General features: G+C 34.0%; 1 protein-coding gene, 1 long non-coding RNA gene and 1 other non-coding gene across 6 annotated transcripts; 1 reads left to right on the top strand and 2 right to left on the bottom strand.

Annotated features, from left to right (window-relative positions):
- Positions 1-45,515: 45,515 nt before the first annotated feature.
- On the top strand, positions 45,516-265,027 carry LOC118181046 (uncharacterized). Of its 4 annotated transcripts, XM_085820722.1 has the most exons (5): positions 45,516-45,871; positions 138,920-139,177; positions 147,227-147,321; positions 225,025-225,214; positions 262,179-265,027. In XM_085820722.1, the coding sequence occupies exon 5, from the start codon at positions 262,192-262,194 to the stop codon at positions 262,939-262,941; it is 750 nt and encodes a 249-aa protein (XP_085676848.1). In that variant the 5' UTR covers positions 45,516-45,871; positions 138,920-139,177; positions 147,227-147,321; positions 225,025-225,214; positions 262,179-262,191; the 3' UTR covers positions 262,942-265,027. The 4 variants fall into 4 exon arrangements, with proteins under 4 accessions (XP_085676848.1, XP_085676833.1, XP_085676841.1 ...); XM_085820707.1 differs by lacking the exon at positions 138,920-139,177; XM_085820715.1 differs by lacking the exon at positions 225,025-225,214 and having other exon boundaries at positions 45,517-45,871.
- On the bottom strand, positions 95,146-274,722 carry LOC118181048 (uncharacterized). The gene is made up of 3 exons (XR_004756806.2): positions 274,538-274,722; positions 273,331-273,368; positions 95,146-95,447 (listed from the first exon to the last, which is right to left on the bottom strand). It is a non-coding gene; the product is annotated as an uncharacterized LOC118181048 (long non-coding RNA).
- On the bottom strand, positions 273,080-273,161 carry TRNAL-AAG (transfer RNA leucine (anticodon AAG)). The gene has a single exon. It is a non-coding gene; the product is annotated as a tRNA-Leu (tRNA).
- Positions 274,723-288,358: the final 13,636 nt, after the last annotated feature.

The following is a 288,358-nucleotide window of genomic DNA, read 5'->3' as shown; positions in this document are numbered from 1 at the left end:
TGATGTCTTTAGGCACCGCTGCTTTTTCACAGTGCGGGAAACATACATATTTTCATGCAAATTCATGCAAATTCTTTCTTATTTAATTTCTTTAAATATGATGCAGGACTCTCATATTTGATGGCAACAGTTTGAAAAGTAAAACGCTGTTTTATAGTGGACGTCGTAAAATGCCAAAACAAAAATAGTATCCCTTCTGGGCAAATTGCCTCTTTGGGCTAAAAGCGAAAGATCCTCTCACTGAGCTCGCAGTCTCTCACTCTGCTGTTGCAGACTCCTGCTAATCCCCCCCCTTTTTTTTTTTTTTTTTTTTTTTTTTTTTTTCACACTTACGATGCATACAGTTGAACTGCAAAATCATAAAAATTTTAAGAGCAGCATATGTTTAAAATTTCCGATGTGTTTTTCCAATATTTAAAATCCGATTGTTAAGTGTTGGCATATATTTTTTTATTTTTTTCCCAGTATTTCTCAGTTTATCACATGAGTGTTAAGTTTTCATAGTAAGATGGCTGACAAAACTTTTTGTCTTTATTGTTAATGTTTTGTGCGTTAACTTAATTTACTAAATATCACGTTATTCGCACTTAAGCCACATAAAATCAATTCACAGCATTATAAAAAAATCTTAAAAAACAGCATAGCTTTAGTAGTATTTCAATAGACAGTTTCACGCGCCGGAGATAAAAATGCTTTATTCCGTACGATGTTGCCAATGCTCGATTTCGAATCGATGAGTTTATTAATCAAACTATTTATTATTTAAATCAATCCAATCAATCGAATCAAAGGACGAATATCCTTAAGAACTGCATCTGTTGCTTTCAAATAGTTTAGTTTGTTAATCCACAACCGAAAGATTCAGTTTTAAAGATAAATATTTTTCCTTTCGTCGAATGGGAACAGACTCAAATGAAAAGTGAAACAACGTATTTTTAGGGATTCGAAGCAAAATTCCATTTCGAGACTAATCGGCGCATAATTATTTCATTTACAGTGTTTGATCAGCCTTTATTTTAGAAGCATGATTCATTTTTGGCTGCAATCCAGTTAGTGAGTAGAGTTTCTCATTTTGTAAGTGCTAAGTTACTGTTGAACGTGAAGAACCTTAAGAACCGATAAGCGAATAATCGCTTGAGTTCATGTGACAAGAAACAACAAGATGGAAGGGTAATTAACCCTTTATTATTCAAATAAGATTTAACAGAACTCTCTTGGAGTGCACAATAAAAGCCGACATTTGGACTTGAACTTAAGAGGCTAAAAAGTAAAATAAAACTAATCCAAACTAAAGAGATATAGCCGAAGCTATCAGGATTCTAACCGAGTTGGCCCCTTAACGCTAATTGACTGCGAAGCTATCAAGGGCCTAAGTACGGCCGAGCGTAATAATAGCTTACGAGAGAGAGAGAGAGAGAGAAGCCTTAAAGGTGGACGCGTGCAGACAGAATACCTGGTAACTCTCTCGCTTAGTCCGAAGAGCATCGCGGTTTAAATACCGCTCCTTCTCATTATGTATTCAGAAGTTAATCTAAAACTACGTTCTGGCCGGAAGTAGTAAGTTGAAGTTAAGAATTAGGCAGGAAAGAAGTTTAACTCAAAATTTAACTGTTAATAAAATTAGCATGATCCTTACAAGTGTTTCTTCAAAATCCTTCCTCAAGGAGAAACATACGTTCATTCGACATAATCAAGTAAGCCTTTGGAGGGGATCGAAACTCATTTAGAGGATGGGTAAATCGTCTGCCAAACAAACATGTGTTATGTATATTGAGAGAAGTAATCATCCACCTGCTAAATGTTAACATTTACATTTAATTTGCCTGTGGGCAGGTTCATTATATTCCTAGAATTAGGAATAATTGAACTGAAAAAACATCAGGGTAATTTTAATTACATATTAGTTAAACAGGGCGAAATGATGGAAAGCTGTTTTACTAGGTGTAATAAACATTTGCCATGCATAATAAAGAAATAAGAAAGAGAGGCTAATATATACACATATAAGCAAACTAATATAAAAAATTACAGTGCAAAGAAATATACTTTTACGTTATTGTTTTAATGACATGGTAAAAAGGTAAATTTATTCGGAAATAATGCGCAAATAAGTGCATAAAAATTCCAGTCTTAATGTTACAAATGTTTTCAACATGAATACATGAATTTCTAGTTTAGTTCTAGTTTTTCACAGCAGCTCTCTTGCCATTCATAAACGAATAAGTCTTGTTTTTCGAAATGTTAAATGATTTATATTTATTAGCCCAAAGGGACAATTTGCCCAAAAGAGCTATTAATTTCGTTTTGGCATTTTGCGCTGGTTCACTTTTCAAATTTTTGCGTACATTATATTTAAAGAAATTAAATAATCAAGGATCTACGCGAATGTATATATATATATCTCGCACTGTGAAAAAACAACAGTACTATAATGCAGGATTCTAATATCGTATACTAAATATTAGAATTCTGCATTATATTTAAAGAAATTAAATAATCAAGAATCTGCACGAATGTATATATATTTTTCTCGAACTGTGAAAAAACAACAGTACCTAAAGCCATCAAATTTTGAATAACATAGTCCACTACCTCACTATGGACACATGGCAGCCCGAATTTTAAATTTCGAATTCGCTTTAATGTGTATTTCATAATTTATAAAACTATAGTAAATTTTTTATTTACAAACTCAACGATTTCAAAGCGAGCAAAGGCAACACTATTCGGGAAAGAAACATTTTTATCTCTAACTCACGACACTGTCTATCGTAAATTCTAAAGATAGACTGTTTTTAAATATTTTAGATCCCCCCCCCCAAAAAAAAAATGTTAGCCCAAATACTCTCGAAACGTACATGTGTATGTAAACGAAAAAGTTGTCCCTTTGGGCTTAATATAAAATCTGAAAGCTTTCAGATTTTTTTTTTAAATTTGTAGCTTCTTATTTCATTCAGGTACTTGAGCTTGTATCTGTGATCATAATTTTTTTTGACAGTGATCATAGAAAAGAAACTTTGTTCACACGTGTAATGTAGCAAATGATAAACGAACGTTCATACATTTTTTACCATTAGACGAATTTTGGACGTTAGACCCAGAACTGAGGTAAAGGAACATTCTTTAATTCATCATCATGGGCACAATCACTTTTTAAATCTAACAACTCTTACCTTTCTTTCGCTGAGAACTCGAATACCATATAATCTAGCAATGGATTTTGAAACAAAATCTATTTTTTTTTTCCTTTGTTAATTCAAAGAAAAGAAGAAGTTTTCTTTCATGCATAGATTGATGTAACAGTATTGATTAGAGAGAGCAACAAGATCAGTAGGAAATAAGTCTATCAAATAATGCAGTCATGTCTTGACGGAAATCTTTTCTTGATCAAGGAAATTGTTGGTTAAGAGCTCTTTGCTCAAAGTATGACCGAAAGACGCTTTAACGCTATTTCTATTACAAAATGAACTATACTGTCATGTATACATTTTTTACTTACTTGTACGAAGTAAAAAAGGTATTACAATCACGAAACATTTCACCAGCTGAAATGTTACAACAGATTCTCGAAATTTGCACCATCAGACACCAAACATGCCTGACACCGACGTACCATTTGAATGCCGCGAATTATTTGATGTTTCTGGAGTAGGTTCTTCCCGATTCGCTTGGCGATGTTCCATCAAATGTGAGGCGGAACAATGTAATTCCAACATGATAGGGCCTCTGCTGATTTTGGACTGGTTGTTCGTAGCCATTTGAACAGATCATTCCCGCATCGATGAATTGGGCGTGGTGGGCCTGCTCCCTGGCCCCCACGTTCACCAGATTTATCGAGCCTTAATTTCTTTTTGTGGGAAGCCTGTTGTGTCTGAAATGGATCTCATGACAAGATTCGGTTGCGCAGCTGCTACAATCAGAGAAATTTCCGGTGGGTTTGAACGTGTCCGGCAATAAATCGTCCGTCCGTGTCAGGCATGTTTGGCGTCTGATGGTGCAAACTTCGAGCATCTGTTGTAACATTCAAGCTGTCGTACACCATTCGTATTCATGTCCAATAAATGTTTCAAATTAATTAATCTTGTTTCTTTTCCCATCTTCTACCTCTGCTACCACTTACCCCTGACATTTCGGGCATGGGTTCCTATGCAATTCTTAATCCTTATGATGTGCCCTACCTTCCCTAGAAGTTTGTCGCAACTTTTAACGGTACACTCTGTATATATATAATATATAATAAAATACGATAGCTACGCTAAGAAATAATTGGCAACCTCAAAGTTGACTATTTAAATTTTATGTTTTCATCTTCTCTCCCAAATTCGAGATTTTTCCGAAATCATATGACGCTTACATAACGCTGCTTGGAAAGAGAACTAAAACCTAAATTAACCAATCCCAGCTTAGCTGTACCTGTTTCACGAGCAATTGCGTCACCTTTTCTTAACTTCTCTGTCCTGCAAAACATCTCTGCGCTGCTATGCTTAATTGTCCTAATTTGTTCTTTACATAAGATAACGTAGTATTGTTTTTAACCCGTGTACATAAAAATTATTGCATTTAACTATGATCGAAAAATATCTTGTCTACAAAAAAAGATAATTTGATCTGCATTATCAAGGAATAAAATTATGAAGAAAGACGTGTCGAAGACAGACGTGGCGCTAAGAGGCCACGTCTGTCTTCGAGTATCATCTTTCTACCTACGCAGTTAAGCCTCTCCAACACAATCCGTTGCAATTTTCTTCCTTCAAGTCATCTTATTACAATATTTTCTCTTTCTCTCTCTCTCTCTCTATATATATATAGAGAGAGATAAATAGATGCTATAAAACAAATTTAGAAGTACTGAAGTAGGAACACCGAGAAGGAGAATCGCACAAATACTGATAGCGAAGTACGTAGATGGCATATTGAAGAAGAAGAGCGTATTGAAGAGGATTGCGTAGTATGGTAATATGTTGAATCCTTAGTATTTACAAAATTAGCAGGCGAGTAGCATTAAATATCAATATTATTTTAATTGACATTTGTGGCCACAATTCACTCGACACTCTAATCGTGCCTATTTCCAGAACATTTGCATTTTTGATACTGTTGCGATAGGAAGAGAGCACAGTGAAATTCCATCCAGTCAGCACAAAGGGTGAAGCTAAAAGTGCGCAGTTATTCAATATGGAATCTCACCAAGAGAAAAGTTTCGGTTTAGATCAGAAAAGTTTCAGTTCTCAAAATTTTGAGTCCAATTCCTCCGAATTAACTACGCTATCGGCTCTACGCAAGCCATGCGACAAAGATTGATCTAGAAAGGGCGCGGTACGGAAAAATTACTATTATTTTTAGAATGGAAAGAAGAAATATCCAAATTAAAAATGAGGAATTAAGAGGATATTGTTAAAATAAATTATAAAGCTGATTTAGATATTTTTGTCATACATATATAGGTTTGGTACCTGTTCAAATGTACCCGATTACCCGGCCTTTAATTTTTTAGATGGCAATCATTGGTCGTAGTCATATATTTCCAGTTATAGATGTGTTTTAAATGACGAAAATATTCATATTTTGGCAATGCCAAATTAAAAAAAATGTAATAATAATTTTCAACAGATACCGAAATCTATCTTTCAATACATCTTCCGGTTCTTATACTTACGTTTGAGAAATACTCGTTATGGGGGGGGGGGATTCATTTTGACTTTTGCGTGACAAAAATTGACTGGGATATTTAATTTCAAAATTTGCGATTTTTGATGTATCTTCGACTTGCCTTTAGAGATAGGTTAATTAAGGTAGAATAATTCAAGGCACATGTTAGATTATCTTTGGAAACATGAATAAGTCCTCGATCTCTAATTTCTCGCAAATGTTAATGCTGATCTAGGCTACCAAAGTTTCGCAATTTACACCAGGAACTCTCTTTGCCCCGTCTTTATGGTTAAATGCCTGCTCTAATTTTAAGTGATATTTTCCTTGACCTGTTTAACTTTTAATTTCTTGTACAAGTGATTCATAGCTCTTTCCCTCAATATTGACTTATCTTTGACCTGAATAAAAATGCGTTAATGACTTGAATTTAGTGAAAATAAGTATCTACGGTGTGGTGTTAAAATTTTAGCTATTTTAACCGTAAACAGTCGAAACCGCAGCGGTTCTCAACCTTTTGATTCACGCGTACCATCTAAAAAATATGAACAATTTTAGTTCCAGAACTCTAGTATACAATGATTATTTCTCAATAGTAATATTAGTGCTATTTGGGCAATCTATTGGTTATTTGTATTAAATATGCACACATAAAAATATTAGATTAAAATTGGTTACCGTTTTAATTATCAAAATTTTTAAGTTATAACTCTTTAATTCTAAAATTTAGTGCGAAATTTCTAGTTTTATTTCACTTATTTTTAACCGTAAATTAGGATCCACTTTTAATTTTGCTCTGTATTTATTTTTTAAATATAACATGAAAAAAAAATCCTTATTCAAACAGGTTGGGCAAAAAGGCAATAAAAATTTAATAGCTTTATTTGAAATGTCTTTAATTTCTTTTTTTTTTTTTTTTTTTTTCCGGTTCAGCCAAAAGTTAATAAGTGAGTTATTTTTGAAATCTTCAGTTAGAGTTCGATCACAGGAAATTTCTATCAATTGTTATTTTTCTTCACGAGATAAAATTTCAGTTATAACATTTGAACACAATGGATTTCTCATCCATTTTCTTTCTCATAATCCTCGGGAAAATGCATGCTGAAATTTTTTATCGATGAAAAATAATGAGTTTTGATGTCAGGTGATAAATCTTCATTTATTTCAAATTATTTTCGGTTAGAAAAACCTTTTAATTGTTGAAAAAAGCTTAAAATATTATTATCCAATTATTTGTTTATTTTCTCGAGTTTTTTTTTTTTTTTTTTTTTTTTTTTCTCTTTTCATATTATTTATTTTATAAACAAATTAGCACTTTGTTCTTGTAATCCTAAATTTAATTTATTTAATTTTCCAAAAAGATCAGCTAAATATGTTAAACGCGCTCACTATAATTCACTAAATACACATTTTTGTAATTCAAATTTTGAATCACGGAGGAAAACTTGAATTTCTTATCGAAGCTCAAAAAGACGATTTAAAACTTTGCCTCTGGATAACCACCTTACTTTGGAATGCAACAAAAGAGTTCCATGTTCACTGCCCATCGTTTGACATAAAATCATAAATATTCTTGAATTTAAAACTCAGCTTTTAATAAAATTAACAATTTTCACAGCTTGATTCAATACGATTTTCCGGTTTTCGGGGATTGCTTTGTCTACTAAAGCTTCACAAGGAGTGGAGCAGTGAATAAATTTAGTTTCAGGTGTGACTTTCTTTATTTAAGAAATAACACCGGAATATTTTCCTGTTAAAGTCTGAGCTCCGACACTGCATACGGCAATGCACTCATTCCAAGAAATATCATTCTCAGACATAAAATTGTCAATCACTTTAAAAATTTAATTTGTAGTTGCTCTATCATGAAGAGATTCACAAAATAAATACTCTTTGGTAATTCGTTTATCTTCTTTGAAACGCTAGTATATAAGGTATTTCTCCCACCTTCTTGGCATGCCTTCGACGTGTGGTGGTCTGCAAACTGGGCGCCTATTCCAGAGGTCCGCGGTTTGATTTCCGGCGAAGGCGTTGCATATTTTTCATCTCTTTTGCTTCCGTCTAATGTCTGTACAAGTTTCGCCCGAACTAAAAGGGTGGTGGATGATGACTCTTCCACACCCAGAATTTGGCGATTAAGTTCTCTAGAAACACCAGTCGCCCTTTAAAAGGGGGAGTATATAAGGAACTTCTCCGCCTTCTTGGCATGCCTTCGTGGTGTGGTGGTCTGCACGCTGGGCGCGTAATTGATAGGTCCATGGTTTGATTCCTGGCGAAGGTGTTGCATATTTTTCATTTCTTCTGCTTCCAAAATAAATCTAATAACTCTATAAGTACACTAATAATTGAGTTGAATTCGTCGACTTGCTGTATCACTTGATAATGGAATATTATTAAGTTCATCAGCCGTGGTAATATTAAGTTTTCTCCAATCGTGTGAGCCTGCCCAGTCCTGACAATTCTTAGGCTTACTAGGTAACTGGCTTCCAAAGTTTTTGACTTGAAGTAACAAAACACTTCATTACTTGTTTGCTATTTCTGAACTCTGACAATTTCCTCTTAAACTATTCTTCAGATTTATCCTTTAAACTGGCATGCTTAGATTTAAGATGTTTTTTTTACTTTGATTGGGTAATAGTTCACAACAAACAACACATTGAGGTTGAGGGTCCATTTCATCTCCATTCCGAGTAAACTTTCATTATATATTCTGTAAACAATTTTTCTTTTCTTTTCAATATTTTCAGTGCTAGCAGATGGTCTTGGATCCATCACCTGTGAATCATCACTTTTCCGCTTAGTCAATCCTAGCCATTTTAATATTTCGAAAATATAGGTTTGTTTTATTACTTTTTCACAAATAATTAAATGCACAGAATGTTAGGACTTCTTCAAAAACAAACGATGACATTCTCAAATCGCGTACAAAAGCAAGAAATAAGACAAAATACCTGCTGTTAGAGACAGCAAATTGTTGTACGAAATTTATTCTAATTGAAAACATAGCAATATGAGCCTGCAAATGATAGCGACGTAAAGTGTAGACATGCTAATAAATCGATCAACTTTAAAACAATTAATGAGATACTAGTAGCTTTTTATAGGAACTTATTTCCTATTAAATACAACATCCAATTCTATTAATCCTTTTAAAAACATTAGCTAAGACAAAGTTTGCTATGTCTACGGCTAAAAGATTATTTTTGAAAAAAAGACGGATTATTTCGTTAAAGTGTATGAGCAGCTTGGACAAAGCTCAGATTGCGTAAATTTACGAGTATTAGAAAAAACACTTTAACATGATATTGGGGTATTTAATTTTTGAATTTAATAGTTAAAAAGACTGCGTATCACCTATTTTTAGTGTATCGCCTATTTTCACTATCATCTATTTTAATTTAATAGTTAAAAAGACTGCGTATCACCTATTATTTAGTTTTCTTTGCGTATCACCTATTTTTCTCTTGCGTACCTCTAGTGGTTGAGAAACGCTGCACTAGAGAATTCAAAATTCAGCTGGTGCTGCCACCTATCAACACATAACAAAACCATTGTTTATTTTGTAAACTAGAATTACGTTATATCCAATATCACCAATAGATTTCAAAATTAAATGATTTTGCCATTCAGATTTAATACTTCTTTTACGACATAAAAGAGAGCATAAGTAGAATAATAATTTAAAATGAACCAAAACTGTCAAAAAAGAGCAGTCACGTGTGTCAAATCGTTTGTATTGATGCTGCTTTGCCAGTTGCTTCAAATCTTCAAAGTGAGATATTTCAGGTAGTTTTTTAGTAGTTTCCTTTGTACAAAAAATAAAGATATTTTGCTATTACTTGTATACGAATTAGATGATACGTATGTGAATGATGTAAATTCAAAATTAGGTATAGCGTTCTAAATTAAAACTTTCAACTTTTTCCAAACTATTCATGCTAATTAACCTCTTCGACACTAGATGACGTGTTGTGTACGAAGACTTCATTGACAAGGCATTGGTATAGATATATATCACAAAAGTAAATAAATAAATAAATACAAAGTAAAAAACAATTCAAAACTTAATCCAGTTGCGCGCTAATAGCAGCAATAAGTAGCGATAATAATGCAAAATAAAATAAAATAAAAAAATATGCTTAAATTCATTTCATATTCTACTACGCGTAGAAACAAAAAAAAAAAAAAAAAAAAAAGGGGGGGGGTGGTAAGCTGTAAGAAATAGGGAGCAACATATGCCGAAACCAAAAGTTAAAATAAAATTTACATCTTTCGCTGCATCGTCATCGAAAGGTTTGTGCAAAGAAAGAAGTAAATAACAAAGAAGTAAACAGCTTGCTTCTGAACCAACAAAGACATCAACTCACGTTTAAAATTTTGAATTAAAAGTAATCTTAGAAAACAATCACGTCTTTATCACTCACAGCCCGAAGTAAGTAGGGCCAAAAGTGCGAAATTATAACGAAAACGTAGACATTATAGTGAAAACGTAACAAATTATAGTGAAAACGTAACAAATTATAGTAAAAACGTAGACAAGTTCCAAAAAAATTGCAAAATAATAGACACATTTTTTAAAAACATTTTTAACAGATCGAGGCTAAAACCACAACTTCCAAAAATAATAATCTAATACTTGAAAAAACAAAACCATATGCAAATTTTTAATCCAAAATTGGAAATAACAATACTATATGCAAATTTTGAAAACAAACAAGCCGGGTTAAAAAATAATAGTATAAATCATGCACAAACAAAAAAGTAAATAAGTAAATAATCTAATATTTTTTTTTAATAATGAATAGACCTTGTCCAAAAACATTTAAAATAGAAGTAATCCAACATAAGCAAAAATAAAAGAAATAAACGAAAATCTGATCTAAAAAACATATTATAAAAAATAAAAAGCAAGGACAAACTTTTTAAAATCCTAATGAATGTCAAAATAGTCTGAAAAAAATGGCAACTTGGATTCGGTTTCAGTAGTATACAGGATAATAAACTTTCATTATGTGTCGATGTTCAAAGTTTAGCAGCAATAAAGTATCAGTTCCATCAAATAAAAATCAATAAACACAGTTCATAAATTAATCAAAATATTAATCTTAATTTCAACCAACAACAAAATATTTCTGAAGACCTTCAAGAAACGTCCTCTGTGACTTAGATTCAACTACATTTTTTGTTATTTTTGCTTTAAATTTGCTACAGACTTATCCTATTGAACTAATTTCAATATTGTTTTAAAGAAATATTTTGTTTTCCAATTTTATGTTCCATTTCTTGCCAAATATGTTTAACTTCTTTTGATTCTTCGGACAATCAAACAGCTGCCAGTGTCGTACATTCATAAAAAGTATGCTTATATTTACCGACGTATTTGGAATTATTTTGCAATGAATGTTTTGGGCTGGTGATTTCAAAATTCATTTCAAAATATCAGGCAGTTTGTACCGATTGCTTACACCTGCTACTTAACTGCAGAGTGAAGTAGATATTTCAAAGTACAACTATCAAAAATTCAATTATATGGAGAGAATCCAATTCGCCTTGAAAAGTCGAAATTTTTCTATGGAATTAGCAATGATTCTTCTGTTTTATTCTAATTTTTCACTTTTATGTTTCCACAATAGTGCAAATTATCTTTCAAAAATGCTTTCTTAATTACCAGCTTTTACCATAATAGCACACATTTTTGCCTTCTAAATTTCACTTCGAATTTCTAGGAGATAATTTAATTTATTTTCTATATTATTATATTGAATTAAATAATATCTTTGCAGCAACTGCGCAGGATTTTCACTTCATAGTTCTTTTGAATAAATTTTGAAGCTATAAATATATATACAGAGAGAGAGAGAGAGAGAAAAGAAGTAAGAAATTTAGAACCGAATTAACAAAGACGCGAAAGACATGAAATTCAAAATTCCCTATAAATATGTAAAAAATCAACTAGTTGTCATTAAACTAGAAGAATTCCCCAAAAATACAAAAATGTGAAACACAAAAATTACAAAATGTATAGCAAGAGGAATGCTAGCAAAATCTTTTTCAACGTTATCAAGATAACGTAGATAAGATTCAAATGAATTCCTCCACCCAGGCAACCAACTGCGTTTCTTTTCATCCAAAATAGATTGATGAACTATTCTGAATTATTTAATTACACCAGTTCACCCGAAAATTTTGAACTCGTCCTCGACGGAAAGGAATTCCGAAAACGAAGTAAAAAATAAAGTACATAAACAAATCCATATATAATAAATTCAGTGTTAAAAAATAAATAATAAAATAAAATGAAATCTGAAAGTTATCAGATTTTAAATTACGTCTAAGGAGGCACTTTTTTAACATTTTATGTGTCATCTTTATTTATTAAATATCCTATTCTTCGCATTATTCGAACTAAAATTCAGTTCAAGAGCAATATCGCAAAAGAATTTTAAAGTGAGCCTTTAGAATTTCCGATACACACACAGTCTCCCGCGTTGGAGATAATGAAAAATATTTTTCTGTACAACAATGCCATTGCTTGCTTTGAAATCCTGGAGTTTGTTAATCAAAAGGTTGTTAAAATTTTGAAAAATATGAAATCGATAATAAAAAAATTTCTAAATTTCAAATTTGGGCTTCCAGATGCCCATACGATTAGTTATTCAATATTTAATAGCTCTAAGGTACCGTTGTTTTATTACAATGCGAGAAACATGCATACATTTATGCAGATTCTTCATTGTTTCGTTTCTTCAAATATAAGGCTGGGCGATAACATTTGATGGCAACAGTTTGAAAAGTGAAACGGACATTCAGAGTGATTAAACGAAAACAATAGTCCCTCAGGGACAAAGCCGTTTTGGACTAATAAAGTAAAAGGAAATTAATTAAACACAATTTACTGAAATTAAAACTCAAATTAAAATGTAGCATTACAAAGTATATATAAAAATTAACAGAGAACACTGATTTCAACTTACCATTGAGCGAAGAAAGAACAATATACAGAAATTCAAAAGTAGGTTTATAGTTGTCAGTTTGGCTTTATTGGCGAAAGAAATTGGCGATATATATGCATTGTTTGCGTGCGGACGGTTTCGTAATAGATTGAATGCACAAGTCCGATAATGAGTTAATAAAAATTAATTTTTATCAAAAGAAATATTTCAGAACTCTGTAATTTCCCACAGAAATATTCGTAAAAGTTATCACAGTATCACACAGTATAATCAGTAGTTATACTTCAAACTACTAAGAACGTTAAACACAAACAATGCAAAGCGCATCTAAAGAGAAAGCTAATTCGGATATCTTTCACGCGGAACTAAACAAATCGCATTAACAATAACTAAGCACGTGAGAGGAAACTCTCTTTACGGCCTTAAATAGTTTTCAACCGTCCGCGAGATATTTCTAGTACTTTCTGCTTCTCGAAATTACTGGAAAGCAACAAGAGTGTGGAATTACGGTTACAGATAACATAGTGGTCAATTATATTTATTCAATTTCAATACATATTACGTTTGTAGAGGGACCGGACCAAAATGTCGCCCAATGTGGCGACAAAATAAGTCGTTGTCAGCTTGGCGACATCTCGTCAAATTACCGAGATACACATTTACTTAATCTAAAGTGTACTTGCCCCTTTATTCTTAACTTTTCGGCATAGCTTTCTCTTAAAATTTGTCTCGCACTACATTACACAGAAAAATACAATAATTTGACTTATAATTATACTAAAATTAATTATCTAAGTACTAAATTCGTAACAATGTACGTATATATATATATAGAGAGAGAGAGAGAGAGAGAGAAATGTAAAGAATTCAAGGACTGAAGGCATTTCGTGTGAGAGATTTAGATGGACGACTGTCTTCACGATGGCGTAAGTTAACATTTAAATTATTCAGGTTCCATACAGAAAATGATATAGTTAGAGGTAGAAAGACAATGAAGTCAGCCCACCTCGTACGGCATTTTTTACATGAAATATTGTTTTGTAGTTATTAGTCATATGGATTGTCTAGAAAGACAAAAAATAATGAGATTCTGAATTGCCATATGGAATTAAACTGAGAAGAAAAACAGTTTTTATCTAAACTAAAAGCTATATTTGAATTCTTTATCTAAAGCATTAAGCAGTAGTTATTTTAATTGCTAAATAGTCTTGTTGTACATGTTGTATTCCGACGAGACGTCTGAATAAAAATTACAAATATCAATAAATTTGGATCAGGATGACATTAAAAAAGAAGAAATCTTGTGTAGATAAAAATATTTCAGTGTTTTATTTCCGTCATTGCTAGAGAAAACAAAACATGGACATGGAAGAGCGGTTCTTGTCAGTTTTTGCAGTTTATTCTAAAACACAGTTTCCAGAATAAAATTCTATAATACTCCGAACGTTCCTCAAAATTGCTGTAAATGTTGCTAGGTGTAAGAAATATTTTCTAAATTAAAATCTTTTAAGAAGCATGTTGCCAAGAAATGATTATTTTGCAATTAAGAAATTTTTCTGTACTGTCTTGGAGCAAATGGAGCAATCAAGTAGACATCTTCAATGTCATCCATGGTTTTTCAAACAAATAAACAAAAAACTAATAATATAATTTTAAATGGTTGGAACTGAATTTTTTTTTTAATTAAAAGTGCCGTTTTAATTTATTTCCTTAGATGTTATTTCAGCCTTTTTTGTTATTTGCCTGTATATCAAGACGGGTGGCAAATTCAAGGAGGCAAATTCAGGCAACCTCCCTAAACAAATTCAGAGGATCGCGAGGAGCGGTACACTGCCACATAAATACAAAAGGTTTGCTTAATAAACTGTTTACTTGTATTATTTTAGACGTATTAATGTTTGTAATAAAATCAGTAAGAAATCTCTAAATTCTTCTATCTGTTTCTCCCATTTTCTTCCACTAAAAAATCAAGAACGTGGATTAAAACATATAAGCTCGGTATTTTACATAATACATTTTAAACCTAAATCTTGAAAGCAGCACATATAGAAAGGTAATATGTGGTTTTAAAAACGAATCTTAAATGAAACAATAGTTGTCTGGACTAAGTGTCCTATGCATACCCTTGGCAAACATATTGGTGAGAGTATCAAGGTCCTGATCTCGAACAGTGAACTGAATGCAGCTATGTTCTTGTGAGTGCTAGAAGAACTACAACGTAAGAAGGGTGTAAAAGACCCTTTTATTTAAATCACTATTTACAGCAATTCCCAGCTCGGGAGTGATAACAAAAAAATAATGACCGCGCTTGGGTCTAAACTGAACAATCAAACAATTAAAAGTAAAGCTTAAGTAGAAATTTAAATAGTCGCTATTCTCAGAGCTTAAACGCGAGATTTGGCCTATCATCTATGGTGCGTAGCAAGCCTTAGCTAAGTACTAGCGCGTTTAAATCACTTCAATAAGTATTAGAGTAATAGCGCTAAGGCGTAAGAATTTAAATACTAACTAGTTTGGCGAATGTCCACCGAGCCGAAGTGGTCTGAGACTAAAAGCTCTCTCACACTTGAGAAGTTTCCCACTAACCTTTAAATACAAAAACAACACAAATTAGCATAAAGCTGAACCGCGCCCTCATTCTCAAGGGAAATTGAAATAAGAGTTTACAGGAAAGAGTAACTTAAAATAAAAAGAAATTTGGTTAGTTTAAATTAAAACCTTACGTAGTAAATTATTATGTTATCGCACTCAATATTTTGTATAATCTGCATCACTGAGCCTTTTGGGGGCAGCATTAAAAAATAAATGAAAATACACCAAAAAATCTACTTTCCATAATGTTTTGGCATAATTAAAAGGCTCTTCATCGGAAAAAAAAAAGTATTAAAACTTTTTTTCGGTGGAACATTGTGCTTTCAAGACGAGAACTCCGCGCGTCTTGAACCCACAAAGCACGTAATGGAAATGATCTCTTGCTGGCACGTGTGCTATTTTGAAATTTATGTACTTGATAACTTATTCACTTATAATGTTACTGTAAACAAATATTTCGATATAATGCGATAGAAATATTTGATATACACATAAATAAAATGTAAGATACACAATGCAATGTAATACAAGATGATAAATACATAAATACAAGTATAGAAATAAAAATCTTTTAGTGTGTGTGTATTTAATTATGGCAAAGCACACGAGGGCTATCTGCCTAAAAGGAGGGATGCCTTTCGTGGAGGACTTTCTAAGGGAAACTGGCTCGTATACACGTTACACATGGGGAAAACCACGAAAACGCCCATGCAGCCAGCCCGTTCGCCGGATTCGAACCTCAGACCGAACTACCAGTGTTCAGCGTCTTTACCGCTCGGCCGCTGGTGGGCCAAAAAAAAAAATCTTTTAGAATTACAAAAAATTAAAAAGTTTATAACATTCAATAAAAGCTAATTCTCTAGTTCTAAAAATATTTATACACTTAAATTTTCTTCGAATTTCTAATATTTTATGTTATATAAGTAATACATAATATAAAAAAATACGTATATGTATATGTATTACCACAACTTTCTTCGAGGCTGAATATTGTTAAGACCTTCATACGATAAGAATTGTAAGCTAGCATTAAAGCTACTACTTTTATCTTCTTTTTTTAAAAAATTGCATTTTTTTCAAAACTGCAGCAAGTGCGCAGATCGGCTTTTAGTTTTTAAACTTTGATTTTGAAATTTTTTTAGTAAGCTTTGACTAATGACTTTTGAGTTTTCATATATATGCATGTGAGTGTGTCTGTTTGTCATTGTGCTTTTGCTTTTTGGTATGTGCATGTAGTTTATCCCGAACTGAATATAAGATACATTTTAAACGTTGAGAGTACTTTAATTGTGAAAAACTTCGGATATCATATTTCAAAAAAAATATCCATTTTGACCGTTTTGGAATTCTTTTGGTTGATTGTTTTCTTTGACGTCTGTATGTACGGACAGGACTCTTTTTACTTCCTTGTAAGAAGTAAAAAGGAAGTATTGTAATCGCAAAAAATTTCGGGGATCATATTTCAACGAAAATACCTATTTTGACCGCTATCGAATGCAAGTTAATGATGTTTTTGCGTGACATCTGTTCGTAAATACAGAATAAAGAACTCTTTTCCCCTAAAAAAATGATAAAACTGATTTAAAATGAATTCTGAAGAGATTTATCCGTGGCGTGGCGTCTGTGCGTACGTACGTATCTCGCATAACTCAAAAACGAGTAGCCTCAGAACGCTGTGCAGTATATAGGACTGCTATAGCATGTAGATGTGCACCTCCTATTTTGGTTGAAATCGGCTGCACCAAACGTATATAAATATATGTATACATATATCCACTCTGTTACTCGGCTCAGTGAGCTCTCTTTCTTTATTCTTATATATTGGTAAATTGTGCCTTTTTTGCTTTAAAAATGATTGCATTATATTTTTCTTATCATCCGCTTAAGATTTTTATGCCTTTAGTTAACCTGCATGAAATAATTATGGAATTATCAACAATTTAAAAGTTTTTTTAAGTTCGGCTAAGCCTAATTTTTGCTTAGCGTAGCAGCCATATTTGTTTATAATTGAAACTTAGCAGAATAGCGGATTTATTGCCAATCTAGAGAAACTAAGCTTCGCAACAAAAAAGTAATGTCTTCTTTTATGATTGCGAATTAAATTACTCTTAATTCATTCTGGAATTATCGTTTAAGTTATTAACTTGTTTTGCGTAGAAACTGCAATTTTAATTGCAAAAATTGTTTTCTTTAATTGAGTTAACTATACTTGGTATTTTATGTTTTTCTATATCCTACAATTTTTAATGAAAATATGTTGACTTTTTATGTATTTTTGTCAAGCTGCGAAGTGAGAACTGAATTAATTAGCAGCGCATGCGCATTAAGTAAGCGGTGCTGAATCGTTTGTGAAAAACTGTTTCTTTTTTATTTGTTTAATTTTTTTTATACATCTCTTTAGATTTATTATAGTATTTGAATAGAACATGCGATAATACTTCAGAGGATATAATTGTTTGCATTCTGAGTTATAAAATGAATGAGATGTAACGCTTTTAAGTGAACCTAGCGCCGAGGTGTCACTATGGTAAATAAATATAGTGAACTTTAAAGAATGCATTTGTTCTATTGTGGTGTATGCGCTATCGACGAAGTAGATTTAATTCAAAATTCGTTAACTGTTAATTCAATATGTAGTAAAATTGCGTATAATTTAATGTTCCGTACAAGGAAGTCATGTGGTGTACACATCAGATTTTTTACAAAATGGCTTTTAAGATGGATTCAAGTGACACGTTTACGTATGTACGTACGTATTTCGCATAACTCAAAAATGATTAGCCGCAGAACTCTGAAATTTTGTATATGGGTCTGCAATAACATCTAGTTGTGCACCTCCCTTTTTTATTGCAATCGACGGTATCTAACGCATATATATATCTGTGTGTATGTGTGTGTGTTTCTACCTCATATATATATATATATATATATATATATATATACCCCTTAACTGGTCTGAGAGTCCTTATTTGGCCTTTATTTTCGCAAGCACTGGTTGCAGTCCTATACTTCCTCTTAAAGAAGTGTTTTAAATGACGAAAATAGTCATGTTTTGACAAATCAAATTGAAAAAAAAATTATTTTCGGCAAAAACGAAATTTAACTTTTGTTAGGATCTTCCGGTTCCTACTGTATTTGGGAATGGTTATATTCGTTAAGATAAAACTATAAGAAGTTTGACTCACGCACGAAAAAAATTGACTAGGATATTCAATTTTAAAATTTGTAATTTTTATGTCATTTACAACTTACTCGTAGGAATAGGGTAGTTAAATTAGAAGAATTCGAGAAAATAGGTTCAAATGAAGTACAACAAAAGATGTGTATAATTTAATAGACCGTATAGAGAAGACATGTAGTGACTACATAAGTTTTTTTTTTAATCTCATAGCCCCAAATTTCGAATTTTAAATTTAGACTTTCAGCAGTACGAGTACTATTTACAAAATTTTGCTGTACTTCTGCGTCAAATGTGCTGACAATTTTTTGTTCAAAGTGATGGATTTTAAATTAGTTACAGTTTTTAAACTAAACATCATTTTGTGCTTTAACTTTTTAATTTAGCCGAACAAATTTAATTCTAAAGAATTTGTTTTTATGCCCCCCCACACACAAAAAAAAAAAGGAATTTTTTTTCCACTAATCTATCAGAGCGTGGCTTGGTAACAAAACAGAGGTTTAAAATAAAGTATTTATTTTTCTTTATGACTCAGATGAATAGACGGAGTTGAGTTGTGAGCGACAGACCACACACTGAGAGCAACATCAAATTAGAACTCAATGATCCACAAATACGAATTCAAGATTTGTTTTATTACCCATCATCTTTTACTCATTCATTTTTTGAAAGCATGCTTCAGAAAACTCGTTAACATGACGCAAAGGAAAGAATACTTTTGATGCAAATGTCGTTAAAGTCCCGCTGCAGATATTTTTCATCAGTTATAAAATTTAAAACTCTACTAACTTTTAGATAAAATATGCAACGGAGATCAGATTAGAGGAAAGCTTTTATAATTCGAAGTCTTCTATGAGTTTAACTCTTTATTCTCAGAGAACATTTATTAACGATCAATATCAACGTTCTGATATAAAATATGATAGAACAATTAAGATATAACTTCTTTATTGAGCAAAATGTAAATCAACCGAAAAGCCATCATATGGCACAGTGCGTCTGCTGTGTTAGGAATAAGTTTGTATGGAATAGAAAGTTGAAGAAAACAGCATTCTTACTTATTAGCGTTCAGTGCACGGCCTATCCCGGGGGGGGGGAGAATGGAACACAATCAACATATTATATTTCCGTAAAAATGGCCGTACAATTTAAATTTGTACGTGGGCAGCAGACGGTCTGGGATTGGTTACAGGCGAAAACATTGCAGACGAAACCGTCGTGGAGAAAACAACGCAAGGCGAAAACGTCGTGATACAAAACATCGTAGGAAAAAAGAAAGCAATGAGAAAACATCGCAGTTCTAAAACATTACAACAACAACATTGTGGTACAAAATATCGTCGTCGAAAATAAAGCGGTTCAAAAACTTCGCAATTTAAAAACATCGTCGTCGAAAATATCATGGTAGAAAATGAAGCATCCAACAAATCATAGCATGACGATAACATCGCACCCATGCACTTTTCAGGTTTTAAAAGCTCTAAATGCATAATCGCATAAAGATTTGAAAGCGCAAGAAACTACACTTTAAGAATAAACGGAAGCAAAACAAGCTATAATTTTCACCAAAACAATATCATATTAACAAACGTGAAAGAAAGTAATTTGATAATTAACTAAGCAATTTTTATAGAGGTAACCTCATACAGTTATTTATCTTCCTTTTTCTGTATATTTTTGAGTTGTATTTTTCATGAAAAATTATGAGCAAAACTTTAAAAAAAGATTAATTTATTAATGACCTACAAGTTATATTCATTTTCAGTTTTTAAACGCTGAAGTTTCATTCATACTTATTCGGAAAAAAATGATTAGTTCATTCAAATATATGAAATATAAAAGTAAAACTATCTCTTTTCCCTTCTTGCGCTCCCATTAATATTAGGAGCTATTAAACTCCTAAAATTACGCTTTTCATTCTCTTTGGCATCGATTCAACTAATTTTTTTGTGTTAGAAATGTTCAATTTTGTTCGATTCCTTCGTATAATTGCTTCTAATAGAACTTCCAAAGACATGTCATGCTTTCTTAATCTTTCCTCTGACTTATTCCATGTATGTTTGATAGGAATTAAGTCCGAAGAATATGGAGGAATTTGGGTAAATTGATGGCTAATATTGAGCGAATATTTGCGATTGCATGTTTAAGATCGTTATCCTGATAGAACTTGAATGTACTTTCATTCCAAGTTTTCTTGCAGATGCTTTTAAGTTTTCATTAAGGATATTTATACATTTATACATCCACATTAGTTTCTATAAAACTAAATTTTCCATCACACGAAACAACGAAATACCTCCAAATCTCTTCACTCCGTTTTCTCCACATAGCCATTCGTCTATCGGACCTAAACATATAAATTTTGAGTCACACGCAAATATAGCATTATTTCAGTAGGATAATGTTCTTTGCTCATTGTGGATTTCTGTGAATACCAAGCGTATTTTTCTTGTTGACATAGAATCAGTCCAGACTTCAGTGCATTTTGAAAAGTTTTACGCAGTTTCAGTTGTTTTAATAGGTCAAAGATAATGGAAACCTTGCATCAAGGATTTTTTGTCTATTTTGAATACTTCAACCATATTTAAGATGGTGAAAAATTAGAATTCTAACAGGACTTATCGTTGATTTGTAGCGTCTTGCCATATTCACTTAGATATGGAGCTGTAAATATACTTTGCCAACAAGTCATGATTTTCAAACGCAGGCGATAATTCGTGTCATGCATTTTCATTTGAAATGAAAAATTATGGCAAGAAACATCGCCTACTAAAATATCTGAACTAAACTTTCGAGTGTCCGAATTATTATCTGAGTTAATAATTAACTCTTTTTGAATAAATTATTTTATTATAAGGAGTATTTGGAAGATAATCATTTTAAAATAAACAAGGTTTAAAATAGAGAAGAAATAAAATATAAGAAAAGAATTTCGAGTCTGTGTTTCAGTATTTAGTACAAGATCTGTGAAAATTGTATTTCAGACATACAAATGTCCGGAAGCAAATGTGAGCCACTGTATGTTAATACGAGTAGTTACAAATTTTAATTAATAATTTTTGCTCTCAAGGCATTTGATTACCATCCCAGAGTTGTTAAATAACTTTTAAGCTCTCAATACAAAATTTTACAATTTATTTAGCGAGTTCTTCTTCAAATATGCATCCTAAAAGGTATAAAAAAATTTCGGAAACATTGTTTATGCAATTTTTCTTATAATAAACTTCTTTTTAGAATAAACGGAAACGAAATACACACTGAAACTCATAATCATCCCAGAAATTTGATAAAATCGATATGCCCTATTGGATTCCTGTTTCTGTGCTTTTAGGCTCCAAAGAACAATAATCACACGTATTTTATCACGATAAAGAACTGCAAACGAACAGCAGATTTTTATCACACAGTTTCGTTACTTCACACAGTTTGGTATCTTTTAGAAAAATCTGTTCTAGTCTATACGCTGTTATTCTTAAGCAATGAATATATTTAGCACTTGGAATGGAAATAATGCTGTTTCATTCTCTAGCATCGCAATTTTTTTATGTCCATATTCTATTTAAAGAAATACCGTCTCATGAATTGTTTTATTATTTATTTTTATTTTTATTATTATTTTTTTTTTTTTTTTTTTTTTTTTTTTTTTGCTACGAGCTGAAAAGGGGTTACCAACTAGCGACCTCTTCTTTCTAGCGAAACTGATGGCTTTGTTTGTATTTTAAAGTACCGTCTGCATTGACTTGAATTGTTCTTCTCGAATCCTCTTTCCATTCGACACAAGTAAGCGACTTCCTACACACGGATATCCGCAAATATTTTTTTAAACAAACTTATGAGAATAGAACTCTTGACATTTGAATACAGGAGGGATTACATGAGTCGTAATTCGTTATTTCGATGAATGTATTTATTTCGGATAATTGAACGTACTACGAAGAGAATATTTATTTGCACATTGCGTGACTTTTGTTTACGTATTTAAAACCAATGTTCAGGAAACTATTTGTATAATTAATTACCATAAATGTTTACAATTTTTTAGAATTGTTTTCACCTGTGTGTTTCAAAATCTTTTATTTCAGTCTTATCCAAACTTCACTGTGTGAGCGTAATCATAACTCTAAAACTGTAATTATAAAACAAAAATTTGTACATTTTTGTCAAATGAAAGATAGAATTTTTCAAAGGAGAGCATTTTTATCATAGCTTATTTATTGTACACATTGATCTGCTTTTCACTTCCTTGTACGAAATAAAGGAAGTGTAGTGTAATCGGGAAAAATTTCGAGTATCCTATTTCAATGAAAACATCAATTTTGACTGTTCCCGAACACATTTAAACGATGTTTTTAGGTGTCGTCTATACGTATGGACAGAATAGAACACTTCTTTCTCCAAAACGGATTGAAAAATGAATTTAAAATGGATTCAGAATAGATTATTTTTACGACTGCATGTACTACCTTGTATATGTGACTGCTATAGTATAGTTGTGCACCTCATTTTCTGCTTGCAATCGGCCGCACCAAAAGGCCACACCTATCTATCTATATATATATGTATTATATATATATATATGTACATAGTATATGAACATATATATATATAAGTATATAAACATAGTATATCCTTATGTTCCATTTAAGGTTTTTATGCCTTTAATTAATATGCGGAATCACATTAACAAGAAAATAGGTGTTTTTTGTGATAATTTTATTTAAAATAAACTACACAGGAAAAAATATTTACCATATAAGGTCTCATTTAGTTCATTATTATTTTATCTTAAACTGCATCGTGTGCTCTTCATTACCCATTTGCTTGCCAGAATATGAATTTCTGACTCGCCGTGATATTCAAATAAGGCAGAAAAGAGTTACTACTTAAAGGGTAGAATCAGAGTGTGTTCTCTCTCTGAAGGCCAATTTGATTTTCTTGAAAGTAGTATTCTGCGGCGTTATATTATTGTTGCCATTAGGCTTGTCACACCGACTTTAGATCAGAGTCAGCTTGTGCGTTACTCTAGCTGTGCAGCCGTTAAGCTAACTTTTACTTAGTTAAGTCAAATTCATTATATTTGATTTAAGCCATAAATACTGGTTTCTGTAAGCACGAATAGGGCCCTCTGTTGACTTGAGTCAAATAAAAGGGTCCTTTAACCATTTTCCTGTGGTATTTGACAAGGCACAGTTATAATTCATTTCTAAGTTTTAAGGGGTTTCGCATAGTTTATACTACCCAAGAACGCGAGGTATTATAACCAATTATACTCTACTTGGAAAATAGTTTTAAGATCTGAATATCAGCGAATATTATGCTTAAATTAAATGTAACAAGAGCCGCATTTAAATTACCACACAGCTCAAAGCTTCAAAATCTACTTCCAAAGGAAAATAAGATCAGTTTATGTTAAAAATTTATTTCAAGCTACACAAGATAATAACCACTACTTCAAAATATCTATGTCTATATTGGGAGAAGATACACTCTTCTAAATTAATATTTTCCAAAAAATTAATGTTAGTCTGTGACACATATATTGTAACATATTGTTAATACACGAAACAAAGCAACATGCAAATATCATTAACACACCTTCTAGGATTTTCGAAATAAGCCACAGAAATTTCAATTAAATTTTTTCAGCTGACTATGATAGATTACAGAAAGAAACAGTGCTAAAGAAATCTAATTCAATATTTAAAAAATTTATTTTTTTTAAATATTGAGCGAGGCTTCTTTTAAATTTCAGAAGAAAAGGTACTTGTCCGTTACAGTAGCCCTTAATGAGTTTGAATTCACCCCGAAATGTTGATAAGATGTCAAATGTGGCTAGTTTAAATGTTGTTGTTGTCCTGTCCGTGAATTTCACTGAAGAATGATTGCCAGAGCCTCAAAGAGGGCTACTTTAAATTTACCTTTGATGTTGTATCAATGTAGCAGTCCTTCAGCCAGCTTTTTCTTTACCGCTGAATTCAAATTTTTTTCAGGCCCAATAGCCCTCAGAAAGCCCTCCACGAAGACATCCCTTCCCTTACGGAAATAGCCTTCGAATGCTTTGACATAATCAAATAAATCAAACTGGATCGACCGTACCCATTTCAAAGGCGAATGGGAAAAGGAAAGATTTAGTAGCTTGATAACGATTATTATCCGCTCTATTTTACTAGGGGGCCACTTTACAGGTTATAAAAATTTTAGTAACCAAAATGTTTCAAAAATCAGCTACGTCCATGTCGGGATTTTAACTTTGTTTGGATCTTCCGATGCTATCAGATGTGCTTTCTCTTACTATTTCCCTGCTATTTCGGGGGGGGGGGAGGCCCGAGAGAGCGCAAAAAGGAAGACTAAAATTCCTTATAACATTAAGTAATTTTCTTGCACTTTTATGGACTGTGGCTACAAGCGAATTTAGCTTATCAGTAATTGTACTTTAGATTCTCATAGTTTTTAGAGAACATCATATAGAGAGAGTGATGGGAATGCTTGCAGAAAGAATGGTAGATTAGGAATTTTCAGTGAGATCAACCTATATTAATACTGCCGAAATGAAAATTTAAAATAACAGATTACGTTCGTACAGAAGCAAATTAGGCATCAGTTCTACTGTGTGTTCTTGCTATAGAAATGGAGATTCAAATAAAATATAATATGAAAAATGCATAACTATTTAATGGAAATTTTTCATGGAATGCTAAGTATCGGATACAAAGTTCTGAATTTTGAATCAAATTATGTGTCTAAATGTTGCTCTTACGCGAATTAACAGCAGTCTCCAAAAATCGAAAATAAAATAAAAATTTTATACCTATTTCTGCTTATTTAAGGTGCTGTTAAAAACAAACGCTTGGAATGCATATTTGCATGGGATGTTATTCTCAAAACAGCATGTTACGCTGAATCACCATAAATGGCGTATCACTTTTCAAATTGTTGCCACCAAATTTTATATTGTCTTGTATTATATTTAAAGAAAATAAATAATGAAGGATCTGCATGAAGCATGCATGTTTCTCGCATTGTGAAAAAACAACGGCACTAAAGCTATCAAATTTTAATAATGTAGACCTCCACCCGAACGCGCGCACTTGGAAGCCCGAAATTTGAATTTCGAATTTATTTCATTATCGATTTCATATTTTGAAAACTATAACGAATTTTTGATTAGCAAACTCAACGTTTTCAAAGCGAGCGTCATTTTGCTGTCGAATCGAATTTTATTTGGCGTACGCGTCAAGATGCGATTTTTAATAGATAAAGGGAAAACGCGAAGCGTTCATAATAAAAAGACAACAAAAAAGTTTTGTAAAGTAAGAAAACTGAACATTGATATGATGAACTGAGAAAAGACTGAAAAAAAAATAGAAAAATGTATGCCAACACTTAACGCTGCATCGGGAATTTTAAATGTATACTGCTGTGCTGTTAAGCATTTTGTAATTTTGATGTTCAGTTGCATGTGGCGTAAGTGCGAAGAAAAGGATGCTTAATAATGAAGCTAAAAAGACAAAAAAAAAAAAAAAAAAAAAAAAAGGGAGGTAGCAGGAGTGTATGCAACAACAGTCTGGTAGACTGCGAACTCAGCGAGAGCGTAAAAATATTTAACAAACCCTTTTGGTCACCCTGAAAATCTGAAACATTTCAGTTTCTTTTCTGGGGGGGGGAGGAGAGTTAATATAATTTTTTTTTAGTTATTTATTTATTTTTAATTTACATTATCTTACTTTTATCCCACTATTTTTGTATTTGCGTTTCTGCAATTATGGTATGAGGCTTGAAGACTTTTTAAGCTTAGATAAATTTTTTAACTTAGATCACTTTTAATAACAATTATTTTTTTAGCTTAGATACATTTTTAGGTTTTCTGTGGTCTAACTTGAGAAATTTTGTAACTAGAAATATATGATTATAATTAATATCTAAAATACAGTCCATATCCACTTTTTTCGTAATCCTGTATATATATAGAGAGAGAGGGAGAGAGAGAAAGATGAAAACATAAAGTAAGAAATTCAGAACTAATGTTTCACAAAGAAGAAAATTTTGAAACTCATAATTGATAAACTTCAAATAATCTAATAAACACAACAAAGAATTTAATAAATGTTAAAACCAAAACTTTTTAACAATCAACACCCCAGTTCAAAAAATTTCCTTAAAGAAATTAAAAGAAAAAAGAACATAACAAAAGAGCATTTCAATTAACTTCAATGCCACATTATCAGAGAAAAGGAACAATGAAATCAATTGAATTCTCTCTTCTACAAAAATCCTTACTTCTCTGTATCCAGAATCAGCCGATGAACCGTTTCAATGTATTTTAGTTATAATAGTTCACTCGAAAATTCCCCAAAGCAAGGAAAAAAAATTCAATTAGAACTTGTACTTTAAATAAAGAGAATTCTCTTTTGTTTAAAGAACTGAAACCGAAAGTCATTTCCCCTGATGAAGTGGCACTGAAGTTGATTGAATTACTCTTCTGTTATGTCTATTTTTTTTTTTTTTTTTTTTTTTTAATTTAAGGAATTTTTTTGAATTGGGGTATTGATTGTTTAAAAGTTTTGGGTTTTTTCATTTATTAAATTCTTTGTTGTGTTTATTAGATTATTTGAAATTTATTTATTATGAATCTCAATATTTTCGTCTTTGTAAAACATTAGTTCTAAGTTTCTTACCTTATGCCTTTAATGATAATTTTCTGTAGCTTAAAGTTCGAAAATACTAGGCATATTTATATTTTGCTTAAAAAAATTGTTATGTAATTATATATATATCTGTATCTATATTTATATGTGTAATATGTTTCTTATTTTTCCCGTAGTGTATAACCTATGCCTGAGAAAGTGACAGTAGAATATTAACTTCAGCAAAAGTTATAAACATATTTTATTATACAAAAATCTCTTCTTTTTCTAACCTTAATCCTGCATATTTCCCATTGTTATTCCCTATATGAGTGCTTCTTCCAGCATTAGAATCAATTTCCTTTAAGAAACGGTACTGTAAACCGAACACAAAGCGACTTCTAGATACGGATTATCGAACTATGATCAAACGCTTCCTACCAACAAAACAATAGAAACAAGACACAGTGGGGGAGGGAGGTTGCTGCAAAAACCGCTATTGCAAAAAGATGAGAACAATGAAATATTTTTTCCTTTCGAATGAAACACAGAATCATGTCGTTCTGGTTTACCTCCTGGAGAAACTTTTGATAATAATGCGTATGACACGTCACGGTTTACTGGAGCAGGTGGAATTGGATGATTTCTTTCTGTTCTTGACCCGAGTTTTGCGGGTCTTTGCCTTCTTGTCGTCAGGGTCATTTAGGAGTGAGTGTGGACCATAAAAGATAAATATGTATATATGTTTGTGACAGAAACATAAAAAGTTGGTTTCGGAAGCAGTTGAAATATTCTGTGTAAAAGAAGTGTGCTTTTTCTAGTTTTTTTATTTTATGGAAATACGTTTTTTGATACGCAACATGAATAAGATTTGGAACAATGAATATATTTACAAGGAACAGTTATTTCCGTTTACTATTACGGTATTTAATTTTTTACGCTACAAAACAGACATAGGAGATACGGATAAGCAAGCACAAATTATTCTTTTGTATGTAAAAAATCTGACTTAATTGATTGGTATAATAATGCAGAAATCTTTTACTGGCAGTACTCGCTTAATTAGAATTTCTCAAGTCGAACTAAAGTTAATTATTTCTATATTTCAATACTTCGAAGAAAATATTTTCAAGGTGCATATTGTTTTCAGTTTGCGGTAAAGTGGCATTGTAGCTAAATGACATGGTCAAGGTATTTCATTTATTTACAATATCCTCGTTGCTTCGCGACAAGTTCCTATTTGTATAGAACAGTATGGAACTTCTGAGCGACCGTGACGCAAACGTGCATAAATGCTGCGCTTTGTTCAATTCTTCTTAGTCTCAATCGAGTCGATCATTCTATCGCTATCGAATAAATCGTATCATGTTTCTTGTAATTTGAGTGCTAATTGCAATTCTCGTTAATAAAGATTCACGGCAGTAGATTTATACAGATTCATGGATAAATTTTTAAGTGGGCGTAAGCCAGCATTAGACAATAGTGAAGCGTCAACAAGTGCACAGACGAGCGTGGCAACTAAAGTAAAATCAAGAAAATATTCTTAACAGCATATAAATTTTGGATTTACAAGTATTGAAGTAAATAAAGAAGATAGGTCTCTGTGTGATTTGCTCAAAACTTTCGTCAACTGACACCAAGAAACTTAATAAATTTAAAAGACATTTAGAAACGCTTCATAGTAAGTACGCTAACAAACTCCGAGAAATCTTCGAATAAAATTAAAATCGTATGAAAAGCAAAAATAATTAAAAAAAGAACTTTGAATAAAAAACTTTCCTTACCTGTTACAAAGTTAATATAAAATGGCGAGATGTGAAAACTTACACCACTGGTGAAGATCTTATATTGCCAGCTGCAATAGAGATTGCAGAAAACTATGTTTGGAGATAATTTGTCAAGCAATTGCAGTCCATACCTCTACCAACTGAAACTACTGCTTGTCGAATTGGCGACATAACTGAAGATGTACAGCGTCAAATTTTCGGGAACCTGGTCAAGCAATTGCAGTCCATACCTCTACTAAATGAAACTACTGCTTGTCGAATTGGTGGCATAGTTAAAGATGTATTGCGTCAAATTTTCGGGAAGCTGGTCGAGCAATTGCAGTCTAAATGAAACTACTGCTTGTCGAATTGGTGATATAGCTGAAGATGTACAGCGGCAACCTTTTGGGAAGTTGCGTCACAAATTATTTCGAGTTCAGTTCTATAAGGCAGCAGATAACAACAAAGATGCTCATTTCATTGCCTATGTTCGATTTTGTGATGGTATATCAGCAGTAGAAGAATTACTTTTCTGCAAACGAGTAGAACTCAAAGCAACAGCGCTCGTATTTTTTGCTATCTGAAACGTTGTCTTAAATGAGGCAAAGATTCAGTAGAAAAATTTCGTCAGAATATGCACCGATGGTGTTCGTTCAGTGTCTGGCAGATTCCAAAGTATAAAAATACTTGTAAAGCAAAAACCTCTACAGTGGTCTGGATAGATTGCGTGATCGGCAGAAAAGGTTTGACTTCCAAAGAAATGAGTTTTAGTCTCAGTAGCTAACAATTGGTTGTAACCGTAGTAAACTACGAGACCCCTAAAATCAAGAATCTTTTAGATATGGGAGCAGTACATTCAGCGTTACTGCTTTATTGTGAGGCAAGCTAGTTATCAAGTTTTCAACGTATTTGTGAATTAGGAGATGAAATCGTCATTTTTCTGGAAGAGTAAAACCCACCAGAAGCCGAGAAATTCGAGACGGTTTATTTATAAAAGCCTAAAATCCTTAACCGGAACATATGAATAACATATTTCAACTACTTTTAAAGCAAAAAATGCGTAATTTGCAAATATATAAGAATAAATAAACAAAGCTCACTCAGCCGGGTAACAGATTGGTTTTATATATATATATATATATATATACAGTGGTGGCCAAAACTGTGGACACTTTTGGAAATTTTTATGTTTTTGAACTTTGTATGCTTATAGAAAACGTTACGTTTCACAAAATGCAAACTTGTATATATCGTTTTAAAGAGAATTTATTACTCAATTCAATACAAAACACAAAATTCAATTATTTGCAATACAAAAAAAAGTTAAACGATAATAGTTATCGATATACATTAGATAGTGATGATTGCAGTGAGTTATCAGTACTTAGTAGGGTACACTTTATTTTTTATTACAGCTTCACATCGACGTTTCATTGAGCTGATAAGAGTTTTAAGCTCTTCTTTCGTTATTACATGATGCCAGAAAACAATTATAGTCTCAATTAGTTCCCTTTTATTTGATGGGCGCCTCATTCGAACAAGAGTTTTCAAACGGTGCCACGAATTTTCGATAGGATTGAGGTCAGGACTGTTTCCTGGCCATTACAACAATTTAATGCTCTTTGTATGAAACCACTCTTTCGATATTTTGGCCGTGTGGCAAGAAGCAGAATCCTGCTGAGAAATAAACGAAGCATTGTTGGGAAAGAAATCTCTGATGGAAGGTAGAAGTTTTGGTTGTAGAATAGTGTCAATGTATTTTCTGGCATTCAGTGTACCATCGATGACATGAAGGCGACCAATACCATCTGCTGACATGCATGACCAAATCATAACACTAACTGGGTTCTTCACAGTTGCTTGAATGCAGTCAGGATGTAGCTGTTCTCCTATTCTACGTCTTACATATTTTCGCCCATCACTACCGAATAACGATATCTTAGTTTCATCGCTCTATATAACTTGTGACCACTGATCATCTGTCCAATTAATGTGTTCCTTTGCCCACTGTAGTCTTTTTTTTTTTTTTTTTCGTTGCTGAAAATTAAGATAAAGCTTTTTTTGTGGAATTCTACCTCTCAGTCCAACATCTGTTAATCTTCTCCCGATTGTTCTTGAACTGACAGAAACACCAGCATCATTCAGATCACTTCTGATGGCCGCTGATGACATTTTTCTATCTTGGAGACATAGTTTTTTTATTCTTCTGTCATCAATAGATGTGGTGCACCTTTTTCGGCCTTTTCCTTCTTTGTTTTTTATTGAATTTGTCTCCTGATATCGTAAACAAAACTTTCGGACTCCAGATGTAGTCACTGAACCACCCACCTGTCTTGCAATTTCAGCATAGGAAAGACCACTTTCTCGTAACACAATAATATTACATCTCTTTCTAGGTGTCCAATCTACTCTTTTATTTGATGTCATTGCTTCTTGACTAAATATTAAAAATTTTTACAAAAATTCCTACTTGTAATTGCAGTGTATAAGAAACAGGTCTTCCTTCTACAGAACAAAGCAAAATAATGAATTGTTTCTAGTGTAAACATGATGTCAGCTTCTACTGGCAGTTACTAACATTTGATTGGTTCTCAGAACAAGAACAGTGATTGTCCAGGAAAGCTAGACATTACAAACCACTTCATAACTGTGTTTTTTATTTATATTAAAGTACATATAACTTTTTTTGTACTGCAAATAATTGGATTTTGTGATTTGTATGGAATTCAATAATAAATTCTCTTTAAAATGATATATACAAGTTTGCATTTTGCGAAACGTAACGTTTTCTATAGGCATACAAAGTTCAAAAACATAAAAATTTCCAAAAGTGTCCACAATTTTGGCCACCACTGTATATATATATATATATATATATAGTGATAGCACACCATTTTTGAATGAATACTCGATGATAACGAACTTTCAGAATGACGAATTTGCAGATGCTAATATTATTTCACAGAAATCCAACTGAGGAATTAATGTTCCATTGAGGTTAGTAGCACGTAATTCAATTCTCTCGGGCTAAAAATGCAATAATAACACAGTTTGGGAAACACTTAATATAAGAACACTGAGATGTAAATAAGTAGAAATGCTGATTGCGAAGATACTTGATGCTTAGAGCGTTCATCCATTTTTAAAAAGAAACAGTCGAGACTGTTTAGATTCCATATTTATTTAAATTCTCATTTGTGGACTCAATTCACTTAGCTCTCCAATCGTGGCTATTTCCAGAACAATTATGATGCTATTGCCATAGAAGCGAGCATAGAAGATTGCTGCTGCGTCTTAACAGGATGAAAATGTAAGCGAGAAGAGGAAGAGCGTCGCAGTTGTAATGTAGAGGAAGAAGGGAGGGAGTCAAAATGTTTTGGTTTACAATTACAGTGATTGGGCGAGAGGTTCCTGCATTAAAGGTTGCGTAATATCGCATGCTTAATTTGAATGAAGCAGCTTATACTTATGGTGCTATTTTTAGACATAGCGAGGAAGTTCCCAAATTGAATGAAAAATAAAAGAGGTTATAGATGCATTTTACAACCCGTTTTGGAAAAAATCGTCCTTTCTTCTGTCCGCACATACTGATTTCAAATACACTGGTTATCATTCAAATACACTGGTTATCATAAATTAAGGAAAAATCACAAAAATAGCGATAACTCCCTCAAAAATAAGCCAAACCGTGTAAAATTTGAATTTGTTGCTAAGTAAGAGTAGCTGAATAAAACTGCAATATGCAAATTAGTGGCGCTGCACTAGGAATACGTCATCTGCGAGGAGAATAAAAGTCCATGTTTGAGAGCAAGCTCACATATTTCACTGTGATAGTGACATCAGAAATCTGAGATAGCCAATTCGTAACAATGACCTCCAGGCATCATTTGCCTGCAGAACTACGATGAAGAGCCATTGGGAGACTAGAGGCAGGATAAAGTCAAACAGAAGTGGCCAGATGGCTAAATGGGAGTCCTTCTGTGGTTCATTGACTTTGGAGGCGATTTCAAACCACAGGTTCGGCATCTAGGAGGTTCAGCCAAGGACGGCCAACTGCTACAACGAGCGCCGATGACCGATATTTGACATTATGTGCACGCAGGAATAGAACAGCTACTACGACTCTTCTTAGATCCTCCCTTGCTGCAGCCACCGAAAGGTTGGTGTCAACGTCAACTGTGCGTAGAAAGCTTCAGGAAGGTGGTAGGTATGCGAAGTGACCAGCCATTTGCGTGCCGCTCACGTCACGCCATAGAAGGGACCGTTTGCAGTAGGCACGACATGTCTACTGGACGCCTGATCAGTGGAGGGAGTTCTCTTTACGGATGAGTCTAGGTTTAGTCTAGAAAACGATAGTAGGCGTTATTTGATATGGAGAGAACCTGGAACCCGTTATCATCCATCAAACATCCGTTAAAGAGATGCATACGGAAGAGGCAGTGTCTGTGTTTGGGGTGGCATCTCTTTGGGTGGACGCACAGACCTCCATGTCCTTCCAACGGAAATCGTGAATGCTCCGGTTTATAGAGATGACATCCTTGACGCTTATGTGCGCCCATGTGCCGGGGCAATAGGTGATGCTTTCCTGTTACAGGACGATAACGCAAGACCACACAGGGCTCGCATCGTAAATGATTATGTTCAACAGGAAACAATTATGCGCACGGAGTGGCCAGCTCGATCCCCGGACTTGAATCCTATCGAGCACGTTTGGGATGCTTTAGAGAGACGTCTAAGCGCTCTCAATCGGCCCCCTCAGACCCTTGCCGCGCTTGCAACTGCTTTGCAAGAGCAATGGCTCTCGCTTCCTATGGAACCGATAGACCGCATAATTGAAAGCATCACGCATCGCTGTATGTGCTGTATTGCTTCTAGAGGCGACCGCATTCCATAGCGAAGGTACTTTTCAATCAAAATCAATTTGGTAGCAAATTACGAGTGTGTTAAGGATCTTCAGCATACTCCCGAAGGTCTCGTATTTTATTTTGCTTTCCTTTCAGTAGATTAATCATTTTTTTAATAATATTTTCTTTCCCATATACTCGCGCCTTCCTTCTAGTGTTATCTCGCCCCTCCCAGAAGGACGGGCCCTACGGGTTGAGAATCGCTCATTTGCAACAGTTTAACCAACTGGTAGCATAAATTAGGTTCAGACTCCTAACAAATTTGGAGCATATTATTGTTTAGTACCACCCTTGTACTTACAAGCCGCCAGCACTTATGGAAAGAAACAATTTTTTTTTAATCCAACGGTGAGGACATGCTATTCAGCATTCGCCATTCTTAAGTGCCTTTTTCTCCTAAGACCAGAAATAGTGGCCACTTTATTATGAAAGCACCTAACTGGCAGCCACCATTGCCTTCTGTGAAGGGACGGGTAGTTATAGCCATGTCTTCATCGGGATTCGAACATAGGCCTTTCGATACCGCAGTAGGTTCCCTTAACCACTATACCGTATGGCGGCCTTTTCCGGCGATAACACTGGGAATTCGCTATGATTAGCTAGGGAATCGTATGCTTTATGACGACAAAATTAAATAAATAAAAATAAATTGCAGTCTGGTCCTCTAGATTCAAAGCCCACAGTTTAAATGATTGCGATTAATTCCTAGTCATTGGTAACATACTGGTGCAGTTTTTAGCCCGAAAGGGACATCGGTCTCAAATGGGATGTTAGTCTCGAAACGGCATTTTGCATCGCAAAATTTAAACGTGTTGTAGCACGTTTTAAATTGATGCCACCAAATATTATCGCCCTGTATTTAAAAAGATTAAATAATGAAGAATCTGCATGAATGTATGAATGTTTCTCGAATTGTCAAAAACAACGTTACCTAGTTACCTAGACCCATTACATTTTGAATAATGTAGTCCTCCACCCGAACATAGGCATTTGGAAGTCCGAATTTTGAATTTATTTTATTATCTATTTCGTATTTTATAAAGCTTTAACGAATTTTCTTTAACAAACTCAACTACTTCAAAGCGAGCGATGGCAACACTGTACGGAAATAAAACATGTTTTATCTCCAGCGCGCGAGACTGTCTATTGGAAATTCTAAAAATACGCTGTTTTAAAACATTTTGTGATTTTGCTATTGAATCGGAATATATGTGGCGCAAGAACCCCGAATGTGATACTTAGTAAATAAAGTAAACACAAAAAAACGTTCATAATAAAAAGACAAAAAAAAAAAAAAAAAAAAAAAAAAAAAAAAAAAATGTTTTGTAAAGTTACCTTCGTAAGAAAACAATGATATGATGAACTGAGAAAAGGCGAAAAAAGAAACAGAAAAATATATTCCAACACTTAAAGCTGCATTGGGAATTCTAAATGTATAATGCTATGCTTCTTTTAAAATATTTGTAAATTTGCTGTTGAATTGTAGGCGTAAGGGCGAATGTTTACTAATAAAGCTAAAAAGACCAGAAAAATGGGGGTGTTAGTAGGAGGGAGAGTGATAGCAAACTGTAAGACTACGACCTCAGCGAGAGCATAAGAAACCTTAATAAATCCTTTTGGTAATATAAAATCTAAACGTTTTCAGATTTTACAAGCTTTAATTTAATCTAAATTATTGTCAGAACAGTTCAACTCAAAAGTATTGTTATTTTTTGTTTCTTCTTATGTAGAAAAAAATTGGTCAATTTAAAATGTAAACTAAAGACTGTTGCCATTCGTAAAGTGAGAAAATATTTTTTTCTATAAAATTCCCCATTTGCGCATCAATAAGAACTTTGCGTTCAAAACAAATTAGAATATTGCTATATTTTTGATAAATTTAATGGCAACAGTAATATACAAAATGTGGGTTAGTTCTTAGACAATTAAACCTCCAACTTCTTTCTAAGAACATTTTAAAGTTCTTTTTAACACAAAGAATTTATTTTCAGTAAAATTCCACGTCTTAAAATTAATCCCAAAAGTTGTACCTTGAAGCAAACTGCCACAGTAAGAGATTGTGAACTTTTGAAGATTATATGCGAAAATTCCACTCAAATTTACTTTGGAAATAGTTCAGTCATTGACTTTAAACTTTTTGTTAGGTCCTAGAAAATGCATTTGCATATATTGCGGAAATGTCTTTCTACGTTGTTAATATCGTATTTGAAAGTGTTTTAGAGTACTTATCTTTAGTCTAAATAGCACACAAAGCAACTCAAAAGGAATATTTTGGAAAGAGAATGAATTGTTTTTCCTCAAGATAATAGAACAGCTACTGTTCCAGTTCAAAATGCAGCATTTTTCTTCATTTCTTTTGATTATACGTGGTAGCATTAAACAAACATATTTTCCTTTTTTTCACTATCTAAACAGAAAAAAGAATCAATCCATGTTTTATTTATTTTTTTTTTCATCAAGCATTGTTTCAGAAATGATTTTCTATTATTCGTAACATTTTCTGCATTTATTCACATTTGATTATTACTCTTACTACAGGAGATAATTAATAAAAAATTCAAACTTCAACTTTGATGGTTACCAACTGAATTTTTTTTAGACTCAAATAATTTTAGCAGGTTTTAATATTTTTACGTAAAAGAAAAGCTCTAAAACACTGTCTGCTGAGTTTAAAATTTCAGTGTACGTAGGTACGTTGAAATTTAACAGCCGCACGTTGAATATACATACTTATGTACTTATGTATGTTGCAAGTTTGAACTCTGGAAGATGAAATTTTGTATATTGGACTGCCATAGTTGTGCACGTCCCTTTTTTATTGCAATCAGCAGTACCATATATATATATATATAAGATTAAAAATATGCAAATCTACTTTATAATTTAATTTAATAATAGTCTCTTAATTCCTCACTTTTAATCTGGGTACATCGGCTCTCTATTCTAAAAATAATAAGAGCATTCCTGAACTGCGCCATTTCTAGATTAATCTATGCCGAAAAGCTTGCGTAATGCTTATGATACAGGTAATTCGGAACCTAAACTCTGAGAACTGAAACCTTTCTAACCTAAACAAAAACCTTTCCTCTAACAGACCGGCATATTGGATAAATGCGCACTTCGCTTCAACTCCCGTGTCACTTGGACGCTATTTCGCTATGCTCTCTTCCTATCGCAATAGTATAAAAAATGTTCTGGAAATAAGCACGATTAATGTTCTACAAATAGGCACGTTAAGTAAATTGTAGCCACCAATGTCAGTTGAAATAAAAATGGAATTTAATCCGCCTCGACTGCCAACTTTCTTAGTTATTACGACGTTATCAGAATTATTCCTCTTCAATATGGATATACGTTCCAAGCTATCAACTACTTGTCATTTTCAAGTTTTTTTCAGGGAATCGGTTAGTAAAATTAGAATAATTCGAGGAAATAAGTTTAGATGAAGTTTAGCAAAAAGTGTGTATAATTCAATAGGAAATCATGCGGTGACATCAAATTATTATATTATTAACAAAGCTTCTTTCATCATTTCTGAAACCACTGCACGTTTTACATTTTCTTACGCACTTTTTACTTAGCCCAAAGGGCGTTAGCCCAGAAGGGCTATTAATTTCGTTTTGGCATTTTGCGTTGGTTCACTATAAATGTCGGTTCAATTTTCAAATTGTTGCCACCAAATATTAGAGCTCTGCATTATATATTTAAAGAAATTCAATAATGAAGAATCTGCTCAAATGTATGTATGTTTCTCGCATTGTGATAAAACGACGGTACCTACAGAAATCCACTTTTGAATAACGTACGTTTCCACCCGAATATGGGCATATGGAAGCCCAAATTCGGCCTTTGGAGTTTGTTTTATTACCTATTTCATATTTAGTAAAATCTTTAACGAATTTTTTATTAACAAATTCAACGATTTCAAAGCCAGCAATGGCAACACTGTACGAAAAAAAAATTATCTCCAGCGCGCGAGATTCTAAAGAATCTCGCGCGCTGGAGATATCGGATATTCTAAAGATAGGCTCATTTTAAAATTATTTTGCGATATTGCTGTTGAACTGCATTTTATGGTTTAAGTGTGTAAAACATGATACTTAATAAATAAAGGTAACGCCTGAAACGTTAAAAAACGCCCTTTTGGGCGTAATGTAAAATCTGAAAACTTTTTTTTTACTTTATTTTTGTTTTCAGTTATCTCAAAATTACAGTTTCATTTTCTTAATTCCTAGAAAGCAAAAATTTATTACTTTTCACTCATAGCAACTAAGCTGCTAATATATAAATCATCTTCTTTTATTGACGCTAAATGGGGTGGATGTTATGTAACAGATTTCACTAGAGAATTTGAATCCAAGTTTCACGAAAGATTGGCAAACATATGAAATTTTTATTGCAAAGATGCATATATAGTACCTCAATGTCCTTAATCTTTCTTTAAAGCATTAAATTATTTCTTATCTTACAAAAGTTCATTACTAGACTTTTTAGAGAAAAAAAAAAAAAAAAAGAAAGAAAGAAAAAGACAAACTAGATTTATGAAACGCCCTCTCTTTTAATAGTAATTTAACCTATTTATTCTAATCCTCTAACTATATGTCTTTTTTAAATGTTTTGTTTGTTCTCAGTAGATTTACAGCTTTCGTAGAGGTATCACAAAAACTTTAATATTGTGTATAATAGCAGGATCACGGACACAGATGAACTCTTAAATCCACGGGAAATAGCAACCAAGAAAATAATAACGAGGAAGTAGTTAAGTTCGGAGAGACATTTATTTCATTTCATTGTGGGAGAATGGCAACGAGTTAATGAAGATGCAACTTCTGTGGTATTCTTTCACTGTTCAACTCGAAACAATGAAAATAAGAGTGAACTTTTCTTACTTCTATTTTTAGAGGTCTGAGTTTTCTTTTCCGCTGAGGCTGAAGATTTTAAGTCATAACTTCGGTGCTTTGTGGTCATATATATGACGTTTGTTTGTCATGTGTATGCTCCATACATCATTGATGAAGTAATTGGTAATAGAGCTTCTCTCCCACACAATATAAAGAATGATTAGTAAAATAATAAAAACAGGTTTTATCCCTGGATGATAATAACAGTGCATGGAAAATAGGAATAATCCGCAAACCAGCGGTGTTGCTATAAATTCTAGAAGATTTGTAGAATAAATGAATAAATTTTACTGATTTTGGTATTTCATTAGTAAATTGATCTGTCAGAAGTCTGTGTAATATTTTACGCAGTATAGTAAAAGCTCTAACCGGCAAGTTCAGGACTTCGATAATGATGTATTATTAAATATGCCGGATACTGAACTTATAAAGATAATGCATGTTGCTTAATAAATAACTTATTGGTTCGAAAATCTGAGCCGAGACTTTTTAAAAAACCAACATTTGTTTTTCACGCCATTTCTTATTCTACAAAATCTTAAATGCAACTATTTATCAAATAGAAAAGAATGCGTAGACGTAATGCATTTGCGCACGTGATCCTCGTGACAGACTAATTCATTAGGGTTGCCACAGTGCAGTTATAAACGTAAATTGTTGTAAGTAAACATACTTTTAAATGAGGCTTTGCATAAACTAACTCTCCAAATATATTTAATGACCAAAAAAATTAATGGTAGGTTCTCTCCTTTAGTTTAAAAAGCCGCTGGTGTTCAATGCGCACGATAATTAACAGAAGTGTGAGGATGTTATAGAACAAATAAAAAAAGAACACACACACACACATACACACAAAAATATCTGAAACTTTCATATTTTTTACATTACTCCAAAGAGGCGTGTTTTAATGTTTTCTATGTTACCTTATTTTATTAAATATCATGTTCTTCGAACATAAACCATAAAATTCAATTCAACATCAATATCGCAAAATAATTTTAAAATAAGCATATCTTTAGAACTTCCGATACAGTCTCGCCGCTGGAGATTAAAAATGTTTTTTTTTTTTTTTTTTTTTTTCCATACAGTGTTTACATTGGACGCTTTGAAATCGTTGAGTTTGTTAAATTCGTTAAACTGTTACAAAATCTGAAATCGATAATAAAGCAAATTTCAAATTCTCAATTTGTGCTTCCAGATGACTATATTCGGTAGAATATTACGTTATTTAAATTTGATGGCTCTAGGTACTGTTGTTTTATCACAATGCGAGAAACATACATACAGTTATGTAGATTCTTCATTAATTAATTTCTTAAAACATAACACAGGGCCATGATAGTTGGTGGCAACAGTTTGAAAAATGATACGGACATTCACAGTGAATCGACGCAAAATGCCAAAACGAAATTAATAGCCCTTCCGAGTAAATTGCCCTTTTGTTATAATAAGAAAGAATGAAAAAAAGAAAGGAAGGAAAAAAAAAGTTGTACTTTTTTTTAACTTACAGTTTCCAGCTATCGCGCCAAGATATTACTTCATCTAATGCAGATTTCTGTTTGGTTGCTCAACAGTTCTTCGTATTTTTGCATAGCCATAAATTATATTCTGCTTCTAAAACCTGAGAATGTGATATAGTGTGACATATCTGCAAATGTCATATCTCGAACTTCAGGTATGACATTGTTTCTAATGTCAGGAGCCTTTTTTGCATCATCATTCTTATTCCTTTTTTTATGCTTCTAGTTATATTAAACCTATCCGTAAAGTTTTCGTGTTGTTAAAGTTGTAAAAAATGAATTTGTATTGTAAGCAAATGAGAAAACCAGTAAGGGCGATAAAAATTTAGAGTCGAAGCAGCTTCATAAACCAAAGACATAATTGCGCTCACTGTGTTTATGCTGTAACTCACCTCTATTCGAATTGAAATGCCGAATTTTCATACCATAATAATATTAAAGTCCATTCTTTGACGCTGTTATAAACCTTGTCGTCACTTGTTGCCAGAAACTGCACCACAGTTGCCTCCTTTAACGCAAAAGTAAGATTTTCAAACCTTTTTCATAATTCGTAATTAAAATAGATAGCAAAAAGTATTTAAACATTTATTTATCCTTATTACTTTTGAAGCGGTTCAAAATCTTCGCAGTTTAAAAACATCGTCGTTGAAACTATCATGGTAAAAAATAAAGCACCTACAAATCATCGCATGACGATAACATCGCACACATGCGTTTTCAGGTTTTAAAAGTAGTAAATGCATGTTCGTATAATGATTTGGGAGCGCAAGAAGGAAAAAGGGATATTTTTACTTTTATATTTCATATTTTTGAATGAACTAATAAATTTTTGCTAAAAACATGAGAAGTAAATTTAAGCACTTAAAAATTGAAAATGGGTAGAAAATTAATGCAACTTATAGTGCTTAGTAGAATTTTAAATTTGCATACTTAGTTAACAAAGGTCATTAATAAATTAATCTTTTTTTATATAAAGTTTTACTCATAATTTTTCATGAAACATACAGCCTAAAATGTTTAGAAAAAGGAGCATAAATATGTGCATGAGGCTACCTCTATAAAAATTGCTTGGTTAATTATCAAATTACTTTCTTTCAAGTTTATTAATCTGATGTTGTTTTGATGAAAAACATATCTTGTTTTGTTTCCATTTGTTCGCAAAGTGTGGTTAACATTTTTTGAGCTTACAAATCTTAATGCGAAAATGCATTTACAGCTTTTAAAACCTGAAAAACGCATGTGTGCGATGTTATCGTCATGCGATGATTTATAGGTGCTTTATTTTTTACCATGATATTTTCGACGACGATGTTTTTAAATTGCTAAGTTTTTGAACCGCTTTATTTTCGACGAAGAAATTTTGTACCACGATGTTTTACAGCTGGATATTTTTTCCTTGCTTTCTTTTCTTCTACGATGTTTTGTTACCACGACGTTTTCGTCTTGCGGTTTTTTCTCCGCGGCTTTTCGTCCGCGATGTTTTCGGCTGTAACCTAATTTGAGTAATTATGAAGAAAACTAACAAGGATATATAATTTCAAAATTTTCTGTTTTTGATATCATTCTGAACATTGTTCTAGGAATCTTTAATTAAGTAGGATATTTCTAGGAAATAAGTTTAAATGAAATACAGCAAAGAATGTGCATAATTTACTAGGCAATACAAGGAAATCATGTGGTGTTCACATCAGACATTTTTCTAAAAAGAAGGTACGGATCAAGAGCAAATTGCTGAAACATGCATGACACTGGTCAGAGAATAACATTTAGTTACTTTTATTTTCAAGTTTTTTTAACAATTAAATATGACTTAACCAGTATCCTATCTTTCCTACCTCACATAGCGAATATTCGCTCAAACCACAGAAGCTATGCAACCTAAGAACTATAAATATAGCAAAAGCTGACTTAGATGTTTTATAAGGTAGTATTCCCGCCTTCTTAGCATGTCTTCGTGGTGTAATGGTCGGCACACTCGGCGCATATTCGACAGGTCCTTAGTTCCAGTCCCGGTGAGGGCATTTCGCTCATTTCTTCAACTTCCTGCTATCGGAAAACTTAATGTCTCTACAGCTTTGCATGAAGAACTTCCCTCTTTTTGATAACTGCTCGCTTGAAGATTCAGCTAATTGATTTTTGAAAATATGTCAAAGAAACATTGAAAGGTCTGGCAGTACCGTGTCGAATCCTGAGCCATCGTAAATAATCAGTTAAGCCTTTCTGTAATAGTTAGGATCGAAACCAGATGTTTCGTCCTAAGATTATTATACATAAGATAATATAATAATAATTTTGATAATTATTTAATTATGTAAAATTTTATAATTATACATTGCAAAATTTGATAATTATACGTCGGGAAATTTTTTAACTTTACTTACAATATCCTAGCTAAATTTAGTTTAAGAGCTAGAATACTGAAGAACTGTGCAACGACTATTCCCTGAGTTCTGGTAAGTAACAAGTCCAAACAAGGGTTAAATTTACCCTCCATTCCAACTGAAAACAACTGAACATATGGCAAATATAACGCAGATTTTTTTGTTGCTTGGCTTCTAATTTAATATTTGTTCGGCGCGTTATTGTATCTCAATCTAATGCTAATTAAAATAAACCAGTCGAAACTGCTCAAAATTAACTGACAGACTTGGCACTTATTTAAGAACACCGGCGAATATTAGTAGGCAAGTAACAATACGGCCGAATAATAGAAAGCTTAAACTAGCAGCAACAACGTGGCCGAAAGGCAGAACACGCTCTCCTAATGAAGTGACCCAGACTTCAGCTTAAATACTCGTTTCTACTTCATTTACATAAATAAAAATCATGAAAACTCATTCTGGCGGGATAACGTAGGAGTAAAACGAGAGGATAGAGGAAAGGCTTTTTCCAAAATAAAAATAACTATTACTGAAATGAAATAAGCTCTACATACTTATTTACTTACTTACGTGAAATTTACTTACTTTGTCAAATTTACTTTTGATAACTTTACATAGTGAAAAGCAGGTCTCCAGTTCGTAAAAATTTAGTACGGACGAATATCAACCTTTTTTCAAATTTACATTCTCTTTACTTGTAAACTACAAGTGGGGGTCCAATGCGTCAGGGCCACCAGCGGCCGAGCGGTAAAGTCGCTAAACACTGGTAGTTCGGTCCGAGGTTCGAATCCCGCGAACGGGCTGGCTGCGTGGGAGTTTTCGTGGTTTTCCCCATCTGCAACGTGTATACGATCCAGTTCCCTTATAAAGTCCTCCACGAAGGCATCCCTCCCCTTAGGAAGATAGCCCTAGTGTGCTTTGCATAATTAAAATAAACCAAACCAAACCAATGCGTTAGATTTGATCTGTGATTTTAACAAGCGTTACTTCACTGAGGGTGATAGCTCGCTGACTTTCTAAAGTAATTTACAGGTCGTCACAAAATCCTAATATCGCCTAATTGCTTTGAGCAGTGTAATGAGAACAAACGGGAAAAAACATATTGTTTTATTGTAAATTGTAATATTACGTGGCGGCCCATTATTAATTTTATTATTCAAGGCATAGCTTTGAATTTATTTTATTGGATGGTTTGAGAACAAGGTGTGCAACAAATATTTACTTCAAATGGCAATACTTTCTGCTTTGCCAAGGTGCGAAATCTGCAAGTTGGAAACAATAAACAACTGCAAAGGGTTTCTTTCGAGGGATTTAAAAAAAAAATAACATTTTGGAAAACATAAATTTCAGGTACGTAAATTAGAACCAAATTTTGCTGATTTTTGGAGCAAAACCCACTGCAGCAGCCAATGTCTTTCATGTGTCAACGGAAGAACTTATTGGTCAGCTATGATGAGTTAAAACTGGAGTCCACTTTTGTTTCAAATGTTCACCTATCTGTATTAAACTATCTACCTTTAAGCTCCAGCTCCACAATACGCATCAAAGATTATCAACTAATGCCGTTATTTACAGCATATAATTCTACTAGGTAAGTTGAAAGAATCCCGCATTTTAATATATAACGTTTTATAGAACGTTCTTTTTAGAAAGAAAATTAACTGAAATTAAATATTGTTGCCACTCACAGCATGCATTAAGAGCATATCGTTTGAATTTACGTACAGCTAACGTGTTTATATTAAAATAAATAAATACTTAACGAGCAGACGATAACACATTCCATAAATTACACTAGAATATGAACATGAATGTGTTTTATTAGTCCCTGAAGGACTATCGTTTTCGTTTTGCGATTTTGCGTCGAATCACTATAAACGGCGTATCACTTTTTAAATTGTAGCCACCAAATGGTAGAGTCCTGCATTGTATTTGAAGAAGTTAAATAATGAAGAATCTGCATCAATGTATGTATTTATCTCCCATTGTGATAAAACAATGGTACCTAGAGCTATCCAATTTTGAATGACGTAATCATACAGCGAATATGGGCATGTGAAAGCCTAAATTTGAAATTTGGAATTTGTTTTATTACCGATTTCATATTTTGTAAAACTTTAACGAATTTTTGATTAACAAACTCAACGATTTAAAAGCGACCAATGGCAACACTCTACGGGGGGGGACCTTTTATCTCCAGCGTGCTGAACTGTATATCGAAAATTATAAGGATATGCTCATTTTAAAATTATTTTGCGACATTGCTCTTGAACTGAATTTTATGGTTTAAGTGCGAAGAACATGATATTTAATAAATAAAAGTAACACACAAAAGGTTAAAAAAACACCCCTTTGGACGTAATTTAAAATCTGAAACCTTTCAGATTATTATTATTATTATTATTATTATTATTTTAAAATTTCGATTAAATAAAAGTAGCAGAAGTTGGGGGAAGCATAAGATAGGCTTTCGCAGTAATGTCAACAAGCAACATTATGGCGTCACTTACTAATTTTACATAAGCTATGCCAACAGTGGCGTAGCTAGGGTGGGGCAAGGAGGGACATCTGTCCCCGGGCGCAGTATCCGAGGGGCGCCAAATTGATGCTATAAAATTTTTTAATGAAATGTTTTCCATTCTTGGTACACAGAAAGGGGGGCAAATTCTTCAGTTGTCCCCGGGCGTTGGAAACTCTAGCTACGCCCCTGTATGCCAAACTCATTCATACTTTACTGAATAAATCAAATACAGATTAATTGATTCTAGAGATTCACCCGGTAATTAATGAAAAGCAATAAGATGTTACTGAATCCACAGAAATCCATCATGGAAAGCAAAAAGATGCTTCATCAATAGTGCATAACCTGAACATAATAATAATGAAGTCTCCATCATTTTCATCTTGAGAAAGTAATGTATGTGTAACAACAGTCTGAAGCGCGAAAAACGGAAAACAACTAAATGTAGTTTCCGAATTGCTCGATAGATGGCGTGCCCAGAAATAACTTTTGTTTCCTTCTCTGAAAGGCAACTATTAAACTATAAATAAGTGTCAGACTAGCCGAGTTCACTTGACCGTTAAGAACTGTGTTATCGCTCTTCCTTCTCTTCTCTTTACTCTTGAAAGAGCAAGAGATGTTTAATTGCTATTCGGTAACTCGTCTTTTGATGATGATATTTAACATGCTGTTTATTTGAGAAGTTATTTTTTAGTGCTGCCATTTCTATATTTATAGCAGACGATAAGGTATTTTTGGTGAATAAAATACAACATTCTTATTCGAAACTGAGTGAACTGTTTATTTGAATATTTGAAACTGAGTGAACTGTTTTCTTTCTTATGATACTGGATATTCTGCATACTAAATTCTGAATTTAAGAAAAGCAAAAAGTATCTGTAGCGGGTGAGTAATAATTTACTTTCAATTTCTTAAAAATATTATAAAATTTATATTTATAATTTGTTTTATTTGACGCCTTTTGATAATCAATCTAACTATACATTCTAGTCCTAACAAAAAAGTTCAGGTGTACAGTTTTATTATCGTTTCTATCATATTTGAATGGATTACTTAGTTTGTTTATAAAGCAGTATAATGTCTATAATTTTTAATGTTGTATAATTTTTCCGCAAAGAAAAAAGCGTATGTATCCAAGATCACTATTCTAACTAAACGCTGCTTTCAATAGCCAAGAAACTCTGCTTCTAGAAAACAATGAAATTTGGCACTTTTATTCGTGTATTGCTCTCGAAGTAATCATTTTCAAGAAATTATTCTTGTATTCGTCCATTTGTAATAAAAGGACATCTTACTGTGTTAAGGAAAGATTAAATTTGAAAACTGGGAAAATTTTAAATATTTTACGGCCAGTTTTAAACAAAATTAAAGTTGAATTCACCCATTTCTAAAGATCAGTTTGATGTATTTTTCTTTCATGTATTAAGCGGAAAATACATTCTTCATAAAGAGTATTTTAGTTTCATCAAGAGTTTACATTGTTCATAATAAAAGAAAAACCTATAGAAATGGAAAAAAAATGTGATCGATTTACTGATAACTATTTGATTATTATTTTTACTTAAAAAAATAAACAAAATATAAATAAGTGAAAGCTATATAAATTGGATTAAATTAATATTTTTTGGGAGGAGAGGTAATTTTAGTATCATCTTTTGGGGGTAATTTTGGCATCATGTAGTTTAATTCTAGTTTTAAATTGCACTATTTCAGGTTTATTTTTATATACATATTTTTTATTTTTCTACTTTGAATTTAATACAATCCTTAAAATACGTAATGCCCTTGCAGTTAGAAAATCTCTTAATACTTATATTTTTGTTATTTTTATTTAATATTTATCGTTCATCTATTTTTTTAATATTATTTAATATGTTTGTTAGAATTATCAAAAATGAGTTTGTAATATGTATGCAGACATTGTTTATAAGTTATTGCTATTAATATTTGTATTGAAAATCTCTTATTTAATCGTTCAATACATGGATTCATTGCTAAGTTATAAAAATTCTGTATACAGTGGTCTCACATCTTATGGAGTTTTAACCGACCGTAATTCGAAAATTTTATTCATGCAGCAGTAGAGTTTTGTTCTGTACGTTTTCATGAAATGTACTTTCAATTTTTCATAAAATGTACACTACTTAAAAAAAAAAAAAAGGGACAGTTCTATATTTCATTTTCTACTGGATCGATTCATGAAATTTAAATTGCGTTCTTCATGTCTCGAAAGCGCGACTTAGGATATATATTAGACTTATATATAGCACTATTTTAACATAGGAATTTTGACACAAAATCGGACGTTTTCTGAAATAACATGCCAATGTTTTTACATATTTCGATTCTACGACTCAAATTATGCCTAAATATTAAAGTTTGGTGCGAAATTTACGGAGAAATTCAACAATTTATGTTGGCTCTTTTTATTCAGTTTGCGCCAAAATTAGTTCACCTGGCGAACTTCTTAATATGTGGCAACCTATATTCATTTCCATTTTTACATAGTGCGGGAGAGGAAAAAAAGACGCAATCGTTCCTTCTTTCAAATAATGTTCTTTATCTTATATTTTTAATGATAATTGTTATAAACTTTAAGCAATTTTTTTTTCTTTTTCGAATTTTTATTTTAATTGTTTACGCTGCATAGTTTCTTTCGAATAACTGTTTTAAAAATTTCTATTTACTCATTCGGACTGCGTAGTTTTAATCAAAGGTGTATCGTTTATTTATTTATTTTCAAATAGTTTTTCTTTATACTACATTTTTAGTCATAGTTACTATTTTAGGTAATTTTTAAATTTTTAGACTTTTGTTTTAATTGTTAGTGTTGCATTGTCTCTTCAGATAATTATTTTTAAATTTTCTATTTATTCATTCGAACTGAGCATTTTAAATATATTTATAAATATAAATTTTCCAGAATTTGATTTTATTTATTTGAATTGCGTTTCTTTCGGAAGAATACTTTTAACCCAGACTACGATGCATTTGAAAACTGCATATATTAAAAGAGAAAATACAGTAAAGCAGACTTAACACGTCTTTCAATGTTCCGTTCAGAAAAGATATATATAAATAAGAGAGATGTATAACCGACATTTTAATTTAGGATGACTTGCATACACTGCTTTAAACAGTTTTATCATTGTGCCCATTGCTTTACACAATTTTATCCTACATTTGGTTTCTTAAAATGTTATTCATATTTTAGTCAAATATTTTATTTTTGAAATTGCAAGACTCAAATATCATAAGATTAAAAAGTTTTAAATTAAAATAAAGTACAAATACTAAATTTTATGCAAAAATTTATTTTTTCTTCAGGCATTCTGCTTCATTCTTGCTCTTTTTCTTTAGGCATTCTGCAAGTATATTCAAAAGCATCCAACTTTTTGAAACATCTTGGTATTTCTGACAATCATTTTTAATAAAGTTATCGCCTTCCATTTCATAAAGGCCCACAAACGGCCGAGCGGTAAAGTCGCTGAACACTGGTAGTTGACTCCGTGGTTTGAATCCCGGTAAACGGGCTGGTTGCGTGAGCGTTTTCGTGGATTTTCTCATGTGTAACGTGTATGCCAGCTGGTTTCCCTTAGAAATTTCTTCACGAAGGCATCCTTCCTTTTAGGCAGATAGCCCTGCTTTGCCGTAACTTAATAATCCAATTCAATCCATTTCGTCAGAGACTTTATCAGTCTTTAGAAGCTACGCATTTGAAGGCATGAGATAAAAGGAAAGACTGGTTTCATCAGGAGATTTTGATTTATTTAATTATGACAAAGCACACTAGGGCTATCTGCCTAGGAGGAGGGATGCCTTCGTGGAGGACTTTCTAAGGAAAACTGAGCCGTATACACGTTATACATGGGGAAAACTACGAAAACGCCAATGCAGCCAGCCCGTTTGCAGGATTCGAGCCTGGGACCGAACATACCAGTGTTCAGCGACTTTACCGCTCGGCCGCTGTTTCATCAGGAGGGAAGAAAACGTCTTTAGGTGACATCCACATACATCGCTGGATAAACTCCTGAATCTTCAAATAATTCGATTGAGAAATCATGGGATTCTCCGTTTATGATACGACTTAATGTTCTATAACGTAATTTAAATTTATACAACCATATAGTCAGTCGCTCTTCACTTTAATCTGCAATGATATCGTTTTTGTCTTTTCTGTTAACACAAGCTCAATTGATGGTGTTTGCTGGTGTACACGTCCAAGTGTTTTCTCTTTGAACACCTAAATTCTTTGAAGTATCCTAAAAGTATCTTCAAAAGCGTCCAACTTTCTGAAACATCTTGGTATGTCTGACAGCCAAATTTCCCTGCAAATATTTGTTTACTTTTCTCCCTAATTTTCTTCTTTCCTTCTATAGTTATTTTCAGTGCTCACACAAGAAAATTAAGATTTTTCGATTGCTAGACTTCCATGAATTTTGTATTCTTGTCAATTTTTTTAAAATATCAGTTACATGAATTGCGTTTCAAAGTTTAATTTACATAGTGGTTATAATTAAAGTTCCACTTTGAAATGGTCATAAAAGGAAAACTACCGGACCAAAAGTTATCACACTTGGGACTCGTGTAAAGGAGATTATGAAAATTTATTTTCCGCGGGAAAAAAAAAAGAGTTCAGAAACTCACCACCAGGGGGAAAATGGCGCTGTATGCAATATTGTTAAATGAAATAAGACATGAAAACATCGGTTTAAAATGTGTTTAATCGTTTCCAAAACGTGTTAAAAAGCATGTTCAATGTAACGTCCAGTATTTTCCGAAAGCAAATTAAATCCTGTTACTGCATTCTCAACAGCAGCTCTCAGCACATCAGGAGGAATGTTACGGACATGTCTGTGTATCACATTTTTCATTTCTGCCAAATTGTTTAGATTATCACCATAAACAGTGCTTTTGAGATAACCTCATAGCTAACAGTCACAGAGGTTTGAGGTCTGGTGGGAAGAGGGGAAGTGTTGGCCTATAAGACGTTCATTCGTGAAATGTTTCCTAAGTAACTGTACGTTGGGACCCAGCCCTGCATAAAAATCGTAGTATCTAAAATGCCACGTTAATGCAGTTCATGTATCACGAAACATTTTAACATTGACTCTAAGCGAGCTGCAATCACAGTGGTCCAGCTGTCGACTACTATTCAGAGAAAAATGGTTCAGTTATGAAACTAGTTATCATTCCACACCAAACGGTGTGGAACGACTGCTATGCAACTGAATGCAGTAGGATAATATGCAATGGAACTAGGTAGATAACATGAGGGATTTCTTTGGCCCAAATCGATTAAAAGCGTTTTGAATCAGTATCTTCATATTTTAGGGCTGAATTCAGGCTTCAAAAATTACAAATTAGCGATCTGTAAGAATACGATTTCTAGATTGTACGCACTTGTGCGAGTGATTTGTGATCTCAAATTTTCTAATCGCTAATTCGTGGTTTTCACGGACGAATTTCTCCCTTACACGGACGGCGCACTCGACTTTTATCGAATTTAACGCCTTTAAATGGTAATTTCCTTACTTCAAAGTTTCTTAAGGGTATACAGCATATTAAACCGTGTAACAAAAGGTTAAGTTAGATTCCGACCCATATTTCGTTTAACAATATTGCATACAGCGCCATTCCCCTTCCCCCTGGTGAGGTTTCGAACTTTCGTTTTTTCGCGGAAAATAAATTTCCATGACTTCTTTTGCACGGTTACCAAGTTTGATAACATTTGATCCAGTAGTTTTCCTTTTATCACTGTTTCAAAGTGGAACTTTAATTATAACCACCCTGTATATTATTAAATTTTAATTTGAAGCTATGCGTTATATGTATACCATGCGTAAGATTTTCGCTTTTATGGAAAAAATAAAGAATCAAAGCAAATATACTTAGAATAATGGACCAAAACTGAAAATATTTCCCCTCCCTTCGAAAATAAAATATTGAAACTTCGACCTTGAACTTATTGGATTATCCAAAATATTCAATTTGGCTTATCTTCTAAGTCCTAGTTCCGACAACACTTCCGTCAAAAATTCCGAATTACTGAAGCTGAAGTAAAAGGTTTAGTATATATTCACTGTATGTTAATAAAGTAATCAGAGTGTAATAAAAATAGGTTATAGAATTTACGCTGATACAACTTTTTATCTGAATGCACAACATGTAATGGAAGAGAAGGCTTGTAGAGATCTGTTTTTGACATGCCTCTAAAAGTAGATATCATACTCCTTTTGTCTCTTCAATGTCGAAAAACTTTCGTTTGAGAGGCAACTTTAGATTTGGGAAAGAAAAAAAAATCACAAGAAGACAAATTTGAAGAACATGCACGACGATTGAGTACACATACTTATTTTCGGAATACAAGCGGTTCTCCGATTGGTTATTGAACAATGAAAAGATGCACTGTCATGCAAATCAAAACATTTGGAATGCGTTTTCTGACTGAATAACTTAAGATTAAAAGTCATTTGCTTAATTCACAGCCATTTACAAGTCAACTACTCGGGCAATTGCAGAATCGTTTTGATTCTGAGCTTGTAAGGCAAAATTAATATCACTGGATTTAAACACTTCTTTAATCTTCCGAGATCATTCCTCCTTTAGCTCATATTCCAAGAATATTAAGTGAATACAATTATTTCAAAACAAATTGAATATTCATTTGCACTACGGCTTGGTAGTTTACTAACGAGTTAACAAAACTTAATTCTGCTTTTTGTGTCTAAGAATACAGCAATATTTTAAATATTTACAAATAAAATATTTAATTGAAGTCTCACCAGTTGCCTAGCATTTGAAGATTGTTAAATACTAATTGTTTGTTGCCAAATTGTTATGAAGTCTAACCCAGGCTGCGTGGTAGGTTTTCGTAGTTTTCTAGGTTCTCTTTACAAAGGTTCTCTATGAAAGCATCTTAACCAAATAGCTCCCATGTTCCTTCTATGTTCAAATAACCAACTAACCTAGTTTAAGCGCGATGTAGCTTGCCAATCGGGTGTGATGTGGTGGTGTATTTAATTATGGCAAAGCACACTAAGGTTATCTGCCTAAGGGGAGGGATGCCTTCGTGGAGGACTTTCTAAGGGAAACTGGCTCGTATACACATGGGGAAAACCACAAAAACACCCATGCAGCCAGCCTGTTCGCGGGATTCGAACCTCGGACCGAACTACCAGTGTTCAGCGACTTTAAAGCTCGGCCGCTGGTGGGCTTGACAATCGGGAGTAATATGAAAGATACGGCACTAATAATTGAATTGCTGTTACGGTACGCTGTTTTCTAAACTTAGATGGTCATTCCTTAATTAAATATAATTGATTTGTAACTTCTACTAGAGCTGACTGTAAGAATTGAAGTGCAAATAAATAATATCGTGTGCAATCTTGATTAATATAAAATTAGAAATATTTGCTTTCAGACAGAAAGTTTTTTGAAATATTTGCAATTACTTTATAAGAAGTATTTATTAATAACCGGAATAATTACTTATTATATTACTAATGATTTGAATTCAGTTCTTGGCAATTACATTCTAAAATGGAATTTTAAGGATATAATGAAAATACGCTACGCATAAAAATACATTTTAGGATAAAAAATGAGTTGATTTTTTAATGTTTAAAAACTTCTTAAATTCATTTAATAAATATCGTACCCTCTTGTTATTTCAATCCAGAATTTGGGTGTCTTTTATGTAATTATTCTTACTTGTCCACAGAACCTGCTGACTTATCCAGCCATTAAGTAGCTGTAGATCATTTCTACATAATCATTGAACTTCCATTTATTCGGTCTCTAGAGAGTTGTATGTTTGGTACTTTTCCGTTTCGCCGGCGCAAATCTCGCCAAGCAGACTTTATTGGAGACAACATACAGTATACACATAAAAAATATTTAAAAAATTTTAGTTCTAAGAATTTTTTTTTTTTTTTGAAGGCATAAACATTTTAATATCGCTTAAAACTTTATAAAAAGCCAATAAATAAAGACAATAAATTTGTAAAAGGACATTAATTTAAGAATTTACTATGCTTTCATGGTTCAACATCCTAATTCGCCGGTTCGTATCACGTGACCCAAGTGATCTCATCTCACGTAAACTACTTTACAAAAATCTAATGCTCTCGGTAATTATCTACATTAATTTCAAGTTAAATCTTAATTTGGAACACAAGTTTAAATGCAAGAAATATTTCAATGTGTATGAATAGCTCACTCAGAAATAATTTAAAACTGCAGTGCTTTACTTCACTAATGCATTCTCATTAGAATTGATGAATTTAACCCTTGACTTTCCTTTTCTATATATTCGGCTTCGGGTAAGAGTGTGATTGCATCCTAATTGACTTAATTACCGAAAATGGCCTTAGACATAAAACTGAACTATCTGATAAAAATTCTATGTAATTATATGCCAGTATTGAAAGAAACAATCAATCTGATAAGAAAAAGCTGCAACTTGTTTTGAAAATGAGGCGTAAAAGGTTACCAGCGAGAATATTCCGTTTGGCATCGGTTGTACCATTATTGGCGACTTTATCGCTTGCGCCGGCAAAACGGAAAAGTACCGTATGTTTATATCATAGCTTAATTTTTATAAAAATGATTATTCTAAATCTTATGTTTCTATAAAAATATACTGTGCTTTAAAAATATGGGTGATAGTATTATTCGCTCTTTCAGTCACTTCATAAGCAACAGCTTATTTAGAAATAAATTATGCAGTTAATGTCATAAAATATTTTCGTAAAATTCAAATAAACAGCAAACGAAAGTTCTCAGTTTTAGACAATTCAATTTAAACGAAGTTAAATTAAAGTAGCAAACGACAAAACGCCGAAGATAAAAATTTACTCTTACAAATATTTTTTAAAACAAGGAAGAAAGAGAGAAATTTAAAAAAATAGTTAAAAATTTGAATAATATCATCTATAATTTAAAAAAATAGCTTTTCATATAGTATTAATAAATATTTATTACGCATCATTGAGGGAAAAAATTTCATATAATTAATTCTCCGTAAAATTTTACTTGAAATTTAAGGTTAAAAATAGCTGTGGCAATTCACTGTAACAAAAATCCATAAACCACATTTGGCGTTATTACCGCTAAAAAAAAAAGATGCCAAATTTCAAAACGCAAAAATATTAAATTCGTGTATATCATAGTAAATTTTGAATAAAAAAGTCTAATGTTTTGCAGGTATGCCTAGAAATACAATTACTTTAAGATGATGGTAAAAAGTTTAAAGGTTATGATTCAAAATTTTTTTCGAAAAATTTATAAAAATTATTTAAAAATAGAAATGTAAAAAATAGTACATAAAAAATAGGTAAATTTTATTTGGAATAAATCTAAATTCGGAAATGTGAAAGAAAAAATAAAAAAAGTTTAATATAAAAAGAGATATTAATAAATATTTGTAAAATTTAATTAACATTGAGGAGCTAAAATTTTGAGAGCTAATATTTTAAAAACTGCTCGTACGATTTTTACAAAACTTGGTATTCTGGCATAATTTGAATCGTAGAATCGAAATATGGAAAAAACTTGGTATGTTATTTCAGAAAAAGTCCGATTTTGTGTCAAAATACCTATGTTAGAATAGTGCTATATAAATCCAATATATATCCTAAATCGCGCTTTCGAGACATGAAGAGCGCAATTTGAATTTCGTGAATCGCCCCAGTAGAACGGAAGCTATAGCACTGTCCCCCTCTTTTTTTTTGAGCAGTGTACTTTCACTCGGCACGACTAGGGTGCCGAGTGATCTGTGGCCACATAATGTCAATTGGAAATAAAAATGGAATTAAAATCTCCTCGACTGCCAAGTTTTCTTTACGAAGACTTTCTTAAAAAAAAAAAATTAAACTGACTCTTCAGATTGAAATATATCGATAAATATACTTAGTCCAAGTTTTTAAATAAAAATGTCCACTGCTGTCACAGACCATAGTCATTCTTTGCTATTTGCGTTATATATACTATATTACATTGTAATTTCATTATATAACTGTTACTGAAATATTACATTAAGGCTAACAAAACTTAAAAAACTCATACAGGTTTATCAAGGGTATTTATTGTTTAATAAACTTTAGACCTCTAATGTTTAATAAACATTAGATCTATAATTTGGTCTTTTCTTTTAGTCCAGTTGATTTTTAATTTATTTTTCGAATTTTAACTCTGTCGCTTAAAATATATAGTCACTTAAAATCAATAAACGCACTTTTTATCCAAATTAAAATATTAATTTATTATTCATTTAATAGTTAAACATTTGCTGAATTCTCTATCCCTCACGCTTGCTGTCTTGACTTAAATATGTAGAGACAGTAGGTTATTTCGAAGCAGGTGAGATGAAAAATGAGCAGTTCTTTCTCCGGGACTCGAATTACGGACACCTCGAGTACACGTCGTTCGTGCTGGCCACTACACCACGAAGGCATGTTAGGAAGGCGGGAGAAATACCTTATAAGTATACAACTGATAGCACAAACAGTTAGCAAGTGGAAGATCCGTCGTTCGAATCCCGGTGATGTCACGTTACCGATACATATATACACTCGTGCGCAAAGTTAAAAGAATATGCAAATTATATCTATTTTTACGAAAAGTATTGAACCAACTAGGTACAAAGTATACCACCAAAGAATTATTCAAGTATTGGAATACATAATATACGACTCGAATGAGTAAGCGTACACGTGCATTGTCTGCGGAGTTGCGGTTGTATAGGTGATACAAGTGCGTGACGGGTTTTCGGCGATTTGTGTGCTAATACTTCTTTACGACATTCGCCGGGTTTCTCGCAAGAATTGATACATTTTATAAGGTATCAGTTCAAATAAGTAGCCACAAACGTATGGATGACAGAATCAGATGGAAAATTGTCGCTATATTGGTGGCAGATTAAAAGTGAAGGTAGCTACAGAGCTCACTATAGTGCCCAGCGTCATCTACACTTTGTGGAAACAGTTTCAGGGCACTGCATCCATATTGAGATGACCTGGACAAGGTCGATCAAGATCCACAACGATAAATGAGAATAATTGTTTGGCACTTTCAGCACAGAGTCAAAGGAATGCTACAGTTTCACAGCCCTCACGTGACTGATTTCTGCCACTAGACCCGAGTTTTATGGTTTACAGTTCCCCTAAGGTTTTATGAGATAGGGCTGTATGCCAGAAGGCCCACTGTTTGCGTCCTGCTCATTAGTACACAATAGAGTGCGCGTTTAGCATGATGGAGACAGCATGCGTCTTGGACCAGACTTCACTGGAGCATCGTGATTTGAATCCAGATTCAGCCTTCACACTGATTCTCGACGTCCCTGTATTTAGAGAGAGCCCGGAATATAATACCATGACTCCCTCATTAGGAAAAATGGTCATTACGGCGGTGAAAGTGTAAAAATTTGAGCAGGCGTTAAGTGACGTCCGCATACCCCTTCATGTGTTCGACAAAGGCTCCTGACTGCTACAAGGTATAGAGAGGCGATTTTAGAATTCTATGTTAGACTTTTCAGAGGCGTAATTTGTCTTGAGGACAGCACTCACCCATATAAGGCTGATCCGGGTTAATTGGAAATAAAAATGGAATTAAAATCGCCTCGACTGCCAAGTTTTCTTTACGAAGTCAACACATTAGCTTGCAAGGCAACCAGAATACTTCCTCTTCAATATAGGATGGCTACGCATCAATAGTTTTCCTTGCTTTTATTATGTCAGGTATGTATCATATAAGGTAAAAAGAAAATTCTTCGTGCTTCCGCTTAAAAGTCGTTGTGATACTGTGGTTCCGGTTAAATTTTTTTTAACGTAAGTTAAAATAAAGTGCAATGAAAAGTGTAAATACAAAATAAACGAAATTATCACTAGAATACTTTCAAATAATAAGCGTATTTAAAACTCATATCAAATTGGAAGCAATATGTTTCTTAAACTTTCTTAAATTATATATATATATAAATGTTGTATGATCTTAAATTCACTTAGTGCGAAATCGAGTTGTTCTACTACTTGCGCAATTGCTGCAATGTAAGTTAATAATAATTTATTTACTAAATAATATTGATTATATTATTTCCTAAGATTAATTATAGTAGAATTATCTGAAAAGAGGGAATCCATACTTAGTAAGTTCTATTTCGAAAGATGTTTTGAAGTAACTTGAATGTAAATTGTTAAAAATGCTTGACGGGGACTTGAATTAAATCATGAATAACAAAATTTCAATTGCAAAAAGGAATAAATTAAAAGCAAGTAATTAAATTAAATGCAAGTAATCATTGCCATTGATCGGAAATTAGTTGACTTTTCAAGGGGAACAAACCAACTCCCGCTCAATGAACAATAATTAAGAAATAAATATGAAGGTGTTTTGTCCTTTACTCGAGCAATAAGGCGATGCCAAACCGGAAATTTAAGCTAGGCCAAACATTTCCGTGAATAGAAGGGATTAAGAACCAATGCAGAGAATCAAAGAACTCATTCCGATAAGCATTTTAGCTAATTCAATTTTGAGTGAAAAGCAATTTCTGCAGTAAAATTGATATCGCTCGAGTAACTGCAGTAAAATTGATATTGCTCGTTTGTTATTCATGATTTAATTCAAGTCCCCGTTAAACATTTTTAACAATTTACATTCAAGTTACTTCAAAACATCTTTCGAAATAGAACTTACTAAATATGGATTCACTCTTTTCAGATAATTCTACTATAATTCATCTTAGGAGATAATATAATCAATATTATTTAGTAAATAAATTATATATAATATATACGTAACAGGATGTCTTGGAGAAAGCTGAAACGGACTGGCGATGATTGTTTGCGTTGTAATAATTTGAAGAAGCTTTACTGCGTAGTTAGAGAGATGACACTTGAAGACATGCCAAGCCCTAAATTCCACACATAATTTTGTTTCTTGATAATTAATTGTTAGAACATATATTCTTTTTCATTGCACATCATCATTGTGGGCGCGCTATGCACCCCGAAATTTTACGCAAGTTATACAAGTTATACACTGGTGTGCAAAAATTAAGGACGAAGTCGAAAAATTAGCATATCAACTGAACGAAGAGGCAGAGCGGACATAAAGACCAATCAAGAGATTAAGTAAGGTGATGTACGGTAGCACATGCGCAGATATGCAGGTAGAAGTAATGGGAGAGTGTCTGAGTAGTATAAAGCATGTTGTCGGTGCAAGATCAGTATTCAAACTACAGGAACAGCTATCCGGGGGTTTAGTAGTGGTCGTCCACGAGGAACCACACCCGCAGATGACCGGTATATTGCCTTACAGGCCAGAAGAAACAGGCGGCTGACAGCGGGAGAAATCGCTAGACACACGACACAGGCGACTGGACGACCGATATCGCGTTTTACCGTGGCCAGAAGACTGCACGGTGGTGGTCTGTTTGCACGAAGCTCTGTACGGTGTGTAACTCTAACGCCTGCCCGTCGGAGAAGGCGTTCTCTGTGGTGCCGGGAACACCGGAATTGGAGAGACAATGAATGGGGACGAGTACTCTTTACAGATGAGAGCAGATTCAGTCTGAGTAGCGATTCTCATCGCATACTCATCTGGAGAGAGCGGGAAAGCCGCAATCATCCCTCGAACATCATTGAAAGGGACAGGTATGGAGGTGGCGGTGTTCTCGTTTGGGGAGCCATCATGCTTGGTAGTCGTACAGACTTTCACATCTTCGACGCAGGTTCAGTTAACGGGACCCGTTATTGTAACGAGATTCTTCTTCCATATGTGCGTCTTTTTAGAGGCGCTATGGGTCCGCAGTTCCTTTTCATGGACGACAATGCACCATGTCATCGCACAGTAGCTGCCAAACAGCTCTTAGAGAGTGAGGATATTGAACGTATGGATTGGCCGGCACGATCTCCGGATCTCAATCCCATAGAGCATGTATGGGAGTTTCTAGGCAGACGCTTGGCAGCTCGTACCTTACCACCAGTAACGATTCCGCAGCTTCGATTGGCGCTGCAAGACGAATGGGCAGCAATGTCTCAACAACTCATTGACATTCTCATTCTCAGCGTGGGCAGACGCTGTGAAACCTGCCTAGCAGTCAGGGGAGATCATATCCCCTATTAAAGACTGGATGTTTCTTGCTGGACACCCATCACAGGGATGTTTTGGCCTTCAGTCGCATTGCGCTCCATGCTACTTTTTCAATAAAGCTTCTTTTTATCCCTCTGATTTCTCTTTTAGAAAGTGTTGCTTACATTACTCATGTCCTTACGTATTGGGGATCTTACGGTATTAAATGTGTTGATTTGGAAAGCTTTTGTACAAAGTTATATTGAAAAAACCGTCTCGTCCTTAATTTTTGCACACCAGTGTATTTTTAGAACACTGGATAAATGAACTCCAGAGTGTGTACACATTTGAACAGCTGTTCAAAATCTTTCAAAAAAAAAAAAAAAAAAAAAAAAAAAAACTGTTCGAAAGCTTTTATGTGATAACCAATTTCATTTTCGAATCAAGCATGTAAAAGAAATCTGCAACAAAAAACCAATCGATTCTACGCTAGTGGCTAGCACCAGGAGGGCTAGCACAGGCTAAGAAACAAGTCAGCGAGCGAAGGAGCGTCTTAACGGCAAGAGAGCTAGAATCAAATGTGCGCTGTTATCCAGTACGGCAACCTATTAAGAGAAGGTTTCGGTTGAAGTTGCTTCTTAAGACAACGTTTCAGTTCTCGAAATTTTAAGTTCCGAATTAGGTACTTTATGCAGTGCAGAAAAAGTAATTACTATTTTTAGAATAGAGGAGGGATTAAGAGGTTATTGCTAGTTTAAATTATAATTTATCTTTTACATATTTTTTATATATAGATATGTACAAACAATGGTGTACATATCTATATATGCATGCGTGCTCTCATGGTGTAAGCGGTTATCAGCTAGCAATTGGAGAATTCACGATTCGTATTCCGACAAGAGTATAGCTGATGTTTCACGATTCTCGCTCCGAAATAACTTGATAACTCTTTGCAACTTTTCGTGAAATGGGGAATTACGAGTGCTGTTTTCCACATAGTTACATTACATTACATGCAGTACACAAGCTACATTACATTAGATGCAGTTACATTACATTAGTTACATTACATTAGATGCAGTTACATTACATTAGATGCAGTTACATAGTTACATTACATTAGATGCAGTTACATTACATTAGATGCAGTAACAAGTACAGTAACGAAGGCATTATTTAAATTATACGGAAATACGGCCATCATTTTAATGCTATACTCCGAGAAAATTCAAAAGTATATATTCTTTACGATATAGGTTTATATTGTTTGATTTAATTCGATATGTGTTCAGATTTAGTTGCAAACATCATTCGATTACTTTTCGTAGCAGATGTTTTAGGAAGATGTTCTCGAGTATAAAGTTAAATGAACTCCAGAGTGTGTACACATTTGAACAGCTGTTCAAAATCTTTAAAAAAAAAAAAAAAAAAAAAACTGTTCGAAAGCTTTTATGTGATAACCAATTTCATTTTCGAATCAAGCATGTAAAAGAAATCTGCAACAAAAAACCAATCGATTCTACGCTAGGAACGTAATATATGGCATTATGAACATCTTTTACGATTAATGATGTTGCAAAAACAATTAAATGCATTTTTTAATATTAAATAGATGCATTACTAAAAAGAGTGAAAATTCAAATTATTACGATTGCTTTTAAATTTCTCAATTTATTAAGAAATTCTTACTCATTAGTTGATTAAATTTGAAAAATAAATAAAATTTCTTTAGTTTTGCAGAAGGAATAATCTAATAACTGGTTATATGCGAGAACGCTTGGAAGATAAACTAAAAATCTGTTTCGCTCAGTGACAACATTTGCCAAGACAATGGAATTATAAAAGCGTATCGTAACAGAATGTTTGAAAACGACTCCCCTGAAAAGATTTCTTATTTGAAATTAGACAAAAAAGAATTTTTATTTTAAGTTTGGCGTAGATTTTAAACATATCTCTATCGATTCGAGGGCTATCAGACATTATATCCTCTTTCGTTAGGATTAAAGCAAAATTAATTGCGACTTTTTTTTTTCAAATATTTAATGCTCATTTTCAGACTCTGGTGCATTCTGAAACATGTACAGGTTAGTCTTTCCATGTTTCCTGGAGCATTGTTGCAAGGTTTATCTTTAATTAACATATTATTTTTCACGTTAAATCTTTACTGTACTTCTACTATTTTATTTACTGTATCAAAATATCTAAATACGCGTGAAATAGTTGGGAATTCACGTGTTCTAGTGAAAAAGTATCAGATTGCTATTTATAAAAAGAAATTATTATTTATGAATAAAAGTTTTTTAAAAGCTGTAAAATATATTTCTAATGTAGTTTCAAAAATTTCCAAATAAAAGATGCTTCGAGACTAATTTTAAGAAAAATTTTTTATTTTAAATTTATTCAAAAAGACACAAAAGATTCAGAAAAAACTTGCTTGAATGCAGAACACATTTTTTTGAAAAAAGATTTGATTGTACTAATTCAGAATATTTTATTTTAGATTTAATCTCTTTAAAAACACGTGGTACTTACGGTGGAGTACGTGAAATCTTCAAATATTAAAAGTAATTTTATTTTACTTATTGTGTCTTCCATTTAAAAATAGTAAATTGTTTTGTTTAATGGTAATGGTAATGTCAAGGGTTAGTAGAAGTTGCAAGGTTTTAATTCTGAGAATTCTTTTTCTTTTGATTTTAATATTTTGAGCTTCATAAAAATCTGCTGATTGACTGCATTTTAATTTCTTTTAAATACATAATGAAATCTTTCAAATGTTTCGTTTTAATTAGCGTATTTTCATAGCCCTTTCAAAAAATAGATAGCTATTTTCAGTTAAGAATTTCTTTAATGTCTTTAATGAGTACTTTCAAAATTTTCGGAATATTATGCTACGTTATGCTAACATGCATTTATTAACTAACCCTTGACCAACGGGCTTGGAGTTAATATTCGGTTCATTTTTATTTGAATTTTATTTGAATAGAATCTTTTTATTTGAATAGAATTTTTAATAGAATAACATAACTGATATAATTTGAAATAAATTTAATTTAAAATAGTGTGGGTTGGCATCGTTCTTTTATAATCGGATGACGCGACAAGCTGTGAGAGAAAATCTTTTACTTTTTCGATAACGAAGGCAGACGATTCCGCCATTAAGACGATGACGCGATTCAAAGATGTTTGCTTATAAAATACGATTCCTTCTCTTCGTTTGTAAATAATCTCATCTATTTCCTTCTACGTATGTAGTTACTTTGTAATTTGTAGCAACTATTCATGTTTCATTAAATATTCAAGTTTTACATAAATCGGACTAGTTTATTAGCCCCTAGACAGCCACATCGGATGTAAGTTTACGAACATCATATTCCTAGACAGTAAGTACCGATTCTACAGATTTGGGCGCTCAGGCCGCGATGAGCCTCGGAAGAAGCATGATGAATATTACAAAAGAAGAGAAGTAAGCTTTGTTTCGATTATTTCCACATTGTTACTTCTAAGAATAGTGTTCTATGATATTGTGAATTAAGATGACTATCTTAAATTCTATTCCTAGAATTTCAAATTCTTTAAAGACTGGGCCTACTAAGTCAATTAAACTTTTACATCAAATTGTGTTTGGAACTTTGGGTGATCGAAAAAATAGAGCTAGATTGCGTAACTTTTGTGGTTTTCCATCTGATTTTAATATTGAAGAAACAAAAAAAAAAAAAAAAAAAAAAAAAAAAAAAAAAAAAATTACTTAAAACTCTTACTGCAAATGATTTCATTTCTGTGTGCAATCTGTTACATCTTAATTATGATTCAAATCCTGATAAAAACTGAAATATTTAATATTGAATAGTCTTTGTGATTTTAAGCTTTTAAAATCCGAAAGTGATGACGATGATGAGTTATCTGAAAGCGAAAGTGTTTATGATTCTGATAGAAATGATGATATTAATTCTGTTCGGTCAGAATCACCTCCCATAAATAACTCAGTGGATGAAAATATTATAATGCCTAGCAATATTTCCCTACATTTTCGTGATATCTTAGAAACTGTTTCTGAATTTAATGGCACTGATACATATCCAGTTGAATCCTTCATTGGTGATTTAGAAGAATCTTTTAAATTATTCAAGTTATCGGAATTACAGAAAATTGTGTTTGCTAAAAAATTGCTTACTGCTTCTGCTAAGGTATTTATTAGGTATTTGAAGGGTATAATATCATGGGACAAATTAAAGGAAAATCTTTTATCTGAATTTGGTTCTAAAATAAACAGTGCACAACTTCATAATTTGTTACAGAAACGACACTTAAAACCTGGTGAATCACTTTCCGAATATTTAATTGCCATGCGTGAAATAGCCAGTCGCGGTTCTGTTGATGATTCATCAATTCTTGATTATGTAATCAATGGGATACCAAATCAGAGTAGTAACAAAATTGTTTTGTACGGGTGTAAAACTATTTCTGAATTCAAAGAGAAATTAAAAATTTATGAGAAAATTCGCGCTCCAGATACGAAAGATAAGGGTTATTCAAGTACTAACACACAAAATAAAACACGCGCTGTACCTAGTAAGATTAAAGAGCCAAGGTATTATAATTGTGGAAGTTTAGGCCATAAGTCGAAATTTTGTAACAATAAAAGTAAAGGATTTAAGTGTTTTAAATGCGATTTGTTTGGACACAAAGCCGTAGATTGTTCGAAACCATCATCTAAAAATATCCAAGATGCCAAAGCTGTTACTCCAATAACTCAGACTTGTCGGAAAAAAATGCATAAAACTGTTAATTTGGGTAATTTGCAAATTGATCCTTTAATAGATACTGGTAGTCAAGTAACGCTAATCCGAGAAGATATACATAAGAAGATAGGTTCTCCTCAACTTAAGTCGGCAGATCTACAGTTAACGGAATTTGGCAACAAACCTATAGAGAGATTTGAAGGTAAATTCCAAATTGATGGTTCTTTATTTAAATCAAATATTTGCGTTATCGCAGAAAATAAGAAATCTGATAGTGATCCCGAAGGGCATAAAAATGCTCATTGCAATGGAAACGGATCTGAAGAAGGATATGGAAAAGTTGTTAATTATGTTTTTTTACTTCCAAAACCAGAAACTGATCCTGTTAGTATAGTTCCTGTTACAGTACAGAATGTGATCAAACTGGACATTTCATCTACAATCAAAGCTAGTGGCAATGATTTCCTGATTGTGAATTCTGATGATGTCCCGAGTGATGCAGATTCTGCTGTAAATGAAAATGATGCTATTAAAGATGAATTAGTGCAAAAAGGAAACTCAAGCACAATACAATTACCTCTGAAGCCAACGAGGAGAAACGCCACTGCAGAAGCAGATTCTGAAGAGAATCATTTTTCCGAAGAAGAGTCAGTTGCTAAAAATGATGAATCAAATGTGAATTCTACTAGAACAATTTCAGTAAATACCTTATCTTATTGATACTTACTTAGATACTGAATAAGATATTCAGTAAATATCTTATTCAGTATCTACCTTGCAATAGAGAAGCAAAAGAAGCCAATGGAGACGAAGAAACTACAGAGACCACCGAAGAAGAAGAGAAGATTGAAAAGCAGGAGTCAGTCAGAAAACCTGATCACAACGACGCTGATACGGAAAGCAAAGACGAAACAAAAGAAATTAAAGAAGGTGAGAAAAAGGAAGCGAAAAAGCAGATTCAGAAGATCCAGGAAGAAAATTGAAAATATTTGATAATGAAATGCCGATTTTGATGATCCCTGATTTAGACGTTTTTCCCGACTAGACAAATTTCTCCCGATTTGACTAATGGACTATTATTTTAAAGACGTGAACTAATTTAAGAAGACTGAAGATGATGTCTAAGGATGAAATGTATGAAGAAATACGGCTTAAAGAAGATGATTTTGAGAAGACGCCTTCGAATGACGGATCTTCAAGATATCTAAGACGCATTCAGAAGACGTATTCAGACGGTATCTAAGAAAACGCATTCAGAAGACGTATTCAGATGATGTTTAAGAAGACGTAAATACGAAGATGAATTGTTCCAGACAACATCAAAGGAAGACGTGTTTGTAAAATACATGTATTCAGATAGACTGTTCAAGATGAACGAAACTGAAAGAGCATTTAAGAAGAGCTAACGCCGTTATTTCTGATGATGTTAAGATGATAAGGGAAGATGGCTGAAATAAACCATTTAAGACGACTTTTCCCTCAATAGTAACTAAAAATCTTTTTTTTTTTTTTTTTTTTTTTAATTTTATTTTTCAGATCTCTAGATGTAGACAGGTGACAGGTGACGGAGGACGGGGACGCCTGGCGTATAACATAGGTAAACAGGCATATGTCCCACGTCCTCCACTATCTCGAAGAAGCAACTCGCTGGAGCCCAGTGAGGCTGCACAGGGAGTTTACATGGCCATACATGTGCTAGATGTCGGGTAGTTTTTACATAGAACGTTGTTAATAACACAAAGTAACTTAAAAAAGAATATAAAGGATAGCATTAAAACACTAAAACACTCATATAAGCTGAAACACATAGATATACAAAATTAAACGTAAAAGCATAAAAACACACTCGTAATTACGTAACATAAAGACATAAAAACACACACGAGAATACATATCATGACACATAGAATACATATGGAAACACGTAGAGCACATAAATGCAAATATTACACACAGCAGTACGCTACTGCTTTACGCGTAAAGCAGTAGCGCTGTGCGGAAATATGCTCAGTTCACATAATACATAATGTACATACTTTCATTAGGGGCTTCTGTTGCATGAATTACATATTTCGTTGCATACACTACATTCGTGCATTGTACGGATATTATATATTTCGATTTACGATAACACATCATTCCATTGGGTGCCCAGTGCTTTACATTGATAAACATGTCAGTAACATTATTTCTGCAAGTTGGTGGCTATTGAAAGCAGATGTTAACACGAGGCTAGAAATTGAATGTGGAATGTGTATTACAGAATGTGTACATACTGCGAATATCTAATCGTTGAGTACATTGTCTGCAGTACCATGCTACTGTGGCTCGCAAATGTCTTGCCCTAGGGCGTTGATTTGCTGTACAGCTGCGCAGATACTCCTTATAGCTGGCGGGTGTTGGATTATGAAACGATAGTAAAGTGTTCTATCATTCATTGGATGTGGTAAGTGGTGGTTTGTTGTTAGACCGCAGTCAAATAGGTAGTGCTCGGGAGAACCTAGCATGCCACAGACACAATTGTCAGATGCTGAGATGCCATGACGCATAAAATAAGATGGAAATGGGCCATGACCCATTATGTACTGTGTTAGTGGGGCTATTGTTATAAGACGTTCCGTGTCTACCTTTGGTAGGAAGTTATACGTCCTTCTCCCTGTGTCGCAACTATTCCATTCTTCTTGCCACTTTTCTTTACAGATATTACGCAGAGTTTTCTTGAGGTGTGAGACGGGGGTAGGGGCTCTTATAGTTTGAGCGTGGATGTTGTTGGCAGCCTCATTAGCCAGTCGGTCTGCGACGTCATTCCCTTCGTTGTCGGAGTGTCCTTTCACCCATACCATGTTAAAGCGGGCTTGATGATTATTGCGTAAAAGTTGCTGTATATCTATGATGATGGGTGAAGTGTGGTGATGATCCCTGAGTGCGTGTAGCACTGACATGCTGTCCGTGTAAAAAGTCGCATTGGTAAGGGAAAGGTTGAGGGCATGTCGTAGCGCATTCAATATTGCTAGTGCCTCTGCTTGGAAGATACTATTGCTGTTAGTGAGATGTCCTTTCCATTCCTTTACTAGTGTGCCTAGATGTAGACAGTGGTGCTACGAGAATGCGAGGCCGCATTCCATCAGGATGGACAAGCAGTTGTGGGTTGGCATCGTTCTTTTATAATCGGATGACGCGACAAGCTGTGAGAGAAAATCTTTTACTTTTTCGATCGAAGGCAGACGATTCCGCCATTAAGACGATGACGCGATTCAAAGATGTTTGCTTATAAAATACGATTCCTTCTCTTCGTTTGTAAATAATCTCATCTATTTCCTTCTACGTATGTAGTTACTTTGTAATTTGTAGCAACTATTCATGTTTCATTAAATATTCAAGTTTTACATAAATCGGACTAGTTTATTAGCCCCTAGACAGCCACATCGGATGTAAGTTTACGAACATCATATTCCTAGACAGTAAGTACCGATTCTACAATAGTATGTCTAAATGCTAATTCTAATGAACATTTTCAACATTACTGTAATTAGTAAAGATATCTTCTAGCATTACACATTACATATAGAGTAAAAATCGTTCCGTTTTTATTTAAAACTTATTTTGTTCTCCTTAAGAACAAGTAACAGAAAATTGCGATAAGCTATACACTTCTGAATGGCCGAAAAAATAGCATTTTAATACTTGGGGCAAAATTGAAAAAGAAATTTCTAAACTTCCTAATCTATTTAAATTAGAATTGAGAAGTTTCTACCCAATTTTTCAGATGGAGGTAATTAATTAATTAGCTATGGAAAGTCATGAAAATAGTGAACATATAAGGGAAGAATGAATGTTACATAATTTTATAAATGCTTTCCATATTTTTAATTAAAATTATATTTTCGTGAACTTTCACTAATATTGAGTGATACTTCTTGCTATAGGAAGATATTTTCAAACCTGAAACCATAAATAAAGAAAGGTGTAATGGTTAAAAAAAAAATCTGCAAATCTAAAACTTCAGATTCTAATACCTCGACGAATTTAAAGCTCAAAAGAATTTTTTTTTAATTAAATGAACTAAAAAGTATGTTAAATAGTGGAGAAAAGAATTTGATGTGGGCATCACATGACTTTCTATACGGTCTTTTAAATTATCCAAATTTTTCCTTGCACTTCATTTAAACTCATTTCCTCGAATTATTCTAACTTAATTTATCGACCCTCAAAACACGTTGAAAACGGCATCAAAAACTGTAAATTTTGAGATTAAATATCCTGGTTAAATTTTGTCGTACGGTAATCAAACTTATTATGATTTTATTTTTTCATAACGAATATAAAACTTTCCCAAATACAAGTATAGGAACCTGGAAACCGCATTAGAAGTTAGATTTCGTTATTTGGTCGAAAGTTAATTTTTTTTTCCAAATTTGACATTGCCGAAACAGGAACACTTTCATCATGTAGAACACTTCTGTAACTGGTTGGTTTTGTTTGATTTATTTGATTATGGTAAAACACACGAGAGCTATCCTCCTAAGGTGACAGATGCCTTCCTGGAGGACTTCTAAGGGAAACCGGCTCGTACACACGTTACACATGGGAAGAAAAGAACGATAACTTCCATGCAGTTAGCTTGTTCACGAAATTCGAACCGCGGACCTGACTACCAGTGCTTAGCGATTTCAGCGGTGACTACCACCAATTATTACGAAATTAAGCGCCCAGAAAGATTTCGAAGTCGGATAAGAGGTTGGAGGTACATAAACATATACGTTTGGGTTTGCCGATTGCAATAAAAAAGGGAACAACTATAATCTATAGCAGCTGTAGAGACATTGTAGAGTCATTAGGATTTTTTTAGAGGCCGGAGAGATGAAAAATTAACAACGCCTTCGCCGGGAATCGAACCACGGACCTCTGGAATACCGGCGTAGCGTGCAGAACCACTACACCATGAAGGCAGGCTAGGGAAGTGGGAGAAATACCTTATATACTTCCCTTTTTAAAGGGCGACTAGAGTTTTAGGGGACCTAGTCGCCAAATCCTGGGTGCGGAGAATCATCATCCACAGCCCTTTTAGTTCGGGTGCCACTTGTAGAGTCATTAGGATTTTTTTAGAGGCCGGAGAGATGAAAAATTAACAATGCCTTCGCCGGGAATCGAACCCCGGTTTAAAAGGGCGACTGGGGATTAAGGGATCCAATCGCCATATCCTGGTAGTGGAGAATCATCTTTCACTACCTTTTTTTAGTTCGGGCGCCACTGTAGAGACATTAGGTTTTTTTTTTTTTTTTTTTTTTTTTTTTTTTTTTTTTTTTTTTTTTTTTAAAAATAAAGAAGGAGACGTGAAAAATGAACAGTACCTTCGCCGGGACTCGAACCACGGACCTCTCGAATACGCGCCGAGCGTGCTGACCACTACACCACGAAGGCATGCTAAGAAGGCGGGAGAAATACCTTATATCCCATATAGATAATTCCAACGTTTGACGGCTTATCGTTTTTGAGTTATGCGAGCTACATACATATGTACATGCGTACGTACAGACATCACGAAAAAAATCTCTTTCGAATCTATTTTACAATCTGTTTTGGGAAAAATTTTCCTGTACTGTGTCCATACCTAAAGACGTCACGCAAAAAAAAAAAAAAAAAAAAAAAAAAAAATCGTCCAAATGGATTCGGGAAATGTCAAAATGGGTATTTCCGTTAAAATACGATACGCGCATTTCTTTGGGACTACATTACTTCTTTTTTTCGTACTTCGTTCAAGGAGGTAAAAAAGAAGAAATGAAAAGCCAAAGCCAAAGAAGGGAAAAGAAAAGGAAGAACGTTATTCAGTCTCACACAGGAAACAAATATCGCAATAATTTACTCCTTGTACATATATTTTAAATGAATCATTTAAACATATTTGAAAATATTTTTTGTCTTATAATTAAGTCTACCGAGGAAATAATTTGTTTCACCGTTTACCTTCAAAATTTAAAAATATCGAATATCTCGCCTATTAGAAGGGAAAAAATTAACAGTTCGTAATTTCAGAGTATGAATTTTTTTTAGAAATATTTCATTTCGTAGAGCATAAAAAATAACGTTTCTTAATGTCAAGGAGATATTCAGAGACATTTAAGATGGCAAACTAAGTTCAACGATAGGAGGGGAAAAAAAAAAAATTCTTGTCCCCAACTGAGCCTCTAACACCATACTTCTTCACACTCTATTCTCTGCAGGGAATGTTGGACTATTTTGAGATGTGAAATAGGATGCTTAACACTGCAACAGCAGATTCATCTCGGTGAATTCAAATCATTCAACTCCGTTTACACTCACACACACAAAAAAAAGTAAGTATACACTCGCTATTTTATATATATGAATGTATGTATCTATGCACATGTACACAGATAAAACTAATAACTTCAGAAATCTGATATATTTCTTAACAATGCTGTCGGTGCAAATCGTTAGAAGAATCTTTCCAAATTTTGAAGATAATTCTGTTAGGTTAGCGCGTCATATCCACGCGATTTTGCTAATTTTTCCATCCTACGAGACCTGAAAACCTTAGATATAAATGGGAGGATCAATAAAAGTAAAATCTAACTAAGGTAAAGGGACCACATTTTCACTGAGACAAAGCGGGACAAATGGAATGAAATGAGAATTACAATTTAGTTATGAAAGCAGACCAATAATTCAAAAAATATATTTTATTATATACATTCATATAGTTGTCTATAAATATACAAAAATATATTTGTTATTAACAATTGGTAACTACAAAAATATTTGTAAAAAACAATAATTTGAATATTATGTTTTTTAATTAATTTAATATTTTATTTTTTAAAAAATTATGATTTTTCCCCCACAGTTATATTTTTATCCGAGTGAATACTTTGCAATAGATTCGGATCATATATTAAAATGTTGTGAAATTTCTCACATGAAATGATCAAATTATATTTTAGGCTAAATACAGATTTTAAAGTTTTAATGTTCAACTGTGTTTTTTTTAATTGTCCATATTTTATTGATACTATAAAAAACACGTTCTGTTGCTCCATTTGTTCCTGGAAGGGAGAGCGCGTGTTCTACAATTTTCAAAATATATTCATAAGGAATATTATTCTGTTTAAAATAAAGGAATAACTCCGTCCATTTTTTTTTTTTTTTTTTTTTTTTTTTTTTTGTCTGTTTCCACATTTGCAGACAACCAACATTTAATTTTTTCATCAGTAACGCATCTTTTTACCAATGGCACCTCATCAAAAAGATCATTTTCGCAAATATTATTTTTCGGAAAATAGTTCCTAATATATTAAAAAGATTTTCCACATATTCCCCTAAAATCGCCTTTTTTAATGTCACCCAATGGAAGTTTTTAATATCCTCGAATTGAACTGTCCGTTCTTCAAGATATTCCAAGCAGTTGTTATAAAAATTTCTGACTTCTTTCAGAAAATCAGGTCGTTCAATATGGCACCTTGTTCTTCTAACCTAGTGATGTCCTTTCGAATAACTTTCGAACTGGTCCTTTCTAATAAGGAATGTAATCGTTATCAATTCTTTCTCGCAGTTTTGTTTGTAAATTATTGATTTCTTTTGACACTTCCGTAACTAAAATTTTGTTCCCTTCAATAATTTTCACAGCATTGTGAAATAATGTAGCTTAGTTGTGGATGAACTGAAGACAAATTTGTGATGTGTCATTTTCAAAAAACAGGTGCAATATTTTTGGACGTTTATCTTGTAGGGTTTATATTTATTTTAACTAACATTTATTTTAAGTTTAAACTATCTTTCCTGTCAAGCCTTACTTTCCCCTGGAACTGCCAATGCCAGAATATGTAAATTTTAGTAGAACGCGCAAGGATTCAAATTAGCAGCGGAAGTATTATGATTTAAATAGGAAGGAAACAAGTTCGGTGTGTGATATTCTTACTTCACGAGCGCGGAGGTAGTGAGCGAGAAATTGAAGAACCCCGCGTTTCGGCCTATGTGCTTGGCGGGAAGTAGTGTTAATCGTTCAAGCGAGCTTCAAGTCTGCTGAATTAGCAGCGGTATTATAAAACGCGGTGAGTTAGTTATTTTAGAGAGCCTCGTAGTTAGAGTCTTGTCTTTAAGTTCTTTTCAGGTTATTATTTTTATTTGACCGCCGAGTTGGCGCCGTCTGTAAGCGTCAAGAGCACGCAATTGTAATTTATTACGTTGAATAAAAAGGGACTTAAACCCTTTACAAGACTCTGTGTTTTATCCTGCTTTCACAGTCACCCCTTGGTTGCGTGCAAGTTGGAGGCGCGCAACGTTACATTGGCGCCCGAACACTTATCGAACTGAAATGGCCGAAAATTGGATGGAAGCCGCTGGACAACACCAAGAAATGACAAGCCAGTTAGAAGGATTTGGATACCTGGTCCAGACTTTGAGAGCGTCAATCAAGCCAAACGTCCATTTCGACGGAAAAAATTCGGTGGCGGTATTTCTAGAAGGTCTAGAAAACCACTTTCAGCTCTAGCCTGTTCCCGAAAGACAAAAAGTTGCCATCGCCACATCAGCACTAAGAGGACAGGCCACGCTATGGTGGAAAAACATAGGCAAATTTTTATTAGGGGAATTTGGAAGCCAGACATATACATTTGAAAATTTCAAAAAATCGTTAGTAAAGGCCTTCCTCATAGTGAAAGATCGCGCACGGCTGGAAGCCGAACTATATAGTTTCTATCAACGGGACACAGCAGAATTGACGGACTTTATTCTACGAAAAATCAAGCTAACGGATATGCTGTATGGAAAGAAACCCGATGCGGAGATTATTGAAATAATATTACCAAGATTGTTACCCGCTGTTCAAGACTACTTTGAAATTAGAAACCCAAGCACATTGCAGGAACTCTTCGAATTGGCGGTGAAGTTTCAAAATCGCAGAATAGCGGAAAAAGCGAGAGGGGAAACATATTCTCAAAGTACCCGAAGGAAATCTTCAAATGAGGAAACCAGAAATGGAAATCGCTCTTATGGGGGAAAGAACTATCAAGCTAACGCATCGAAACTCGAAGGTCAAGGCCCAAAAAGAAAATTTGAAAATAAACATCCGCGTACTCAGAAGACACAGATTGAAAGGAAAGCTTTAAACGAGTAGAGGGGCCTGTGAAAGGGAGGGTCCAGACCCCGGAAGTTTTAAAAAAACCCTCAAATAGACATTTAAATACGGTCATCGTAAAAAACTCACAGCTACCAATTATACAAGTCCTGGTTGGCGATGTACCAGTAGAAGCCCTCATCGATACAGGAGCAGAAGGAACTTTTATGAGTGAAAATTTCTTCAAAAAGAATTTTTATAGGGTACGATTATTTAAAACCAAAAATACGGAAATTATAGCGGCGCAAGGAAAAACATGTCACTGCATCGGGAAATTATCATTAAACTTACAGGTAAAAGAGGAAAGTCTCAAAGTATTAATTTTTGTGGTGAAAGATCTGCAACATTCTCTTATTTTAGGTATGGATTTTTTAAGGGCCGTGAGGGCCAAATTAAATTTTCAAGATAGTTCCGTGGCGTTGGAGATGGACCAGAGGGTGGTGGAACCTGTGGAGACACCTCAAGTGGACATTAGCCATCTGAATGACCATGAAAGGAAAGCAATACAGCAAGTGGTGAGTAATTTTTCTCATTTGTTTTCAGAAAAACCAGGAAACTGCCAAATAGTGGCGCACAAGATTCAATTAAATGCCGAAAAACCTTGTAGGACTAAACCATACCGTTATGACAAACAAAAAGACTTAATCATCGAACAACATATTCAGGAGATGTTAAAGAATAAAATAATAACGCCCATAAATAGTGAGTACGCGAGTCCAGTCGTACTATGTAGGAAAAAGAACGAGTTTCCTCCTTCGGATAAAAGGGCTTGGAGGTTTGCTATTGATTACAGAAAACTAAATAGTATCACCAAATTTCCAGGTTACCCTTTGCCGGTTATAGACGAGATCATTAGACAGATCAAATCGACAAGATATATGTCTATTTTGGACTTAACGTCTGGCTACTATCAAATAGCTATGAGACCCGAAGATATACATAAAACTGCGTTTATAACAAAATCGGGCACTTATGCATTTTTACGCATGCCTTTTGGGTTGTATGGGGCACCATCAACATTCCAGAGAGCTATGGACATTGTTCTAAAGCCTGTCCTAGGAAAATCGACTTTAATCAATCTAGATGATATAATTATAACGAGTAGTACGTTGGAACAACATATTAAAGATCTAGAAGAAGTTTTTAAATTATTAAAAGAGGCCGGTCTTACAATTAACGCCTCAAAATGCAAGTTCGCAACTAAAGAACTTAAATATCTGGGTTATAAAATTTCGCAAAAGGGTATATAAACTCAAGATTCAAAAATAAAAGCAATCAAGAATTTCCCACCGCCCAACACCGCCAAGAAACTTTCTTCCTTCCTTGGGTTATGTTCTTACTATCGATCTTTCATAAAAGATTTCGCTAATATTGTTGAACCACTCTTAGTAATCAAAAGAAAAAGGGCTAAATTTACGTGGACAGCGGAAGCTAACACAGCTTTTGAAAGATTAAAAGAAGCGCTTATTAATGCCCCTGTTTTAAAATTCCCGGAGGGGGACGAAAACCTGGAAATTGCAGCAGATGCGTCAGACTATGCGGTGGGTGCGTTTCTTATGCAAAATAACCATCCGCTGGCATTTTTTAGTAAAACGTTGAATCAGATACAAAGGAATTATACAGCTACAGAAAGAGAAACATTAGCCGTATTAATGGCTGTACACAAATTTCGAGTTTATTTCGGCAAATCGCCAGTAACAGTCTTTTCGGATCATGCGGCTGTTGGTAGACTTTACTCGGGGAAAAACCTAACGCCCAGGTTAATAAGATGGGCTTTAAAACTCCAAGAATATAATCTAATAATAAAATATAAACCGGGTAAGGAAAACAAGGTAGCTGACGCACTTTCTCGTATAAAACTGGACGATGAAGGAAATGAACTTAAATGCGCTGTGTTGACTTCAAAAATTTTAGATTCTAGAGATACGGTTATTATTGAACTGAAAGCTGATCCTGAATTTGGAAATATCTATGCTTATTTGAAAGACCCCGAAAGCTTTGAGCATACAGATATCGATGCGATAAGAAATAGAGCAAAAAACTATGAAATAATAGATAATTTATTATTTTATACGAAAACAACAAACGAAAATCTTGAGTATAAGCCAGTCATCCCAGCCTCGCTTCGATTAAGCATTTTGAGGGAGTTGCACGAAGCAAAAACAGCGGGCCACCTAGGGGTCAGAAAGACTTTAAAAAGGGTACGCGAGGCGGTATATTTCCCGCAATTATACAAAATAGTAACTGCGTATGTCCGGTCCTGCAATCAATGTCAGTTAATAAATGATATTAATTACAGCCCGGCCGGGTACTTAAATAGCATTCGCGCTACATTTCCGAATGAAATTTTAGGCATAGATCTCCTTGGTCCCTTCCCCCAGAGCGAGTTAAATAAAAATCGTTTTCTTTTAGTAGTAGTAGATCATTTTTCAAAATGGTCAGAAATTGTTCCACTTAAACGCGCGTCAGCCAAAACAGTCGCAGATGCATTCTTACACAGATACATTTTAAAATACGGTGCACCGATAAAAGTCATTAGCTATAACGGAAAACAATTCATTAGTCAAATATTTGAAAACATATGCAATGGACTTGGCATACGCCATATCAAAATGGTTCCGTATAGACCACAGGCTAACATAGCAGAAAGAGTTAATAAAAACATAGTAAAAATAATTCGCAGTTCGTGAGCACACATCACAAGCGCTGGGATGGCTACATAAATGAATTAGCTTATGCTTTAAGAACGGCACATCATGATACTACGGGAAAACCTCCAGCAGAATTATTCTTAGGCCGAAAATTAATTACGCCTTTAGATAAATTATTCTTTGTGCAACAAAGAGAGCAGGAGTTTAAACAAAAAGATGTGCAAAAGTTGATTGATCAGGCGCTTAAAACCTCGGATACGGAACGAAATAGGCAGAAAATATATTATGATAGAAAACGCCGTGAAGCAGATTTTAAAGTTGGGGATAAAGTATTGAAGCGGAAATTTTCTTTATCAAGTGCCCCAGACAATTTTACGGCAAAGTTAGCTCCAAAGTTTGAAGGCCCCTATGTAATTCAGGAAATCAAAGGAGTAGTATTATATCTTAAAAACGAGAGAGGGGAAATCTGTAAAGCAAGTCCCGACCAGGTGAAAAAATACTATAATCCAAATGATTTTGAAATCCTTAAAAGTTTCTTGCAGGACTCAAGTCTAAACGAAATAGAAGGTCCAGAGACAACAACTATTCCACCACCCAAGAAACAGAGAACTGAAGAGAGACCTAGCACTTCTACAACCCGGACGTCGGTATCAAAAAGAAAAAATAATTTTCAAACTCCAGCGTTTAAGAAAAACAAAAATACAGATGCACCGGGTAAAGAAACCGTGGTAAAGAGAAAAACACCACCTACAAAGGATTGCAGGAAAAATTATACATCAAGGAGAACGCGCACACGGCCACAGAGTCAGGTGCCAGCAAGGCCGCCGTTCCGGAAACTGAAACGGCAACAGGAGGCACAAAAATACGAGGAACAGAAGAAATTCAAGAAGGACTCCAGACCGGAGGACGTCAAGACCAGCCGTCCCAAGGAAAAACGGAAATGCCAACAACCAGACGATTACTCCGCCAAGAGGCCAGCATGTAGAGGACGCAAAAGAAAAAGTCAGGTGGACGACACTCGGAGGGCAGTAAGGAGAAGATTAACATCCATGAAACCTCTAACTTGGGACCAATTCTGCCAAAAACGAATGACGGAGTTTCAAGCATCGAAAACTCAAAGATAAGTTAAAACCTTCTATATTTTTTTTTCTCTTTTGTTCCGAAATGTTATGCATAAGTACGAAGTTCTATGTTTTGACGAAAGTCAATATGTCTCGGTTGAGACTTAGTTTTGTTTTACTTTATTTAGCTAAGGCAAAAGTATTATTTTCTTTAAGTCTAAAAGCTAAAAACAAGCATTTTCTGTTGGTCGAAAGACTAATTCTGTTATGTAAAGCCAAAATTTGGCCGAAGATAAAAATAACTTAGTATTCTTGTATTAATAAGAATTTTAGTTTCAGTGCCGCCAGCTTGGCGAAGAATGAGTAAAGTAAAAATTTATTTTCTCTTATTCATTTTATGGTAAATTGTAAAAAGCATATGTATTAAAATTTTGTAAATGTACGTAAATACTTGAATGTTATGTAAAAGTAGAATTTAGTCTAGAAGCATAAAATTGTAGATGCTAAAAGTGAATGCTTAAAAGCAATGAAGTCAAAATTTAAGTATTAAATTGTAGATAAAGTCATGCTTTAGAGCGAAAGCCTGCATGTTTAAAGATGAATGAGGGGGAAGTTAGAATGAATGTGTTTTGTAGGGTTCTCCTACTACATTTGAATTTTTAAGACTATTAAAGTAGCTCATGGAGTTGTAGAATGTCGAGTAAGGTGTGTCTAGTTGGTTGTTGAATTCTAACAAATCTTGGTGGTTAGGGGAAGTGTTGTAAGACTAAAACACGAATATTCCCGTTTGACACCTCACACGGTGGAGAGCCAGGGTAAAGTTAAATTAATGCTTGAAAAATTGAATGAATGTGAATTAAGCAATAAGTAAGAAAAACGAATCGTTAAAAACAAAAATTTATTGTGTCAAGAAAGTGTAAATTATAATGTATGTAGAAAGATACTGATACTTCCAGATGCTGGAAGGAAAGACCAAGATTGATTGATGAAGTCCAGGGAAAGTTGCCGTAAGAAGAGAGCTTTATAACGAGCAACAGAATTTTAGTATACAAATTGTTACATAAGATTTTTTTTGTGTAAACGAGGTTCTCGCCAGTTACGAGTAGTTCAGAATTAGAGAAACTTACAACAGGTCGTTTGTAGGACCTGCTTCCAAGTTTTCCATATTCTGGCAGCGGCAAATGTAGGGTTTATATTTATTTTAACTAAAATTTATTTTAAGTTTAAACTATCTTTCCTGTCAAGCCTTACTTTCCCCTGGAACTGCCAATGCCAGAATATGTAAATTTTAGTAGAACGCGCAAGGATTCAAATTATCAGCGGAAGTATTATGATTTAAATAGGAAGGAAACAAGTTCGGTGTGTGATATTCTTACTTCACGAGCGCGGAGGTAGTGAGCGAGAAATTGAATAACCCCGCGTTTCGGCCTATGTGCTTGGCGGGAAGTAGTGTTAATCGTTCAAGCGAGCTTCAAGTCTGCTGAATTAGCAGCGGTATTATAAAACGCGGTGAGTTAGTTATTTTAGAGAGCCTCGTAGTTAGAGTCTTGTCTTTAAGTTCTTTTCAGGTTATTATTTTTATTTGACCGCCGAGTTGGCGCCGTCTGTAAGCGTCAAGAGCACGCAATTGTAATTTATTACGTTGAATAAAAAGGGACTTAAACCCTTTACAAGACTTTGTGTTTTATCCTGTTTTCACAGTCACCCCTTGGTTGCGTGAAAGTTGGAGGCGCGCAACGTTACAATCTTGTGATAAAAAGTATGATATAAATGGTCCGTATATTTTTAAAATATATTCTACAGCTGGTAAAAAAGCTAGCCATTGTGTTTTGCTGTAATCAATAATTCTTTTATATTTAATTTCTACGCTTTCACAGAAATCATCCAAACTTTCGACACGCACAGTATATATATAAATATAAATATATATATATATATATATATATAATTAAAAAAAGGATAACAAACTAAAAAAGACCTTTGTGGTCAAGAACTTTTGTGCATTGAGCTGCAAAAATTAGAAAACAAGGTAAAAAGAATATTCTTATATATACGAACAAATTTTTGAAATAATATTTTCAACATCCACTGGAAGTAAGTCAGATGCTGTTTGAATAGTATTGTGTAGAATGTGCGCTGCACAACCTACTCGAATAATTTTTTGGTTCAAACATTCGTTAAGTTTCGTAAAAACGTTATTGATGCCTCTTCTAGCTTTTCTACCAATTTGCGTTAGTGTCAAAAATAAATTCATTGCCTCACAATAGGCAATAAATTTATTGTTCAAATTATTCTTTTTTAAAATAGTACTTATTGAACCAAAAATTATTTATGAAGTTGCACCCGGCAGCCGCCCAGACGGTATAGTGGTTAGGGCAGCCTGACTGCAATACCGAAGGTCCTGAATTCGATTCCCGGAGAAGGCTTGGATGTAAAATTGTCTGTCCCTTCATAGGAGGCAACAGTGGCCCACCTATTAGGTGCCTTCATAATAAAGAGACAACCACGTTTGGCCTTAGTTATAGATTAATGGACTCTCTTACAAAACCTGTAACTGTTCACAATTTGCCACTGAGAAAAAAAATGTTGCACCCGGCAATGAAACAAAGTCTAATATTAACATTTTAATTCTTGTTTCTGGATCAAAATGTCTAACAATTGTGGGAAACAATTTTAAATCTTTATGGTTGGAAACATCATAATATATGGATATAAAATGTGCATTTATCTAATTCTTTCTGCAGTTGTGAAAACGAATATGGTGAAAAAACATTACAAATAATTGCTTCAGTTTTTGTCTTTGCACGTGCAAAATTTTTGTCGTACAATGTTTTGATCATTTGCGACGTACATTCAATTTATCTGAAACTTTGAATGTGTTTTATGGTGGGGAAAGCAAATAGCCTTTCAGCTATTGCCAGCTGTTCCTCCGTTAGCAATACATATTCCTTGACGAGACGTAACGACAATGATCGAACACCACCGAGTAAATCTAACTCGTTACATCGCCTAATTTAGTTTACTCTGCATGCATTTTATATGTTTTTATTACTTCTTTATATTCACTATAATAATTAATAAATAACAGGTAATATACTTTTGCAGTACATTTAAAATAAGAAATGCGGATGTTTTCTAAATTCTAAAAAGCGGCACATTTTTAAAAATCGGCGGGATGCGACACAGTCCTCTAAAAAGCGGGACTGTCCCGCCAAAATCGGGACGTGTGGTCACTTTAGTTTAAACTAAAGAGCTTTGAACCAGAGAGGAATTCTCCTAGGGAGAGAATTTCATAGTTTCATGGGGGAGGAGAATGGGGTCGGCCTTTTATTTACCTGTTAAATATTTCGTTTTCGTTTGTGAATATTTAAGGAAAAAATCTGAGGGCTTTCAAATTTTATATTACGCCCAAAAGGGCGTTTTTTTAACGTTTTGTGTGTTACCTTTATTAAATATTATGTTCTACGTACTCAAACTATAAAATTCAGTACAACAGCAATATCGCAAATTAATTTTAAAATAAACATATCTTTAGAATTTTCGATACACAGTCTCGTTCGCTGGAGATAAAAATGTTTTTTATTTTTCCGTATAGTGTTGCCATTGCTCGCTTTGAAATCGTTTAGTTTGTTAATCAAAAGTTCGCCGAAGTGTTATAAAATATGAAATCAATAATAAAACAAATTTCAAATTCAAAATATAGCTTCCACAAGTCCATATTGTATGGAACATTACGCTATTCAAATTTTGATGGCTCTAAGTACCGTTGTTTTATCACAATGCGAGAAACATATTGTTACGAATTTGGTATTTAAAAAGCTAATGTTAGTTTAATTATAAATTAAATGGTTTTATTTCTCGCGCAGTGCAGCGCGTGACGAATATTAAAAGAAAGCTAAGCTGGAAAATTGAAAATACAAGAGCGCGTGCATTAAATAAATAAATATCTCTTTTTGATTTCGAGAAAGTACTGGAAAATTCTAGCGCGTCATTTTAAAATCTTTAAAAGAAGGAAAACATCTCAGTTTGTAGTAGTTGCTTAGTTTGTTGTTGTTTAGAAAACTGCTCTTGTTGATTGTAGCGAATTCGCGGATTAGCTTTCTTTAGCTGTTTTGAATTACGTTCTATTGGACATTTGAGTAGTTAAAAGATAACTACTGTGAGATATTGTAATACTGCATGATAATTTGAGAAGATTTAAGCATTTTTGTTGTGATAATAATAAATTTTTGTTCATTTTTCATCGGATTTGTGCATTCATTTCGTAACGAACCCGTACGCACGCAACAATTTTTGGTGTCAGAAGTGGGATTTGAATGCCAATCACAAGAGCGATGGAAAAGCAGTTAAGACAGTTGATATCAGCCTTTGCTGCATTTAAAGAGGAAATGAAAACGGGTCAGCAGGAAATGAAAGCGGGACAAGAAGAAATGAAAGATGATATGAAATCTGGTCAGGAAAAGATGGAAGAATCCGTCAAAAAGGAAATGGAAGCCGTTCACGAAAAGTTGGAAGCTGGTCAAGTAACTTTTAAGGAAGATATAAAAGCTGTACAAGAAAAGTTTGAAGCAGGTCAAGACGAAATGAAAAGAGAAATAACCTGCGTAATAGAAAGTAAATTTGAGGCTATGGAAGACAGAATAGGAGCTGTCGAAAATAAAGTCGGGCAAATTGAAGAAAAGGTTTCTTCTGCCAAAGATGAAATAGAGGATAGAGTGTCGGCTGTGGAGCAACGAGTCGAAGGAAGAGATTCGGTCGTCCAACAACAAATTGAAGAGAGAGTTTCTGCAGTTGCCAAAGAAATGGAAACTTTAAAAAAATTCGTAGCGACGGCAGGGAGCAAGAGTGATGATTTTAAATTTTTACCGATGCCTGCTCGTCCATCTCTGAAGCTATCACATATGATGGGAAGACATCCTGGCAAGTGTATAAGACCCAGTTTTCTATCGTTGCGGATGCGAATGGATGGGACTCCCAAGCTAAGGCCTGTCATCTCGCCGCTTCTCTGAGAACAGACGCAGCGGATATCCTGCAGACGCTTCCCGAAATTCAAAGGCTAGATTTCGAAGCTCTGTCCGGCGCCTTGGACCTGCGCTTCGGCGAGAAATGTTTAAAAGACTACAGCAGGCTCCAATTAAAATCCCGTCAACAGAAGCTCACCGAAACACTTCAGGAGCTCGCCACGGATGTTGAAAGGCTGTCACATCACGCCTTTTCGGAGTGCCCGATAGAAACAAGGGAAATCCTGTCCCTGCAATATTTCATCGATGGCATCCGGGACCCTGAAATACAGAAAGCACTGCGAATGGCGGATGTTAAAGATCTGAAAAGCGCTTTAGTGTACGCCATGAAATTTGAGGCAGACCAGCAAGCCACTCGTAGAGACCGCCACCCAATCAGAGCTGCTCATGTCCAGGAACCAAGGGATCAAGTTACTGTTCGTCTAGACGATATAACCAGACAACTCAATGACTCAGTGAAACTAGACAACTCATTGAAAAGAAACCGACCTTAAAATGTTGGAACTGCGGTGCTGAAGGACACATACGACGAAACTGCAGAACACCCCAGGGTACGGATGTAAGGACCGCTCCTAACAAACAGCAGGGAAACTAATTAGTCGCCATCTCGCGGGGCGGAGGTTGCCAGATAATGAAAAGCCCCAGTTCAAAGCGTTTCAGATTTCTGCAGTGAGAGGCGGCAGAGTAATGGACTTTTCATAATAGGACATATTAATGGAGTTCCCTGCAATATGACGATAGATACAGGAGCCAACGTTACCATCATCCGAAAAGATTTGGCTCAACAACTGGGAAACAAACTTATCTGGACGCCGCCCTGCGTTACCCTCCAGACTGTGTCCGGTGAGAAGATCGACATCGACGGAAAAGTAAATGTTAACATCACGTTTGGAAGTGCCGCTTACTATCACACGGCATATGTAGCAGAGATCACTGATTCTTGCATACTCGGATTGGACTTTCTAAGGAAATACAATTTTTCCTTGGACTTTAAAAATAACGAATTGCATTCTACATCTGAGGACATAGCGTTATTTGAAGTTAATGATGAAGAAGTTAAATCTGTCCATAAAATCATAGCACAAGACAATATCACAATACCGGCAAGAACAGAAATTTTACTTCCTGGATCCATAGCCGAAAACAGAAATTTCCGCTACGGCATCATAGAATATCCCAATAACTGTAATAGTCCAAAAGGAGTACTAGTAGCCTCAACACTCGTCGATCTATCCAGAACGGTTATCCCAGTGAGAGTCGCTAATGTAACTGAGAAGGTGAGAATTAATAAGAAAGGTGAAGTGGTTGCAGCGTGTACTCCAGTAACCAACGTTGAAAGAAAGAGTAACATCCAAGAATCCGTGTCTTCAGAAAACATTACATCAGAGTTACTTCAGAATGCGCAATTAAACGATGAAGAGAAGAATGCTGCCGATCGCGTCATTAAAGATCTTCAAGTTGTTTTCTCCCGCTCGTCTTTTGACGTGGATCGAACCAGTTTGACACAACATAGAATCGATACCGGCGATCATCCTCCGATCAAGCAACATCCAAGACGTCTACCGTTTGCTAAACAGGAAGAGGTGGGAACACTGTTAAAAGATATGGAAGAAGGCGATGTCATCGAGCCTTCAGTAAGTCCATGGGCATCTCCCATCATCCTAGTCAGAAAGAAAGACGGCTCAACAACATTTTGCGTTGACTATCGCCAGTTGAATGAGGTTACGAAGAAAGACAGTTACCCTCTTCCTAGAATTGACGACATTCTAGACACTCTTTCTGGAAGCAAGTGGTTCTCAACACTTGATTTAAAGAGTGGGTATTGGCAGGTAGAAATACAGCCTGAAGACCGAGAAAAGACGGCATTTACTACGGGACAAGGGCTTTGGCAATTCAAGGTGATGCCGTTTGGACTGTGTAATGCGCCGGCAACATTCGAACGTCTTATGGAGACTGTTTTGAAAGGCCATACATACTCGTTGTCATTGATTACTTCACCAAGTGGCCTGAAGTTTATCCTATTCCTGATCAAGAGGCTGTCACAGTAACTGAGGTAATGATACAGCACTGGATTTCCAGGTTCGGAGTGCCTCTTCAGTTACATTCCGATCAGGGAAGGAATTTTGCCTCGGCAGTAATCAAAGAACTATTCAAACTACTCGGCATTGACAAAACTCAAACGACGTCATTGCATCCCGAGTCGGACGGCATGGTAGAGAGGTTCAATCGAACCATCCTTAATAACCTCTCATTAGTGGTTTCCAGAAACCAACAGGACTGGGACAAGAAATTACCACTCTTTTTACTGGCTTACCGCAGTGCTGTCCACGAGACTACCGGCTCTTCTCCATCACAGATGCTCTTCGGTCGTGACCTTCGTCTGCCTTGTGATCTATTGTTTGGCCGCCCTCCGGATGCTCCTTCATCGTCTGAGGAATATATTCAAGATCTCCAGGCCCAGTTTGAAGTGATGCACAACTTTGCACGACGAGAACGAGTCAACTTGGCGACAGAGAAGATGAAGACCTGATACGACACAAGAGCTACTGAACATCAATTCCACGAAGGAGACAAGGTGTGGTTGTGGAATCCGACTCGACGGAAAGGACTTTGTCCGAAATTACAGTCACCTTGGGATGGCCCGTACACAGTCCTAAACAGGCTGAATGACGTCGTGGTTCGGATTCGTAAGTCTTCGAACTCTAAACCTAAGTCGTTCATTACGACAGGTTAGCTCATTACTATGGCCATAGTACGTAATGTAAATAATTGTAAATAGTATAAGACCATGGTCGATTTTGTTTTTAAATGTGTATTTGATTTGATTTGTATTTAGTATTTGATTTGCATTTAGTATTTGATTTGTATTTAGTATTTGTTTTGTATTTAGTATTTGATAGCATTTGATTTGTTTAAGTTAGTTATTGCATTTATTGTTTATGTTGTTTGATATTGTAATGTAATGTTTATGCCTCAGTTGCAGTTATGCCACAGTTGTAAGTTTAGCTTCCTGTCCAGGGATTGTACTGCCCGGGACGTGCAGTCCTTGGGAAGGGGGCAGTGTTACGAATTTGGTATTTAAAAAGCTAATGTTAGTTCAGTTATAAATTAAATGGTTTTATTTCTCGCGCAGTGCAACGCGTGACGAATCTTAAAAGAAAGCTAAGCCGGAAAATTGAAAATACAAGAGCGCGTGCATTAAATAAATAAATATCTCTTTTTGATTTCGAGAAAGTACTGGAAAATTCTAACGCATGATTTTAAAATCTTATAAAAGGAGGAAAACATCTCAGTTTGCAGTAGTTGCTTAGTTTGTTGTTGTTTAGAAAACTGCTCTTGGTGATTGTAGCGAATTCGCGGATTAGCTTTCTTTAGCTGTTTTGAATTACGTTCTATTGGACATTTGAGTAGTTAAAAGATAACTACTGTGAGATATTGTAATACTGCATGATAATTTGAGAAGATTTAAGCATTTTTGTTGTGATAATAATAAATTTTTGTTCATTTTTCATCGGACTTGTGCATCATTTCGTAACGAACCCGTACGCACGCAACAATATATACATTTATGCAGATTCTTCACCATTCAATTTCTTTGTATAAGATAGGGCGATGATATATGGTGGCAACGATTTAAAAAGTGATACAGCCTTTTAAAAATTTCGACGCAAAATGCTAAAACGAAATTAATAGTCCTTCAGGGCAAATTGCCCCTTTGGACTAGAAAACTTTCAAGTTTTGGTATTTATCAATATTTTCTATACTTTTTCTTGTTTGATTTTATAAAACATATTAAAAGATAATCTAAAATAAATGTATATGTATTTTTAGAGTTTTGGAAAGGAAGGGGAGAATGATGATGGTCTAGCAAATAGTGAAAGGGGTGCCGGGGACGAAAAAGGTTGAGAACTCCTGATCTAACCTTTAACGTGATCCCTATAGAATGCAATTTAAACACGGAATTTCTTTCTAACTATTCTAGTTATACTTGCCATCCATCTCATATGTAAAAACTAACAGTTGTAATAAAATTATGAAGCAATATATACTCAAGTAATTTATCAAATTTACTACATAAATTGCTTTTCACTCAAAATTGAATTAGCGAAAACGCTTCATTAGAATGAGTTCTTTGGTGCTGTGCAGTGGTTCTTGATCCCTTCAATTCACGGAAATATTTGGCCTCACTTAAATTGCCACTTTATCATCACCTTATTACTTGAGTAAAAGACGAAACACCTTCGTATTTATTTCTTAATTACTGTTCATTGAACGGAAGTTTTGTTCCCCTTGAAAAGTCAACTAATTTCCGATCAATAGCAATGATTACTTTAATTTAATTACTTGCTTTTAATTTATTTATTTTTACAATTGAAATTTTGTTATTCATGATTTAATTCAAGTCGCCATAAACATTTTTAACAATTTACATTCAAGTTACTTTAAAACAATTTTCGGCACTAAACTTACTAATGGATTTACTCTTTTTAGATAATTCTACTAAAATTAATCTTAGGAGATAATATAATCTATATTTATTTAGTAAATAAATTATTATTAACTTACTTTGCAGCTATTGCGCAAGTAGTAGAATAACTTGTTTTCGCACTAAGTGTATTTAAGATCATACAACTCGTATATATACAGGGTGATCAAAAAGTCAGTATAAATTTGAAAACTTAATAAATCACGGAATAATGTAGATAGAGAGGTAAAAATTGACACACATACTTAGAATGACATGGGGTTTTATTAGAAAAGCAATAATCTGATCAGAAAAGTATTAATTAGCTTAACAAATTAAGACAAAGCAAAGATGATGTTCTTCACAGGAAATGCTCAATATGTTCACCATTATTCCTCAACAATAGCTGTAGTCGAGGAATAATGTTGTGAACAGCACTGTAAAGCATGTCCGGAGTTATGGTGAGGCATTGGCGTCGGATGTTGTCTTTCAGCATCCCTAGAGATGTCGGTCGATCACGATACACTTGCGACTTCAGGTAACCCCAAAGCCAATAATCGCACGGACTGAGGTCTGGGGACCTAGGAGGCCAAGCATGACGAAAGTGGCTGCTGAGCACACCATCATCACCAAACGACGCGCGCAAGAGATCTTTCACGCGTCTAGCAATATGGGGTGCAGCGCCATCCTGCATAAAAATCGTACGTTCCAGCAGGTGTTTATCAGCCAGGCTGGGGACGATGCGATTCTGTAACATATCGGCGTACCTCTCACCCGTCACGGTAGCAGTTACAAAACCAGAATCACGCATTTTCTCGAAGAAAAAAGGCCCGATAACAGTATTTTTTTTTCTAATAAAACCCCATGTCATTCTAAGTATGTGTGTCAATTTTTACCTCTCTATCTACATTATTCCGTGATTTATTAAGTTTTCAAATTTATACTGACTTTTTGATCACCCGGTATATATATATATATAGAGAGAGAGAGAGAGAGAGATTTTAATAATGAGTATCTAAGTATCACAATCATTAGTTTAGATTTTTATACTGAAATGTCACTTTCATCATTTTTGTGATGCTGAAAAGAGTATATATACACAGTCGAATCTCATGAACCTTCCACTTTAGGGAACACTCCCCATTAACGGAGAATTCTTGAATTTTGACGCTCCAAATGAGGGATCAGTGCACTCCCATTTAGCGAATGTTGCCTAATACTGTACAAAATTGTTTGATCCGTGAGTATTCGCAAAGCGAAGGTTCGTCTGTATACAGGGTCGTCATGAAAAACTTTCTCAATATGTAAACGACTTATCCATTCAACCAGACGAAATGAGATTTCACTGTTATCTGAAGGTATGCGCTGGATTTAAGACAATAGAGATCTCATGGTTACGGTTACAGTGAAAACATTTAGAAATTTTCAAGGTTCCTTTCCAAATTGATCTTTGCATTGGAAAAGGTTCTTCCTCTCTCCTCTCTTGTGTTGTCATTAGTCCTTTACAATGCTCTTCTTTGCAAATGTTTTACACCTGGAATTTCCTTCCTATGTGTATCGTTCCAAAGCTATTTAGGCTTTTTCAAGGCGCTGGTCAATTTGCGCAGAAAAGCAAATAGTGTCCCAATTTGAAAATTTCGAAATTTTTTCACTGTAACCGTAACCGTAGGAGCTCTATTGTTTTAAATCATCGTAATCTTGAACGCATACCTTCAAATAGTACTAATATCTTAAATTTCATTTAGATTGGTTGAGCGAATGGGTTTCTAGAGGTTCATATATCGATGAATTTATTTTTATGACTACCCTGTATTCTACTTGACGGAAAAGAGAAAAAAAATTTTGGAACAGTGATGCAGAACGGTCGACATACAACATTTGATATATATATAATTGTAATTATAAAATTCCATAGTCAAGAATACACTTAAAATTCTAACTGTATGTTCTTTTCATTTTTAATGGCGACGATCTCTTATTTGAAAGTACGTGGAATTAAATCCACAGCCCCGTAATCAAGTTGTTTTTCCCGCCATTTCTACACGTACAGTTTTAGAATGTTCTGGAGATGTTTTAAAGCGAACTGGAATGGCTGACGAGGCTGACGTCATTTCTTGAAAGCTCCGCCTTTCCAGAGGCTATAAAAGGACTCGCAAAAGGAATATCGTGGCGGCTTGATTAAAACGTTTCATGGCTTAGGAAGTAATCCAAAGTATTTTAGAGGCGTTTTGAAAAAAAAAAACCAGTTCGTTGAGTTAGATTGGGATTTTTAGCCAAGTTTTGAATTGTTTTGTTTGACAAGGACTATAAATTTATAAAAACACTATTGTGTATTACTTCATTAGAAGTTCAGCGTCAAAACTCTGATTTCACCTGACTGTTTTGCTCATCGTTTCATCATGGAACGTATGATTGATTCCATTAGCGCTGAAATTACGAATCTGCAGTGCATAGAGGAAGCAGATGGTCCTCTTAGTGAACAAGATGCCAGGGATCTCCTATTTTTTCAAAGACTAAAACTTTTCATAGAAAATGAGATCACCCAGAAAAGAACCGCCGCTGCACCGAAGCCTAATATCCCTGCTGCTAAAATATTTGATGATGAATTTCCGACTCTTGGTCAGATCAAACCTAACGCTCGAAGAGCCAACAGCCCAGCCCGTTCTGATGAGGAAGGCTCCAAAAAATATAAAGCCCTAGACGAGGATAGCAGCGATTCTGATACAGGACCCAGAGGAGACACCACCATACGTCTAAGAAAGCCCGTCCGGAAAACCAACTCCTCGGATAATTCCTGATTCGTCGAGAATACCGCCTCCGGAGACGACTGCAAATGAAACTTCCGAAAATATGGAAACGGTCCCTAACGAAACTCCAGCTCAAGATGCGGCCAATCTGGATGTAGCACCTTTTAAAAGAACACCGCCGATAATAATTAAAGACCATAGGAAAAATTTCATGCAACTCAAAGCCTTATTAATCGGATATAACCTCTCCACTAACAGAGATTACTACGGACAACTTATTAGCGGAGGAATTAAAATACATGCTCACAATCCTACCATCTACCGCCAAATCATTAAAGTACTCAAAGATACAGGTGTGTTTTATCATTGTTACGAGCTGCCGGAGACCAGATATGTAAAAGCAGTTATCAGAAGCCTCCCATCTTATATGAAATCGGAAGATATAGAGGAAGAACTCAGAGAAAAAGGATATAGTGTTATCAGAGTCAACCAAATGAAGCGTCGCCGTGACGGAGAAATAATAAATTTACCACTGTTCCTTGTGACTTTAAAAAGAGAGGAAAAGAGCAATGCCATCTTCCATGAACATTTTGTGCTTGGAATGAAAATCAAAGTCGAAGGTTATAAAGGAAGAGCTGGGCCCTTACAGTGTTTTCGCTGTCAAGGATTCCACCATTCTCAAAGTAATTGTCATCACGCCCCGCGCTGTGTTCGCTGCGGTGAGGAGCATGAATCTTTCACATGCAAAAAAGATAAAACTACTCCAAAGTGTGCGAATTGCCTTATGGAAGGACACACAGCAAACTACAGAGGATGTGAAAGATTTCCTAAGACGAAAACTTTTTCTCAACCGAAACCCTTCACAGATCGAGTCATCACAAACAAATCATACGCTGAAGCCTTAAGCTCTGGATTAGCCCCTGAATCTCTCATGGAAGCTAAAAAAGTGCTTTGTGACTTACGGGCCATCGTTTCCATCATTCAGGAATCTGGAATAACTCAAATCTTTAAGCAATTAACTACTGATAAAGCTTCACTTCCTGACAAAACCCAGCAACATGGATAAAACTACCAGACCTGTGAATCCCATCCGTTTCGTCATCTGGAATGCCAATGGCCTCCAGAACCGTTTATATGAACTTCATAATTTTCTACAGTATCATGATATTGATATTGCTGTGATTACCGAAACGCATGCGCAACAGTGTCACCGTCTCAGGATTGCAAATTATTTACTTTACAGGTGTGATAGAATTAGTCACCGTGGTGGAGGTGTTTGTATATACGTTAAACGCACGTTACAATCATGTTTAATTAAGGAAAGCAGAAACTTTAACTGTGAACTAGTTACAGTTTGTGTGACGCTACCAGTTTTTAAAAATATTTATTTCACTGCTCTATACAACCCGCCTAATAACAGGCTTAGTGATAACTTATTAAATGCTTTTTTGCCAAGTGATATCACGACCGTCCTTGCAGGGGACTTAAATGCAAAGAATACTGCCTGGAACTGTCGACGATCCAATACAAATGGCAAAATATTATATAATTACATACTTAATAATCCTATTGTAATTCATGCACCGAATGATTATACTTATCGTCCAGATAGACTCGAGTACTCTGATATATTAGACATCGCTTTGTCTACCACTACTATTCTTATTACTACTGAAGTACTTCAAGAATTCTCATCTGACCACCTGCCCGTTATCGCTTATCTGGGAATTAATAGAACTGAAGCTCGTACTCTTAACACAACTACTGACTGGTCTCTTTTTGAAAATCTTATGAGTGATCGTATTATTCCTCTCTATAACCTTAATACAGTGCAAGGAATTGAAAATGCGGTTTCTGCACTTACTGAAAATATTAAAAGTGCTATTGCTGAAGCAAGTGACACTAAACCACTTAAAGATAATAGCCTTCGACTTCCTAATTACATTCGCATCAAGATTAGACAACGCAACAGAATGAGAAAATCCTATCACGTGACCTGGGACCCACGAATGAAACGCGAAATCAATAAACTTAATAAAGAAATTCAGAAAGACATAAAAATTATAGAGAAGAATTATGGTGCGAGAAATTAATTAGTATTAACACTAGAAATGGGTCATTATGGACATTAATTAAGAATCTTAAATCTCACTATACTACAAATCGCCCTCTTACCCATAATGGAGCTCTCGCAGTCACTCATCAGGATAAAGCAAATGTGTTTGCAACCTACCTAGAGGAACAATTTACACCCAATGAATGGCCAAATAATAAGGACTTTGAACATAGCACATTGACACATGTCAAAGACTGGTTATATTCCCCCACTGCTAGAAACTTAATTAAATTCACCAACCCAGCTGAGATTAAAGAAATTATCAAGAAACTTCATCCCAGGAAAGCACCGGGAATAGATGGCATCACAAATAAAGCTATGAAATGCCTTCCCAGAAAAACTATCGGAATAATAGCAAGTATTTTTAATGCTTGCCTTACATCCTCATACTTCCCCAAATTATGGAAAACTGCTAAGGTCATCTTAATACCAAAACCTGGAAAAAACCACTCACAAGCTGACGGATACAGGCCCATTAGTTTACTGCCTGTATTAAGTAAAATATTTGAAAGAATTATTCTCAGCCGAATGAAAAATTATCTTCAACTTCTTCCGCCGGAGCAGTTTGGCTTTAAAGAGAAGCTCTCGAGCGCAAAACAACTTCTTCGTATTACGGAGTATTCTGGAGCTGCTTTACATAACAAATTGAATGTTGTTATCCTCATGCTGGACGTAGCGAAAGCTTTCGACCGCGTCTGGCATGAGGGACTCATTGCAAAACTAATCAACCTTAATTTTGAAAGAGAAATTCTTCTGATCATCCTCTCATTCATCTCGGACAGGACTTTTAAAGTGTACGTGAAAGGAGCTTACTCCTCAGAACGTAATATGCAAAGTGGACTACCTCAAGGGTCTTGTTTAGGCCCTGTACTCTATTTATTTTATGCTGCAGACTTCCCTAAACCCAACAGTAACGACTCTATCTTTGCATGTTACGCAGATGATACTGCCCTGGCAGTTAAGTCTGCGAACATTAACTTCGCTATTAAGAAACTACAAGCCTTCATTCCAAGTATAGAGTCATGGTGCGCGAATTGGAAAGTGAAGATTAATGCTCAAAAATCTCAATTATTGATCATTCGCAGAAGGAAAAGAAATAAGCAACTGAAGAATCACCTTCTCCTCTTTAATGAAAGAGTTCCTATAGTGAAAAGTGCCAAATATCTCGGAGTCACTCTTAAGGATCGTCTTACTTGGACTGACCATATCAACAATGTTCGAACCACTGCACTACAAATTATCAATTGTTTGCTTCCTATACTCGGTAAATACTCTAGAATGGATTTGGGGAAGAAAAGACTTGTTTATCTCTCCACAATTAGACCTATTTTGACTTATGCATCTCCTGCCTGGGCGGCAGCCAAAGACTCAGATGTGAACAAACTCCAAATCGTTCAAAATAAACTCCTGCGTATTATCACGAACGCACACTATTATGTCCGCAACAAGACCCTCCATGAGGACCTCAAAATTGATACCATCGCGGTACATCTGCGGTAACTTAACGATAAATTCTTCAAAAATGCGCAGGAATGTAACTTTATGAATCATTTCAACATGTTTCATTACGAAGTTCTCACCGATGATCGATTTCTTCGACCTTTCGCAGCTTACATACTCAGTGGAAACGAAAATTTCCCCACCTAATACCAAGTTAGTGAAAATTTTGATCTGTACATAGTGATTTTACTCTTATTTTCCTTTACTTTACTCCAGAATACTGCTTTTCTTCAATATTCAAGAAGCACTTTTAAAAGTCAGCGCCTGGGAGAGTGACCTCCCACGTGACCTAAGAACTTGAGTTCTATGTTCAGCCTTGTTGTAGGACTTTCTGCATTTTTTAGGACTGAAATTTCTGGTATTCCTTATATTTATCATATTGAAGAACATGAGAAAAATAGTGATTTTTCGCTATTGCAACCCATTATTTAATTATTTTACTCTTTTCATCAGTTTTGGACAAGTTTACGCTAAGCGAATCAGAATGCCTGATTCCGCTCACGTGATATGTGACTTATTCTAAGTATACTCTGGGATAGACATTTTGAATTTGTAATATATGTATTTTGTGTTAACATTTGTTCTACATTTATTTTGTTATTTTGTAACTCTTACTAAAATTATTGCTTTCCTGAAACATCTTCGACTGTTATAATGAAACCATGATTCTGTTTACACCACCCCCATCACGTTATCATGGACTCAGAATTTCAACTTACAGGACTGCTAGACTGTATTATGTGATGAAATTTGGTTTATTCCATATGTTGTTACTCTGATGATTACTAGAAAAATTTCCCTTTTATGTAATTATTTCTGCAAATTTGTACATTTAAGGTTTTCTTCAGCATTTCTAACCTGAAATCTCGCAACGTATTAACGACTTCTTCACACCTCACGTGACAAGGTAGTCACGCCCTCTCAACATGTGCAATCCTGACTTAGGTCTCACTCATGTATTCTCCTACTTTCAGCGCTCTATAGCAACTAACTCAGACAGCCGGAACAAAACTTGCAAATCCTGCAAGTTAATCAGCGGCGCATCCAGCGGTACTTGGAACTTGGAACTTGGAATATCGTGGCTTTTTCTTAAATGTCACGATGCAGTAAACTTCATACAAAAAGTTATTAGTAATTCTTTTTATTTACTCTGGATATCTGATTTTGTAACTGCTATTTCTCCTGAATAATAATAAATGGATCCTATTTTTTAAACTTAACGTCTGATTATTTAAGCTACGACTAAAGCTGATACATCACATATATATTGTATTTGCTTATTGGTTGTTATCAGTTTATTTCCAAATCTAAATTTTAAAATTAAAAATCTAAATAATAATTAATTTTTGGAAATGTACTTTACCTTTCATTATTTAACTTTTGCTTTTAGCCTTGGTTTTTCACTACTATGCCATTTTGTTAGATCTTAACACCGTTTCCAAAAAATTCTTCTATGACTTTTGTTCAGTATAGTTTCTTGCATCTTTACGTATTTGCAGTGCTTATGTAATGCCGATTTTCCCATTGTCTGTCTCTTGTACACTTCTGTTTGATATTCTAAGCTGCTATCTTTTAATTTAAAAAAAAATATTTTCTTCATAAATTGTTTCATAATCTATTCCTTCTCCAAGTATTTAAAATTCCCTAGTTCCTTCAGGACAGGTTATAGCTTGATGAATGCTTTTGTAAAATTTTTAAAATTTTTATTTACATTTGTATAAATAAATATATTTTTAACTGGTTACTTTTATTTCAAATGTAAAAGAGAATTTTTTAATTTGATTATTTTTTTCTTCTGCAATTCATCCAAATATAATTCTAAAACGTAGCTGTGTTCATAATTCATTCGGTTGTTTCATGGCGACTAACTAAAGAATGTCGATTTTTATATAGTAGTTTGCTACTTTTGGTTTACATTGTATATTTTGTTTCATTTTTACTTGGATAAATTTTGGGTTGAATGATGAAATGTTTATCAAAATTTTACATTTATGTAAAAAAATTACGTTATTATTTTATATCGCTTTACAAACACCGTGCCATTGTTTCATGCTACTTTTCGTCACTTCTCAAGCCATTTGATAAATGTTTGTGTTTGTATAGGGAATTTTTGAAATGCAGTACATTAATTGTAACCGTGATACATATTCTGACTCTTTTTATTTATTGCGAGAATCTTTGGCCTTGACTTACTGTACAAAAGTTTGCATGCTTCCAACATTCCAGACGTCTGTCTTAGTTGATCGAATTATTTTATTACCATCCTCAATTTGTACTAAAAAAGGCACTTAATCAATGGCAACAGTCTTTTGTTTACATATTAATTTCATGTGAAGCGTAAACGTCTGAAGTTAAGTTATTGTTAACCATTAATGATTAATCGAAATCATTTTAGGTATTAACGTGGAATCTGAAAGATCGGTTTGCAATTTTTATTTATTTTTGTCTTTCTGGTATGGGTGCAGAAGAAGAAATTTTTTATGCGTAATAGGTGAAAGTTTCTAAATTAATACTTTTAAATTTTCTTTGAACATTTAATCGAACCAGAATTATTACTTTTATAAGAAATGTTAAGCATTAATTAAAATTTAACTAAAACTAAGCTTTTCCTGCATTCCACAGCAATCTGAAAATTTTTAAGATTTAATCTAATTCAAATTAATCAAATACAACTGCATAGCGTAAGTGTATTGTATCCAACTCGCTTTCCAATCACAATTCTTAAAGAAAAATACTAGAAGTCTAAAAAATAAATACATAAATAAAACTAGTACTGTAAAACGAAGGAAAAATATCATTCCTCGCATGGAATAAATAATTCATTGAGACGGCTAGCAAGCTAATACAATGCAAAAATTTAACCCCTGCTGGTCTTATCTCTTTCAACCTCAAGGTTATCGTTGCGGCATCTCTTCGGTTGTGGCGTCACACTCGACTGGCGACCAACAATGTTGCCACCTGCGGAAAAACAAAAGAAGGAGAAAATTATAACACCCGTCCTGTAATTCCTTCAGCTAACAAAAAGAAAAGCTGTTGAATGAAATTACCTAAGTTGTTCTCATGCAGTATGTTTGCATTGATATTTTTATATTCATTTTTTATTTTATTTATTTATTTTTCCGCTGTTGTGTGTGATTTACCAACGAAAATTTACTCGCTATAATATTCATCGTTCGGTTCTTAAACTAATGATCTTGTTCTCAGAGTTAAAATATTCTGTAGCGTATTAAGCTTCGAAGATTATGCCTGAAGTGATTATTGTCGATTAGTTTAACAATAGTATCTAATCAGCGATTAGTACATGATTGCAATCGAATGCACTGCATTCGAAGTCTTCCTTTAAATTAACAATTAAGTGAACAAAGGCTTATAAATGTCTTTATGAAGGCCAAAATTAAAAGAAAGAATGCTGTATGCATACATTGTTAAGAGTTTAATAACTATATTTTTATAATCTTATAACTTATCGCACAGAAGATTGACCAGATGGTCTCATACTTACATTTGCTTGTCAATAGATTCTTCGTGTATTACGAAAGATATTACAGCAGACCTTTCGTAAATACCCGACAATTGTTTAAAACCTTGCTACTTTTGCACGCATTAAAGGAACCAAACATTTAGGTCACGTAATTAATTTGGATATTATCTTGTGTCACAGAACTACAGTTTGCCTGATAGTTTTTGACATTAGAGTAAATACGATATTAGGTGAAGTCATTTCCAAACAGAATTTTGTTAGCGTATAAACGTGGTGTAACAGTACTCAGTTTGCGAAGAAAAACACGCCGTCAATCGGTGATTGCCGCTGGTTTATTAGAAACTTGGCAATCCATCGAGAATTAAAAATCTTGGAAATCCGTTGCTATATGGTTCCCCTTTCGTTGCAGATTTCTTTGCTCCTGATAAAGAGGTTCCTGTACCTCTTGCCTCGAAATCCAGAAAGTCTTGACTAAAATCTAGGCCAAACAGAATGTAGGCTTTCCCTAATTGCTAGGCCAGAATCTAGGTTTTGCCTAGTTTTATATGTTACTCTGGCGTGTTTCTCTATCTTGTCTTGATAATAAAGAAAACCATTTAAAAATATATGTGTGTATCTTAATAATATTTTCTATATATTTCGGTGAGAGCAATATTAATTGGATATTACTTCTAATTCATTGAGCCTCTGAGTGGTTCAGATGTTTTATTGCTATTCTTAAACCCTGCGTTAAAAGTTTAATGAATATTACTTTTCTTAGTAACATTTAAAACGATAACAAAAATTCTGATGTGTACACCACAATACTTCCTAGTACGGCCTATCAAATTACTATATACACTTTTTGCTGCACTTCATCTTAACTTATTTCATCAAATTATTCTAACCTAATTAAACGATCCCTTGAGGCAAGTCGAAAGTGACATAAAAAATTGCAAGTTTTGAAATTAAATATGCCGGCCAATTTTTTTCGTACGGTAGTGAAACTTTTTGTATTTTTATAGTTTTGTAACGAGTATAAAACTTTCCCAAACGTAAGTATAGTATAGTAGTCCCATGAATAAAATTTCAACGTTCTACGGCTAATCGATTTTGACTTATGCAAAACACGTATGTACATACGTCTGTATCTACGTACAGATGTCACAAGAATTCTTTCTGCATCTATTTTAAATCCATTTTACAATCCTTTTTGGAAAAAGGAGTCCTTTATTCTCTCCCTACGCACATACGCCATGGGGAAAAAAAGTCCAAATGGATTTGTGAATGGTCGAAATGTATATTTCCGTTGAACTATGTTTTTCATCAATTTTTTTTTCACGATAACAATATTTCTTTTATTTCGTAAATGAAGCAAAAAAAAAAAAAAAAAAAAAAGTATTCCTAGCACCATATAGAACCCAAATCATTTTTCTATCTTTTCTAGCCAGATTTCAACCTCCAAGGAAAATGTTGCTGCAATAATTTCAAAAGGTTTTTATGACATTATTTTCTCGCATAAGACTCACGATATTAATTTTAAAGCTTCTTATTTTATTTCCAAAAGTATAATTCACACAGATAGACGATTACGTAAACATATATTTCAAAGAAATCCATGTTTTGAAATTCCAGTTTAACGCATTTAAAAAATTCAGTATCATATTCAAAACTTTAAAGTGTCATATAGATGACTTTTATGAGACACTTATTGTATGCACTTACTGTTACATTCCATTACTAGGCACTTACTGTTACATTCATGTCTGCGCGAATTTAAAGGATAGATTAAGTATGTTTCTCTTTCTTTCTATTCTGTTCATGTTGCGTTCTGTATATGTAACATGGATACTAGCCACTAACTTTTAAAAGTCCCGCACGAAGACATTGCTCTCTTTAGATAGACAGCTTTCGCAAATCATCCAATATAGCCTGTCTCATTTCAGTAGCCATATATATTTAATACATGTAATCGTACTAAGCATAATACGGAGAAAGACCAGGAGGTTAATTAAAAAATTTTAAATACTGACAACTGTGTAACTATTAACATGCAACAAAAGGTTAAAAATCAATTTGGACCATCGAAAAGTTAAAGGTCAGAGGTTATATACCATTAGGAAGAGCTTGCTGACTTCTACAGCTGAGCTGAAACCATCACATATTCTCAACACTTTTTGTTCCATGTACGCCTTTCACCACAGCTAGATGATCTTTCCTTCCATTCCAAAACTCGTAAAATAAAAACAATAATTTAAATGTATATCATTTTTTAATGTGTTTTATAAATTAAACGAAAAAACATACCTAAAATGTTAATAAATACCAAAACTTGAATAAAAGTAATTTTTATATTCATGAAATAAAACAGATAAATAAAAGGCTGACTTAACAGATAAATAAAAGGCTGACCGCATTCCCCGAAAGTATAAAATTCCTCCTGGTTGATAACCTCTGGTTTACATCCTTTTAGCGAGTCACTATTATTGTTAAAACTATCACCTGAAGCTTCTTTCATATTACAGTCTCGAAAATATCAATTAATAATGATAATAATAACTTCTGGTCTTAGCTCAGAACATCAAAATTCAAGACAGGAACAATTCAAGCCAGCGTGATCGAAAGAAATATATTAAAAGGGTTTTAAACAAATAGAATAAAATTACCCATAACTATTTTCCAAAAATGCATAAGATGAAATTGCGTTTAAACTATAATAACTGAGACATGTATTCGGAAGAATTTAATAGTTTATGTTTAGACAAATTAATGAAAGAAATTTATTTAAGAAAGTGTCCATAACGAAAGCTATCGTCCGAAATTATTTCACAGAGTGAAATCCAAATCAAATTGTGAGGGCAGGTGTGGCCTTTTTTTAAGTGGGCGGGATTCCTTTTGTATTGTAATTACTCATCATAGATATATAAAAGCAGGTGTAATTTTCTTTTGCGAAAAGTATTGATAAATGTCAACGGATTCGACCTTGGTTCTTTGATGTATTCTCACGTTTCAGACCTCAAGGATATGTGAAAACAAATTTTTCACCCTATTGCCATTTTTCTGCGCTTTTCTTGCAAACATGATTACATTTTTTGGCGCTTACATTTTTAGCAGCACATCATTATCATACATGTAACGTTTTTTCTGTGTTTCTTCTGGAAATGCAATAACTACTGCTCGTATCAGCCTACAAGCTTTAGATTGATCACAAAATGATTCGAATTCAATCGGCGATATTCCGCCTCTACTATCTGCGATCGAAATTAAATGAAAAATTGCATACAATATTATTATTTTTTTAAAACCTTATATCCAATATGAAAGATGAAATATTAGTCATAATAATGAAGTCAAATTAATGCATGTCAATTGAATGAGAAATGATGACGTTCTTGACTCAGTTCCTAATTGCAGTTACTGAATATAAAATGAATCACGCGGAATTCTCCAATTAAAATTTACATTCAATGCTTTGCAAACATATTTTATGTATTTTCTTGTTGGAATCCTTGCGATGTATTAGCGCTCTTATTTTATAGAAACAACTTTTTTTAATCTTGTTCTACCATAAAATTTCTTCAAGTTAAAATCTCTAACTACTTGTCAAGAAAATGCGTATATGTAATTCAATGTAACAACTGAAAAAGTTAATTGGTATCGTTAATACCGATACCGTTAAATATCGAGGCCTACCAGCGGCCGACTAGTAAGAGTCTATCTAGGTCCGATTCCAAGCGAACGGGCTGGCTGCATGGACGTTTTCATTGTATTCCTCATGTTTAAAGTATATGCGAGCCAATTTCCCTTAGAAAGTCCTCGACGAATGAATTGCTTTCCTTAGGGAAATAGCCCTTCAGTGCTTTGCCATAGTCAAATTAATGCAATCAAGGGAACCTAGTAAGGATGCCCTGCAGCACTCGGAAGCATATATTTGGGAAATTACGGCATATTTCTGGGATGCCCTGCTGATGTACTCTAAGCTAGTGAGCAACATTTTTATATCTCGAAGGGTTTTTTCCTGCTGTGTAAGTAAGTTAAGGCAGTTATAGCAAGTTCACCTCCTTGCTTTAGGAGTTTACATTTCTTTCTGCTATACACAGAGAAAAGTAGTAACAATTATCAAACTTTCTAGCTTTGTAAAATTACTGTTAACCTTGTAAAGTATCATTTAAGTTTCTAACCCGTTATTTTATGTTAATGTCCTTTTCTATCAGTCTCGTTTCTAATTTTCTAGAGAGAATGTAAATTTCTAGAGCGTAGCTGTATTCAAATGAGGTAGAAAGTAATAAGGAAAATATTTAAAGGAAGATTTTAGAAGATAAAATCAGAGCGTCTTCTGCCTGCTTGAAGGCCACATTGCTAAATTTGATTCTCTTGATTAGTATTCTGCGACGTTGAGTTATTCTTGCCATTAGGCTTGTTTACGCAGACTTCAGTCAGAACCATCTTGCGCGCTAGTTATTCTGTGAAACTGTTAGACTATACGTAAATTTCATTAGTTTTATTTATAACATAGTGATAATTCTCTGCTTGTTTTTAGTGTTCTGATCTAATGTTATGCTACCTAATGTTACGCTACCAAATTTTTGCAATGCTATATAATTTTGTAATTAAATATTTTCCTGTCTCTGGAACCGAAACAGACTTTTTGCATCCTGTACTGAATTTTAATTGTAACTGAATTTTAAAGGAGGGGGTAATTTAACTGTACAGTTTATTCAGCATTTATGTTTGCATGAAAGAGCACTAGAGATACCTTCTGTCTTTCACGCTGCTCTGTTTACGCCCTAGAAAACTGTAACATTTTTAAAGTTGTTTCATCGCATAGAAACATGGAGGATCCTATAAGAACATGCAAGATCTTATAACAACCTATAAGAGCTTAGGAGATCTGTACAAATGAAAATTAATACCCATTGAGGTTATTGCCTTGAGGCAAGAATTTTCTTGAGAGCCTGTATATTTTGCTCAGATAAAGAATTTAATAACACCTTACAGAGGATTGTGCTGTTAAGATAAATGAAACCTATAAAACAAAAGTAGAAAAAGTGTTTAGGATAGTTTACTGATAGCTAGCTGATTCTTCTAGTTTTAAATTAATTTTCTGTAAAGCTATGGGAGGAAACTTGGCAAAGTTCCGTATGTCTGATATGAATCTGTGATTATTTGCAAATGAAATGGTTTCAAACTCAAATAATAAATAAATAAATAAATAAAACAGGGAATTATTGATTATTCTATACCTACTAGATGTATAATACACGACATTAAAACATCTCTTACTAAAGTCAATAATATAAATGTTTATAAAATTATTATTTGAGTAAATTATAAATTATATCAATAGGATACATTTTTAAAAGTAAACTGAGAATATAAAATATTAATAAGTATATTTATTGCTTTAAAACTGCTCTGTTTATTAAGATTACAAGTGAGGTTTTAATTAAGATGTTTTCGCTACATCGAATGGCCATACATTGAGGTCAGGTTATTTGCCAGGCTGTGTGAAAGTTGATTAAAGTTTTTACGTCTGTTAGAATGGCAACATTAGCCGACAAGTTATCTCCACTTCCTTTCACTGCCAAATCGAGCCTGACGAGCAACAAGAATTGAAAAAGGTATGATTAAAAAGAATGAATTGCATAGTCATAGCAAAGAATACGACGACAAATGCACATTTCTGGAAATATACCATTGTTCTTTTCATGACAATAGCAGCAGAGTAGTTAACTATTCTGGTTCCGAAAATTTCCGGTAATATCTATGATCTAAATTTTTTGCTTCAGTGAATATAGTTTAAAGGTAACTTTATTTCTGAAACATTCTATCATCTGCATTTTAGCTGATTTTTAACATTTACATTTTGAGGATCACTTGTTTCAGAGGTTTTTTTTCCCATATGCTTGCTTATCTCCATTTCAGTATTATCTGATAAAAATCTACATGTCTCTAGCATCATCCGTTTGATCTGAATATTTCTCCACCTTTTTGCCTCCATGCATTCTAATTTATGACTGTTTATCCTCTTTGAGCTTCATTCAGTTTAATTCCAGGATCTAATCTCGACGCTGTCTGTGTTGTTTGTACACTGGAATAATCACGTGTGCTGCTCATGTTCTTTCAGTTTAGCTTCTGTGGTTCTTTTTATCCATATTTATGTCATATCTTGCTGAGAAAACTATACTTTGTTCTTTTCCATTATAAATTTTCCTTTCGCAAGCGATTTGATTTTACTGTGTAAAATAAAGGTAGTGTACCCTATACAATAATTTCCCAGTGGTGGGTAAAACCTAATAACTGTCTAGGCCCCTTATGCTAGGAGCTAGATTTCCAAAATTATTATGCAACTTTTCATAGCATTGCTTTTACTTTCATTAAAAAAATTAAGAAGAAGGATCTGTGGCTGATCACTCTAAAAATCGATATAGAGTTTTATTCAAAAACAATGGTTCCTTCTTTTTTTTTTTTTTTTTTTTTTTCTTTTTGGCCTAATTTTAAATTTCCTATTAAAGTGCTTTCATTTCACTTGATGATTTCTGTGTATAGAGTAAATGCTTATAAATAATAAATATGCACATTATCATAAGTTAATTTACCAATTATTACAGTTTTCGTCTTTACTGTAACTTCTCCTTTCTGTATTCTCTTCAGAATGCAAATTAGCTTTGAGTGTATTTAAGCCGAAGGTTTTGAACTCAGTCGAGAGAGATTTTTGAAATCCCGTTTACTGTTAGTTATTTTTCAACTGCTGTGCTTAAAACTTTAGTAGCATTTACGCTAACCGACACTTTAAATTGCGCGCCGTAAGATACTTTGAGTCAGCTTATTTTTTATTCTATCTTATGTGTAGCCTTCGTCTACGTCCCAACGTTTGAATTCAATTGTCAGTTATTGTTATGTAAAATAGTCACAAATGATGGTTTCGTCTGTAAGCACTAGTTGTGCCTTGATTTTCAATTTACAATAAAATAAAAAGTTTATTTAAAATCTTTTCAGTAATATGTGAATATTTTAGAGATAACTCGCTATCTGTTTAGTAGGATCTGTAAGCTTTATTTTTAGCTTCAAATGGCAATACTAACTTTGCAGATACAAAAACGTTTATTATCTTCTTGTACGAAGTAAAAAACGTATTGTAATCTCGAAAGATTTCGGGTGCCCTATTTCAACAGAAATGTCCATTTTGGCCTCCTCCCGAATACATTTGGATGATTTTTTTGTCTGACGTCTGTACGCATGGCCGGAATAAAGGCCTCTTTTTTTCAAAAGGATTTAAAGGGGATACAAAAGGAATTTTTGGGTCACTACGTACGTAAGTCATACACGTACCCGTATGTGTATATATATATATATATATATATACATACACGTACCCGTATGTGTATATATATATGTGTGTGTGTGTGTCGCACAATCAAAATCAATTACCCGTAGAACGTTGCAATTTTGCATATGGAGATGCTGTAAATAGTTGTGCACATTTCTCTAAAACGTATATATATATATATATATATATATATGTATACTTCCAATTACAGAAGAGCTTTAAATGACGAAATTTTTCATATTTTGGCAATATCAAATTTTTAAAAAATTTCAGTTGTCGTCAAAGAACGAAATCTAATTGTTAATGCAACGTCCCGGTTCCTATACTTATACTTGGGAAAATTTTATACTCGTTATGAAAGAATAAAATTAGAAGAAGTTTGACTCCCGTACGACAAAAACTGACCAGGATATTTAATTTCGAAATTTAAAGTTTCTAATGTAATTTTTAACTTGCCTCAAGAGTTTGGTTAATTAAGTTAAAATAATTCGAGGAAACCAGTTTAAATGAAGTGCAGCAAAAAATGTGTATTATTTAATAGGCCGTACAAAGTAGTCATGTTATGTCTTCATCAGATTTTATTTTCAGTACACGCTGATTTGCAGAGTATAACGCGTTGTTTATTTCACGTATCGAAGTCAAACAAATTCAGACAATTTTCAAAGTTATCTTTAAATGCAGACACCTTTTGTAATAATAGTTTTATAGGCAACTGCTAGAATTGATAACTGTTTTCATTTAATATTTGAAGACGAATTGTATGCTGTTTCGGTTGTAGAGACATTAGATATTTTTGGAAGCACAGGCAAGATGAAAAATATGCAACGCCTTCGCCGGGAATCGAACCGCGGACCTCTCAATTACGCGCTGAGCGTGCAGACAACTACACAACAAAGGCTCCCTAAGAAGGTGGGAGAAATACCTTATACGGTAATATTCGTTTAGTTTTTCAATTTCGAAAATTCGTATTTGTGTGACGCTAAGAATGAGGTGAATAATGTTTTACATGTTGAGTGTTATTTACTGTGTCTTATAAGAATCTGCTTTCTTAAATGCGCAATAGTTTCAAAATGAATAACTACAATTTTTTTTTTCTGAAACTGTTATTCTTAGATTGATCCCGATGCACAGATATGCAAACATCCTTTATTGTATAGGAAGGCTATTTCATCTTTGAAATCGCTATTTATGCGTCTTTTAAAACGGCGAATTTATGCTAAAGCATGATAACGGAAACTTGTGCAATTTGTTAGCCACTTTTTGATATAAATCATCAATATAACTCTTCCTGATACTTATTCCACGTCATTTAAATCAAATAGTTGCTACTTAACCACAAAAAAATTGCAACAAAGAACAATCGAACTCAACATTATGGGGGGAAAAATCGATTCCGATTCAAATAAACTTTTCATCGACGCGAATTTAAATCTTGAGAACCAGTACTGTTATTTTCTTTTGTCTACCAACTTAGCCTCTAACTGTCTCACAATTATGCAGTCGATTTTGGCAGCGGAACGTGACCGCGCATTTGAAATTAGAAATCGTGAACGTAGGATCGAAACTGGATAACAAGCAAAATAAAAAAAGTAGCAAGTAGCATGAAAGAGAGATAAAAAAGGCAAAGAGTCATCTGGAATATCCGATTGCTCCATCCCCCCTGCAGGTCTTTACATAATAGGCGTAGAGGATTTATTAAGGGATGATTGTTTGGCGGGAAGTGGTCGTGAGGATGGACTTCCGGGGTTGATATAGGGCCGAAAAGTTCTTTAAATTCTGAATTATCTTAATTCGTAGGATTATTAGATTCTGTCCCCCCCCCCCATGTAAAGACATACGGAGTCACAATTGGTATTTTCTCTTGCCCCAGTCTCGCTTTCTGCGTCTTATCTCTCTCCAGAATGTGGAAAGGGATTTTTATTCAGTTGATCCATTTCGAATCTGAATTATCAATTATTTCCGAAGGTGTCCCAAATAATCATTAGAAACAGGAACAAAAGGAGATAAGCAATTAGTAAGCACACAAAACCACAAACTTCAAAGTTAGCAAGAATTGAAAATTCATGGTAAAATAACAATTTGAAATTTAAATTCAACTTTAAGCTGATGTTAGTTTATGCAAATAAGCCTAAGCATTTTCAGCAAATTTCTTGCCTTAGAATGATTTTTTGTCTGAAGAAATAAGAACATCTTGTTTGACTCTCTCTTGAATTTGAATTTTGGCAAAACTTAAATTTTAAATTAAAATACTTGCTTTCCACATACTGCTATTAGGATTAACCGGCATTTGGAAAATTTATGCTAATGTGCGATTTTGAGTTCATTAAATTTCTTCAGTCAGTTCCGTTCATATATGACTTCTTGGGATTTCTTTAAAGTTCCCATTTGCGCTTTTCTTTATTTCAATTATGTATATATACACATCTATTTTAAAAAATCTGAAAATTTTATATTACGCCCAAAGGAGCGTTTTTTTTAACGTTTTGTGTTTTACCTTTATTTATCAAATATCATGTTCTTCGCACTTAAACCCTAAAATTCAATTCAACAACAATATCCCAAATTTTTAAAAGAGCATATCTTTAGAATTTCCGATACATAGTCTCGTGCACTAGAGATATTTTTTTTTTTTTTTTTTCCGTACAGTATCGCCATGGCTTGCTTTCATATCGTTGACTTTCTTAATCGAAAACTCATAAATGCTTTAAAAAATATGAAATAGGTAATAAAACAAATTCCAAATTTCAAATTTGGACTTCCAAATGTCCATACTCGCAGTAGGATTACGTCATTCAAAATTTGATGGCTTTAGGTACCGTTGTTTTATCACAATGCGAGAACATACATTTATGTAGATTCTTAAAAGTGAAACGGAAATTTAAAGTTTTCGACGCAAAATGCCAAAGCGAAATTAACAGCCCTTCTGGGCCTAAAGAAAACGCTATGAAATACCTGCACAAACCAAATTACGGCTTCCAGATGCCCGTATGTATTCGACGGAGGAATACGTTATTCAGAATTAGATGATTCTAGGTACCGTTGTTTTATCAAAATGCAAGAAACATACATATATTTATGCAGATTATTCATTATTTAATTTCTTTAAATATAATACAGGGTTCTAATATTTGGTGGAAACAATTTGAAAAATGAACCGACATTTAACGTTTTCAATGCAAAATGCCAAGACGAAATTAATAGCCCTTCTGAGACCTTTGGGCTAAAAACATCTCTCAACCATATTTTGCTATATCCTATACATCTTGAATAACAGTAGATCCAAAAAGGATAATATAAAAGGATATTATAAAAAAGGATAAGGATATTGAAAAAGGATATTATAATTGCCTGTTAAGCATCAAACATCAATTTCAAACCTAATTTGAAATCCACGATTTTGTAAGTAATGATTTAAACTAGAGCTTAGGTTTATTAGAATACGAAATCTGTGCCAAGCGTGCACTCAAGAAGATATTAAATGGCATGCCTAGTTATCAGAATATATATATATATATATATATATATAATGTTGCATGATCTTAAAATTCACTTAGTTCGAAAACAAGTTATTCTAATACTTGCGCAATAGCTGCAAAGTAAGATAATAATAATATATTTACTAAAGAAATATTGATTATATTATCTCCTAATATTAATTTTAGTAGAAGTACCTAAAAAGAGTGAACCCAGAGGTAGGAAGTTTAATCCCGAAAATTGTTTTAAAGTAACATGGATGTAAATTGTTAAAAATGTTGTACGGGGACTTGAATTAAATCATGAATAACAAAATTTCAAACTTTGAAAAAGAAATTAAAATAAAAGCAAGCAATTATTGCTATTGATCGGAAATTAGTTGACTTTTCAAGGCGAACAAAACAACTCCCGTTCAATGAACAATAATTAATAAATACGAAGGTGTTTTGTCTTTTACTCAAGTAAGAATGGTGATGCCAAACTGGCAAATTAAGTTAGGCCAAATAGTTCCGTGAAGTGAAGGTATTTAGAACCAAAGTAGTGTACCAAAGAACTCATTCTGAATTAAGCATTTTCGCTAATACCAATTTTGAGTGAAAAGCAATTTATGTAGTAAAATTGATAAAATACTTGAGTAATTGTCCCCCGACACCCTCGTTTTTATGCATGTTAATTCAAAACTACTTGTATAAAAATTAAACATTGGTAATCCTAAGTGGAATAATGAAATAGAACTCAAAGTAATTGAAATAAACATTAGAAAATTAAGAAACATATTGCTATCTTTGCAAAAACAAAGCAAACAATAAAAACTGAAATATTAATATATATATAAGAAGAAAAAAAAGTGAATGTACATTAAGATATAAAAGGCCAGAAAAATTATTAATTAACTTATGTTCTTTCTAGTGGGAAGTGGGCAAAGTGTTGTCTTCGGTGTCTTACTCAGAAGGGTTGTGTGTCCAAAATTTCTTATCGGCAGCGGGGGCTTTGAATTATTTCAGGCGGTGAAACTTGTGAGAAGTAATTTATGTGACATGGGAGAGACTTGAGGGACGTTTGTTGCGGAGTTCTTATGTGAGTGAAAACGTCTGTTAAAATTTTGAATATACTAACTTAAAATTAATTAATGGAAATTAATTAATTTCTGGCTAATTGTAAGTAGGAACGAGGAAGAAAAGTAATTTTCACTGTCAAAGAGCTATTTGACAGACTAAAGATTATGACATGGGCCCATATTTTTAGTAACAGCATAAGAAAAGTCTGAAAACAATTAGCTTTTTACATTATATACAACTTTGTAATTACACTATGTACAAATCCTCCAACTGACAGTCATCTAACTTATACCGCCTTCTCAGGTTTAGGAATAAATTATCATATCCCTATCAGTTAAATGATTTAGAGTGAGTATTTAACGCCTGCTCTTTTAAGACAGTGGTTAATAAATTGATTAGGTATTAGATTACTTTTGAGAATTTTAATAAGGAGCAAAATTTCGCGTTGTAGATCTATCGTATCTGTGCAAATATTTTTAATACATTGTATTTGATTTTTTATTGTATTACTAATTACTTTTTTGGAGATGTTGGAAGTCTAAGTTATTAATTTGTTAGTATTGAAACTGAAGTTTCTTGTTTTGTCAAACAGTAAAATTTTTTTGTAGTTAATGATTTGAAGATCGAGATAGTCAATGTTATTTGCGAATTATTAGTTTATTAAGTTCAAGGCATTTTGGATAAATCACGGACTATTCAATCTTCTTAAAATTATTAAATGTAATAAGATCATCTATATATCTGTAAGTGTGCTTGTAATAATTTAATTCTTGCTGTTGTATATTTTTTTGGAAGTTAAATTCTTTGATAAATAAAAAGAGATTACAGATCGAGATATCAGGTTCAATGTTCCGTCTTACTTTCTTCGGGAACATGCAAGGACCTGACTCGGAACAGAGAGCTTACTAAAGCTATCTTCAATAACTGTGGGAAGTAGACAGGATACACAAGAAGGGTATACAAAACCCTTTATTTTTCTCTATTTACAATAACTTCCGTACTTCGAAATACAAAGACCCACTACTTGTGGTCTAAACGTAAAAATATAAAAATAAAACTAAACTCTTAACTTTGAAATAATAAACGTGGAAGATTGGCCTTATATTAACAGGAAGCCGTATGTAGTACAGAGAACTGTGAACACTACAATACGTTTAAAATTATCAAGAGGATTAAACCTCTGGCCTGGAAGGCAACCAGCAACTGAGTAAAACTTCTAAGGTAAGCGGCCTGCTTCGACTAACTGCTTCCTCTCTCTCGCTTGGCAGAAAGCCCCAACTTAAGTACTTGGCGTTCGCCAGACAAACTTTGCATAAATACATTAACGCTTATAATTCTGGCCGGAAGTAGAAAATAAGAAGTGATAGTAAAGATTTAAAATAAAATAAACGTTAGTAAAACTTAAGATCCTTACATACTTCCCGCCAGAGTTAATTAGTTTGAAACTGAGGTCTAAAACGACCTTGTTGAAAACTTTTAGCTCTAGAATCTAACACGAGGCCAATCTTTTACAAACATTTTTCGCTAGAGACTAGAAATTTAAAAGAAAGAAATTTGTTTTTACAATAGCAGCTCCCAGGTTACGCAATTTTTTCATCTGTACTGCATCTAAACAGGAGCTTTTATTCAAATCTGGTTCCTTCCAAAGATCTGGAAGGAAAACTAGTTTATTGAAATGTTACACAATGAAATGGCAAGTAACATGTATAATTATATTTCTCTTAACATTCTTATTTCATTCATGACTATTTTAATTATCTCTCCCCGTGCTCTCTGACATGTGTTGTAAAAGAACACCAAACACGAATGTGTTTATGTCTACGTGTTCAACACTTCCTCCTACAATCAAAGCACTAACGTGTTAAAAATTCAACATACCAAGACCTCGTAACACACCCTAACTTCAACTCTAAACCCTGAGGTACTATTCTGAAAGTGGCTAACTCTGAAGTGTAGCGTCAGAGAGCCTAACTACATCATTCAACCTTTAACACATATTCACCATGATTTAGTCTTTTTACAGTCACACGAATAAAAAAAATTTTAAACATTACTTTCACTTTTACCATATCACGGTATTTCTTAACATTTAAAATAACAGTTCACATTGTATATAAGAACATATTAACATGCCGTTAATTTTACACATTTGAAAACATACATTAGTAGTACATTGTTAACTTCTATTCTTTTCAAAGCAAGTGCCAATTCTTTCTACATTGAAATAATACATTTCAAAAAGTCTTTCAGACTAAAACTTCTTTCTTGCCAGAATGTTTTAAATAATATTTATACAATAACTTTTTACAATATTTAAGACTTTACACAACGCTATTATACATCAACTTTAGTTTCACACGCGAGTAATTGAAAAACATAATACCAAAATCGGTAACAACTCATTTCTCGCCCTTTTGGCGATAAAGGTAGACCTCGCATGAGGTAAAACTTCTTGAAATCTGCCACTTGCAGTAAGAATGAAAGATTAACTTAAGTTTGCAAAGTAACATAAAATTTTATTTATCTTTGTGATATTCGGACATTCTTTTCTGGGCACAGTCCTGGAAGGTAGCGTAGATTGTTGTTTGATTTATCCTCCTTCTTGTACGGGCTCGCCCTTCAGTGCCTTCCTCTAGATGCTTTCTTTTTTCTCCAGTTCGATCACCCTTGAATACCTTCTTTTTCGCCTCTGCCTGTGGTCTTGGCCGTTTGATGGCAGCTGGTCTTGGCGGAACCGGGAAACTTCTTTCGTGTTCCTGCTTGGACCTCGTTGCTGGCCGTTCAAATTTTCCTTGTAACTTTTCCTCCGTCGCTGGTGGCCCTTCCGCAGTTCGGCGACATTTGCTGCGGAGAGTCCTGTCGGATGAGTAGATCTTCCGTTTTAGAGCTGGGTTATAGTTGCCATCATTTCTCCTGGCTCTCTTTGCATACGTCGTCCTTCTCCCTTCTTCATTCTGGGGGTGTTCGTGAGCTCTCTTTTCTGGACGGTGGATCGGCTTCTTTTTCTTGTTACCTTCAATTTTTCCGCAGGGAAACTTTCTTTTCACTTGCTCCTGCCTCTTAATGGCTTGCCCTTGTACTTGTTGTTGTTCCACCTCTGGAGCTTGTGCCTGCGGTGTCTGCCGTGCCGGATCCTGCAAAAGATCTGAAAATATTTGCATTTTATTACGATTATAGTAGGGTTTGATTTGATCAATGTTTGCGGAGCAGGTTTCACCATTTCTGGCTTTTAACACTACTACAGCGTGAGTTATTTTTTCTATGACATATGGTCCTTCAAATCGTGGAAAAAATTTGGCAGTTTTATCTTCTGGTGCTGAAGAAAGTGAATGCTTAATTTTTAAAACTTCATCCCCTACTTTATAAGTTACTCCCCGTCGTTTCAAGTCATAATACAGTTTTCGTTTTCTCTGTGCTACTTCAGTATTCTTCTTTGCTTCCTTAATTAGTTTTTCTATATCACCCATTTTAAATTCTGGGGCTCTTTGTTGCACATAAAATAATTTATCTAACGGCGTTATAATCTTTCTGCCTAAAAATAACTCAGCAGGAGTTTTGCCCGTTGTATCATGTTTTGCGGTCCTAAGGGCGAAAGCAAATTCATTGACATAGTTATCTCAGCTTTTATGAAAATTTTTAACATAACTACGGATAATTTTTACTATATTTCTATTGACCCGTTCCGCTATATTTGATTGCGGCCGATACGGGACCATTTTTAAATGACGTATGCCCAGTTTTTGGCACATGTCTTCAAATACATTACTTACAAATTGAGGACCATTATCCGATATAACTTTTAGGGGCGCCCCGTATTTTAAAATATATTTATTTAAAATAGAATCAGTAACTAATTTCGCGGAGGCTCGTTTTAAGGGAACAATTTCGGTCCACTTACTAAAATGATGAACCATAACAAGGAGATAGCGACTTTTATTTAACTGACTTTTTGGGAAAGGGCCCAATAAATCGATGCCAATTATTTCATTTGGAAATTCGGATTTAATACTATTTAGAAACCTGGCCGGGCGGAAATTAATATAATTAACTGCTTGACATGTTGGGCAGGACCGGACATACGCCCTTGTTAACTTTTGCAGTTCAGGAAAATGGACTGCCTCGCGTACGCGTTGGATAGTTTTTCGAATACCAGCATGAGAAGCTAAAGGGCTGTCATGGAGCTCCTGCAGGATATTTAATCTAAGACTAGCTGGGATAACAGGTCGAAATTCGTTGTTGGAATTCGTAGTTTTTGTATAAAATAATAGACCATCTATTAGTTCGTAATGGGCCGCCCTATTTCTTATCGCCACAATATCTTGGTGGCTAAAATTTTCAGGATCCTTTAAATACTCACAAATGCTTCCAAACTCAGGATCCTTACCCAGTTCCGTTATTACAGTTTCTCGGGAATTTATTGTACATGCTGTGAGCATTGCCACCTTTACGGTATTACCTTCTTCATCTATTTTAATTCTGGATAGGGCATCTGCTACGATATTTTCCTTTCCGGGGGTATGCTTGATTACCAGATTATATTCTTGTAGCTTGAGTGCCCATCTTATTAACCTTGGGGATAAGTTTTCCCTGAGTACAATCTAGTTACCGCCGCATGATCAGAGTACACTGTTATTGGCGCCTTTCCAAAGTAGACTCGGAACTTTTGCACTGCTAACAGAACTGCAAGTGCCTCTCTCTCGGTCGCGGAATAGTTTCTTTGTGTTTGATTTAATGTTCGGCTAAAAAACGCCACGGGCTGCTGATTTTGCTAAAGTACCGCTCCTACCGCATAATCCGAAGCATCCGCTGAAATTTCTAAATTCTCATCCTTTTCAGGAAATTTCAACACAGGGGCTTGCGTTAATGCTTGTTTTAATTTTTTGAAAGCACTATTGGCTTCGGCCGTCCACGAGAATCTTGCCTTTTTCCTTTTTAATTTTAACAATGGCTCGGCAATAGCTGCAAAATCTTTTATAAAGGACCTATAATATGAACAAAGTCCTAGAAAAGAAGAGAGCTTCTTTGCCGTGTTTGGAGTCGGATACTTTTGTACAGCGATTATTTTTGATTCGTCTGTCTCAATTCCTTTCTGAGATATTTTGTAACCTAAATATTTTAATTCAGGGGCTGCAAATTTGCACTTTTCGACATTAACTTTTAGACCGACCTCATTTAATAAAGAAAACACCTGTCTTAAATCCTGTACATGTTGGTCGAGATTATCACTAGTAATAATGATATCGTCTAAATAGATAAATGTGGACTTTCCAAGAACAGGCCTTAACACAATGTCCATACATCGCTGAAATGTTGCCGGCACCCCTGAAAGGCCAAACGGCATACGCAAAAATGCGTAAGTGCCAGACTTGGTTATAAAAGCAGTCTTAGGCACGTCCTCAGGCCTAAACCCTATTTGAAAATAACCAGTCGTTAAGTCTAAAGTCGTCATATATTTGGTGGATGTTATGTTCCTTAGAATTTCTTCAATAATAGGTAACGGATATACCGGATATTTAGTTATGGAGTTTAATTTACGGTAGTCAATTGCGAATCTCCACCTTTTTGGATGTGTCAAAGGATAGTGATTATTTTTCTTACATAAAACCACCGGGCTAGCATAACTACTTGAGATGGGCGTTATGATCTTTTTACGTAGCATATCGGTAATATGCCATTCTATAATTTTTTCCTTATTCTTATCATACCGGTATGCTTTGTTGCGAACTGGCATTGAATCTCCGGTGTCAATACCATGGTTAGTAACTGAGTAAATCCTGGAATATCACTAAATAACGAAGCAAATTCACTTAACACTTGTCAGATTCTTCCTTGCTCGTCATTAGGCAGGTGGTCAAGATTTAACATCGGCGGTTCAGCCTTTTCTCCACGAACTGATTTCATTGTCAGCTTAAGGGACGCTTCATTAAAATCTAGCGTTGCTTGTGCCTCTGAAAGAAAATCTATTCCTAAAATAATATGTGCTTGCAGATTCTTTACTATAAAAACATAACCTTTACTTGTTCGTCCTTGATACGGACATACAGCGGTAATTTACCTATACACTTACATTTTTCTCCTTGCGCCGCTAACACTGTCGTATTATCCGAATTATATATGCGGTATTTCCGAAAATACTTCCTAAAAAAATCTTCTGCCACACAGGAACACTGCGTGCCTGTATCCAGGAGTGCGGTGGCTGGGATATTATTCACCAATACTTCAATCTTCGGAAGAGTCAAATTTTTCACCATTACTGTATTTAACTTGAAGGAAGAGGGGTTTTCGTGGCCTTCGGATTTCCCAACCCTCTCGTCAGCAGAAATCCGTTTTAGTTTAAATTATTTTTCATTTCCGTGCTTTCCTTCTTTTTCCACTAGCCTTGAGACTTTTTTCCTGGATTGCTATTAAACTGTCGACGTTCGCCGGCTGTTTTTGAATGCTCGGGTTTCCTTGCCCACTGATTCGCTTTGCTTCCGTAGCCGTGTGCTTGAGTTTGCTGTAGTCTTGGCGCACCAAATTGGATCCGCTGTTGATATTGGCGTCTTCTTTCAATGTCCGCCGTTCTTCTACTTTCAAACTGGATTGCTAGCTCAAATAACTTTTCCAGTGTAGTCGGATTTTTTAATTCAATAAAGTCTAGCACTTGGGGCAGTAACCTCCGCAAAATCACTTGAATTATCTCAGGATCCGGACGGTTTCCATACAAGAGTTTGAAGACGTGAAATTTTCTTAAAATAAAGCTTGAGAGATTTTCGATTCTTTGTTGATATATGCTGAAAAGTTCCTTTTCTAATTTCGCACGATCCCTTACAACAGGGAAGGCTTTTACTAGGGCAGTCTTGAAATTCTCGTAAGTATAGGTGGGACTTCCTGCTTGACCCAAGAGACTTCTGCCTATACACTTGAACCAGTTAAGCGCTTGTCCCCTCAAAGCGCTGGTACCTAAGGTAACTTTTTGAAATTCGTGCACGGGGTAGAGCATGAAGTGGTCATCCAATTTTTCTAAAAACTGGTTACCGGTGAGTTTCCATTAAATGTTGCTTCTGGTTTCATCGAAGCGCGCATGGTCTGGACGATGTAACCAAATCCTTCCAGGGCGGCAGCTGGCATTTCTGGATTCTGAGCCGCTTCTGCAGGCAGCACAGGTTCTTCTTGAAACTCGGCCATGGTTATTCTTCTTCGTTGGGCGCCACTATCAGGTTCAATGTTCCGTCTTACTTTCTTCGGGAACATGCAAGGACCTGACTCGGAACAGAGAGCTTACTAAAGCTATCTTCAATAACTGTGGGAAGTAGACAGGATACACAAGAAGGGTATACAAAACCCTTTATTTTTCTCTATTTACAATAACTTCCGTACTTCGAAATACAAAGACCCACTACTTGTGGTCTAAACGTAAAAATATAAAAATAAAACTAAACTCTTAACTTTGAAATAATAAACGTGGAAGATTGGCCTTATATTAACAGGAAGCCGTATGTAGTACAGAGAACTGTGAACACTACAATACGTTTAAAATTATCAAGAGGATTAAACCTCTGGCCTGGAAAGCAACCAGCAACTGAGTAAAACTTCTAAGGTAAGCGGCCTGCTTCGACTAACTGCTTCCTCTCTCTCGCTTGGCAAAAAGCCCCAACTTAAGTACTTGGCGTTCGCCAGACAAACTTTGCATAAATACATTAACGCTTATAATTCTGGCCGGAAGTAGAAAATAAGAAGTGATAGTAAAGATTTAAAATAAAATAAACGTTAGTAAAACTTAAGATCCTTACAGAGGTACTGTGTGTATTTAATTATGGCAAAGCACACGAGGGCTATCTGCCTAAGGGGAGGGATGCCTTTCGTGGAGGACTTTCTAAGGGAAACTGGCTCGTATGCACGTTACACATAGGGAAAACCATGAAAACGCCCATGCAGCCAGCCCGTTCGCAGGATTCGAACCTCGGACCGAACTACCAGTGTTCAGCGACTTTACCGCTCGGCCGCTGGTGGGCTCGAGGTACTGGAATGGGAGCCCATTGGAAGACCTCTAACTAGTTTAAAAAGTTGATTTTGAAATTTAATGTAGTTATGAAAAAGTATGCATTTTAGGTAGGTTTTCCATTTACTAAGATTCATAATCGTGAGCATATCAGGGAAGTGTTTAGGCAGATCTAGTAGACTAATATAAATTTCTTCTAAAGTAAGTGAGGTATATAAGTTTTTAAAGTCATAGCAGTTAATGTTTTGTATGTCAATTGTTGGAATGGCATTAATGACAAGAGTGTTATTATGGATGATCCAGCAATAGTTATGATTAGTGTTACAATCGTTGAAAATAAATTAAAAATTTTTTTTAAGTTGAATTGAAAAATAATAGTCTACATTTTCTTGTAGTTATTAGTTCCATTTGCTATAAATCTGAATTTATAAATCTGAATTATGGAATTTGGGAAGTGCATAGAGGTTAGTAAATCTGTTGTAGCTTGGATTTAAAGTGATATTTAGGTTTTTATGAAACGTTCTAATTCTGTTTATTATACATGTTTCTGTAAGACTTGCTAATTGATAAATAGTTGTGTTGAAAAGTTCTTTATGAATAATTGCTGCGTAGAATTGTTTTCATAATAATGCTAAAGTTATTATTTGCTTTATCTATTTTTGTAATAGTAAAAAAGTTTTTTTTTTTTTTTTTTTTTTAATTTTTAATATCTGATAAAAGTTGTGACCAATTTAATGTACTTTTAAACTTGAGGTGATTGATTTCGATGGATATGCGTTGAAGTATTTCATCTTTCCATTTTAAAAAGGAATCTATAGGTAAATTCAGTTGATAGCTTGCTTTAACTATAAATTCGTTGATGCTGTTTTCGACAGACTTTTTACAGTAATTTTTATTTATGTGTCTGACTGGTCTAAATTTTACACCATAACTTTACACTTTAAACCATAACTAGTGTTTTTAGTTGATCGTTTTGTATGATATTCAGGTTGCCGGTAACTACGAGCAGGTGATGATCATCTACGTAGGTACTGTAAACTGGTAATTTTCAATGCCATTCTGCTGACTCATCTATTTCATGGTGATTAGTCAGCAAGTTGCTTAACGGCTTTTGATATTTAAATGCAACTATTAGTATGGTGTCTACAGCTGGGAAGTAAACTTTACAATCGTTGAAGATTCTAGAGAATCGAGCAGTTTGACAATATTCGATTCTCTAGAATCTTCAACGATTGTAAAGTTTACTTGTTGTAAAGTTTAGTTCAATATTTCTTTAGTAAAACATAAAGTAAGAAATTTAGAACTAATATTTCACAAAGACCAAAAATTGAAATTCATAATTAATAAATTTCAAATAATTGCAACAAAGAATTTTAAAACGTTAAAACCAAAACACTTCAAACAAGCAAAACCCCATTTAAAAAAAATTAATGAAAAATGAACAAAAACAGCAGAGGAATACAATCAACTTCAGTGCTACTTCATCAGGGGAAAGGAACATTGAAATTAATTGAATTCTCTCTTCTACAAAAATTGAATTCTTTCTTCTACAATGCTTTTCTGTATCCAAAATTAGCCGATGAATCATTTCAATGTATTTAATTATAATAGTTCACCCGAAAATTCTGGAAGCAAGGAAAAAACAAAATAATTTCTAATTAGAATAATTAGAAAAATCTTAAGAAGGAAAACGCTGTTTTATAAAAAGAAAATTCAATTTTATTAAAATTGAAAACGAGAGTGAAAAAAAAACAAAATACTTCAGTGAAGAATTTTAAATCAAAATGTTTACCTTTAAACATGTATAATCCTATGAATAAAGATGGGAGTATATAGTATATAAAATTAAAGAAAGTCAACTTTGCATAAATACATTAACGCTTATAATTCTGGCCGGAAGTAGAAAATAAGAAGTGATAGTAAAGATTTAAAATAAAATAAACGTTAGTAAAACTTAAGATCCTTACAGAGGTACTGTGTGTATTTAATTATGGCAAAGCACACGAGGGCTATCTGCCTAAGGGGAGGGATGCCTTTCGTGGAGGACTTTCTAAGGGAAACTGGCTCGTATGCACGTTACACATAGGGAAAACCATGAAAACGCCCATGCAGCCAGCCCGTTCGCAGGATTCGAACCTCGGACCGAACTACCAGTGTTCAGCGACTTTACCGCTCGGCCGCTGGTGGGCTCGAGGTACTGGAATGGGAGCCCATTGGAAGACCTCTAACTAGTTTAAAAAGTTGATTTTGAAATTTAATGTAGTTATGAAAAAGTATGCATTTTAGGTAGGTTTTCCATTTACTAAGATTCATAATCGTGAGCATATCAGGGAAGTGTTTAGGCAGATCTAGTAGACTAATATAAATTTCTTCTAAAGTAAGTGAGGTATATAAGTTTTTAAAGTCATAGCAGTTAATGTTTTGTATGTCAATTGTTGGAATGGCATTAATGACAAGAGTGTTATTATGGATGATCCAGCAATAGTTATGATTAGTGTTACAATCGTTGAAAATAAATTAAAAATTTTTTTTAAGTTGAATTGAAAAATAATAGTCTACATTTTCTTGTAGTTATTAGTTCCATTTGCTATAAATCTGAATTTATAAATCTGAATTATGGAATTTGGGAAGTGCATAGAGGTTAGTAAATCTGTTGTAGCTTGGATTTAAAGTGATATTTAGGTTTTTATGAAACGTTCTAATTCTGTTTATTATACATGTTTCTGTAAGACTTGCTAATTGATAAATAGTTGTGTTGAAAAGTTCTTTATGAATAATTGCTGCGTAGAATTGTTTTCATAATAATGCTAAAGTTATTATTTGCTTTATCTATTTTTGTAATAGTAAAAAAGTTTTTTTTTTTTTTTTTTTTAATTTTTAATATCTGATAAAAGTTGTGACCAATTTAATGTACTTTTAAACTTGAGGTGATTGATTTCGATGGATATGCGTTGAAGTATTTCATCTTTCCATTTTAAAAAGGAATCTATAGGTAAATTCAGTTGATAGCTTGCTTTAACTATAAATTCGTTGATGCTGTTTTCGACAGACTTTTTACAGTAATTTTTATTTATGTGTCTGACTGGTCTAAATTTTACACCATAACTTTACACTTTAAACCATAACTAGTGTTTTTAGTTGATCGTTTTGTATGATATTCAGGTTGCCGGTAACTACGAGCAGGTGATGATCATCTACGTAGGTACTGTAAACTGGTAATTTTCAATGCCATTCTGCTGACTCATCTATTTCATGGTGATTAGTCAGCAAGTTGCTTAACGGCTTTTGATATTTAAATGCAACTATTAGTATGGTGTCTACAGCTGGGAAGTAAACTTTACAATCGTTGAAGATTCTAGAGAATCGAGCAGTTTGACAATATTCGATTCTCTAGAATCTTCAACGATTGTAAAGTTTACTTGTTGTAAAGTTTAGTTCAATATTTCTTTAGTAAAACATAAAGTAAGAAATTTAGAACTAATATTTCACAAAGACCAAAAATTGAAATTCATAATTAATAAATTTCAAATAATTGCAACAAAGAATTTTAAAACGTTAAAACCAAAACACTTCAAACAAGCAAAACCCCATTTAAAAAAAATTAATGAAAAATGAACAAAAACAGCAGAGGAATACAATCAACTTCAGTGCTACTTCATCAGGGGAAAGGAACATTGAAATTAATTGAATTCTCTCTTCTACAAAAATTGAATTCTTTCTTCTACAATGCTTTTCTGTATCCAAAATTAGCCGATGAATCATTTCAATGTATTTAATTATAATAGTTCACCCGAAAATTCTGGAAGCAAGGAAAAAACAAAATAATTTCTAATTAGAATAATTAGAAAAATCTTAAGAAGGAAAACGCTGTTTTATAAAAAGAAAATTCAATTTTATTAAAATTGAAAACGAGAGTGAAAAAAAAACAAAATACTTCAGTGAAGAATTTTAAATCAAAATGTTTACCTTTAAACATGTATAATCCTATGAATAAAGATGGGAGTATATAGTATATAAAATTAAAGAAAGGAGAACAACTAAAACAGAGACCTTTGTGGTCAAGAATTTTGCGCATTGACCTTCAAAAATTAGAAAACAAGGTAAAAAGAAAATTCTTAATGCTTTCCGCTTAAAAGTTGCTGTGTTACTGTGGTTCCGGTGTAAATTATTTTTAACATAAGTTAAAATATAAAGTGCAATGAAAAGTGTAAATACAAAAATAAATAAAATTATCACTAGAATACTTACAAATAAAAAGCGTAATATGTTGATTAAAGTTAAGACAAGCTTTAAACATTTGAATAAAAATTCAATTGTGATATAAGACATAAAAAGAAAAAAAAGCGGTAAATGGTAAATTAGCCCAATTCGAATCTCATTACTGACTCTTCAGGGGAAATACGTACAGGGAAATTAATTTCAGGCGAGACTGTGGAAAAATTTTATAATCCAAATGGATTATAAAATGGATTCAAAACGGACTTTGTTTTTTGGAAAAAAGAATCCTTTATTTTGTGCGTACGTACAGATGATCGTACATATGATAAAAAATTGTCTAGTTAAATGCGGGAACAGTCAAAATGGATATTTCTAATGAAGTATGATACCCGAAAGTTTTCACGATTACAATACTTCCTTTACTTAGCACAAAGGAAGTAAAAACAGGATCTTAAAAATCCTCAAATTATTATTAGTCATCATTCCTTTGCTGTTAATTAAAGTACAAAATTACCTCACAAATGATGGTTCGTACTGCTTTCTCTCGAAAGCACACTTGAAATGTGCTATTTATTGACTAGACTTAAGCTGCTATCCTGACCGATATCTGAAAAAAGATATCTAATTGTCCACTTAACCGTGCACGCAATTTGTATCAATTCGTGAAGCATTTTCTTCCCAAATGTGTTCATTGTCTTGGTGCATAAAAGACATAGGTTGAAAACCTCTTCTGTGAGTGTTTAATTAATGTCACAGCATAGCACGACAACCGTCCTACTGTTCTCTCGGTGGGCTCTCCTAGTTCCCGTTTCATATACGCATTGATCCATTCTTGGATAAGCTCTGAAAAATCGTCATTTGCTTAATTAACAAGACACGTTTTCTTCCAAGATTTGGGCTTAGTCAGAACACGATATATTCACTTTCTAAGCTATCAATTAAAAAGCTATAAACATTCCGCTCTACCCAGAGGCTCCGCACGTAACGGATTTAGCAAAGCGATAATTTTATTTGTTTTTTCATTTTTCTTTATTCTTTTTCGTTAGGTGCCGCCGCAGAGAAGTATCTCTCTCAGCCATCGCCTTCATTAAAAATCTTTAATAAGCGGTCGATCAACTCTTCAACGCAGCTCTGCAAACAATAAGAGTATAAACAGTGGAAGAAGAGAGGCATCGTTCTTTTACATTCGGATGGTGTGTGAATTGTAAATACGTTTCAGAATTCTGTTGATAGAAGAATGGTTGGGTTCATTGATGTCGGTTTCGTATCATTGCGTGTTTTGTGTACGATGCTTAAATTTAGAATATCAAGCGTGAATATGACCGGCACAGTATGGATTGAGTTTATGAATTTAAACAGAAAAAGTCTTTTGTAATTGTTGTTAAGTTGCATTTACACTTGAATGGCAATTAGCCATTATTCGAAGAAGAAATTTTCTTCTGTTTAAAAATATAATAAAACTTTGCTTAAGCGAACTTCTCTTAACATAAGTTCAACAAACATGGTGGGAGCGTGGGGAGATAAACATTGAAGCCATGAAATCATACATTTATAAGCTGTTATTTAGTTCATTCCTTGTGTTTGTCGCTATGATCGGAAGTTCGTCATCGATTTTTAACATTCTGATAAAGTATCCAGCTGAAATTTTGCATTGGAGGTGAAAATCCAATATAGTGCAGCGATATGTTTCTCCAAATTTGATTTACACCTTTTAAAAAAAAAAATTATATTGAAACGATTTTCTCTTAACAGAGTAAAACTGTCAGAATTTTAATATTTTTACTTTGGGATAGAGAGGGTAAAAAGTCTTTTAAATGAAGTTTATATGAAATTTTAAATTAATTTCCGATTTTTTCGCGAATTTTTGGAAATCGGTCGATTTTTCCGACCATTTGGTTGAAAGTAAAAGAAGTAATTTTCATTGTTGAAACAAATTTTTCAACTGAATAATTTAATTAAGAAGTTAAAAAAGCCGCCCAGACGGTAAAGCGGTTTAGGCGAGCCGAAGAACACGAGTTCGAATCATGGATGCTTTTAAATGTATAGTGTTTTTGTGGCAGAGGGTCACTCTAAATATATGGCGAGCCGAAAGTTCTCTCAAGTGGTTGCTGGTTGGGGAAGAGGGATATAAGAATGGGTCTCCCGGCAGGATGATACTGAGGGTGGGAGACTTTCAGATCCATCCTGTCGGAATGCTCTCCATCAAAATTGGGGGCGGAACCGAGCGCAGTCGTATGGTGCTCAAGGCTCTTGTCAACGATTGGAGAAATCTTGCTCTCGTTGCCCCGATGAATTTCGTGGGCTTGTTTTGATATTACTATCAGACAAGTAAGATAAGTAACAACAACAACAAAAAACAAAGATGAAATGAGATATTTTTTTTATATAAAATAAGCTTTTACTTAAAACTCATAATCAAAGAAGAAAAATAACTTATTACATAAATAATTATCTTTATAAAATTTACATAAAACTTTATATTACGAATAATAAACGCGTGAGCGCCCAAATAACGAAATCTATTAAACGCATTGCCTTATCAAAAGTACGCAAATTTATCTCGTTTTAAATACTGCTTTTTTTATAAAATTATAGATGCATTTTGTAAAGAGAATTGTTTAATTTGCTATTCCTATGAAATTATATGATAAATTATTTTTCTTCTTTTAGTTAATTAATGATTTTATGAGTTGTAAATACAGATTTATTTTATAAAAACTTTTTTAATCTTATTTTAGTTCAAAAGCAATCCTTTCTTATTAGCCCAAAAAGGTTATTGTTTTCGAAACGTGATTTTCCGTCGAATCACTATAAATGCGTAGTTTCACTTTTCATTTAAGCCTGTTGCTATTCGGCAAAATATAAGGTATTTATCTTTCAAGTTGAATCTCTTTGCTATGGATTAACAAACTAAGTTATTTGAAAGCAATAAATATGTTCTTAAGAATATTCGTTTCTTACTTTTGAATCAGATCGAATTAAAAAATAAAAATGCACCACAGTCTGTCTAATTATTCTAAATAAAAATATTCAATATTTTATAGAGTGACGTTATATTTTTCATTTAGTTCATATTTAATAAAACTTTAACGAATACTTGATTAACAAACTCAACGATTCGCAAGCGAACAGTGGCAACACAGTACGAAATAAAACATTTTTATCTCCAATGCGCGAGACTGTATATCGGAGATTTTAAAGATATGCTGTTTTTTAATATTTTGTGGTTTTGCCATTAAATCGAATTTTATATGGCGTCAGTGCGAAGAATGCGTTGCTAAATAAATGAAGTTAACTCACAAAACGCTAATAATAAATGAGAACAAAATATAGTTTTGTAAGCCATCTTACGAAGAAAATTGAATATTAATACAATGAACTGAGAAAGGACTAAAAAAAATTTTTTAAGTGTATGCCGGCACTCAGCACTGCTTCGGGAAATTTAAAAATATTCTGCTATGCTGCTTTTAAAATTTTGGGGATTTTGCTGTTGAATTGTATATGAAGTACGAAGTGCGAACAAATGTGACAAGTGCAAACAACCTAAAACGACAAAACCGAAGAAAAGGTAGCCGAAGTGAGTGCAGCAGCAAACTGGTAGACTGCGAGCTTAGCGAGAACATAAATAACCTTAAAAAACCCTTTTGGGCTACCGTTAAAATCAGATAAAACAATTAAAACCTTTCAGACATTTTTATTCTTTCGTTGTTTCAATCTCTGATGCTTAGTATATATTTCGTAATATAAAGAAATAATCTCGTTATATTGTATTGAAGAAAATGGACTATAAAATCTACTTCTAGAAAGGGATTCTTACTATAATGAAATTCTGCAAGAGGACCATCCAAATGCCAGATAATTTTTATCTGTGAAGATGCCTTCTTGTTCGTTACCAATGTTTATTTATGTTTTCAGAAATAATAGTGATTTTGAGAGGTGAGAATCCTATACGGAGGTGATCGTCAGGAGAGTAATAAAGAATTGTCGCATTGCCCCATGCGTGCTCTTGTCTTGTAAATCACTAGCACTTTCAATTAGCTACTTGAAGAACATGTGTTTAATACTGGCAAGGATATAATTGATTTTTGACTCTAAAAAATTCTAACGGTCTCTAAAATAGCACTCGAACTACAAAGAGAGTGAGTTCGTACTAGGATTTGCTCAACTGGATCTCGTGCTTGTCTTCAGTAGCCATTTAAGTGGAGAAGAATGTAAGGAATCATCGCATCCCTTCGTGTATGCTCTCGTTTAAGGATAGTTAAACAATTCCATTTAGCTGCTGAAAGACCTGCGATTAACATCCCGGAGAGGGGATCTCTTGTTTTAAGATGTTATATGTTTATGGTCTTTATAGGTTTACTGAACTTGTGTTCTTCAGTAGATTGCGTATGTTAAAATTTGCTTCGTTTTGAAAGTGTTCTCTCAGAGTGAAGAAATTTCAAGCAAAAGCATCAGCGATTACAGAGAGTTTGACATTTTTAATTTCATGTACGTTCCCAGGATACATCTCATAAGGATACATTCTACAACATAAATCTATTTCTAGTAATAATTTTAATTTCCAGCGTATTGCACGTACCTCATTTAGCGCACAAATCTCATTTTCTTTGCAAATTAGCAATCTCAGTTCATTTTTCTTATCAACCATGACTTGTATCTTTCTGTTCTTCATCATAGCTGCATCAACTTGATCAAATGCCCTATGCGTGCTTTCTAAAAATACTATAAGGTATTTTCTCCCTCCTTTCTGAATGCCTTCGTGGCGTAACCGTAGCACACTCGGCGCGTATTCGAGAGGTCCAGGATTCAAGTCCCGGCGAGGGCATTCCTCATTTTTTATCTACTCCTGCTTCGAAATAACCTAATAGACTCTACAAAACGAATTACAGGTATCCATATGATATATTTCTAATAAACGGTGTAGGGTTTATATTTATATTAACTAACATTTATTTTTAAGCTTAAACTATCTTTCCTGTCAAGCCTTACTTTCCCCTGGAATTGCCAATGCCAGAGTATGTAAATTTTAGTAGAACGCGCAAGGATTCAAATTATCAGCGGAAGTAATCTGAGTTAAATAGAAAGGAAACGAGTTCGAAGGTGTGCTTTCTTGCTTCACGAGTGTGGAGGTGTCTAGTTAGAAATTGAAGAACCACACGTTTCGGCCTGTGTGCTTGCCTCGGCAAATTGTTAATCTTTCAATGTAATATTCAGAGTTTGCTGAATTATCAGCGGTATTTTAGAACGCGGTGAGGTTAGTTACGTTTAGAGAGCCTCGTAGTTAGTCACTTGTTATTATCTTTTTTTTGTTTCTTATTTTTATTTTACCGCCGGATCGGCGTAGTTTGTGAGCGTCAAGAGCACGCATTTGTAACTTCGAAAGTTGAATAAAAGGGATTTAAACCCTTCTCAAGACTTTGGTCTATTTCCAGCTCTCAGCAGTCACCACTTTGTTGCGTGCAGGTTGGAAGCGCGCAACTTTACATTGGCGCCCGAACACTTGTCGAACTGAAATGGCCGAAAATTGGATGGAAGCTGCGGAACCACAACAAGAAATGGCAAGCCAATTGGAAGGATTTGGATACCTGGTCCAGACGTTGAGAGCGTCAGTCAAGCCAAACGTCAATTTCGACGGAAAAAATTCGGGGGCGATATTTCTAGAAAGCCTCGACAATCACTTTCAGCTCTACCCTGTGCCGGAAAGACAAAAAGTTGCCATCGCCACATCTGCACTAAGAGGACAGGCCGCGCTATGGTGGAAGAATATAGGCAAATTTTTATTAGGAGAATTCGGAAGCCAGACGTATACATTTGAAAATTTCAAAAAATCGTTATTAAAGGCCTTCCCCATAGTGAAAGATCGACCAAGGCTAGAAGCCGAACTATATAGTTTCTATCAACGGAATATAGAAGAGTTGACGGACATTATTCTGCGAAAAATTAAGCTGACGGATATGCTGTATGGGAAGAAACCCGACGCGGAGATTATTGAAATAATCTTACCAAGATTACTACCTGCTGTTCAAGATTACTTTGAAATTAGAAACCCAAGCACATTGCAGAAGCTCTTCGAATTGGCGGTCAAGTTTCAAAATCGCAGAATAGCGGAAAAAGCTAGAGGAGCATCATACTCTCAAAGTATCCGAAGGCAATCTTCAAATGAGCAGACCAGAAATGCAAACCGCTCTTATGGGGGAAAGAGCTATCAAGCTAACTCATCGAACCTCGAAGGTCAAGGCCCAAAAAGGAAATTTGAAAAGAAACGTCCGCGTACCCAGAAGGCAGAAGTTGAAAGGAAAGCTTTAAACGAGTAGAGGGGCCTGTGAAAGCGAGGGTCCGGACCCCGGAAGTTTTAAAAAAATCTCAAAAAGACACTTAAATACGGTCATCGTAAAGAACTCACATCTACCAATTATACAAATCCTGGTTGGCGATGTACCAGTAGAAGCCCTCATCGATACAGGACCAGAAGGTAATTTTATGAGTGATACATTTTTCAAGAAGAATTTTTATAGGTTACGATTATTTAAAAACAAAAACACAGAAATTATAGCGGCGCAAGGAAAAACTGTCAATGCATCGGGAAATTATCATTAAACATACAGGTAAAAGATGAAAGCCTCAAAGTATTAATTTTTGTAGTAAAAAATCTGCAAAATCCACTTATTTTAGGTATGGAGTTTTTAAGGGCCGCGAGGGCCAAACTGAATTTTCAAGACAGTTCTATTGTGCTGGAGATGTACCGCAGGGTGGTGGAACCAGGGGAACAACCGCAAGTTGACCTTAGCCATTTGAATGACCATGAAAGTCAAGCCATCCAGCAAGTGGTGAGTACTTTTTCAAACTTGTTTTCAGACCGGCCTGGTAGCTGTCAAATAGTTACGCATGAGATACAGTTAACTGCCGACAAACCCTGTAGGACTAAACCTTATCGCTATGATAAACAGAAAGACCTAATTATAGAAGAACATATTCAGGAAATGTTAAAGAACAAAATAATAACGCCCATAAATAGTGAGTACGCGAGTCCAGTCGTACTATGTAGGAAAAAGAACGAGTTTCCTCCGTCGGATAAAAGGGCTTGGAGGTTTGCTATCGATTACAGAAAACTTAATAGTATTACTAAATTCCCAGTTTACCCTTTGCCGGTTATAGAGGAAATTATTAGAAAGATTAAATCTACTAGATACATGACTACTTTGGACTTAACGTCTGGCTACTATCAAATAGCTATGAGACCCGAAGACATACATAAAACCGCGTTTATAACAAAATCGGGCACTTATGCATTTTTACACATGCCCTTTGGGTTGTGTGGGGCCCCATCAACATTCCAGAGAGCGATGGACATTGCTCTAAAGCCTGTCCTTGGAATATCGACTTTAATCTATCTAGATGATATAATTATAACGAGTAGTACGTTGGAACAACATATTAAAGATCTAGAAGAAGTGTTTAAATTATTAAAAGAGGCCGGTCTTACAATTAACGCCTCAAAATGCAAGTTCGCAACTAAAGAACTTAAATATCTGGGTTATAAAATTTCGCAAAAGGGTATATAAACTCAAGATTCAAAAATAAAAGCAATCAAGAATTTCCCACCTCCCAACACCGCCAAGAAACTTTCTTCTTTCCTTGGGTTATGTTCTTATTATCGGTCATTTATAAAAGATTTCATTAATATTGTTGAACCCCTGTTAGTAATTAAAAGAAAGAAAAGTAAATTTACGTGGACAGCGGAAGCAAATACCGCATTTGAAAGATTAAAAGAAGCGCTTATCAATGCCCCTGTTTTGAAATACCCGGAGGGGGACGAAAACCTGGATATTGAAGCAGATGCGTTGGACTATGCTGTGGGTGCGGTTCTTATGCAAAATAGCCATCCTTTGGCATTTTTTAGTAAATCGTTGAATCGTACACAAAGGGATTATACAGCTACAGAGAGAGAAACATTAGCCGTATTAATGGGTGTACACAAATTTCGAGTTTACTTCGGCAAAGCGCCAGTAACAGTCTTTTCGGATCATGCGGCTGTTGGTAGACTTTACTCGAGGAAAAACCTAACGCCCAGGTTAATAAGATGGGCTTTAAAACTCCAAGAATATAATCTAATAATAAAATATAAACCGGGTAAGGAAAACAATGTAGCTGACGCACTTTCTCGTATAAAACTGGACGACGAAGGCAATAAACTTAAATGCGCTGTGGTGACTTCAAAAATTTTAGATTCTAGAGATACAATTATCGCTGAACTGAAAGCTGATCCTGAATTTGGAAGTATCTATGCATATTTGAAAGATCCCGAAAGCTTTGAACATACAGTTATCGATACGATAAGAAGTAGAGCAGAAAACTATGAAATAATAGATAATTTATTATTTTATACGAAAAAAACAAACATAAATCTCGAGTACAAACCAGTCATCCCAGCCTCGCTTCGATTAAGCATTTTGAAGGAATTACACGACGCGAAAACAGCGGGTCATTTAGGGGTCAGAAAGACTTTAAAAAGAGTACGCGAGGCGGTATATTTCCCGGAATTATACAAAATAGTAACTGCGTATGTCAGGTCCTGCAATCAATGTCAGTTAATAAATGATATTAATTACAGCCCGGCCGAGTACTTAAATAGCATTCGCGCTACATTTGCGAATGAAATTTTAGGCATAGATCTTCTTGGTCCTTTCCCCCAGAGCGAGTTAAATAAAAATCGTTTTCTTTTAGTGATTGTAGATCATTTTCCAAGAGTACAGTTCCTCACTTTGTAAATGCTAAGTTACTGTTGAACGTGAAGAATTGCAAGAACTGATAAGCGAATAATCGCTTATGTTCGTGTGACAGGTAACAACAAGATAGAAGGGTAAACTACCCCTTTATTATTCCAACTAAAGTTTAACAAACTCCGTCTTGGAGTGTACAATAAACCTGACACTTGGGATTTCAACTTAAGAGACAAAGAATAATACTGAACTAATCTAAACTAAAGAGATATAGCCGAAGCTATCAAGATTCTAACCGAGTTGGCCCCTTAACGTTAATAGACTGCGAAGCTATCAAGTACGGCCGAGCGTAATAATAGCTTACGAGAGAGTAGCCAAAAAAGCGGACGCGTGCAGCCAGAAACCTGGTATCTCTCTCTCTAAGACCGAAGAACTTCATGATTAAATACCGCTCTTCCTCATTATGCATTCAGACTTGTTTCTAAAACTACGTTCTGGCCGGCAGTGGAAGTTGAAGTTAAGAATTGACAGGAAAGGAACTTTAACTCAAAATTTAACTGTTAATAAAATTAACGTAATCCTTACAGTAGTACCTCTTATTTAATGTAACGAGGCCTCAAGACTGCGAAGCCTCATGAGGAAAGCCTGGAAAAACAGGGTTACAGGATCCATTCAAATATTAAGGTAGAACCAAGTGCGCGATCGTTTTGGTGACTAATTTTTAGAGGCAAATTTGGCGACAGCAGTTTAGAGAAGTTAAAAGTACCAGAAATTTCTCGGCGAACGGGGGAAAACTATACAAGACTCAAGAAAGCATCATTTTTCAGTTTAGTTCAGAGTTGACCTCAGAGTACTGAGAGCATTGAAAGATCACTGTACGAGTTTACGCATTTAAGGCATCTTATATTGTTTTGTGTTTAACGTTTTTAGTAGCTGAAGTTGTGACTACTGATTGTGGTCTGTGATCCTGAGAGGAGCTGTACGAGTATTTACGTGAAAAGTTCCAGAAATGTAAAGCACTTCTTTTGGAAAAAATAAATTTCTTCGGTTCTATGTGCATTCAGTTCATTACGAAAAATTACGCACGTAAAAGTATTTATTCATATTGTAATGCTATACTGTCGGTGCATCATTTTTTCACGGAATGACCAAATTTTAACAGTTTTCGATTGAAGTATTTTAACGACTGTGACTGTTTAATCGAGGAAAAGGCAATTCTATCATTTTTAGTGCCTAAAAGAAATTTGGTTATATTATTTAATTTGACTATGTTTTTTAAGGTAATTTCTTGGTATTTTAGTGCTAAGCATTTTAATGCATTTCATGTTTAGTAATTTTATCAATTTTAAAATCATTATCCATGTTCTAGATTTCATCGTCATATTATTTGATTTGTTCTTGTCGTTCTGCTTTGCTATAGAATGCGAAATGTTATTCAACTTGCGCATCATAACCTTTGAGGTTATGCACCAGAAACTTAAACACTACTGCAGTCCATGGACTTTTCCAACAGTTTACGAATCTTCAAAAAAATTTCTAGCTGTGGCTGATTTTGTTGGAACAAAAACGTTCATTGATATTCTAAGTTCTGTTTAAATAGAAAGGTTGATTTAAACCTTTACCTGACTTTGTCGTTGCTTTCAGACATAGTGACAATCCTCTTCACGTTTATTAAGGGTTTTTAACTCACCAAGTTTAACAGATCGAGGAAAACCTCATAAAGTAAATGAAGTAAAACGATAAAATACATATAGAAAATATTTTCAGTACTCTGCTTTGATTTATAAACAAAGTTATTAATTGATTTAAATTAAGTATTTGAAAGGAATAATTATTCTGAAATAATTAATAATTTGGTAAATCTGTAAATCTACGACACGCCCTTTTTTTATCTAAATTCATATGGGAGAAAAGATATGTCTTCGAATCGAAAAAATACTGTGTTATTGTGAGATTAATCTGTTCGCAGAATGGAGGCTGGTTTCACGGTGTTTTAGACAAATGATATAAAAAATTAGTTTCCTTTAAAATTCATCCACTGAAATACACCTTCCCAATAAGTCCTCCCGAGCATTGCAATATCGAACAAACAAAGATAATTCTTGGATGATGCAACTAAAGAAACTGTAAAATTCAAGGTAAGACGTCAAATACTCACCAGAGATTCGCGCAGGACAGGTACATACTCTGTCTTGAACTCCAGAAACCTCAGTTTAAATACTATCTATCCTCATTTACATTCCATACATTCCATTGGGGAAATGGAAAGAAGAAGTTATAGAGAAGGCTGAAAGTATACATAAATGGTTAATTTTTTCCCTCCTTCCGGGACGCCTTCGTGGTGAACGGTAATACACTCGACGCGTATTCAAGAGGTGCAGGTTCGAGTTCCGGTGACGGCATTGGTCATTTTTCATGTCTCCTGCATCAAAAATCCTAATTGCTCTACTACCTTATAAATTTATTTGCTTTCAATCAGTCTTTTCTCTTGTCCATGGTACTAAAATTAAGAAGTGTCCATGATAGAATCAGAAAATCAAAGAAATACTGTATATAAAGCTGTTTTCCAGCAAAGATTTAAATATAAATTTCAAAAGAATGGTAAGGGGAAAATCCTGATGTTACGAGAAGTATTAACCTCTCAAAATGCCGTGCACTCATCACTAACACAAATAAAACGGCGCTGCGCTCAATTGCAACCGGAAATTACCTTCGAAAATTATCCCTTCGAAATGGCATTCATGACACCAGGTGGGTGGAAGTTACACGAAATTTTTCCTCCACCTCCACAACAAACTTTCCATCACAACGTTCAATTGCGCGTAGCAGCTGCTTCTCACAACCGTGGTTTCCACACACTTCATCTCGGCTGGGAACGCTTATGCATCGTGACCGAGCTGCGCGAAAAACATTAAACCCAGTAGCTTGATACCTTCCTTTCCAGATAAACAACAACAACCGCATTCAAAAAAGCATTTCATCAGGTTTTGCCATTGTTTCGGTAGCACTTGCAGTACAGAAACAATTTGTTGCATGTCACTTCATCTTTAACCCTTCTTAAGGATTCATTGTCCGAAAAAAAGTAAATGTTGTACGTTGTTGTAAGAATGTGAAAGACGGCTTGCCCCAGCAGCGTAATAATAAAGGTGCTTAAGAAACAGAGGAAAGGTTTATCTCGCCATTTGTGTCAAACGCAATGTGACACGTAATGCGACAGCAAGTGTATAGTAATGGCATGATGTCACATATTTAGAGTAAGACCGTAATTTGTCAAGGGGCTAGCGTTATTTTTCGAGGTACTAAGAAAATATGACAAAAGTATATAAAAAATTACACTGGTTTGGTAAATGCGCTAAAAAATAACAAAAATTTTCCAGCTGTCATTAATCTTACCAATGGCAGAGTGGTTAAGACCGCTAAATGCTGCTAGTTCGACCCAGATTCGAACTCAGGTGACAAACTGTCTGAACGGATGCTTTTTCGTGGTTTTCTCGATATTTAATGTTTAAGCCAGTTTTCCTTTGAAAGGTCCTCAACGGCAGCGTCACACTCCCTAAGTAGATAGTCCTCGTGTGCTTTGGTATATCATAAAAACCTACCTTTATGAAAATGTCTTTTATGTAAGGTTTCGTGAAGTCTGGCCGCTGGGCTTAAACTCAAATTGCCGCGGTCGCGTGCATGATCAAACAGCTGACGGGCCAGAAATTTTTTTAACAACATTAATAATATTTTATTAATAAAATAGAAAATATTTGAAAATAAATTTAAAATTTCTTCTTACTAAGTATTTTTCAAAAAACATATAACCATTGATAAAAATAATATCTCAAACTTTATTTATTTCCTATCTGAAATCTAAAATTTTATACCTGTAAGATATTTTTGTTGGTTATGCTTTGTAATTTGCACACAAATATATTGACAGCTAAATGTTAAATTTTCAGACTGACACTTATTTAAAATACATCTAATACGTTTAATAAATCATAAAATAATTTATTTAATTTAAATTGGAAGAAATTACGAAAACTTTCTTAACTTTTCTAAGTACGATAAAACTTGCGAATAAACAATGATAACTTAGTCTTTTTCTCTTATTTATAAAATTTTTCTTTGACACATAAATAAAAATGCACATGTTTGTATGTAAATATCATAAACTTCTTTTATTTCTTATCGCAGCTTGGTACTTGATGGCGTTTTGATTTTGATAAAGCTTCTGCCTAGAAGAAAAATTATTAGAAATTATTTTCATCACGGATTGCAGATGCTGTTCGGTCAATCTTTTTTTAAATTTATTTCCAACCGTGAAAAAATGTTGTTCACATATAAAAGCTGTTGATATGCATTCTTGAACAAAGAGATTATTCTTAGTGCAAAAATTGGTAACTGAACTTATTTATTATTTACGAAATAAACAGGAATAAAAGTTAATAAAATCTGCATGTCCAAATCTTTGAATAAGATTTCTATTACATAGTACGAGTAAATTACATAGCTCCATTTATAGATTTTTTGCTGCGTTATTCACGTTAACTTTAACGGTAATGAAAATAATGCAACTTCAGACATCAAATAATTAAATTATTGAAATCGTGCTTTAAGCAAGATTGTTGAAAAGGTTATTTCATACAATTTTCTGTACAAAATAATCAATGCATTGTGGATTTCTTGTGAAAATTTTCAGACCGAAGTTAGCTCAAATATAAGCATAATTATATATGTAAATAATTATTTAAAAAAAAATTGGAATTTAAATGATGTCCAAACTGGCGTTTTTTTAACATTTTGCCTGTTACTTTTATTTATTAAATATCACGTTCTTCTCACTTAAACCATAAAATTCAGTTCAACAGCAATATCGCAAAATAGTTTTAAATTGAGCATATCTTTAGAATTTCCGATACACAGTCTCGCGCGCTGGAGATAAAAATGTTTTTTCTGTACAACGTTGCCATTGCTTACTTTGAAATCCTCGAGTTAGTTAATCAAAAATTCTTTAAAGTTTTACAAAATATGAAATCGATAATAAAACAAATTCCAAATTTCAAATTTGGGATTTCAGATGCCCATATTCGCAGTAGGATTACGTTATTCAAAATTAGATGGCTCTATGTACCGTTGTTTTACCACAATCCGAGAAATATACATACATTTATGTAGATTTTTCATTATTTAATTTCTTAAAATATAATGCAGGACTCTAACATTGGGTGGCAACAGTTTGAAAAGTGATTCGCCGTTTATAGTGATTCAACGCAAAATTGCAAAACGAAAACAATAGTCCTTCAGGGACAAAGCCCCTGGACTAATAAAAACTTCAAAAACTAAAGCTAAGGTTATTGTTTTCGAAAAACGGTACATAATAATCTTATTTCTTTTTAAAAACCATTAAGTAACACACGAGAGACTATGATAAATGCTTCTGACGCAGTATTATAAAAAATAACAGACAGAATTTAAGATCTAATCCTAAATCGCGGAAAAAAGCACTGTCTTAAAAGATGAAGATATCGCAACGAAAATAAAAGTTTTTGGCCTACTAAAAGGTAACATTCTGAAAGCGGACTTTCCAGATTCTGACCTAACAGCTTTTTGAACAAAAGCTGGTAGCTGGTGTATGATAAAACTGTGTGTTTACGTTCTGTTTTGACTAAGTACCTTATTATCAGACAGGTTTTTTAGTATGGTCAGCGTTAAAAACAAATTACAGGAAATAAACAGGATTTTACCAGTGACCTGAACTTTATGAACTACCCGCCTTAAGAAAGGCTCACCTTTCTAAATATTACTAACATAAAATTCAAAATATGGATTTGTGTTTGTAATTTCTCTATATCTCCTACGAACTGTATCCAGTGTAAATAAAGTTTTATTTAGTTGCTGTATAGGATATAATGAAAAGTTACACGCTTAATTCTTTAAATTGAGGATTTAACGTCTTAGAAGAATAGTCACCTTCCACCTATGATTCCCCCAAGATTGAAATTCGTTAGCGTTAGCTTCGAGTAGCGCAGTTTCATTCCCCAACCTTGGAGGAGCTTTGTTGTGCTTTGCCTGGTGTCGAGGTGAACGGGTGTGGATGTTGGTAGCTCTTGTTGTGATTTTCTTATTATGAGTTACTGATTATTCTTTGAAGTTTCTGATTATTCTCAGGTTTGCGATTCATTTCCTAATTAACTGGTTAATTATGAAGTTAATCGCAGGAAGGAGAGATTCATGGATTAGATTTTTGACGTATGATTTAATTTATTTGATTATGGCAAAGTAGGCGAGAACTATCCTAATATCTTTCCTTTCCTTTTTTAAACGATGCCCAAATTTTAAACTGCAGAACTTTGCACATTACGTTAAAATTTTAATTAATAAAAGCATTTATATAATTATTTCAGGATATTGTTACGGTTACGAAATGTACAGGCGCGGTAAGACGGGTTCCCCGCAAAGCAGTTTTAGGGTTGCCATAAAATGGGAACGGAAAGCAGTGTTGCCACATTTGGCGAGCAATCACCCATTTGACGAAAAAAATTGGCGATATAGCATGGACGGATGGAGAATTTTCTGGAACGAATTCTTACCGGTTTAACCCAGAATGTTTTCGAACACAAGCCGAAAGCTATATAAACTCTGCTGGTCCGCAGTCAGTCAGTGTGTGCTTCATCGAGAGGGCGAGTGTGTGTGCCTCGTCTAGAGTGCGAGTTAGTTAGTATCGAGTTGGTGTCTCGTCTAGTGAGTTAATCCCTGCGGAGTCGATCGAGTTGAGAGCCGGGCAGCGAGTGCCGAGTGGGTCGTCGAGTGCACCGAAGGAGTCTGTTAGTGTATCGCGTTCGTATCGGAGCATGTTGAGCTCCGAGAACGACTGAACCGAAGAGTCGGGAGCTGTGCTCGTGTGTCGTCGACGGCATCGCGAGTTGTACCGTGAAGAGTCTCGAGAGTACGTGGAGTTCCGAGAACAACCGAGCAGAGTCGGGAGCTATACTCCGGAAAGCAGAGTCGGGTGCTTTGCAGGAAGCTGTTTCCACCGTCATAGCATGATAACCTGAAGGCTGTGTCGCTGATCGTGTCAGCGTGTTTATAGTAGTTCATCGACGACTGTAAAACGTGTTTTGGAGCTGTCCTGACAATACTGGCAACTAAAGTGTGTTTCGATACTTCATCAAGTGTCATCGTTTTTCACTCCAAATCCACCCAAACCCCGTACGAATGTGAAGGAAGAAAATAACGCAGCAACTGATGTCAGAAGGAAGAATAAAACGTAACAATATATTTATTAGAGTGATCGAAGTGGTAAGTGAGAGGTAGGTATGTGGTTTTATCCGAATATCAGGCGAGAACACCCGAGAGTTTCTTTCACTCTCGAGAAGAGCGAAAGAAAAGGGGTCATCTCTATTTTTCGATTGAGAAGAAACTATCTTTTTTTACTATAGTGAAAAGTCTCTCCGTCGAGGTTGGTGTCATTTTGCTCCTCGAGAAAGGTCGGATGTCATTCCTTAAATGTCAAATAACCACTCTTTAGAATTTAGAGACATAAATTGTTGATGTTGTTTATAAAAATTTAATACTTAAATTGCGAATACTGTTTGCATAAATATGAATTACAAGTAAGTGAAGCGCTGACTTTGAGTTCATTTACCTGCTATAATTACTGCAGAATAAGCTCATTTATCAACCAGTACTGCGGAATAAGCTCCTAACGTTAATTACGGGAGTTCCATACTTTATTAGAAAAAAAGCTCTTCATCGAGACTTGAAAATAAAGCCACTTAAGAAACACCCACAGCAAATTAATGAGATGTTTTTCACAAAAACTAGAATTTGTAACATAGTTAACTTCTTGGATTAAATGGTAATCCTCGATGATTATAGTACCATCACGCAGCAAACCCTATTAGAAGATTCCCTGTAAACTATAGATTTAAGTTACTGTCCCAGTATTACTCCCAGGGATTAATTCTCCGTGCTGTCATCATGAAATTTGTCACCTCTTTTCTCCTCTCTGTTGCCTGCTTTCTTATGGCATAGGGCTCAATTTCAGATGTTTTTACTGTCATGACTTTGACGCACTTATATTAATTACGCTAAAAAGCGCCTTAGCAGGTTCTAGTGTAACATAATAATATCAATAATCCAAGAGTTCATTTGTAAGTTAACCCCGCAGACATCATCTGGAGAAATGATTTGAAATTTTACATGAAGCCAAGTGATGGACTGCTATACAATGTAACAGTAGTCTCAAACTCAAATTGCAAGTGAGCCGACGGGCCAGGTTTTTTTTTTTTTTTTTTTTTTTTTTTTTTTTTTTTTTTTTAACAAATGAAAACTTTTTATTGCAAAAATAATGCATTTCAAATAAAATTTATATTTCGATTATTAAATATTTATGAAATCATCAAAACATATGTAAACAATAATGATAATAACTCAGAGGAAAAAGGTTTAACTTTATATTTATTTTCTGTTTGAAATTTAAACTTTGGTATTTGAAAATCATTTTTATTAAATTTCTACTATTAACTCACACTCTCCCTATATCTTAAACTTGTAGTGAATGACACTTGATGTTAATACAGTTTTTTCACATATTTAACATTTTAAAATATTTTTAATTAAATTGTTTTTGTATTTAAAAATTTTCTTTGTTGACCTTAGTAGGAATTGACTTTAATTTTTTTAATTTTATTAATTATTAATTAATTAATTTTCAATCGTTAATAAAATACTTTTTATTCATCCACTCAAGCTCAAATACATTTTTTAAACTTGTAGTCGATAGCACTTGATGTTAATACAGTTTTCCCACATACAAAAAAAAATTTTAATTTTCAATAAAAAACATTTTTTGTAATTTTTTTCTTTTTTAATTAAAAAAAATTTTTTTTCGCCTAAGTAGAAATTGACTTTAATTTTTTTTTACATTACTTGTTATTGGTTGTATTTTGTAATTTAAGTACTGTATTGAGAGGTAAATATTAAACTCTTAGACTGACATTTATTTCAAATAATTCTAAAATATTTAATTAATTATTAAATAACTTATTTCAATTTAAACTGAAAACAAAAAACATGAAAAGTTTTTAAGTTTTTAGAGAAGACATTTTCATGTGAAACAAACTTGAGAATATTTAATAGCAACCTATTTTCTTGTTCTTATTTTTGAATTTTTCATCGATGCATATATAAAAATACGTTATGTATGCAAATATTAATAAACTTCTTTATTTTTTACCCAAGCTTGGTACTCAATGGTGTTTCCATTCTGCTAAGGTTTGTACCCTTGGAAAGAAATTTCTAGAAATTATCTTCTCACGGATTGTAGATGTTCATCGGTCAATCGAGTTCTTTTCTTATTAAATTTTCTCTTGAAAAGAAAGCTATTCACAAATAAATGTATTTACAAACAAAGCGATTATTCTTAGTGTAAAAATTCGTAACTGAATGGATTTATGTTTTGAAAGAGCACACATAAAAGCTAATAAACTCTGTATCTTCAAAGTTTCGAATGAGATTTTTGTCACACTGTAGATTAATTAGCTCCATTTATAGATTTTCCTAGTGCGTTATTCACGCTCATTTTTAATGGTAATGAAAATAATGTAAACTCGGATTTCAAGTAACTAAAATCTTAATACTTTTGTCACTCTGTATTTGCATGAAATACATAATTGAAATACATCGCGGGCCGCATAAAATTGCTTCGTGGACCACCAGTTTGAGACCATTTTAATGTAAACCAACAAGATTCTGATCTTCAGCCACGTTGCCGAATAAAATTATCAGAACTATACAGATTGAGATACTGTAACCCTTGTTCAACCTTTACTGACTGATTAGTAATTTCCGAGATGTTATGCTCCAGAAACATACAGCCTGCTGCATTATAAACCCACGTGGTATTAAAATCTTACAAAGCATAAAAATAGAAAGTTTGCCAATTTCGTTGAAGACAATTCAGTAATTAATAAAAAAAAAATATTCTTATAATGCCTGCTTTTCTTAAAAGAATTGCAGTCTATGAGCAAGAAAAATTTTAAGAAGCTTATTATAAATAAGAAGGATTATACTATGAGTGTATATCTTTCTAAGCTTATATGTATAAGAATTAAAAAATTCTACAATTGTAGCTTCATTAGATAAAAACTGTAATTTTAAGAATATAGCAAAACACTTGAGAACTAACTATATGTTTCAGGAAACGAATGCTTTCGTCGGGGACAGTTTAAAGAAACGGGATTGTAATGCACCCTACAATGGAGAGAACCACAAAAATGCTCATGCAACCAGTCCATTCGCCGAGATTTGAACCCAGATCATTGGTTAAAGTTTGAGACACCATATCATCTCTAAATAAATATAATATAAAGCAGAAACTCGATTCATCGTTCTCGCAATAATCGTTTTCCTGCATGTATCTTCGACCATTTTTGGTCTAGAATGAAGTTCTATATAAGTAAGTCTATGTAAATAACATTCTATATAGCTATAAAATTCAATATAAATATATGAAGTTCTATATAAATAGTTAAAGTTCTATAGAAATAATATTCCACATAATATATAAAATACTATGTAAATAATATTCTACATAATATAGAGAGTTCTATATAAATAAAAATATTTATTCATCCATCGTACAAGTATTGATTTCCAGCAGGAATCATGTCTCCGATGTTATATTTCCAGGAAAGATCGCATGGGGGAAAAAAGTGAAGCTTTTTTAAGTGAAGTACGAATTTTTTGCTAGCGTAATCTGTGAACACAGTATTGCAATAATGCTTTTCAAATGGCTTTCTGCTCCACGTCCTCGTTGTTAATGTAGTTTTCCAGAGTTATTTCCTTGGTAATTGCAATAAATTAATTTTTGTTAACCTCAAGGCATACATTCCGTCATAATGTCAACGAATAGCTAGTAGTGGAAGATCAGTTTTCGAATCTTTACCAAGAGCACAACTGATTTTGCTCATTTAATGCACCTATATATAATCTAAATTTAAAATGCTGGGATGATAGTTCTTTACTACCACGGTTTGGTCAACTGAATCTCGTGGCTTTCCCCAGTCGCCTTTTGAATGAGGACAATATAAAGAATAGTCACATTTCTCCGCGCATGCTGTCTTATTGTAAGGTAGTACTGTAGGCTCGTATTTTAAGTTCTTTTAATGCTGCCTGATCCAGCTAGTATTCGGGGAGGGTGCAATGGATTTTGCAAAGTGCCTTGCTCTAAAGTGATATTCACATTTTAAGGAAAAATTCAGTTAAAAGACAATGTATGACTTTTGATTAAAAACGGTTTTTAAATGAAGTAATCAAGGGTATTTAGTAATAATATAATTCTTACTTACAATGCGAACAGCTTCCCGGCTTAATACTTTTTTTAATTCCATGCCCTTTAAAAAATACATATTAGGCCTCGGCAATCTATGACTAATTATAATTATCCTATTGTAATTATTTTCTCAATAAAATGCATTTTATTATTCCTTCCCCCGCAAAAAAAAAATTGTTTTAAATTTAAAATACCACTGACCCGAAACGTCTTCTTAATACACACACTTTGGTCGATTTTGACCCGCGGTCGAAAAAGCTTGTCGATCGAGGTTCAACTATTGTAAGTACACTCGATTATAATTTTCTTTTTTAATAATTCGCAGAAATTTTGGGTAACATTAAATTTGTCTTCCTTCTCAGAACTGCATTAGGGCGATAAGTGTTCTTAGAAATGCGTCGCTAGTTTCGAAACGTTTTCTTAGCATGTTTACGGAGAGTTTAAAAGCAAAAACAAAGATCCCAAACTCGCATTTGAAGAGTAAAAAAAAGAAAAAAATCTGTTAAGTGAGGCAGACTTATTTACAACTTCATTTATCATCTTTGCCGCCTAAAAAGTCAGACAAATGCAGCAGCTTCTATTAAAAAAAGAGAAAAAAAGTAATACTGCTTGGTCCTCTGCTTCAGCTGTTTCACTTCGCCTCACAAGGTGATAAAGAGTCATTTCGCCGACAAATTGAGCCGGAAGGATTTATACTCTTCAAAGATGCGGCTATCTCTGTGGCAGCCTGGTTTTATCTTGTATTTTTCCAACTGGCTGTAGGCAAAGGTTAGCTCTTTCCCTCGGGATAATAACTGGTTTCACAAACATATTCTCCATCGCTTCATAAAACAAGCTGCATGGACGTGGCTTCTTAGAGGGATGAATGCTTAAACATAGGATGACCTGCACTGTGCTGATATGCTCGCTTCTCTTATAAAGTTCTTAATAGTGCTGTTAATCGTCTGAACCATTCAGATCTGCAAACAGAAAATGGAATACCAAATCGGGTTTTTTGCTGGTTTTACATTTAATAATTTTATTGAGAGAAAAATTTACATTAAAATCTCCTTTTATTCGAATTGTTTATTCCTTATTCTAAAGTAGGGCTGGCCAAAATCCAGCCCGCGGGCAGAATGCGGCCTTTTTAATTGCTTAATATGACCCGTTATGAAGTCCTGTATAACGAACGCCATTTTCATCTCGTTCCTATACGACATTGCACGCAAATTGCCGAAACCGCAGCACAAATATGCATCTATTGTTACAATTTGTAGGGTGGTCATAAAAAGCTCTCTCGATATAGGAACCTTTAGAGGCCTATCCGCTCATTCGATTGGGATGAAATTTCAGATAATGTTATTTCAAAGTATGCGCTCGAGATTGGAATGCTTTAAAATAATATAGGGTGAAAATGGGCTTTAGCCCACTGCTTGGCGATTTTCAGTGGTGGCGATTTTTTGAAAATCGCCAGTAAAATCTCAGAATACTTTGCGTAAACAAAGTTGCTAAGGCGGAGCTAAGTAACGTCCATAAATGGGTGGGACTAAAATTGTGAAGTCACAATAAATTCTTTATAGATATAAAATAAGTATAATAAATTCTTTATATTTTAAGTTATAGTAATACAGTAAGTGAATTGTACCATTTATTAAAACGGTAAACAACGTCGCAGTCTCTCATAATTGTATTTCAGATAGCTTCAGTATTTTCAAAGATTTTAGAATTTATACAAATAAAAAAAGATTTTTATTAATTAATTTATTGCGGCAATTATATCAGAATGTTGCAAATTATTGCGTGCTTTTTAAATAAAATAGTATATACTCCAATTTACGTTAAATCTATTAATATAAGGGCTTAATAAATTTCAAGACTTACCCCTTTGACGATATTTTTTTTATGCTAGATTATATTCCGATAGCTACTAGAAAAATACTAACTCTTCTTTTGTGAATGATTCAACGTAAAATAAATCATACACATGATTTTGATTTTTTTTGGGGGGGGGGTTATATTGACATAATATGATTTACATTTTTAGTTTAAAAGGATAATCATGTAAAGAACAATATCCGATTACAGCCGATTCAAAAACTACCAAAAATCGAGTTCAAGTTCTAAGAAAAAAGTGCTAAACCTACGGTTTTCGTCTGGTTTCTCTCTGTTGCCAATACGCTGGAATCAAAAACTATTTCCCTCTTTTTTTATTATTTTTTCTTTCTTTTACCGGAGTAGTTGCCAACAAATTTAAATTCATATTATCGAACATTTTAATTTATCATTTTTACAAATTACCTTGTTGCTACGTAACGACACGATCCCTTAGGTACTAGTAAGTAGACAATCTTCATTATTTTCTAAAAATTTTAAACTTTACATTAATAAAAAAATAATAAATATTTTTATTGCAGATCAACATCATACACAGCTTTCATGTCACTGTTTCTTAAATTCTTAAATCACGTCATATTCTATAGTCTTACTAGAATTCTATACATTCTACAAATAAAAAAAAGTCTAATATCTCACAATGAAAGAAAATAAACGCTACAAATTTGGAACACTAAGCAATGCTTCACACACACACATATTATCAATGAACTCATATTATCAAGTGCAATTGCGATAGCAAATACTACGTATTAAAATAAAAAAAGTATAAGTTATTTATAGGGTCAAATTTTGCTGCTATTGGATATCGATATTTTTCGGAAAGCATTAGCAGCATATCAAAACCAGACAATTAAAAATACAATAAAAAAAGATGTCTAAAGTATAACTTGCAATTAAAACAACAATGCAAATTTAAGATACACAAACGACACATTAAACATTGCATATAAAATACGTTACATTACAGCTCGGTATAACATACAGCCTCGCATTGTTCATGTGCACAACGATCTGTATTCGCTCGAAAAACTTCAAAGAATTGCAAAAACTTGGTGTCGATGTACACATCCATCTATTTTCACTAAAAAAATCAGAGAATTGCACAAACTTGGCATTGCGCATTGCCTTGGCTTTGTCCATGTGCAAGTCGATCTATTTTTACTTAGAAAACATTAAAGAATTCCACAAACTCGGCATTGCACGCTATATTGGCTTTTCCCATGTACACATCCATTTATTTTCACTAACAAAATCAGAGAATTACACAAACTTGGCATTGCGCACTGCCTTGGCTTTGTCCATGTGCAAGTCGATCTATTTTTACTTAGAAAACATTAGAGTATTGCACAAACTTGGCATTGCGTGCTACATTGGTTTTGCCCATGTACACATCGATCTATTTTCACTTAAAAAATCAGAGAATTGCACAAACTCGGCATCGCGCGCAACCTCGGCATTGCGCACCACATTGGCTTTGCCCATGTGCACATCGATCTATTTTCACTTCAAAAAACATCCCAGAATTGAGCAAACTCGGCATCGCGCACAACCTCGGCATTGCGCACCACATTCGCTTTGCCCATGTGCACATCAATCTATTTTCCCTTAAAAAAATCCCAGAGTTCCACAAACTCGGCATCGCGCACAAACTCGGCATCACGCACAACCTCGGCATTGCGCACCACATTGGCTTTGCCCATGTGTGCATCGATGTATTTTCACTTCAAAAAACATGCCAGAATTCCACAAATTCGGCATCGCGCACAACCTCGGCATTGCGCACTGCATTGGCTTTGCCCATGTACACATCGATCTATTTTCATTTACAAAAATCAGAGAATTGCACAAACTCGGCATCGCGCACTGCATTGGCTTTGCACATGTACACATCTATTTTCACTTAAAAAAAATCCCAGAATTGCACAAACTCGGCATTGCGCACTGCATTGGCTTTGCCCATGTACACATCGATCTATTTTCACTTAAAAAAACATCAGAGAATTACACAAACTCAGCATTGCGCACAGCATTGGCTTTGCCCATGTACCTATCGATCTATTTTCACTTAAAAAACATCAGAGAATTGCACAACCTTAGCTTTTCCAATCTTCTAGGATCAAGCCAAAAAGGAATACAAAACATTAAAAATAAGCAACTTTAAAACGAACTATACAAGAAAATTTTTTTCACTTACCCTTTTCAAGAAAAATGTAAAATCTTTTTGAGGGGTTGTATATTGAATTTATCACAGGGGGAAACCCTTTTGGATCGCCGCTCATCTTTAAATAAATTTACTAACGTTTTATACTCCGTTTCCGTAATATATGCAGAAAAAAGGCAAAAACCCACAGGGGGAAAAATACTCGATTAAAAAAAGAACCACCACATAAGAACATTCAAACCGCAACAGAATTAACTGCTCAAATTAACAAGTAAAATTTTTAAAAAACATTAAAGCTTTCAGATTTTACATTACGCCCAAAGGGGCGTTTTTTTAACGTTTTGAGTGTTACCTTTCATTATCAAATATAATGTTCTTTACATTTAAACCATAAAATTCAGTTCAACAGCAATATCGCAAAATAATTTTAAAATGAGCATATCTTTAGAATTTCCGATACACAATTTTGCGCTTTGCACGTAATTTTTTTTTTTTTTCCCACGTACTGTTGTTGTTGTTCGCTTTGAAATCTTTGATTTTGTTAATCAAAAATTCGTTCAAGTTTTACAAAATATCAATCAGATAATAAAAAAAATTCTAAATTCCAAGTTTGTTCTTCCAGATGCTCATATTAGTTTGGTAACGTATGTTATTCAAAATTTGATGGCTCTAGGTACCGTTGTTTTATCACAATGCGAGAAACATTCATGCAGATATTTCAATATTTAATTTCTTTAAATATAACACAGGGCGATAACGTCTAGTGGCAACAGAATAACAACACAGCTTCAAAACATCGGGCTAGCCACCCGATGTTTTGAAGCTGTGTTGTTTGTTCTGTTGAAGCTGTGTTGACGCGTTTATTGCCCATTGAAAAACAAACGCCAAGCAGTGGGCTAAACCGCATTTCAACCTAATATAGCTTAGACGGTTACGGTTACGGTTATAGTGAAACAGTTTCGAAATTTTCAAATATTAATATCCACATTTTTCCTGCGATTTTTCCGCAACGATAAATCATAATTGGCGCTGGAACGATACACGTATGAGGGAAACTGAAGGCAGAAAATGATGGTCATAAAAGCACCTTGCGATGGCCATGCATACATGATACACTAAAAAAACACACATTTCTAGTCCGAAGCTAAAAGTATTTCTTCAGCCTTGTCCTAGGGTCTAAATAAAATTAAACTTGTGCAGAATTTATTTATTTACGTTAAGTCTAAAGAAAATAAAATTCAGCAAAACCTAACAAAATTTAGCAGGAATTCCTCAGTCGTGCATTCGAGAGTTAGGCAGTTCCTTTTGAGTATATTTTTAAATTTAAGAACCTTCATCTATTTTTTTATGAATATTATTAAATGATTTTGTTAGGCAAAATGAGCTGAAAATAAAATTTTTGCTGGCAATTTGTTTTTAAATTGAATGTTTTTGAAGAAAAAATTTAGAAATTAAAATATCTTTCTTCTCTTTCAGTTTTCAATGATTTTACCTCAAGTTTTTTTATTATATTTATTAAAATGCTCTTAATCTTAATAACTTACAAGATCGATTTTTCAATTAATGAATAAGTTCCTGAGGGAGAAAAAGTAAAAAGCATATTTATATGAAAAAAACTGAAAAAAAGTGATTTCAATTTTCACGTCCAATAATTTTTCTTTCTAATAATTTGCAAAATCCATCATTATTTTTACTAGGAGTATAACAATAAACAAGCAGTAAAAATATTAAATAACTTAGTCTTTATCTATTTTAAGTTTTAGACTTTTAAATAAAAAGATTTACCAAAAAAATGTAAACTGAGAAAACTCAGTTTAAAGAATATAAATACTCTAAATAATCATTAAAGTAATTTCCAATTTCTTAAACATTTACCTTACTGAATTTTCAATATTTTATATTATTTAATTGGTAAGTACTAACGTAAATTACAAGCTTTTATTTAAAACACCTTATCTGATCGGAAATATTGCAAGAAAAATCTTAAAATGTAAGTACAATTTTAATTCACGCGTTGTTGTTTTGTAAAACACGTTCAAAATAATTTCAATATGTGAATTAATTACTATTTATTATAAAACGTTTATAATCAGTACTAATATATTAATTTGTCGTTTTATTCATTTTTTCAAAAAGTTTGAAATTTGAAGAGACATAATATTTTATATTAAAACCTGCCCAGCAGCATACGTGATTTCTTCTCTTTAGTCATTTGTTCTCGTGCATAAATTGCATTTTTAATTAATTTATAATAGTTAAATTAATTCAAAAGTTTAGTACTGTTCCAGCACGATTTTCAATAATGCTATTATCAGGAGCTCAATCACTTTCATCATGCCACCTCATTCTGTTCATGTCTATCACAAATGATTTCCGTTTCTGAAGAAGCATAAAAGAAAAATGAATGATATTACACATAGACATACTTGCTTGCTGAGATGAGTAAAAGAAGAAGGGATTGAAAAGCAATTCAAAAGTGAAAGAAAAATGTTTCCCGAACTTTATTTAGTATTTCAAATCGATAGTCTAAATAGAGTTTCTTAGCGATCTTTTTTTTTTTTTTTTTTTTTTTTTTTTTAAATTATTATTATTATTATTATTATTATTATTATTTGTTGAAAACTTTCCCCCAAAGGAGAATTTCATAGCTGTAGGGAGGGAATGCGCACATTTTTTTATTTACCTCTAAGTAATATATTTATTCAGGAATTAGTTTAGATATAATTAGTTAGATTTATTCAGGAATTAGTTTAGATATAATTGGTATAATAAAAATTATATATTTTATGTATTTTATTTTTATGTATGTATTATAATTTTATAATTTATATATTTTATATTTATGTGCTTATTTTATTTTATACATTTTATTTATATATTTTATTGAAAATATAATAAAAATTTATATATTTTGTTATATTTTTATTCAAAAACTATTATAAAATATTATATATTTTATTTTTATGTGTACCTTCTACCTTCAGAGGCAGAATTTGTCATGAAATAGTTTTGAAAATAAATTGTAATGTAGAATTTCCTTTCGGGCAGATGCCAGGTATGCTAAGTTAAGTAACAGGCACATGTAAACTAATTATTTTCGCTCTGATGTTTATTTATCATCTTCTCTCTTGCTTTAGACCTGCACATGAGCTTTATTCACATATGAAAGGAACTTCCCTCAGCTACCAATAGTGGCTAAGAAAAAAACCAGGCTAAGCGAAACCGACGCGGGGTAAGTTAATTTATTTTAGATTTACTATAATTGAATCGAAAGGTTCTTTAGAAAATTCAATTATACTTTCATTTTTCTGTATTCATTTTAATTTAGTAATTTACGTAATAGAATCGTATGCTTTCGCTTTCTGGAATGAGAAAGTTTACATAAAATGTAAGAATCAATAAAAAAATCAAAAATAAAAATGTCAACCAGTTAGAAAAATTTTAAATATATGACGAATATTTAAGAATGCAAAAACAAAATATTTTTATACATTTTTATTCCCTCAGTTTATTCTATTTTATGCGAAATGTTTCCTGAATAAATATATTTCTTGGACACTAAAATGAGAAAAACATTTAAGTAATATCTTGTTACTTCAGAATATCTTCAAAATTCTTTACTATTTTCTCGCTGAAATACAAAATGCAGACATCATTTCGTCTTTCTTGAAAGTTCTTGCTCTAATAGTTTTATAAATAACTTTTGTTGAATGGAAATGTTATTATTCTCGCGTTCGCGCTCTTTTAATCAATACCTCCTCTCCGTATACGAAGGAAATCTGCTTTAAAACAATACGTTAAAAACGCAGCCAGATGTTTCTTTATTATTCGATCCTTAACAATCCAGGAAATGTATAGGAGGAAATCACGGCTGATATTTCCTTTCTGTAACTTCGACAAACCATTCATGCGAAGTACGCTCTTTTTTTAAATCTTTTAGAACATTACAAAGGGATTTGAAACAAACGATGTTTAATTTAAACATCACATAATTACTCTGATCAATGAATGGGAACGAGATTTATGTATTTAACAACACTTGACTTAAAACACATTTGCTGATTAAGAAGCATAGATTATTGTATTTTCTTCAGAAACATAAATTACGTACCGTGTCTCTACTCCCGTGCAACAAATAATTGCTGGAGTCAAGTCTGTTAAAAAATTGGACTTAATTCGAAGTTGATATTTCCCCTTTATATCATTCTGTAATTTCTTTTATGATTCAGCGATTTTAAGAAGCCTCTTACTGTCGAAATATATTAAACCATTAATTTGAAAAAAGACAAACGTTCAATACAATTTAGAAGAAAACTGCACAAATTTCTATTTTTAAAAGAGTAAATTATTCAGCGCATACACTACTATTTTTAAAAGAGTAAATTATTCAACGCATACACCACTATTCGGTCTCCCTAGAACACACCCTGCACTGTTGTACAGAAGGATACTTTACACTGGTTTTTGCACTATTATACAGGAGGATATTGTGCACTGGTTTTTGCACTGTTATACAGGAGAATATTGTGCACTGGTTTTTGCACTGTTATACAGGAGAATAATGTGCACTGTTTTTTTTTTTTTTTTTAAGATTTTCGAAGTCCCGGACGATGCTCAATTATAACGACGTAGCTTTAATTAAACGTGACTTAAAATTACCAGGATCGGCAGATAGCGAAACAAATATTTGTGAAATACGTTTTCAATTTGACGGGACTTTCTTTAATAAATGAAAATAACTCATTAAATATATTGTTGCGTGCGTACGGGTTCGTTATGAAATGAATGCACAAGTCCGATGAAAAATGAACAAAAATTTATTATTATCACAACAAAAATGCTTAAATTTTCTCAAATTATCATGCAGTATTACAATATCTCACAGTAGTTATCTTTTAACTACTCAAATGTCCAATAGAACGTAATTCAAAACAGCTAAGGAACGCTAATCCGCGAATTCGCTACAATCAACAACAGTAGTTTTCTAAACAACAACAAACTAAGCAACAACTACAAACTGAGATGTTTTCCTCCTTTTATAAGATTTTAAAATCACGCGCTAGAATTTTCCAGTACTTTCTCGAAATCAAAAAGAGATATTTATTTATTTAACGCACGCGCTCTTGTATTTTTAATTTTTCTGGCTTAGCTTTCTTTTAATATTCGTCACGCGCTGCACTGCGCGAGAAATAAAACCATTTAATTTATAATTGAACTAACATTAGCTTTTTAAATACCAAATTCGTAACACTGCCCCCTTCCCAAGGACTGCACGTCCCGGGCAGTACAATCCCTGGACAGGAAGCTAAACTTACAACTGTGGCATAAATGCAACTGAGGCATAAACATTACATTACAATATCAAACAATAAATGCAATAACTAACTTAAACAAATCAAATGCTATCAAATACTAAATACAAAACAAATACTAAATACAAATCAAATACTAAATACAAATCAAATACTAAATACAAATCAAATACTAAATGCAAATCAAATACAAAATACAAATCAAATCAAATACACATTTATAAACAAAAAGGACCATGGTCTGATACATTTACAATTATTTACATTACGTACTATGGCCATAGTAATGAGCTAACCTGTCGTAATGAACGACTTTAGGTTTAGAGTTCGAAGACTTACGAATCCGAACCACGACGTCATTCAGTCTTTTTAGGACTGTATAGGGGCCATTCCAAGGTGACTGTAATTTCGGACAAAGTCCTTTCCGTCGAGTCGGATTCCACAACCACACCTTGTCTCCTTCGTGGAACTGATGTTCAGTAGCTCTTGTGTCGTAGCGGGTCTTCATCTTCTCCGTCGCCAAGTTGACTCGCTCTCGTGCAAAGTTGTGCATTACTTCAAACCGGGCCTGGAGATCTTGAATATATTCCTCAGACGATGAAGGAGCATCCGGAGGGCGGCCAAACAATAGATCACAAGGCAGACGAAGGTCACGACCGAAGAGCATCTGTGATGGAGAAGAGCCGGTAGTCTCGTGGACAGCACTGCGGTAAGCCAGTAAAAAGAGTGGTAATTTCTTGTCCCAGTCCTGTTGGTTTCTGGAAACCACTTATGAGAGGTTATTAAGGATGGTTCGATTGAACCTCTCTACCATGCCGTCCGACTGGGGATGCAATGGCGTCGTTTGAGTTTTGTCAATGCCGAGTAGTTTGCATAGTTCTTTGATTACTGCCGAGGCAAAATTCCTTCCCTGATCGGAATGTAACTGAAGAGGCACTCCGAACCTGGAAATCCAGTGCTGTATCATTACCTCAGTTACTGTGACAGCCTCTTGATCAGGAATAGGATAAGCTTCAGGCCACTTGGTGAAGTAATCAATGACAACGAGTATGTATTTGTTGCCATCAGCAGTTCGTGGCAGAGGTCCCAGGATGTCAAAGGCGATACGTTCAAAAGGCGCCCCTACGTTGTAACGTTGCAGCTTGCCTCGGCTGCGTCTCCTCGGTCCTTTCCGACCTGCACAGGCATCGCAAGATCGGCACCACTTTTGCACGTCATCCTTTGCATTATTCCAGTAAAAGCGCTCACGAACTCTCTGCAAGGTCTTCATTATTCCAAAGTGACCTCCAGTAGGGGTGCTATGTAACTCTTTAAGGACATCAGGAATGCGGGATCTTGGAAGTATAAGTTGCCATCGGAACGTCTTCCCATCATCCGATTCGAATTTCCGGTATAAGACGCCGTTTCGAATGTGAAGTGAATCCCAGAGTGCCCAATATTGTTTGGTTGTAGGACTACAGATAGAAATGTCTTGCCAGGTAGGTTTTCTGTTTGATGACTCCATTAAATCAATTATGGGTTTAATGTCGCGGTCTTCCAGCTGGTCTTTCCTGACTTCATCATCACTCCACGGTTCTCGATCAGCCGATGTTGATGTTGTAATTTGTCTTGCGACCGGAGTCAGCAGCTCGTATTTCGCTTCCACCCTGGAACAATATCGGCAGCTTTCTTGGCAAGGTCTTCTAGACAGGGCGTTGGCGTTTCCGTGTGATGATCCCTTACGATGACGGATAGTGATGTCATATTCTTGGAGTCTCTGTATCCACCTGGCTATTTGACCCTCAGGATTCTTGAAATTTAAAAGCCAGGTCAATGATGCATGATCGGTGCGGAGCAGGAATTTTCTGCCGTATAGATAGTGATGGAACTGTTCTACAGCTTTGACTATGGCGAGCAACTCTTTCCTGGTGACACAATAATTCCTCTCCGGTTTAGACAGGCACTTGCTCCAGTATGCCACTACACGTTCTTGGCCGTCTATTTCTTGGGACAAAACAGCACCAACACTTTCATTACTCGCGTCGGTGTCGAGAATAAATGGTCGGTCAAGCTGAGGATACGTCAGGATTGGAGCAGATGTTAAAGCCTCCTTTAAGTTTTTAAATGCATCCTCGCATTCTTTTGTCCACAAGAACTTCTGGTTGCTCTCTGTCAGCTTGTGTAGGGGTCTTGCGATGGAAGAAAAGTCCTTCACGAATTTCCTATAGTAGGTGCAAAGCCCTAGGAAGCTTCTCAGCTGATGGACATTTTCGGGACGTTTCCAGGATTTAACGGCTGATACCTTTTCAGGATCCGTGCGCACACCTTCTGCAGAGATGACATGTCCCAGGTAAGTCACTTCCTTTCGGAACAATTTGCATTTAGCGGGACTCAGCTTCAGATTGGCTTCTTTCAGTTTCTGAAGCACCTTCCTAAGATTTTCTAAATGTTCTTCAAAACTCTTTCCGACGATGATGATGTCGTCCAGATATATGAGGCAGGCTTCGTAGGAAAGGCCTTTCAAAACAGTTTCCATAAGACGTTCGAATGTTGCCGGCGCATTACACAGTCCAAACGGCATCACCTTGAATTGCCAAAGCCCTTGTCCCGTAGTAAATGCCGTCTTTTCTCGGTCTTCAGGCTGTATTTCTACCTACCAATACCCACTCTTTAAATCAAGTGTTGAGAATCACTTGCTTCCAGAAAGAGTGTCTAGAATCTCGTCAATTCTAGGAAGAGGGTAACTGTCTTTCTTCGTAACCTCATTCAACCGGCGATAGTCGACGCAAAATCTTGTTGAGCCGTCTTTCTTTCTGACTAGGACGATGGGAGATGCCCATGGACTTACTGAAGGCTCGATGACATCGCCTTCTTCCATATCTTTTAACAGTGTTCGCACCTCGTCCTGTTTAGCAAACGGTAGACGTCTTGGATGTTGCTTGATCGGGGGATGATCACCGGTATCTATTCTATGTTGTATCAAACTAGTTCGACCCACGTCAGAATACGAGCGGGAGAAAACAACTTGAAGATCTTTAACGACGCGATCGGCAGCATTCTTCTCTTCATCGTTTAATTGCGCATTCTGAAGTAACTCTGATGTAATGTTTTCTGAAGACACGGATTCTTGGATGTTACTCTTTCTTTCAACGTTGGTTACTGGAGTACACGCTGCAACCACTTCACCTTTCTTATTAATTCTCACCTTCTCAGTTACATTAGCGACTCTCACTGGGATAACCGTTCTGGATAGATCGACGAGTGTTGAGGCTACTAGTACTCCTTTTGGACTATTACAGTTATTGGGATATTCTATGATGCCGTAGCGGAAATTTCTGTTTTCGGCTATGGATCCAGGAAGTAAAATTTCTGTTCTTGCCGGTATTGTGATATTGTCTTGTGCTATGATTTTATGGACAGATTTAACTTCTTCATCATTAACTTCAAATAACGCTATGTCCTCAGATGTAGAATGCAATTCGTTATTTTTAAAGTCCAAGGAAAAATTGTATTTCCTTAGAAAGTCCAATCCGAGTATGCAAGAATCAGTGATCTCTGCTACATATGCCGTGTGATGGTAAGCGGCACTTCCAAACGTGATGTTAGCATTTACTTTTCCATCGATGTTGATCTTCTCACCGGACACAGTCTGTAGGGTAACGCAGGGCGGCGTCCAGATAAGTTTGCTTCCCAGTTGTTGAGCCAAATCTTTTCGGATGATGGTAACGTTGGCTCCTGTATCTATCGTCATATTGCAGGGAACTCCATTAATATGTCCTATTATGAAAAGTCCGTTACTGCCGCCTCTCACTGCAGAAATCTGAAGCGCTTTAAACTGGGGCTTTTCATGATCTGGCAACCTCCGCCCCGCGAGATGGCCACTAATTAGTTTCCCTGCTGTTTGTTAGGAGCGGTCTTAGCATCCGTGCCCTGGGGTGTTCTGCAGTTTCGTCGTATGTGTCCTTCAGCACCGCAGTTCCAGCACTTTACGGTCGGTTTCTTGTCACCAATATTCTGTCTCAAGGCGTTCAGTTGTCTAGTTAAATCATCTAGACGAGCAATGACTTGATCCCCTGGCTTCTGGACTTGAGCAGCTCTGACTGGATGGCGGTCTCGACGGGTGGCTTGCTGGGCTGCCTCAAATTTCATGGCATACACTAAAGCGCTTTTCAGATCTTTAACATCCGCCATTCGCAGTGCTTTCTGTATTTCAGGGTCCCGGATGCCATCGATGAAATATTGCAGGAACAGGATTTCCCTTGTTTCTGTCGGGCACACCGAAAAGGCGTGATGTGACAGCCTTTCAGCATCCGTGGCGAGCTCCTGAAGCGTTTCGTTGAGCTTCTGTTGATGAGATTTTAATTGGAGCCTGCTGTAGTCTTTTAAACATTTCTCGCCGAAGCGCAGCTCCAAAGCGCCGGATAGAGCTTCGAAATCTAGCCTTTGATTTTCGGGAAGCGTCTGCAGGATATCCGCTGCGTCTGCTCTCAGAGAAGCGGCGAGATGACAGGCCTTAGCTTGGGAATCCCATCCATTCGCATCCGCAACGATAGAAAATTGTGTCCTATACACCTGCCAGGAGGTCTTCCCATCATATGTAGATAGTTTCAGAACGGAACGAGCAGGCATCGATAAAAATTTGAAACCTTCAGAATTGTTTCCTACCGTCGCTATGCACTTCTTTAGGCTGTCAACTTCTTTGGTGACGGCAGCAGAAACCCTATCATTAATTTGTTGTTCGACGGCAGAAATTCTTTCTTCAATTTGTTGTTGGAAGGCCGAAACTCTTCCTTCGACTCGTTGCTCCACAGCCGACACTCTATCTTCTATTTCATCTTTGACAGAAAAACCTTTTCTTCAATTTGCCCGACTTTATTTTCGACAGCTCCTATTCTGTCTTCCATAGCTTCAAATTTACTTTCTATTACGCAGTTTATTTCTCTTTTCATTTCGACTTGACCTGCTTCAATCTTTTCTTGTACAGCTTTTATGTCTTCTTTAAAAGTTACTTGACCAGCTTCCAACTTTTCGTGAACGGCTTCCATTTCCTTTTTAACGGATCTCATCTCTCCTTTAACGGAATCTTGGCCCAATTTCATTTCTTCCTTAACGGATTCCTGGCCCAATTTCATTTCTTCCTTAACGGATTCCTGGCCCAATTTCATTTCTTCCTTAACGGAGTTGACGGCCCCTTCCATCTTTTCTTGGAAACCAGCAAATGCAGTCATCATTTGCCTGAATTGTTCTTCCATCGCTCTTGTTATTGGCATTCAAATCCCACTTCTGACACCAAAAATTGTTGCGTGCGTACAGGTTCGTTGTGAAATGAATGCACAAGTCCGATGAAAAATGAACAAAAATTTATTATTATCACAACAAAAATGCTTAAATTTTCTCAAATTATCATGCAGTATTACAATATCTCACAGTAGTTATCTTTTAACTACTCAAATGTCCAATAGAACGTAATTCAAAACAGCTAAGGAACGCTAATCCGCGAATTCGCTACAATCAACAACAGTAGTTTTCTAAACAACAACAAACTAAGCAACAACTACAAACTGAGATGTTTTCCTCTTTTTATAAGATTTTAAAATCACGCGCTAGAATTTTCCAGTACTTTCTCGAAATCAAAAAGAGATATTTATTTATTTAACGCACGCGCTCTTGTATTTTTAATTTTTCCGGCTTAGCTTTCTTTTAATATTCGTCACGCGCTGCATTGCGCGAGAAATAAAACCATTTAATTTATAATTGAACTAACATTAGCTTTTTAAATACCAAATTCGTAACAATATATATTTAAAATCATGCAAATAATAAGCTAATAATGACATTGGCTTCGTAGGTAAAATCAGCATCAATCTAGGGTTTATAGTTGCATAATTTTATATTTTAAATTCTCTATCTTGCATATAGAGATTTACATCGATATTAACTGGTTTGAAATTTATCGAGTTTGATATCTCTAGGTGTACCACGTAGCATCAACAATCCACAGATTTCACAAGAGCATATAAATTACATCGTACATATGACTAATCTTCATTGGAAATTTGAAAGCATCTAATGAAGATTTAGGAAACTAATTTGTTCTATGTTTTACTGTCATGTCCCATTTCAAACTTTCCCAGTTGAAGTTTTTTTAAAATCATGTCATTTCAGCCTTTCTTGAGGAGGTGGATAAAATATCTCCATAAAAACGATTCCCATTTCAGCCTTTTCATTCATTGTAAACACAAATTCCGAAAAGCGCGATAGAAATGCACGTCAGTGTAATGTATGCATAAAGTGACGTCACAATGGTTCTTCGCCCTTCCGGTTATATAAATAAGTGTTCTTCTGGCTTAAGTAAGTGTTCTTTAAGTGTTATATAAATAAGTGTTCTTTATGCTACTTAATCTCCCCATCAGCTGTAATGAAAGGTTAAAATCAGAAAAGCTGAAATAGTACAGTTTTTGATGTTCTTATCCAGAACACTTGCAGAAGGGGAAAAAAGCCTGAAATTACAGGATATTTGTTTCCACTTTCAGAAAGCTTGAATGGGAAAGCCCGAAATGAGATGTCACGTCGTTTATATTTATTGGAACTTTGTATATCGTATCAGGATTGAAGTCACTAAGCAGAAGGTAAAAAAAAATCGACCTTCAGTGTAACGCAGTCTGTTTTGTTGGCTGTTCTGTCATGAATGTGTTATGCGCTGTATTATAACTTCTTTATGATTTCCCCCCCCCTGTATCATAGTCGTATCTACGTCAAATAAACAAGACCTGTTCTAGGCTAAATATTTATCTTTATATACAACTATGTACAGATTACAATTTAGAAATACTTTAAAATACATTTTTACTACAGTAGAGCGCGCAAACTAGCGTCCGCTCTTTTCTCTTTCACATCTCAATCTCCTCTTACTCACACCTGCGACCCATGGAGGTAGGAAAAAGGAGGTAGTCCTTTCTTACCTCCATGCTGCCACCAGGGGGGGGAAGTCCACTCCCCTCTTCCGGCCGAGGCGAGCAAAGGGTTCTCTGTCCCTTTTTTAGGGCGAATGACCAAGTGGTCTTCAGAGAGGGGGAACGTTACGGCTCCTTCCCCCTTCGAAGAAATATTTTGCTCATCAAAATGTTTAAGTATAATTGAGATAAAGAGTTAGTTACACACATACATAAGAAAAAATCACATAGAAGTATCGTGATATTACATCAAGGCCAGTGGCACATTTAAAATTCATAAAATTCAAAAAAGAATACAGAGATAAATGAGATAAATACCAATTAAAGCCAAAGGGTTTTTTTTTTTTTTTTTTTTTTTTTTTTAAGTTGCAGACCTGCTTAGACTGTCAGCATTTTTATGGCATTTTTATGGCTCGATGCATAACTTGGAAATTACACGGCTGCAGGGCTAAAGCCCACCGCATTAGCCTGGGATTATAGTTTTTAACCAAACTAAAGGGTTGTGGTCAGTAATTACAGTAAATTTTGGACCGTCCAAATAATAATGCAGTTTTTTTATAGCAAAAACTATACATGAACATTCTTTTTCAGTTGTGCTATACTTAGCTTCCGTCACTGAAAACTTCTTGCTTAAGTATAAGATGGGATGTTCAGTGTTGTTCTCATCTATTTGTGTTAATACTACTTCCAGCCCTAAATCAGAAGCATCGGTTTGCACCATAAACTCTCTATTAAAATCTGGAGCGTGTAGCACAGGTTCCTTCGTTAATTTTTCCTTCAACTGAATAAATGCGTCTTCGCATTCCTTTGTCCAAAGAATTTCCTCCTTCTTTGCTTTCTCCTTTAATGCACTCGTGAGTGGAGAAGCTATAACCGAAAACATGGGAATATACCTGCTGTAATAACCTGCCAAACCTAAAAACGGCCTTATTTGAGTTTTTGTTTTCGGAGTGGGATAATCAGCTACTGCTTTAACCTTTGCCTCAGCTAATCGTCTGATTCCCTGTCCTACGATGTGCCCCAGATACGTTACATGGTTTTGAGCAAAACGACATTTTGACGGCTTAATGGTCAAATTTGCCGCAGTTATTTTTTCCAAAACGCAATTTAGACGCTTCATATGATCTTCCCAAGTATTGGAAAAAATAGCAACATCGTCCAAATACGGGACAGCAAAGCCTTCACACCCTTTTAATAACTCAGCCATCAACTTACTAAAAAAGTAGGGAGCGTTTTTCAACCCAAATTGGCATACCCAAATTGGTCTATATGTCCCAAATGTCGTGACAAAAGCGGCCAATCTTTGGGCCCTTGGACTTAGAGGAATTTGTCAGTATCCTTTTGCCAAATCTAGAATTGTTATATACCTGGCAGACGAAACAAGCTCCACCCTTTCCTCTATATTTGGCAAGGGGAAGAACTCAGTGCCTATTACTTCATTCAGACGCCGGTAATCTATACACGGTCTCGGGTTTTTCCCGAGCGCTTCCACTAGAATCATAGGCGAAGTGTAGTCCGTTTCCCCTATCTCGATTATGTGCAAATCTAACATCCTCTGAATCTCCATTTTCAAAATTTTCGTTTGCCTTAGGGATGCTTTATAGGATCTAGATCTGAATGGTTTGTCGCTTATTAATTCAATATCATGCACTACTAATTCCGTTATTCCCGGCTCTTTGGAGAAATTCTTAGAAAATCTCTTTAGTAAATCTCGTAATTGATCTACATAGCGAAGTTCCAACCGATCTTCTAAGCTGCTAGATTGGATGATGTCTTCGAAATCGTAAATGTTAGGATTTAGATCTATGTACGGAAAATCTACCTCTTGATCCACACCTTCTTCATTCTTACTTTCAGATGATAAAGCATAGATTTCCTCAGGTCTTTTATAATAGGGTTTTAACATATTTACATGATAAATATGATACTTCTTTCCAGACATTTTTACAATGTAATTTGTATCCGATATTGTGTTTTCGATAACTCCCGGCCCCAACCACTGGACTGCCAGCTTATTCGGTTTCGATGTAGCAAAAATCAGCACTAAATCCACTTTTTTGAATTCACGCTTCACGGCGTTTTTGTCATACCATAGTTTACGTTTAATTTGCAGTTCTTCCATTCTTTGCACTGCGATCTCCTGACACCGTTTTAATATATTAAGTGATTCGAAAACATATTCAGTTACTGGATTTTCTTCATTCTGCTTCTCCGTCCAATGCTCAAATAATAAGGTTTCGGGTGTCCTTAAATTCTTACCATGCTCTAATTCGGCAGTTGAAAACCCGGTGCTTTCATGGGTTACAGTTCTTAAGGCAAACAACGCTGGGGGAAGGTGATTTTCCCAATCCGTTCCAGCCTCCAGACATAGAGCTCGTAAGAGCCGTTTGATTCTTCTATGGAAACATTCGATCGGATTCGATTGGGGGTGGCTAACCGAACTATGACTAACCTTAATTCCAAACCTGTCGAAAAATTCCGTAGTAAGTGCACTTACGAAAGACGTTCCGAGATCACATTGGATTTCTTTCGGAAAACCCATACGACTAAAAATATTAATCACGGCATCCGTCACAGAAACTGAACTCACATCACTCACTCGAATAGCGTCAGGGTATTTAGACGACAAACATATGGCTGTTATTAGGTAATGTTTTCCCATTGAACTGACCGGCAAGGGGCCTACTGCATCAATGTTTAATTTAGAAAAAATTTCTTGAATGACGGGTACTAGTTTCAGAGGGTTTTTTTTTAATTTCATTTGGTCTCCCGGCTCGTTGGCATTCGTCACAGGAACGAACGTAATCTTCAATTTCCTTATAACAACCAGGCCAAAAAAAAATACCGTAAAAGCCTATCCTTCGATTTTGTAAGCCCCAAATGAGCCGAAGTTCCTCCGTGGCATACTGCTTGGATTTTCTTCGAAATTCTATCGGCACTACCAGCATTTTTTTCTCATTTCCATAACGATCTCTTTGAACTTGAAACAAAAGATCGTTTCTCAATACAATAGGGATGTTTTGATGATTGATTTCCATTTCTTGAGCTAATAGAGTCGTAAATCGCTTTTAACGTTTTACACCTTTTCTGGGAGTCACTAAATGTTCTTCGGTCAGTCTTTTTTAGAACAATTTCTCCCCCGCTGCTCTCTGCTTGCGGTAGCAAAATCCCGTTCCCATCATGGAGGTAGGGTCAAGGATTGGAGTGGGGGACTAACTGACCCCGTCTTCCCGAAAAGTCGCTTTTCTCGAAACCCGATCCGCCACTTTCTGTGAGTTTTGAATCTTCTTTCGGGCCATAGCCCGCGTTTCTATGGCGTTTATGGAATTTGGAACTAGTGATTGCAATCTTCCTGCCGTCTAATTTCCCAGAATGTACATACCTCTGTCTAAATCTTCTCCAACGATTGCGGCTTGAGTTTGGATCTATGTACAAAAAATCTACCTCTTGATCCACACCTTCTTCATTCTTACTTTCAGATGATAAAGCATAGATTTCCTCAGGTCTTTTATAATAGGGTTTTAACATATTTACATGATAAATATGATACTTCTTTCCAGACATTTTTACAATGTAATTTGTATCCGATATTGTGTTTTCGATAACATTTGTTTGATGTTTCATTCATTTCAAGCTCTACGCGTGCTAATGGTAGACATTTCGCTTTCATATCCAAAGGACTTCTCACCCATACTGTTTCTCCCGTAAACATTTCCGAAGTAATATAGTTACGACTCACCAAATCGAGGCTTGCTCCGGTGTCCCGTAGCACTTTAATAGGATGACCATTTACTCGTGCGTCCGTGATAAACGGAGACAACAATTCCTCTGCGCTTTTATATTGGTATATGTTGTTTACCATGGCTGGTGATTTATCCTATATGAGTTTTGGGCACTGGGGCCTAAGGTGATTTTCTGAGCCGCATTCGAAACACTTAGAAGCCTTTCTTTTTTCAAAAACTTTTCTTGTTTCGGCTGGTCTTCGTTTGCTCTGCCTGAGACGAAAAATTTTTTTTCTCGTCATATCCCTTTTTATCTTTAGGATCAGTTAAATTCCTATCATTCTTCCTTTGGTCTTGATACCCCGGATGGACTGACTTCTTCCGAATTCCTCTGACATCTTCGTAGTCATCTAACAACATATCTGCCAATTTAGCTGCAGAAGTAACTTTTACCCAGTCGTCCAAGAGATGCTCCTTGACTTCGCTGGCGACTCGACGTTTCATTTGATCGGTAACCATCAAATCCTTTAGCTTCTCGAAATCGTTTATCTCCAGACCGCTTAACCATCCATCTAAATAATTTCTCAGAGCAAAACTCAAATCCGTCCATGTTTCATCTGATTTTCGTTGATCCTCAATGAATTTAAGACGGAATTTTTCGGGGCTCAATTTGAATCTTTTTACAAGCAAATCCTTTACATATATGTAATCGCAAGCCTTTTCTTCGGTTTCTTTAGATATAAGTTGAACGATTTCCATGGGCAATAGTGCTAACAAATAAGCTACCCAGTCGCTCTCCTCGATACCAAACCTCTTCGATTGTCTCTCAAACATTTTCAAATACAAACTAATATCCCCACTATCCGAGTCAAATTTTTGAATAATTTTTTGTATCTCACGATGAAACTGCTTATTACTCGATCTTGGATTTTCCTATACCGCAGGCGACGATCTACCCATTGCTTCGATCCTTAGCCGTTGTAACTCAAATTGTCTTATCTCCCTAGCCCGGCAGTCCTCTCTCTTTTTCTTGAAGACTCTCCTCTCTCTCTTTTTCTCGAAGTCTCTCCTCCTCCAACCTATCATTTACTATTCCCTCAAAAACACCCTTAACGAATTCGTCGTCATACGATGGACTTTTTTGAATCAGAGATTTTAGCTCCACAATCTTTAAACTCATTGTAGCCTCCTCTCCTAATTCGATTGCTAGGTTGTATAAGTCAATCTTTTTTCCTTTTCCCAAGAAAGCCATTTTAACCAAAGTATTTGAGCTTTGTGCCACACACAATTTTTGTACTTTGAATTATCACACACTAATTAAAAATACAATGCTACTGAGATTATCATTATTAATAGTAACCATTAATGCACAGTGATTTTACAACCATCTTAAATGATCTGAATTTTAACATAACAAGAATTCATTATACTCAGTACTACAATTTTCAAAACTCTTGAAATTCCTTAATATTATTAATATTATTAAAATCTAATACTCACTATGGCTACATCTACAGAATTAATGAATTGAGTTTTAGTAGGTTTTTACCTGAGTACATACTAATAAAAACAGTAAGTAATTCAATCACAACTTCAACAACAATTAGTACACAATAAACCCACCATCAGTAACAATCCAATTAAATAAATTTCAACCGTACTTAAGTTAGTAAACTCAGTTTTCACAACTACAGTAGTGGTGATGTGTTTTCTGATACATTAAAAAAAACAATATAAAATTGTCAGTAATTCTTATACTGTTAAATAACAATAAAACCAGTATACATTAATTCCAAACATAGTTAATTTTTGTTGGATCTTACATTCAAAAATATTAAAACAGGACAAACGAATAACAGTAGTAAAAGACTTTCAGTATTTCTAAGCTACTGAATTTATACCTTATTATTTCAACAATTATGCAGATTGTTGTGAGAAATCATTATGAACTAACACCATAACATACGCATACATACGAGTTAAAATGCATAGCAAGGAAGACAATGTATCAACTTTTAACAAAATTAACTACTTAGGATAAGTTACTGCCGTAATGTAAAAATCAAGGTACTTACCCCGTCTGATGACTTCTTAGATGAAGATTCATTGACACTATATCTCTTTTATACGATCTTCGGAATCACAAGATTCCCATAAACACAGACTTTATGTGATCAACGTCTGTAGAACGTGCTGACTCTTCCATCACAACATGGAACTTTAACGTTATAACATAAAAATCAGGATGACTTTTGATGAAGAAAACTCATTGTGCAGAACCGTGCCTATTCTCTAAAACATCATTTAGATCAAACGAAGAAACTGGAATTGATATGATTACAACAATACAAAAATCAGGATGATTTTTGATGAAGAAAACTCATTGTGCAGAACCGTGGCGGTTCTCTAAAATATTACTTAGATCAACCGAAGAAACTGGAAGTGGTATGATTACAACACAAAAATCAGGATGATTTTTGATGAAGAAAACTCGTTTTGCAGAACCGTGGCGGTTCTCTAAAATATCACTTAGATCAAACGAAGAAACTGGAATCAGGATGATTCGAGTTTTGATGCAGAAAACTCGTTGTGCAGAACCGTGGCGGTTCACTAAAATATCACTTAGATTAAACGAAGAAACTGGAATCAGGATGATTCATACGACGTGAAAATCAAGATGATTTTGGTTCCGTCCACTTATGTAGAAAAAGATCAGAACTTGAGCTGATTTCTAAACTGCACAGAATCACGAGGGTGCTGTCAAAATTTCACTAAATCAGGATGATTCGTTCAAAACTGCAAACCTCATAGAATCAGGATGATTCTACTCAACAGTGTCGAATTCAAACATCACTTCTTCGTTTGACTAGTGGGCCTTTTAAAATCTCACCGCTGCTGCCACCAGTTGTACCATAGTCCTATCTCCGTCAAATAAACAAGACCTGTTCTAGGCTAAATATTTATCTTTATATACAACTATGTACAGATTACAATTTAGAAATACTTTAAAATACATTTTTACTACAGTAGAGCGCGCAAACTAGCGTCCGCTCTTTTCTCTTTCACATCTCAATCTCCTCTTACGCCCACCTGCGACCAGGGATGAAAGTCCGCTCCCCTCTTCCGTCCGAGGCGAGCAAAGGGTTCTCTGTTCCTTTTTTAGGGCGGGTGACCAAGTGGTCTTCAGAGAGGGGGAACGTTACACCCCAAAATACTGTTACGAATCTCGTACATATGTAAATAATTTTAGTGAAATTATATGTAAATTGTAGTATGTCTTGTATAATGTAACATGAATGCCTCAGAAAGCAAAGTATCGACGGAAAAATTGGGTTACGGGAGGATGTCCATTGAACATTGAAGTAAATGGCTATTTTGCCAAATTGGAGACATAGTGCCAAACCGGCAATGGTTTGGGAGACTAATTTTTGTAGAAAAATTTGGCAAGAAATCTCGAAAAGTCTTCAGCCTTGCTGACATTTTGGTCATATTCCTGTGTCAAATCCCGATATAACTGGTCTGGTTTCTGTGCAGTTGTAATTACATCCGCTTGTATGTAACTGTAACTTTCTATGCCTTCCAGCAATATCGAGAAATCGAAGGTACTGAAAACTTCTCGGCGAACGAGGAAAAACTGTATAAATCCCGGAGAGAGCAGCAGTTTTCAGTTTAGTTCAAAGTACTGTGAGAGCACAGTGAGAGCTCCGCTTTTAGATGTACTTCGCATTGTCTTGTCTTACACGTTCCTAGTAGTTTAATGTGGTAACTACTGATTGTACTCTGTCGTACTGAGAAGAACTGTATAAATGCTTTTGTGTGAAAAGTTTCAGAACTGTAAAATGTTTTTGCGAAAACAAATTTCATCAAGTTATAAACAGCTCTGTTTGCATTCAGCCCATCACGAACCCGTAAGCACGTAACAATACATCGTAATTATCACAGAAATTCGTTATTGTAATTGTTTTAGAAAATATAATTTAATAATATGTCAGTACAGTATTGATGCATGCGTACAGGTTTGTAATGGATTTAATGCAAACAGAAAAGATGCTAGTTTGATGAAATTTATTTTTTCGAAAGAAATGCTTTGCAGTTCTGGAACTTTCCACATAAGTACTCGTATAACTCTTCTCAATATGACAGAGCACTATCAGTAGTTACCCATTCAAACTGATAAGAATATTATACACAATGCAATTCAAAGTGCATCTAAAAACAGAGCTTGTGTGGCGATCTTTCCATACTCTTCCCATACTCCGAAGTCTACTTTGAACTAAAAATTGAAAGCCGATGCTCTCTCGGCTCTTTTAAAGTTTTCCCCTCTGCAGTTAACATGTTACAGTTAACATATGTTGGAGACAGTACAGTTACATAGGCATTTAGACCAATTACAGTTATACAGAAACCGGCCCAAAATGTCGCCAAGTGATTTTTCTCCTAGACTGGCGAATATATACTAATTAATATATTCGCCACTAATATACTTTTATATACTAAAAAAATAGTATATAAAATTAGTATGGCCATCTCGCTGGACGAGATGGCCAATAATTAGTTTCCCTCCTTTCGATGGAAGCGTTTTTAGCTCCGTGTCGTGGAGTGTTCTGTAGCTCCTTCGTAAGCCTTCTGTGCGTACACAACCGCAGCTCGAGAATCAGTTTGTCGCCTCTCTTTAGAATCAGTTTCTCTTTAAGAAACCGAATTTCATGGTTAAATCATCTAGACCAAGCGGTCACTTGATTCCACTGGCTCCTGCATAAGCAGTTTTGATTCGGTGCAGCTTTGATTCAATATCCATGTATAGGAGTTTTGTAGCTTCCTAGAACTTCACGGCGTACATTGAAGCGCTTTTTAGATCCTTGATATCTGCCATTCGCAGGGCCTTTTGTATAGCAGGATGAAGGATGTCATCGGTAGAGTACTGTTGGGATAGGATTTCCCTTGTTTCTCTTGTGCAGTCCGAAAAGCCGAGGTGAAATTCGATATCCGAGTCAAGCTCCTGGAGTATTTTCATGGGCTTCTGTTGGCAAGATTTTAACTGAAGCCTGTTATAGTCTTTTAAATACTTCGTGTCAAACTACAGCTCCAACGTGCCGGTTAGTACTTCGAAGCCTAGGTTTTCGGACAGAGTTTGAAAGATATCCGTGGCGTCTGCTCTCACCGATGCGGCCAGATGACTGGCCTTAAGTTGGGAATCCTATCTGTTTAAGTTCACAGAACTGAGTTTGTGCAGTTGCCAGGAGATCTTTCCGTCAAAGAGGAATAGCTTTAGAGAGAGACGGGGCGACATGACTAAAATGATGAATTTAAAAGCGTCAGAATTGTTTCCTGCTCTAACTATGGATTTCTTTTAGCTGTCAACTTGCTGGGCGAGAACAGCAGAAACTTTGTAATGGATTTGTTGTTCGACAGCAGAAACTCTGTAATGGATTTGTTGTTCGACAGCAGAAACTCTTTTTCCTAATTTATTGTGCGGCAGAAGGAATTTTTTCTTCAGTTTCTCCAACTTTATTTTCATCAGGTTCTTTTCTGCTTTTTATAGCTCGAATTTGTACTCTATTATGCAGTACTTTCTCTTTTCGTTTCCTCTTGGACTGCTTCAGTCTTCCTCTTAGACTGCTTCAGTCTCTTATTGAACTTTATTGACGGCTCCTTCCCTCTTCTCTCGAGCTGATTTGACAGACTCTTCCATCTTTTCTTGGCTCGCTTTCATCTCTTCCGTAGCAGATTCTTATTCCGCTTTTAATTCTTTAAATGCAGCAAAGTCTGACACCAGTTGACTTATGTGATCCTCCATCGCTCTTGTCACCAGCATTCAGTCATACTTCTGATACCAAAAATTGTTGCTGCTAGCGGTTCGTAATGCACACAGAACCAAAGATAGCTTGATAAAATTATTTTTAAAAAAATTGAAAAAACCTGAGAGCTATCTCTCTCTCCAATTTTAAATAGTTAGAAATTTTCTGTACCTGGCATCCTTTGAAATTACTGGAAGGTATATACGGCTAGTCACACATAAAGGCCCGATACTGTTATAGTTACATCGGCATTTAGGCCAGTTACAGTTATACAGAGACCGGATCAAAATGACGACAGGTGGTCGCCAAGTTTGGCGACTTTTGGTTACTTCTTGCCAAATTTCGCGACAAAAATTAGTCGCCGAAAGCATCGCTAGATTGACGACATCTTTATGTTATTTTAATAATTTATTTTCTTCTCATTGTATCACACATTCGATCTTGAAAATAGTATTTTACGCAAGACATTGGGACTCGCAAAGTGATACTTGAAGAAAGGCTGCCAAAGAAGAAGGCTCACAATTCATTTGTCATTGTAAGATCGTCTATTACGAGAATGCGAGGTTCTGTCGTTGGTCACTGTGTCTGATTTCACTAGAGTCTGGAAAACTCAACATCATAACTGATTTGGCTTTATAGTGCATGTATATTACATCATGTTGTTACCTGCGCTGGAGACCATAGCGGATTGACGGCACGCAGAACCAATAATAGCTTGATGAAATTTAGTTTTCCCAAACCACTTGACAGTTCTGGAACTTTTCACACAAAAGTATTCGCACAGCTCTTGTCAATATGACACAGCACAATCAGTAGTTTCCACTTCAAACTTCTAAGAACGCAGAAAAATACAAAAAACATCAATTGCGTAAGCTTGCACAGCGATCTCTCAATACTCTGACTTTCCCCAGCTGCTGAGAAACATTCAGTACCTTCGGTTTCTCGAAATTGCTAAAAGGCATACCGTTACAGTTACATAGGTGTCGGACGAGTTGCAGTTATGTAGAGATCGGACCAAAATGTCGCCCAAATGATCGCCCAGGTTGGCAAATTTTGGTGAATTGTACCCAAATTTGGCGAAAAAATTAGTCGCGAAAAACCATATCTAGCTCAGCGCGATATCGCCACTTTGGTGAGATAGCAATTTTCCTCAAAATGGACTTACCCCTGTAACCCTGTTTTTTCTGGGATGCTTCTTACGCTTAAGGCCTTTAATTTTATATTATGCAAGAGATACTACAACTGACATATAATTTCACCGAAATTATTTACTTATTTGCAAAATTCGTAGCATTACTATATTACATTATATTATATTACATTAAATTGTATTGTATGATATCGAGCACAGCTTATAATTATATTCGTCTTAGTCATCAAAAAGATTTGGAGATCGCTGATCTAAGAACTAACTGGCTAACTAAAAGCGGTAGATCGAACACTACATTTTTGCTTAGAAAATACGCTAAATCACTTAAAATATTAAGTCAATAAAATACAAATTCAAAATTTAAAATTCGATGTTCAAGGTGTGTGTGAGAGAACTATGCGAATTTTCGGTTGAAGGACTGTGTGTTCAAAAATGGGTAGCTGTGAGTTTTCCCACCATGCCAGGAAATACGTGCATGCCAACAGAGACGGCAGATTCTTAACTGTTTAATAATAGTAATGGCGCAAAGTACTCGACAACTATCTGTGTATGGGTATAAATGGATAAGACTACTGAACGCTGGTGTTCGATCTATGTTTCAAACACCGGCGCACAAACTGACTGCATAGGTTTTTTCGTGATTCATATGTAACGTGGAGAAAAATAAGCGTTCAATTGTAACATGAATATGAGTGCGGTTCTCCTAGAATGACATCGAAGATGACATCCTTTTTCTTAGACAGATCGCCATAACATGTTTTATGAGAATCAAATAATTTAATCCAAACCTGTTTAAGGAGACGAATGTCTTCATGAAGGAGTATCTCCGAAAAACTGACTCGTATTTACGTTACACATACCAGAAATAACATGCAGTCAACCCTTTTGTCAGAATGTGAACCCGGGTCGAACAGCCAGTGTATTACCTATTTGGCTACAAGTAGGCATGTCAGTAACATGGACGTTCTTTAAATGCTAGTTTCAGACATTATAAATAGTCATTAAGATGCGATAGAATAAATATTGCAAATTATCTAAACGCAAGGCTAACACTAGTTTACATACAAAATGCATAACTTATCTTGAATGTAATTTTTTTTTAATACTTCGCTGGAATCTACTATTTACTTATAATATAGAAAGTACAGTAATATTATTATCCGGCACTTTTCTTGGAGCGAATGATGCCCAGCATTTGAAACATGACCTTTGAGATTCCACTAATTGTAATTCCTCCGAAACAAAAGGAAAATTTTGAATTGTTTATAGTTAAACAATTTTTTTCAGCCCTTGACCAGGAAACACAAAACAGTTTTTTTCCGCTTCTTGAAATTTTCAACATCGAAAATGCGGCAATAGAAATCCCAAGACAGGGGGAACTTGGGACAAAACCGCTATTGTTGCTGGACGTGACCTTCACTTCTTGCCTTCATTTCATCGCACCGTGATTATCAGGTTTTTCTCGATGCACACCTGTCGGTGTAAGTCATCTTGGCAAATCCCCTCGCAGCTAGTATTTGCTTGAAGACATAGACAAAACATCTGCCTGGCAGTGTCATGGAAACAAGCGTCTGTAGACATCAACAAATAAATAAAAATATTTTCCAACAGATGCCGCAGAATCTGTAATGAAATCAGTAAAGTTTTTTAAGTAAACCAAACACAAAAATCCATCTGCATGCAAATGCTAAACAACGAAACAAATCTTTCTTCTGCTTATTACAAATATCTTCCAATCAGCAAATTTACCTGACCAAAATAAGCAACATAAAATTTCTGTTCATTGTAATAATTAATTTATGTATTCTAATATATAAATTACAAAAAAAATAGGTGATAAGAATAGTATTTACAAAATGAAATACTTTAGCTTAAATTTTCCAATGTTAGGCATAGATATCTTCTATTCTAGAAAGTCGCATCTTATTTGATCAAGGCTGTAGTATGGTGATTACTGATAATGAATATTATTGTTAACTAGAGATTGGGCATTCGATTCCTCATATCGCATGAAAAGAATATTCTCTTTCTCTCTTTTTTCATCATTTGAACCTTTTGAATTTTAGTCTAACAACTATTAAAGCTTTAACTCATAACTTTGGAAAAAAAATAGTTTTATTGACATTCAGCAGAAAGCCTTCATTAAAAAATAACGCGATTGTTGCAGTCTCGGTGGATCTGGCTCACTGATATTATTCAGCGCGTGTCAGCCCTGAGTGAATACAGTAGAACTCCAATTATCCAAATCAATTGTAACTGGATTCCTTTTGGATATTTTTATTTTCTTTCCGAAGAAAGAATATGTGTACACTTTAATTAACGTATGTATGTACAGTATGTTGAAAATGAAAGAAAAAAACTATTTTTAGAGAAAAAGAGGTTTTAATTAATTAAAATGAAAAGGCAACACTTTTACGTACATGTTATATAGCCGTACTGTTCAGTACTCACAAGTGCTGAACATCTCGCAGTGAGCCGTTTGACGAGCAAGTGCCTCATTCGGATAATTCAAAATTCGGATAACTGGATTTTTTCCAAAGAAAGCGTCTACATACAGTTTAATTAATTACTGTATGTAGTGTGTGTTGAAAATGGGAGAAAAAATTATTTTTGAAAGAAAAACAGGTTTTAATAAATTAAAATGAAAAGGCAAAACTTTAATGTATTATATAACGTACTGTACAGTACTTACAAGTGCTGAAAGTCATTGCTTGCTGAACATCTCGTCTCGGTCAAAATAAGCTGTTTGACGGACACCATACCTGCACTTAAAATTTCTTAGCCAGCCGTTTCTCGCTTTAAATGATGAACAACCAAGCTTCTAAGCTAGGATCTTAGCTTTTTCATAAAGAATCGAACCCGAAATTGGGTTTCTCGTAAAACGTTGCTGTGAAAAAAAAAAAAAAAAAAAAAAAGGAAAAAAAAAAAAAAAAAACTTGAAAACGACATTTTCTAAATTTTTGTTTGTTGCTACCTTCACTCATTTTCTTGAAAAACTTCTATCTTCGTTTTCACGGAAAGTTTAAAGTTGCTTCTTTTAATGTCTGAAATCGTTGATTATCCAACACTACGTTTCCATCTTAAATTTTCTCTTAAATTTTGAAAGCGATTCGGATAGTCGGAGTTCGGATAATTGGAGTTGTACTGTTAATTTTTTGGATTGAATTTAGTGTTCCATGTTTAATGTTTATTTCATGTTGACTCTTGAAATAATCCTTTTTCCACTGCATTTGCTTTGATTTTAGGTTTGCGGAAAATCAAAAGAAAATTTTAAATTGTAACTCATGTACATTTTGTCAAATTTTGCTGAAAAAAAATTCATTTAAGGTTCCAGAATTTTTAATTATACACTTTATTTATAAAATTTCATTTGTATTTTCTTTATAAATATAAAAACAATTTGAAGAACTGTATTACCTTTTTTTTTTAAACACAAATTTCAGATTTTGTTTTCAATTGAAAATTTTCAGCATTAAATGTTTTTTTTTTTTAACTATTATTTGTACATAAATGATTCAAAAGATTCGAGGAAATGTAGAATGCATCTGATGTCTAATATTATCATGCTTTTATAATTCAAATTTATACTTAATGTGTTGTTCTAAAAAATTTTAGATAGTTTTCATCAGATACAGAAGGGAAAGTAAAAACTTTTTTTTTCTTTTGGGGAAGCGGACTTAGAACTTTTATGAGGGGGCATAAAATGCATATTTAAATATCAAATTTTCGCTTCATTCGTTGAGAAATACGGTACTAAAGAACTAAACGCTAAAATTATTTTAATATTATCCTTTCAAAAACACATCTATTATTTTAATTACAGCTTAGTATTGTTCAAGTATTTTTTTTTTAATTTAGGAAAGATATTTGTTTGTTTAACACAAATTATAATAAAAATAAAAAAAAAAGAGCTGGGTTGTAACAGAAATTAATAAGCTGCGGTTACAGAGCTCTTGCTGAATGAATGTCGTTTTCGAAATTACTGTTACTGATCAACGCCTATCTGCTCATGCAACCATATTTTAGTTGTTTCAAATTACATTAATAAATCATAGAGCCTTCGTTCTAAGATTTCCCTGTCTCCCCCATATATCATCATATATCTCCATATATCATCGCTAAAAACAAGATGTGTGTTAGCATATAATTCTTTTTAAATTATGAATTATTCCAAAATAATTAATTTTTTAAGTTACTAATTAGCTAAATGTTTTATTACTGTGCATATATCCACGAATATACCTTTTTACTAATTGTAACTAGTGGCAGTTCCTCAATAAAACTGTAATTGACTTATCGCTATGTCTAAGATGAAACAGAAACTTTAGAAAGGAGTAAAAGACCGTTTAATTGAAAACTAAGTCATTTGAACAGAAGGCTCAATTGGTGCTTATAAATCAGCCAGCCTTTATGGCGTGAGCTCAAAATAGAATTTTAAATTTAAAACTAAATCTAAGTAAAAATTAACCAACGGCTACGCAAAGAAATTTAAACTCTTTAAAGTGACTCTAAAAAGCCGGTGAAAGTTAGCTCTTAGACTTTTACCGGCGTGAAAGTACTAACGGGAAGAATAGGTCAGGAATTCTTATCTTAGAATAACAATTAGAAACATGGCCTTCAGGAGGCAGAACACAAATCTCAAACTCTCACTTAAAAATACGTGAGCTAATTTGCATTCCAGCAGGAAAAAAGAAAGAGAGAAGTGACAATACAGATTCAGAATATAAAATAACTGGTTGATTAACATAAATAAACTTTACAGCTCTTGTTAATAAATTGGAGTATTCTAAAAAAAATTTTAGATGTATTTTAGCATCATTAGCAAGTCAAAAGACTGAAGCTGACTTATTAGATCACAAACGTGACAATAAATGTAAATATTTAGCAAGCGAAATTTAAAATTAATTTTAATTTTTTTTTTTTTTTTTTTTTTTTTTGTTAAAAAAATTCATTTAAAAAAAACTTTGGTCCGTCAGTTATTTTCAGATTGTGCATTCATCCCACATGCAATCTGAGTTCGAGACCACTAATCTAAGTATTAATCAGTCATATTTCGTTCTTAATTATGATTAATTAGAAAATTTCATTTTTTATTTAAAGTTACGATCTGCTGCAAAGTTATGAACATATCAGCATATTCATATTATGTGAATATAAATCGAAAGTCAAACGACCTAAAAAAATATTTGTAATCGTATTTAGCTTTACCTTTTCGTAATCTAATTTAGAATAACAAGCAAAGTTAAGGAAATAAAATCTACAACACGCATATTCTCTGATTCTAAAACCGATGCGCAAATTTTATTTTCTTTAAGAATCTTAAAAAGAAAGTGGGTCATAAAGAAAGTATAATACTCCCAGGTTACCGGACCTTCCTATCTTATTAAGCACAATTGCATACGCATCCATCTTCTCATCGAAATGCAGACGATTGTTTAGTTTTTCGCCTTTCGCTTCATTCTTTCTAGAGAACGACAGTTACAGTTGTTCAACTTTGGAAGCGAAATGGTTTGGCTCGCTACCACGGGATAATGACTTCTATTTAACGTCTTGAAAGGGCGTGGTATTTTTTTCTCTTTAGAGTTTTCATGGAACTTTTCTTTACTAATCTGAGTTAACTGCGAAAGCGCCGTGTAAAATCGTAACAAGCGTCGTGATATTAATCTAGAGATTTGTGCTAAGTTTGATAAACGTTGTTTCTGGATATATAGAATCTAAATTTGAAAAAACGAATTACTTTCTTAATCTTTTATACAAATGAATTAAACAGAAGCTGGACTTTTAGCTTCGCACAGTTTATAAGAATTTATTTTAGTAGCTCAAAAACAAATATGAAATAAATCGTTCAATTAAATGAATTACGTAGTCCTTTTAACATAATAACTTTTCGAAGCAAGTTACTTCTACTCGAAATTAAGAGCAGAAACTACTGACTTCTTCATTTTTTAAGTAACATGTTTTTATTTTTTTTTTTTAAATTATGATGAAAAAAACTTTTTTTTTTTTAATTTTGGAAAATGTTTTTGCTTTTTGATTAAAAAAATAAAGTTAACGATGATAAATTAAAAAATAATATATTAGAGTAATAAATCATAGTTAAAATTATAGAAAACGTTATGGTAATACATATTATAGCTTAATTCAATCAAATTATTACACAAATTATATAGCTCAACATCTTATTTTTAAAACCTTCTTACGTTTTAAAAACGTTGCCTTGGATTTAGTTCTAATTCATATATTCTTTATTTAATCGAGAGCTCTTTTTAATGTATTTCGTGATATTTCAGAATTTTGATATTTTATTTTTAAAAATGTCCTGTTGATGAACGAATCCAAAATAAAATTTTTGATACATATTACTACAAACATACACACAACAAAAATTCATTGGGTTTCATTAGTCACCTTCTGAGTTGTAAGAATTTATCTCGTTTAAAGTAATAGAAACAAAACATGGATATTCTCAGTCAGAATCCAAAGACTTTTAAACTAATTTTTGTTTTCCTCTTAAAGCATCTGATACTAATTTTTAAACTCAGTATTTTATTTTTCGAAAAACTGTCTAGTACAAAAAAAGAAAACTAGGTCAATGTACACTTCGTAGAAAATATTTCTTACAGTTTCACTTGATGCAGTTTTTAATTTTTGGAACTATTTTTCGAAAAACTAAATGTCCTCCAAACTTTCTAAGATACGGTATATTATTTCGCGAATAAAATTTCTGCACTATGTATTTATAAACGTTATCTCGGCAATGCCGTTAAAAGTTACTAACTAATTTTAATTTGAACTTTATTTATTTATTTGAATTTTTATATGTTCCCAGCATCTTCAAAAATTTAATAAGAATTAGAAATGCTTTCAAACTCATCTGTTTATAATAAATAATATATATAAGTATTTCCCTTTTTACTTGAAATAATTCCTTTAAAAATTAATTCTTTCCAAGTGTTCTTGAAATTAATGAGATAATCTTTAAAATTTGAGAAATAATTTAACATTGCTTTCATTACTCTGGTATTAAGTATTTTTATGCATGTCGCGAAATGGAAATATAGATAGGTAAGAAGTTAATTATTCACTTGTTCAATTTAGTAGTTAATAATATTCCACACATCTCTTCTAAATATAAATCTTATTTTTAATTCATTATACAATTTTAGGGCTTTTGTTAAAAACACAAATGTTTCAGTTTGTACCACCTAAAGTTCCTACTTAATTTTAGTTCTGAGTTGCCATAATCATGGTGTGAGTCACTTAAAATGTAATTAATTATTATTATTATTTTGCTTTGATTTTATTTTACTTTATTTACTTTTGTGTTTCCTCGCGCCATATAGACAATACCTCAAAGCGCGTAATTCCTCCAGGGAACTGATGCATGATTCAGTGCATCTTTTCGCTCAACAGCTGCCGTTCTATGGTCCAGCGCTTTTTAGTAGGCAAAAAAGTTATAGGTTCTTTTTTGCTGGAAAATTCATACTTCGCAAGTGGTTGAGCGAAATGTATTAACTGCAGAATGAAGCACAGCTCACGTGCTATGCTTCTGATTTAAACTAATTTCTATGCATTTTGGTCATTTTGGGTTTTCCGTCTCGTCTAGATTAGTAGTCACAGTCTTCTATGACTCATTAGTGGATGAGACAACAGAACTGATGTAAAAACTAAATTTAGGCAAAATCATAACCTTAGATAAACATAGATTTTCAATAAAACTCTATCAATTTCGGACGATCTGGCATAGTGCCTCTTCTTCAAGCGCAGAAACAGCTTTGCTTTATAATGTGTAGAGTTCCTCACTTTGTAAATGCTAAGTTACAGTTGAACGTGAAGAATCTTAAGAACTGATAAGCGAATAATCGCTTAAGTTCGTGTGACAAGAAACAAGATGGAAGGGTAAATAACCCTTTATTATTCAAATAAGATTTAACAGAACTCCGTCTTGGAGTGTACAATAAAAGCCGACGCTTGGGCTTGAACTTAAGAGGCTAAGAATTAAACTAAAACTAATCTAAACTAAAGAGATATAGCCGAAGCTATCAAGATTCTAACCGAGTTGGCCCCTTAACGCAAATTGACTGCAGAGCTATCAAGGGCCTAAGTACGGCCGGGCGTAAAAAAAGCTTACGAGAGAGTAGCCTAAAAAGGCGGAATACCTTTTAACTCTCTCCCTAAGACCGAAGAACTTCGCGGTTAAATACCGCTCTTCCTCATTATGTATTCAAACGTGATTCTAAACTACGTTCTGGCCGGAAGTAGTAAGTTGAAGTTAAGAATCGACAAGAAAGGAACTTAAAATTTAACTGTTAATAAAATTAACATAATCCTTACAAATGTATCGAGCAGACCGAAAGCATTTTGCTAAAGCAAAACTGTTTTTACACATTAAAAGAGGGACCTATATCAGATAATAAGAGTATTATTCAAAATCTATGCCAATGGGAGTTTTTTTTTTTTTTTTTTCCTAGTCTTATTTAAGCCGATTAACAACAAGATAATACAGATACGTTATGAAATTTGGAAACAGTCCTATTTTAATACTTAGAAGATAAATTGTGCGTTTTACTCTGCAAAGAAAATCATATGGCATTAAAATAGGAATCTGTTGTTAATTCACATTAGCACACAATAGCTTTCTTACAGCTTTCAAATTATCGGGATTTAACGAAAGTTTTCCCGCCACCGCAAATATTGTCTGCGCAAACAGTTCGCGTTGGCGTGTTTAATCACTTTTTGTCAAACGAGTTTTAGCATTTGAAAGAAAGAGCCTTAGAACACTGTGTTGTGAAATTTGTAAACAAATATCGTTACCATCAAGGACAAGATCTCTGAAATGGAACTATCACGCTACCAGATTAGACCAGATTAAATGAAAGTTTTGTTCATTTGTTGGAAGATGTGCTATTTGGATTTTTGAATGTGCTATTTGGATTTTTGAATGTGCTATTTGGATTTTTGAATGTGCTATTTGGATTTTTGAATGTGCTATTTTGATGATTTTTTTGGTGTGCTAAACTAGCTTACTTATCTGATATTTTTGTTATTTTTAACTAGTTATAACACGGCCAGCCTTCGTCTGGCTTCTAAATGTACCAGAAAAATGCCTAAAGGGAACACCAAACATTAAATTAAAAAATCTGATGTGTACACCACATGACTTCCTTGTACGGAATATTAAATTACACGCATTTTTCTTGCATTTTATTTAAACTTATTATATTGAATTAAACCTACTTCGCCGACAGCGCATAAACCACAATAGAATAAATGCATTCTTTAAAATTCACTTTGTTTACCATAGCGACACTCTGGCGCTAGGTTTACTTAACAGTATTATATTTCGTTCATATTATAACTCATAATGCACAAAATTTATATCATTTAAAGAAGAGAATTATCTAATCGTTGCCACATGTTCTATTCAAATACTATAATAAAGCTAACCTTTACAACAAAAACTAACCTTTACAACAACTAACCTTTACAACAAATACTAAAGAATGATGTATAAAAGAAATTAAGCAAACAAAACGAAAAAGAAACAGTTTTTCACAGACGATTGAGTATTTCTCATTCAAATAATTCAGTTTTCACTTCGCGACAAGGCAAAAATACATAAAAACTCAAAATATCTGTATTAAAAATTACGAAGTAAATCTTAAACGCTTATTTCCTCGAAAAAATTCCAGAAAGGATTAAGGATGATTTAAATAATAAATGAAGGTGTTATCTTTGTTGTTGCGAAGCTAAGTTTCTTTAGATTGGCAACAAATCCGCTACTCAACTGTTTCAAATGTAAACAAGAGCAATGGCCGCCATCAAATTAGGCTTAGCGGCACTTAAACAATTTTAAAATTGTTGATAATTCTAAAAATATTGCATACAGATTTACTAAAGGCATAAAACTCTTAACCGGAAGATAAAAACAACATAATTCAATCATTTTTAAAGCAAAATATGTACAATTTACAAACATGTAATAGTAAAGAAACTGTAATCACTGAGCCGGGTAACAGAGTGGATATACTTATAAATATATTTATATACGTTTGGCGCGGCCGATTGAAACCAAAATACGAGGTGCACTTCTACATGTTATAGTAGTCCTATATACAGAATTTCAACATTCTGAGGCTACTCGTTTTTGAGTTATGCGAGATACGTACGTACGCACGTTCCTACGCACGTACGTACATACGTTCGTACAGACGAAAAACTCTCTTCAGAATTCATTTTAAAGAAGTTTTTTAGTTTTTTTTTTTTTTTTTAGAAAAAGTCTTTTATTCTGTCCTAACGTACAGATATCATGCAAAAACATCGTTAAATTGCATTCGAAAGCGGTCAAAGTGGATATTTTCGTTGAAATATGCTGCCTGAAGCTTTTCGCAATTACAATATTTCTTTTTTACATCGTACAAGGAAGTAAAAACTGCACAGAATTATCGCTCTCATTTTTCCGAGTGGCAACAGTGCTGATATCAACAACAATTGCAACAGTGATGTATCAGCAACAATGGCTGCGTGCCATCCTTGTTGATATAATGAGAGAGAAATATCGATTTGATGTGATTTCATCAAAAAACATAAACTTAAAAAAAAAAAAAAAAAAAAAAAAAAAAAAACCCTCTCATTGCAATTTTTAAAAAATCGCTTCGAGGTGCACTGACTCTTGTCTAGATGCACCTATGTATCAAATTTCATAGCACAGGGTCTATTAGATTAAGGGGTTATCACATCTAGCGACGGTCCCCGCTAGACGCGACTTTTCTGAGAAATGAGATTCTGGTAGCACTGATTTAAATAGAAGGATTCCTAGAAAAAACGGCTCCGCTGGCAAATAAGGCAGTTTGTTATACTGCAAATAAGGCAGTTTGTTATACTACAAATAAGGCAGTTTATCAGTGCCTGTGGCAATTAGTCCCACTCATTCAGCAACGCAGTTTTCAGTTGCTGGATGGTTATCGGAGGGCGGTTGCAGGTTGCAATTCCCCTCTCCAGAGCGTCCCAGATATTCTCTATAGGGTTGAGGTCTAGAGACCTAGCTGGCCAATCCATACGGCGAATATCCTCATTTTCGAGAAATTCGTCAACCAGAAGAGCTCTATGTGGCCTCGCGTTATCATCCTGTAAAATGAACTCGGCGGTCCAGTGCACTCCGGAAAAGGTGAACATAGGGCTCCAAGACCTCATCCCTATACCTTACGCCAGTCACAGAGCCTCTGTCAAAGACGTGGAGAGGTGTGCGGCCATCCAACATGATGCCTGCCCAGACCATTACACTGCCACCGCCATAATTGTTGATTTCGCGAACATTGGAGACTAGGTAGCGGGTCCTTGGCTCTCTCCATTTGAAACTACGGTGAGAATCGGTGTTTAGGCTAAAACAGAACTCATCGGTGAATAGAATGGTCGCCCATTGCTCTGTACTCCAATCACTATGCTGCCTGCACCATGCTAATTGGACTCTCCTGTCACTAGACGTGAGCGGGACGCAAACAGCCGGTCTTCTGGCAAACAAACCTCTCTCATTCAGTCTTTTGGAAACAATCACCCTTGTTACACGGGCTCCTGTGGCTGCATACAGGTCCAAGCGACAGAAGCTGTCGCTCCTTTGTTACGCCTTGCTAAAATGGACAAATAGCGTTCTTCTCTGGTCGCCGTGGCTCTTTGACGAACTTGCCCAGGCTTTCTCTCGATGGATCCAGTATCCTGGAACTGTTTCCATAGGTTACACACGAAGCTGGGCGTTAAATTAAACTCTCTGCATATCTGAACTTGCGATTGGTTGCCTCTAGCCTCCCCACAATTCGCCACCTCATTCCGTCATCTAAACGTTGGTTGTTACTCGTTTTTAGTGTTCATGTGAATTTTACCGATTGCTCCAAGAAACACCAAGAAATTCGCCGAGGTGTGCTAGCGAACGCAATTCGTCTATGTCTATGTCTTATTACTTAGTAAGAGGCAATCGGCCATTAACGGCCTTTACCAATATAATATACTTGACTTTTAAATGCGTGAAGAATAGAGTAAGTTGTATCCAATAATATGGAAGTACTTGTTCACATGCTGTGCTAGAACTCAGAGATTACTAGCGACGGGGGCTCCTGTGCCGCCGTCCGTAGAATAAGTAAACTTTGAACAAATGAGGCGCTCGTGTGGCGCCATCTAGTAGTAGAGATGAAAAGCATTTTAGTTGACTGGAGCTCTGGTGGCGCCATCTCTTGCAGGATATATTGTAAGGCATTTTTAAAATTTCGTAAAAATTATTCTTCTGATAAGCAATAATTGGTAAGTAAAATGATGAAAAACACAATTTGCAGTACATTGAAACGTTTCACTAGAGTAAAAACTATTTACACACAAAGTCTACCTGCTTTGGCAGAAACAAAGTCCATAGCGCTTTGTAATTTGATAATTTGTAATTCTACAAGCAAAGAAAATGAAGTAAAATCTTGACTAAATAAGAAGAAAACGAAAATATATACATTACCACGGACTATTATGGTGAATAGTGCAGGGCCTCTTGTGGCGTTGTTCAATTGTGAAATCATAATTTCCTAGTTTTTTGATGATATTCTTAGGATGACTGTCACATTTCATAAAAAAGTTATGAGAAGCTTTTAGAATTTCAGAATACGTGGGTTTAATTTTCAAGTTATTGTGAAGAGTGCTGTTTCGTACGAACCAAGGCGCATTTGTAATTATTCGGATGGCCATGTTTTGAACTCTTTGTATTTTTCGCGGTGAGTTCTTGCAGTTGCAGCCCACGCTGGAGAACTGGTGAAGCATACTGTAAAATCGGGCGGATAGCTTGTAGATAAATAACTCTTTTTGTAGCGAGACTAAGTTTAGAATTTCTCCCTATGAGTGCAAAGATACTGCCTATTGTTTGTTTGGCTTTTTTACAGATATTTTCGATATGGTCTTTGAAGGTTAGTTTTTGATCGAGATGAACGCCTAAATATTTAACATATTTTTCATTTGGTATGGAGATATTATTAATTGTCATATTGTTGAGATGTCTTCGGGAAGGGTTCTTTTGGAAATATATCGTAGTGGATTTGCTTTCATTAATTTTAATTTTCCAAACGTTAAACCATGGGAAGATACAGTCTGTTGCATTTTCGAGGGCTCTTTGCGGATTGATGGATTTGCCGAAAATTGCAGAATCGTCTGCACAGCAGGCGATAATGGCATCTTTGCGGCTGGGAACATCATTTATGAAGATGTTAAACAGAAAAGGTGAAAATACGCAATTCATCTTACCCTCCACGTGCTTATAAAGCCTGTTTTTCTGCTGGCTCCTCCTACAGACATGTGTACGCTTACGTATTTGCCGTAGAAGATTTGCATTTTTATCTAGAAGCAGTGGTTTTTCCTTCAGTTCAGTTCTTTGCATGCAATTTGATAAAATATGCAAATTCTCTTAATTTATTTGTTTCACCAGTGCAATTTTCTGCATCTTAATTGCCTGACATCGGATTTTCAGCATTAACAAATATAAAAATGCAGAAAAAGACCGAGACTTTTAAACGTAGGTGAGGAAGTGAGAGTAGTATTACCATTTTTATGACCAAATATAAACGAAATTACCAAAAATCATCAAGCTTAAATTTCGCATTAAATATATTCTTATAATTAATTTGTAATTAATTACTTAATAAACATTTTGCTGTCTTTGTCGTACATATTATTTTATTTAACATTGAAAGTTATTATCATAAACTATTTTACATAGTATATTACAGATAAATATATTTCGTTTAAACTTATTTTGTTATTAGCGTGCCGCCAATTTTGGATTTGTTAAAAGTATACCGCAACAAAAAAGAGGTTGAAAATTTACTATCTATAATCAGGGGGAGAAAATCTATAATCAGGGAGAAAAAAATGAAAAAAAAGAAAAACTTGCCGTGATGGTATTTCATCTTTAATAACAGCTTATGAAAACTTTCATTTATTTAATAAAAGAAAGGCTTAATTATTTAAGATGCAGATTTTTTAATAATTATTTAAGATTTGTACAATTTTTTCACTAAATCACTTGCGCTGGAGGCTTGCAAACAATTTTGTTTTTACTACTATAGAAAATTCGCGTAATGAAAACAATAATAGCTTTGTAGGATGTGTTAAAAATGTTTACCCTAGTTTGAAAAACATATCTCACATTTTAAAACTCTAATAGCACATATTATTTATAATGAATTTTACAGCTTTGCGATGGTAACTTGTAAATTAGGTTTAAATCTATAAAGAAATTTCGCCTCTTCCTTGCCTGCAGGAATCGGTTTGTTAAGTTAGAATAATTCGATGAAATAAGTTTAAATGAAGTGTAGCAAAAAATAAATAAATAAATAAAAATGTGTTTAATTCAATAAGGTCATACAAGGAAGTCATGTGATGTCCACATCAGATTTGTTTAACTAATTTTATTATATAAAAATCAGGAGGAGAAAATTGCGCGAAAAATTTAATTTCCGAAGGAGGGAGTTTTACAGTGAGAGTATAAGAAATGAAAAGGATTCATAGATAAACTATCGGCAGCTACCTCAGTATTATTTATTTAAAAAAACTCTATATTTCAATCAGAATACATATTTTAATATTAACATTACCAGTATCTAACAAGATTTCTTTCTTTTTTCCTGTATCTTGAATCTCGCCCTCTGTTATTGTTGTCCACTGCTATTCCCTAGGCATTCATTTGATACTGATGGAACTGCAGTTTGTGACATCTGTTGCAGCTTGTGTGTTGTCGCTATCGTCATCTTTGTCATCGTCTTCGTCACTGTTCAGTCTGTCTTTCTACGTGCTATGATCTTTAGAATCATCATACCACGTTTATTTTTTAAGCTCTTTGCTATTACTGCTTCACTAATGAAAGCTTATGAAGCCAAAATCCAAGAAAACATCAATTCTAAAACGAAAACAATCACTAGTGTACGAATCCATTTTAAAATTTAGGGAAACTCGCTTTCTGAACGACTTGAGAAGAGAGAAAAATGATTCAATACTTAAAAAATTTTCAGAACGTTACCGCTAAAATGCTAAGGAGGAAAATACGCGAGTAAATATGGTACACCGAAAGCGTGAAGCATAACATTATCTTCTTATCGGAAGTTCATGAATAACTCTGAATACCTTTCAAGGATTTCATCAAAGAATCTGTACAACGCATCGTGTATTCAGACATCTTATCAGGTTCAATGTTTCTTCTTACCTTCTTCGGAAACATACAATGACCTGACTAGAACAGAGAGCTTACTAAAGCTATGTTCACTAATTGTAGTAAGTAGACAGGATACAGACGAAGGGTATACAAAACCCTTTATTTTTTCTTTATATACAATGACTTCCGTACTTCGGAATACAATGACCCTCCACTCGGGGTCTAACTTAAAAGATATCAAAATAAAACTAAACTCTAATTTAACTTTAGAATAAGATTGGCCTTATAATAACAGAAAGCGTATGTAGCACAGAGACTGTGAACACTACAATACGTTTAATTTATCAAGAGGATTAAAACCTCTGGCCTGGAAGGCAAAGTAGCAATTGCGTAACTTCTAAGGTAAGCGGCCTGCTTCGAACTCACGGCTTCCTCTCTCCTGCTTGGCAAAAAGGCCACACTTAAATACTTGGCGTTCGCCAGACAACTTTGCATAAACTCCTTCACGCTTATAATTCTGGCCGGAAGTAGAAAATAAGAAGTGATAGTAAAGATTTAAAATAAAATAAACGTTAGTAAAACTTAAGATCCTTACATACTTCCCGCCAGAGTTAATTAGTTTGAAACTGAGGTCTAAAACGACCTTGTTGAAAACTTTTAGCTCTAGAAACTAACGCGAGGCCAAACTTTTACAAACATAACTTAGCTAGAAACTAGAAAATTTTAAAAGAAAGAAATTTGTTACAATAGCAGCTCCCGGAATATACAACAATCTTTTTTCTTTTTCATCTGTACTGCATCAAAACAGGAGCTTTATTCAATTCTGGTTCCTTCCAGAGATCTGGAAGGAAAACTAGTTTAATGAAATGTTACAGAATGACATTGCAAATAACATAGAATATACTTTTCTTAACATTCTTATTTCATTCATGACTATTTTAATTATCTCTCCCCGTGCTCTCTGACATGTGTTGTAAAAACACCAAACACGAATGTGTTTCTGTCTATGTGTTCAACACTTCCTCCTACAATCAAAACACTAACGTGTTAAAATTCAACATACGAGACCTCTTAACACACCCTAATTTCAACTCTAGACCCTGAGGTACTATTCTGAAAGTGGCTAACTCTAAAGTGTAGCGTCAGAGAGCCTAACTACATCATTCAACCTTTAACACATATTCACCATGATTTAATCTTTACAGTCACACGAATAACAAATTTTTTAACATTACTTTCACTTTTACCATATCACGGTATTTCTAAACATTCAAAATAACAGTTCACATGTATACAAGAACATATCAAGATGCCGTTAATTTTACACATTTGAAAACATACATTAGTAGTACATTGTTAACTTCTATTCTTTTCAAAGCAAGTGCCAATTCTTTCTACATTGAAATAATACTACATTTCAAAAAGTCTTTCAGACTAAAACTTCTTTCTTGTTAGAATGTTTTAAATAAAATTTATACAATAACTTTTTACAATATTTAAGTCTTTACACAACGCTATTATACATCAACTTTAGTTTTACGCGCGAGTAATTGAAAAACATAATAAGAAAATCGGTCACAACTCATTTCTCGCCCTTTTGGCGATAAAGGTAGACCTCGCATGAGGTAAAACTTCTTGAAATCTGCCACTTGCAGTAAGAATGAAAGATTAACTTAAGTTTGTAAAGTAACATAAAATTTTACTTATCTTTGTAATATTCAGACATCCTTTTCTGGGCCCAGTCTTTAAAGGTGCTGCAGACCGTAGCTTGGTTGATCCTCCTTCTTGTACGGGCTCGCCCTTCAGTGCTTTCCTCTGGAAGCTTCCGTTTTTCACCACTACGGCCACCCTTGAACATCTTCCTTCTGTCCTCTGCTTGTGGTCTTGGCCGTTTGAAGGCAGCTGGTCTTGGTGGAACCGGGAAACTTCTGTCGTGATCCTGCTTGGACCTCGTTGTTGGCCGTTCAAATTTTTCTTGTACTTTTTCCTCCGCCGCTGATGGCCCTTCCGCAGTTCGGCGACTTTTGCTGCGGAGAGTTCTGTCGGATGAGTCAATCTTCCGTTTCACAGCCGGGTTATAGTTGCCGTCCTTTCTCCCGGTCTTTTCCACATACGTCGTCCCTTCTTCATTCTGGGGGTGTTCGTGAACTCTGTTTTTTGGACGGTGGAACGGCTTCTTTTTCTTTGTACCTTCAATTTTTCCGCGGGGCAATTTTCTTTTCACTTGCTTCTGTCTCTCATTGGCTTGCCCTTGTACTTGTCGTTTTCCCACCTCTGGAACTTGTACCTGCGGTGTCTGCCGTACCGGATCCTGCAAAAGATCTGAAAAGATTTGCATTTTATTACGGTCATAGAATGGTTTTATCTGGTCAATGTTTGCGGAACAGGTTTCACCATTTCTTGCCTTTAATACTACAACAGCGTGAGTTATTTTTTCTATAACATATGGTCCTTCAAAGCGTGGGAAAAATTTGGCAGTTTTATCTTCTGGTGCTGAAGAAAGTGAATGCTTAATTTTTAGTACTTCATCCCCTACTTTATAAGTTACTCCCCGTCGTTTCAAGTCATAATACAATTTTTGTTTTCTTTGTGCTACTTCTGTATTCTTTTTTGCTTCTTTTATTAGTTTTTCTATATCACCCATTTTAAATTCTGGGGCTCTTTGTTGCACATAAAATAGTTTATCTAACGGTGTTATAACCTTTCTGCCTAGAAATAACTCAGCAGGAGTTTTGCCCGTTGTATCATGTTTTGCGGTCCTAAGGGCGAAAGCAAATTCATTGACATAGTTATCCCAGCTTTTATGAAAATTTTTAACATAACTACGGATAATTTTCACTATATTTCTGTTGACCCGTTCCGCTATATTTGATTGCGGCCGATACGGGACCATTTTTAAATGACGTATGCCCAGTTTTTTGCACATGTCTTCAAATATATTACTTACAAATTGAGGACCATTATCCGATATAACTTTTAGGGGCGCCCCGTATTTTAAAATATATTTATTTAAAATAGAATCGGTAACTAATTTCGCGGAGGCTCGTTTTAAGGGAACAATTTCGGTCCATTTACTAAAATGATCAACTATAACAAGGAGATAGCGACTTTTGTTTAACTGACTTTTTGGGAAAGGGCCCAATAAATCGATGCCGATAATTTCATTTGGAAATTCGGATTTAATACTATTTAGAAACCCGGCCGGGCGGAAATTAATATAATTAACGGCTTGACATGTTGGGCAGGACTGGACATACGCCCTTGTTAACTTTTGCAGTTCAGGAAAGTTGACTGCCTCGCGTACGCGTTGAGTAGTTTTTCGAATACCAGCATGAGAAGCTAAAGGGCTGTCATGGAGCTCTTGCAGGATATTTAATCTAAGACTAGCTGGGATAACAGGTCGAAATTCGTTGTTGGAATTCGTAGTTTTTGTATAAAATAATAGACCATCTATTAGTTCGTAATGGGCCGCCCTATTTCTTATCGCCACAATATCTTGGTGGCTAAAATTTTCAGGATCCTTCAAATACTCATAAATACTTCCAAACTCAGGATCCTTACCCAGTTCGGTTATTACAGTTTCTCGGGAATTTATTGTACACGCTGTCAGCATTGCAACTTTTACGGTATTACCCTGTTCGTCTAATTTAATTCGTGACAGGGCATCTGCTACGATATTTTCCTTTCCGGGGGTATGCTTGATTACCAGATTATATTCTTGCAGCTTGAGTGCCCATCTTATTAACCTTGGGGATAAATTTTTTCCAGAGTACAATCTAGTTACCGCCGCATGATCAGAATATACTGTTATCGGCGCCTTTCCAAAATAGACTCGGAACTTTTGCACTGCTAACAGAACTGCAAGTGCCTCTCTCTCGGTCGCGGAATAGTTTCTTTGTGTTTGATTTAAAGTTCGGCTAAAAAATGCTACTGGCTGCTGATTTTGCGAAAGTACCGCTCCTACCGCATAATCCGAAGCATCCGCTGAAATTTCTAAATTTTCATCCTTTTCAGGAAATTTCAACACAGGGGCTTGCGTTAATGCTTGTTTTAATTTTTCGAAAGCACTATTGGCTTCGGCCGTCCACGAGAATCTTGCCTTTTTCCTTTTTAATTTTAACAATGGCTCAGCGATAGCCGCAAAATCTTTTATAAAGGACCTATAATATGAACAAAGTCCTAGAAAAGAAGAGAGCTTCTTTGCCGTGTTTGGAGTCGGATACTTTTGTACAGCGATTATTTTTGATTCATCTGTCTCGATCCCTTTTTGCGATATTTTGTAACCTAAATATTTTAATTCAGGGGCTGCAAATTTGCATTTTTCGACATTAACTTTTAGACCGGCCTCATTTAATAAAGAAAACACCTGTCTTAAATCCTGTACATGTTGGTCTAGATTATCACTAGTAATAATGATATCGTCTAAATAGATAAATGTGGACTTTCCGAGAACAGGTCTTAACACAATGTCCATGCATCGCTGAAATGTTGCTGGGGCGCCTGAAAGGCCAAACGGCATTCGCAAAAATGCATAAGTGCCAGACTTGGTTATAAAAGCAGTCTTAGGCACGTCCTCAGGCCTGATCCCTATTTGAAAATAACCATTCGTTAAGTCTAAAGTTGTCATAAATTTGGTTGATTTTATGTTCCTTAAAATTTCTTCTATAATCGGTAACGGATATACCGGATATTTCGTTATGGAATTTAATTTACGGTAATCAATAGCGAATCTCCACCTTTTTGGATGCTCCAAAGGATAATCATTATTTTTCTTACATAAAACCACCGGACTAGCATAACTACTTGAGATAGGCGTTACGATCTTTTTACGTAGCATATCGGTAATATGCCATTCTATAATTTTTTCCTTATTCTTATCATACCGGTATGGTTTTTGACGAACCGGCAATGCATCTCCGGTGTCAATACTATGGTTAGTAACCTGGGTAAATCCTGGAATATCACTAAATAAGGAAGCAAATTCACTTACCACTTGTCGGATTCTATCTTGCTCGTCATTAGGCAGGTGGTCGAGATTTACCCTTGGCGGTTCAACCTTTTCTACACGCACTGGTTTCATCGTCAGCTTAAGAGACGCTTCATTAAAATCCAGTGTAGCTTGTGCGTCTGAAAGAAAGTCTATTCCTAGTATTAAGTGTGCTTGCAAATTCTTTACTATAAAAAACATCACCTTTACTTGTTCGTCCTTGATACGGATGTACAAAGGTACTTTACCTACGCACTTACATTGTTCTCCTTGCGCCGCTAATACTGTTGTATTATCCGCATTATATATGCGGTATTTGCGAAAATACTTTCTAAAAAAAACTTCTGCCACACAGGAACACTGCGCGCCGGTATCCAGGAGTGCGGTGGCCGGGATATTATTTACCAAGACTTCAATCTTCGGAAGAGTTAAATTTTTCACCATTACTGTATTTAACTTGTAGGAAGAGGGGTTTTCGTGGCCTTCGGATTTCCGCACCCTCTCGTCAGCAGAAATCCGTTTTAGTTTAAATTATTTTTCCTTTCGGTGCTTTCCTTCTTTCTCCACTGGCCTTGAGACTTTTTTCCTGGGTTGCTATTGAACTGTCGACGTTCGCCGGCTGTTTTTGAATGCTCGGGTTTCCTTGCCCACTGATTCGCTTTTTCTCCGTAGCCATGTGCTTGAGTTTGCTGTAGTCTTGGCGTACCAAATTGGTTTCGCTGTTGATATTGGCGTCTTCTTTCGACGTCCGCCGTTCTTCTACTTTCAAACTGGATTGCTAGCTCAAATAATTTTTCCAGTGTAGTCGGATTTCTCAATTCAATAAAGTCTTGCACTTGGGGTAGTAACCTCGGTAAAATCACTTGAATTATTTCAGGATCCGGACGGTTTCCATACAAGAGCTTGAAAACGTGAATTTTTCTTAAAATAAAGCTCGAGATGTTTTCTATTCTTTGTTGATATATACTGAAAAGTTCTGTTTCTAATTTCGCACGATCCCTTACAACAGGGAAGGCTTTTAGTAGGGCAGTCTTGAAATTCTCGTAAGTATAGGTGGGACTTCCTGCTTGACCCAAGAGACTTCTGCCGATACATTTGAACCAGTTAAGCGCTTGGCCCCTCAAAGCGCTGGTAGCTAAGGTAACTTTTTGAAACTCGTGCACGGGGTAGAGCATGAAGTGGTCATCCAATTTTTCCAAAAAACTGGTTACCTGTGAGTTTCCATTAAACGTTGCTTCTGGTTTCATCGAAGCGCGCATGGTCTGGACAATATACCCAAATCCTTCCAGGGCGGCAGCTGGCATTTCTGGATTCTGAGCTGTTTCTGCAGGCAGCACAGGTTCTTCTTGAAACTCGGCCATGGTTATTCTTCGTCGGGCGCCACTATCAGGTTCAATGTTTCTTCTTACCTTCTTCGGAAACATACAATGACCTGACTAGAACAGAGAGCTTACTAAAGCTATGTTCACTAATTGTAGTAAGTAGACAGGATACAGACGAAGGGTATACAAAACCCTTTATTTTTTCTTTATATACAATGACTTCCGTACTTCGGAATACAATGACCCTCCACTCGGGGTCTAACTTAAAAGATATCAAAATAAAACTAAACTCTAATTTAACTTTAGAATAAGATTGGCCTTATAATAACAGAAAGCGTATGTAGCACAGAGACTGTGAACACTACAATACGTTTAATTTATCAAGAGGATTAAAACCTCTGGCCTGGAAGGCAAAGTAGCAATTGCGTAACTTCTAAGGTAAGCGGCCTGCTTCGAACTCACGGCTTCCTCTCTCCTGCTTGGCAAAAAGGCCACACTTAAATACTTGGCGTTCGCCAGACGACTTTGCATAAACTCCTTCACGCTTATAATTCTGGCCGGAAGTAGAAAATAAGAAGTGATAGTAAAGATTTAAAATAAAATAAACGTTAGTAAAACTTAAGATCCTTACAATCTTAAGTTTGAAAAGTAAAAAAGATATCTGCAACTGTATAAAATCTCCTGCGCTAAAAACATAAGTTCCGAATGTCTCATTCCGCCTAAACCCTGTGCTAGTTTCCATTATACACAAAGGGAAGGGGGCAGAAGAAAAGTATGAAGAAGGCGGGAGAAACTGAGTTATAAAATGAATATTACATTTTATCGAATTGATCAAAGCTTTCATGCTATAAAACCATCTCCACGTTGAAGTGGGAGCGCCACATGAAAGTGGAACAAGGACTTTCAAGCAAGCAGCTGAAATCACATCCAACTGCTCAGTTGAGAATCTCAGAGAGTGAATAATCCATCCACAAGTTTCGACTACGATTTTTTCGACTGCGACTTGCAGAATAAAATTTCATACGTAACTAAGTGTTCTGCAACCAGTTATAGAGATTATTTTGAAACTGCAATTTTATTTATTTATGTAATCAGTCGTTTTTACTTACACCCAAATCGCATTCAACTCTCTTTTGTGACTTTTTTTTAAATAAAATTTCAGGCTCTATGACCAATTTTATTACCTTTCATTTGAGTTCCAGTTTTCCTTGAAATGACTGTGTTACGTATCACTCAAAGTGTGCTGGGAATTCTTACTACTCTTGTTATTTCTGTAAATAAGATTTTTCAGGTGATTTTACAATTGTATTTTATTTCCCTAATAATGCTTTCAATTTTTATATTTTTATTGAACTATTTTCGTTTATGTTATTATTTAAATAATTATTTATTCACCAAACACTTATAAGGTATTTTTCTCGCCTTCCTAGTGTGCCTTCGTGGTGTTCACACCCTGGGCCGTATTCCAGAGGTGAGTAAATCGATTCCCGGCGAAGGCGATTGCTCATTTTTCATCTTGCCTGCTTCTAAACAAATAACTAATGTCTCCACAGTGGCGCCCGAACTAAAAGGGCGTTGGATTATGATTCCTCTCATCCAGCATTTGGCGACTGGGTCCCCTAAAAACCCCAGTCGCCCTTTAAAAGGGGGAGTATATAAGGTATTTCTCCCACCTTCCTAGCGTGCCTTCGTGGCGTAATGGTTCTGCACGCTGCGCTGGTATTTCAGAGGTCCGTGGTTCGATTCCCGGCGAAGCCGATTGCTCATTTTACATCTTGTCTGCTTCCAAAAAATACCCAATGTCTCTACACACTTATTAATATAAATAAATATAATATTCTAGGGTGGAAAATTAAACATTAAACTTGAAAAACTAATAAAATAAAATAAATTATTAAATATGTATTTATTTAAAATTATTAAATATTTATTTAAAATTATTAGATATTTATTTATTTAAAATTATTAAATATTTATTTTAATTAATTAATTTTTATATAATAATTAAATAAATTAATTTTTTTTTCAGAAACTTAAGTTAAACATTGGTAATTTTTTCAATGCAAGTTAATGCTAAACAGCTTATATTTTCATCAAAAGAGCTTCGAGTATTTCAAGTACCATACAAATGTACCTAGTATTAATGATTAAGGAAAATGGTTGTATTTTTAAGATTTAGTTTATAAATGATGATACTGAAATATTTTCAAAAATTGGATCAGATGTTATAAACTATTTCCAGTCAGCTAAACAGGGTGCTTTGATCTCACCGCGTTTAGGTAATAAAACATTTAGAAATAATAAAACGCATTACTTTTAGTGAAAATTATTTTCGGCCGCTATTTCTATTATGTATTGTGGAATGTTTTAGAATATTTCGACTATAATTTATGATTCTAAATGTTGCGGCCGTGTGATTAAGATATAAACTTTTTAAGTAAATTAATACCTGACAACTAATTTAATCATTAATCATAAAATAATAATTTTAAAAATGATGCTAAAATTAAACTTATTGTACAATTTTGAAATTTATTGTTTAATTTTAATTACGTCTTTGATGAATTTTGATCTTTTACAAGCAACTATTCTATTTCTATTCGTTTCATATTGTTCAACAACAACTTTTCAATCACAATCTCAATTTCGTAAAATTGGCGGTAGCTTTTTTGATCAAGTTTTACAAGTTTTACAAGTTTTTTTTTTTTTTTTTTTTTTTTTTTTTTTTTTTTTTTTTTATCAAGATTTACAGTTCAAGAGTTTTTCTTAGAATTTGCAGTGCTTTTCTAGATTCGATTGATGTTGCCATTATCATCATTTCTTTCTTTGAATGACTTTCGTTGCCAGTTTATGCAGTTTTCTTACCACTTTCACTGTCAATTTTTACACTTTTGTCTCAATATTGTTGTGAATTGACGTATATTCTAAAAATGAATCTTTATAACTTGCCTCAACTGATATCTAAAGAAAAGCCACATTTTTTTTTAAAAAAAAAAGAGATTAACTCCCTGCAATGACTATGGTATGCATGGTCTCTAGAAGAGGTACTGGCTTACTTATCTTCTTCGAACTGCTTGCATTTTAACAAAATTCCTTTCTGTTTATCATTTTCTAAACATATTTCTAATACTGACATTTGAAAGTTTTTATAATACTCCGGTATAAGTATTGAATGTTAGATGTTGTATTTGAAGGAAAAACACAAATGCTGAATGGACTAAATATAGATACGAATGAACTACGAAAATCTTTGGTAGGTATTAAGCAGAATATTTTGCAGTGAAGAATCAGCCTATTGCCGATCTGATTTTATAAGCAGCGAAGGTAAGTTTGTTAAATAAAGGCGGGTTTTCTGTTGATTGGTATTGTTACGTGCGTATATGTTCGTTATGGGTTGAATGTACTACATGCAACCGATGATAGCTTCATGAACTTCATTTTACCAAAAGGAATATTTCACAGTACTGGAACTTTTCACAATGCTCAAACAACCAGCAAAGGTAAATCGGCGAAGAAGGCGCGCCTATAACTGAAGAACGCTGCATATTTAAAATGTTGCAGTAAGAAATACAGCGAGAACAGTCTAGCTAGACAAGAAAGCAGGAGTGGATGCGACTTGTTCAAGATGAAATCTATGTTCAGAATAATAATTTAATTTGTTTTTGTTGTTGTTTGTTTAATTTATAAAACACAATAAAGAATAATCAAAACTTAAATAAATGTACAGGTATTTTTTTTTTTTTCAAAAACTGGAAAGAAGAGGGGGGAAATGATCGTCTATCAACGCTAAAAGTGGTGCATGAGGCAAAAAAGAGTTGAGAACTCCTGTCCTAGACTTTTTTAAAGCGACCATTTAACAGTTAAAATGATCTGGCTCCTCTGTGGAAATACTCGTTCTAAGAAAGTCATCTCCACGAAAGGATCTGTGTTTTATTTTCCGACATTTGTTGTGACTATTTTAATTACAATTCATTAGCAATATTAACAAATTCTCAGTTTTAAATTAAAATAATTGAAAAGTTGGTCGTAACCAGAACGTTTTCCAGATGATTTGACCAGTTTCTTGGCTATCCTAGAAATCTTCCTAAATTATGCTGTATATTGTCGAGCCGAAAATCGTATTTTGTTTTTATTTTTATTTTATATGCTACTGCTGCAATTTTTTCCAAAGAAATTAACACTGCATAAAAAAATGGTATGGGTCTAGAAGAAAACATTTATTTCAACCTAGTAAAACTTGTGAAAAATAGTCTATCCAAAAAAGCAGGTTTTTCAGAATTTTCCGTTAGATAATAACGATGAATTATGTGTTTTTGATTAAAATTCTGTTTAACTAATTTATGTAAATTTTTTTTCAGCTTGTAAGATAAAAGAATCCGTCTAAAAGTTTTTTTTTTTTTTTTTTTTTTTTTTTTTTTGAGGAACAGATGGTCATTTCCTCTTTTATCTCATTTTTTTTTTAATTAAAAATATCTCAATTACTAGCTCTCCACATACATGGACCTTATAAGAAATAGACTAACACAAATGGGTTTTCTCCCTCGTCTAAAGCGTTCCCGGCTGTCACCTTGATCACATCCGAAGGAGTAGCGACGACTTGCAGAAATTTAACAGTGATTGCCTATTGCAGCGTGTATAATTGTCAAGAAAAAGCTGGTTGTAGTCTCATTTCACAAATTAGAATTTCTCCATATTTTTATTTTTCAAAATGAGATTGATTTTTAAAAATTTAGCATACTTATCAAGCATAAGGAAATTTGTAACTACTTCTTTTAGAAAATAATATTTTAAATCTGAACTAATAGAAAATTTCAAACAAGCAATTTTCTCTTGCCAGTTTTATGTTTTTTATTGGTGTAAATAAGTAAAAAATACTAAAATATTTAAAAACGAATTTTTGAAAGTTATGTTTAAAATTCTAAATTGTGCTGTTTTTTTTAAATTATAGATGAATATTATAGTACAATTTCTATAAAGGAATTTTATTTCAATCATATTTCATAATACATCATAGTGATAAACACTCTTGACTCCTTAATAATTTTTATACATTTAATTCTAATATTAAAATTGTAGTTAACCGTAATAATTAATTTTGCTTGTATTTTATAGAGATTATTTTTTTTAATTTATTTTTAGTTCTGCATAAGATTTTTTTTATTTATTGTTCATTTATTAGCTCAAAGGAGCGGTAGCCTAGAAAGGCTGTTAGTTTCGAAGCGGCATTTTGCGCTGTTTTACTGTAAATGTCCGTGTCTCCTTGCAAATTGTTGTTACTAAATATTATCGCCCTGTATTATATTTAAAGAAATTAAATAATGAAGAATCTGTATGTTTCTTGCACTGTGACAAAAACGATAGTATCTAGAGCCATCAAATTTTGAATAATGTAATCCTCCACCCGAACATGGGCATCTGGACGGCTGAATTTCGAATTTGTTTTAATCTATTTCATATTTTGTAAAACTTTAATGAATTTTTGATTAACAAACTCAACGAGTTCAGAGAGAGCACTGTAGGGAAAATAACAGTTTTATCTCCAATGCGGAAATTCTAAAGATATGCTGTTTTCAAATGTATGTGGTTTACGGGCGGCGAAGAACATAATATTCAATAAATATAGGTAACACACAAAACGTTAAAAAAAGGTTCCTTTTGGGCGTAATATAATATCTTAATGCTTCTAGATTTTATTTTACCTTTTTTTTCCCTTCATTACACTCAGAAAATTTTATGCTCCGAATTTTATAAATTACTAAAATAAATATTCCACTTTAATGTTAATAAGCTAATGATGATATAAATCAAATAAATGATTGTTTTGTAATGTTATTATAGTTTTGAAAATCACTGCCTGAAAATGGTCATTAAATTTTAAAAAAAAAGTTATCAGATCTTGTTTAATTTCACCTTATTTATTTCAAAGCATCACGTATTATCAATCTTATTTAATTTTACGTTATTTGTACGCAAAATTAAGCTCATAAATTTTGTGCCTAGAGTTTTTACCGTTTTACCAAAGTAAAGATGTTTGTACAAGAATTACGCGTGAAAAAAATGCGCGAAATGCAGTAAAAAGTGCTTTAATGAGATATATTAAATCCTATTTGGAAAAACTGTGGCTTTACTAATCTCATCAGTATACAACGTAGCACATTTAATAATTAAAAAATGTGATACAAACGCCATAGGTTTCAGTGTTAAAGTAAACTAGATCGTCCCTACTCTTTCTTGCCGACATGTCGGTGACGCGCGCCCCGCCCATTGGGTTAGTCTATCTCTTATAAGGTCCATGTCCACATATGGCAAGAGTATTTTTTTTTATTTTGTTTTGTTTCTAATGCGGTTTTTTTTTTTTTTTTTTTTTTTTTTTTTTTTTTTTTTTCCCGTCCAACTTTCTCGCTAGTACACTGACTACCAATAAGTATTTGGACACCTATGTAAATGACGATATCTGCGGTCCTAAGGTACGTCACGGACTCCGCCGGTCTATATCGTGTAGGAAACAGCATCGGCTTTAGTCGCATGCAAGATGCCTCGCAGTTCGGAGCTCTCTGATTTCGAGAAAGGTATAATTATCGGGTATCACAAATGTGGCCGATCCTTAAGGGACATATCTAGCGATCTGAAGTACCCAAAATCGACAGTGGCCTATGTGATTAAGAAGTGGAAGGTGAGCGGTGATTATCGGAATGTGCCCCGAGTCGGCAGACCAACGAAACTGGGGGATAGACGAGTGCTGTCCAGAGAAATTCGGAAGAACGACGAGTGCTGTCCAGAGAAATTCGGAAGAACCGCACCCAACCGATGGCCCTCATCCGTGAGGAGTTTCAACAGGCATCCGAGAGTATTGTTTCAATGAATACCATTCGTAAGGAAGCACATCTGCTTGGTTTTCATGGTCGTGCTGCTGCCCATAAGCCTTTGATCACAAAGTCCAACCGCGCTGCTCGGTTAATGTGGTGCAAAGCACATCGAAATTGGACCATAAATCACTGGAAACGGGTTCTTTGGAGTGACGAATCAAGGTTCACCCTTTACCGTTCGGATGGCAGGCTCTGGGTCTGGCGTCTACCTGGAGAACGTCTCCTGCCAGAATGCATTGTGCCAACAGTCAAGTTCGACGGAGGTAGAATTATGGTCTGGGGGTGTTTCTCCTGGTATGGGCTGGGACCCTTGGTCCTCATTCATGGTAAGCTCAACTCCGATGCCTATTGCACGATTTTGGATGACAATGTGCTTACTACTGGACCCCTGTTACTTTCAGGACGACAATGCCAGTTGTCATGTTTCGACGTTAACCAAGGCTTGGTATGGTGCCAATGGAGTTCATCGAAAGGTCTGGCCTTCCCAGAGTCCAGACCTGAACCCTGTCGAGAACCTCTGGGACGAGTTGCATCGCCGAATTCAGGGGTGCGCTACCCGTGCAAAATCGGTGAAGGAACTTCTATGTCTTCTCCAAGCCGAGTGGAAGAAAATACCACCTGCTGTCATACAAAGACTTGTGGAAAGTATGCCCCGGAGAGTCCACGCTGTAATTACCTCTCGTGGAGGCTCTACCAACTATTGATTTTGAATAAAGTTGGTTTTTCTTTTCTATCACAGGTGTCCAAATACTTATTGGTAGTCAGTGTAGTTTCTTAGTAGCAGCCATCCGCGCAATTAATTCAGTCTTCATTTTTTTCAATGCATAAAATTACTTTTTCTTTACCAGAAGAAAGTATTCTGTGGTATTTTTTAAAGTGTGATGAAAATAATTAGTATCCAGATTTCTGCAAGTAAATCTACAGTTACAATGTGAATTTATAGTTTTTCGGCATCGCAGGCTGAGACCTTATTTCTTTTAACTGTTATTTTAATTATGAGATTAAATTCTTGAAAATTATATTAAAGTAGATTTTACTGAAAAGAAAAAGCTCTTTTATTAAATTAATTTATCCGTTTTAAATGTTTAGGAACAATCTTTACAATAAAATTGAATATAATTTACTTTAAGACTGCAAATGCATTAAACTGCGTTTAAAATTCTTTAATTTATTCGATTTATTATAGTGCTAAAATATCGTCATCTATGAAGAAAAGTATCTCAGAGCTAAACAAAAGTCATTTTAAGAAAAGCGGAAAAAATTATCGCATTGAAACTCCCCCAAGATTAATCTCCATAGCATTACTTAGTGCCGAAAATATGAATAGTTAATAACTCTCTCAGCTCATTCTCAATACGCTTGGCTTCTTATTAAAAGTCATAAACGTTATTAGAACTTTCTAGTAAAACGTAGCAGCTCTAATGGTGGATATATTTTGCCGTTCAACGTGCAACGCGATGTATTATTTTAGTAGGATTCAATGCAGAGCCCAGCAGTATTCAAACTTTTCGTGAAAAGCGGATCAGAGAGTACACACCCAAGATTTGTCGGTACGAAGATGACAAACTATTATACTGTTACCAAACAGCATTCATTAACAAGAAGCTGGCTGTCACTCGGAAACGAGAAACAGTTACAAAAAATCAATAGCTACCTTTTCCTATTATAAAAATGAGTTAAATCGTAACCTTAGTACTGTGCAAACCTTCCTTTTCTAGAGTATGAGCATTTCGGGATGATCTCGTTGGAGCATTTTGGTGACAATCAGAGATCGCGCGGAAAACATCCTAATATCGACAGCGAAGGCAGAAGTTAACTTTTACATTAGGGGTGTAACTACACCGCAAGCTTCGGTTCGGCCTCTGAGGTTATTTTCCGCCCTCCTGTACACTGGGGCAATAGTAACGTAGCACTTCCCAATCTTACTACAGATGACGCTAAAGGGGCTTTGTCCGTGAAGGACTATTGTTTTCATTTTGCGATTTTGCGTTGGTTCACTATAAATGTCCGTTTCCCTTTTCAAACTGCTGCCACCAAATGTTAGAGTCCTGCATTATATTTGAAGAAATTAAATAATGAGAAATCTGCATAAATGTATGTATATTTCTCACATTGTGGAAAAAAAAAACGGTACCTAGAGCCATCGAATTTTGAATGACGTAATCCTCCTACGAATATGGGCATGTGGAAGCCCAAATTTGAAATTTGGAATTTGTTTTATGATCGATTTCATATTTTGTAAAGCTTTAACGAATTTTGGATTAACAAACTCAAGGATTTCAAAGCGAGTAATGGCAACGTTGTACAGGAAAAAACATTTTTATCTCCAGCGCGCGAGTCTCGGTATCGGAAATTCTAAAGATATGCTCATTTTAAAACTATTTTGCGATATTGCTGTTGAACTGAATTTTACGGTTTAAGTCCGAAGAACGTGATATTTAATAAATCAATGTAACACACATAATGTTAAAAAAAAATTCTTTGGACGTAATTTAAAATCTGAAACCTTTCAGAATTTTTTTTGAATGATCATAGACCTTTTCTGAACCTTTTCCGAGTTACTGCAATCGGTTTGGTGGGATTAAAAGTGATCGTTGTATATTACGTGGCCAGATTAGTGAGCCCGACCATTATGTATTTGATAGCCCATTTTCATTCATTTCTCATCTGCTGAAGTCAATAGCTGAAAGTGGTCTTGCAGGGGCAAGCTAACCCCAGCAAAAACAGGCCTGTATTAACCTGTATTAGGACCTGTACTTCTCATACTCTCTTTATTTCAGGAAGCCTAGACTTGTTATAATGAGTTATACCACTAGTATAGCACCATGTAACACTTTTTTAGCTGTATCAAGCCATTGTATATATCTGTCTACATTCTTGTTAACTATTGTTGTAATTTTTTTTTTGTTTGAAATGTAATATTTAAACATTTGTACTAATTCAACTTTACATTATTATATCTGTACGGACTTTTAATATAGGTTGAATGCACACAGAGCAGATGATAGCTTGATGAAACTTATTTCTCCTAAAAATATTCATAATTCTGGAATTTTTCACACAAAAATACTCATATAGCTCTCAGTATGACAGGGCATAATCATTAGTTACCACTTCAAACTGTTAAGATCGTTGAACAAAAAACCTCAAAAGCGTAATCTCGCATAGTGATCGCTCAGTACTCTCAATATTCTAATCTAAACTCTTTACTGATTTCAGAACTTAGCTGGAAACTAATCTCTCTCTGGTGTTATACAGTTTCTCCCGTCCGCCGAGAAATTTTTTCAGTACCATCGATTTCTCGAAATATACAGTTACATAGGACCGCATACAGTCACAGGTACACAGGGATCGGACCAAATTGCCCCAAATGGTCAACAAGTTTAGCTACTTTTGGCGATTTTTTGTCAAATTTGAAAACAAAAATTAGTCGCCAAAACCATCACCTTGGCGCTGTCTCGCCAATTTAAAGAGATGCCATTTACCCTGTAGAGACATTAGGTTAACTGGAAGCAGGAAAGATGAAAAATAGCAACGCCTTCGCCGGGAATCGAACCACGAACCTCTGGAATACGCTGCCAGCGTGCAGACCACCACACCACGAAGGCATGGCAAGAAGGTGAGAGAAATACCTTATATACTCCCCCTTTTAAATGACGACTGGGTTTTTTTAGGGGACCCAATCGCCAAATCCTTAGTGAGGAAAATCATTAACCACTACTCTTTTAGTTCGAGCGCCACTGTAGAGACATTAGGTTAATTGGAAGCAGGAAAGATGAAAAATAGCAACGCCTTCTCCAGGAATCGAACCACGGACCTCTGGAATACGCGCCCAGCGTGCAGACCATCACACCACGAAGGTGGGAGAAATGCCTTATAACCTGAATGTTAAATGGACTTTCCTGTGTAACCCTGTGATTTATAGAAAAAACATCAAAACTCAGCTAAATGTTTGGTGGAAATAAGACTCTACCAAAATGCTTTGAGAATAGATCATTCAGACTGCATTAATGCATTCAGATTCCATCATTAGCTTGTTGACTTCCTTTAAATTTTCAGTAGGTGGCATCATTATTTTTTGTATGCAAATGATACATTTTTTCAGTTTCGATTCTTAAAATATATACTTCAAGTTAGCAGTGTTTATACCTAAATATTTCTCTAAATTTTTCTCATTATATTTACATTCCAAATGTTTCGAGTTTTTAAACTGAGACGTTATTATTTTCGATATGTCTTTTATCGCAGACAATAAGATGCTCATTTGGAATATCATAATGAGATCTGTACTTACTTACGTCTGCTCCATTTCCATCTATACGCACTCAACACTTCGCTACGTAAATATCAGAATTCGGGAAAATTTCTAAACAGTCTGTATGATTAGTACGTTTCAAGATACCTTAATATCTGACTTATAACTGAAAATCTTACTGAATATAGTGCACCGATATATCCAAGAAATTGCATGCAAACAATATCTAGATGTGGAAAACCCACTAGCTGCAATGCACGCATGATTTCAGTAACATTATCATAACTAGTAAACCTTGGGTGGACCTGCTGATATCCAGAGTCCTCAAACTCCAGATGTTTTTTGTACTTTTGTTTTTTAACTGTTTTTATTATTGCCGCTGCTTACTTCGATCATACTTAGAAATTGCTATTAGCTTTTGTCAAAGACGTACCACCTACTAGCTTTAGGGAGCAGTCAGTTTTTTTTCTTTTCTACCTGGTCGCACGGAACGTAAAGCATATTAGGTCTAGGGATTCTGTGAAATTGATGAAGTAACTACCGCCTCGCATAATGCTAGCCTAACTTATGGGTATAGAGTGTTTTTCCTTTTTTTTTTCAGTAACAGAAAAAGGCTTATGATGATTTTTTAGAATGCAATAGCACTCTAATTCGAGAAAGGCAATAGATTTAATTAGATTCTTCACTTTCAAGCTATTCATTCTTATCAAGTAAGACAGAAGAGAAACATGCCAAAGTAACACATAAAATTAGTGAAGCAACAACCTGGTGTTTCGCGTAGATTTTAGTCGAGAGTATCGATTTTGAGGGGAAATGTGTACAGGTCCCTCTTTATTAGTCGCAAAGAAATCTGCAACAAAGGATAGCCGCAGTTATATGCATACCCTGCAGGAGTAAAGCTAACGAGAAGGTAGCGCCATCGGCACAAATATTAACGAAACACTGAAAAAATAAATTGATGGAATTTTAAAATCTTCGTGAAGCACGGAATTGTAATTAAAATCATTAACGAAACAAGAAAAAATCTTTGGGAATGTGAGAAGCTTCAATAAAATCCAGTTCACAGTTGGAAGAACCCTTTTACTCGTAGATAATCTTACAGACTCAAGAGTCAGAATTATGATTAAATTTGCAACTATGATTGGCTAGTTATCGGAGATTTGTTAGTTTCGCCTTTTGGGATATAAAATTCGTGTTCCGTGATGCGAAACTTTAATGCACCTTTGTTTGGCATATATCTGAAACCAAAAGGACAAGATATGGTATAAATTCCTAGATATGTTATGAATTATCCAAATAGCCTCTTCGATTGGTGCATTTGATTTTCTTGAAACTTTTCATATTAGCAAAGATTTATCTTGCTTAGTTAATGACTTTTAATTCCAATCCAGTGCTTCCCAGTGTTTTTAAAATTCTATTAACTTAATTTTTCAATTTTTGTTACGATTTCTGCTGACATATGTCGCTACCTCTTCGTCCGTTTTACCCCAGTTGGGTATAAATTCAACTATGGGTATCTCTTTGCTTCAGATTTCTTTACTCCTGATGACGAGGGACATGTACCTGCTCGCCCTCGAAATCGAAAGATTCTTCACTAAAATCTACTCCAAACAAAAGGATTGTTGTTTTGCTTATTTTATACTCAGTATTATCTACACTGTGGAATGATTTCAGTTGCTGTATTTGTTTGTGCACCTAATGTTTGCGCACTCAAGATAAAACTAACCTGAATACGAAAGGAAGATTCCAACGATGTATCTCATAGAAATACTGCCGCTAGAAAACGTTATTAACGAGGTGTCCGAAATTTGTTAACCTTCACATTATGTTTTGTTATGCTTCCAAGCATTTCTATTCCATGTGGCTTGCAAGCAACCACCTTCTACAATCATGTCCATAAATTAAAGATAATGCAAAATCAGGCAAAGGAAGAGTTAGAAGCAAAACAAATTTGACTTATTTGTAAAACTTATTTATTAAACAAAAGGTAAAGAGCAAAAAAAGATGCTATATGTTTGATATTATTAAAAAAACAGCGATTTTTTCTCCCTGGAGCAAATTATAAAAAAAAAAAAAAAAAAAAAAAACCTATTTACAAAAAAACCAATATTACGTGGTTGGTATGATTATTAATACATTGTATGTCTCCCAGGCGATGCAATACAGTCCGTACAACGCCTAGGCATACTGAGTATCAAATTATCGATCTGATCTTGAGGGATATTACACCACTCAAAAAGCAATGCTCTCCGAAGTGCCGGTAGACATGTAGAAGGAGATTGACGGGCTGCAACTCGTCGGCCAAGCATATCCCACACGTGCTCTACTGGATTCAAGTCCGGTGAGAATGCTGGCCAGTCCATACGGGTGATATCCTCCGATTGAAGGCATTCGCTTACGATGTTTGCACAGTGAGGACGGCGTTGCCATCCACAAACACAAATTGTGCGCCCATGACGCCCCGAAACAAACGTACATGTTGTTCCAGAATGACGTCCCGATAAATTTGGCTTGTCATGGTTCCAATTTGAACATGCAGCTCAGTTCTGAAACCCAGAGTAATTCCACCCCAAACGAGCACTCCTGCACCACCGTAACGGTGTCGTTCAATGATGTTTTCTTGGTGGTAACGGGTACCTGAACCTCTGCATATGAAAGTCCGGCGAGAATCAGACTGCAAGTTAAACCTGGACTCATCGGAAAACATCACACATGCCCACTGTTGCGGTGTCCACAATGCATGCTCTCTACTCCAGGCTAACCGCAGGCGACAATGAGTTGCAGTAAATGGAACGCATCTGCCAGCTCTACGAGCATATATACCAATCTGCCCTAAGCGTCTGTACACAGTCTGCCTTGAAATTGTCGTACCAGTGGCTGAAGAGAGCTGACGAGACACGTCTGAGGCTGTGCTCCGCCTGTTTCTTTTGGCAGTAACTGCCAAATACCGGTCCTCATTCGGCGTTGTAACTCTGGGCAACCTGTGCTGTAACGTCTACTCACATTACCATCACCTTGGAATCGTTGCCAAAGCCTGGAGATGACACTCTGGGCAATTCCAAGTTCGTCTGATACTTCCAGTTGGGTGCGTCCACATTCCAGACGGCCGATAATTCTACCACGTAAAAAATCATCCAAATGCGTCATTTGTGTCATAACTATTCGATTATTGCACTGAAATGCTTATAAAGCGCCTGCGAACAATTTTACTTCTTTGCCTGTATTCCTTATATATCACTCTCGTCATTGTGACGTACCATCGGTGTCATCTGGTTACTTTCTGAAATTTGCATATGATTCTTGAAGATGTGTGTAGTGATTTTACAGGTGATATATTTATTTTAGAGTTCGATTTCCGCGTGACTCCGAATTATCCTTAATTTATGGACATGAGTCATTTGAAAAAGTTTTTATCTTATTTATCTTTAACCACTTTACCGTTTTTCCCAAAATAGACTCGTCGATTTGAAAAATGTCATCAGGCTTTAGAACGAGATACGATTGTCGTGGTTAATATGGCCTGGATCTAAAATGATTTGTTGCCTCGTGTTTTCCAATTCCCAGAATACGGCGAAAATCAAAATAGGAAATGTATGGTCTAATTTGGTCACGCTTTCTCCAGAACGAAGTTTTATCAAGATATTAGAAAGCAAATTCACTTTAAAAAATAGGAACGAGGAACACATTCTCATCTCCCTTTCAGCTGGCAGCGGGAGCTACTGCTCACTTGAAAGCATGCCTTTAGGGAATCGTCTTTTTACTTCCTTGTACGAAGTAAAAAGGAAGTATTGTAATCGCGAAAAGTTTCAGGCAGCATATTTCAACGAAAAAATCCATTTTGACCGCTCTCGAATGCAATTTAACGATGTTTTCCGTGATATCTGTACGTAAGGACAGAATAAAAGACTCATTTCCTACAAAAAAATTATAAAACTGCTTTAAAATTAATTCTGAAGAGAATTTTTCGTGCCGTCTGTACGAACGTATGTATGTACGTGCGTACTTACGTACGTATCTCGCATAACTCAAAAACGAGTAGCCTCAGAACGTTGAAATTTTGTATATAGGACTGCTATAAAATGTAAATGTGCACTATTCTTTAAATGATATAAATTTTGTGCATTATGAGTTATAATATGAACGAAATATATAAGTTAACTGTTATATAATTATTGGATTATATAACAGTTAACTTAGTTTCCGTTATATAATATAAGTTAACTGTTATATAATTATTAATACTGTTAAGTGAATCTAGTGCCAGAGTGTCGCTATGGTAAACAAATACTAGAGTGAATTTTAAAGAATTCATTTATTCCATTGTGGTTTATGCGCTGCCGGCGAAGTAGATTTAATTCAATCCAATAAGTTTAAATGAAATGCAAGAAAAAATGCGTATAATTTAATATTCCCATACAAGGAAGTCATGTGGTGTACACACCAGATTTTTGCTTTAAAAATGATTGAATTATGTTGTTTTTAACTTCTGGTTAAGGTTTTTATGCCTTTAGTAAATCTGTGCAATATTTTTAGAATTATCAACAATTTTAAAGTTGTTTAAGTGCCGCTAAGCTTTTTTTTTTTTTTTTTTGACGGCGGCCATTGATTGTTTACATTTGAAACAGCAGATTAGTGGATTTGTTGCCAATCTAGAGAAACTTAGCTTCGCAACAACAAAGATAACGCCTTCATTTATTATTGCCAATTAAATCATGCTTAATCCTTTTTGGAATATCTATATTAAAATTTATAAATATCGATATTAAAATTTACTTCGTAATTTTTAATATAGATATTTTGAGTTTTTATGTATTTTTGCCTTCTCGCGAAGTGAGAACTGAATTAACTGAATGAGAAATACTCAGTCGTTTGTGAAAAACTGTTTCTTTTTCGTTTTGTTTGCTTAATTTCTTTTATACATCGTTCTAGCTTTATTATAGTATTTGAATAGAACATGTGGCAACGATTAGATAATTCTATTCTTTAAATGATATAAATTTTGTGCATTATGAGTTATAATATGAACGAAATATAATACTGTTAAGTGAATCTAGCGCCAGAGTGTCGCTATGGTAAACAAATACTAGAGTGAATTTTAAAGAATGCATTTATTCTATTGTGGTTTATTCGCTGTCGGCGAAGTAGATTTAATTCAATCCGATAAGTTTAATGAAATTCAAGAAAATTAATTTAAATGAAATGCAAGAAAAAATTCGTATAATTTAATATTCCGTATAAGGAAGTCATGTGGTGTACACATCAGATTTTTTAATTTTCAAATAACAGTCTGGGTAAGGTGATAGTACTTAACATCCTCCAAGGCGGTTTTCTAAATAGGTTTTGATAACTGGGTGGTCTTGATAGCTGAGTTCTGTAAGACGGTGAAGTGGTTAAATTATAATTGTGTTGCTTAAAAACGGCGTGACTTAGTGGTTAAAAGTACCTTTTATTCATTTAAATTTTTATTACTTTATTGTTTAATAATGTATTTAATTAGTACAATAAAAATGCCTTTTTTTTATAATATTCCAACTGATAACTTATTTGAATATTTTCAACATTATTCAATTAATCAAAGATATTTATAACGCTATATAAATTAGTACGTGCTTCGCACACAGTTTAATCTTTTAACAGAAAATCTCTGGCTTTAGAAATCTTCCGAAGAACTGTAACTAGATAAAAGAGGGAAATATATTAATGAGTGACACGCGTATTTACTTAATTTTATAAAATTTCTTCATTAATTTGTATTTTGATGTGAGACTAATGTCTACTGACAAACGTATTGTTACTTTTTTTTCCCCGACACAAGTTGTTACGTTACTTTCTTTCTTCACGTTCGTACGGGGGTCGTGTGGATTTGGAGTGAATAGCTACGACAGCACTTGATGGAATATCTAAACACACTTTATTTAGCCATTATTAAACAGATCAACGCGAAAATACGTTTTTTACATCCGTCGAAGATCTAACCATAAACACGCTGAAACAGTCAGCGACACAGCCTTCAAGTAATCAGGCTTTAACGGCTTCACTTCAAAGCACCACAGTACAGCTCCCGACTCTGCTCGGTCGTTCTCGGAACTCCACGTACTCTCCAGACTCTCCACGCTACAACTCGCGATGCACTCGACGACACAAGGAGCACATCACCCGACTCTTCTGTTCAGTCGTTCTCAGAGCTTAACACACTCTCTCGACAATGCACTAATCGCGATACAGTAAGAGACTCTTCGATGCACTCGACGACCCACTCGGCAATCGCTGGCCGGCTGTCAACTCGATTGCCTCCGCACGGACTAACTAGATGAGACACACTAACTGACTAACTGACTGCAGGGTTTATATAGCTTTCGGCTTGTGTTCGAGAACATTCTGGGCTAAACCGGTAAGACTTCGTTTCCAAAGGTTCTCCATCCGTCCTTGGCATAACGCCAATTTTGTCGCCAAATGGACGATTTCTAGCCAAATGTGGCCAACCTGCCTTCCCTGCTATTTTATGGCAACCCTAATACTGCTTTGCGGTGAGCCATCTTACCGCTCCTGTACATTTCGTAACAGTATTTTAATTGCTGTATGCTGCTGAGAACTATTTTATGACTGAAAAGAGAAAAGATAAATGATGATTTCATTATTTAAAAAAATCAAGGATTTCAGAAGAATTATGACAGTCAATTACGAGAAAGAAGATATATCTTAATGTATGTTTACTGTTATTCAAGCCAATTTCTTACTTGTGTTGCAAAATATTTAAGAATCTCTGTGTACATATGTATGTACACATTTATATTCCTCACATTGTGGGAGAACGGCAGAAAATAGAGCTACCAAATTTCGAACACACATAGTCTTCCACACAAACTTGTACACTTCGAAGCCCAAATTTCGAATTGTTTTTTATTCATTTCATATTTTGTGCAAATTTAATGAATTTTTGATTCACAATTCCCTCCCTCCACAAACATGTACCAGGGACTGCCATTCATCAAGACGTAAGCTATTTAAATTTCATTTCAAATTTGTCTGTTTATTACTGATTAACAAACTAACAAATTTTAAAAAAATACACGCAGTTTGACCGATTAAAAAAATGCGTTTAATGAATGATGTATCTAATTTAAAACATTAAATATTCTTATGAAATTACACTAGCTGACCACATAAAAATCCTTATACGTATTTTTCCTTTTTATAATAACTATTTTAGGCAGCTAGCCGCTTGTAAGGCTTGTAAAAAATAAAGCAGATTTAAAGTAACCGTTGTTTATTATCGTATCTTCAGTTATAAATTAAAATGGGTCTCTTTGAAAAATAAAAAAATCAGATGTGTACACCACATGACTTCCTTATACGGAATATTAAATTATACGCATTTTTTCTTGCATTTCATTTAAACTTATTAGATTGAATTAAACCTACTTCGCCGAAACCGCATAAACCACAATAGAATAAATGCATTCTTTAAAATTCACTTTGTTTACCATAGCGACACTCTGGCGTTAGATTCACTTAACAGTATTATATTTCGTTCATATTATAACTCATAATGCACAAAATTTATATCATTTAAAGAATAGAATTATCTAATCGTTGTCACATGTTCTATTCAAATACTATAATAAAGCTAGAATAATGTATAAAAGAAATTAAGCAAACAAAACGAAAAAGAAACAGTTTTTCACAGACGATTGAGTATTTCTCATTCAATTAATTCAGTTCTCACTTCGCGAGAAGGCAAAAATACATAAAAACTCAAAATATCTATATTAAAAATTACGAAGTAAATTTTAATATCGATATTTATAAATTTTAATATAGATATTCCAAAAAGGATTAAGCATGATTTAATTGGCAATAATAAATGAAAGCGTTATCATTGTTGTTGCGAAGCTAAGTTTCTCTAGATTGGCAACAAATCCACTATTCTGCTGTTTCAAATGTAAACAAGCAATGGCCGCCATCAAAAACATTATTAGGCTTAGCGGCACGTAAACAACTTTAAAATTGTTGATTATTCTAAAAATATTGCATACAGATTTACTAAAGGCATAAAAACCTTAACCGGAAGATAAGAACAACACAATTCAATCATTTTTAAAGCAAAAAATGTACAATTTACAAACATATAAGAGTAAAGAAACTGAGATCACTGAGCCGGGTAACAGAGTGGATATATATATAAATATATTTATATACGTTTGGTGCGGCCGATTGCAACCAAAAGACGAGGGGCACATCTACACGTTATAGCAGTCCTATATACAAAATTTCAACGTTCTGAGGCTACTCGTTTTTGAGTTGATGCGAGATACGTACGAACGCACGTACGTACGTACATACGTTCGTACAGACGCCACGAAAAATTCTCTTCAGAATTCATTTTAAAGGAATTTTATAATTTTTTTGGATAAAAGAATGTTTTATTCTGTGTTGTACGTACATATATCACGGAAAAACATCGTTAAATTGCATTTGAAAGAGGTCAAAATGGGATATTTTCGTTGAAATACGCTGCCTGACACTTTTCGCGATTACAATACTTCCTTTCTACTTCGTACAAGGAAGTAAAAAGAACTTGTAACTAAGTAAGATATTTTTAAAAATAACATTTCCAATACAATTAATGGAAGTTATAATAAAATTTCAGTACATGCTGGTTGCTTTTGAAGGTGATGTACCACATTATGTCTCCACAAAACCTAATTTTAGGATTTTTTAAAGGAAAATTTTATTCTTTGTTTACTACAACACCCACATTCTTTTGTTTAAAGGAAATTTCACGTGCGTGCTGAGGGACAGAAGTTCCCACTTAAAGTTATTGTCACGGAAATACATTGAACAGATACAAGGTCATAACCTTTAGACGGTAGAATATGTTTCACAGCTATCATACGCATGTCTGCATATAGCAAGTTATGACCATTTCCTCAGAAAACAAATGATTATTTAAATCAAATTTCTCTGAAACTCGAGTCGTATGTGAAGTTTAAGGAACATCAGTTGCATTTTAATTCAAATTGTTGAAATTCTTTGCATTCTTTAGTTACGAAACATTTCGTAATATATTTATAAAAAAAATTAATGACTGCAACAGCATCTCAGTTCTTTTTAATTCACTTGAAATGATGTTTATTAGGAAGGTAACATTTATCCATTTGATTAAACTGAAACGAGATAAATTTATATGACTTGTTTTTGTAATTTAAAAAAGATATTTTATATTTCACGAATTTAACAAAAATATTACCTTGTATTGTTAAACCAATATTAGACAAAATTTAAAAGCTTTCAAGTGCAACCAGTATTAGCATAGTTTAGAAATGATTTTATCGATGAGATAGTTATTTATACTTCACAATTATTGGTATACTCTTAAATATCCGCTAGGGAATCATAAATCACTTCAGAAATGTATACTTAGAAAAATATTCATTGAATGTGTATTAAAAGAAACTTTATACACATTACTTAAAACAAACGCTTTTACTGTCACTAGCTCTTCGGTTCGTATTGAAATTAAAGTGCGAAAACTGAGATACAGTTTTACTTCCATTTCTGTGTGCTTTCCCATTATGGAAATCCCAGCAGTCAAATCTAAATTTCACCATCTTCTAAATTTCACCTCCTTATTTCAGTGTAGGTTCAACAAACAGGGTCAGAGCTATGCATTTTTATGCCCGGCGCAATCTCTGCGACTTCTAAATTCTGCTGCCCGTTCCCTTCCTAAATTCTAAACATTTTGCTGCCTGCCTAGTGCCTAAATTCTAAAAATGTTGCTTCTCTGTGCCTTTCCTAAATTCTAAATTTTTGCTTCTATAAATTCTCGGCATTTCTCTAAATTCTAAAATTTTCCTCTTTCCTTCAACAAACAGGGACAGACTAGGCATTTTATGCCGAGTGCAATCTTTGCAACTTCTAAATTCTCCTGCCCGGTTCCTGCCTATCTAAACATTTTGTTGCCTGACTGGTGCCTAATTTCCAAAAATGTTGCTGCTCTATGTCTCACCTAAATTCTAAAACTTTTGTTTCTATAAATTCTCAGTATTTCTCTAAATTCTAAAATTTCCTCCTTTCCTTCAATTAACAGGGCCAGAGCTAGGCATTTTACAATCCGAGTGCAATCTTTGCAACTTCTAAATTCTGCTACCCGGTTCCTCCCTAAATTCTAAACATTTTGCTGCCTGACTGGTGCCTAAATTACAAAAATGTTGCTGCTCTATGTCTCACGTAAATTCTAAAAATTTTGTTTCTCTAAATTCTCAGCATTTCTCTAAATTCTAAAATTTCCCCCTTTCCTTCAATTAACAGGGCCAGAGCTAGGCATTTTACAATCCGGGTGCAATCTTTGCAACTACTAAATTCTGCTACCCGTTCCCTCCCTAAATTCTAAACATTTTGCTGCCTGCCTGGTGCCTAAATTCTAAAATTGTTGCTTTCCCGTGTCTTTCCTAAATTAAAAATTTTTGCTTCTGTAAATTCTCGGCATTTCTCTAAATTCTAAAATTTTCCTCTTTCCTTCAATAAACAGGGACAGGCTAGCGTTTTATGCCGAGGGCAATCTTTGCAACTTCTAAATTCTGCTGCCCGGTCCGTTCCTAAATTCTAAACATTTTGCTGCCTGACTGGTGCCTAAATTCCAAAAATGTTGCTGCTCTATGTCTCACCTAAATTCTAAAAATTTTGTTTCTATAAATTCTCAGCGTTTCTCTAAATTCTAAAATTTCCTCCTTTCCTTCAATTAACAGGGCCAGAGCTAGGCATTTTATAATCTGGGTGCAATCTTTGCAACTACTAAATTCTGCTGCCCGTTCCCTGCCTAAATTCTAAACATTTTGCTGCCTGAATGGTGCCTAAATTCCAAAAATGTTGCTGCTCTATGTCTCGCCTAAATTCTAAAAATTTTGTTTCTATAAATTCCCAGCATTGCTCTAAATTCTAAAATTCCTTCAATTAACAGGGCCAGAGCTAGGCATTTTACAATCCGTGTGCAATCTTTGCAACTACTAAATTCTGCTGTCCGGTTCCTCCCTAAATTCTGAAAATTTTGCCTCTGTAAATTCTTTGGTGCTTCAAAAGTTTTTCCCGTTCCTAGATCCTGCCGCCTTGTTGATCCTGCTTGGCCACACCGGCGCCGGCTGTGTGGGAAAAATATCATTTTGTGGATGATTTATGCCATTTTACCTTAAGTAGAATATAGAAATTAGAAGGATTGGTCATTCTGCATTCAAGGAAGGAAATATTCTTGGTTTTTCGCGGACGATATAAGAGACTAAAAAGATTAGAATAGACGCAGTAAGCATGAAGGCATAAAATTGAAGCCAAGGAAAATATTAACAACGGGACGTCACAGCTTATCATAAACACCATACAGCGTACGGAAAAGACTACACTACGTATTGTTAAATAAAATTCCACTGGTAGCAAATATCAATGTCTGCAGGCTTAGAGAAGTGTCTTTAAGCGTAATTTGCGTAAAATACCATTGAAACTTTCACTGATCTTCTAGGTTTTACCATGTATACATTTGTCTTATAACTACCATTTACACATTTTCATGTAGCTAGATTTTATCAAATTTGACACAGTTATTTGAAGTCCTTGAGAGTTTTTTATATACTAAGTGGAGAATCATTTATGTTAAGTATTAAAATTAGAACAGTAGACTTATAATGTTCAATGTTGGATAACTAATATGTAGATAAGAATATCAATTAGCTAATACCGATTAGAATATAAACAAAACCAACGAAAATTCCACCTATAGCATCGACCATAATAAATAGTGATACCATACCGTGACGTTCCATGGTTTCATTTTCATTGCACGGGACATAGGGAAAGGCTCACTCCATTTATTCTAACCTCCTTGTAGGACACTAGTGAGAATAAATCAATTTTGGATAACATTAGCAGTAAATAAAAGTGGCCATACATAGCGCAATATTCATTAAATGAGTGAGAGGCCATACATAGCGCAAAATTAGAAGCTCTTGTATCTGAGAAGGATGGTCATCATTCAAAAAGGAATGTCAAAGGTGGTTCAAGCCATCAGACAAAGCACTATACGCGTACACTATGGATTTCTATGGGTCTGAGAGCCGTCCTGTAGGATGCGTACTGCTGTTATTGAATAATATCGTGTAATACGCCTCACTTGTACTCTAGAACACTAACACTGAACCATGGATCTGTATTCTTGTGAGATCTGATCAGATAAATCACATTTTCAGATGCTTCACGTCCTATCACCAAGGCGTTGCGTAGGGAGGGAACGATGTGAGGAATATTCAGTTGCAATATTTAGTTGCTAACAGTATAAATGAAACATTCCATAGTAGAAGTGATATATAGTGATCTTCCGGCAGATCATTTGAATACCTTTATAAACGCCTTATCCTTAGGCAGTAATGGTTCCATGCCTATAAAATGTTAACAGTATGCTCTTTAATATCCATTCCACTGACCCCCACACAATCCTGATTTAAATCCCTTTGATCCTCGGTAGGCTTTATTGCAAGTTATATTTATATGATATATTATTTTAATTTACAGGTTATGTTATTAATTTAATACTTGTAGGTTACACCTAAGTCCAAGAAAGATGATTGCATACAGGCAGTTTCAGAAACTGCTTAGGTTAACATATCTTCAGAAAGACTCTGACACCTTATTGACTCAATGACATCTCGAGTAACCTCGGTTATTCTGATAAATGGGGACTGTAAATTATTAGTTACAAAGGCTTAATAAATATAGTCCTTTTTTTAATCAATTACATTATATATAATTAGATAAATAAGAATTATTTCTAATTTAAAAATTAAATTCATCATGAAAATTTATAGAAAAGAAACATTATATTAAAATAAATGTTTGAAAATCTCTATTAACCCTTCGACGATTGAAAGATTAACCAGTTCTTTTTTTCTCAAATTTGCGCGACATCTGCCAGTCGCAAATTTGTTATGTTCTGTGTTCGTTTGCGCCCACTGTGCTGCGTAACTGGAATGCGGGCTGAGCTCATTGATGACCATCAGAAGTTTAATATACGTCACTGCTATTAAATAGTAAAGAACATTTTTTTGCATGTGTGTATGTACTTTTGTCCCCACTTTAAAAGACGATATTACTTAAGATTCACCAGATATTGAAAACACGTAGTTCTCCACCTGAACATGGGAATCTTGAAGCTGGAATTTTGAATTTCGAGTTTGCTTTTTATTTGGTTTACATTTTATACGAATTTCATGAATTTTTGATTAACAAATTTAAAAATTTTAAAGTGAGCTGTAGCAAGACTGCTAGAAATGAAACATTTTCATCTCCAGTGAACCCGATTGTTGCCATTTTACATAATGTAAGATATTTATCTTTAATTTTTAATCAATAAACTGGTTTTTGAAGCTAATTAAAACCATTAATGCTATTACTGAGCATCAATATTTGTCAAACTTCTGGAAGAGTGCGATAATTATACCAATACTGAAACCAAAGAAGCCATAAACTTCGCCAAAACTCTATAGTCCAGTTTCTCTGTTACTTTCCCTATGCAAGATCGTTGAAACTGTGATACGGAATAGATTTAGTTCCTTCATGGACGAAAATAATATCCTCATTCCCCCCAACCAGTTTGATTTTCGATGCCAGCTTTGTGCAATGCCCTATCTCTACAGAGTTGCGGAGTGCGTCTGAAGTGGAACTCAAAACAAGGAAATTACTAGAGGACTCTTTCTGGACATACTCAAAGCCTTTTATCGCGTCTGGCTGGAAGCAAACACAATAGCCTGGGTTTCTGAGGTTGCATCACAAGCATTATTAAATACTGCCTGACCAGCATACACTTTGTCGTTTAATTTCTAATATACATTCCAGACTGCGTGCCAATCGAGCCGATGTTCCACAAGGGTCTCTCTCCTTGATCCCACATTATGTAAAAGACATTCTACAAACACCAAATACTATACTGCCAGTGTACGCAATGATACAGCGATCCTTACACAAAAAGGATTTCTTAAGCCAGTCATACAACATTTACAAAATTACATACACACGCTTGAGACCTGACTAATCAAGTGTAAAATACAAATGAATATTGAAAAATTAGTGGAAATTCAATTCATAAGCAGAAGAAATATATAAACTGGAACCTACAGCTTTATGGGAATACTCACCCTTGGGCTAAGCGAGACCCTAATCTCGGTGTGATTTATTAAATATCGCGTTCTTCGCACTTACCCACATGAGATTTCAATTTATTGTCTGTATCACGAAATTTTTAAAAACAGCATATCATTAGAATTTATGAGGACAGCAGCGGCTAAGCGGTAAATATGCTGAATACTTGGTAGTTCGACTGGTATTTTACTGAGATTGAATCCCGGCGAACGGGCTGACTGCATGGTTGGTTTTGGTAGCTTTCCCCATGTGTAACGTGTATACCACCCAGTTCCCTCAAAAAGGTGTCCTTTCATAGAGGCAGCTTTGCCTTAATCAATTAATCTAATCATTATTATTCTCGAAATATTGTTAGAAGCTGCCATACATATTTTTATATTTTTTTTTATATTTCTTTAAAAACTAGCCGTATCATAAAAAAGAAAAAATATGTGAGGATTTTGAATGAGTCTCGCTAGTGTAATTTCATAAAAATATTGAATAAATCTAATCAGACATCTCACGATTTTAATTCATGTTTATTCAAATTAATCACATAAAAAGGTAGAAAAGCATATTCTCAAGAACTGCTACATTGCTTCACTTAGTTTATTACTGAATAACCTCTCAAATTAATTCTGGAAGTATCATAAGCTTTACTGAATGGCTACACGTTGAAGCGTATTTCATTTTCGGTCGCGGGAACACATTGTTTTCATAGAACCGAGTCTATTAATTAAAATTGAAAGATAAATATCTTATATTTTTCTGAATGGCAACAGTCTGACGCGACGGAAGTAAGCATTTTTTATTTCGAACAGCGTTATCACTGCTCGCTGTCAGATTGTTGAGTTTGTTAATCAAAAATTCATTAAATTTTTACAAAATATGTTGGGTTTCCAGGTGCACATGTTCGGATGTATGACAGCATTATTTAAAATTGGAGACTGTTAGGTACCTTCATTTTTTCACAATGCGAAGAATATACATACATACATGTAGATTCCTTATTATTTATTTTCTTTAAAAATAACACAGGGAGATCATATTTGGTGGCAACAATTTGAATAGTGATACGCCATTTATAGTGTGCAAACGCAAAATCTCATTTCAAGACTGCCCCTTTGCACTCAAAATGCATTTAAGTCATTGAATATCTAATTAGAAATATTAAATATGTTTATGAAATTCCATAGCTGGACTTGTTAAAATCATTGCATAGCTTTTCTTTTTGATAATTACTATTTTAGACGTTTAGTATATATAAATCCTGTGACAACATTTCAAACCGTGTATGTGTTGGTTCTGAATAAATTAAAATTTTAACTTCAGAATGCATCAATAATAAAGCTGTTTATCAAGTTTTCATATTCAGTACTTTCACAAAAAAGATGATGACAAATGGATTTATACCGACTAAGATCTCACTACCAAATGATAAATGACGCTTTGTTCGTAGTTTTTCCTTTTTCTGTAGTTGAGAAGAATAGGATCGTGAATCTATTAGTTTACCCTCCTGGGGAATCGCAGTTATTACAGCAAATCTCTACAGTTATTCCAACTTTTTTACTTGATTCCTGTTTTGTGGTTTTGTATAACAAATGCATTTCTGAATAAATTGTCACTCTTACAATAAGAAATTACAAATCAGCAGAGAATTCGTAATTAACGCGCTGTCATTATCAAAAATAAAACGCGATGAGTAATTTCATCTGAACAATAATAGACAAAAAGCAGGTACATGCATACCCGAAACACTGCTTGTAAAAGATGTGCTATTATATGTGCTGTTTTGTTAGACTGAAGAAATATATAGTTTACTTTTACGAAAAAAGTGAAAGAGTAATACACCATTAAAAGCTTGCAGAGAGTTTTAAAGTGCGTCAAAGAAATCTCAAGTAAGCATAAGCATGACACTAAGGGATCAATTCGTTTGAAATCTTCACTAGAAGATATTTAAACGAAGTTAGTGTTAGTTAGTACTGTTAGTGTAGTTACAGTAGTTTTTCATTTGAAAAAAATTACGAAAAAGTACCCCAAAAATAAAGAGAATTATTTTTAAGCTATTATATAATACTTTGCACTACATATTTTACTAACTATCAAAGTCTTCTCCAACAGCACCGATACATTTTTAACATCTTACCCACTGCTGGAAATATAAAAACAATTGTGGTGGCAACAATTTGGAATATTATTTAAGGCAAGCAGCTTACATTATCATCTACGTCATTGATTTGCTTTCTTTTATCCACTAAATTATTTTTGAAAATTTTCTTTATCCATGTAAATGGAAAAATGTTCAACTGAGTAAAACGAATCGTGAAAGTGAGACACAAGGGTTCCCACATGCTAATTTCTTTCCCATGAACTGTCACATGGCGGGAGAATTTTTTCAACAAACTGCTAAATGGTCTTTGGACGATCTTCAGTAGTAGCCCTGTCGTGCTTTATCAATGTTCTCTCAGAGCAGAAATTTGTGGGTGTGTTGTGCAAGGTCATAGCAGTCTTCAATCGACATATTCCCACTTTTGAATTTGGAAACCACTCATACGCTTGTTATTAACTCAAAGTGTCATCTTTTAGGTTTCCCAAAGCGTAACAATGGTCCTTCCTGGCTGCAGAATCCTCTACAGAAACGAAATTTTACTTACATCCTTTTTTCTCTTTATGATATCCTTTCACAAAAATCACAGAATTTTTCCGCTAGTAACACACCGAAATCATCGCCAGGGATCAACTTTACTTAGACTAAAAATCACAGGATTCTGTCTCTAGGAGCACACCTAAATCATCGCCAAGGATGAACTTTGCTCAGACTGATGCCACTTTGTTAATAGTTGCGAGAAATCTTAAACTATTAAAGTTTAGCGGCACAATCCGCAATTACGAAATACTCGCTTGCAATATTGTCAGTCCCTTTATTTTTGGGTACTCCAACATACTGTAGAATTATATAACTGATTTGGAGATTGCATATTACTAATTTAAATCTTATTTATTTTCTGAGAGTTTTTTTTAGAAAGTCTACATATTTCAATATATTGTGTTATAGAACAATCAAATATACATCAGATTAACATTCTTAGAATATTTTTTCACTTGTTAAATTTAAGACTAATCTAACAGCCTTTGCGTCAAAACTGTCCACTGCATTGCCATGTTTATTCTTTTAAGGCTGTATAAAAACACGTGATGATTCTTAGAGAAAATTTCACTTGCTAGTTGTTCAAACAGAATCTAAAGCTGGGAAGGAGCGACCAAGTGGTATATATGCATTCAAAATTTTTTGGCATGCTACCTGAAGCACACAGACATGCATCTTGAAATGTGTCCACAGGTAAAACGATAGAAGGTCATTTTAGAATGCAATCAAGAAAATGTCACGGACTCATGTCCTTTTTGGGAAGTTTTCGCGGCCAAACGTTTAGCCACTTGGAAAATGAACTCTTTACACTCGAGGCCTTTTTCGCTCGAAGCAAATCGAAACGATTTTTCGCACATTTGATGAATTTCTCACAGCTAACTTAAAACCATTTCATAGAAATGTAATAGTTCTTGTATGTCTGAAGATACTTGCGGTCCTCCGGGTCTTCTGACGGATACAAACGGTATTCTTTGCGGTATTACTTCGCATGTGCCCGTTATCCATTCTGAAATTTCTGTCTCTCTGCGAAATCATTGTCGTTTTCACATTCACTACTACCCTGAATTTTCGTCCATCTTTACCATTGCTTTCCTCCTCTCTATCATCAAGTAATCCATACACAGACATAATTTCGATCTTCATCACCGAAAAATCGAGTTCATCGTCACTCGAACTAATTCCTTCATCGTATTCTATGTTTATTGGGCTCCATAACTTTGAAGAAATATTCCTGTTGCCACGATGTCGAGTTTTAACTAATATCAAAAACGTATATGTAACAATAAATCTAAAAAAGACGTATTTAAGATTAAAGATTGGTGGTTGTTTTAAACGCATGTATTATTGAATGCACTTGTGAAGCGATATTGACCAAACCAAACATAAGTAAACTTTGTTACCGCTCGAATTATTGCGTCAAACGGAATGTTGATAGAGAGTCTTCTCTCGAGTTACATCATCAAATTGATTTGTGACCGAAAGTCACCTCTCGAGTTAGGTGACCGAGAGCCACTTTTCAAGTGCAAAAGGTTAAAACAGTTGTCTCAAACAGTTGTTAGTGTCAAGCTACGTTTTCTCCCTTTAGTTTTTCTTGTACTGTGGTAATATTTGTCTTTGAAGAACTAGAATTCGCTTTTCATATCTAGTGCAAGCAATAAATGGGAATTAATAAAAAATAATTTGGACTATAAATCTTTTTTGAAGTGGAGAAAATTCTGTTCATAAATGGATGATGACACATGCCATGAGAGAAAAACAAAAATGGAACTATGACCTCGAGACTCTTATCTTACAAGTGTAGTGTATTTATTTATTTAGTGTAGAAGTAAAATCTTCCATATTCCAAAATGCATGTTTAGTACATGTGCAGATCATCAAAAATGACAGCTCTCAGACGGATTTAATACATAAGATCAATTTGTTCAGGCACATCTTAAATAGTCAAGAATAATTCATATGAAGCCGTCCAAACCAGCCTCAAGAGATGACGAAGACCGACTTTTAATTTAAAGTAGAAAACATAGAACGTATGAAGACCCTGAATGGTTTACCAAAACCATGTATTCATGCGATAAAGAAATACCAGTAATGACTTTTTCTGTCTATTCCATAACCCAATTTCTTGTAGACACCATTAGCTAAACTTCCAACGACTCAACAGAATAGCATACAATGAGATGTGACTAAATACTTAACTATGACTAGCTATCGTAGATTTGTTTATTTCTCTTTTCTAAACATAAGCTCATGTTCCGTGATGCGAAATTTTAATACTCCTTTTGTTTGGTCGATATATGTCAAACAATACTGACAAGAAATGCTCTGAATTCCTGAAGAATTAAAATCATATATAGGATGGTTAAGAATCGAAAAACGAAATTTACTGATGTTTGGTAAAATGACTTGAAAACTGAACATGTGGAAAATTCGAGAAGTTTTGTAACTGGTAGAAATGATGAAATGGTGTAATGACAAAGTTTTTAAAACAATTTCTAATAGCAGAATATTTTTATGATGCAAAAACTAAAACAAATTAAGTGGTTCACTGGACTTTGTCACTGGAAATCAGTTTCAAACAATTAAATTCCTCACAAACCAAAGATTCTGAACAACAAATGTTAAGGGCACGATATATGTAAAAGTAAGTAAAATAATATTTTTTTTTTTTAGTCCAAATGGGCAATTTGCTCAGATGAACTATTAATTCCGTTTTGGAATTTTGCGTTGATTCACTGTAAATGTCGGTTCGCTTTTCAAATTGTTGACACCAAATAGTAGAGCCCTGTATTATACTTAAAGAAATTAAATAATGAAGAATCTGCATAAATGTATGTATGTGTCTCGAATTGTGATAAAACAACGATACCTTGAACCATCCAATTTTTAATAACGTACGTTTCTACCCAAATATGGGCATGTAGAAGCTCGAATTTGGAATTTATTATCTATTTCATATTTTGTAAAACTTTAACGAATTTTTGATTAACAGACTCAACGATTTCAAAGCTAGCAATAGCAATACTGTACAGGGGGGGGAGGAACATTTTTATCTCCAATGCGCGAGGCTGTGTATGGGAAATTCTAAAGATACTCTCATTTTAAAATTAGTTTTGTAACAGACCTATTTAAGTGTAATTGAACTATTTTATTCATGTCATGAACTGTAACCGAACTATTTTATTTAAACGCCATCTCGTGGCGATATGAAAAAACGTCAGTCGACCTCCAGCCGCCATGATGATAGCTTACTATGTTATGTTATTCTCAATGTTTGATGTTCCATTTGGTATAAGTTTCATTTTTATGTAAATTTCTTTTGTTTGTAACCGTTCTTGTGTGCTCTGTTAATAAATCCTTTTAAAGCTAGCCGGCATTTGTGTCTATTGAGGAACGGCTACATCACATTGGCGCCCAACTAAATTTGAATCCAAAATGGCGCAACAAAATGTTTAGAATTTCCGTTTGGCTTTAACAAGCTCTTACTGCCGAATTTAACTTTTAGTTGCTGGAGATCGGCTCAGTTTCTTTTCAGGTGTGGACTACTGGTCAAATATTCTGGAAACGAATTCTGTAATTAAAATTGTCATACCGTGCTGCTAGCACATCGAATCATCAACTGGACAATTTCAACGGAAAAGATAAGTTTCGTTTATATTATCGTTTAATCTGAGTTTAAAGTTCTTTTAAACTGATTATTTATTATAAGCTGCTTCTTAAATCAAATGTAAATTCTTTACTGAAATCTCATTTATTGATACTACATAAGAGTATTAAACGAAAGCAAACGGCTTTCTGTTAACGAAACGTTATTTCTTGAATTGTAATTTGTTATTTTAAAATGTTAATGCGCATAGTAAATTAATTTGTGAATATTGTTTCACTGAATACATGTTTTGATGTTAAAGTTTGAATATATTCATGGACGTTGTTCATTAGAATTTATTAGTTTCGCTTCTGACATACAGCAGCAGATGTTTTACCCCCGCGGAAATGTTTATACTAGCGATGATTTATGATGTGTTTACGTCAAATCTTTTATTATTTTTATTTCCTTTGAGTGCTGTTGTTCCTTATTAAATGTTTTATTCTGCATAAAATAAAATATTGTACTTGTTGATTTATCTTTCGACGAACATTTTGAGAAAATGATTATAGTATAATACTTTAAGAAAATATAATTGTTTTCAATTTAATGAATGCATGTCTTAAAAAATATTTCTTGAAGCGAAAGAAAATAATTATGAATAAAATCGAATGACTATTTAAATAAAGTAAAATGAGTTACTAAGTGTGTGTTGCTTAATCAGCTTAATATTTTGTTAAGATTAAGATTTCGAAGAATTCAGCTTAAATATAAAAGCTTATGGTAAGACATTTATGTATGTTTTGTATGTTTTGCTAACTAGTAAACAATTTTTGAGCAATTTATTATATGTTATTTTCTTGATACAAGTTGAATTTATGAGGGCATTTTATGATATTTTTACGACTTCGAAATAATAAACTTTGTGAATATTATTGTTTACATTTATAAATACTGTTTAATAGTGGTATATAAATGTACGAGTAACATTGTTTACATTCATACATGCTGTTTAATAGGGTTATATACATTTTACTTAAAGGTATAATTATTAATTCTAAAATACTGTATTGTGAATAAAATCGAAATAACAACAAATTCAACTTCATCTTTTCCCTCCCCCCTGACCTCTCATATAATTATGGCTTACCTTGCCAAAGCACGAAAAGAGGATTTAAAAACTCTCGCTGCAGAACTGGGTTTCACTGTAAACGACACTATGCGAGTAATAGATCTTAAAGATCTTATTGTCAATTCTGACACTTATGATGAGGCTTTTACCAGGAATCTTCTGGAAACTTTAATCGAAACTAGACAACAAAAACAACGTGAAAGCAACGATCTGGAGACACGTCAAAGAAAAGAACAAGAACTTTTATTAGAATTGGAACGTTTAAAATTAAACCTGGCAGCTGCTAGCTCATATCCTGGCTATGCCGCCTTTGCTTCAAATGCAGCTATTGGAACAAATATTCAACACCTAATCCCTAAATTTACAGGAACGTCTGACATTGCAACCTACCTGCAAATTTTTGAAAGACAATGTGAGAAAGTTAATATAAAACAAATAGATTACATCACTCATCTCCTACCTCTTCTGCCTATAGACATTTCGCAAATTATTTTAAGAGAACCAAAAGACAAATTAGAAGATTATTCGTACATCAAGAAGATTCTGCTACAAAGATTCAAATTAAATGCTGAATCATTTCGAATTAAACTTACTACACACCAAAAACACCCTGGGTCTTTATGGAAAGATTTTACTTACGAATTAAAAAATTATCTCGAAGAGTGGCTCCATAGTCTCGATGTTACAGACTTTGAATCACTCAAAGACTTGGTCCTGACGGATCAGCTTAAAAGAAGAGTCAGTAGTGACGTTAAGGAGCATTTTATTGATACTTGGGGAAAAATAAAGAGTTCATCTGAATTAGTACAGAAATTGGATGATTATGAAGCTGTACGTGTTAAAAATACGAACTATAAAACTCAACTTCCTGGCAGGCGAAACTATTCTTACAAACCGACTAATCCATCCAAACACAAAGTAGAAAATCGAACAAGTGACATACAGGAAACTCATAAAACCTTTTCAAATCGTGTTCAGCAACAAACAGAGGAAAAGCGACCTCCTTTAATATGCTATGGGTGCGGAAAAACTGGTTTTATCAAGTCTAAATGTCCAGACTGTAACCCCCCAAAGACTTCAAATTCATCAAATTTTGGCAGTATCCAAATCCGATCCTGTTTATCTTCCACTCGGACTGCTGTATTTCCAATTAGTATTGGTGGTGTTTCCGGTACAGCTTTGGCCGACACTGGTGCTAGTCACTCAATTGCAAGTGAATCCCTCTATCATATTCTGCAAAAACAAGATGCAGTATTTGAAAAGACAACACTACAAGTGTCTTTCGCTGATGGTTTGGTATCTGAAAAAGAGGTACTTCGCACCGAACAAATCATTCTTCTCGAAGGCAGAGAGTTCAAAACTCCGCTCCTTGTGTTGCCTGATGCCAAAAATAACTCGACTCTGTTAGGAACTGACTTTCTTCAAAAAGCTAAAATTGTTTTAAATCTTGCTGAAAATAAGTGGAACTTTTCTGATGAACCTCGAAGAAAATATAGCTTCGTGAAACCTCATCAATCCCAAGTACTGGAAGAAACCCCAGTTGTTGTAAACAACTGCCAACTACGAGAAAACGAAGGAGAACAATTAACTACAGCCCAACGGCTTGCAACTGATGCATTGCTTAACAAATATCACACTGTCTTCAAAGTAGGGGGAGAAGCCACTAATCAAAAGCCATCTGGCTTACTTCAAATTCCAGTCTATGCTCAACGTTTTGAAACCTTGTCAATTGATCTTTTCGGTCCCCTTCCTGAAACACCGTCTGGTGAAAAATGGATATTTATTGTGCAGGACTGTGCTACGAAGTGGACAGAACTATTTGCTTTAAAGGAAGCCACGGCCAGAGAATGTGCCACTATTCTTTTGGAGGAAGTCGCCCTTCGATTTGGGTTACCCAGGAAAATAATAAGTGATAATGGTACCCAGTTTACTAGTGCTGTTATGCAACAACTATGCTATATCTTGAACATTGATCAAAGTCTTACTCCTGTCTATCACCCACAATCTAACCCAGTTGAAATGAAGAATAGAGATCTGAAACCACGTTTAGCAATACTTGTTGGTAACGACCATCAGTCATGGAAGGATAAACTGCCATTAATAAGGTTTGCTTTGAATACAGCCAAATGTGATTCAACTGGACATTCTGCTGCTTTTCTTCAATTTGCACGAGAGTTACGAACCTTAGATGATGTAAAGCATGATATAAAAGCCGTAATTGAGAACGATAATTTTGTTCCCGAAATTACTCCATATTTGAAACGTTTTGCAAGAAATGTACAACAGGTACGAGAAAGAGTCGAATTGCATCAAGATAAACAGAAACGTTATGCTGACAGAAAACGAAGAGAAACACCGAAATTCGTTCCTGGAGATAAAGCTTGGGTCACCCTCCACCCAATCATCAAAGGTCCAATGAAGAAAACTGCTAAATTCATGCCCAAGAGAGATGGTCCTTATGTGATAGTGACTACAAGATCTCCAACCACTAAAAGATATGTGATAGATAAAGATCCGATTTAAATACTTATTTGTTCCGGGCGGATGACGTACACAATACCATTTCTGTAAGGGAGATATTGCCGATCCTCACGAACCAGATAAAATCCTCGGCAAGTATCATGTTTCAGCCTTGAAACCATATCAAGATCGAAATAAGCAAAACTCAGCTCGTGTAATTCCAGTGGTTCCCTTAAAGAAAAGAGGACGCCCGAAACGTGTAATACCATCCGAATCTGCACCTGTTGCACAAGGTGCTGGTGACGCAAAATCTACTCCTCGTCAAACTGGAGCCCGTCCATCTGATTCTCCGCCCGCTGCACAAAGTAGACAAATGTCAGTTCCTGACTTCTTGCCGAGACGTCTACGAAGTCAGAGGGGGAGGATGTAACAGACCTATTTAAGTATAATTGAACTATTTTATTCATGTCATGAACTGTAACCGAACTATTTTATTTAAACGCCATCTCGTGGCGATATGAAAAAACGTCAGTCGACCTCCAGCCGCCATGATGATAGCTTACTATGTTATGTTATTCTCAATGTTTGATGTTCCATTTGGTTTCATTTTTATGTAAATTTCTTTTGTTTGTAACCGTTCCTGTGTGCTCTGTTAATAAATCCTTTTAAAGCTAGCCGGCATTTGTGTCTATTGAGGAACGGCTACATCACAGTTTGTGATATTTCTGCTGAACTGAATTTTATGGTTTAAGTGCGAAGAACATAATTTTTAATAATTAAAGGTAACACACAAAACGTTAAAAAGCTTCTTGTTAAAACGTTAAAAATCTGAAAGCTTTCAGATTTTTATTTATTTATTTATTTGGTGACATTTCACTTGGAGAGTCTAATAATGAGATAAAGGTTTCGAAATAGAAGAATTTCGCAACTTTATTCTGTTTGTCTCCCCATGAGAAACCATGAGATCGAAATCGATAGTGGTTAAAAATGTATGCGAACCTAAGGTTGCTTTTTTGCATATTTTTTTAAATCATAAACACCAATTTAAATTTTTCTCATTCCCTTTTTTAAACTCATTTAATACGGTACTTTGTTATTATTCCCGAGTGTTGAAATTTGAATGGAATTGCTTACATAGATTTCCTTGCATGGCAAAACATTCGCGTGGTACTTCGAGTTGAGATGACCTCATACATAAAGCCCATAAATCCTTGTCGTATAAAGCATATAATTTTATGCGAAGAAAGTCGCTAATCCTAAAAACATCCTGGGAAAAAAAGTTCTCGCACAGACCTCTTCAACGTATGTAATCCTGCATAATAAACAGTCGAACTTTTGTTCCGTTCGTTTTTAAATCTTGCGAACACGGGTCTACCGATTGCAATTGTAAAGTATCTACTTTCATGATAGTTTCAAACCGAGATCTGTTTCTTTGTCTAGATCTTCATGTTGAACCCCACTGACGGAGAAACAATAGAAGAGGTTGTTTTCTTGCTGATCCCAAATCGCCTTGTGGAACAATCGTCTGTTCTTGTTTCAACTCCCTCGGAGAGAAGACATTTTGCTTCTTTTGTTTTATTTATCCAGAACGCAGGCATGTGTAGCTAGTTAGTTGGTCCAAGGAACCCAGGTAAAGTTGCAAATAAAAGATCTCTTTTTCGGTATTTTTTATTTTATGTTCGAAATCGTGAATTGGAGATGAAAAATTTCATTCTTCTTCTTAGCGATCCGTGTTTACATCAAAACGGCAAAGAATATGTAATAATTCTTTTCCTTCCCTTTCCTTTTGATTTCGAATTTCGCTTTTCTTTAATACGCATTACTGAACACGGAAGCTATAATGCACAGTAAAAAATATTGAAACTTAGTCATAATAATTTAATGTTTTCTAAAAATATTAAGATTGTAGGTTATTTTTTGACATTCATTTCTGCATACAGTGTCTCAAAAAAGTGATGGGACACTTGTGCTTTACAAAAGGAAACTGCAATAAAATAAATTTAAAAAACTTGTAAAATTTTTTGGTGTGTTTCATACTTAAATTTAGTAACAATTATTACATAACATACATTTTCTCAAAATAATAAAATATTAATTTAATAAAAATACAATTGTTTAGAACGGAGCAGAAAATGGCTCACATAAGTGATAGGACACTTACTTTTCCATCAAATATTTATCCAAAAAATTTACTTTTTAAAAGGTTTTAATATTTTGTTGGATTTCCGTTTACTTTTAAAACATGATTTAATCTTCTTGGGATGGATTCGACTAATTTTTTTGTGATTTCAGGAGTGATTTTACCCCATTCTTCTTAAAGCACCGATTTTAATTGTTGTTTTGAAGAAATGGTGTGTTTGCGAATTCTTGATTCCAATTCTTGCCAAATATTCTCTATGGAATTTAATTGTGGAGATTGTGGGGGTGTTTTTATTATTTCAGAACAGTTATACAGCAGCCAGAGTCTAACGTTCAAAGCACTGTGCTTGGAGTCATTGTCCTGGTAGAATTTAAAATCGTTATGAAGGTTCAATTTTCGTGCTGAAGATTTCAAATTTTGATTTAAAATGTCAATATACTTGAATTGATCCATTATACTGTCAATAAAAACAAGATTACCAACTCCAGCGGACGACATACACCCCCATACCATAACTCCTCCTCCACCATGTTTTACTGTTGGCACCAAGTTCTGTTTGCGAAATTCTTCCCTGGGTTTTCTCCACACCAAGATTCTACCGTCAGAACCAAATATATTAAATTTACTCTCATCAGCAAATATAACTTCATTCCAGTAATCAGAATTCTTATTTATGTTGGATTTTGCGAAAGCCAGTCTGAGTTTTCTATTATTTTCACTTACGAAGAATTTTTTTCTGGCTGCTCTACCGTGATATCCAGTAGATCGAATTACTCTTCTAATAGTCTCAGAATTAACAATTACTCCATATAATGCTTGTAAATCAGCAGCAACTTTAGGAGCACTCATTCTTGGATTTTTTTTTTTTTTTTTAATATTTCGAACGATAATTCGCTTTATCCCATTGGATAGCTTTGATGGTCGGCCAGGTCTTCTTTTATCCTGAATCATATGATTCTTTTTATATCGTTTAATGATATTGAAAACTGTTGAATGACTGAAGTTAACTGTTTCAGTAGTTTCTCTAATAGATTTTCCACGTTCAATATGCAAATTAATCACTAATTTTCAAATTCCAGGCAAAGTTTCTTTTCGTTTAGCATTCATGGCTGCACAGAGCTAAAAAACACAAAAATTCCAAAACAAACTGGATAGAAATACTGCAGACGATTTTATAAATTATTGACAATTGCTTTTGAGTAAAAATAAATACCCCAAAAGATATTTTTATTGCTTACTTCAGACGATTTTTGTTGCATAGTACGTGGTGTCCCATCACTTAAGTGAGCCATTTTCTGCTCCGTTCTAAACAATTGTATTTTTATTAAATTAATATTTTAATATTTTGACAAAATATATGTTATGTAATAATTGTTACTAAATTTAAGTATGAAACACACCCACAAAAAATCTTACATGTTTTTTAAATTTATTTTATTGCAGTTTCCTTTTGTAAAGCACAAGTGTCCCATCACTTTTTTGAGACATTGTATTTAATTTTATTCTAAAGCAGTGCATTCAAGAATTAATTTTTAGTTAACATTCGCAAACTGCAGAATTTAATTTTACCTTTACATGGTTTGCAGCAGTAAAGCCACGAAATAGCAATAGAACCATCCATTTCTGCACATTTAAATTTAGTCTAAGGCAGTGCGTTCAAGAATTCATTTTTAGTTAACATTTGCAAACTGCAGAATTTAATTTTATCTTTACATGGTTGGCAACAGCAACAGAACAGGAAATGAAACGCTTTCTGAAGTTTTTCTCCATTCCTTAATAGATAAAACTTTTACTCGTCGCATTAGCTTTTTTCATCACAGAAGAAAGAAAAAAATTACAGTGTCATCAAAACTCGATGAATCATTGTCAACCGAGTTTTATCTTTAACTTTTCTTTCACAATGTAATAGTCTACCAGAATAGCATAAGAATATACACAATTCCTATACATTTATTTGCATAATTTAATATAATAATAAGGATATAAATCTATGTCATATGAATGGATGGTGTTTTGGAGTTGCAGATAGTTTTGAATTACTAATTATTCCGTAAGAACTAATTTTTCCAAATTATTAATTTAAATCTGCATATTTAGATGAATTAAGTATATAAATGAAACTTTTTAATAACAGCAGATAATTTTTAGACTTCTAACCCTGGCAAACATGACAGATTTGGTTAAAAAATCCATATCATTATTTCCATAATTCTTTGTGTTGAATACCTATCTCACTAATGAAAATGACTTAAGTTACAATACATTATTCCTATAAATTGGCTAGTTGCCTCAAGTGTTCATCTTTTTACTCATATGTCTAATAAAAGCTAGTCCATAAGAGCTTCTTTAAATTACAAATGCAGAACTTTCCCAAAGGCATCCTGTTTCATAGTAGGTGGCTTTAAAGTACTTTGACATACTTAAAAATTACAGCCAATGCTGCTTTCTTTATTGTCCTAATAAATGTAACAGTAGCATTTCCAAGTAATGCATATTCCAATTATACATTTTGTAACTCATAAATTCGGTTCTTGAACTTAGAGATCATACTAAAATATTCGTTTCCAGGTGAAAGAAGTTACATGTCTTATTCCTTTTTTAATATTCATTTTCAATAATGATAATAATAATAAATAACTTCAGATACTGAAATGTTGCCGGTCATTACTGGAAGCTTCAGGACGTTCATAGATTACAAGTTATAGAGACATTATTTTTAAAGCAGGAGTAACTGAAAAATGAGCACTGCCCTCACCGGGACTCGAACCTTGGACCTCTCGAATACTCGACGAGTGTGCTATCATTACACCACGAAGGCATGCAGAAATGAGAAAATGCCTTATATACTCCCCCCTTCTAAAAGGGCGACTGGGGATTAAGGGACCCTGTCACCAAATCCTGATGGTGAAGAATCATCCTCCACCATCTTTCTTTAGTTCGGACGCCACTGTAGAGACATTAGGTATTTTTGAAGCAGGAGTAGAACCCTGGACTAGAACCCTGGACTTCTCGAATACGCACCGAGTGTGTTGTCATTATACCACCAAGGCATGCAGAAAGGAGGGAGAAATGCCTTATAAAGTAATGAAAGAATACTTCTAAAAAAGAACTCTGTTTGCTAACTAGTATAAATTACGAGAACCAATTATAGGATATCTACAGAAATAACGAAGTAATATTTCTATTTCTAGGACTAACGTCTGAATGCAGAAAATGCTACTGTTTTTCCTCTTAGTAGATTAGTAGGGATGCAAAGAAACTAAAAAAAAAAGAGATTAAATCTAGTTAATAAGATGTTTCTTGTAATATCTTCTCAGAATTGTATTTGTCAGATCTTCATATCAAAGGGAATAAAAGTCTTTCTGAAAACAATGAAAGGATAAAGAAGAGACTCCCATTTTCTGAAGGAGAGAATTTATGTTTTTTAAAAAATAAAATTAACGAAGACATCTTTATTTATCCTCAGATTAAGAAACTGCATAGCTTGAGTTACAAAGGCATTAAATGAGATATATGGATATTCTTTAAACAAATTTTACGAGCTTCTTGAGTAATCGAAAGGGAATCTATAAAAACTTAATTAATGAGTTTTCGAAACACAAAAACAATGGAGCGTTACATATCGCTTAATATTCATCTGTTGGATTCCTGGTTTGAGATTTTTCCATAGAACTTAGCGTGACGAACATAAAAAAGTTTATATCAGGACTTATATTCAATAAAAATACGTTGCAAAGGAAAATGAAATTTTAAAATGCCAATTGGTTGCTAACAAACCTTTAAAAATTATGTATCAGTATCGTGCAACGCGTATCTTAGGTGCATTGAATATGCAGTAAATATGGCAATGGCGTAACTGCAGCAAGGATTCCGCCCCCACCCCAAAAGAAATGCAGAAAGAAGTGAAAGGACGAGAGTCGATGCTGTGAACTGGCTTAAAACAACGAATTACACACTTCTTGATAACCAGGGTAAATACCAGAATAAATTGACTAGAATTTCGCATTAAGAAGATTGTCATTAGCCGGCTGTAACTTAACATACGTTAAGGAGAAAAACAAAATGTTATTAACTCAGAAACAGTACCTGATAGAGAAATTTGGTAACTAAGTTTGAAACCATTGCCGAAATACTTAATGTAAATGATAACAATCTCTACATATAATAAAAGAAAGAGTCTCTGTGTGTGTGTGTGTGTCTTTCGTTCGCGAGACCCACGGCTACGAAATTTGGTACATAGTTGCAACTAGACAAGAGCCAGTGCACCTCGAAGCGATTTTTTCGAAATTCGAATTATTATTTTTTTTTTTTTTTAATTTTATATTTTGTGACGAAATCGCGTCATTTTGAGACATGATGGGCTATAGGAAAGTGAGATTTTACTCTAGACACTCCATTTTCACATCGTCATGAAACGTAGGCACTTAGCTATTTTACGAACTTAAAATAAATTTCGTGTTCCAATAAATTGGTTAAATACGAATTTATTTAAAAAAGAGAGCTTAACACCTTTTCAACGGAATTTTTTCTAAAAAAGTTTATTTTTAAAAAGGTACAGTTTATTTTTCTTTGATTTTTGGACACGTTAAACTTTAATCCTTGCGACTGCTTTTACAAAAAGAATTTTGGAAAAATGATAATATTTTTTATTTTAAAAATTGCATTTAAATGAAACTTCCGAGTACACTTCTCACATCTCACATCTTTAAAAATGTGATTTTGGCAACAATTTTCCTGTCTTATTGTTGTTGATAGATTTTTGATGAAATAGCATCATTTTGAATAGTTTCATTCTATTAGAAATATGGGTTTGGCAACAGTTTTTCATCGTATTTCTTATGTCACTGTTTTTAAGAGATTGGCATATTTCATTGTCATTTTTATATATATATAATACATTTTTTTTTTTTCCTTTGGTATAGCTGTTCTGCGGAGTAAAATTCTGCGCGGAATTTTAGCTTGTTTTGAGTTGCTTTCATGTTATTTTTTGCTTATTTCACTGTCTGTAAGATATTGAAAAGTTTTGCATGATTTTTTTTCTTCAACGGAAAGTTGGTTCATTTTTTTATTAGGATAATTAATATTTGTACTAAGGGATATAGCTTATTTCATTGTAATTTTTTTCTCTTGAAAATATAAGATAAAATATCATTAATTGTACTTTGCTTTTCAGAATTTTTTGTTTTTTGTATTCTTTTATGTTATTTATTGCTCATTTCACTGTTTCTAAGATATTGAAAGGTTTTGAGTGATTTTTTAGGAAACAAAGTTCTTAACCTCCTTTATACCATATGAGTTCTTAAGATTTTGCAAAAGGAAGTTGGTTAATTTATTTATTAGGATAATTAATATTTGTATTAAGGGATATTGCTTATTTCATTGTAATTTTGTTATACGTTATAACTTTTTTTTATGAAGTTGTTCTGCAGAGTAAAATTCTACGCAGTTTTTAAATTCAACGTTTGTGTTCCCTTCAGCCATTTTTCCGGTACATTTAAAAGCCAGACAAAGGCTGGCAGCGAAGCTGCTAGTTTTAAATATTAGCAGAGAAAGAGAAAAAAAGGTTAAATCATTGTTTTCATCGATCAATTTTAAGAAAATGTATCTTATATTCAATTTTGATATTTCTTAACAAAGATGTACATGCTTGTGAAATGTTATCCTTAAAAGTTGTTTAAATAATCTATGCAGATTACTCATTCTGACACAAGCTTTTGCATCACTGCGAGTGAACAATATCAGTACTGATATCTAATGAAAAAAAACAGACTGCCTTCATTGCCTTTTTGCATGATAAAGTATTGTCCGAACCTATTAGTTCATGTCAGGGCATCCTTTGAAGTCGTTCGTTCAAGTTCAAACGTGTCACCTCCACTTCCTGCTGGAAGGATGAGGAATATTCTTAGCTGAAATGAAAGCTCGAAAAGTATTCTTTTTAACAATTTTAAACATGAGATTAATCTGCATTACTTACCGTAAATAATATATTTTTAAACGCTGAACTTATACATGGAGATTATTGTGAATTCTGTGTTAGTTATTTAGAAGCAGTCCAGTTTACTATCCTTTCGCCGATGAAGGTTTTCTCGGACATTACATTTTTCTGAGATGGTAATTGAAATTTCGTTTGACATATCCCTTAGCTCAGAAACCATAGCGGCGGCACACAGTCTATTGCATTTGCCAGCGAATTCTATTTGTGATAATTTATTCATTTAGTTTTTGCTCCCAAAGCTGAGCCGATGCGAATCGTTGAATAACGGATAAATCTCCCAGCAAACAATTTGATTGCTTGGTGTTTCTATGCTTTTGCCTGTGTGTAGAAAAAAATGATGATCAGTTTTCCTTGGAAATTTTAGCACTCGCATGTTTTCCCTCGGTCAATTAGCTTACTAGCATTTCTTTTTATTTTTCTATTTTTATGTCGGCGCTTTTAGCTAGTAATGATTATCTACATATACTGCGCATTACAGATGTTCTTAATGTATAAATTCAAATAAAGAAAAAAAATTGCAGAATTTAGTGCCGTTTAGTATAATCCGTTTATAAACAGACTAAGTTTGGAAGTTTGACTTTGCAGATTAGTGTTTCTATTGAAAGTTTTCTCGAGAAATACTGATGATTTGGCTGACAAGTATACTTACATCTAATTGTAATTGATAGTATTTATTTAAGTTCCCTGAAAGTTTATTATTTGCAGTTTTCCGAAACAATTAAAAACTGAAAACATCCGTCTAGAAGAACTTAAGAAAACGAGCCATTAGCTTCAGTATAATTTCTTTCTATTTTACGTATAAAGACTAGACTAGCGTGTTTACATTTTTATTTTAGAGCAGCTCTTGAAATATTTTTCAAATCTGCTATTCTACATAGAAATCATATGCCTATATTACTTCTTTACTTATTCGCTAAATAAATTATAGACATGGACAATTCATCTGAAATGTTTTTAGGTCTGAATTCAGATGAAAAAAACATATTTTAAAAATAAAGAAAAAAAATATTTAGCATTTTAGACACATTTTTTATAATGCTGTTTATCTGTTAACTATGTTCATAAAACTTCTTCACACTTTTATAAAAGCTGTGCTTATGAAAGCTATTTTTGTGATTTTAATGAACTTTTGAAATGATGTCTGTTTCTAGTTTTTTAATGTAATTTTTCATTTTAAAGAACAGAAAATATCCAACGAGATATCAAATCCGTCAAGTAAAAGGATTTAAACAAAGCTGTAGTATTGTTTAGGCAATTAAAATCTTGACGACAATTGCATAGCGGGAAAGAGTAACAAAAGTTGTTTGCTTTATCAAACTTATTTCTGGTTTAACGGGTTGAATTTTTTTTCATGGGTCTGTTGCTTTTCTGTAAAATATAAAGTAGAAATAAAATGTAAAATTTAAAATTTAGAGCCGACGTAAAATGTCAAAGAACTAATTCATTATGCCCTTTTCTGTAAATAATAGTCTAAACATTCGCATTATTATTTAGATATTTACTTCTTTCTCCATGAAGAGATTGATCTTAACAAAGTAGTGGAAACCAAGACAAGATTAATAGGAGAATTACATATGTAATAGCCACTCAATACAATCACGGCTCTTGACATAATTTGTCCTGGACTCGTAGTTCAGCTATCATTGTAAACACAAAGAGATCTACAAAGAAGAAAAGTCAATTAAAAAAAATGGCATGTTTAGGCAAGCGAAACGAAGTTCTTAATTGCTTCGTCATCTTGTTTTTTAAATATACGCAACAGAGAACTTCGGGGTATCAAATTCAGGATACAACGACCTTCTTCAGTTCTCATTGTGTAACAAACTCACAGCACAATGCTTCTAGATTTTCGTTGCCCAATCGCCGCTGTAATCAAGTACTTCAATTAACTCCATCAGCTTATGCTAAATGACGAAATGCAGTGCCTTAATAGATCGATGGCTAAGATAGCAATAATCTTGAAAGTATTCGTTATTTATATTGTCTTTGCATAAACAAGAAGGTAAAATGAAAGCGAAGTATCTTCTTTTTTGCATTTGGAAAGACGACAACGAGTTGAAATGTTATTAATACGAGGGAGATATTCTATCTGAATGAAAAAAAAATTTCTATTTTTATACAAAGATATACTATATAATGTGTGGCACGAGATGAAAAATTTGATTATGGATGCGGCACAGACTTGCATTAAATTTTCGGTGAAGCAGGACTTTTCCCATAATTTACTGTGAAACTAAAATAACAAACCCGTGTAGATTTCTTCATAATTAGAAATGGCCGGAGAATGTCATGGCAGAACAATTTTGGAGGCATTGAAATACGAAAGCTGAGACGTAGATGCGTAGAAATAATAATGGCGTAGATACTTGATGCTTAGAGCGTCCATCCATTTTCGAAGAAGAAGCAGTCCGAGCCGGATTTAATTCCTTTTATTTATTTAAATTCCCATTTTGTGGACAGAATTCACTTGGCACTCTACTCATGCCTATTAAAGAACATTTACAATTTTGATATTATTGCCACAGAAGCAAATACAGCAGCACACATACGATTGCAGAAAGACGTCTGGCTAAGAGGAAAACACAAGCAAAAGTCACGCATCAATTCATAGAAAGAAGGGAGGGAGTCAAAAGTTTCAGTTTTTAGTTTTGGTTTACAATTTGGTGATTGGTCAAGAGGTATCTTCATTAAGGGTTCTGTAAGACCGCATGATTAATTTGAATGACGCAGTTTAGACTTTCAGCTATATTTTTAGGACAAATACATGAAGTTCCCAAATAAAATAAAAAATAAAAGAGGTTATAGTGAATTAAATTTAGAAGTTTGCTTTCATATTTTTTATCTTAAACATATGCAGTTGATTATGGAAGATTTCCTCAGACATATAACTAATTTTTATCTCAGAAATTGTACTGTATCGAAGAGTTTCTCTTCAATAAAATAAAAACGTTATTATTTAAAGAAGTAGGAATGTACTAGGAGTTTTACAGCCCATCAAAGGCAGAATGTACTGAACGTCACAATTCAAATTTTTCATAAATATATGACAGCAATATAATGTCCCAATATATCTTTAAGGGGAAAACAAAGAGAATTCCAAAACTGTATGTATCTCTTTCGAGTGTCCCTAATTCAAGAAAATGCTCTGACGTTGATGGAAGGTACACTTGAATAATGATCAGGTTGCTTAGAGCCTTCCCTCCGAAATCACTTTTGCTTTATTTCACCCTGACGCGTTCTAATAGTGAAGGAAAGTTTTGAAATTGCCATTGTGTCTTTAGAGAACAACGTTCCTATGTTATAATGCTTATAAAAAGCTGATATATTATAATCATAACCATCCTTGTCTGACTTTGTAGGCCAGTAACGAGTAGCCTCATTAGATTCAGCAGAATTCAGCTTAAGTATCAGCTTTCAGTATCACGCACAGTTTATGTAGCTGCGATCAAGAATTTTCTCTGTTTTTAATGAAATTTATGGCTGTTGGTTCAGTTTGTACTGTTTGCTATAAACAGTGTAAATTGTCATGAAGACTATTTTAGATCCAATTGTTGTTTCTGATTTGGTGTGTGTGTGTGTGATTATGGCAAAGCTCGAGGGCTATCTGCCTAAGAGGAGGGATGCCTTCGTTGAGGACTTTGTAAGGGAAACTGGCTCGTATACACGTTACACATGGGGAAAACCACGAAAACGCCCACGCAGCCAGCCCGTTCGCGGAATTCGAACTTCGAACCGAACTACCAGTGTTCAGCGACTTTACCGCTCGGCCGCTAGTGGGCCCTGTTTTTGATTTGGAGCGAAACCCTTATTCTCTTTTGAAAATGGAAATGGATTGCATTTATGATATAATTTTATATTGCGACAGCTTATTCGATCAATATGGGATCAAAGACAGTATAACTTCACTATGCATTTCTAATCATTGGAGCATTCTGAATCATCCGTTTAAAACAAAGTAAATGCTCCAAGCGAGTAAAACGTTATAACTTCGGCAGTGTACCAAAGACTTTACTTCCACCGGAATTGTATTTATGGAGTTCTGCATGTTGCAGTCGCGAAGGACCCCTTTTTCCAACGTGCCTCAAATCATTATTGATTTCTTAGAAAACAATAAAAGTACCCTGCGTTTACTGTAACCTCTGTAAGACAAGGGGCTTTTGAAAATGTCCCTGATCTTTACAAGTCTAACTCGCAAAAAACTCTTTATCAGTCACGAGAGAAAGTTTACAGTTCAGTTTGCAGGCAAATCATAAATTATGTCTTGGTAACGAATTCTCAGCATTTTGCCGTTGAATGACATATTTAATTGAAAACATGTGATCTCAAAACAGTGTTTTAAATTTCTAATCGTTCCGCTTGTTAATCCAAAAGGGCTCTTAGTCTCGAAATGAGATTTTTGTCCTGAATCATTGTAAATGCGTCGTTTAACTTTTCATTCGAATCTGTTGCCATTCGGCAAAATGTAAGACATATCTTTCAAACTGAATCTGTCTGTTGTGAATTAACAAACCAAGCCGTTTGAAAGCAATGAATACAGTTTTTAAGAATATTCGTTTCTTACTTTTAAATCGAATTGACTTAAAGAATAAAAATGCATTTAATACATGATCTTTCTAATTAAAAATATTCAACATTTTCACAGAATGATATTGTATTTCTTTATTATTTATTTCATATTTTGTAAAACTTGAGCGATTTTTTTATTAATAAACTGAACGATTCGAAAGCAAGCAATGGCAACACCCTGCGGAATAAAACATTTTTATCTCCAGTGCGAAACTGTCTATCAGAAATTCTAATGATATATTGTTTTTTTAATATTTTGTGATTTTGCTGTCGAATGGAATTTTATGCGGTGCAAGTGCGAAGTTCGTGATAATTAATAAGTAAATTTAACTTACGAAACGTTAATAATAAAAATCTGATGTGTACACCACATTACTTCCTTGTACGGAATATCTTCTTTTCTTTATATATATATAAGCGGCTAAAATGTGTGTCGCCGATAGTTTATTGTTGCCACTTGGAAAAAGGAGCGCGGAAATTAACGTTTCCGCAGTTTTTAATTAATATCTCAACCGATTAAAGTCGTACGAAGATGAGAACGGTATCGATGGATTCAGAGAATTTTTTTAAATCCGAGGATACGCGGCTCGAATTTCAACTCGGCGCCGTTCCGTAGATATTAGAGAAAAAAGAATTTGGCACGTAGCCAAATCCCTCTAATAGGGAAAACCCAAGAAATAAAGTGGGAAATTAGTTTTTAATGAATATCTGGGCTAATTAAAGTCCCAAGAAGAAGCAAATAGTCAAAATGGAGTGCCACGGACCTGCGGAATCCAATGGTGTGCTTCGCTAAGCCCGGGAGCCAGCCATTTCGAAGGAGATGATGTTACTTCACCCCATATATATATATGCGGCTTAAGTGTCTGTTTGTCGCCGATAGTTTATTAGTTGCTTGCGTAACTGTACTATACAATGGGGTGAAGTTGTCACGGCACAGGGTTGCCGTTTCAATTGAGACGTAGGCAATTTCCTGTAAAACTTGCCTTTCCTATGACCATCAATAAGTCTCAGGGCCAAACGCTTAAGCGTGTTTGCATTTTTTACCTGAGCCTGCATTTGGACACGCTCAACTTTATGTTACCTGTTCAAGAGTTCGTGAAAGAACGGACGTAAAATTAAAAATAATTGTTGGTCCTCTGCGAGCTTGATGGAAAGACCTTCACCAGAAATGTTTTGTGCAAAGAGATCTTTGACATGTCTTAGATCTTAGATCATATCTTTACTGCTGGGTTTAGCTACTAAAAGCTCTTACCAGTATATTATCATTATACCATAGGCCATAAAGTTAAAAATTTAAGAGGTGTATTAAAAAATACACCGCGCCCGAAGGCGACATCAATAATTGAGAGAACTCATAAAATACGTTTTGCTAAATTGCATATCATGGCATATCATGGGTGATTATATCAATAGCGGCGAGAGGCGAAATGAAAGTCTAAGCGTCTGGGTGAGTCTAGAAGAGCAGAAACACGTGATCAGCGTCCGGCATTAAGATTGGTCGAGGAGTCAGAGTTCGAAAAATGAAGTTTTTTGTAGCTTTTAGAAATACATAAAGTTGGAACATAGTAAAAGCAACATCTATCTGTAAATTTAAGAGTCCTATGTGTTTTGAAACACTTGAAAATCATCTAAACTTGCGATATAATTATTAAATGAATAGGAAACTGTAAAAGGCGAAAATGAGGTCAAGTGGCTCACTAGGGCTAATGAGTGAGAGTAAGCGCTTGGTGTTGACCACGAACTTTGATTTTAAAACACACGATACGAAACAGTAAAAATAAAAAGTCAAAGTAAAAATCTTGGTTAAATAAGTAGTAAAACGAAGAATTCATCGATGAAAAGTAAAGCTCTAACTTCTTGAATTAAAGTTCATCTTTCTTGAATACTAACTGAAGAGTAAAAAGTAAAATAAAAATTCTTTACACTATATACACTACCACCACTTAGAATTGTGGTGAATCTTTCGAGGTCTTTTCACTACGTGCTCAATAGTAGGGTCATAGTCTGTAAGCGATTTAATGGCTTCATAGGGAGAGTTGGGTTGATATACAGGTCTTTGTGAATTTGAGAATTTCGCACGAACCAGGGTGCGATCACTATGCCACGTAAGATTTTGTTTTGAAGAACATTTAATTTTTGTCTGTCTATTTTTCGGGCAGTAGCCCAGGCTGGAACTGCATAGAGGATTATTGGGAGAATAAGTGAGATGTAGATATTTTTCTTGGTACGGAGGTTTAACTTGGAGTTTCTTCCAATTAATGAGTAGAGAGCAATGAAAGCAGCGTTAGCCTTATTTGTAACATACTGAATATGATCTTTGAAATTTAGGGTTTTGTCAATATAGACACCTAAGTATTTATAGGAGTTGGCAACAGGAATATCTTGGTTATTGAGTAGGATATTTATATTCACTGGGATATTTTTCCTGTATCTGCGGAAGAGAACTACGCAGCATTTATCAGTATTTAGTTTGACTTTCCAGTCTTGACAAAATTTGTTAATAATGTTGACTTCGAGCTGAAGTTTCTCTAAAGCATTATTTGGACTTCGCGAACTGGTGAGGATGCCTGTGTCGTCGGCACAGCTGAGTATATTAGAATGAAAAGGTGGAGGCATATCATTTATGAATATTGTAGAAAGCTTCGCTCCTAAAACACTGCCCTGAGCTAATCCACTATAAATCACTTTTTTTGAAGAAATTGCTTCACCACAGCGCACTTAAAAAGTACGATGTTTAAAATAAGAATGCATAAGCTTGATAAAGCCGTTTGGTAAAAGGAAGTTAGATAGTTTATGAAGTAAGCCAGCATGCCACACTCTGTCGAAAGTCTTTGACAAGTGAATTAACATTTTATTATTTAAATCCCCTTTATTTATTGAGCTAGCGGTGGCTCTTAAGAAATGTACCGCCAGTCGCTTCCTTCATTGCACTCTACTTTAAGCAATTAAGCAAGTAGAAGGGGGAGATCCTGTGGGGCAGTAAGCAAGTAAGTAAGGGGCGACCTCGCCGCCTGCCCTGGGTAATTCAATTTGAAATAGCAGACACCTCTGCACAAATCATTTTTATTACAATTTATAATATCTAGAACAGCGGTCGTTCCGTATGACAGCCGGGCTTTTTAGTTATATATTATATAAGCGGCTAAAGTGTGTGTCGCCGATAGTTTATTGTTGCCACTCAAAAAAATGAACGCGGAAATTAACGTTCCCGCAGTTTTTAATTAATATCTCAGCCGATTAAAGTCGTACGAAGATGAGAACGGTATTGATGGATTCGGAGATTTTTTTGGAATCCGAGGATACGCGTTTCGAATTTCAACTCGGCGCCGTTGCGTAGATATTCGAGAAAAGAGAATTTGGCACCTAGCCAAACCCCTCTAATAGGGAAAAACCCAAGAAAGAAAGTGGAAAATGTAGGGGAAAATTAGTTTTTAATTAATATCGGGGCTAATTCCCAAGAAGACGTGAATGGTCAAAATGGCGTGCCACGGATCTGCGGAATCCAACGGTGTGACTCGCTAAGCGCGGGAACCAGCCGTTTCGGAGGAGATGATGTTACTTCACCCCGTATATATATGCAGCTTAAGTGTCTGTTTGCCACCGATAGTTTATTGGTTGCTTGCGTAAATGTCCTAGCCAGTGGGGTGGAGTTGCCACGGCACAGGTTGCCGTTTCAATTAAGACGTAAACAACTTCATGTAAAACTTGCCTTTGCTATGACCATCACTAAGTCTCAGGGCGAAACGCTTAAGCGTGTTGGCATTTCTTACCTCAGCCTGTATTTGGACACGGTCAGCTTTATGTTGTCTGTTCAAGAGTTCGTGAAAGAACGGACGCAAAATTAAAAATAATGGATGGTCCTCGCCAAGGCGAGCTTAAAAATGATGGAAGAAAGATCTACACAAGAAATGTTGTGTACAAAGGCATCTTTGACATGTGAATTAACATTTTATTATTTAAAAACCCTTTATTTATTGAGCTAGCGGTGGCTCTTAAGAAATGTACCGCCGGTGGTTTCCTTCATTTCACTCTACTTTAAGCAATTAAGCAAGTAGAAGGGGCAAACCCCGTGGGGCAGTAAGCAAAGGGGCATCCTCGCCGCCTGCCCTGGATAATTCAGTTTAAATTAGCAGATACCTTTGCACAAATCATTTTAATTACACTTTATAATATCTAGAACACCGGTCATTTCGTATGACCGCCGGGCTTTCTAGTTAAATTATACGCATTTTTTCTTCATTTCATTTAAACTTATTGGATTGAATTAAATCTACTTCATCGACAGAGCATAAACCACAATAGAATAAATGCACTCTTTAAAATTCCCTATATTTGTTTACCATAGCGACACTCTGGCGCTACGTTCACTTAATATTTCGTTCATATTATAACTCAGAATGCACAAAATTTATATCATTTGAGTATTATCTAATCGTTGCCACATGTTCTGTTCAAATACTATAATAAAGCTAGAACGATGTATAAAAGAAATTAAGCAAACAAAACAAAAAAGAAACAGTTTTTCACAGACGATTTAGTATATTTCATTGAATTATTTCAGTTCTCACTTCGCGACATGGCAAAAATACATAAAAACTCAAAATATCTGTATTAAAAATTACGAAGTAAATCTTAAACACTTATTTCATCGAAAAAATTGCAGAAAGGATTAAGCAGGATTTAATTCGGAATAATAAATGAATGCGTTATCTTTGTTGTTGCGAAGCTTAGTCTCTCTAGATTGGCAACAAATCTACTATTCTGCTGTTTCAAACGTAAAGAAATATTTCCGCTATGTTATTTAAAACTTAACCGCACTTAAACAGCTTTTAAATTGCTGATAATTGTACAAATATTGCTTCCAGATTTACGAAAGACATAAAAACCTTAACCGGAAGATAAGAACAACATATTTCAATCATTTTTAAAGCAAAAAATGTACAATTTACAAATATATAAGAGTAAAGAAACTGAGATCATTGAGCCTATTAACAGAGTGGATATATATATAAATATATGTATATACGTTTGATGCGGCCGATAGCAACCAAAATACGAGGTGCACATCTACATGTTATAGCACTCCTATATACAAAACTTCAACGTTCTGAGGCTACTCGTTTTTGAGTTATGCGAGATACGTACGTACGCACGTACATACGTTCGTACAGACGCCACGAAAAATTCTTTTCAGAATTCATTTTAAAGCACTTTTATAATTTCTTTGGACGAAAAGAGTCTTTTATTCTGTCCTTACGTACAGATGTCACGCAAAAACATCGTTAAAGATAGCGGTGAAAATGGATATTTTCGTTGAAATATGCTGCCTGATATTTTTTCGCGATTACAATACTTTCTTTTTACTTCGTACAAGGAAGTAAAAAGGGAAAAAAAAAGTTTTGTAAGCCATCTTACTAAGAAAATTGCTTATTGATGTGATGAAACAATAAAGGGCTGAAAAATTTTAAGCCTACACTTAGCGCTGCATCCGGAATTCTAAACATATGCTGCTTTTAAACTTTTTGCGATTTTGCTTTTGAATTGTATAATCGTAAGTGCGAAGAAAACGATGTCTAATAATAAAGCTAAAAAGAAAAAATTAAATTTATAATAAATATCTGAAGTGGCCACCACATGACTTCCTGGTACTGCCTATTGAACTAACTATATCAAATGTAAGTTTCAAATGTAAACAAAAGGCTACTCCGTTAGACTTAGTCGCACCTAAAAAACTTTTAAATTGTTATAATTCTACAAGTATTGCATGCAGATTAATTAAAGGCATAAAATCTTAACTGGAACATAAGAACAACATAATTAAATCCCTTTTAAAGTAAAAAAATGCACAATTTACCAACATATAAGAATAAAAAATGAGCTCACCGAGCCGAGTGACAGAGTGGCTGCATATATATATATATATATATATATATGATGTACCAGCTTTTGTCCGGAATAAATAGAATGCTGAAGAATCATAAATGTAGTCGTAGATCGTCTGATAATTTAAGCTACGAAGCTACGAAGTTTAAAAAACAGGATCCATTTATTATTGGTCAGGAGAAATAGCAGTTGCAAAATCATATTTCCGGAGTAAATAAAAAAGAATTACTAATAACTTTTTGTATGAAGTTTACTGCATCGTTATATTTAAGAAAAAGCCCCCGATATTATTTTGCGAGTCATTTTACAGCCTCTGGAAAGGCGGAGCTTCCAAGAAATGACGTCAGCCAATCCAGTTCGCTTTAAATATTTTCAGAACATTCTATAACTGTACGTATAGAAAAGGCGGGAAAAACAACTTGACTACGGGGCTGTGGATTTAATTCCACGTACTTTCAAATAAAAGACAGTCGCCATTAAAAATGAAAAGAACATAGAGTTAGAATTTTAAGTGTATTCTGACTATGGAATTTTATTATTACAATATATATATATTACAATATATATATATATATATATATATATATAGCAGGATTAGGGTTGCCATAAAATGGCATAGTAAGGCAGGGTTGCCACATTTGGCGAGTAATCGCCTATTTGGCGATATGCCATGGGCGAATGGAGAAACTTCTGGAACGAATTCTTACTGGTTTAGCCCAGAATGTTCTCGAACACAAGCCAAAAACTATATAAACCTTGCTGGTACGCGGAGAGACAGTGCGAAATAGTATGTCTCGAGTTAGTCAGTCCGTGCGGAGTCGATCGAGTTGACAGCCCGTCAGCGAATGCCGAGTGGGTCGTCGAGTGCATCGAAAGAGTCTCTTAGTGCATCGTCGAGAGAGTATGTTGAATTCCGGGAACGACTGAACCGAAGAGTCGGGAGTTGTGCTCTGTGTGTCGTCAAGTGGATCGCGAGTTGTAGCGTGGAGAGTCTCGAGAGTACGTGTAGTTTCGAAAACGACCAAGCAGAGTCGGGACCTGTATTCTGGTGCTTTGCAGTGAAGCTGTTTCCACCGTTATAGCCTGATAGCCTGAAGGCTGCGTCGCTGATTGTTCCAGCGTGTTTATAGTAGATCTTCGACGACTGTAAAAAGTGACTTTGGAGCTGTCCTGATTAATATTGGCTAAGTACAATCGGCCGCAACAAAAGTATATAATATATATATATATATATGTGTGTGTGTGTGTGTGCTTTTGTTGCGGTCGATTGCAACCAAAAAGGGAGGTGCGCAACTAAATGTTATAATAGTCCCATATATGAAATTTCAATGTTATGAGGCTACTCGTTTTTAAGTCATGCGAAATACAGACGTACAGACATCACAACAAAAACTCTTCTGAATACATTTTAAGTCTATTTTTTAGTCCCTTTGGGGAAAAGAGACGTTTATGCTGTCCGTACTTACAGATGTCACGCAAAAACATCGTTCAGATGGATTCGAGAGTGGTCGAAATGGATATTTTCGTTGAAATATGATAACCAAAATTTTTCGCGATTACAATATTTCCTTTACTTCGTACAAGATGGTAAAAAGCACTTTTCTTGAAAAGAGTATATTAACAAAATGAATGCAGTGCGAAGCCAAATGTAACAATAAAATTTAAAGCCACAGTAATTGTGAGTAAAATGAAAAGACCACCATCAGATTTGTGGGGTTTTGTTTATATTTCACAAATGTGGCTAAATTTTTTTGATAGAAATTAAAAATGTTTTTCTTTTTTTATGCTCAATTTAAATGCTCCAATCGTCAGAGAAAGGCTATTTATTTATTTCTATTCCTCCCCCGGTTTGTTTTATTGGTGTTCCTTTTTATTATTTTTCCTTAGAATTTTATCGTACTATATTATTTACTTAATAATGTTATGCCCCATACTAATGTGTCCAAAGTATGCCAAGAAATATCATTTAAAATAAGTACGTGCAAGAAACCGATTGCAAAATGATTTTCAGAAATTGTTGCGATTTCATAGACATCAGACATCAATCCGCATGTCATTTACTTTATTGGTTTGACAAATAAATTTGTTTTAATACATAAAGTATCTTTGCTTTGCGAATTTCTCCAATGGCGAATGCACTTGAGCAAAAGATACGCATTAAATTTTATTTGCACGATAGAATTCCAGCTAATTTCATATATAGAAAAAAGCCTTTGGGGGCAACACTTCATCAAAATCAGGAATTTTAGAACGGTATAAGATACTTAACGAAAGTAAGAGTACATCGATAATAAACCAAAAACTCAAAAGCAAACCAAGTCAGAAATCTGATGCTTACCGATCGTCGTTTAACAATTAAGGATATTGTTGTACAAGTTTCATTCTGGGCCTATTAAGCAATCTTAAAAGGTCATTTGTTCTTTTGGTACGTCGCTTCTTCAGTTATTCCGAAAATGTTTTATTTTATCCAATAACAGTAAGTGGTGCGATCTAGAAGATGGCAAGTCCTTAAAACTATTGGCAAGTCCTTAAAAAGTATATTATTGCCGGTGATAAGCAAGCATCTAAGCTTATAAGGTATTTTCTCCCTCCTTCCCGCATTCTTTCTTGGTCCCTCGGCGACTGAGCGAATGAGTCCCTGATCCCCATTTGGCGACAGAGGAAAAAGTAGAGTATATAAGGTATTTTCTCCAGTATGCCTTCGTGGTGAAACGGTAGCACACTCGTATTCGAGAGGTCCAGGCCAGAGCATTGCACATTCAAAATAACCCAATGATTCTATATTCTTTTCGTGCAGAAAAAAGCTTAACAATTAAATGAATGACGTTCGAAAGGAGAAGCAAGATTCGGAAAGACCACATCGAATTTGTTCAAAAAACTTATGTTAATAGTTTTCTTCTATTTTCGTGGTTCGTTTGACCAAGAAGCCAAAATGTATTCTATTTTAATCGTGAACTTTACCAAGAAGTCAGAATGTTTTTTGAATATTTCCGGCGTCTATATGAGGTAATTCATAGAAAACGACCTGAATTTTAGCGAGAAAACTCGTCAATTTTGCATCATGATAAAGCACCCGATCATAGTATCGTTTAAAGAATTTGTGACAAAAATTCAACTAATATGGCTCTGCGAGTTCCAGCAACTATGGCAGTGTGAGTTATTTTCCTAATATGTCCCCGTGTGACATTTTATTTCAATGGCTAAAATTACCGCTTCCAGGTCATTATTTGGAGTCTGTTGAAGCAATGAAAGAGAATTTGGTATTCACGTAGTATGCTATCTATAGCTTTTATTTATTTATTTATTTACTTTTCAGATCGTGCCACTACAAATTTTCCTCTAATCATTAATTTTGCTAGCCATTTTATCGCACATTCGAATATGAAAGCTATTAATTTTTTCATTTTCTGAAGCTACTATTACTGAATTATGAAACTGCTGAAATTTATATTACGTGAATTATTCTTTGTCTTCCCATATAAGATGTTACGTGCTTCATAGGAAGTATCAAATAAGATTGGTTTAGAGAAGTGCTTTGCTTTTATAAGATTACTTCGATAGCCAGTTAGCAAAAACGTGCTCTTAGACCAGAACAAAAACCCCAAACCTTCTGTTTGCGCAGCCAACCGATGAGTCTGCAACCGGCTTTTAATAATTTACCTGAAATGATGACTTTATTCCATATATTATTTGACTTGTGTATTCAAGTCAGACATTCTGCCTTTGCGAGATACACGTGAAATATTTGCTGAAATTTTGCGTTGGGTATATTCTGTATGATGAAAATTTATTAACTGTAAACTTTAAATCAGGTGACTATCGTGATAAATAAATTTGTTTATTCGTAAATTTGTATTACAGTACAAAGTCTTTAATCCGGACGTCCATAATCCGGAATTATCTATAATCCGGACCTCAAAGCTACAAACTTTAATACGTTTACGCATGCGCGTTTAATGTATAACGGACGGTATAAGCTAGGCTAAAATTATCTAATATCTATTTCAGTTAATGTTGCAGATTGCGTTATTCCTTAATCTTCTAATTGGATCCGGCTTATTATTTTTTGCAAACTGTTAGAGCAATTTTATAAAAAGTAAGCTTGAACTTTCGATTATGTCAAAAAGAGTTTCCGATTCTGGAGCTGCCAAAGGATCTACAAAGCGAAAGCATGTTTCGGTGTCCATCAAACAAAAAGTGGAATTGCTGCAAAAAATGGATAAAGGCATGAAGAAAGTGACAGAGAGGTTAGTGAAAACGAAAAAATTTCGATTGACAAATTAGTCGGTATTCTCGACATAACAATTACAGGACTTGAACAGCGGAACTTTGTAACTGAACAAGAAATTCTGTCTGTTTATAGAATTAAAGAGAAAGCATTAACACATAAAACGAGCAAATTAAACAACTTACATTTAAAGAAATGTTTAATAAAGTAAAAAATAAATATAAAGTTTTTTTTTTTTTTTTTTTTTTTTTTTTTTTTTTTTTTTTTTTGTGTGTGTGTGTGTGTGTGTGAATTTTGATACCCTTTAGATCATAAGTGCTCTTTATTTCATAAATTACGGTTTCATATTTTTAATTTCATATTTTTTGCATGCCATTTACCAGATTTAATTTGATGATCTATAATCCGGAAAAACCCGTAATCAGGAATCGCTGAAGTCCCGATGAGGCCGGATTAAAGACTTTGTATTGTACTACTGAGCTGTTTGGTGCTAAAAGATAACTCTTTGTAAGACAGTTAAGAATGAAAAGTTTGGTGTAATAAATACCCTTTGCAAAATTTCAAATAAATAAAAAAAAGCTTTGTTTATACACTTAAGAATTGTTCCTCATTTTGTATTTCAAACTGATCTAAAATTTCAAAAAGATGATATCTAAATATGTGGCTGTACAATGTCAATCAAGTATGTATTTATATCAAATTTTAATGGAGCAAAACTGTTTTGCTTTATGGTTGGCAATTTTCCTTTGTTCTTTACTTCAGAAACAAGATGTAAATCAATTAACTGTCACATTGCACTTCATAACAAATAATTTTTTTATAATTACTATTTCCTGATTGTTGGTGTTCTTTTGGCTGGTCACTGCAACAAAAAAAATATTCTTTCTTTTCGCTTTTGTTCACGTTGGTTGTTGACCTGCAAATTCTCCAAACAAAATCCTCTGTAGCAGTAATTAAATAATTAAAAACAGTAACATATAAGTACCATAAATAATTAACGCGGGCAATTTTAATGTATTTGTACTCTTAGAAGCAGTTTTCAATTGCGTTTAATTTTTGACATCACTGTGTAATTTCGTCTACGCTTGCTGAACTCAACTTCTTTCTTAAATATGATATCTGGATTCAGTGTTCAACTTTTTGTTTTGTGCTTATTTTTTATAACCTATAAATAGCCTATAAATTATATCAATGATCTTTATCTGAAGTAATTTAATTGTTATTTAACGTTAAGAAACTTAATTAAAAATTATTTTGTTCTTCTCCGGCTAACTGTAGAGGTATGCCAACGCAGATGCTATTATTTTGTTGCAAAGATACTCTGTTTAAACTCTGGACGATGGACAACATTTTCCCTAAAGTAATTTACTAAATTTTATCGTAATACAAAATAAACCATCTGAAATAAAATATCTACTTGCATAAGAAATAAATTTGAGTTTGCCTACCTATCGACAAAGCTGGAAATCTTTCGAAATGATTTTATCATTCACTGAAAGGAAGTATTATACATACAGCTATCCAAATCTTACTTACTGCTTAGACAGATGCGAAAAGATAGCATTAATACAGCTGTTGATATTTAACTTGCTCAGCTACTATTTATGGAAAATCTCATACTCAGGGTTACTGAAATCCCATTTATTTAGATACTAATTGAAGATATCATTTCAAATTAAAACTTGAAAAAGCTTTTAGAATATTTTGGAAGTATTGTATTCTGGAATTAATTAACAAGAAGGTGAGAAAATCAGGTTTGAGAAAGTCAGATTTAGCAGGAAGGGAGTTAATCAGGTTTAGCTTTTAGAATATTTTAGAATTATTAACGGCAAGGTGATCTGGAGTTCGCCGAGATGCATATTTCACAAGTGCACATCTGTGTAGCCACCGAGGGAGTGGTTTCTAGGATAGACCAATGGGCATCCAATAATATTTCTGTTATGTCACATGACCTTTTGCGTGCTTTAAGATTTAAGCAAGTTGGTTGAAAATATTCTGTCACGCAATTTTATCTGTACAAAATAATTAAAGCATCGTCGATTTCTTCTGAAACTTTTCATTGCGAAATTAGATCAAATATAAGCAATAGATTTCACTACCTGGTTGAAAGAATTTGAAATAAATACAAGCAAATGTTGGATACTCAGCAAAAATATCTATGTGAAATATTACTTAATAAGTGGTAAATAGGATGAAGAAAGAAATATGTGATAAACATCTGAGCCCAAAATGCAATCTTTACATAAAACTATGCGTATGAGAAAAATATTTACATCAATTATATATGTAAATAGAAGTCAGGACGTTTTATTGCAGTCTATATGAAAAAGATGTTCTAATAACCAACGCAGAATTTTATTCAAAGTGAACTTTACTAACTTGGATTCGTATACATTTTAGTGTGTTAAATTTCATATTTAATAACTGCTCACTCTTACGTGTACTGTCTACTCAAGAAATGCTCATCAAACTGAATGAATTTATCTTATTCACAACGAATATGTTTACATATTAACTTTTACCGTTAATAATGTATATAATCAGGTCATACAGAATATGTATTCTGAATCTTACACTTTAAAATTCAAAAGAATGCAAGCACTGAAGTAAGGAAACACTAGATTCATTGTAACACTTCCAGTTCAAAAAATTATACACTTGAATTCTCTTAATCCACAGGTGTTAGTAAATACATATAAATCGAGGCTAATTTTAGCTTGAGTTATTTTCTCGATGTAAAGAGCGATAATACGCCGTGAACATCAATCCAAATATTAATGCGTGATAGAAATCGCGAAAAAATATCAGTGACTGCATGATAAAAGTCGTGAAAGTGAAATGTCAGCCATTAATTAAACTTATAAAACGAAAGCACTACGAGATTTTCTGCTATTAAACCATACATTTATAACTGCGAAATAAATACAAATTAAAACGTAAACAACATACGCTCAAAAGCTCGAAGATGTAGCGTCACAAAAGCAATAGAGGCTCATTGGGCTGTTTTCGAAATCCCTCCCTCAGTGGCTACGCTGATGTGCACTTGTGAAATATGCCGCCGGAATTCGAACTCCGGAACTTTTGGTTCCCAGTAGGATGTAAAGAACTTCTTAATGACCATTTGCATCACGAAAGTCCTTGTAGCTACAGTCCTTTGATCAAGATAAAAAATCCTTATATTATTCGCCATTTAAAAAAACGACTGGGCTGAGAGAAGGCCCAGTCGCCAAATCCAGGCGGTGACGAATTCACCACATTTTTAGTCGGGCGCTACTTGAAAAACTATTAAAATTTTTAGAAGCCAGGAAATGGTAAAAAACCATCTGAACCTTCTCCACGATTCAAATTCCGGAACTTCCGATTAGTAGTCAGACGCTACCAATTACGTGTCAAGGAAAGAAAAAATTCCTTAAAAATTCACTTTTTTCTAGTTGAAAATTTTACTGACAGAGCTATGGAAATTGCCGAAAATGCAATTTTGATGCCGTCTAATCAGAATCATCATAATATAATTACTGATAACATATTTTTCGGCCAAAAGGAAGGATAGGGGAACTTTTACACAAATATATGCTACCTGAGTGAAAAGAGAGGGTTGTCACTATACTTGTCCTCAGTTAATAAATCAGTTTGCTATAAATAATTTTTATTATCCCAAAGGGATATTAGCCCAGGCTATTATTCTCGAAACGGCATTTTGCGTTGAATCGCTTAAAGCGTTAATCACTTTTCAAACTGTCGCAACCAAATATTATCACCCTGTATTATATTTAAAGAAAGTAAATAATGAAGAATCTGCATGGAAAAACAAACGTACCTAGAGCCATCAAGATTTGAATAGCATACTCCTCCATCCGATTAACAACTCAATGATTTCAAAGTGAGCAATGGCAACACTGTAGAAATAAAAAATATTTTTATCTCCAGCGCTCGAGAACGCCTATCGTAAATTCTAAAGATATGCTGTTTTTAAATATTTTTAGCTCAAAGAGACAATAGCCCAAATGCTCTCGAATCGTGTATGTGTGTGTAAATGAGAAAAATTCCCCTTTGAGCTCAATATAAAATCTTAAAAGCTTTCAGATTTTTTTTAAGTAGACAGAATAGCTTTACGGTTATTTAAATGCCGATATATCCTTAATAAGGTATTATTATTCACAGTTCTGGTTTTCAAGCAAATGTATATTTTCCTTTTTTATCCTGATCATACAAACAAATGTGATAACTCATTGTATTTCGTGAATAATACTCTCGAGAAAAGTGAAAAATGTCTCAGACGGTAGAAAAAACAAAACACGTTTTGGGCAAGTTTCGTCAAGCAGGAAAGCGTAGGCGTCCGAAAGCACGAAATATTTCCTGAAGGAATATTCGTGAACTATTTATTGACAGGATATTTCAAACTGTGTGAAATTTTTTATTTGCATTTAGAAAGAAATACCATACACATAAAAAATGTGTGTGCACTTATGTAGTTAGCGCCTAACGTAATGCCTTATTTTGTCTAGATCACCGATTTCCAAACTTTTGGGATCGAGTACCCCTAAGACGAAAATAATTTAAGTTGTAACCGCATATTGTGTAATGTAATGTAGTATAAATTAATATAAAATAACGTACTGTAATTTAGTATAATACAATGCAATTTAATATAATAGTATAAAATTACATGCGATATTAATATACATGATATAATATAAAATTTTTAATCCAGACAATTCGATGGTTTTTCCTTTTCCAAATTATTCATTTTTACTACTACATTTTTAATGTTACGATAGACGTTATTTCTAATCATTCTTCTTGAGTTCAATAAGTTTGAAATTCGTGTTTTTTTTTTTTTTTTTTTTTTTTCCTCTCTAAATTTAGTACTTTTAATTCTAAATTCATTACACATTTTAGCTTTCCTACTTATTAATTATGAATTATGAATTAAACAGCTGAATCTATTTTTTTCAATTCAAAACTTTTGCTGCTCTTGCGTTACAAATTGCCAATCTTTGTGCCTTACCGAAATTTGATAAAAATCCTGTCAAATTTAGATTTATAGCCAGTAATACTAGAAACTTCAAGAAGAATTTTGATAATATTTTTACCAATTTCCTTAAAACAATTTGCAATATAATTTTTGAACAAGTTAAAGCTGATAAAATCTTTTGTCGGATTGTTTACGACAACTTGAAGAAGTTACAAATCTTAAAATTTACAATATTAACTGCTAGGACTTCGCTATGAGTTTTGAAAACCTCTACACGTCTCTGCCACTAAAATAAATCTACCAAAGTCTTTTAGAAATGAGAATTGTTTTTTTTTTTTTTTTTTTTCTCTCTCTCTCTTGAAATGCTTAATTTTCTGGATTTACAAAAATGGAAAGAATTTCTACATTTTTCGTTATACAATAACTATATTAAGCATTCAAAATTTCCTTATCTGCAAACATAAGGAACTCCAATGGGAAGTTCATATTAAATTCAGCTTTGTAACTTATTTCTATTTTCTAAAGAATTCAAATTCCTAAAGAGCCTTTCTGGTAACGATTTCAGCAAATTTGAATACACTTATAGATATATTGATGACATTATTACTTTGAACAATTATAATCTAGTCGAAAATAGCAACATCTACCCAAACTGACTAAAACTTGATAAGACCAATAAAAACCAAACACAAATAGTTTATCTTGATCTAAGTATTCATAACCTTAAAGAAATTAAACGTTTTGATATAAGAAAAGATTTTAACTTTTTTACTATTAAACTTATAAATTGGAACTCCAACATATCGAAAAACGTTATTGCAAATACTATTATTAACCAAATTAGCAGAATTAAAAAAATTACACTGAAATAGAAACACAAAAAGAAGAAATTCTAATTTTCACCAAAATTTTTAAAGAAAATGAAATACCTATAAAATTCATTAATAGTCTTTTAAAATAAATCTGAAGAAGTCTACACACAAAAGTTTTTTCTTTTCTGTATCCAGAATTAGTCGATGAACGATTTCAATGTATTTTAATTGTAATAGATCACCCGAAAATTCTAGAGCCTCCCCAAAGCAAGGAAAAAAACAAAGTAAATTCTAATTAAAATCTTGTATGTTAAATAAAGATAATTCTATTCAAAGAATTGAAAACGTAAGTGAAATACTAAAAAGACTTCAGTGAAAAATTCAAATAAAAATTTTCAAATAAAACAAATAGTATATAATCCAAGAAATTTAAAAAGTGAATGAAATTATAAAACTTTTGTGAAAAGAGTTAAATAAAAATGCATGAATTAATTAAAAACTTTGAGCACTTTTATTTAGAACACAATCGAAACTGTGAATAAAACTATAACAGTATTGATGTCTAGGTTTACCATTCGGCTTCATTGGTGAAATATAATACTGTGACGAGAAAGTAATCGCTCAAAAGGCTAAAAATTGGAACAAAAGATGGAATTTTGAAACCAAAAGAAACACTTTTTAAAATTTAATCTTGAAAAAGAAAAAAGATTTCTTTACTAATTAAAAGGAAATTTAAATGAATTTTGACGTTTTTTAAAACAAAAAGGGAATAAAGAATATCATTCAATGTAAAACTTTAATTAAATTTTAAAACCAATTTCTCTTTAAATTTAGTAGAGTCAAAAGGAGATGCTCCTCTGAAAGCTCCAAAAGAGAAAGATAAAGAAAGATATTTTAAAAGGTTTATAGGGTTTTATTTTATTTTTTTTCTTAATTACTATTCTGTTATTAAAACAAGGGCCTCCTATATTCAAGTCATTATGATAAGTCCATGACGTGAAGACTTTTTACTTTTCTAACAATAGTTCCTTTACTTCCTTTTTCAAGCTTTTTTTTACCTTTTTCTGTAATTTTAAATTAAAAAATTATAAAAATCTAAAATTCAACTTTATGGATTTTTCTACTCATTCTACAAAACAATTATTAAAAACATTTTGACCACTTTTTGAGCATCTGTTTTTGAGTCTACTAAATTTAAAGAGAAATTAGTTCTAAAATTTAATTAAAGTTTTACATTGAATGACATTCTTTATTCCCTTTTTGTTTTAAAAAAGGTCAAAATTCATTTAAATTTCTTTTTAATTAGTAAAGTAGTTTTTTTTTCTTTTTCAAGATTAAAATTTAAAAAGTGTTTCTTTTGGTTTCAAAATTCCAACTTTTGTTCCAGTTTTTAGCCTTTTGAGCGATTACTTTCTCGCCACAGTATTATATTTCACCAATGAAGCCGAATGGTAAACCTTAGACGTCAATACTGTTATAGTCTTATTCATAGTTTCGATTGTGTTCTAAATAAAAGTGCTCAAAGTTTTTAATTAATTCATGCATTTTTATTTAACTCTTTTCACTAAAGTTTTAAAATTTCACTTACTTTTTAAATTTCTTGAATTATATACTATTTGTTTTAGGGTAACATTTTGATTTGAATTTTTCACTGCAGTCTTTTTATTATTTCACTTACGTTTTCAATTCTTTGAGTAGAATTATCTTTGTTTAACATACAAGATTTTAATTAGAATTTACTTTGTTGTTTTCCTTGCTTTGGGGAGGCTCCAGAATTTTCGGGTGAACTATTACAATTAAAATACATTGAAATCGTTCATCGACTAATTCTGGATACAGGGCTTTTGTGGAAGAGTGATTTCAATTGATTTCAGTGTTCCTCCTCCTAGCGAAGTGGCATTGAAGTTGATTGAATTCCTCTTCTATTGAGTTCGTTTTCCTTTTAATTTCAAATTTTTTTTGAATTGGGGTGTTGCTTGTTTGAAGAGTTTTGGTTTTAACATTTATTAAATTCTTTATTGCATTTATAGGATTATTTGAAATTTATTACTTATGAATTTCAATTTTGGGTCTTTGTGAAAAATTGGTTCTAAATTTCTTACTTTATGTCTTTGCTGATAGTTTTTCAGCAGCTTAATGCGCGAAAATTCTAGGCATAATTATATTTTGTTTTTTAAAAAAATTGTTTTATAATTATACCTCTACATGTATGTCATATTTTGGCAGTCGGGCACATGAAGGAAGCTTGGCATCTAATAATGACAGAGAAAACGTTAGCTGTTTTGATTCCACGTCTTTATTCAGTGCAAATGGCAAATCAATATTCTTTTAGATTCTCCAAGATTACATATGCGATAGTAAACTAAATAGGATTAACTCTAAATTTACTGCGTCATATTGTTCAAACAAAGGATGACAGATTTAAAGAGGGGCAGCAAAGGTCTTATAGCAGTAGAAGGAAAAAGCTATCTGATGAAAAATGACGCGAACTCTGCATTTATGGTTACATAACATGCCAGAATGTTCTCGAAAATATTGGTCTAGGGGGAAGATCCTGAACTTACAAGACCGGACAGAGCATCAGTTCTCACTTTCGTTTAGCTTAAAGTACTGAGACACTGTCTGTATATTAACATTTAGGGCTTTATGTTTAGGATCGTTATCATCATAGAACTTGAATGTGTTTTACACTCCAAATGTTTTTTCAGATGCTTTCATTAAGAATATTTATAGATTTATAATGATGCGTATTATCTTCTGTAAATACAAAATTTTCCGTCCCAGTGGCCGCAAAACATTCCCAAACCAGTAAGTCTAAAGACCCCCCGTGCTTAACAATAGGTGTTCCATATTCAAGCCTTCATTTAAGCTTCGATCATTATAATTCGTTCATCGGACATAAGTACATTAAATTTTAACTTGTCTATAAACATAACATTATTCCGTGTTGACACCTGCCTACTACAACTCAACACTAACAGTCTGGTAACTCATAGCAACGAAAAGGAAGTCGTCGTTAGTATCGACCGTCTTAAGTGGGCATTTATCTGGACGCCAGAAGCAAGCCACTGGAGCGAATGCGTCTTCACCATCGCAAATTCCATCTCAAGATCCACATCTATCTCCAACAGACTTCAGTGCAAGCTGTTCCAAGTCTTCGACAGAAACCACGACTTCCGACTTATCAGAAGGTTGCGTGTTCAAATCACGTCCGACTCACCAATTATGGTAGTTACAATTTTTGAGACAGTTAATTACACGTCGCTTTTAATAAAATAATTTAATTTGTATAATAAGCCGTTTTGAACAATAATAAATAAAGCGTAGCTGGACAAGCAACTAACAGAATAACAAAAACAGATCGTTAATCATACCAATAATAATCATAATAACAGGATAACAAAAACAGATCGTTAATCATACCAATCTTCTTCGAATCTATATTAACAATAGAATAAATATTATTTTGTTTTTCGTTGTTATGAGTTACCAGACTGGCAGCGTTGAGTTGTAGTAGGCAGGTTGTAGTAGGCAGCGTTGAGTTGTAGTAGGCACCACATTTCGGTATGATAAATATTTGTTTAGCTAAGATTTTGCGAACGTCAAGCGTATTTCTGTTGTTTTCTTGTTGACAAAGAATTCCTTCTTGCTGATCGCTTATTGTATCTGTGCGTAGATAACGTAGTAAGAACCAAGAGATGCATTTATTAGCGACAGCGTTTAATTAATTATCCTTAAAAGTAAAGGAAACGGTTATATTACAGCAAGTACATTTTATAAGTAAGAATTCTTCAAGTCGTGGAATATGCCAATTAACAAAAACTGAACTTTTACATTATTTTCATGTTGCCAGATTTTACATCTAGCAGATTAACACAGTAAATTCGCAATAACAAAAATGCGATGTGATAAAGCTCCTTCGGCCAAACGCTAAAGTTACAAAATACGGAACAGTATCCATTTGCTCTAATTGGCTCTTCTAACAGTTTCAGAGTGAACTTTTATTCTAAACTGTTTTATTAATCCCCTGCAAATTTTATTGCACCAATCTTTGTTTTTTTTTTTTCGGGGGGGGGGGGGTAGCGAATGTCTCCAGTTCCAATATTTTGAACCATTCCACAAAGTTTCCATCATTTTAATAATATCAAAAATAGTTAAACGCTTTACACTAAAGATAGTTTGGATGATATTTCATATATGTTCACCATCTTTAGAATGAATTTAAACTAAAAAAAAATTTTAAATTACTAACAGAACTTCTTATTAATTTGTAGCGGCTAGTCATGTTCATTTCAAATATGAAACTATTAATACATTTTGATAAATAAGTACTAATTTCCAAATAAAAACGATAATTCTTATGAAATAATTTCATTTAAAAACAAAAAATTATGACAAGAAACACCATTTTCCAAAACGCTTCGCCGAAACTTTCGAGTGTCTGAATTATTATGTGAGTTACTAATTAACACTTGTTTTAATAAACAGTTTTATAACTCAATATTTTGACGATATTTATTTTGCAACAAGGAAGGCATAAAATAAAGGGAAAAATAAATGATTAGGGAAAAAATTTGAAGTTTATGTTTCAAAATTTAGTACAACATTTATGCAAATACAGTTTAAAAAATGCAAGTGTCCGAAAACACGTGTGGGCTTCTGTAATTTAAAATGTTTTTAATATATAAAGGAAAAGCTTACTATCATAGGTGGTAGCATACTTTCAGTAAAATTACTGATGAGAAAAATGAGTTTTTGAAATTTGAGTGTACTCTTTTAAAAAATGGAGAATCTTCATGAAAATTTTAAAAACAAAAACTCGCTATGCTAGATAACTTTACCGGTACAATAGAAATATTTGTTCAGCAACAATTAAAAAAATAAAGATACGTACATCATTTTTCATGTTTAAATTTTACGCTGTAAACTAATTACTCACCTTCAAAATACAAACTGTTTATGTAGTTAAATATAGAATGTTGAAATTCAGTTAGGTTAACTAGTATATTTTTAAATGACTGAATCTTTTCATTTTTCTGAGAATTCCCTTCGGGTAATAATTGTATTCCCTTCATCAAAAATATGTATTGCATTACTGAATAATCTAAAAAATATAATTGCCTTGATGTATTAGCTTTCACATTATATAATTTAACTTGGGTTACGATAGGAAACAAGAAGACTAGGCTAATAAATAAATCACTGCACTAAATAAATCTATGACACCTAGAACGTTGCCATTGGCAATATTCGTTTTCTTACATTATCCAATGTCATACCATTGCCATTTGTAACATTTAAGTTGTCTGACATGTATAAAGTCGAGATCAGTGCGATGCAACGAAGTAAAAGATCCAATTTACTTTGCTATGTTTTTTATTGTATCATGATATGAACGACGAGAACTTTCAAATACCATCCAAGGCCCACTTTATTGAACCTAAGACCAGAGAAGACGAAGAAAAAAGCAAGTTTTTCCTCTTTAGCTTTAATAGTAATAGGACATAATAAAAGGCTAAAATTAAATATAGAAAGGAAAAGAAATCTGGCAATTCAAAAACAGCAAGCGATCTCCAATTGATCTTTAACATGTTTTGAAGAATTCTTTTTTACCGGATATGGATGATTAACGGCATGATGATGTCACTAACCTCAGAAGAAACAATTTTCTTGTATTCTCGAATTCTTTAGTGTGAAAATTTTCGTTTCTATACAAGACAAAGTACCAAATAATAATATTTAGAATTTGTATTAGTATTATTACGATAAAAACTCATCTTCAGTATCATATTAAATATTAATAGCTTTTCTGTTGAAGAACTAAAGAAGCGAGGAACTTCATTACGGCATGAAGATGGCATTTCTCTTGATATTTTATTGTTCCAGTTAAATGGCAAAAGGCTGCCAAACAAATTACTTTCTTGCTTGGATAATCAATTTATTTTCACTGATTCGCCTCATCTGAAAAATAACAATTCTTTGTAAACCGCCTTTTTGAATTTAACATTAAATTCTGCTTTTCTAAATCCTTCCATGCGTGATACAACCTCATGAATGCGAAATTTAATTAAAATAATTTCGTTAGTAGAAAGATAACGTTATTTTCTATTTGTTTTCGAAAACAGTCTTGTGTTTACGGACAGTGACCTTGGAAACTTCAAATCCTGTAGTTGATAATTATCCATTTCGCTGCACCATTGTTGTTTGTAAAACCTCCAGTCGAACGAAATATCGTCTATAACTTCCGTATAAAATTTTCTTCTCATCTTCACTCAGAGAACACAAAGCGCAAGTCAACTGGTATCCAAGTCAAAAACATAATTTTCGCCTACCCTTTTGCATTCACGGAAGGGGGGGAGAGAGAGAGGTCAATTCCACGCTCATTTTGTGTAGGATGAAGTATGTGAATCACAAGCAAAGCATTTCAAAAAAGGTAGAGAAATGGGGAGGGTCGTTAAACATATGGAGGGGGTTTCAGCTTCTTTCTTTGGAAATCTAAGAGAAGAAATAATTAAAAAGCTAGATGAGAATATTTAACAGTGCGTGTCGAGTTAAAGACGTTCTCCTGAGTAAACCGGTCGGTGAGAAAAAAAATTTTCAGCTGACCTTAGAATGTTTAATGAGAATGCGCATATTGCATTAAATGCTATCAGTTTCCACCGAGGTCCAGTGAAGATAAAGCTTACAATGGCCCAAGGCTGGGGGTGGTTTACCATGTGTATGACATAATGGTGTCGATTGGTATTGTTCTAACACTGATTTTGCAAATCTTTCATCTTTTCTTGCGATGATTGGGTCATTTTACTTGGTCAGCGGTGATTGGAATAATCATGAGTATATATGTGGCGCTAGGGGTCACTTCAATGGGTGACGGAAAACATTCGTTGCATTTCATCCCATGATCCTGCCTGTTAGGAATGAATGTGAGGACCAGAATAGAAACCAACTAGATTATCAGAAATGCATTAGCGTAGGTGACTGTCAGTTCACTCGTGCTGGATATCTTTCTGTACTGATATCTAATATTTTCACTCTGATTTTACTGGTATTAGAAGATCTACTCTGATTTTAATATTTAACTCTTTTTAAATCAATTTCTGCTTACTTTCGTTCCTCTTCATCGATTAGAGGGAAAATATTAAAGCTAATTTAGAAATGTCTACCATTATTTAAAGTATAAATAATTTTACTTCTGTACTCAATTACAAACTTAATTCAAAATTACTTCTGTACACAAAATTTTATTTCTGTACTCCTCTAGGCCTAATTAGACTGCCTACCTCTTTTTTTTTTTTTTTTTTTTTTTTTTTTAATCAAAATTCCGACTTTAAAAGGTAGCGTGCCGGTAAGGGTTAAACTCGTGCTCTCTCCAGTCTAACACAGATTTTTCCCGCCCTTCGAGAAACTTCTTGTATCTTCGATTCCACGAAATTGCTGGAAGGCATGCACAGTTACAGTTACATAGGGCCGGATACAGTTACAGTTACATAAGGATCGGATCAAAATGTCGCCTAATGATCGCTAAAGGCAATTTCTCTTCAAATTTGGCGACAAAAATGACTCGTCAAAACCATCTCCAGTTTGACGCTGTCTGGCCAATTTGGCGAGATGGCCATTTACCTCAATGTTAAATGCACGTAGCTCTGTAACCCTATTTTTCCGGCGATGCTGAACATCCTGAAGGATTTCATGTTACATTATGCAAGAGATACTACAATTTACATATGATTTCACTAAACTTATTTACATATATGTAAAATTCAGAACAATTTCATTCTGAAAGAACATTATGAACTCTTAATATCACAAGTAATGTATAAATTCTTTCTAAATAGATAACTTCCCATTTTTTTTCAGGCTAAATAGATGTTGCATGATACACTTTGATTTAAATGCATTTTAATTGTAACCGTAACAGAAATCAAGACCAAATTTATATCCAAGTTAAAACAGCGTTATGACGTAGCTTGGCTTTGTTGAATCATAATTTTAACCTATTATAATTTCCAAATCTGCTAGATTACTTAATTGACTAGAATGTACAGTATTGTAGAAGAATAACAGCTTAAAATAAACTAAAACGATATTTATTAAGTCACGTATCATTCGAATTTGCACCTGAACAACAGGAGACACAGAAACTTATAATACGAATGAATGTAACAGCCGCCCAACCTGTAGAGTGGTTAGCGTCGCTGATCTCCCTGCCGAAGAGCCAGCCCGGCCTCGAATCCCGGTTCAACAGCAATTTGGATGCTTGTACAGTGTCGGTGCGGCATGGCGGCACTCTAACTATGCGGCGAGACGAAAGTCCTCTCGTGTGGTTTGGTGGAAGGGGAGAGAGTCCCCCCCCTCGAGGTGCTGTCTATCAAAGTTGGGGGCAGAACTGATCGCACTGCAATCTGTTAAGCGCTCAAGGGGGTTGGCAACGACAGGCGTAATCTAGCGCTCCTTGCCTCGAGGAATTTCGTGGGCTTGGGTTGACTGCGTCAGACAAGTGAGCATAAGCAACAACCACAATAGCATGGATATAACAAATACGAAATGAAAAGTGTATACATTTTGTTAAAATGGCAGAAACTATTTACTAAATCTCCTTAATTTGTTACTTTTTTTTTTTTTTTTTTTCCTTCAGTAATTACTTTTTTTTTTTTTTGTGCAATTTCATTACTGCCCACATAAGATACTTCACCGGTTTAATTTTTAACGAATTAAAACACAATAACACGCTGAATAAATACTAATTCACAAGTTAAATTTTGTTGTTTAACTTGTGAGTTAGTATTTTAACGGATTCTCTTAAAGATTAAATTTTGCCCTCCATATCTTACAAACAGCAATTTTTAGATAGTAATCAAATAAAAAGAAATATCAGTCACATTATTTGAAGGGTTTCTCTAGCTGAAAACTATCACTTAAATTCTTTAACGTTCTAATATTCTGATAACAGAAGTAATATTTAAATTCCATATAAATTAGCCGTGTTCAAGGGGAAAATAAAAAAAAACTTCAAAATTCTTATCGATAACTGAAAATTTTTTCTTCAAACAGCAATAAGATTCAGAAAATAAAATTAGAGAAAAAAACTAATTAATACTATAATAAAAAAATTAACAACAAGCGTTTATAAGGTATGAGTTTCAATATTATGTTTATTACAAAAGTAAAATAAAGTTAATTGTGCAAATTCCAACAGATTGTGAACAGACAATTTTTTTTTATAAAGAAAGATCACATGATCACATGATCACATCTAGACACTGAAAGAAAAAGTTCTTTTTAATGTAAAGAATACTGCATATTTTGTTTATTCATGTTTCATAAGAATAAATTGAATTTAATTAAATAAATTTAAATACAAATTTAATTAAATATTCTTTGCGCTATTGCTGCAAGGAATGAAATTTAAATTTAAACAAATTTAAATTTAAATTTTAACAAACACGTATAAAAGTAAAAAAGCAAATTTAAAGCCAAAATAAAGAAAAAAAGCCAAAATAATTTTTAAAAAAATTTTTAAAAAAATGTGCAAACATATAAAAGATTTAATTTTTGAACTAATCTACAATATCATTTAAATTCAGAAGCATAAGCGAATCAAGTGCAAAACCAATCCATGAAAATAAATTCACTAATTTAGCAAATTAAAATTAAACCAAACAATTTTTTAAAATGCATAAGTGAATGACTGTTGAGTAGGCAGGAGACAGACTTATCAAGGGGAAGTTGCCTCCAAACCTAACTCTCCAATCATTCAATTCGTGTTTCGTCATTCATGCAGGCAAGGATAAAAGTCAAAACCAAAAGTAAAAAGAAATACCAATAAAGTGGTACCCTTAGAAATTAACATTTAAGAATTAAAGTTCTAAAAGGAAAATACTAATGAAACTTTTATACGTGTTTGTTAAAATTTAAATTTAAATTTGTTTAAATTTTGTTTATTCATTAAATTTTCATTATAATTATGCTTAAAATGCTTCCTTTTTAAATTTCAGATTCTGCAACAATATGGATCGCAGTATACCACACATTCGGAATATCTTTTCCAACACCTCTTCGCGGAAGAAATCAACGAGTGACACACAAGACCTATGCCAATATGAAAAGTCACCCCGATGCCGTCGAAAAACTAAAGAACCACCTGTGGACTATTATGATAATCCCAAAACTTCTGGATCACCAAAAAGGAATGGTTTTGATCCTGGGAAGGAGAATCTGAAGACCAAAGATGAACCAAGATTCGATGAGACACGCAAAAGTGGGAATCGTAACGGTAATTATAACACATACACGAGCAAAACATTAACGGAACGCGACATGAGACATCTAGAGAGACATCTGTCGATGAAGAAGACAATCAGGAAACAAATAAGCCGCAATTTAGCTCAGGCGTTCTTGGATAATCCCAATATTTTCGAACCCGACGGTAATAAACCAGAAAATTACAAAAACGACCATGCTTTACCTCCGCTGTCGAATAACCCAAAAAATCCAGAACAGAATGTTCTAGATCTTTTAAAGATTAGCATCGAGGATAGAGATTCTGGACACTCCAGCCCAACTCATGAAAATTTAGAAGATACAGATTATGAAGATGAAGAAATAGAAGTGAAAAACTGGATATCGTCTGCTAAACACCGGAATAGCGATACCAAAGGCTTAATGGAAGAAGCTTCCAAGCCCAATAATCATGAATCAGAAAAGAAAACATCATCGATATGGAAAATGTTTTCTTCTCGTAATAAAGGAAAGCGATAAAGACAGGATAAAGTGAAGTATAGATCACCATGTTTATCAGTTTAAAGAAAATGAAATGAAATAAATCAAAATTTTCTATCTTAAAACCAGGAAGTTTCGTTCATGTTGCCAGTACTATATATGCAAATAAAAATATGACACAAAATAATATTTATTAACTGTACAGTATAAAACAATGAACATGAAACAATGAATGAGTAGAATGAATTCAAATGAATACTATTAGAATGTCTTTTCCGAAGAAGAAACTGGGAATATTCTCGAATGATTAATGATTTGAGATTTTATTCAAGCACAAATATTCACATTGATCATATAAAAGAAAAAAGACAGATGTTAAAATGTAATTAAAATTCAAAAACCATAAGCTGTAATAAGAGCTCAAGATGTCATAAAGTTTATTTTAAAACTTCTAAAATTACTACACAGAATCGATCTTAACTGCAATCGAATTCTTTTTTTTTCCATTGATTTAGCAACATGTTTTAAAAGAAATATCTTCTTTAGAACGCAGAATATCAATATCGTTATTGCCAAAAATAACTGATATTTCCCTTGTCTTTTCTTAGTATTTTGTGAACCAAATATTTAATTTCTTTGCAGAATAATAGAGACAGCGATATTACTAAATAAATATTGGCTCCACATTAGAAAAGGCTAATTTTTTAATTTGATGCTAAATAGAACACGGTTGATGAATATTTCACACTTTCTTAATTTAAACTTTAGGATTCCTAATGTGTATATATATATGTGGGAAACTGCTGAGAGGGATATTGGAATTTAACTGAATATGTATACTTATAACCTATTTTGATTTTTTTATTATGTATTCTACGTGAAGCTCTTTTTATAAACATTTCAATCTTTTACTATTTGTATACGTACTATTGAAGTAACTATTGAACTTTTCTAGTCATCAGCAGAAAATGGATGAATTTTTTACGATGTGTAAAGGTAATGGTTACGGTTAACAGTATTCAGTTGTGACTTCATCAAAACTTACTAAGTATTAAAAGAAATATAAATATTAAACAGGAAACAGATAAATCTTAGTATTTGCATTTGTTATATTGCTGCCATAACAAAATAGTTTACTTCTAATGTTTATGGTTAGATGTGTAAGCTTTTCTTAAAAAGTGTTATCTTTGAAGATATGCTACATCCCAACGATGGTGAAGAATTTCTTTGTTTCTTGGTTATAAAATTGTTTTATTAGATTCTAGTTTACGATTTTCGAGATTATGATTTGTGTCAGCGAGCGCCTAACAGACTGTCTTACAGATCATGAGGCATGTTGCACCACACTTTCAAGATGAACTTTGTCTACAGGTTTCGCGAAATAAGTAGCAGTTGGCAAAGAAAGTTCTTATTTAGTGTAAACCAAATAAGATTAATCTGATCTTTTTGGCAGCATTTTAAGTATCAATATAATTTATTCTGAGCATCAAGTACCAGCTTAAGATATTGTGCAAGAATCTATGTACTCTGCAAGAATCTATGCACTCAATCGATGTATTAATAAAGCTTCAATGCATGTTATTATCGCTGTGAAATTATACTGAATTCACAAATGGCTCACAAATTTGCTATTTGAATTAAATAAACTGAAGAATGAGAATACAAACATTTAATTTTAATACGCGTTTTAAAATAATTAAACATACGCAAAAGCATTATTTTCCAAGTCAAACAATTTGTTTAATTCAAGGCAATTTGAGTTAAAATCTTTGTAGGAATTCTTCTGTTAATGTCATGAGCATTTACATGACATTACAATTAAAATTAAATTCATCGGTATTTATAACCTTTTAAGTAGTATTAATTCGCTTTATCTAATTATAAATCATTTATTAATAATATTTTTAAGTGATTGTATAAGTATCAGTTGAAAAAAAATCGAATTATGGATTTATTTTATGCATTGCAAGTAAATGTCATTGTTGTCTCATAATGCCGAATTTTAAGTGTATAAATATCAGTATTCAGTGTAACATGGTCATATGGAATTCTGATTTATGTATGGTTTTGTTTTCTTTTTGTGATGTGCTTATCTTGAAATAAAAACTGTGTGTTAAAAACTGTTTTTTGTCTCTACGTTTTTTAATTAACACTGTTTGAAATAAAGCTGCTTCAGGATCAATTACTATTGTGTCTAACAGAATTGGAGATATAATCCTTATATCCATAGGCTAAATAATATCTCTTCTTGAATGAAACTTTTCACTTAATAATGAATATCTTTAATTATCCTTATTTTCTTAATTATTGCAGCATGGATAACAGAGCGTCATAGAGAAACCGAAATGCATTAATAGCACATAAATATTTTTAATGCATGTTAAACGGCGATTTAGCAATTAAAATATCCTCTCTGTTGCACTCATTGTTCCCAGTTCAAATATTTTGTACCTCGACCTAAGTACTTGTATTTTTGATGTTTTCTAGATGTACCAGGAGTAAGAAGTAAGGAAATTTATGTAAATAATAAATAAACGCGGATCAACTTTTTGACGAAGTAGTGGTAGTCAGCTAACTATAAAATCGGGAAAATAAAAAAATGGGAAGAAAAACAGGTATAACTTTTCAGTCATTTCAAAGAGAAAACATAATACTCAAATTATCACCCTATCTTATTCAAATTACAGAGTTCATTTCAGCATGCCAGACACATTTGCATATTTGCATTTGAAAGACTATTCTCAACTGTGAATATTATATCATTTGGAAAAAGAGGTAGAGTGGCTGAACCAATCATAAAATCTTTACCACCCTGCAAAATTAACAATGGACTAAATTGCAGTGAATCTACCGATGCCATTAAAATAACAAAGGATTTTTAAATTAATTTCACGCTAGGTATAAATATGAATAACTTATTAATAATAAGTTGAGTTATTATAAATTTCTTTTAACTCATTGTTGTTTTTTGTTAACAACTTCATTTAGATTTTTCATTCATAGGTACTTATCCTAGTGGGCTTTATTTTCTGTTGCAAGTATTTTCTCACAACCGTTCCGGTTTGAAAAAAAATATAATGGTAAGCCTAATTGTACATCATACAAAATACTTTTAATTGTATTAAAAAATAAAGAGAGAACAAGGTTGTTAAACTGAACTGATTGCTGCTCAAGTGGACTGTCGACCCTAGCCTTGTGGCATTTGTTTCCATTTGGCAGATCACCAATTCCGGATCCGACAGATTTCTGATTTCAAATCAAAAGATGAAGTCACAAAGAGTATTCTACCTAGCTTTCTACAGTCTACACCTCCCTGTTGGTTTACTCTACTTCAGCTACTAAAAACTACTTTACTGACTACACTGGCTACGATGTTACAAAACTTTATCCTGGGCAATGCTACCTTTAATATAATACTTTACACTTGACTACAAGACATTTTATACTGGGCACCATACACTGCGATACTATCATATATTAAATTCAAGACACGGTATAATATAAATATTGGATAAACAAATACCTGTTTCTAACTTCAATACAATGATATGAGATCAATTTACTATCATACAGTTCTGAGTACTACCCGATGCTTGCAAAACACTTCAATATTATACACTACAATATTTTACACTGGGTTACAATACTTTTATACTGAGTACCATGTATTGCGGTTCAATTATAAATAAATTCAGGATACAAAATAATATATATTTGGGTTAATAGAAAAACCTCTTTTTATGACTATAATACATTGGTTTTAGATCAATTAATTATCGTATAGTGCTGAGTACAAAGCAATATCTACAAAATTTTACACTGCAATACTTTACGCTACATTACTATACATTACGCTACAGTACTACTATAATATTTTACACTCTGCTACAATACTTTTTACGCTGGGTAGAATACTTTGTAACATTATCATAAATAATTTCAAGACGTGGAACAAAGCAATACTACAATACTTTACATTGGGAAATATTACTAAAATACTTTACGCTACAATACTTTACACTGGGCTACACTACATTTTACATTAGGTACCATACATTATGACACGGAGTAATATAAATCTTAATTAGTAGAAAAACTTTTTCCTGATTATTAAATACATACTACTAAGTTTGAATAATTTTTTAATTAAAAAAATACAGCAATGCTGCTACGGAAAACGAAGCTTCAAAACAGGTATCCAAGTACAGGGTGATCTACGAATAAGCCCTGATTTCAAAATTAAATATCTCTACAACAAAGATCGATAGAATTATGCGGTAAACTGTACGTTTATTAGCAAAACTGTAAAAATGGTGTACAAAAGTTTATAAAATTTAGTTATGAAATTCGTTAACAGATGGCGCTCTAATCGCAATGGCCTATCAATAGCCTTTAAAATGTGCTTCGAAGTCGAAAGTGATCAATACAAATGTTGGCTAGTGAAAAGAGGCTAGCGTAGAATGTGAAATAATGTATTCCACTGAACAACGTGTATTTTGGTTCTGAAATTTCACCAATTAGAACACAGTCCTACGGCAACACATCGCAGTTTTCGAAACCGATTCAATGTTCCAGTTGGACCCGATGCAAAAACCATTCGCATGCTGTTCGCGACATTCGAATGGACTGAGCGTGACTGATGATCGAAAGGGAAATGTTGAGCCTAAGCAAACTATAGTCCCCCCTGAAAATGCAGCCAAAGTTTCTGGATTTGTTCAGCAAAATCCTAGGAAAAGCATCCGATGTATTGCATCAGAGACAGGTTTGAAGTACACGAGCACACAAAAAATATTTAAAAATAGCCTACGGCTGTTTCCATACAAAATCGAAAGTCATCAGGCCATTACCCATGAAAGCTGTGCAACAAAGGGTTGACTTTACGAATTAGATTCTAACATTGACCGAAAACGGCAGATTTGATGTGAGCTGCATCTGGTTCACAGATGAGGCACATTATCATTTGAATGGAATCGTTAAGAAACAAAACTGGAGATTTTGAGGTACCGAAAATCCTCATTTGTGTGAAGAAAAAGCACTGCATTCGTCTAAAGTTATGGCATGGGCTGTGGTATGCGCCAGAGGCATTATCGGACCCTTTTTCGTACGAGAAACGATAACTACTGAACGTTACGTTACAATTTTGGAACAATTTGTCAGCACTCAACTAGCATTGAAGGATCGACCAGGTATTGACTGGTTCCTGCAAGATGGGGCTCGACCACATCGAACAAATAAAGTTTTTCACTTTCTTCATGAATACTTTGGGAATAGAGTAATTGCGTTAGATTATCCTCAATTTACTGACACAGGAATAGCTTCGCCTCCATATTTTCAAATCTGAGTTCTTGTGACTTCTTTCTGTGGGGCGCATTGAGAGACGCTGTCTATCAAAATAATCCTGCTACTTTAGATGAGCTTGAATCTTTGATTGGTGTTGCACGTGATTTCGTTTACGTCACCTCTATGTTTCGAACGGTGAACATTTTGAAAAAGTTGTATTTTGATTGCAAAGGCTGCTTCACTTTATTTTTTAACTAATTTTTTTTTACTTCTTTCAGAGAAAGTTTTCAGTGCAGAGCGCCATCTATTAACGATTTTCGTAACTAAATTTTCTAACTTTCTGTACACCATTTTTACAGTTTTGCTAATAAATGTACAGTTTACCGCATAATTCTATCGATTTTTGTTGTAGAGATACTTAATTTTGAAATCAGGGCTTATTCGCTGATCACCCTGTATATAACTTCTGTACTAGGATGTAATTACATTTGAAGAAACGATAACATTTATGTACACTTTGTTAATTCATTTTTTACATTAAACTGGTAGCCAATAATTAATTTATAGATGAGTATACATTGTTATGTTAAAGGTACACAAGTTATTTTTTCTATCACATGTGAGACGGTGTGTGTTAGATCTCCTCATTCCTATGCCTGGTGTTATGTGTGCCGGTTACTGTGCGGCAGTAATAGAAAATTATTTAAGTTTTCAATAAAATGTTACACAGCATTTTTTATTTGATAATTAATTATACAAATGTAAAAGTGTTTGTTTATAATTACATGTTTATCATTTTAAATGGGCTTCCGCTTTGATGAGGATTGTTTCAGTTTCAAGGTAGGGTCCCGGCCATTTTGTTCTGGTTACCTCTTAAAAATTGAAACATGTCAAATATACACACATTAAAATATTTTTAATGCTTCCGTATCATGCTGTAATATAGGCAGAGCGTAATTATTTGATCTGCATTGTGGTGCTAGCTATAAAAGGGAATCCCTATTTAATGAGAAGTCTTCTAAATGGCATGTCATATTTATTGCTAATTATATGCTCAAATTTTTAATGCACGTTTTTCCTATTTTATTATTGGTGTGTTCATTGTCAAAATAAGTGGCTCAAGTAAAGGACAAAGCCCTCCCCCCCCAAAAAAAAAAAATTCTGAAAGGTTTCAGATTTTAATGGTCACCCAAAAGGATTCGTGATCTCTCGCTGAGCTCGCAGTCTACTAGTTTTGCTGTTGCATTTTATTTATTTATTTTTATCGTTTTAGCTTTATTATTAACCCTTCAATGCATGGTGATACATATATAAATCATACCAATTTTTAATGAATTTAGCATTAAAATAATTACAGAGCAGATGGTTTACTGGGCTGATTTTTATTTTACTATGTCCAAAGTTCATTTACTGGGTAATTGTTTTCAAACTATTTTTGATGTGGTCTCTATGGATTTGCTGACAAGACTGAGGTATACTCTGGCCAAGAAAAATACAATCGCTTAGCAAATGATGCAGAATTGGGCACTAGTGTAAATGTTGTGATTATACTTTGTAGGGAAATTCCTGAAAATCAAAATTTCAGATTATTTTTTGACAACTTTTATACTTCATTTGACATAATGAAGTGTTTAGCTGATAAGGGCATTCTTTGTTTGGAAACTGTGCGTAGGAACAGAATTCCAGGTTGCAAGCTCCTTGCAGAAGAGCAACTGAAAAGAGTCGAGGAGAACAAGCGTTGAATACGTTGCAGACTGTGGTGGAACTGAAATATGTAATTTAGTGTGGAAAGACAATAAGAATGTGATTGTGTTGTCTACGTTTGATAGGAAACACCCCATTGAATATGTAACTATATTCGATTGGAAGAAAAAAGAGACAGGTGCTGTGGACTGCCCAAATGTTGTGAACAAATGGGGGAATGTAGATTTGCCGGATAGCCACAGAAGAAGATGCAAAATAACTCTGAGATCAAGAAAGTGGTATATAAGATTTTTTACCATTTCTAAGACCTGGCGGTTATAAAAGCGTGGCTGCGGTACAAAAGAGTGTCTCTACAGAATGGAACCAACTCCAAGGATTTGCTAAACCTAGCCGCCTTTCGGGTTGAGGTATCCGGTGGACAGTGGAAAATGGGTGAAATTTCAGTTCCTAAGCGTGGAAGACTGAGCGATCTTTTACAAAATGATTATAATGGGAAAAAAACAGGTCCTGCATCAAACATTCCACCAACCTGAGTCACACAGGATAAAATTCAACATGCTCCCACATGGAACAAAAATCACACTCGTTTTAAAATGCCAAATTGCAAATTCAGAACATTTATTGGATGTGCAAAATGCAATGTAGCATTATGCCTAAATAAGGATAGAAATTGTTTTGAAATTTTACATACAACACAAATTGCACAATTACATGTACATATACATGTACAAAATATTTTGTTCATCATTTTTATTTAAATTTTCATCGCAATTTTAATTTTTATAAAGTCTGAACATGATTAATTAGAATTAGGTATTAATAAAATTTTAATTTAAGTCAATATCTTCTAAAACCAATAAATAATTAAGTATTTTATGCCAATATTTATTAAATATATTATTGTAAATGATTTTTCATGTGGTTTACATTTTAGTGCTAAATGCATGACGATGCATATATGCATCAAACCTAAAAATTTTAAAAATAACCAATAAAAAATATGATTTTTCCATTTTTAAGCCATGACCATGATGAAAACAAATGTTTTGTATAAATATAAAAAATCATGCATTGAAGGGTTAAGCATCGTTTTCTTCGTACTTACGCCAACTACAATTCAACAGCAAAATCACAAAATTTTTAAAAGTGATATAGCAGCATATGTTTAGAATTCCCGATGCAGTGTTAAGTGTTAGAATACTTTTTTTTTTCCAGTCTTTTCTCAGTTCATCATATCAGTATTCAGCTTGGCTAACAGAACGATGGCTAACATTTTTTTCTTATTATTAATAACTTGTATGTGTTAACTTTATTTATTAAATATCATATTCTTCGTGCTTATGCAACGTTCAATTCAATTCAATGGCAAAAAGCCACAAAATATTTTAAAATAACATATCCTTAGAATTCTCGATAGAGTGTCAAAGATTACCATACGTGTTTTTATATTCCTATAATATTTTTGTAAAAATTAGCCGCTTGCGCTCCAAGCCACCTCAAATACTTATAAAAAAGAAAAAGTATATAATGATTTTAATATAATTTCATAAAAATATTAAATATTTCTAATTAAATAGCTCAGGATTTTAATACGTATTTATTTAAGTCAATCACACTGAAATTATGAACAGTATTTCAGTAAAGTTCGTCTTTTAGATTTGGAGATTCCTATTTAATTTAGATATCTTACATATGTAGGAGAAAATATTTTTATTTTTGAAAAAATAATTTATTTGAATTAATTGATAAACATATTTTTCATCCGTTCAGCAGGAATTCAAGGAATCGGAATAAAATACTTTTGGAAATGATAATGAAATACTAACATTTCAGTTATGAAAAGTTAACACTGAAGAATTACAGTACTTTAATATTGTTATGAATTTTGTATATATGCTTAGAATTTTAGTGAAATTACAAGTGAATCTTTATACCTTTTGTATAATGTCACATGAAAAGTATGAAGTGACGAGGCTTCGCAAAAAAAATAATAATAAATAAATAAATAAATAAATAAATAAAAGATTACAAGGGGAAGTGTATTTAACATTGAGGTAAATAGCTATCTCGCTAAATTGGCGAGATATCGCCATGGTCTTGGCGACTAATTTTTGTAGCTAAATTTGGCAACCATTTACTGATATTTTGGGCCGATCCCTGTATAACTGATTCATAATGTAACTGATGCCTATTTGTAACTGTAACCGAATCCGGCCCTTATATGTAGCTTTAACCATATATGCCTCCAGTAATTTTGAGACATGGAAGTCACTAGAGATCTCTCAGAGGCGGGTACAATTATATTAGATCGAAGAGATCATCAGTTACTCAGTTTTAGTTCAGAGTTAGATGGCGAGCTTCGCGCTTTACATGCGCTTTGCATTCCGTTGGGTTCAACGTTCTTAGTAGTTTGAAGTGGTAACTACTGATTGTCCTCTGTCTTACTATTCTGTATGCATTCAATCCATTACGAACCCGTTATTATCTCACCTGAACTACGATGCCCTTAAATTTTATTAGCAGAAAATTTAATTCGATAATATTTAAATCTGTTTCATTCAATTGACCAGATTTGTGGAATATAAATTGGGGGGGGGGAGAAGAAGTAAATTTCCTTTTAAGATTGTAAACTGATAGTTTAAAAATTAGCGCTACATAATAAAAAAACCTGCCGTTTGTAATCGACTACATACCTTAGAGACGTTTTTAATAAACAACGCGAAAGATACAATCTGAAAATTCACCGTATTTTATTTATTTATCTTTGAGCCTCAGGCTCCACAAAGGTTTTAATAAAGAAACATTACACATTAAAGATTCTCAAAGACGTTTTAATTTACATCTTATTATTCTACCAAGCAAGTCAATAGAATTCCGCATTCTAATGCATAACTTTTTTAAAGAATATTCTTTTTAGAACACCAATAAATTAAAATTAAATATTGTTGCCTCTCGTAAGTTGCATTAATAACAAATCGCTTGCATTTATGTAAAGCTAATGTGCTTAGATTAAAATATTTAACGATAAGACGAGAACTGTTCTTTTGCGTTTATAGAAACTGTCAGTTACGTACCTTAAAAATTTTAACAAGTACATAGATTAATAAAAAATGGAAATAAAAGTAAAAATTATAAAGCAACACATACATTGTCGATAAAAGTTTCAGAAAAAAAAGAAAAAACTAATAAATACTGGCAGCGGTGGGATTCGAACCCACGCCTCCGAGGAGACTGGTGCCTTAAACCAGCGCCTTAGACCGCTCGGCCACGCTACCACATACAATATTGCCTGAATATTCAGACAAATACAAATCCCTTTTTTCTTTTAATTATTTTATGTTTGGAAGGTTTATAGGTTTTTTCGCTTGACAATAAATGTTTAAAATAAAAATTTTTAGTGTTTCAAAGAATGAGGCATGTTCAAAATTTATTCTCGCTACTCACTTCCTGCTGTTACTTGTGCTGCCATCTGGTATTGAAATCTGCAATTAAAAGCACATTTCATATCATTATGAAAGATGTAAACTAAAAATTATCATGTGAAATTATATTTATTTGCATTTTTTACCAAAACAAAAAAAAAGCTCAGTCACTTCTCAAAATAAACTTAGAAAAATTAATTGTTAAAATTATGAAAACGTTATCACAAAATTCACTGATTAGAAATTTTATTTATGAAAAAAAGAAGTTACAGAATGGTATATTTATTCAAGTGTCCCTTAAAATTTGAAGAATTATTTTACTCCTCCAAGCAGTTTTATAAGCCAGATGAATTATTTATTCTGCTAATTCATATAATGTGTAAAAAATTCTAAGGCAAACTGGCAATAACGAATAAATCTTGTAGTGTTTTATTTCTTAAAATAAGGTGTTTAAAAACTATATTTTCATATAATGTTTTTAGCAGTTGAATTAAACTGAGTTTCATTTTAAACGTTATTTTGCGTATGTAAAATACCATACCTATTTTCATAAATACACTTGTATATCTTAAAACTGTTTAAAGAGCATTATTATTTCCAATAGCACAAGAAAGAAAAAAATAAAATTTGCGTTATTTTGGCAATAAAATTTATGCTACAAATTATTACTTTCTATGACAGATATTTATTATTAATAGCAAATAAACTTATTTTTATCTAACCAACGAAAAATTTTCTTGTCGTTGTATGAAATTCGAATCCCAACGATACATAAATTGTTACCCTTTTATTGGGATAAATATTTGTTGCAAGTCTCGTACGCAGACCTCTAAGGAGTAAAAAAGCGCAGCTACGTCTTTGAAAAATGAAGTTTTTTTTTTTTTCCTACCGTATGAAATGAATGCTAAATTTTCCATGTGGCATTAAATTTATCCTGAAATAATAACATAAGTTTTCCGCCTTTGCAGTCTTGCCGTGCTAGTTTAAAGAGTTTATTTTAATATATCTGATTTTAGGTTTTGTATCTTGAATTTCTGGGAACTAATTCTTAAATTAGCTGCTCGCCCTAATTTTAAGACTGACTATTTGTATACAAAACTAATTCGAAAGCAAGTAAATTGTAAGAATTTAAGCAGCTGCATCAGCTACCAATGAAGGGTAAAGAGAAGCATTAAACCATATGGTACTTAAGTATTACCCCAGGGTTAAATAGAAGAGTTATTTCATACCTTTGTATAATAATAATATTTATATCCTCGCCGGCGCAATCCTCATAGGGGGTTAACAGGAAGTAGTCTGACGTCACTATGTTGCACCTGCTCTGACTTCGCCTGTTTAAAACTAGTATTGTCAGGACTAGTTTAAAACTAGTATTGTCAGTGAAGGGCTAGCTCATAGAGCGTTTCCCCCTGAAACATGCAGTGAGGAGTGGTGACGTAGCAATGATGCCACCGAGCGCGGAGATGCAATTGACAACATAGAAATTAGCGTTTTAAATTTGAAGAACCAACGTTTAAAATGAGCTGTGTGTGAAAGATAGCTATAATTTGGAAGAGACAATGTTACTGCAGTATGCATTTTACACTGAACATTACAAAATTTAATAGTACTTACTCAATTTTAAAATAATAGATAAAGTGCGCTACTCTTAGCATAAAGTTCCTTTTTTTATTTGCAGGGATTTTTTTTTCCCTTTAAATGCCTGTTTGTTTCTAATCATTTCTTTATCTGCATGTTAACTAAGAGAACCGTACTACTGCTTCTAAGATAACTTTAATAACAGCTATTTAAAATTAATCAAAAAACAACCTTAAATTGGCATAGTTTTAAACATGTATGGTTATATATGGCAAAATTTCTGCTAATCTAAGTTTGAGTTTCAGCCTAATTGTAAATTTTACATTGGCATATTTTTATCCCGATTCAATATAATAACATATATTTTTTTAAATAATTTTGTAACTTAGGCTTACATCAATATTTCATTTAAATAAATACATGTAAGATTATTATCTTAATTTAGACAAAACAACTTTACTCACAGTACCTAAAATAATTATTTAATTTTTCAAAAGTGGGTGTTAGGGGGCAGGTCTTCTTATGCCAATTACTTTAATATCATACTTTATATATATTTTATCTAGAATGCTAAGCTAACACAAAATCGAATCAATAATAACAGAGGATACAATAAAAATAACTGTAACAATAACTTAACAGAATTAGTTCTCATTTGAATTAATATGCTTTAGGCTATTAACTTCTAAAATGCCATCTAGAAATATTTCAAATCAAAACATATTATATATGCTTACTTGTACAGTGTCGCAATGCAACTACAAGTTGTTGAAACATTATTTATTGGCTGCCACATTCGAAGCAATCCATTTTTTTGCCTTTTGGGTTGCTTTTCTTTGGGAAAAAAACATATGCATTTCTATTTAAGAAACGTATTCTAATAAAAGTTCTCACTTTGCAAAATAAACGAATTGCTTCTCTGTTAACTTCAGGATAATATTTCTCCAGTTTATTAATTAAAGAGCCAATTACATGCTTCCCTTTATAGTAAGTTGTACCATGAACTGCACAAAATATGTTTTCGAACTCATAAACTGTATTCATCCATGAATGAGAAGGTGTAGTCAAACCTCCTAAGGACAATAATTTAATCCATTCTGAATTAAATATTGGTTCATCAGCACTATTTTTAGATATTGTTCCCAATGATGGGTCTTTGTCTCGCACACGATAGACAATATAACCTGCAACATATGTTAATGCTTCTTTTTCGGCTGTCGAAAATTGTCTGTCGGAATTCAATTCTAATTCCCATGCCATAGGAGAAGGTTCCTCTATGAAATCCAAATCCAAATCATCAATAGTATTTAATGGAAAAGCATCTTCCTCCTCAGTTTTCAAAGCCCTTTCAAGTATTTCGGATGTTAAATATGAATCAATATTTCTGCTTTCTTTAGTTATGCATACTTTTGAAGATAAATTTGGCAGCTTATTAGCGAGTATTAATTGCTTTAAGCGGCGTATAACTTCACTAGGTGATGGATGGTCATTAAACCTACCAAGCCCTCTAATCTGACTAAAGAGACTTTAAAGTGCATCCTGAGTTAATCTAGAGGTTAAAATATATTTAGCATCATACTATGATTTCAAATTCTGATGTAGGCCAAAAAGAGAATTTATTGAAATTATTATTCCTTTTTGGAAAGGCAGTAAGTTGGCTTTTCCCTGAACTCTTAATCCACCAATGACTTTCTTCATTAATTCCAAAACTTGAATTTGTTTTTCATGATGTTCATTTAATCCAAATGCTGCTTTAAGTATTTTATCTGAAGGAGGGTATGTTTTCGTACTATTCATAATATCGAAAAAATTGTCGATTAACTCAAAGAAGTCGGATGCTTTTTTATCTCCTGTGAGGTGGAGTATACCTTTTGCTGTACTTCTTGAAAATAATGTTTTCGCTGGAGCGACTTTTTGTCTCTCGTTTCCCTTGACCATTAAATAATTTGGTTTTAGTTTGTGACACAATTTAATTTCTCCTGAATCTTTATTTAAAACCTCTTTAATAATATCAACATTTAAAACAGTTCCATCTTCTAAAACAAATCCTTTATCTAAAAAGTGATTTCTCAGTAATTTGAGGCAGTGCGCTAAATCTGCAAAAACCCATATTTTTTTCGTTTGGAATACTGGATTTGGAAACTGAGAACTATTAATCGAAATCTGTAACTCTTTCCACAAAGTAGTATATCCTCCTAAATCAGACACTATTGCTTTCACTTCTACTCTAGATGATTGAATATGTCTTATGAGTGAAAAAAGAAGTTCTTTCTTCATTGGAGTGTTAAAATAAAAAAATATTGGTTGTTTCCACTGCGAAATGAGACCTCTGATTAAAACAAATTGCACTTTTTCAAAAGGACCGAGAATTTGGTCCAGTTTAGAGTCATAGCAGAGTTTAGAATCTATATGCATTTCGTCGAAACTGAGAACGCATATTTTTTTCTACAGAATTCAAATATTGGCATCTTTCCTTCATTACAGCAAGAACATCACTCTGAATTCCTGGACTACATGAAAATTTAGCGCACCATCTCCTTAATATGTTAGTGCTAGGTAAAGGAATTCCTATTTTTTCTTACCAAAAACGTTCCTTATAGATGACAGAGCTCTTATGACAATGCAACGTGAAATATCTTCACTAGTCCACCAGATTTTTTCCTTCTTTTCTAGCAATGCGTTAATCTGCGTCTTTGTAAAAATATGCTTTAAACGTTTTTCCAAATTCTCCGATCTGTTCTGTTTTTTCCTAAATTTCGCTGTTTGGGATTTTAATTTCTGAATTTCCGATACAAATTTCTTTCTAGATGTCGTCCACCTTCTTTGTCGCTGAGCAAACATTCTAAAATTTTTCTTTTCTCTATTTTTCAATATTTTATTACAATTTTCTAAGGATATTATTTTGTTCTTCAAATTATCAATACATTCTTGTTTATCTTTACACTTAGGGCACTCAGGGATATTGTCACATAGGGCATTGTCACTTGTGAGTTTTATTTCAAAATCATTCACATTTGATTTATTATTGTCAGCTTCAATTTCGTTCTCGGCCTCAAAATAAATTTTCTTTGGGCTTAATTCGTGTAGTTTTTCAAAAGCACTCTGCATTAGTTTTCTTTTCAAATGTCTCCGATTTCTTTGTGTTATTTCGTTTACTGCACACGATAAATTTACCTTCGGCACAGCATTGCATTTCAACAGTTTCTTTTGCGGCAATCCAAGCAAGCGATTTCTCATGTCATCTTCATAATCACTGCACAGAAAATGTTCGCTGCAAATTCTTGCGTTTTTCACATTAATAGAATCTTGTCTTCGACATTTATGTATCCATTCTTTCGTCAAAAGCAAATTATCCTTTGGGAAAGCATGAAATACAATATCTCTTCCTTTCGTATTTCTATAAGTGTTACGGCACGTTGCTACAGCACAAGAAGCCATATTACATAAAGGATATTTTAAATATAGAATTTAAAAGGAAAACTGGCTAAAACTATATATATATATATATATACACAAATTATTTTAAATATTTGCATTATTAGAAAACAAATATGTATGATTAACATTAATTTGGGATATGCGATCTCCAGAAAATCGTCTCACAAATGAATGAAACTACAGTTTTAAAGGCGCGAAATCAGAGCAGGTGCAACAGAGAGATGTCAGATTACTTCTGGTTCCCCCCCCTTCATAAGCCTCGCGTCGGCGAGGAGTCGAACAAAGGAATGACCTAGCCCTTCTATTTATCCCTCAGTATTGTGGACAGGCCCGCCCTGAGCCTAACTGGCGCCGTCGTGCAAATGTCTAGCGAGCGCCTTTACACAGTGACGATATTAAAAGAGAAACTGCTTATGGTTAACACTTAAAATGAAGTATTATTAACATTAATATGAGAAACAAACAAACAAAAACAAAAAATACATTTTATGTATCAGTTTGTCAAAACGTGCAAACATTTTCTGCTTTGTTAAAACCCCCACTCAAACATATTTATTGAAGAATTATACATATAGTTATGTTATAAAACAGTAATACTGCAAGCGAAGCAAAATAATACACCAAACGCATTTAATACCAAATACACACTACAACAAAAAATCGACGCACCAAGAAGGAATCATCCGATGGAGACAAAAATTGGTAGCTAGGAAGATTATGTATAGAATAAAAATTATTAAAATTTCAGAACAATTGAATGATTTATTTCAAAGTTACAAAGTAACGAGCTCAATAAGGTGTTGACCCACCTCTAGTCTGGATGCAAGCTCCCGGATAGTCTTCGACGGTATTTCTTCCCAAATTTGCACAAATTGTCGGGCTAGGTCCTCAACATTCTCTCGTAGTATCCCAGACATGCTCAATGGGAGAGCGATCTGGCTGACCAAGCCATTGTTTGACAAGCTGTATTAGAGACTGTAGCAACGCGATCTTTATCTGGCATTATCTTGCTGAAAAATAGGGCCAGCGTACCGCAAATGGAACGGTAGCAAAACAGGTCTCAGAATGTCGTTGACGAACCGCTGTGCTGTAAATGTGTCTCCAATGACGACCAAAAGGATCCGGCTATCAAAGGAAATGGCATCCCAGACCATAACGCTGGTTGCGGGCCTGTGTGGCATGCAATAGTGAAAGCAGGATCGGCACACTGCTTTGGGCGTCTCCAGACACGTCTTTGATGATCGTCATCACACAGTTAGAAGCGGGATTCGTCGCTAAAGACTGTACGTCTCCAGTCAGCATCATTTCAACCTGATCGAGCCAAGCACCACTGTAATCTAGCTCGACAATGTGCAGGCGTGAGTGGCAGGTGGCGTAATGTTCGGTACGAGCGTAGATTTCGCTCTATCAGTCATCTGTGGATGGTCATGGTAGACACTCGTGTGCAGGTCAGACGTCTGATAGTTCATAGCGACGAATCAGGCGCTGTGACAGCTGATTTGACAATCACTCTGTCCTCCCGATCGGTTGTGGCTTTAGGTCGACCACTGCCATCACGACGCTGAAATCTGCTATTGTGCACCCATTTTTGCCAGCATCTTCTAGTCACCGCATCGCTTCGGCTCTTATGACGAGCAATTCTCCAATTCTGACTTGCCTCTTTCAATCCAATGATACGATTTCATTCAAACTCTGACAGTTGCTCGTAATGAGCTCGAATCCTGCGACGAGCACTTTTTCAGTCGTTGAAAGATATCCTAAATAGCAATGCAACAGAAATTTTTAACTGCAGGATGCGTAGTTCCGATGAACTGGAGATCGCACTATTCATTCATTGGACACAAAATTTTAATCATTTGCATATTTAGTGAAAACATTTAAGCATACGAAATTTCAAAACAATCAGATGATTCCTTCTTGGAGCGTCGATTTTTTTTTTTTTTTTAATAGAGTGTATATTGCCTATACTATTTATTAGCTTAAAATTAAAAACAGATTAATTTAAGTATCTAATATGTTTGCACCGAATAAATTATTGTTGTTAGTGTCGTCTACGACAAGGTTCAAACTGTGATTACAACAGGGCACAAAAAATACTCCAGGTCTGATATCCAGGGATATATCCAAAATTCTTTTCTGCACACCGCTATGTTGTTGACAACGATATAGCTTGGAGTTTCAACCGGCGGTGCTACATTTTCTCCAAACCTTTGCAGTTTACGAATATCTATACTATTTATATCGCTTTAATTTTTATCAGTTAATGCTTTTTCCAGTTTTTGACATAAGCTGAGCTGATCTTGTAGCTATATGTGAACGAAAATACGTGATGCTGATGTGTAAGTAAGGGACGCGTTCGACAAATTGCTTAATCCTTATTTTGTGTCTACTGTTGCAATCGTAGTAATTTGTGCAACATTTATCTTTTTTTTTTTTTTTTTTTTTTTGTGTGTGTGTGTGTGTTTTCTTTTTGTTATTATTGTTATCTTACATAAAAAAGGTAAGTACAGCTACATATTATGTTAATCATTAGTTAGCTTTTTAATTCGGAAAAGCAACTATTTGAGCATAATTACTCGAAAACCGTTTACCTCTCATGGAAAAAACATCTGCCATCAACAGGGACCCCAAGCCCGGACAGCAGAACGAAGGTAACTTAAACTCTACCATACAGACTGGGCCACCAATCTGACCTGCTAACACTACGTCATGGTATATAGACTTCGGCTTTAGGAGCCCCCAGGGGGAAACCAAGGAAGGATATGAATATGCAGTTTTGAGGCTCCTAGCGCCCACTGAAAACCTCGCAGTTTAAAGGCTCGCTGAATTCGCCAACTACACCGACGGGGATGTTTCGCCTCGGATAACCATGAATATCTGGCTACATAGCTCCACCAGAACCAAAGGAATGGACAAAACAGTACCATATGGTCCCTGTCGAGCCTGAACCAGCCATCGCCAACGATGATTTCAGTCCTGTGAAGACTGATTTTAAACACCCGTGGCCGAGACTGCCTAGGTACAGATCCTAATCAGTAGCTTCCCAGGTTTTATCTGAGTCGATCCCTGGGGAGGAGTGTTCAAATAAGACAAGAATTTTCCTGTTGAGACAGACTCCCAGACGGACTGCTTGTCTACTGATTGCCCGGCGCCGCACGACCCTGCACATATTGTCGGCGCGGGCCTGATTGTGGACATCCCAAATTAATTTTAATCGCAATATATTGCTTTCTAGTAAAGCAGTGTCAAAACCAAACTGGCAGCCCTTGAAGTAATTTTATGGTGCCTGAGAATATATTTCCCGTAAATTAATTAGCATTATTCTGACGAGAATTTTAAGAAAACTTTTAAGATTTTAAAGGTTTGGAGTCCAGTTGTACGTTATATTCACTACCAAAAACGTACGTAACCCTTCGGAAAATGTAGAAATAGAGTTAATAAATTAACACTGTGATATAAATTTTGTTCAAAGATTTTAATATACAAGTTTGAGTAACTCTTACTGAATTTTTGCAAATAAGAAAACTCACTTTGTTTTTGAGCACATTTGCATGAGAACAAATTTTTTTTTTTTTTTTTTTTTTTTCGTAGTTGAAAAATTATAAGTCTACGGAAAGAACCAGACTGCCTATAAGTATCTATAATTTGTGTTGATACTTTTTGGTCATTTCCCTGCGAGATTACAAACTGCATGAAAATCGAAACATCATGAGGTGTTGTAGCTGAAAGGTGTCATAAAACACGAAGATATTTACAATAATTTACATATAAATATTACTCTTTTTTACTTTTGCGTCATAGAAAAATTTAACAAATAAAAGAAAGGAATAGGTTGTCATTATTTATTTTCAAGTTTTGTCCATCTTGGGAAGCTTTTATATACTATTTCTTTTTAGTTTAAATTTAAAGTAAGTTAATAGTTTAATGCATTAAAATTAGTTGAATAAATGCCAGTCTGAAAAGTTTAATATTTAGCTGTCTGTTTAAATTCCAAATTGTGACAAACATAAATTTCTTGCACATACAAACTTTTAGAATTCAAGCAGAATATTTGATATTTTTCCTTGCGTCGTTTTTATTCGTTTTTTTTTTTTTTTTTTTTTTTACATATATCTAGTAAAACTTTTTTACTTGTAATTTCATTACTACGTTTTGTTAAGCTAACTCAGTAATTTAGGTAATTGATAATCGTATAAAACATCAAAGTAATTTCGCATAAAAAAAGATTTTCCTCCTTCGCCCTCTTTTGAAAGATTAAGTAATTATCTTTAGATAATTGTGATAATTGTAATCTTAAGTTATTTTGTCAAACTTAAGACAACGATCTTGAATATATTTAAATGTAATAAATGCGTATAAATGCGAGTTTATAATTAATAAAAAAATTACAAAAAAATCTGAAACGTTTCAGATTTTAAATTACTTCCAAAGTGGCGTTTTTTCAACGTTTTGCGTGTTACCTTTATTTATTAAATATCATGTTCTTTGCACTTAAACCATAAAATTCAGTTCAATAGCAATGTCGCAAAATAGTTTTAAAATCAGCATATCTTTAGAATTTCCGATACACAGTTCCGCGCGCTGGAGATAAAAAGGTTCCCCCCCCCCCACACACACACCGTAGAGTGTTGGCATTGCTCGCTTTGAAATCCTTGAGTTTGTTAATCAAAAATTCGTTAAACTTTTACAAAATATGAAATCGATAATAAAACAAATTCCAAATTTGAAATTTGGTCTTCCACATGCCCATATTCGTAGGAGGATTACGTCATTCAAAATTCGATGGCTATGTGCACCGTTGTTTCATCACAATATGAGAAATATAGATACATTTATGCAGATTTTTCATTACTTAATTTCTTCAAATATAATGCAAGACTCTAACATTTGTTAGCAACAGTTTGAAAAGTGAAACGGACATTTATAGTAACTCAACGCAAAACGAAAACAATAGTCCTTCAGGGATAAAGCCCCTTTCGACTAAAAATATATGTTATTATATAAAATCGGAAGAGAGACTCGCCAATGTAAAATTTATAATTAAATCAAAACAGCAATCTCAGATTAGATTAAAATTTGAATAAAACTATGAATTTCAAGGGCAGTCAAACATAAGTTCCTATTCTTAAGCTGCAGGGGAAAAAAATAACATATATACTGAAATCTATCCCAAACTAAAGTATTTCTTTTTTTAGTCCAAAGGTGTTTTTTGTCCCTGAAGAACTATTGTCGACTTTGCGTCGAATCACTCTGAAAGTCCTTTTCACTTTTCAAACTGTTGCCACCAAATATTATCGCGCTGCATTATATTTGAAGAAATTAAATAATGAAGGATCTGCATAAATGTATGTATGCTTCTCGCATTGTGATAAAACAACGGTACCTAGAGCCATCCAATTTTGAATAACGTAATCCTACTGCAAGTATGGGCATTTGGAAGTCCAAATTTGAAATTTGCTTTATTATCGATTTCCTATTTTGTAAAACTTTAATAAATTTTTGATTAACAAACTCAAGGATTTCAAAGCGAGCAGTGGCAACGTTATAAAGGAAAAACATTTTTATCTCCAGTGCGTGAGACTGTGTAACGGAAATTCTAAAGATACGCTCAATTTAAAATTATTTTGCGATATTGTTCTTGAATTGAATTTTATGGTTTAAGTGCGAAGAACATGATACTTAATAAATAAAGATAACACACAAAATGTTAAAAAAAAAAAAAGCCTCTTTGAACGTAATTTAAAATCTGAAACCTTTCAGGTTTTATTTATTTATTAGTCCAAAGGGGCTTTGTTCCTGAAAGACTATTGTTTTCGTTTTGCGATTTTGCGTTGAAAACTTTAAAAGGCTGTATCACTTTTCAAATCGTTGCTATCAAATACTATCGCCCTGTATTATATTTGAAGAAATTAAATAATGAAGAATCTGCATAAATGTATGTATGTTTCTCGTATTGTGATAAAACAACGGTACCTAGAGCCATTCAATTTTGAATGACGTAATCCTACTGTCAGAAATTTGGAATTTGTTTTATTATCGTTTTCACAATTTGAAAAAACTTTAACGAATTTTTGATTAACAAACCCAACGGTTTAAAAGCGAGCAAGGGCAAAGCTCTATGGGGAGGGGGGAAACCTTTTTATCTCCAGCGCGCGGAACTGTGTACCGGAAATTTGAAAGCTATGCTCATTCTAAAATTATTTTGCGACATTGTTGTTGAACTGAGTTTTATGGTTTAAGCGCAAATAACATGATATTTAATAAATAAAGTAATGCACAAAACGTTAAAAAAACGCCCCTTTGGAAGTAATTTAAAATCTGAAACCTTTCAAACTTTTTTTTTTTCCTGCCTAACGTTAAAAAGCTGTTATTACAGTTATCTTAGAAGGAGAGTAAAATTCTCCCACTTTGTATTTAGATGAAGAAAAAATGATGAACGCTCTAGTTTTTCCTTCATGATTTAATAATAAATGCAGAGGATGAAAAGTTTTAAGAACCTGCAACTTTAAAGAAAACGAAGCGTATTTAATCTATCAATTTTAAATTAATAAATAAGTAGTATTAACTTTTTAAACGTTATAAATACATACAGCAATAACATCTTTTCTAAATTAAAGCTATTTTTTTTTTACGAACAGCTTATTTAAGGCTGTTTTTTCAAATTTAAAACGTCTAAGCTCTATAAATTTTTCCTTTTAAGTCCTGATATTATCCCATCGACCGCGAAGGCTGGCCAGTTTCTGCTGAATTCTGAAGGATTTGACGTCTCATTAATACACAAGAATAGGAATTCGACTTGCTTTGTTTATGCGCTTCGTAAAAAAGCTTTCATCGGTTTCTACTATTTTGTTACGACCTTCGATTTTACAGGAAACTCTCCTTAAAACGCTTTGAGCACAAACACCCGGTTGGTAATTATTCTTATCTATTGCCGGTTTGTCTGCCATATTCAGCTGACCATATCGTGTCCATTAATGCACACTTGTTTAGATGTAGGATCCCAAAACTGAAAATAATCCACTGCTTGCTGTACGGTAGAAGGCAGGTCCCAAATTATAATCATTTTTCTCTTTCAAATTGCTACAAAAAATAGTGATAACAATTAATTTATATCCTTGTTTATGAAAACAAAACGTAGCTCATCGAGAATCAATCAAGGTTACGTCATACGAAAGCGCATATGTTATGAATGTGTTATTACATTAAGCTTATCCATAACTGGGGCTAAATCGCCCTCCTGGCGACAGTTTCCTGTTGACGGATAATACGTAAGTATCAATAATATTAATGATAAAACGTTTTACGTTTTATAGATTAAATCTGTGTGTTAACGCTCTCTTAAGGAGGGGGAAAAAAATCTAAAAATTCTCTCGTCTCTCTGTAAAACATTCTGTAAAAATATATTATTTTAAGCCGCAAATGACCAATTACTGCTTAAGGTCTAACAAGAGCATCATGCGTGATCAACCTGTTAGCTATTAGAACGATTTAAAAATTTCTATCACAAACCATCAGCGTAAAGCAAAGCTTTCCACAAAAAGTTGTTATATTACATTAAATTAAATCATGACGTCATACGTTATCTGAACTGCCAAAAGTTATTTCTTGTTTTGGCAACAAAAAATTATTTACGAATTGGTTGTTCGCTTGGAAAGAATGAACTGATTTCATTCATATTGAATGTTTTTATGAATTTTCTTTTCAGGTATACATAGAACTTATAAATTTTGCTTTTGCCGCAGCTAGCAAATTTGTAAACAGTACATGTGAACAGTACATCAATTGTTCATTTTATTTTCAGTTTTCAGTGCATTTTAAAAATTCTATTTACAAGTATTTAATTTCTTTTATAACATATTTTCTTTTTGAGTATAGTTTAAACTTTTGTAAGCATTTATATATTTTAGTCGAATTATTATTTTAGTACAGTGCTTCTTTTTATTATTATTAAAATGCTAACACGCAAAAGAGGCATTATGGGAGCTGCATTAAGAAAACAAAGAGCTGAAGCACAAAGGTTACAGTGAGCTACAGAAAATGAAGAAGAAACCACTAGGAGCCTCAGCAAGCAAGCACAACGACAAAAAAATTTATGTATTCAAGAGATTGAAGAAGAAACAACTATAAGACTCAGCAGGCCCACACATCGACGAGATCACTTAACGCGTTCAAGGAACTGAAGAAGAAACGAATAGCAAGCTCAGCAGACAAGCAGAAATTCAAGAAACATTGCGTGCTTAGGAAACTGAAGAAGAACGAATAGGAGGCTCAACAGACAAGCATAATACCAAGAAAATTTGCGTGCTCAAGAAACTGAAGCAGAAACGTGCAGGAGGCTCATCAAACAAGTGGCACATCAACAGAATATGCATGATAAAGAGACAGAAGTTGCAGGTAGACGAAGGACACAAGACTCTCATCATCATCATTGTCCAATTCCAGTGGAAGAGTAGAACAGAATGCCAAAAACTTCACGAAGAACGCAAGAAGCTGCACATCACAGACAAGTCCGATCTCAAGAAACAATGTCTATAAGACAAGACAGACATGAATACAACAGCATTCAGTGAGGGTTCTTCACAATGCAGGAAGATGTGGACTCGTACATCGAGCAACACAGTGTCGGTTCAATGGAAGTTTGCTGCGATCTCTGCAGTGGACTCTTCTTTCTAGAAGAAAGGAACCTAAAAGGAAGATACACACACTGCTGTCACAATGGGAAAATTGTAGAAGCTGGGGAAAAAAAATATCTAGAAGAATAGCGTAATTTAATGAATGGGAACCACCAATTTTCTCAAGATTTTTTTAACATACGTACTTATAATTGTCTTCTTGGTTTTGCTTCCTTGGGTACCACTATAGAAATGCTAACAGGTTCAAGTCCTTATTGTTTTAGAATTCATAGTGCCACATATCATCAAGCAAAACACCTCATCCTGATCGAGAATAGCACGCCCAGCTGTATATTTCAGATTCGCATCAAGCCCTCAGGCAGAGAATGAACATACATAGAAATGTTGCATTATGCCGAACTGCTGATACAGTTAGATGTGGTTTTAAGGAATGTGAATCCAAATGCAGAAGCCTACATGATACCGAAAAAAATTGAAGGGGGAACTCTACCAGAGGAAGGTGCTGAAACTGCTACTGATATCCGTATGTACACTGCGCAAAAAAAGGGGGGATACAGTTCTATAGCTCCCGTTCTACTAAACCGATTGATATAATTCAAATCGCCTTTTTCCTGTCTCAAAAGCGCGATTTGTGATATATATTAGATTTATATATAGCATTGTCCTAACATAAGTATTTTGACACAAATTCGGACTTTTCTGAAATAACATACCAATTTTTTTTCCATATTTCGATTCTACGACTCAAATTACGCCTAGATATCAAATTTTTTAATTTTTGGTGAGAAATTTATGGAGAAATTTAAAAATTTATCTTGGCGAATTTTTTTTAGTTTTCGCCAAGAATAATTCACTTGGCGAACTTCTTAATTTATACCAAATAATATAATATAGGAAAATTAACCTTTGCCTTTTTTCTTTGTGTACGAGCCGTGAAAAAAGTCGTCGTTCATATGTTAACAAAGTGCTACACCACATTTTCGTTATTATCGCTTATAATAAATACGCCAAATTTCAAAATGCGCCAAAACGTAAATTCACGCACATCTTAGGAAATTGTGAATAAAAAAACCCTAATTTTTGGCAGGTATGCTTAGGAATACATACTTTAAGGTGATTGCAAAAATTTTAGTTATAAAATAGGTTATAATTCAAAATTTTTTCCGAAAAATTTATAAAATTTATTTAAAAACACAAATTTTAAAAATAGATCATAAAAAATTGGCGAATTTTATTTGGTATGAACCTAAATTTCGAAATATGAAAAGAAGAACGAAGTAAGTTTAATAAAATAAGTGATATTAATAAATATATATCAAGCTGAATTAACATTGAGGAGCTAAAATTTTGAAAGCTAATTTTTTAAAAACTGCTTGTGCAATTTTTACAAAATTTGGTATA

The sequence above is a fragment of the Stegodyphus dumicola genome, chromosome 1, assembly GCF_044657685.1.
Source record: "Stegodyphus dumicola isolate Sdum_Otavi_A_Nest chromosome 1, ASM4465768v1".
In the NCBI taxonomy this organism is placed as follows: domain Eukaryota; kingdom Metazoa; phylum Arthropoda; class Arachnida; order Araneae; family Eresidae; genus Stegodyphus; species Stegodyphus dumicola.
The sequence above is the reverse complement of the archived record's forward strand: the minus strand, read 5'-3'. Positions and strand labels throughout refer to the sequence as shown.

Excerpts from the sequence above, each read along its gene's own strand:
- LOC118181046 (XM_085820707.1), top strand. The coding sequence starts at position 262,192 with ATGGATCGCAGTATACCACACATTCGGAATATCTTTTCCAACACCTCT.